At 49.9% G+C, this 283,177-nt stretch overlaps 7 protein-coding genes, 1 long non-coding RNA gene and 2 pseudogenes across 16 annotated transcripts in view; 6 read left to right on the top strand and 4 right to left on the bottom strand.

Moving 5' to 3' along the window:
- The window catches only part of CSK (C-terminal Src kinase), a 58,279-nt gene extending 1,460 nt beyond the window's left edge, over positions 1-56,819 (bottom strand). The window contains exons 1-13 of one of the 3 annotated variants that reach the window (XM_067534618.1): positions 56,557-56,819; positions 56,143-56,257; positions 13,666-13,743; positions 12,813-12,926; positions 10,989-11,101; positions 8,397-8,616; positions 5,907-6,000; positions 5,702-5,767; positions 5,017-5,116; positions 4,533-4,623; positions 3,540-3,613; positions 2,312-2,507; positions 1,539-1,625 (exon numbers count right to left, since the gene is read on the bottom strand). In XM_067534618.1, coding sequence (XP_067390719.1) covers positions 1,539-1,625; positions 2,312-2,507; positions 3,540-3,613; positions 4,533-4,623; positions 5,017-5,116; positions 5,702-5,767; positions 5,907-6,000; positions 8,397-8,616; positions 10,989-11,101; positions 12,813-12,926; positions 13,666-13,680 — 1,170 coding nt within the window. In that variant the 5' untranslated portion in view covers positions 13,681-13,743; positions 56,143-56,257; positions 56,557-56,819. Of the gene's footprint in view, positions 1-1,538; positions 1,626-2,311; positions 2,508-3,539; positions 3,614-4,532; positions 4,624-5,016; positions 5,117-5,701; positions 5,768-5,906; positions 6,001-8,396; positions 8,617-10,988; positions 11,102-12,812; positions 12,927-13,665; positions 13,744-56,142 lie in introns of all 3 variants that reach the window. The other 2 variants (XM_067534619.1, XM_067534617.1) reach the window with 2 other exon arrangements.
- A 370-nt stretch (positions 56,820-57,189) lies between these two features.
- Positions 57,190-58,532, top strand: LOC137144366 (uncharacterized). Its single transcript, XR_010917380.1, has 2 exons — positions 57,190-57,522; positions 58,105-58,532. It is a non-coding gene; the product is annotated as an uncharacterized lncRNA (long non-coding RNA).
- Positions 58,533-64,538: 6,006 nt separating this feature from the next.
- On the top strand, positions 64,539-65,820 carry LOC137144401 (E3 ubiquitin-protein ligase RLIM-like; annotated as a pseudogene).
- A 4,385-nt stretch (positions 65,821-70,205) lies between these two features.
- Positions 70,206-84,851, top strand: LOC137144422 (collagen and calcium-binding EGF domain-containing protein 1-like). Its single transcript, XM_067534729.1, has 11 exons — positions 70,206-70,641; positions 73,710-73,790; positions 75,953-76,005; positions 77,028-77,162; positions 77,523-77,660; positions 77,834-77,940; positions 78,946-79,054; positions 80,498-80,646; positions 81,114-81,149; positions 82,699-82,734; positions 83,663-84,851. The coding sequence occupies exons 1-11, from the start codon at positions 70,559-70,561 to the stop codon at positions 83,849-83,851; spliced, it is 1,116 nt and encodes a 371-aa protein (XP_067390830.1). The 5' UTR covers positions 70,206-70,558; the 3' UTR covers positions 83,852-84,851.
- A 22,909-nt stretch (positions 84,852-107,760) lies between these two features.
- On the bottom strand, positions 107,761-119,776 carry LOC137144376 (cytochrome P450 1A5-like). 3 transcript variants are annotated; one of them, XM_067534647.1, is made up of 8 exons: positions 119,437-119,776; positions 118,497-118,595; positions 112,738-113,602; positions 111,774-111,900; positions 111,124-111,213; positions 110,909-111,032; positions 110,566-110,652; positions 107,761-108,176 (listed from the first exon to the last, which is right to left on the bottom strand). In XM_067534647.1, exons 3-8 carry the CDS (start codon positions 113,581-113,583, stop codon positions 107,870-107,872), a joined length of 1,581 nt encoding a protein of 526 aa, XP_067390748.1. In that variant the 5' UTR covers positions 113,584-113,602; positions 118,497-118,595; positions 119,437-119,776; the 3' UTR covers positions 107,761-107,869. The 3 variants fall into 3 exon arrangements, with proteins under 3 accessions (XP_067390748.1, XP_067390745.1, XP_067390747.1); XM_067534644.1 differs by lacking the exons at positions 118,497-118,595; positions 119,437-119,776 and adding an exon at positions 118,279-118,415; XM_067534646.1 differs by lacking the exon at positions 118,497-118,595 and having other exon boundaries at positions 107,762-108,176; positions 119,437-119,773.
- Positions 119,777-139,718: 19,942 nt separating this feature from the next.
- On the top strand, positions 139,719-151,492 carry CYP1A1 (cytochrome P450 family 1 subfamily A member 1). The gene is made up of 7 exons (XM_067534818.1): positions 139,719-139,826; positions 144,134-144,998; positions 145,574-145,700; positions 146,250-146,339; positions 146,432-146,555; positions 147,327-147,413; positions 149,892-151,492. The coding sequence occupies exons 2-7, from the start codon at positions 144,153-144,155 to the stop codon at positions 150,196-150,198; spliced, it is 1,581 nt and encodes a 526-aa protein (XP_067390919.1). The 5' UTR covers positions 139,719-139,826; positions 144,134-144,152; the 3' UTR covers positions 150,199-151,492.
- A 9,787-nt stretch (positions 151,493-161,279) lies between these two features.
- EDC3 (enhancer of mRNA decapping 3) lies at positions 161,280-203,452 on the top strand. Of its 2 annotated transcripts, none has more exons than XM_067534681.1 (7): positions 161,280-161,355; positions 163,050-163,231; positions 164,828-165,147; positions 176,360-176,695; positions 196,435-196,588; positions 197,768-197,985; positions 199,906-203,452. In XM_067534681.1, the coding sequence occupies exons 2-7, from the start codon at positions 163,068-163,070 to the stop codon at positions 200,238-200,240; spliced, it is 1,527 nt and encodes a 508-aa protein (XP_067390782.1). In that variant the 5' UTR covers positions 161,280-161,355; positions 163,050-163,067; the 3' UTR covers positions 200,241-203,452. The 2 variants fall into 2 exon arrangements, with proteins under 2 accessions (XP_067390782.1, XP_067390781.1); XM_067534680.1 differs by having other exon boundaries at positions 161,293-161,355; positions 163,027-163,231.
- A 1,018-nt stretch (positions 203,453-204,470) lies between these two features.
- On the bottom strand, positions 204,471-223,619 carry CLK3 (CDC like kinase 3). 4 transcript variants are annotated; one of them, XM_067534827.1, is made up of 13 exons: positions 223,496-223,619; positions 220,483-220,631; positions 215,665-215,878; positions 213,359-213,452; positions 213,029-213,095; positions 211,117-211,233; positions 210,390-210,556; positions 209,693-209,787; positions 209,169-209,298; positions 208,449-208,531; positions 208,023-208,102; positions 207,121-207,211; positions 204,471-205,248 (listed from the first exon to the last, which is right to left on the bottom strand). In XM_067534827.1, the coding sequence occupies exons 2-13, from the start codon at positions 220,629-220,631 to the stop codon at positions 205,063-205,065; spliced, it is 1,473 nt and encodes a 490-aa protein (XP_067390928.1). In that variant the 5' UTR covers positions 223,496-223,619; the 3' UTR covers positions 204,471-205,062. The 4 variants fall into 4 exon arrangements, with proteins under 4 accessions (XP_067390928.1, XP_067390929.1, XP_067390930.1 ...); XM_067534828.1 differs by having other exon boundaries at positions 223,506-223,614; XM_067534829.1 differs by lacking the exon at positions 223,496-223,619 and adding an exon at positions 222,897-222,941.
- A 4,982-nt stretch (positions 223,620-228,601) lies between these two features.
- Positions 228,602-263,098, top strand: LOC137144434 (rootletin-like). The gene is made up of 30 exons (XM_067534743.1): positions 228,602-228,760; positions 229,658-229,994; positions 230,529-230,680; positions 232,636-232,954; positions 233,625-233,722; positions 234,914-235,013; positions 237,079-237,204; positions 238,088-238,213; positions 240,416-240,520; positions 240,814-241,002; positions 241,788-242,026; positions 242,629-242,857; positions 243,781-243,860; positions 245,049-245,115; positions 245,474-245,544; positions 246,258-246,321; positions 247,307-247,450; positions 248,385-248,464; positions 248,878-249,040; positions 249,619-249,660; positions 251,098-251,229; positions 252,165-252,238; positions 254,046-254,130; positions 255,126-255,291; positions 255,902-255,984; positions 258,388-258,474; positions 258,906-259,016; positions 259,273-259,419; positions 259,941-260,001; positions 261,053-263,098. The coding sequence occupies exons 2-30, from the start codon at positions 229,797-229,799 to the stop codon at positions 261,652-261,654; spliced, it is 4,140 nt and encodes a 1,379-aa protein (XP_067390844.1). The 5' UTR covers positions 228,602-228,760; positions 229,658-229,796; the 3' UTR covers positions 261,655-263,098.
- Positions 263,099-266,727: 3,629 nt separating this feature from the next.
- On the bottom strand, positions 266,728-274,583 carry LOC137144400 (synaptotagmin-7-like; annotated as a pseudogene).
- Positions 274,584-283,177: the final 8,594 nt, after the last annotated feature.

Below are 283,177 nucleotides of genomic sequence, written 5' to 3'. Positions count from 1 at the left end.
CGTGCTGCGGGAGCACCCAGGGGGCCCCGTCTGTCAGGATCCCTAGTGCTTTACCGGCTCTCCTCCCCAGCACATCTAGAGAAAGCGTCTCGCCTTCCCCTTTGAGAGCCCTCCTGGCTTAGCCCCAACATATTCTTAGTCGTCCTCCTCTGCCTTTGCCGGGCTGCCATTTCCAGCCCATCCGGCTACTCCTTCCTCGGGCTCCCAGGGAGATGAATTCTCCCCGCTCCCATCTCCGCCAGAGCTCCGGAGGGACCTATGTTTGAGGGGGGGCAGGTTATGGCCCATTTTCTTGGGGGAGGGGGTGTTCGTAGGCCTTCCAATGCAGAAGCGGGTGCTGGCAGAGAAGGACCCTGCACTTGGAGCTCAGAGCGAGCACGTCTGGCAACGCCTAGGAAAAACTCCCTGCAGCTGAGTGTCAAAGCAACACCTCCTCCTTCTCCAGGCTCACTTCTGCTCTGGCGCGGATGCTCCGCGGCCGTCCGGTAGCAGCCAGGGAGCTGGCGATCTACACCCAGTCAAGCTAGTCTTTAGGAAACCATGCTTGTGTTATCAATACCCTGGCCGCGCTCTCCCCAGTCCCTATTATATTTGCACTACAGTAGTACACAGCCATCCCCAGTCAGGGATCGGGGCCGCAGCGTGCCAGGCGCTGTGCAAACGCCCAGGGAGAGACCATCCCTGCCTCGAAGAATTTACAAGCAACATAGACGAGACTGAAAAGGGGCTGGAGAAACCGAGGCACCAAGCTGGAACTGACTTGTCCAAGGTCACCCAGAAGACCAGCTGCAAACCGGGCACGGGGCAGAGCAAAGGGCGTGCGGACGAGCAGTGGCCCAGGGAGCAGAGGCAGCTGGTGTCACTGGTAGCGGGAGGGTGGGGCCTCAGTAAGGGGCAAGAGCTGAGCAGCAGGGAGGGGCGGAGCTGGGCAGGCTCCAAGGGGTCTGAAGCTGGGACTCGGAGGGGACGCTGGGCCAGGAGGGCCATCTCAGAAGCATGGGGGCGGTGTGCACGGGGCAGGTCGCAGTCCTCGAGGAGGGGCTGAGGGAAGGTTCCCATGGTGAGAACAGAGCTGAAGCAATGGGCAGGGCCTGGGCCTGACTGGATGGGCGGGGCCTGAGAAAGGGAGGAGCCACAGACCTAACTGACAGGTACTCCTCCCAATCACCCAGGTCTCCGCCTTTCCCCGCCCCGACGAGCGGAGCTTCCACCCCGAAGTGGCTCTCCCCATCCTCCAGGGCTCCCTTTAGCCCCACCCAAGGAGGGGGCGGTCTCCAGCCCCCCCAAACTCTGCACAGCCCCTTACGGGGGGCGGAGGGGGGATGAGCCCCATGCCCCCTTCAGACCCCGTGCCCGGCTGCCTTCTGCACAGCGTGTTCAGTGGGCACTGCCAGAGGATGCTCCAGCAAGCAGCATGTGAAGAAGCCCAGAGCCCCCCACCCCTCGAGATCAGGCCTAGGGGCGAGGGTGGCTCAAGCAGTGGGGCAGGGGAGGGAGGGAGCTGGGAGCTGCCCCCAGGGGGCGTCACCCTCACTTACGATTCTCGGATAAGGCACTCGACCGAAGGAGTAGATTTCCCAGAGGAGGATCCCGAAACTCCACACATCCGACTTGGTGGAGAATTTCTGCAGGGGAGAGAGCCCGCCGCAAAGGGGTCAGGGGGACGGGGCGCGGCTGGCCAGTGGGGGACAGCCCGGACCAGAGAACAAAACCGGGAAGGCGTCAAATCGGCCTTGGGATCCCCTGTTAATTCAGTGCTGGGCGTCCCACCGGCACACGCCGCAGGGAGCGCCCTCTGCTGGGAAGGGAGGAGAATCCTGGCTCCACCCAGCTACCCGCCTTCATTGCAGCCGGCTGCCGCGCTTCTGTCTCCCCATCCGAGCTCTCCAAGCAGCCCGGAGCCTCCCGCAGAAGCTGGAGCAGCTTCCCCAAATCCAGAGAGAAGCAGGATCAAGAGACTGAGTCCCCATCTCCCTCCCTGGTCAGCAGCTTCCATAACAAGGGAGGATTATTTCCTCCCGCAGCTCTTCCATGGAGCTCAGCCCCCCTCTACCCCCCTCAATGTGCTCTGAGCTGTGTAGGAGCAGGGCTGGCCTGCAGGGGAGGACACATCTCCCCTAGCCCGGCACACCCAAGACCGGGTCAGCCAATGGGCAAGGCAGGTCACTCGCCCTCCTGGTCACCTTGGAAGGCAGAATCTAGCTACTTATATACAGAGCCCATGACTGTGGGCCCTCCATCACTGGGGCAGCAGCTACAGGGCAGCACACAGCCCCCGCGCAGCCTGGGGAACCCCCTCCCCCCCGCTCACCTTTTCCCTAAGTGCTTCTGGTGCCGTCCATTTCACCGGCAGCTTCCCCGTGTCCTGAGTGGACGATGCCTCCTTCGTCAGCCCGAAGTCGCTGACCTTGGCAATGTTGTCCTCCGAGACCAGCACGTTCCTCGCCGCCAGGTCCCGGTGGACGAAGTTGTTGGCTTCCAGGTAGTCCATGGCTTCACAGACGTCTCTGAGGGGAGAGCGGGCGGCAGGCTTAGGAAGCCAGCGGGGCTCAGGGCGCAGAGGCGGCCCGTCAGAGGCCCGGGCTGGCTGGCTATTCAGCCCCAGCACGCTTACAGAGTCAGGGGGTCCGACACATGCTGCCCCCTTGCTGGTGCGGTGGGAAGGAACCCCACAGCTCATGCAGTCCACAGTGTCTCTGCTGGCCAGGAAAACAGCTCCTAACAATTACACAGTGGTGGTCTGGCGCCTTTTAAGAACTGGCCTCAGACCCTCCCACTCATTTTGACTGACCAGACATCAGAGGCTAACAACTGAGTCACTGGCTGGATTTGAACCCGTGACCTGGGGGGAATATACTCCCTTGATCCATTGGCAGTACTCCGGTGACAAGGTCCCCCGGCTCGCTATGAACCCCATCGCTCCACCCTTGGGTCTGCCAGGGCGTTGCTTGTCAGCCTTGGGAACACACCAGGCTGCTTGTGAAATACAAAGCCGGCCGGTCCCAGCGGGAGGAACTAGCAAGGAGCATCGAGCTGCGGGCAGGCCTGCAATGTCACCAGCTATCCTGATGTTGGAGGAGACGGGGCAGAATCCGGGCCCTCTCCCAGGGCTGTACCGACTCTGCAGGGTCAGGAGCAGCGTACAGCAGGACAGAGGGACGGCAGCCCCTCAGGACGGCAGATCAGACTCCAGGCCTGGCCAGGGGGCGGGTCTGCTGGGCAAGGAAGTGCTGTTCACGCACAGGAGTTAGCCAGGATTCCTGGGCCAGGATTCCCAGCTCTGCGACTGGGCTCACCGTTGCCTGAGCTGCCCCCTCTGTAAAGGGGAATGGCCCCCACAGGCAGGGGGTGGGAGGCTACACTCAGGAGGCCCACAGAGCGCTTTGAGATCCTCGCCCCAGGAAGCGCGAGGAGACGCACAAAGTGTTACCGTCGCTGGACCAGGGGCCCGGACGCTGAGAGGGTCGCAGGTAAATGCCCACGGCTACCTCACCACATGTCCTGGAGCCCGGGTCAGGGGAGCCCAGCGTCATACTCACAAGCAGAACTTCAGCAGGCAGTCTCCACCCAGCACAGACCTCCCTCGGGATCGCAGGTAATCGACTAGGCTTCCCTGGTGAGAGAGCGGGGAAGGAGGATCAGAGCCAGCCTGCGAACCCCTGACACTCCCTCTACGGCCACCAGTCTCCCTGGCACCCTCCCCAAGCGGAGCCGAGTCAGGTTGGATGAGGAGGAGGAGGAGGACGGGAGCCGACTCAGTGGTGCTGGGGGGGGAGAAGGGAGGGAGTCAGCTTTCTTCTCTCAGTCAGCAATGAGCCAACTCTTCCCCTGGGGGGGGCAGGGGGGTGCTGCCTTACTGCAGGTGCCGCGTCAAACAGGCATCAGCCCACAGCGCTGGTCACAAGCCTGGGAGGGTGGGATTTCACACCCCAGCCTCCTAGCTGAGCGCCCACTGGGATGAAGGCTTCCTGCTGCCTGGCCACGCCCGTGGAGGGGCGATTGCTGCCAATGCTCTGGGGGTTCAACCTTCCCATTGCAGGAGGGGCTGCCCGCCTTGTTCACAGGACCCGTAAGGCCCCAGGCGCTGCCCGGGATCTGCCAAGGGTCCCTGAAGCACCTTTCCCGGCGCAGGACGGAGACCGGACCTTCCGGGGCTTCCAGTGACCCACGGAAGCCGGGGACCGTCTCAGCACAGGGCGATATCCCGGCTGCCGTAGGGAGCAACCGGGAGGGGGTCCTGCAGACGAGGGCACCTGCCAGGATCGAATGAAACTGACCCGGGGAAGGGGCAGTTAAAGGGCAGGTGGATTCCAAGCCTGGACTATTTTCCATGGGTGACTCTGCTTCCTGCGGGCACTGACAAACTTAGGGGGGCTGGTTGGGAGGTGGAGCAGGGGCAGCTGAGATCCGCTGGGTGGGCGGGGGGGCTCTCCTGCTCTCACCAGCAGGGAAGGGGGCTGTTGTATTTAGCATGGCGCCTCTATGGTCCCTGCTCCAGGCCTCAGAAAGGCTCCCCCGGCGCACGGCCTCACCTTTGCCATGTATTCGGTGACTATGTAGAGGCCGCTCTTCTCCTCCACGATCACCCCCAGCAGCTGCACCAAGTTGCTGTGTCGGAGTTGCCTGCAAAGCCGTGGAGCCAGAGCTCAGAGCCGGGCAGATCTGTGCCTGTCCCCAGCGCGCAGCGAACAGGGACGTCGCTGCCAACACAGAGCGGGTGCCAGGCAGCTCCCCGCTACTATGAACCACCCACCCAAACCCCAGATCAGACAAGAGGCTTCTCCTTCCTCCAAGATCCTCCCCGCCCCACGGCCCCAGGCCTGCTGTCCACACCCCCCACCACTGCTCTGAGCCCCCAGTCTCCCCAGCCCCGCTTCCATCTCCCATCACCACCGGTGAGGTGTGCCCGGCTCTCCGATCTGCCTGTCCCCACATGTGCCCGGCTCTCCTATCCAGAGGGCACTTTCTCTCTCTCTTCTGGACGCACATGATTTCCCAACCCACCCGCCCACTCACGTCATCACTGAGGCCTCCGCCAAAAAGGCTTGCGCGGTGGCGTCGTGTTTAATGCACTTCACGGCCACCTTGTTTCCCCGGTAATCGCCCAGCATCACGTCTGAAAGGAGGAGACACGGACTGAAGGCGCCCAAAGAGCATCAGCCCCCCCACAAGGGGAACCCCCCGGGATGCCTCCCCCTCCCCGCCCAGGTCTTGCTAATTCACTCGCTACCTGGACAGAGGCAATGGGAGGCGGGGGGAGAATCGGACTGGGATTAAGGGGCAGATTTAGGAGACCTGGGTTCTAATCCCGGCTACGTGATCTCAGGCAAGTCACAGCCCCCCTCTCAGCCTCAATATCCTCCTCCCCCACCCCAAAACCATGGGGATAAAACCAGCCTAGGATCTCAGGATGGCGTGGGATGCAAGAGCGAAGGCAGCCTGCTGTGCTGGTGGATCAAGACACTGAACTCATCACAGGCCCGAAGAGCTTGGAGATCCTCAGCTGTCCTCCTGCTGCCCCCCCAAAAATATTGTCCCCCTCAGGATGGGGGGGCCACTGGGGAAGGAGCCAGAGGGAGTCCTGGGTTAGATCACCAGGAGACTGGATCGCTCCTCTCGGGAATGGGGGGGGGAAATCAGCACGCTCTGCCCCAGCAGCTCCTCCCCAACAGCAGAGCACAAGAGCCGACCCCCAACTGACCTCCGAACTCCCCTTTGCCGATGGTCTGCAGAAGCTTCAGGTCCTTCATGTTGAGGGCCCAGCCACCTGGAAGGGGAAGGCGAGAGGTGAGCAGGCAAATGGAGCAGCCGCGAGGGACGGGTGGGGCAGAGGGCGAGGGGGCGGGCGGGGCTGAGGGCGAGGGGGCGGGCGGGGCTGAGGGGCTACTGCCGGGGAAAGCACTCACTTCTGGAGAACTCATCCTGAGCCGCCACCGTCCCCTCCATGAGTTTTGGTTTGATGAGGCGTGTGCAGAGCCCATCGGCGTCCGTGGTGTAATGCTGCCGGGAGGAGAAAGCCCGAGGTGAGGCCCCGACCCAGCCAGGCCTCTGCGGGGGCAAGCGGGACCCTCACTGAGGAGACCTGGGGTCTCTGCCACTGACTGGCTGCGTGATCCCAGTCCCCTTCACCTCGCCCGATGCACAGTTAACTTGAGGCCCAGTTCCTGCCATCCCCGTGCAAGGCTGAGGGGAGCTGATCCCCCCAGGGCAGGTCTGCAGTTCCAGGGGAGGGCCCGAATAGGGGGAAACCAAATGAACCAGTGAAATTTCCAATCCCCCCTCTTCTGTAAGGGGCGGGTTGGTCCAGGTAGACTGGTTTCCCCAAGGGAAACCATCTGGGTTTCTTCCCCCTAGGTCAGCGCAGCAGCGCCAGGCTGAAAGGGCTCAATGCGGGGGACCCTCCTTCAGCCCAGCTCTGGCACCACCGGCGAAGGAGAAATACCCCGGGGGGCATGGCAGAGAGCACCATGGGGCGAATGTCCGATTTGTCTCCTAGCTCGAAAATCCAGACTGACGCCCCCCTCCCCCGTTTTGGTCCTGACCCCCAACTCCGCCAGCGCCCCTCAGTTCTGATCTGCATTCCCTCCCCAGTCTCCCCCTGCAGCACCCCAGTATAGCTATTCCACCCCTTCCCCCAACAGTCGCGCCCATGACGCCTTGTTTCGGACCCGCGCTGCCCCTGCCTTTTTCAGCCTTGCTGGCCTGTGTCGAATGGGGGGTGGGGGGTTGTGGCCTGGCCAAGCACTTCCCAAAAGGCCAGGCATTTGCAGCATGCCCGGGTCATCAGGCTTCCGGAGCCCGGGGCAGGAGGAATTGGCAGAGGTGCGGGAGGCAAACATTTGGGGTCCCAGTGTTGATGGCATGGTGCAGTGGCACCGTCTCCCCACCAGGGGGTAGCACAAGGACAAGAACGGGACCAGCCGGCCTCAGAGCCAGGGCCTGCAGAGCAGCTTGTCTTGCAAGCTCCTGTCTGATCCCTGGAAACAAGGATGACACAGGCAAGGCAGACGAACCCCTGCTCCCCACGTGCAGTCCTGCCCCCCCCAGTGGCCAGGCGGAGACCAGCCCAGAGCCGCCTGCCTTCCTTTGACGCACCGGGCGTTTGCTTCAGCGAGAGGCAGGATCCCGGGCTTGGTGGAGCTGTGAGATCTGCTCTCAAGAGGAGACGGTCGCATCCTCCCCCCTGCGCCCCCAGGGCCATCTCTGCCCCAGGGAGTCCCACTGGGCGCTCGGACACAGATGCCGGCGGTGCCCAGAGCTAACCAGCTGATCACAGCGGGACGGGGCCCTACCAGCTCACAGCCCCTCACCCCCAGCACTGCGTTAGTGGTGGCCTGCGTGAGCCCCAGGACCTCTGGGCCTGCCATGCCCGCCCCCCAACCTAGAGGGCGTGGAGTTGTTCCTCGCTGGGAAAGATCAGTTTGCGTTTGCTGCTGAGGGCGCCAGGACCCCTGCCCACCTCCCAGCCTTGTCCGGGGCCTTCTCATGGCCCTGGGAGCCGGGCCTGAACCCTGCCCCGCTCGCGGGAGAGAATCCAATGCAAATATCCCCGGGATGACCCCAAGCGCTCGCGGACTCCCCACCTCCTGGAGCCAGCCCGGCGCCCCCTCCCGCCCCAGCACGCTCGGCTCCAAGGGAGGCACGAGACTTTCGGATTCTGTCACCCAGCCAGAGCACCTCTTCCTGCCCGTGCTGGCGGGGCGGCCCTGCGAGGCAGGAAGTGCTCAGCGGGGAGTTCGTCAGAATCATTATCAGGGCAGAGCCAGGCTGGGCCTGGCTAACCGCAGCCTGCGCCGAGCGCTGGAGGGGGGGTTGGGCAGGGGGGAGGAGGGGACTGGGTTCTTCGGCGGGGGAGGGAGGGGGAGGAGGGGGGAGGGGAGGATGCAGCTACTTCAGTGCAGTACCTCCAGGGCCGGCACAGCGGCAGCAGGAACCACCGCCCTCCTGATGCACAATCAGCAGGACACCCTGCATGGCAGCTCCCCTCTCTGGGAGTTCAGTCTCCACGGCCCCCTCCGCAGACTCCTGCCAATGCGGCGGAGGGGAGGGGGGTGAAGGGTGGGCATGTGACAGGTGGCCAGTGCAGGGGGGTGGGGGGGGCTGGGAAAAATAGTGCAGTGAGATCACTGCAGCTGGGGGGTGGGAATCTCGTAGCAAGATCATCACTGCAGCGGGGGTGAGGCAGAGCAGTTCGTGTGGAGAGCGTCAGAGTGAAAACAAAGGCGCGTGGGGATTTGGAAAGCAAATCTTTATGCAAACTCCATGTTGCTATGCGGGCGGCTTGGGGGGAGGAGGGGGGCGGGGTTTGAGATCAAGCCTGAGCAGGTGCTGGGAGTCCGGGGCCTGGAAACCTGGCCACGCCGGGCTTTTGGGGGAGCCCTTCCCCCCGAGCTCACCTCCACCAGCTGCATGAGGTTCTCGAAGTAGACCTCCTCGTCGATGCTGAGCTTGCTGGAGGAGTAGATGATGCGGTAATGCTCCACCTTCCCCTCGCAGCTCACGCACAGGGTGTAGTCACCCGGGTAGTTGGTGCTCTCGCGCACCAAGAAGAGGCCCGTCTCCGGCGGGTACAGCAGCCGCTCCGCCTGCTCCCGCGTGATCTTCCCATGGAACCATCTGGGGGAAGGATGGGGGGGGAGGAGAGCGCAGAGGGGTACAGTCACTGCCCCGGGGCTTGTGGGACAGAGCTGGGCAAGGGCTCGAACACAGCTCTGCCAGGGCACCTCAGCCCTGACCTGCACCCCCCTGGATGCGCCAGTCTCAATCAGAAGCCATTGTCCAAGGGGAAACTCTGCAGGGGACTTGGCCCGTGTGAGGTCATGGGGAGGCAGCGGGGCTGAAGGGGAAGGGAAATGCAGGAGGGTGGCAGCAGAGCTCTTAGATAACAGAAACGGCTTCCTGGGCGCTCAGGGAAAGGGCCCCGTTCCCATCCACTCTGGCCAGGTCCCACCCTCCTCGCCGCCCATGTGAACACGACTGACTTTGCTCTAGGAATTTGCTTCCTCCTGCAAGGGAGAAAGGCTGTAAGGCCTCAAACCAGTTCAGCCAGCGACGCCGCGCCTGGGGCTGGGCTGCAGGAGGGCCCGGTGGTGAGGCAGGCAGAACGTGCAAGCCAGGCACAAAGCAAGAGCCAGTAAGAGACGCCGGCGCACAGGAAATCCCCTGAGAGACCGGGAAAGGGAGCTAGCTGCCAGTGCAGGTTCCCTGCCGGGTGCAGGGCATTGCCTGGGGCCAGAACACGCTCAGAGTCCCAGGCAAGGAAGCCAGAAGATGCAGGCAGCCCTGCCAAGTCAGATGGTGGAACCACAGGAGCATCCAGAGACACCGCTGGGATCCAGACTGCATGGGACGAGCACAGATCAAGGGGTAAAATAGCATTAGAGGCCTGTAAGCCGCACAGGCTCCAGGGGGCTGCTGATTGCACCCATCTAGCACTGTCTAAACCCCGCATGTCCCAGGCCTGTGGGTGCTTCCTCCAACTCCAGGGACTCATTCCCTGCCTAGGACGGCAGGACCAGCTGCTGGAAAGAAATCCCAGTGGCAAGACACGGAGGCAACTTCCCAGCGCTCCGAAGGGAGCACAGTTCCGCCTTCCTGGCGGAGAGACAATCGCAGGAACAGGCGGGTGTGGACAGGGCGCTGGGCGCAGGAGACCCACGCACCCCGCCTAGACGTCCGAACCCACGTGCATTTCCCACTGCGTGAGGAGCACCGTTATCAGGAGTCAGGCACTACAGGTGCCTGCAGACATGCAGCGGCTATAACCACAGCCTCTAGGTAACCATCTGCCAGGCCACACATAAGCCCTGCTGTGCCCAGAGCCCCGGAGACTGAGGGTTTAACCAAAGCCAACACCTCACTGCTTGCTAACTAGGAAATATTGAGTGGAACACGCCCTCCCCGCCCCCCGAACACGCCGCTGAGGGCTGACAGCCTCAAGTGCCGTCAGAAGGAGGAAGTACAGAGATGACTGCTTCCGTTTGCAGCGAATGGGTGTCTGGGGCGATCTAGAGCGCGTACGGCTCTCAGGGCCTCAGCTCTCACTGCGAACCCCCCCCTACATAACTCAACCCTCGGGGACTTCCTCTGCTCCCTGTTCCAGCCACTACTTGCTGCGCCCGGCGCGTGAGCTGGTCTGCGACACACATTCACGGCAGGCGCTGCCGCCACGATGTCTAAAAGCTGCTCTGGACTGACGTCCTCATTAATTGCTCTTGCTAACTGGCACGAGTGCCTCTTCTGGGGAATGAGAGTGTAACGCACCCGCACTCTGCCCCCACCCCGCCCCCAAAGGAGCACTGCTAAATGCAAATCCCACTCCAGGCTGCTCTTGGATTTGGCAGCTATGGGTTAAGCAAGGCTAGGATGTGGGCCCTGGAGTGGTGACCCATGAAAGGGGATGTAGCAGGCAAGTGGGGCAGCATCACAGGGGCACTTTGCCCCACACGCTTGGCACATTAGGCCAGGGCTCAAAAAAACCCACATGCCTTCTCTCCTCGGGCCAGAGGAAAGCCTTTATAGCTGCAAAAAACCCTTCCAATTGTGACCCTATGCTGCATTTGTCTTCCTTAGTCTGCAGATAGAGCCAGTGCCGCTGCAGATGCTCATAGCTTTCCCAAGGAGCCACAGAACAAAGTTAACAAGATTCTGGTCAGTTTCACTGCTATTATTTAGAACCAGAGCAGTGAAAGTGACAGAAATCAGGTCAATTTCCCTCTGCTACTGGGAAAGCCATGAGGGCAGGAACTGATGCTGTTACATTTCTTTGCTGGCTCCCTCCTCTGGTCGGGCAGCCTTAGCCCTCTGGCTTGCAGGTCTTCAATAGGTTTCTCAAGCCCTGTGCTAGGCAGCACTCAAACTATCAGTGCAGCCTTGCCCCAGATCCACCTTCCTGGTACCCACGTCCATCCGGACGCACCACCGGATCTGGGTGGCAATTGATAGGATGGGTCTTGTTCCTAGTTCCACCCCTTCCTGTGGATACTCACGGCATCAGACTGAGTTTGGTTCCGGCTTTCACTCCCTCCCGCTTCTGAACATAGTTGGCAGGGATGATTCCCTCACGGCCCACTTTGTTTTTGGCTTTGTACCAGTTGGGATCCTGGGACGGGAAAGCATAAGTTAGCAGAGCCCGTGCGCCAATGCCACCCACCAGAAGGGGGGAAGTCCTGCCCAGTGAGCTGTCGCCCTCCATCCCACTGAGTAATGCACTGCCACACCGAGATTTACATCTACACAGCACCTTTTATCTTGTGGAATCTTAAAGATATTATGCATGCAGCCACCTCTGGGGTGTTACGTGACAGTTGTTTAACAGCTCACAGTAACGCTACACAACAATTTAGGTCAGGCAGTGAAGATGAGGATAGTGACCAGTTAAAGCTGCATCATTTAAATTTGCAAAATGTTCTCGCCAGAGCTGAAATTTGACCAAAATAACAGGGTTAACAAGCCCCTCCCTCTTGCAAAAAGGAAAGAAAGAAGTGCTTTGGTATCACACTGACTCAGGAAGAGAAGCACCCCAGCATCACTTCCTACAGCACTGTTGGTTTTCCTGGAGGTCCCCCACCCAAGCACTCACCCAGCCGGACCGTTTAGATTCTGATGAGACAAGATCAGAAAGGGCCTTGTGCGCAAGCAGCAAAGCACCCATCCTAGGCGTTGGGAGCAGCGGTGCCGGCTCACTGCATGGTTTAGCTCGTGGCCAGCAGGCGCTGGTACAGACCGTCATCGCTCCAGCCTACATTTCTGAGCTTGTCTACACTTGAAACGTGGCCGCAGCACGGCTGCGCACCAGCGTAGATGCTGCCTACACCGACAGGAGGGGTTCTCCCATCTGTGTAGGTAAACCACCTCCCCGAGAGGTGGTAGCTAGAGCAACGGAACAATTCTTCCATCGACGCAGCGCTGTCTACATCGGGTCAGCTCAACTGCGTTGCTCAGGGGCCTGGCTTTTCGCACCCTTGAGTGACGTCGCCAGGTCGACCTAACTTGTTAGTGTAGACCAGATGTCTGCCTGCCAGAGAGATGCTGGCCGGGGCATAGCTCCGCCCCATGACTATCTCGGCAGCAGTGGGGCAGCAGGCACCTTCCCTCCTGAAAAAGTCCCCGTCAGATTTGCCACCTGACTACCACGACCTGCAGACCAGCCCTCAAGCCCTGGACGCACCCTGATCTCCAGGGGCCACTGCTCAGTTGACAGACTCCCACGCGCCCTGCCTGGGGTGGGTCGAAACGCTACGCCACGGCCCCCTCTAGAGCCAAACGCAGGGCATCTGACAGGTAGCAGCATTGCCTGTGCATGCAGCTGCCGCTGGCAGAGTCTCAGTTTAAACCCACATGACTGCCTCCCTGGGACATGCCTGAGTGACTTACATTTTGGAGAGGTTTAAATAACGCTCACATTAATTAACAAGGCAGCCGGGTTTCCTGTCCCTTCTACTCCCCTGGGGAGAGAATCCAGGCAGGGTTCCTGTGTAATGAGCGTACCCTGGCATGATCGCATCTCTCTGCAGTGGGCCCCCATGTGACTCCAAAGCCAGCAAGGGGCTCTTCCAGTTTTTCATGCTGTGGATCACTCTCTAAGAGGAAGATTCCCTTCCCCTCCTGCTAGTCGGGTCCCCAAAACTTTCCGTCCAGCAGACCACACTCCTCCTCTGCATGTGTCCGACAGGACGGTGGCTGTTCCGCCTCTCCTCCCTAAACAAGCTGAGTACTAGCGCCGCGAGGGCGCCCCAAGATGGGTTGTGGTGCAGAGACATAATCCCACCAGATGCCTTTGGGGTCTCACACCGGTGCGGAGGGAGGGTTACCTTGGTGACAGCGACGATGGTGAGCACGTCTCCTTTGCTGAATGGCAGGTCCTGCTCAGCGGTGCCATGGAAGTTATACTTGGCAATACACTCCGTACCAGATGGCCAGACGGCCTGCCAGAGGGACAGACAGAAACAGGGCCTCAGGCGCTGACCGTACTCAGCTCCCGCCACCAGACGGAGCCAAACCTCGGATACGGCTCTGGACAGGCGGGGTGGAAAGTCTCACAGGCAGGCATGCTAGCGGGGTGTGTGTGTGTGTGTGTGTGCGCACCTGCTGGTTAATACATGCAGCCATACTTAGCTGTGGGTGGGCCCTGGCCCCATCATTTGCCTAGAGAGTTCCCAGGGTCCCTCGGCTACTGGCCAGGAGGTTCATTAGCCAAGACGAGGAGGCTGAAGCAAACATTTTAACTGCACACCTTTCAGAGCCAGGGGAGGTGCCAAGGCAAGGAGACAAAGGGGCCTCTGCTCTTGAGCCTCGTGAGAAACTCAGGGCTTCTGTCCCTGACCCCCAGGACAGAGACCCACTCTGGGGGTGAAAGGTATGCAGGGGAGAGGCACAGGTCCTGATTTAACCCTTTGGCTCCTGACCCCACCGTGCTGGTGCACTAGGGGGATGCAGCACACTGGTGTCAGGTGATTTACACCAGCCTCCAGAAACTAGTGAGCACCCCAGAAAGGAGCAGCCTGCACCTGATCCCCAGACACAGGCCCCGCTAGCCCGAACAGGGCTCCAGTCTTTGCCCGTCTCTCCTCCCACCCCATCCAGGCCTCCTGTCCCAAGCAGAACAGGAGACTCTGGCCTTTCCCTGTCCCCCTCCCCCCAAGCCCAGGCGGCTCTGGCTGTTACCTGCATTCCTGACATCGTCTCCGGAGGGTCTGGGGATCGAATCTCACAAGAGGGACACGTCACTTGGTACCATGAGACCTGGAGAAGTGAATGAGAAATGATGTGCTGAGAACGACCATGATAAGCTAGGTCACACACCCATCCCCACGGGCAGCTCCAGAGAGCCCCGCCCACCCCGGGTCAATCTCATTCTTAAACACACCGAGCAGGGCTTGAAAAATGTTGCCAGACACCTATCAGACCAAGGTGAGGCGGGAGCCGCGGCCCCGGCGAGGTTCCAGGGCAACAGCCTGGCAGAGGCGGCCAGGAAGGCCCTGGTGGCGCTTACACACCCTGCATGGGGGGGACACCTCGTTTGCATCAGCTGCCCAGCAGGTGTCTGATGACTCCAAAGCCCTTCCGCGTTATTAGAAAGAAGAACTCTGCACTCTCTCCCTTCCCCCAGCCATCACACACCCCTCTCCCCACTGCTGTATACACAGCAGCTTTCCGCTCTCCTACCCTGACACTGCCCTCCCCCAACTCTGCTGGTGTGGGGATGGCTATTCTGCCCTTGTTCCATGGCTCCTTCTTCTGTGCTAAGGGCTCTAGGGCCTGTCTCTACCCCTAGGAGCAGCAGCAGAGTGAAACTGACAATTCTTTGCACTGCTTCTCCCAGGCAGGGGACAGCAGCCCTGAAACTGACCAGGCAGGTCAATTACTCTCTTATGCCTCTTGCTGGAAGGCATCAGGACAGCTTCAGACAGTGGCAAAGATGAGGAAGGATTAGTAACTAGGCAAGCTTTAAGTTCTGTAGGACCGGAGGGCTCGTCCCTGCCTCCCCCTCCTCTACACGTGCCAGGAAAGCACCTTGCTCACCACCGGGGAGCAGCTTTCCCAAACAGCTTCCCGCACGGCCGCCACACCAGGGGAGGCAAGGGCAGAAACCGTAGCTGCGTGCGCACAGCCGAAGTCTTGGAAGCCAGCCACTAGCACCAAGGCCTGCACCCCCCCCCCCAGTCTCCACGCTGCTGGGTGGCAGGAGCTGCGATGCTGTGACTCCCCGAAGGCCCCGACCGGGTGTGATTTGACAGAACAAACAGGAAGTGGTTGGGGGGAGGCGGGGGAGGCTGCTAAGCGCCATTCAAAAAGGCAGAGGGCCAATCCGCACCCAAGTGAGCTGGGCCTTGTGAGCTGGGCCTTGTGAGCTCGCCGTGAAACAAACCGGGTTCCTTTCCGGTGCACAAGCAGCCTGTGGGGGGTAAGGGGGGTTCTCCCCCCTCCCCAGGTATCAGGACACTGCAGGGAGACAGACACGATAGGGCATCATGCACTTTTCACTGCCCCTTCACCCCTCCCCCGGATCTAGGTCTCAGCCAGGCCGGAGAGGGGTGTGTGCCTGTGTGAATTTGGCTCCATCCGTTCTCAGCTGCTTCAAGTCTGGGGAAAGGAGAAGTGGTTTCAGTCCCCAACCTGCAGCGGAGGAGGCGCAGACAAGACCAGCTTCCACGGTGGCTGGGGGAGGGTGGGGGTGGCCTCAGCTCAGCTTAACCCGATTCCCATTCAGCTCTTTGGCCAATGAGACAAACAGCTATCCCCAGCTGGCGGGAAGCCTCCTCCGGCTCCCCGCAGTATTGCTCCAGTAGGTCACTGTGCGAGAGCCTAGATACCGTGGTGATGGGCACATTAAGACTGGCAAGGGATGCCAAAGGAGTGTGTATGTCAGCAGGCCAGAGACAAACATGGGGGAAGCTGCCATATGAAAGGAGCGAGTCTTCTCCGGCTTCCCAGGGTTTTTTGTGGCGGGGGGGAGGGGAGGAGGGCAAAAGGAGGCGATGGGAGAAAATGGCTTCATTTTAGGGCGGGGATTGTATCTGAGCTTGAGTGGCTCTGGATCTACTTCATGAGTTAGACTGGAAGCCCATGAATTTAGACTAAGCCTGAAAGATCCCCCCCCCCACATACGTATGGATTCCCGTATGAGAGAGAGAGATTCCTCCCCAAACCTGGGCAAAATTCAATGATCCGGGTGCACCCAGACCCCCCGACTAGGAGAGGGCTAGAGCTCACACTTTAGGACAGGTCAGGACACCCACCGAGGGGACCCCACTTACCCACTCACAAGGGTCATAGTCACTGATCTGTAGCTATTAAGGCTAAAGGGATGATCATGATCATCATCATCCTGCATAGCACAGGCCAGGGATCTTGCCTCGTCGTTTCTGCACCAAGCCCATAGCTTCGCCATGTCTGTAGGAGCCAACAATCCAGTTCCCAGCCCGCCCCCCTCTGCGCTGTGGTCAGCAGCATTCCCAGCTTGTCCACACCGCACTGTGCCCACACCGCACTCCAGCCCCTGCTTGAGCGTCCACCCTGCACCGGAAGCCTGGGTTTACAATGGCTGGACCCAGGTCTCATGGCCGTGCTAACACGTCCGTATTGCGCTACACAGACCTTCTGACTTGGGTCTGCAGCGTGATCTGCCTCCCCACTGCACAATGAGAGGGCTTGGACCTGAGTCACAGCGGGACTCAAGCATGGACCCCCCCCGCCGGGTCCTAGGACCCAAGTGCCGTGCACTAGCTGACCTGTCAGAAAGATGCCTGTGTAGACGGTGGCAGGGCTTGGCCTCAAACCCGAATCTGAGGCCAGGTTTGCGATGCAGTGTAGACAAACCCTTAATGTAACAAGGTCACTGCCATGGGAAGACCCCACTTTTTACAGACATGACCCCCCGTTTGGGAGGTAATTCTGCAGGTTGCTAGGTGGGACGTGATCGCCAGGTGCAAAGAGCAGGTAGTTCTTATGTTGCCAGGCCAGGTCCGTCCCCACCAGCCCCATCTCCTGCTTCCTGGTGGTAACGGATGCCTGGGTTCCCCCGAAGGAACGACGGGCCCGTGCCCACACACAAAACGATCGTTACAAAGGGCAGCCAGTCCTCTGTGTCACAAGTCGTGCAGCTGCTGATTAGCATCAAGCAGCCCTCCCCTGGGTTTCAATCCTTCAGAAGCAAAAGGCTGACTCTACCTTCCAAGGGAAGAGGGAAGGAACCAAGGCTGGATCCCACCCCCTTCTCCCTGCTCATGGCTCCAGGAAAGTTATCACGGCAGGGAGCAGACAGGGCAGGGCAGTTCTGGGGACCTTTCTCCCCAATCCCCACCCCAGTTATCTCCAAGGTGGAGGGCCTGTTGGGGCATTACTGGGGTGAAGCAGCCTAGATACAGGTCTTCATGCTGTTTGCCAGTCCCGTTACTTCACGGGTGTGTGGGTGGCTGAGTGATCATCACTTATGTAGCCTTAAAGCGTCACCCAGGCATTAAATTAAGCCCCACCGCTCCTGTGAGGCAAAGACGCATTGTTCACAAGGGGAAACCGAGGCCCAGAGCAGGAGCCCTGCTCACATCTGCGCAGTGAGGCAGCGGCGGAGTCGGGCTTGGAACGCAGAAGCTCCCCCTTCCTTACCCGAGCCACTAGGTTACAAACGCCCCGTGGGCCACGTCACGCGCCGATCCACTAAGCTGGAATGCAGGCACAGCTCCCCGTGCACGGCCCACAGCACAAATCAGGCACCTGCAAACCTGCACACACACACGGGCTATTCACTGGCTAGGGGCTCAGCTGACGCACGTCCCTGTGCAGGCAAGGGGCACAGACAGCTGCTAAACCGTGCAAAACCGGAGACCAGAAAAGAGACGTTTCCCTGCTCCAGATGGGGCACCCAGAGCGGTCGAGACTGGCTGAGGTTCAGTAGCAGTTGGGAAGCCTGGGACAGGGAGGGCTGACATTAGAACGAGGGAGGTGGAGGGGACAGGCAGGCGGTGGGGGGGGGGTGAGGGGGGGGGGGTGAGAACCACCTTAGGCCCATGGCCCTTTATTGCCGGCCTGTTCTGGTTTTCATTAGCATTTGCAGAGGACGTATTGTTCCAAGCGATCCCTCCCCCTGTTCACCAATTCACAGAGCCACAGATGAGGTGACCCCCTTCCCTCCCCTTCCTTTCCACTGTCACACTACAGCAGCAGCTAGGGACTCCCCAACGGAGAGCAGGGCCCCCTGGTGCCAGGCACTGTACTGACACACAGGAAGAGAGCGGTAGAAAGGGGAAGTGGCCTCCCCACACAGCTCAGTGCTAGAGCCCTGGTGTCCTGAGCAACAGAGCAGTGTCCCATCCACTGGCCTAATGCAGGATAAAACCCAGGAGTCCTGACTCCCAAATCCCATCCCCCACCCCGCTGGTGCTCTAACCACTAGATCCCACTTCCCTCATGAAGCCAGGAACAGAACCCAGGAGCCCTGACTCCAAAGTCCACTCGGCTCTAACCACTAGACCGTGCTGCCTCCATGCAATGTCAAACATGTTTCCTGTGCTCCCTCTCACCGCTGCCGCCTACCAGGGCTGTATGTCTATCCTAACATCTCTGCTCCGCAGGTCCCAAACTCCAGGGTCACCATTTCGCTTGATCGGGGGGAAAAAAATGGATTTTGGAGGCATTTGCTTCGCAAATGCAGTGACTGCTTCTGCCTCTCCCTGATGTACACTCTGTTTTCTAGCACCCAGAATGTTGTTCTTGTTTACGGCTCAGCCCCTTTGGGAAGCACGGAGGTTTCAGCAAGAGCATCAGCGATCATGCTTCACGGTGAAAGCCAGAGGAAGGAATACCGTAAGGTGCGGCTCCCTTGGGGAGAACTGCGATTCTGCAAGCATCATATAGCAACAGCGCTAAGGAGGTGGGGCTGGAGTCCGCTAACAGCCAGCAAAGATGGGAAAAGGAAAGAATAGGCAACTTGAAACAGAGTTTAGAAGAGGCACGACATCCCTTATTGTTCTGTTAGATGTGGAAGAGACAGGAGAATGATAGACCAGTGCTTAGAACCCCAGCCTAGGAGACACCTCATTTCACTGCTCTGCCAGACTTCTTGGGGGACCTTGGGAAAATCCCTTAGCTTCTCTGACCCTCAGTTCCCCAGCTGTACAATGGCCCTAGCCCACGGGATGTTGCGGGGACAAACACTTTACAGTTTGAGAGGCGCTCAGATAAGTATTAAGATAAAGTGTAACAGGGCTTTGAAGTCTCTGAAAAAGAACATACTCCCCTGCCTGTTCTCCAGCCCCAGAGGAAGCATGAAGTTAGGTGGAATTCAAGTTCACCATTCCAGTGTTTCACAATCACACCGTTTGTTTGGCATCTAAGCAAGAGTGGGACAAGGTGCTTTTCATACCTTAACAAGGAATTTTCACCAAAGCAAAATTTTGGCTAATCAATCTTTCATTTATTAAAGCTTTTCTAAAACCCCGGAGATTGCTTTTTTTTTTTTTTTTTTTTAAAACCCATGACTGGCCACTGGAAAAGTTCACTGTCCTAAAAACACATGTGCTGATTCAGACAATCTTTTTAGTCCTGACCGGTCACAATTATTAAATGTATTTATGTGTATGGTGGTAGCAGCTTGAGGGCCATATCAGACCTAGATTCGATGGGGTGAGACACTGTACAAACATTTTGCAAGAGACGGTTCCTGCCCCGAAGAGCTTACAATGCAAAGAGACATCACAGACAAACAGCGGGAGAAAAGCATTCTCCTCGTTTCCCAGATGGGGAACTGAAGCAGAGAGAGATGAAAATATTAAGCCTTTAAAACCTGGGCATTACCTTAACTGAAAACGCCATTTTGGGATTCTAGGGTGGTTTTCTCTCTAACCACATAGCTTGGCATCTTCGAAGTGCCAGCCCCACAAACTTGACTTGGGATCTGAGAGTCAGGCTGGCGTCTTTCAGGCTCACGCATCACCAAAGATCCAGATTCTACAACTGGCATTTAGTGAACAATTTTGCAGCCGAGACAACAAAATCCAGAATTCTGCAACAGAAAAGAATTCTGGAGCCAGCACAGAAGCCGGCTCCTTCTCCCACTGCTGTGTCCGCTCTACACTCAGCACCAAAGTCAGCAACGAGAGGTGACTCTGACTTGCACAGAGAGCCGATCTTCGGAGTGAAAAATAAAGGGAGACAATTCTACTTTTAAAATCACATCCTCCCAGCTGCCATCTTGCTTCACCAGCTCCCACTTCAAGTCCATCCTGATTTTGGCAACCAGTATCTCATGACTGCTTAGTTAGAGATTGGCACTTCATACCATTTGAAAGATACGAATCCCAGCTGCTTCCAGATGGTATAAAAACACTAGTTTCTAGCACTCTCTGTTCTCTAGATAATGGCCCTTAAATTCAAACTGGAACCGAACTGGTGGAAAGACGAGAGACAAGAAGATAACTCTCAAAACATTTAAGATCTCACTATTCCAAGGGCTGGTGATGACTATTCTGTCCTACTGAAAAGCTAAGAATTGCAGATTTTCAATGCTGTATGGCATTTTTTTCCAGCTCTGGGCAGGGGATGGGAGGATTCATTAGGTATCAGAGCTTCAAGTGCCACTGGTCCCGCAGAGTAACTGTGCTATTTGGAACCAACCCAGGACCTTTCATAGCAAGTCCCAGAACTCAGAGCCCCATCACCGCAAAAACGGATCATTAACAACAAAAACCAAACCAATATGAAATAAAAATAGAGTTTGCTTGATCCCTACACGGTCTGCCAAATGGGGCTAAACCCGCCTTTCTCGCATCCTTTGTCTTGTCTATTTGGATTGCAAGCTCATCAAGGCAAGGCCTGTCTCTTACTTGATGTCTGTACAGCACCCAGCCTCACTGGGGCCCTGATCTCGGTCACAGCCCCTCAGTGCTACAGTGATAAGTCATCGTCGTCAACCCAAATCCTGCAGCCCCCAGCTAGTGTGCAGAACCTGGGAGAGTGACACCGGCCAGCTGGATGTCTCTGCTTGAGATGACCAGTGTAAGTGACGAACTGTCCATTACATTTTTAAAAACCTTCCGTTTTGATCAACTCAGGCACTGCTGCTGACCGAACCCATGAGGTTTTTAGGTCTGGTTTTACACCCAACAGCGAGACTTTACGAACATTTCAGAGCCTTTTTGCTTTCGGTTCAGGCAACGCCAACGGCTCTGGTTTAACCTTTAACGAGTCAGGCTAATGCTGAGGGGCCAGATCCACAGGCGGGGTAAACGGGGAGCTAAGCTTACTTACACGAGTTGAGAATATGGCCCCCAGCGTTTAACACCCTGCGGGCTAATCCCTTTCCAAAATTTGGAGGCAACCACTGGAGGACGCAGAACGGGGGCGGAAGGACTGACAGAGCCCCATCTGCCCATGCTCCAGACAGAGCTACCTCCATCGGGCCACTCACCAGCAGGGTTGGAAGCTGCTTCCCTCAAGAACAGGGACCCAAAGCACAGAGGAAGCACTGCACGGCGTCCCTGGCTCTGTGCTGGCAGCAGAGGCGGACAAGGAAGACAAGCACAACGTAGGTGGCTAACGGCTAGGAGTGCTGCGGTGGGCTTCAGCCTCTAAAGGCGTGTGTCCAAGGGGAAGCAAGTTCACAGGTGGGATGGAAGCAGGGCAGCGGAGGTTGTAGAGATCACAGGGGAAGGTAACCCAAACACACACAGCTCAGGGGTTCACGCTACAGCCGGTGGAAGTGAAAGCTGGCAGGGGGCCGGTGGGAGCATGGGGGAGGAAGTTGGGGGGGGGAGGAGACATCTTTTCAGGGTATGGGAACTGGGAGAAGGGGCCTGCAGACAGGTCTCTTGGCACAGAGCAGGTGCGCGCTCCGCCATTGGAAGAGAGCGCACACACGCCTGCGCCCTCCCACGCCAGCATCGCTACAGTCAGCTCAAGCCGCATTCGTGAGGCCATTTTTTCAACACTTGATCCTTTTCTTCTCTCAGCTCAAACCATTTGTTGCCAAGGCCCCAAGTGAAGGCCCACAGGGAGGGGGTGAATATCACCACCCAGCTCTTCTATCGCGCTTGTCGTCCGTAGATCTCAAAGCACATCACAGAAGAGGTCAGCCTCATTGCACAGGCAGGGAAACTGAGGCACAGGGCACTGAAGCGATTTGCTCAAGATTACGCAGCAGGGCCAAAGGCAGAGCCGGAAACAAAACCCAGGTCTCCTGCGTTCCAATCCAGCTCTCTATCCACTAGGCCACACTGCCATAACTGGAGCGAGTGTCTCATGCTCTACTGACTGAGCTCACCAGCTGGAAACTGGAAAAGGCCACGTTCAACAAAGCCCAAGCAGCGGTTTCTTCTGCGCTCTACCCACACGTACGACACACCCTCACGTGCCAGGGGTTCACCATTACAGTCGGGGAAACCCCCAGCGTTCTATCTGCTGGCTTTGGGGCGTTTCCCATTCCACCCCCAGAACAGCATATTATCAGTATTTCCCTGCCTTGAAGTTATATAGCATTAAGGTTGCCTGAGAGTTTCCATTATAAACCCCCTTTCTCAGTCACTCGGAACCAATCTGAATTCTCATCTTTCATGCTGAAATTTTCCAGGTCTGGTCTCTGGCTGAGGGGGTAGCGATCTTGGGAAGTTTGAGATCTAGGTGAGTTGGGTTGAGAATGGGACATCTCAGTAACAGTGCGAGTAATTAATCGTTGGAGCAAATTGGTAAATGTGTAGCAGTGAGATGCTGGAACAGTTCGCCACGGGTCGTGGGGGATTTGCCATCGCTGACCATTTTTAAATCAAGTTTGGATGTTCTGCTAAAAGATCTGCTCTAGGAATTATCAGGGGACAGGTCTCCGGCCTGTGTCATACGGGAGGTCAGGCTATCACAATGGCCCCTTCTGGCCTTGGAATCTGTGACTATAAATCTTGCCGTGTCTCAGCTTACTGGCACCCTCCTCCCTCTGCTAAATGACTTAACCTGAAGCCAGTCGGGGCTCCGCTGTCATGAAAGCCCAGTGCAGGATTTCTGTGTAATTGGAACGCGCTCCCCAGGGCGGTTCAGTTAGTTCTGACGTGCGGGGGAGATGAGATTGATGTTAATGACAGAACCATATGGCCCATTAGAACAAAGGGAGGCAATCCTGCCCCCTCCCTGGGGAAGGGCTCAGCCACCGCTCAGCCTCAGAGCGAGCTGGGAGCTCACACACCACGGCACTGGGGATTAGGGTTAGGATCGCCCATCGCCCAGCAAGCGGCACCATTTGTCAACAGGCAGCTTGGGGGTGGGGTGGGGTGGGGCGGGGCAGGGGATTGGAAACCAATTCCTCCCCCCCTGTCCAGCCACATTACCACCACCCTCCCAGCGCCCTTCCATTCCCTGCAGCACGGGAGAATCTCATGCCATTGGTGGCTGCACTGGTAAAATGAGCAACTGCCCCCTGCTGGCAGCAGCCAGAACTACAGCCTCTCTCTCACACCGGCTCACACCATTGTCCACGCAGCACGGGGGGGGGAAGACACCACTTCTTTCCAGCCTCCTGTCTGCCCCAAGAACTAAATATGGAAACAGAACCCACCCCTGATCAAGACAGCTCCGGTGGTCCCCCTGCATCACTAGACTATCTCGTCCTGATCCGTGCGCCATTGGCCTCCCACTCGAGAGATCACTCCTGGCTGGCACTGGGAATTCTTTGCACTCTGGGCTCACTTTGCCCAAGGGTATCCTCCCAGTTTCACACACTGGTGCACGTGCATCTGTGAGTGGAGAAGCAGCAGGTGCTCTTAGAGAATGTTCAATATACTAGGAAAGAAAAGACCGGCCAGACCAGAGGGGAGAGGATTTTCCCTAGTAGCCCCAAAAGCAAAGATGGCCCAGTGATTTGGGCTGGGGCAAGCACTCTGGCCACATGGCCATCAGAAACCCAAGCAGGGGGCTGAGATTATAACGGGGTGCATGTGAGTAAGAGCAGGGCTGGCCCTAGACCAAATGGCGCCCCAGGCGAGAAGCGCGTTTAAGCGCTTCCTCCCCTGCATTTGTTAAACTTTTGAATACCTTATTTTTTATTGCATTTGTAGCCCATTTCACAACTTCGATGCACGATTGGCACGCATGATTTATGCCTGTCATGTAAGATGATACATTTGCATGCAAGGATCTGTAAATCTGTATTTATTCATGCCACGCCATGTATAAGCAAATAAAAAAAATCATTTCCTCTAAGCTTATAGAAACTATACGGGCTTCCATCATTTACGCTTCGCTCCTCAATTTCTTCTGCACTGGGACAATCGCTGCTGCCTAAAGCCTGGTCTATGTTGTGTTGTTCAAGATATTTTCCCATCAGGTTTGCCCCTTGCAACTGAGCTTTTCACTTCCTGGACTGAGCTCCTGAAGGCTTCTTCAGGGGCATCTTTTATTTTCTACAGGGGAAACCAGACAGTATTAGAGAGAGCAAAAGCCTCTGTTCCACAGTCTTCGAAAGTCATCAAACATTGCCTGTTAAGCACAGCAAAAGAAGTAACAGTGTTTCTTTTACATTGTTGCCTAGATAGTGGTTCGATAAACACATCTGGCGTCGCATTAAATATGTCCTTTATTAGTCGCTACACACACTCCTCGTGCTGAAACACAAATACACTTTCACAATTAGACAACGAAACCAGGTTCACAACATCGCAGCTGGGCTCTCACTTCACTGCAGTTTGTTCTTATCTCTCACCGACTGACTGGTGATGCCCCGTCCCTTATATAATTGTGAGGGCCTGGCTGACAACAATCTAGGAGGTTGAATCCACAGATGGGATCCCTGAAACATGTTACTTCAAACATTCGATTTTCCCTTTTGTTGCTAACAACTAAAACCACCCCTTGTGCCTGGCACCCCCTGAGCCCGGCCCAGCAGTCGCCTGGATGGCCTGGCCCTAAATCTGGCCCTGTGTGAAAGAGAGGTATGGGGATCTCTTACTGAGATTTCTTCAACGCAGAACTCGGGGAGACTCAGCAGGTACGGGAGAGGCCACGCAAACTGATTGTTCCTCTATGGGTCCTTCTCCCAGACTTAAACTCTGGCTCCATGCCCTGGGAAGCCCACCTGGCCCTTCACCCGTCCCCATGGGGACCTGCAAAGCCCAGCAGACAGAAGAATACCGAGACCCCGGCTTGCTGGGTGTCAACTTGGTAGGTAGGGGTTGAAACCAAACAGCTTGGGGGACCAGCCAATTTGGGATCCCCTCCCTCGCCCCCAGAGATCTACAGACACGAGAGATTCTACAGCTTCCGTGACGCTGCCCTGGGAACCAACGTCATCTAGAAAAGCACCCTGCAGCCTGGCTGGGGCGAGGCCGAGGGGACTGTGACGTCAGCCGTGGTCTGGCAAGCCTGAGCCTGATGTCTGCCAAATACAGAGGGTGAAAAATCTGCTCCTCGTTATGGAAGAAACAGCTGCAGAAACTAGGGGGGGGCAGAAAGGGGGATGCTTCTCCATCAGGGGAGGAGACAACTCCCTATAACCCCTCCTCCAAAGTCTACACCCACACCTCCCTTCCTTACACAAGAAATGGCCAGTCTCCTGCCTCTCCCCGCCCGCCACCACTGCAGCAAAGCGGTGTCTCACGGAGGATCTAAAATTCTTTCATAAAGATTCAATAAACCGAACCTGAGACTGCCGCAGGAAGCAGGTGGGCTACAACGGATCCATGTCATTACCCCCCTCTGGTAACTGAGTCACACAGAGACACATGGCTTGCCCGATGGACATCCTCCACGAGACCCAATGCACCACTGGAGAGAGAACCCAGGCGCCCCGACTCCCGGCTCCCAAAGGCAGAGCAAGAACACAGTCCCTCCCTCTGATGTGGGTTCCCCAGGCACCACTGCTTCACGTTCAGAATACCTAGCCCCGGTGATCCTCCTCTTTGGCCTGGGGCCTCCGGAGGCAAGCCCAGGGACGCTGGGACTTGAGGCTGAAGCTAGAGGTGCAGCTGTGCGAGAAGCGAGGGGGAAGGCTCAATGCAGACTCAATGGTTTCAAATCCCCTCTCCACCGGTATCTCCTGAGACGGGGACAGGGATCTTTGCGGCTCCCGTTTTAGCCCCTCGCTAGGTGCTTATCTGGCCCCCCCATCACTGTAGTATCGGAGCACCTCGGATCTTTGAGGGGTTCCCCCTCACACAGCCCTGGGAAGCAGGGCACTGCTTTTAACCCCGTTGTACAGAAGGGGAGATCTGAGCTGCAGGAAACCATTATGCTGGTTCATCTCGAGCTCCCCACACGGGCTGCTGGGGCCTGGGGAAAACGTCCCCTTCTCTCCTCCGCCCGTGTGTAGCCAATCGCACCGGTCCTCCTTGGGCATCTCTGAATCCAGAGGGTAGATCAAGCTTGCCCTGCCATTGGCTGAAGGCCACCGGATCGGAAGGCACAATATACCGCTTCCCAGCTGCTTCTCCCCTTCCCACCCACCAGACCCAGCTCCCTGCCCCCAGCGGCTATCCTCTGCAGCACGCCTGCCGCTCACCAAGGGGAGGTCCCCCGTCACGGTCAAGCTCGAACATGCTATAAATAAATGTGGTGCTAGAAGGCATTGCTCATCCCCCAGACAGCTGGGAGGAGAGCTCCCAGCACGGCAGGTGCACAGCCGAGCCACTGGCATCTCAAGTGTGTGGAGCCACCGGGCTTCCTGGGTGACACGGGACGTGCCCAGAAAGGCGGCTTCATGCGCGGGAGATGAGGTGATGGCAGTTAGCAACAGATGGGGTTTCACTTCATGCAATGCCCGGCCCCTCCCTGGACGCATGCTGTATTCTGCTGCACCGAGCCAGCGCACAGCTAAGGAAGAGGGGCCGCTGTGCAGGGAGACGAAAGAGACTACCCTGCCCATCATGCAACAGACCGGGACTCCTCGCCTGGGAGGATTTCCCCCCCAAGCCAGGCTAAGCGGGCAGCACTTCAGAGGGTCTCGTCTCTGCACGGCCGCATCCGGCTGAGAGAGGCCCTGCACCGGGCCAAGTCCCCTTCCGCGTGGGACGTGTAACAATCCTCGCTCTGTTCTTGCCGGCTTGACCTCCGGAGACGCATGAGGTCATTGGCCAAAGCATCAAACGAGCCTTTCTCGCTCAGCCCCACGTGGTCAGGGCGGGCGAAGCGTGGGTGCCGAGCGGCAGACGGACAGACTCGACGCAGACAAGCGCCCTGGAGCAGGGAGGAAGGGAAGTCGGCCCCTCTCTGAAATCTCTGTCCCGGGCTACCACTGGCACAGGAATCAAGAGTTTTAAGGATCGACTTTACACGAACCCTGCTCATTAACGACACACACACGCCCCTCGCTGTTGCATATTTCCGAAGCACTTAAAGGCAGCGGCTTTGAAATGCTAGGCTCCAGGATTCACGCCAACTCCCACAGCATGCCAGGCACTTTGCCACGAAGAGGGACAGGCAGGCGGCCTGCCGGGAGCTCGCAGGCTGAGCCTGATTTGCAAGTGCAAACATAGGCATTTTAAGCAAAAAGAACCCTCAACATTTGCTTGCGCTCGGATCTTCCTGGAAAGCAGCACAGGAATCAGCCTCTGGACCCAGGGGCAAAGCTCTCTGGGGCATCCCCACAGCTAGCTAGGCACAGCAACGGGCAGGACAGACGGCGGGGAGGCAGTGGTTAGGGCACTGGACCAGGAGTTCTAGACCCAGCTCTGCCACTGTCTTGCTGGTGAGTCGCTCCTCTCTGTGCGTCTCTTGTCCCGGTCACCCTTTGTCGAGGTATGTCTACACTTAAAATGCTGCTGCGTTGCCGTTGCATTTCAGTGTAAACGCTACTGGCACTGACTTCTCCCGTCAGCACAGGTGATCCAACACCCTGAGAGGTGGTAGTTAGGATGACGGAAGAATTTTTCCATCCACCTGGCGTTGTCTGCACCAGGGGGTTAGATCGGCAGAGCTTTGTCTCTCGGGGTGCAGATTTTCCACACCCCTGAGCCGCGTAGCTATGCTGAGGTAAGTTCCTAGTGCAGACCGCCACGCTTTGGGCCAGAGACTGATTGTCACTATACGCCGCGTCTAACACAACAGTGCCTGATCTCAGGTGGGGCCTCTCAGGAATACATGGAATACACATACCAATGGTGCTGTGGAAGGAGGCGAGAACAGGGGAAGAATATCTAAAACTCCTCCTGGGACAGCCAGGTGGAAGGAATATTAGACCTTTTTGGGTTCTGAACTCTGCAACACTGATCTCACAGTGATAGGTGCAACCTACAAACCCAGACAGAGAGAATCTGCACCCCCCACTCCTCGGGTTTGCCTGCACTAAACACTTGTCTGGTCAGCTCTGCACGTCTAGACCAAACCCGGTCTTTAGACGAACACCTGTCAGGGATGGTCTAGATCCAGCCTCTAGGTACACTTGGCCCTGTCTCAGCACAAGAGGCTGGCTTAGATGGCCTCTCAAGGTCTCCGCCAGCCCTATATTTCCATGAGTCTTTGAGTCTATGGCCATCAGCTTCAGTGCGCACACCCAGCAAGGTACTGCTGCATGGCCACTAGCAACACTTAGCCTCCGGGGAGGGAGGGAACAAACCCGTCACCCTGAAACAAGATGCCATTAATCCAGAGAAAGGCGGTGAGAAGAAAGGCCCACCCGGGCCACAACGTCTCCCTAGACAACCAGCAGCACCGAAGGGACAGCCAGAGAGAAGCCAGCTGCTGAGTGCTGCTAATCAGAGAGGAAGAGGAAGGTTCCAGACAAGTAAGGCAGAGAGGGAAGGTTGCAAGGGGGCACCCGCTATCATCTCAGGCATGTCACCTCCGCTCTGTGAGTCAGCTTCCCCCATCTGTAAAACAGACAATTCCGCAAGCCACTTTGAGATCTAGGGACGAAGGCGGCTCCACAGGTGCCACGCAGAGTTATTCTCCGAACTGGACCTCCCAGCCTTTATGGGAGCCCCCTTCTCTCCCCGCCACTGCGTCTTTCATTCCAATGGGGCTCTCGCTCCAGGCTAGAACCACGCCGAGGAGCGCCACCCTCTGACTTGCTAAGATCATTGGTGCAACAGCATGCAAAAGCCAGGCTCCTTTTCCAAGTGCATTACTTGCACCCAGCGTCCCCGGCACTGTGCTATCATGGAACAACCTGCCCAAGGGGCAGGATTAAGACAGGTGCTTTAACCGCTCTTTGCCCTCCCACCCCTCCTTCATCAGCAGCTCTCCAAACTCTGTTAGGGATATTCACTACAGGCTCATGCACACAGGGATCTGGCTACAGGAGAACGCTTTGTGAGCTGAGTAATTATTCCAAAACAGAGCGTCCACTGAGGAAGTTATTCCCCTATAGCTAGAGAGTTAGTGACACGACCTTTCACATGGATGATCATGATGGTCTCTTCTGTCTTTATAACCTATGGATAGTTATTCTCCTACATCTAAATCAGTTTCCTCCTAGTTCTCACAGCAGTCCTGCGACGTGGGTAGATAGCACCCTTCGGTTTACAAATAGGGAAACGGAGGCTTAGGGCATTGCCCATGGTCACACAGTGAGTGGATGGCAAAGCCAGAAATAGAATCCAGGAGTCCTGGCTCCCATGGCCCTGCGCAGGTCGGACAATGCCCCTGCTCCGTCGCTGAGAGCACGCCAGATTTCTGTTTCACACAGCTTGGTTTGAATGAAATGGAGCTTTTTGAAAAAAGGAGTGGAAAAGGTAAAGATTTCATTTGAATTGGGGAATGAAGAGGAGAAGGGCGGGGAAAGGTGGATTCAGACAGCTCGGCATGGATGTGACAGGCTCCTGTCTCGGCTTGCACACTCACGGAGAGCAGAGAGGTGTAGCACAGGGAATGGGGTGTTACAAGTCCATTCCCCCTTCCCAGGTTCTGGCAACCTCAATGGCACAAAACTCAGTGCACGGGGCTTTCCTTGGAACGACTGGGTAACCCCAACTGTGAACCACGAGCTACACAGGGGACAGGACACGACAACCCCAACTGCCCCAGAAATACAGACGCCCGCATTGGAGCCCCCATTCCCTTCATGCTGCCTGCTGTGGGTCTCTCCCCCGCACATTCAGGCTGGCCGCCAGTGAGCCAGGGAACAAAGGGCAGTGGCTGCACAAAAATAGAAAACTCTTTATTAATTTATAGGGCCGATTTAGAGCAGCATGAAGCCTCCAGGAAGCAGCTCCTCATGGCCCTGACAACAGCTGTTAGCTGAGGGCTAAACGTACTAGGGAAAGGGGAACTGAGATAAGGGTCATGAGAAGGAAGAGGGGACAGCACCACAGGAAGGAAGAGACTAGGAGACAAGCATAACAGCACCGTGCCCAGAAGAGACCCTGCTTCATCGCTCACCCTGCTCCAACCCAGCTGTGCCAAGACGGGGCCCTGACATGGCATGGCACCCGGGAGCCAGCCGCACCCAGATGTGCTTTCTTCCTGGGATGGCACCCAGCCACGCCAAGACGCAACCACATCCCGTATACCGCCTCCCACGTGATGTCATGGCACCCGGGAACTGGCAGTACCAAGATGCGGCTCCGTCACCCAGGCAACAGCAGCACTCGGACCCAACCTCGTCATCTCCGCGACAGCTCGGCACGCTACCCAGGACAGCAGCCCGGCGATCCGACGGCGCCTCCTCCTCAGAGCAGCCGAGCAAGCGCCAGGCGGAGAGGCCGGCCCGCCTCAATGCAGCGGCGATGCAGAAGCAGCCTGGGAGGGAGAAGCCGGGAGATCTCTTTGCTCCTGCAGGGCAGGGCTCCTCCAAGTGACAGACAGAGCAGCAAGAAGCGTGTCGGGGAACACACTCCCCCTCCCTTCCCAGTGCCCCCTGCGTGAGAGGTGAACCAGCCGGACCTGGCCCGCCAGAGGCAGGTCAAGCGAAACAAGCCTCCTCATTCCAGATTCCCACCTGCACGTCTCTGAGCCAGCCGGAGGAAGGGCTGTGCACAGCCCCGCACTGAACCAGGAGCCACAGGGCTGTCCAAGGGGGACCAAAAACACGCAGGCAGATTCTAGATTGGGGGTCGAGTCCCAGGAAACGCTCCTCACTCCCCCTGTACCAGTTTGGAGCCTGCAATTCACTGCCATAATACTCAAGGCTAGTACAGCAGCAGAGCACTTCAATGAACCAGCCTTTGCCCAGCCACACAGCGCCCCTGGGAGCCAGGGCAGGTGTCACTGTCCCCAAACCGACGCACAGAGGGAGAAGGGGCTTCCGCCTCCATGACAGTTGGTGGCACCAGGCCCCGGGATTCCCGGCACCCAGGGCTGTTCTCTCACCATTGCTCGACGCTGCCCTCCTGGTGCACAGCAGTTTTAAACAGTCCTAATGTGTCTCGCGCCTTGGGAGCCGAGTGCCAAACGCAGGCAGCGTGGCCCACCCACGTCAGACCCCAGGAGCTGAAAGGCCGCCAGACTGTGGGTGCATTTTGTGCCGAACGGCGCCAATTTCACCAGGCCGCCATCGCTGCCCACTGCGCTTCTCTGGAGCTGCAAATCGCACCCATCGGGCGAGGGGGACCCGACGCCCAGGCGGTGCCTGGCTGCTCACCGCGTCTTCCTTCCAGGCAGGGGGAAGGAGCCAGGCTGCGGCTTCACACCCAGTCCCCCAGCCACACGTGTCTGCTCATAAAGGAGCCACGGTTCAACGCACTGGTCACGGCGTGCCGACGGCAGCTGCAGTAGTTCCCCTTCTCCCACTCACACCTGCTATCTGCGTGTGCTCACGGGGGGTAGCTGAGCCCCAGGACTGGATTTTTTCAGTGGGGAGAGGCTGGGATTTCTGCAGTCGAGCAGCCAAGTTCTCTCAAGAGCATCTTTCCAGACGTCTTTCCAGCTACGAAGCTCTGTCTGTTCACAGGGCGGACAGCAGCCGGACCTTGCTCTCCTACGGCAAGATACCCCCAGGAGACAGCGGGTTTGGGACTTTGGAGAGGGAGGGCAGGTGGGTGTCAACGTGGGGACAGCAACCCTGGTCTCCGCACGTGGAGGGGTCGTCGCTCACAGCCCATCACCCAGGTGAGGTGATTCCTCCACCCCCAAGCCCTCTATGTTGGCATTTCTCCTCTCCCCAGGCGTCAGGCACAGGCTACTTCTGCAACCACCGGGCTGACAGCTACAAGCTACCTGCACCCAGCAACAGATGCTAGTGGAGGCCAGCTTGCCCTGCCCCATGGAAGGAGCAGGGAGCTCAGGGTCTGGGAGATAGCAGGCAGGTTTCTGAAGGGATCAAGAGCACAGGAAAGGGGCCACAGGAAGGAGCTCTTAGCGGTGGGTGTCCAAAAGAAATCCAGGAAGAGAAGCAGCAGAGGACGCAGGGAGGAAAGGGATCGTTAGGGGAGAAAGCCTGGAGCTGAAGGAAGAGAGGTCAGAGCTGCTGGGTGGGATGGGAACGTCTAATACAGAAGCTCAATGAAGCTTGTCAGACAACATGGCAGAGTCAAGGATGATGCGACAGCGTGACCGGGGAACGGGGGGAGGGAGCCATCAGTCACAGCTGGGAGGGCTCAGCAGCGATGCCCTGTGACCCCACCCGAAGAGGAAGAGAGATTGTCTGCAACCAGCCGGGGAGAGGCAGGGAGGCATCCCCGACTGGAGAGTCATGGATCTGGGCTCGAGGGAGCGTTGTCGGTCCCCCTCAGGCAGCCCTGGGGCGCCCGGTTCTCAGTCCGTGACATGAGCCATCAGGGGCCCAAAAGACCCAAGGAACCTCGGTTTTCGGCAGCCGTGAATGAGCACAGCAGGGAGAACGGCAAGGGAAGTGAGGGGGGGGCGGGGATTGAGGGAGGGGTTAGGAGAGAAGATGAAAAGAGCTGAACGTCTTCGCCGCACGCTGCCCGCTAAGAGGGAGGGGGAGCACTTCGGGTGCTCCAGGGGCGTGTTACTTAGGTGCGATGCGATGGAATTTGCTGAATCTCGGGGAGATTCGCTAGCTGCAAAATCTGCTGTGGGCTGGAAGCCCCATTGCTTGGGACTGGGAGCCCAGACCATACCCAGGCAGGGGACAATTCTGCACCAGCTGATCCGATGACTCTTTTCTGCAGGGAAAGTCATGAGGAATTCAGTCCCCCTTCCGCACACGAGCATCAGACAGCTGCTGCTAATCCACTGGGAGATTTTCCCAAGCATTGCTCAGGAGGCTTTGCTTCTACCATCCTCCTGATCTAGTCTCTCAGCCTGAGCCAACATCAACACAGAGACCAACAGCGCCATTAACCCATCGCTCACCTCCTGCCGAGGCTGGGGGGTCGTTGCAAAGGGATCTGCCGCATCAGCGAGGCAAAAGGGCAGCTCTGGGGACTGACTCCCCGGAGCCACCAGCTGCAGCAGGAGGTAGATGAAGGAGCCACTCACCCCTTTCACTGGCTGGCAGCTGGGCTGTTACGATGCAGGCAGGCAGAGGAAGGGACAACGGGAAACACCCAAGGAGTAAGGAGCAGGTCTCAGTCTCTTTCCAGGCCGATCAGGGTGGCTGGGGATATTTTGCTGAGCAATGTGCGCCTGGGAAACCGGACACCGCCTGGGTCGTACCTCAGATGGATCAGGAGACCCGTTGCGCTCGGTGCTGTACAGACAGCGGAAGAAACGTCCCCTCTTCAAAGAATTTGCAAGCTGTGGCCCCAATGCTGCCATCAGCTCCATGCCTCACACCCAGGCAGAGCTCCAAGGAATTCAGCGGGGATCTGGGTGCAGGTACATGGCCTAAGCGTCTCAATGCAACTTATAAGCCCCACGGCCATGTTTACACCACAAACAAAAGGTGTGTTGGAAGTTAACCCGTGTGAAAACCTTGATGTGGACAGGCAAGTTGTAGCTCTAACACATTAGCTTACCAAGGAAAACCTTAGGCTCCCCCTCGAACATTTGCCCCTCCCTGCTAACAAGTGCTAAAATACAGACGGGCCCGTCTACACTGGGTTTTAACGCGTTAGCCAACACGTGTTAGAAAATCCACCATTTTCCCTAACGCATACAAGCCCTAAGACTCAAGGAACCTGGAGACTGCTCGTTAGGTAGGAATCTCTTTCACTTAACGAGACTAGAGACTTAGTGACTCTGTCTCTTAATGAGACTAGACTCTGCAGTTCAGTGAGTGGGAGAAGACGAGATTCAGAAGAGGCTGTTTTCAGTCTGTATTTAAATCTCTCCTCTTCCCCCACCAAAAAAAAAAGGACAGCCACTGTCAGAGACCACTCCTGCCTGCAGATGGGGGGGCAGAGTGAGGGCAGCTGGCTTCAGCGTGCTACTGAGCATGCTCAGTACAAGCCAAACTGAAAATCTGAGGGGGGGTGACCCTACATCCCTCCCCCCACCACCAATCATTGTCTCTGGCACTGTCCCCATGTAAATGGGCTCTATCGCTTTTCTTTGCAGCTCGTGGCTTTGATTTTTCAGCACTAACGCACTCACAAAAAGCCCTTCGTTAACAAAGGGGTAAAGCTGCCCTACCCGAGCATCAAGTTCAGCAAAACAAACTTCTGAAAACCAGGAAAAGAAGAGTTACGCTACACGCCCACACCGCCTTACCTCTGCCCCACTGGAGCTTTCAGTGCCGCTGGGAACTGCTCACACACACCACAGCTGCAATCACCGCTACACCTGGAGCTAGGCTGCGTGGCGGAGGAATTAGTTGGAGCCGCTTGGAAGAGCTGTGGTGGCGATCCGGGGGGGCTGTGCCCCTCTAGGGGACGGGTGGAAACCCCTCTCCCTGACACAGACATCCAGGTAGACCTGGAGACATGCAGACTGCCTCTTTTCAGCATTGTGCTGGATAGTAGGTTGAAGATAGCAGTGCAGTGGTACAAGGAAGTCACTGCAGGCTTTATAAGTGAGCAGGGTGCTAACCGGGTGACTGCTCGAGATAGACAGACAGCACAAACGATCTCCATCTTTTCCCGCATACTGAAAGCAAGCAGTGACAGAGGAGCAGTAAATGTGACACTCATTCAAGTGTCCTGCCCTTAGGATGCTATTAGCCAGTTAATAACATAAAGGATGATCAGTCACTACCCTTGTATGCAGTGTAGTCCTAGTCAGGTCAGTCCCAAGATATTAGAGAGACAACGTGGGTGAGGTAATATCTTTCATTGAACCAACTTCTGCAGCTTTCGAGCAGCACAGAGCTACTATTCTAGGAGAGAGCAACAGGGTTGGGAAATCAGAGAAAAATGAAAATCTTCCTTTCCGGGTCACTTGTGCAGTGTAAATTAAAGATCAGAGTAAGATGAGTTCAGCTAACGTCAATTATTCTCCTGAAGTTTCATCTATATTCAACCTTGCACCAGTTTAACTTTCATTTAGTTTAAAACTAGATTTCAGTATAAACCAGTGCCATTTAACGCCAGCGAACACTTAACTTTAACTTGATCTGTGCCGAGTTAACTCAATACGGAATCCATTTAATCTAAATCGATAAAAGACATGTTTAAATCAGAGCGTCCACAAAGGTCTTGCACTGGTTTAAATTAACTGGTTTTAAAATCATGCCTTTAATTAAACCGGTGCAACTTTAGGCAGGGTCTTGCTTGCCTCCAATACTTTAAACAAGAGTGAAAAGGGAATTAACTGCCCCAAAACGGCAACGGAATCAGATCTACACACTGCTTTGGAAATATACAGATTTCAACCAGCAGTTCTCCAAAAACTGCTATTTTAGGAGTTTAAAAAAAAAAAAAAAAGTAACCCACAGAAAATCTAAATATAAGTCACTGGAGTGTCTCCATGTAAGTGTATCCCTGCAGCTATAGCAACGCAAACATTGCAACACTATGAGAGACAGGAAGTAAAATTGACCAGTCTAATGTCTCCTCCCAAGCAGAAGCATGAATGCAAAAACCATCGCATTATCACCCAGGCAAACACTATGGGCTGGTCTATGGCCTGCTCTGCACCTAAAACTTAGGTCGACCTAGCTACACGTTGCCCAGGGCTGTGAAAAATGTCTCAGCCTGTGCAACATAGTTAGGGCAACCGAACCCCCACGTCCATAGACACCTGTAGGTTGATGGACAAATTCTTCCAGCGACCTGGCGATCACCTCTTTGAAGAAGAGGGTTAACTACCATGATGGAAAAACCCTTTGGTCAATGTAGGAAGCTGTTCCGCTGTAGTATAGACATGGCCTCAACTTACAACAGCAATGTCAGTAAAGGGTGTGGGGTTTTTTGCCAACAGAGCTATGCCAGTAAAACCCTTATTGCAGAGACAGTTACACTGGGATAAAAGCACTTCCGCTGATACCGTTGATTTTGCTTGCCAAACCGGTAAAAGCTACACTGGCAAAAGCACTTATACTCGGGTTTAAAAGTGGACTGGGTCACAGTTATCACCAACAACAAAGCTACGCTAGCAAAGACCCCAGCGCAGAAGCAGCTACATCGACAGAAGGGTTTTGTGGCACACGCCGTGTCATTTGGAGAGGTGGTATCAGCATGCAGCCAGAATGGCCTCCTGCGGTGTACGCCACATCTATACGAGGGGGCGACGCCGGCATAGGCTGGAGGGTAGACATGGCCTGAATCCACACTGGGAGGATTTGCCCGGGATAGCTATATGTGCAGAACTCAAGTGTAGACAAGGCCTTAGAGTCTAAGGCCAGAAGGGAAGAGCAGACCATCCTGTCTGACTTCCTGTCAGCACCTGCACATTACACCCGACAACAGAAATTAGCCCGAAGCATTACATCCCACAGGAGACACAGGCAGAGAGTCGGAGGGACCAAACTGCACCAGTCCCCGCAGTGGCAAGGAAATGATTACGTGAGATATACCCAGATAATCCTGGGAAGTGACCAGCACCCACCTGCTGCAGAGGAAGGCAAAAATCCCCATGGTCACTGCCACTCTCACCTGGGGAGGAAATTCTCCAGTTTAAATCATCGCAGACATCAGTAGTGACACATCTGAGAGGCACTTTAAAATAGGAACAACATGGCAGGGTGCTTGGAACTACCACAGGAGCCTGACCACAGCAAGAGCGTCACACAGTTCCACTTCACTTTTATTAAGTGTACTGCCGTAGCACCTACCAGCCCCAGTCGCGGATCTGAATGGCATGGTGCTAGGTGCTGTACAAACGCACAACAAAAAGACAGTCCCTGCCCCACAGAGTTTACAATCGCTGAGGTTTTATTCTTTCCATTACCAGTGCTTAAATAATGTTGCCATTTAAATCCTCCCCCATCAGGTGTGGGCATTAAAACCTGAAGGAGGTGCTGTATACCCTTGACTCCTGCAGTGGTTGGCCACCCAGCACCTTGCAGGATCAGGCCCTACGGCAGATGAAGAAAGAAGGACATGGAGCATGCACGTCTGCTGCTGCTCATGTTTGGGGAGAGTCTTCTATGAGGCCATCTCACCAAGCAACAGTTACAACAGCCAGCTTTAGGGGAGAAAAGCTTCTTGGCCAACAGGTCCACAAACACGTGGGTGGGGTTTACAGAAAGATTCATTCTGTAGAAAGCAGGAAAAAAATGCAAAGATCTAAAAGAATTTCTCCACTCCCCCCATAGCCAGGACATTCCAAACACCAGGCTCTTTGTCCCCTGTATCTATAGGTGGTTACCACGTGCCTTCCCAGGGGTTCAGAATAACTGTGCAGTGTTTGATTGCATGGTATCCCTACAGCTCTCATTCCACTCCCACAAGCCCTTGCTTCTGGAGTACCTGAGATCACAGCATGGTGCAGGCCAAGAGCTGCCACTATTAAATGGACCATCCTCACGAAAGCGTGCCCATGGGCAGCAAGGCGAAGGGGCAAAACCCATCTTTACCGCACAGGTCCGTTCCTTGTCTGGATTCAAGGTTACATCCATGGACTGCTGTGCCCAAGGTAACTTTTCACAGCTACTGGAGAGCAAGCTGGATTCTGCAGACAGACAGACTGTCGACAAGCTTCTGTCTGCCGCATCGTTCTGACGGGAAACAATGCACAAGCCATAAAGATCACAACCGAATTTGCAAGTTAAAAAAAAAAACAATGTTTATCTAACTGCCAGCCCTGCAAACTCAATTTGAGATCTCAAACCGAGCAAAACCTGATCTGGAATCATGTAGGCACAATCGCTGCGGAAGCCCACGGTGCATTTTGCAGAGAGCAAAACGGTTCTTTCAATGCAAAGATCTATGTTGAGGTTACAAATCTGACCACACAAGCATCAGGAAATGAAAAGTTACATCTCCCATAGCAGCAGTAACCTCAGCCACATTGCAAGTACTAAATATATTCAGGGTGTCCTATTTGGGAGGGTTTTTCCCCTGATTTTTAGGCTAATTATGGTTCATTTTTTTCCTGAGTTAAAAAAAGCTTTTAATCAGCCATTTAAAAAAGTTGGTTTCTTTAAAAAGATTCCAAGTCTGTCAATCAGCCCCCTCTGAAGACATGAATTCCCCCGGATTTCCTAGTGAAGGTGACTGGAGAAGCTTTATTATGGCTTGGTCTACAGTACAGAGTTAGGTCAACATAAAGCATCTTACCCTTGACTTAATTAGGTCAGTGTCTACACTAGAATGCTGCTTCCACCAAAATAAGTGGCCTGCTACACCGACATAGCTCCACCTCCACGAGAGGTGCGGCACTTAAGTCGGTGTATTTAGGTCAATGCAGCGGCCCTGTACATACAACAGGAGGTATAGCTAAAAAACCAAACCAACCCAGAAGTCTTACCAAAACAAGACACTTCACACCACACCCTTCTCTTCCTGGAGAAAAGATGAGAGAACAATCACCACGCAACGGACGTGTAGTCACGTATCTTAACGTACCCCTGGAAGACATCCAGATACGATGGTGATTCGTGGGGTAAAAGAATTTACACAGAAGAGGGTCAGGTTCCCGAGTATTGGGTGCTGCTCAAACACAAAATAAAAGGCTAGTTAAGTCACCTGGCCTCCAGCCCCACCACAAAAAAAAAAAAAAAAATTTGTTCACACAGCAAAAAAAACGGGAGATGTCGGGTATTTGATAAATACCCTCTCTCGGTTTTTTGGTTTGCGAGGGGTTTATTCCTGTTGTAACGTTGGAGAGCAAATCCTGGCTGGGCTTTTCAAAAGCAACCAGCCATTTTTGGGTGCACAGCTTCAGACACCTTGAAGAGACCTGATTTTCAGGAAGGGTTGAGCAGCTGTCGTCTGACGTTCAAATTAGAAATAAGACACAGAGTTCTGGAAGGGAGAGTGATTAGCCAGTGGAACTGACTCCCAAGGAAAGTGGTGGATTCTCTCTCTCGATGCCTTCAGAGAAGCCTTTCCGCAACATAGGCTTCAGCCAAACACAAGCTACTGGGCTCAACACAGGGGTAAACTGGATGAAATTCAATAGCATGTTTTAGGTCAGACTTTGAGGATCTAATGGTCCCTTCCAGCCTAAAAAAAAAAGTCTATGAAATTATAAATCTATGAAAATCAGATCCCTTTAAAAATGTCTCCAGTAGGGTACCCAAAAAATAGGCTCTGAGCTGAAAATCTCGGTCCCTGCACACATTACAGCAATACACTTAAGATGGGAGTTTCAAAAGCGCTCAGCATTGTGGGTTAATGGGGGTTTTACCACAGACTTTGGCCGGATTCTGCTCCCTTGATTCTCGATCACTATTGAAAATCTGGTAATCTAACAGTCCCAGAGCACACTTGTGCGCGCTGGACCCAGTGCGTGTGGCTACAAGAACTTTCACTTTCCTTTGGGGGCTCTAGCTTGAAAGCTTAATTCATCATGACCTATGATCTTTGCATTTCATTTCCTTGTATTTTGTTACAACTGAAAAGACAAGCAGAAAAAAATGCTGTTCATTTCAGGAACCTGGCGCTGTGGGATTGCGTCTCACCCCTCGTCGCAGCCGTCAAAGCGCTCTGCTCTTTAGAGACGCTCACCGACCCTAGCTGTGGCACTGGGGTTCACGTCACACACAGGGAAGCAGAACACAAACTCAAAAGCTTAACTATAGTCAACACTTGGCTATACTCACTCCATGTTCAGGTTTCGACCTGGGCACGCCATCTTTACTAGCCTCTTAAGGTATGTCTACATGGCAAATAGACATCTGCGGCTGTTTCACTGCAGTGTAGACCTCCCGCCTTGCCATGTCCTAGAGCCCAGGCTCCAGCCGGAGGCCAAACTTCTGCACTGCAATTAAACAGGCCCTTAGCCTGAGCCCCGGGAACCCCAAGTCAGCAGGCATGGGCCAGTCCCAGCTTTCTCACTGCAGTGTAGACGAACCCTTTGTAGACTATGCCAAGGGACTGCATTTCCCTCCCTTCCCCCTCTCCTGCCTCTTTGAAGGCTGTAAGAGGAGTGCACTGAAAGCAGCCAGGATAGCTGGAAGCAAGACAATCTGCCCAGATCCCCCGAGATTCTGAGCGCTTTCAACTACTGGATCTAATCTAATTTACTCCGCTATTTTCTGACATCCCTTCCCCCCAAAGCCGACTCTCTTCTCATCCCACTCACTGTGATCCACAGAGCAGCAGCTGCTGCTAGCTACTGCTAGGAAAAGGAGAACCTACACAGGACTAGGTTGGGGGGGCGGGGAGGGGGAACAGAGGGCAGAGTGGTTGGATTACCAGCTTGATTAAAAATGAAAGCAGCAATCCTGGAGCCCTTCAGCCCCAGCTGTGAGCTAAGCACATCTCGCAAGCTAAGAGACCAAAATGCTGCTGTTGATGATGTAGTAAACAGGGCCCTGGCTTCTGAACAGGTACAGGAGCTGGCACATTAGGGTCACTGCACTGCCAGAGGTAACATCTTCCGAACAAGACTTAAACAAGACTTCCTAGTGATCGTCAAGAGCCCAGAGCGCTTTGTAGAAGAGTTGGGAATTAGCCCCAGTAACCGGCTACCTGACTAAAGCTCCCTTTAGAGAGGAAGAGGAGGAGGACGTAACAATGTTTTCAACTGAAACTCCAACACTGCATACTTTTGCTGGTGCAAAACAACAGCTCCGTTTCAGTGGCAGGTGATGCAACCCCGGCGTTCGGGGTCTTCAGACTGATTTGGATTCCTCACGGCATTACAGACAGGGAGTAATTCCCATCAGATCAGTGATCTTCCCTCCCTGATTCCCGTCAGGTCTCCCTGCTCTCGTCTAAAAGCAGGTTTGGGGTCCTACTGATGGAGCAGACTTGGAATGATCAAATGTCCATCTTCCTGGAGGGGATTGGGGGGAACCCAGGGAGAAGCTGCTCTTCCATCAGGCCAGGGCTCAGCTAATTTGGTGAACGGGGGCATTAATTTGATCTCTTCCTTCTTAATAGAGGGACCCTAAAAGACAACACAGGGAATTGGTGTGGCGGCACAAAGAACGCCGTTAAAATACCTGTACACATTCAAGGCAAGTAACCGTAACCAAAAGAGTCTTGTGGCTAATGCACTGGACTAGGTCTCGGGAGATCTGGCTTTGTTTCCGGACTCTGTCACAGCCTCCCGGTATGACCCTAGGCATAACCTCACTCTGCCTATATAGCAACAACAACACTGCCTTTCTCCCACCCTTTTTCTGTCTTGTCTATTCAGATTGTAAGCTCACTGTGGCAAGGCAGTGCTATGGGGCTGGACAGCACCTAGCACAACGAGGCCCTGATCTCAGCGGGAGCTTTCAGGCATTACTGCAATGCCGATAATAAACAAGAGGGTGGAAAAAATTTAAATCACTTGATTTGTTTCCCCCCCTAAATCATTGATTTGAGGCAGGTCAAGGCCTTGCGAAACCAATTTGAAAATCTGTGTTACTGCAATTATTGTACTGTGAATTTATAATGAACTACATTATTAATGCTTCATTTATTTATTTTGTTTTACTGCCCCCACTGCTAGGGTATCTTAACTGAATTTTGCAGTAGTATAATTATATTACTCAAATGGCCCCCACCGCCATAGTAACTGAACACCTCTCACCTAACGGATTCATCCTCCCACACCTCTGGGAGGCAAGCCAGTGCGACTGTCCCTATTGTACAGGTGGGGGAAACTGAGGCACAGGCAGACTGAGGGTGTGGCTACATTGCAAGTGAAGGCGTTACTGTAGCACAGATAGGCACATTGGTGCCAGCTTTCATCTAGCTAGTACATGAGACAATACTAGTGACGATGTGACAGCGTAGGCTAGAAATCAGAGTACATATCCATGGTCCCCGGCAGGTTTGTACCCTGGGCATGCTCACCTATGCTTTCACTTGCAGTGTAGACATATCTTAAGGGATTTAGGCCCAACTTTTTAATAGGGAGGGTGATTAACTGGATCAGAGTACCAAGGGAACTGGTGGATTCTCCAGCACTAGATGTTTCCAAATCTAGATGGGATGCTTTATTGGAAGAGATAGTTTTTAGCCAAACACGAGTTACTGGACTCTGTTCAGGATGGGTGAATTCTCCGGCCTGTGTGATATAGGAGGTCAGAATAGATCTAACGGTCCCTCTAGCCTTAAACTCTGTTAACCTGTAGGTCACTCAGTTTGTGGGGTAGCAGGGAATAGAACCTGGGTCTTGCTGACTCCCACCAAAATCTTGACAATAAAGGCCCTGATACCGCAAACACTTCCGCCTTTAGTCACATGAATCGTCTCGCTGATTTCAATAGGAATATGTGGGTGCTTTAAATTAAGTACGTGCATAAACATTTGAAGCATCAGGGGCTAAAACTGTATTTGTATTAAAAGCTTTGTCATTTTCAAGACCAAAGCAAATTATTTAGACTGCCAATTAGCAGAGTTGTTGGAACTTTTTTATACATGGAGGCTGAAATTTTCAAAAACAGGAGGCTGAAATTTGGATGTGAAGCTCATATTTATGGACTCAAGTACTTTTGAAATATACCACCTTATATAGCGCTTAGGAACAAGAGGCCCATTGACTTCAAACTGAAAATCCTTATGGAGGAACCTAGCCTGATCAAATCATTTCACCTTTTTCAGATTGTGAAAGTTTAGTGTATCAAAAGAGGGTCTTGGTTACAAATATAACACGGGCTATTTGCTTATTAATGTGCTTGCATTTATGTAGTTCTCACACGAAGGCAGTTAATGAGGCTCTGGCCTGTCCGTTTTCAGCGCAGATGAGCATGTAAAGTGTGAAACTTCATAGCAGAAAGAAAAACTATGTACAATCAAAAATCCCCACTCTCAGTTAGGAAACTAAAGAATCAAATACAAAACATCCACGTCAGCAATGTAAGACAATAACACAGGAAGAAAACAAAGACTTAGCAAGATTTTTTTTTTTAAATCTGATTTAAATAAAAATAGATTTAAATGAAAAAAATCATTTTTTTTAAAGAATCACTTTTTAAAATGTAAATATTCTATTAAAAATTATTTGTATCCACCCTGACCAATAACAGCAGCACCTTACTGCAGGGTGGGAGCTGTCACTTTCAGGGCTAGGTAAATACCATCGAATATACTGGTGTGTGATCAAGTTTCTCTCACGGCTGTTCAAAGAACTACAACACCCTGGCTCGTTATTCAGACCAGGCATTACTCCTTTACCTCCAGTGGTGGGGGGCCTGTGATTTGAGTGTGGAAGGTCCCAAGGTTGCTCCCCACTAATGTCTGAGGTGTTTGTAAACAATCATGGTGTGTTACACCCACACAAAGGTTTTGGCAGCTATCCATTTTTTTTAAACCTGCCAATTTACTTCAGCTGTCCCCTTTGCATTCACTTTCCATTATCACAGCTGTGACTGAGTTTGACGAGCACAAATGCTTGAAGAAAGTGAATTTTAAGCTCACCTTCTAGGGGACAATTATAAAAATCAGGTTCCGGCCAGCATTTATGGCCGAAGCCTGATGGTAAGAATTATGCGGCTAGTGACTGATCAAGAACTAAACTGTGCAGCCCGAATAGCAAGCCGGAGAATAACTGAAAGTCATTACACATTTGGAATCTTCTAATACATGCGAGAAAAATCAGGATCCGCTCATGGATCTCCTGTGAACAGAAGAGGTGGCAACATTTACTGAATCAGCTCTTCATGATGAATTATTTGCTTGGTTCAAGCTACTTTAACAGATCATAACCCTCGCTACACGCGCCTTCTCAGTCCCGGCTCACAAAGCGCTTTATGCTTTGGATCACATCATCCATACTGAAATGAGGCCACCTCAGATGGAATACAGATGCTGTTTGTAAGGACACAGTATCACCAAGTAAACAGCTGATGAGAAGGGAGGAATAGTGTCCAACAAAACAGAGGATTTTAGGCAGGCAGAGTTTAATTACCATTTTCTTATAAGATGGCCATGGGAACTTTTAGGGTATGTTTACATAGCAAAAAAACCCCAAAAACCAAAAAAAAAACCAACAAAAAAAAACCACCAAAACAACCCCCCCCCCAATGTAACATCGTGCTCTGGGTGTTCCTAGCCTCTGTTTGTCGTCCACTCCCAGCTTCTGACAACAGGGGTTGGATCACTCAATGATTGCCTGTTCCGTTCATTCCCTCTGAAGCACCTGGCATTGGCCACAGTCGGCAGACAGGATACTGGGCTAGATGGACCATTGGTGTGACCCAGTGTGGCCGTTCTTATGTTCTAACCCCAGAGCAGCGAGTGTCAGAATCCAGGTCTACACACTCAGGCTCAGACTATGGGGTATATAGCAGCAGTGTAGACATTCCTCCTCAAACTGGAGCCCAGCCTTTGAGATCCACCCCCGGCTTCCTGGGATTTGGAGGCCGAGCAGCAACATCCACACTGCTATTTTTAGCCCTGTAGCAGGAACCCACTTCTGTGAGTCTGGGCTCGGAGACTTGCTGCACTTGGGGGTTCTGTGTTTGTTTTTTGCAGGGAAGACATACCCTGGATGGGCAGAAGGTGGCTTTTCCTGCTGGTCGCTAAGATGGAGCCTCTAGCTGCACAGCACCCCGACACAAGGCTAGGGAACTGCTTCTACACCGACAGGGGAAAAAGCGTCATCCACTGACTGCCTGAAACAGCTTGATTTTCCATGTAGGTTTGCCTTCTAAGCAGCCCCCATACATCACCTCATTTAGCTTCCACGTACTGATGGGATCACACCGTGTAGCGTTGTGACATGGCTGCAGGCAGAGCCACCTTCCGCCGTGGCCCCAGAAGTTATTTTTTCTTTTCCAATTTTTATAATTGTTCTTCTTTCCTCCCTAGGAAATTACTTTCAGGATGCAATTTGGCTCTAATCATTACTTAGCAATTTCATTTTCAAACCCGAGGCTCAGAATTTCAGGAGGGCAAAAGAGGAAAAAACAGCAATTAAACCCTAAGATCAGAAAAGGTCCCAGCTCTGGGAGGGGTTACATTGAAAGATCAATCAACCACCGCACCCTCTAAGAAAATTAAAGCCTCCCCAAGACACTGAAGCACAGACAGAATTCACAGGATAATGGATCAGAGAAGGAAAGAGAATCCAGTTCAGCTCCACCTCCGTTTAACAAAGCATATGTCCCGGGCAGACCCTGTAACCATGGTTCTGAATTCCCCTGCTGCATGGAGGAATGCCACTAGCGAGAACTGTGGTGTCACCCATTTTCCCCTCCAAATCCCCATGAGGTCCTGCCGGTTTCTCCCCGTAAAAAGCAGACGTCACTCATTCTGCACTGAAACTGTGAGAGCCATTTCCCCAAAGGTAGAAATCACAGTAAAAAACAAAAAAAAAAACCATGACAGGCTCAACTGCTCCTGTCTGATGCAGACCAGTGTGGGCTTTGGACAAAATCCCCTCACGTATCTGGCCCTGTTATTTTTGGGCCTGCCTCCGTGGGAGACTTGGGAGCCGTGGTTTCTGTTTGCGCTCACTTGGAAACTCCTCTCCACCGGAGCACAGCTCTGCTGGATTCAGAGGAGGCGAACTCAACCCACAAGTCACTGCTGCAGAAGGAAGCAGGAATACAGCTGGTGCATGAAGAGGAAGTTATCAACCTTTCATCTTAAGCACATTGCTGTGCCAAGGCTCAGAGCCCGCTGCTTTCTCCCACCCACCTTGGGAGAACATGACAGGCAGCTGGATCCCAGAGAGAACAGTCCGGTCATAAATCTGTTGCATCCTTGCACTGGGGAGCAATTCACTCTATAGTGGAGCAAACAAGTTATCTGCTGGGCAGCTCAGCATCCTGCATCCTCCAAACGTTCCCTAAAACTCATCTCAAGTGGATTCCCTGCTAGTGAAAGGTTGACAGCCTTGGAGGCAAAGTCCCAAGAGCAGGCGCAGCATGGAGAGTGGCAGAGCAAGCTTCTGCCCCAAACCGTCCCCTGCCCACATGCCTCACAGCCCTGACCCGGAGAGGGGAGCTAAGTCTCCATAGCCCAGTCAAGTTCTTGGCTGTATGAGACAGCTAGGCAGGAAGCAAGTTGTAACATGGCCACTGTACCTGGCTTTGGAATAGAGACTAGACATATCTCTTGCATGTAGGTGGAAATTAATGGGAAGCTAGCTCCCTCCTTAACATGGAGAGACGTCTCATCTCCACAAGACAGGGGATTCTTTGTGGAGGCTGAAGGACACCCCTGTGATTCTCCCTGACTTCTCAGCCTTTGCTGTCTACTCTCACGATGCAGCGTCTAAGCAGTCGTGGGAGCACGCCTAAGCTAACAGATGTGCGGCCACTAGGAACCGGACATCAACTCACCACGTATCCCAACAGCCTCTCTAGCCGTTCTGAATGCCACAACAGATGCCAACTGGCACGACTCCCGAACTGTTTACGCTGTACTGCATGATGGGTCTGATGCAGCGTCCACTGAAATTAACAGAAAGACTCCCACAGATTTCAATGGGCCTTGGATAAGGCCCTCTGGGAACAGAAGGAAACGAGCGACTCCCATCAACACTGCTGAGCCAAACAGAACTAGCTGTTCTTCAAGACTGGAAGTCTCCCCCAAGGCACCCCATGCCCAACTCAACCCAGCGTGCTTTGGGGGTAAAATCCCCCTGCTCTGCACCCCAGCACCTCCCCCTGTTCAGGGCCTGCTCACCTGTGTGGGAGAACCTGCATCAGGTAGCAGACTGGGGCATTTTACCCCAGCAGCAATTTGAAACTGACAAGACTCAAGGAATCCTTGTCAGTTTCACCCCTCCACAGCAGCTCCCTGGGAGAACACTAAAAGCAGGGACCCAGGTGCACAGTGCAGCCATTTGGACATCAAGGACAGACAGACACAGGGAAGTGGGGAGGGCGGGGCAGGGAGAGAGAGAGAGAGGATGAGCAAAAAGAGCTACTGGTGATAGAACTGGTAGCTGGAGGGAAAACACCCTTCAAAAATACAACCATGCTCCTGTCACGAAAGAGGATCTGCCAGACCAAAAAACACCCCCCAAAACCAAAAGACACTGTCAAGATGAAAAAAGGGCAGCAGGCAGCATTACCTAATGGATAGAGCACCAGACTGGGAGTCAAGACGCCCGGCTCTGCCACTGACTTGCTGTTTGGACCTTGGGCAAGTCACTTCCCCGCTCTGCGTCTGTTTCGTCCCCCACCCTTTGTTTTGTCTGTGTAGATTGCATGATCACTGGGAAAGGGACAGTCTCTCAATGGGTCTGTAGAACAACCGGTACAACCAGCCACTACTGTAATATAAATCTAATAAATAATTTTAAAACTAAACCTCCCTTGAAATGCCGCGTCACATCCTGAGATTATTCAGATGGAACATTTCAGCTTTAACGTTTCGCCCTTGGTGTTATTGGTCTACTGCTTGTGGTGGCTTGGACACAGAGTAGGGACGTGCCCGTTTCTCTTCTGGGTTCTCATCCATTGGCCTGACACTGTCCACTCAAAAGCTTCGATCTTTGTCCCTTGCAAAGTTCGCAACCCAAACACTGCAGAGCTGAGAACCTGACTATAAACAAGGGTGAAACTGATGGCATGGATTGAGTAACTTTGAGCAAATCACTTTCCCTCTCCGTGCCTCAATTTCTTCACCTGTCAAATGGGAACAATGATATTGCCCTCCTTCACAAAGTGCTCTGAAATCTGCGGATTAGACATGCTACATCAGAGCAAGGCATTATTATTTACCGCCCAACCCTTGGGAAATGCAAACAAACTGCACTTAGAGTGAAACATTCCCTGAGTTCTAAAAGTGTTTGTTTTAATAGTCTCAACAGCCTTCAATAACACAGGGAAGATGGTTATTTCTATTAACATTTAGAGTCACGTAGACATCCTGCCAGGTAAGATTTTACCATTCTCCTCCTCTCCTACACTTTAAACCAAACAGTTCTAAAGCCTAAACTCAGCTGACCGTGCTCTGTGAAGTCGTGGGGCCTGATTCTTCTCCCACTTATGCCAATATAAATCAGGAGTAACACCACCGACGTCAGTGAATTAAACGGGTGTAACAGAGGAGGACGAGGCCCATGGTGTGAGAGCGACACACACTGACACGGGTACGGTCCACAGAACTGTCACACTGGGCTTTGAGCCCTAAGTAGCAGTAGCTGCATCAGGATTTTATTGTGTATGTTCCAGGCCTCTTATCAAGGTTCTTAGCCTGCACCCATGGCTGGGAGCTGCACACCTCCACCTGCAATTTTATCTCGCGCATGAGAAGCGGCTTTGTTTACATTTCCAAACGTCTCACTGTTCCCGCTGCACAGTCATTATTTATGATCGTCTGACATGCATGCAGACATGTGCCTCCTTTGGAGGCACAGACAAGGGGGGGTGGGATAGGTGGCTGCTGTGGGGCCCAGCTAACCCCCAGCCTCCCCAGCATTGCCTACGGGCTGCATTTCAGCCCCAAATCCCCATAGTGTTTAGTGCAATGGGTGCACCCCTGTGCTGAGACAGCAGAGAGCGGGTCACAGCAGCTCTACGCTGCTCCCATGCTGGGAGAATTCTGCCCTGGCATGCCTTTGTGGCCCTTGTATGCCACTGGCGCAACATGCAGAGGTTGGGGCATGGACCTGAATGAGCCCCACTCTACATGCATCTGGACAAGACACAGATCACAACGGGGGGCTGGAAGAAGCAGAGGGAAGAGCTGACTGAATCTGTATCAGGGCCCGTGATGGAGAGAGCGAGACAGTCATTTGCAACACAGGTATTACTAGATCCTTCCTTGGCTACTCCTAGGGGCCCAGGTAGCAGCTGTGTCCAAGAGCATATTTTCCACCTGCACCCAGACATCAAGGTGAGACTTCTCTCCAGTGCAGGGACCTTGCCACCATGCCCTATGTCTCTACCACCTCAAGATTCGACTGCAGCAATGTGCTCCACGTGGAACCGCCTGCAGAGGCCACCCTAAAATAGAGGCAAGTGCACAATGCCACAGCAGGCTTCTCGAGGGACACTGCACATCAGGAGGACCCCATTACCCCAGCGCTCCGGGAGCAGCACTGCCCGCCACCAGATGTCTGGGTGGAACTCACGCTAAACTATAAAACTCCAACCAGTTTGGGACCTGAGAGATCTCATCTCTCCATATGCCCTGCCGCTGTGCCACTGCAGATTGCAACTGATTGCGCTGGAGCGCCCAGCTGGCAGGACCTTCCGAGAAGGGATGCTCAACCCAGCCAGTCTCTCAACGCTAGCCCTGCCCTTTCTGTAGCATATGCAGCCTCTCCTTCAACTCCCAGATTCTGAGCCAGCAGAAGGAAAGCAATGGGCCCCAGGACAGGGGGGATCTCCCCCAGGAGGGGGGGGGCAGTTAACTACGTGGGATTACAGTCACAGCCGTGCCAGGCTTAGACCTCGAGAATGGTGTGGCTGGTAGAATTTATGGTGCCATCCCAGCAAGCGGGCTGCCCCGGCGAAACACCATCTGCAGCTTCTTAAAGCATCAAACTGGCACCGGGGGAAGGGAGAGAGCTGGGGCTGTAGCTCCATGCAGTCCTGAGCCTCTGCAGCATGGGGCCCAGCCAGCAGTCTCTCAACAAGCGTCAATTATTTATGAATTTTAAAGGTGAGGAGAGGAGAGGAAGGGAGGGGGGAGGAGGGAAACTTACAAGACCAGAGCAGAAGCTGAGAAGCATCTTTGGTTACATAACAGAAGAGGCGCAAAGAAGCAGTGAAACGGTGACGGTCAGATTTTGCTTACGGACTCCCCCCTTCTCGCTCATCCTCTCATCTTCTTCTTCCAGCCCGATCGGAGGATGAGAATCAAAAGGTGAAGAGGAACACAGCGCCGGCTGCAAGGGGAAATCCTGCAACAGCACCTCAGGCCGTAGTACAGGAGGCGGCAATCACATTCTCCTCCATACATCAGCTTGTGTAATTGGCATTCGGATACTATCCATTCAGAGTCTGACCACAAGGGAAGGGAGCGCAGAGGAAGGGAGGGGGGAGAAAGAGCGCGTTCTGATTTCAAACCCAATTAGCCACTTTGCTGCACACAAAAGGGAATTTGCTCCAATGCAGCGCAGCCTTTGCGGAATCCGTGCTCCCCGATTTCTAGAGACCGCTGTTAAAGCCGATCTCTTGACACCGGGGTAGGGCAAAGTGCCAGATTCTTCCATGGCAGGAGGGTGGGGAAAGGTGGCCCAGTTTTGCACAGAATTTTACTGTAAGCTCTGTCAAATCACAGAAATTAAAACTAGACGAATCCTGCTGGATTATCTACAGTCTACCCCCTTTGACTGAAACAGGGTTGTATCCTACAATCTTCTGGCCAGCATTTAGATAGCCTCCTTCTGTGTGTCCCATATAACAGGAGCTTCCTCCCAGTTCCACTGGGCGACTCTTCCACTGCCAAACACATGGCTTGGAACATTTTGTAGATTTCTATTAGTCAAAAAATCCAGCCTACTAGCCACAGGCCAGTGAAGAACGTGAAGGGCAACGTAGCCAACAAGTTCTAGGGCGTGAAATCCTGTCCTCCAGCACCACCACTGACTCCCAACTGCTGGGAAGAGGGAAAGGGCTGGGATTCTTACTCAGGTGCTGGTCAGCAGCAGATAAAGTAGACTGAGCAGGAGAGGGTGCCCGGGGAAGGGAGTGACACTTAACCAAGCCAAGGGGAGAGAACAGCTGATGTTTTTAACAGAGGAGGCGAAACTGCGCTCTCCTCCCACTTACTTCACCCATAACACAGGAACCTGTCTTTGTACCAGACTCTGGCTGATGGGAGTGGGATACATTTGATATTCCGCCCCCCACCCCCAGGCTGCTGGAAGGAAGGAGCTGTCTCTCTCCCTTAGGCTGCATCCTCCTGGCACTCTGAAGGGAGGGTTATCTGCTGCTCTATGCCTGCATTTTGGCTCCTGCAAGGGGAATGCTCCGCTCCCGTACTCATCTGCCCAGACACATTGCTAAGTCTTCCACCACCACAAAGCGCTCCAATGACTGCCTCTGCTGCTGCCCCAAGAATCAACAAAGTGAAACTGACCCAATTGTCATTTTCACCACTTCCCAAAAGGTTGGACTAACAGGGGATAAAACTGACCAGAGTATTATCCATTTCAGCCTGCTGCTGGGCAAAGCGAGGAGCAGTAGCAGATGCACTAGAGCGGTCTTCCTGAGAGGACGGAGAGACAACACTGTATCATCTCGTATTTGGAAGATTCTTCCTGAGAGAGAAAATCTTTTTCTTTGAATGAAAGTGAATTGCTGTAGGAAGTGATGGCTCACTCACTCCCCCCCCCCCAATTTAGATAACGCATCCCACTTATCATGGACCACTGAGTTTGTCTACCCCTGGATCAACCGACTTCCACCTCAGAAACTCTTCCTAATAGCCAACCTACATTTCCCCTTTCTTAAAGGGCAATTTAACTCTTAAAAAAAAAAAAACACCAAGGGATCATATCCGCTCTGAAAGATTTTATCAACCGCTTACAAAAACCACCTACAATTACCATAACTGAAATATTAGAGTGAAAAAATAGGTTTTCCCTTGATCACTTCAATGGGTCGGCTGTGTGCGTTTAACAGCACTTTGCGTAGATAGTCAGTTTCACTGCTCCTCTCCTGGTTAGTCAGTTTGCAAGGGCCTTTCACACACCAGCTAGGGTGAGAAGAAACATTAAAACAATGTTATGGTAAAACCACAAAAATCTGCACTCAGGGGCAGGTGGAGGACCTGAAACTATCTTAAACTTGGTTTTAGATCCTCCCTATACTCTTTGGGTTTTTGCACCAGTGTAACGCAGCTAGGATGGATGCCCCTACACCAGCGGCTCCCAAACAACATTTTCCCCTGCATGACCCCATTTTCAGAGGTGGGGTTCCCACTACCCCAGACAGCATGGAAGTTGCTGTTTAAAAATGATGTCCTCCCCGCCGTGTGAGCTCACATGCACTACACGTGCAAGGTCACGCCGCAAGGAGGATGCCGGACTGCACAATCTCACACACACATGGTGCGTGCGAGGTCATGCTGTACGGAGGGCACCGTTTTGTGGAGCAAAACAGCTTCCCCTGTGCGATGTGACCTCGTGCATACGGTGTGTGTGAGGTCAAGCTGTGCGGGGGAGGCCATTTGGTAAAATGGCCTCCTCTCCATGCTCGGGATGGCCGTGACCCCATCTGCTGATGAAGCAACCCCACTTGGGGGTCACGACCCACAGTTTGGGAACTGCTGCCCTACACCTTAATCGAGAAGCACATTGGAATAAACTGCACCCGCATAACCGTATTTTTCACTGTCTCTCTACATTAGGGGTTAGCACCAGTTTAACCGCACAAAGGTTTCCAGGGCATATTTCCCTAACCTACGCTCCATGCACCACTCCGATTCCTCCAGCTCGGGTATCTGTAGGTGGTCGTCATGTCCCCAGCTTTTTAAGAGTGGTCTTACACCCAGTGTGTGTGCTGGTTTAACTACATGGGTTAACCCCTAGTGTGCACACTTTTAACTCGGTTTAAGAGCCGAAGTGTCATTGGTTTAGCTTAAATTCATTCGTAAGTTAGTTAAATGGACGCACAAGCGGCAGGGCATAGACCAGCCCTGAGGTTTAGAACATTACAAAAAACACGAAGCTACAAAAGCCAGGAAACAGAACTGAAACTACACCTTCCACTCACCCTGCTCTGCTTGAGGACTGCAGCTCATACACAATCTAGCGCTGACAAACACCATCACAACCGAGGCAGATCAAGGCAGGAGTGGCTCGTTGTTTTGTACAATAAGCCAACCCATTAAGTTCCAAACAGGTTTTTTGTTTAATTTTCTTTTATTCCCAGCTTAACACTCAGGAAAAAGTAACCAGGGACAGCACGTAAACCTGCCAATTAGGGAGCATGGTAAGCCTGGCAGCTGACACGGGTTAGAAAAGCATTCGCTGTCTCCTCTGTTTAAAGTACGCTTGTCTAGTCAACCTGCCCACCACTGCCACCAGCAGAACTGCACAAACGGCAGTAACCATAGGGGTGCTAGTATAGACAAGGCATCTGTGGGAGTTTTAGCCACCTACACCTGCTCTGACTAGCTGCAGGCAAAATGCCAGTGGCACAGTTGTGGCCAGGTCTCTGCCAGTGCCCTCAGGTTGGCGGAGCTGAACAAGTGGGAAAGGTTTGAGGGAAAGACCAGAAGAATAGACACAGCCTAAGACCAGTACAAAACGCATACTTGTGCAATGACTGCACAGCAAAGCACACCGCATGAAATGAATAGGATTCATACACAGAGCCAAATTCAGCCCGGGGGTAAGCGGGTGCAGCTCTGTCGAAGTCTGGATCAACAGCCTCAGCGACAGAAGAGAACTAAATTCAGCCACACAAGAGGCGGCAGCAGCAGCGCAAGCTTCCCCTGTACAACTGCTTCTCTAGGGGCATGGGCAGGCTTCAGTGTCCTATTTAATCTTTGGCCATTTAGGGTAAGTCTACACTGCAACGTAAGCCCAACCCCCCATTCCGTCTACACACAATTCTGTCCAATTCGGGCCCGGGTCCCAGGCCCTTGAAAGGATGGAGAGTTTGAGCTTGAGTCCTGGGTGGTGGCAGTAGGGCGCTTGGCCCATACTCCATCGCTTTGCAGTGTGGACGCAACTCGGACCCTGGCCCACCCAGACTTGGATCCTGAGAGTCCGCCGACACTATCCTACAATCCCGTGGGACAGCGTCCTTTGTCTTTTCTATCGCAAGACTGGCCAATCGACTCCCAGGAAAAGGAAACATCCCCCCCAGTTCAAGTGCAGCTGCTCAGTGTTATACCCAACAAAGTGGGTAGCAGTGAACAATTTTGCAGTAGAGGACCTGCCCTTTAGAACCGGATTCACACCACTTACTCCTTTCTATCTCTTTCAGCTGCCCTGAAAGATCAAAGTTGTTGGGTTTTTTTTCCCCAATTCAAGGGGGAAAAAACAGCCAATAGCAAAAACCGATCTTAATTATATTTAATTAGCTCCTTCAGCACCAGATCCCATTACACACTTAAGAGCTGTGAACACTGGCACAAAGGTTCTATAGCATTCAAAGGCTTTGAACCAGCGGGCCACCTACGTGATGTCAATCACAAGGGGCCTTTGGTTGTGATCCTACAATCAGAGCTGCATGGACAGACCGGTGCAACTGGGTGGGGTCCTGCTGACTTCTGTAGGGTCCCTGATTCCTGTCCTGGGTGGAGGCCACACGGGTGGAAAGATCCACCCATGCGTGGCTCCCCACTGCAGAATCAGGACCTTCGCAAGATGCCTAAAAGGCAACAAAGGGATTAAATCAAAACAAGTAACCCTGCATTAGGGTCAAAAATCCATGCAGTGAAGCTCTATTCCAATACAATCTGAATGAGTCAAGAGACGACACTTCCACAAACAGAGTTAATGATGGAAAACCCTGTCCAGAGGAACACGCTGAATCGAAACACTGGTTCTGCTGAGTCTGGTATCCTGCCTGCAGCATACATGATGCTCCCCTGCGGAGCACCCCTGGAGCTCCACAGCTACAAGTGCAACCGAGTACATGCGTGGAGCAAGGCAAAGTCCCTTCCTGACCCCTGAAGTAACCAGCTTGTGTCATGGAGCATGAGATTTGATTCCTGTTCTATTGCCATGCAGAACTCCCAATGATAAATGGACAGACAACCATCCACACTGGTTTTAATTCTAACCACGTCAATTTGCTTTTTGATCTCCCACCGATGGCCCCAAATTCCATTGGCCAATTACACTGTGTGAAGAAGCGGTTCCTTCTATGTATTCTAAATTCGTTCGGCCATTGCTCTGAGTGCCCCTTGAACCGATATCGTAATGTGATATTGACGTTTTCATCAGCCCCTTCATAACTGTAAATACCTCAATCAAATCTCCTTTCCACTCAGCTCCAATGCAGGTTAAATAACACCAGGTATTTTTTTTAAATCTCACCATACATAGAGTCCCACGAAACCCATAATCAAAGCATCCACAATGGCAGCGTGAGGGTGACATACGATAATGGCCGCTGGTGAGGGGATTGCTCTACAGTGCCCCTGGACTCAAAAGCGAGGGCAATAACACAGACCCTCTGCTTGTCCCATAGTTCAGTATGCAGCAATATGACTCACTTATTGTTGGGAGGGAAGCGAGGAAAAATCCAAACTCTCTGCATTCAATAGCTTTGTTGTTTTCCACAATGCGGATCTGAAAGGCTAAGACTGGCGAGCACCGTGGCACTGCTCTGTCTACAATGACATGCACGTTAGACGACAGCAGCAGCGTCTCATTCATACTAAACCAACACGTCTGTCAATAGAGCCAGGAGTTCTTGGGCCCTTGATCCCTGGGCTTATAGAAAACCCAGTGAATGGAATCAAAGCAGCCCATGGGCCCCAGATCCTCACGAACCTTGGGGGAGAATGAGCTCTGCATACGCAAAACCATTCTCTGGACTCCCAGGCTCCCCACGGGAAGGAAGAAATGGTCAGCGCCGGGGATGATGGAGTCTCCATTGTTTCAGCTGCTGTCACCTCAGCACTGTCAGAATGACTGAGAGAAACAAGCCGATCACAGACAGGGATGGGCAGACGTGGAAGAGTCAAGGTTTTAGCCAACTACTCTCACCCTTCCCACCCCTGCAGTTAGAAGCCTCCTCCGGTTAGAGAGGAAACTTGCAGTTTGACCCTCCATTTGTTTGGGAGGGAGGAGTAAAAACCAGCAACCCATCCATTTAAATCCACTTCAGCCACAAGCTGCCAGCCACAACAGATTTTCAAATCCAAAGTCCTGAGGTAACAAATGGACACAGCTTACTCATGCCAAAATGACATATCCAAACACACCCTGGTCTGATTATGGGAAGAAAGGAGGGATCCTTTTTTTTTTTTTTTTGGCAGGGTGAAGGTGGGGGGGGGGAGAGGGAGTGGAGGGAGAAGAGGAGAAAGAGATCACAGGCCTAGTCCAAATGGGAGAGTGACTGAAGCCCTCCGAAGACCCACACACAATATGAGAAGTCATTTCTCTCCCTGCTTCCCCATTTGGCAACTGGTAACAAACCGGGTCAAGGTGCCAAAGTCGGTACTGCCCCTGGCAGATCACTCCAGGGTGCATGGCCAGGAAGTCCCCCATCTGTGTCCGCACAAGGGCCATAGGCCTCCTGCAAAGTCCCAGGCAGCTCTCTACATTGGGGGGGGGGGGGAGGAACGGGGAGTCAGACAGGGACTATAATCTCAGTTGGTTACTCCCTGACTATGGGGTGCACTCTCAGAGAACTCCCGGGATTATTCAGACCCACCAGAGGAATGGAAGTTGGGGGAAACTCTGATGCTGGGGTGCACCCACCCAGGTGCAGATTGAGGGGCTGTGGAAGGGGAGACTGCAGCCTCAGTCCCTACAGTAACCACTCCCCTCCCTCCCCAAAGTGTATGAGGGGTGAGGGTCCCGGCTACTCACCTCTCTCCAGGCTCCGAGCTGCCTCCGGCTCCGCTTCCCAGTGGGGGAGCCGGCTTCTCAGCGTGGAGCTCAGCCAGCTGCCGGATATTCCATGCGGCTCGGGGGTCCCTGGTCTCTGCAGGGCCGGGGACGGAGGTGAGGAGAAGCGGGAGAGGTACAAAGGGGTGGGGCTGGGGCGGGGGGGCTCGGATGGCAGCGGGGCCGGGGTGGGACGGCTCGGGGAGAGATCGGGGGTGGGGAAGAGGAAACAATGTAGCAGCGGCCGACGGGAGGATTCCAATTTCGAACGCTGCCGGCTTCCTTGGAACGCGGTGAGCGTTCGGTCCCGGAACGCTGCGGCTGCCGGGGTTCGGAGCGCGCCGGGAGCAGAGCGGCGGACACGGGCGGCGAGGGCGGTGGGGCCCAGCCCCTTACCAGCCTGGAGGGAGCGGGGAGGGGAGGCCCGGCGCGGAGAGGCCCGGCGCGATCCCCGGGGAGGGAGGCGGCGCGGTCGGAGCGGGGCTCGCTCTCTCCCCCACCCCGCTCCCTCGTCTCGGGCTCAGCTGGAAGAGGGAAGCTCGCAGGGCCTCACGAAAGGCAACGGAGGGAGCCCAGCCCCGAATCCGGATTCCGTCCGCTTCTAGCAACGCGCCTGCGCCACCGGTGGGGCTCGCCCGCCCAGCTCCCCTCCCTGCGAGGCGGGCATGGACGACGCGCCACCTGCTGGCTTCTCGAAGCATTGAGACGGGGGGCGGGGACTACACATGGGACCTGGGGAAATAGGGGAGGGCAACTGATTTGAGACTCCAGTCCTAACTGGTGGTGGATGGGGTAGGTGGAGCGGAGGGGGTGGTCTCGTCTTGTCCTGCAGCCTGCCTGTGAGAAGCTTGCTCAATGGCCTGAAGCTTGTGGGGGCACGGTGACATGATGCCACCCTAGTGTCTCGTTCGCACGGGCCTTACGCGACCTCAAATTGATGCTGGATCCGTGTAATATCTCACCAGGTATATCCGAATCCATCAAGTAAAGAACCCATCACTGTGATATCTAGGCACCTGATACACACCTTTCAAACCACGTTGGGCCCATCTGAAAGGACTAACCATGGGTGATGCTGCTTCCTGAAGTGTGATGTTCTCATTTCGTCTCCATGGGGGAGAGCAGCTACTCTACAGCTGTTGTCAGTGACAGCAGGCTTGCCCAGAGGACAGGTCCTAATGAAAAGTCAGGCTCACACCGACCTGTGGTGGTTGGGAATGCCGCAGTCGAAGGCCTTCATTCTTGATTCCTTCACCTTTCCTGAGTCTAGTGCGGCCCTGCAAAGCAGCCCCCCGTTGTTGGACTTAACTGATGCTTCTGCACAGCCTGGATGGTGACAAAGGCATGGGTCAGAATGGCTAGGTACGAGTCTGAAAGGAAGAAGTGCAGCCTTTCCGCTAATTGAAGGTGGGAAAAAGCATTTCAGCTACACCTGCTACTGAGGCGTCAAGGTTTCTTAATTATTACTATTGTAGCAACTGGAATGGGAGCCCCATTCTGCTAAGCTCTCTCCAAACATAGCATAACAGAGTCCCAACTCCAAGGGGTTTAATAAATAGACCGGGCGGGGAAGGGGACGGGTACCACATACAAGAAAAATAAGTGATGAGTCTAGTAAGATAACAGCTAGATGTTATGGTGATTAGTAATCTATGAGTACCTTCGCTATGGTGTGTTTGCACAGTTTGTAGCACAATGAGGCTCTGAGCTTGAATGGGGACTCTAGGCACTACTGCAAATACAAATAAACAAGGATAGGATATTATTGTTGCACCACCTTGGCAATCAGGTCAATCAAAGGACAAATACCAGCCTCCACATCGGATGTCAAAGCTGCTTCTATTTCCTCAAAGAACTTATCCCTTCCTTCCAATATCATTTCTGTTTTCGCTGCACTGAGCCGGAGCCAGCTCCGCTTCTCACTCACATACTTCTCTCACTCAGGTACTGTGATGTCTGAGAAAAGGTACTGTCCACAACCGATGCACATGATATAGGCCTGGATGTCATCAGTGTATAGTTGACGGAAGAGCCTTTTGCCTCGTCCCATCTCCCCTACTGCTCTAACGAATAAGAGAAGAAGGAGAGAGGGTTTGATGCGTATAGGACTGCACAGGTGACGGCTCTCAGAGGAGTATTCTGGCAAATTCAGGACAATATTAATAATAATTGGCATTTCCACAGCACTCTGCATCATCAAAGTGCTGTATAAACATGGACTCATGCGTGATCTAGGGCACCGGTTCCCAACCTGGGGTGCAGGACCCCCTTGGGAGGGCGCCGAAGGTTACATGGGGTCTGTGAGGCTTCAGTAGTATTGAGGTAATTTAGGTCCCCACGCTGGCCGGGCACAGCAGCCCCACCCAAGGCAGCTGGAGCGGAGGAGCAGCCCCCCAAGCAGGCCCAGGCACCCAGCTGGAGCAAAGCAACCCTGCACCAGTAGGGGCCTGGGCCAGCCCATCAGCGCCCGCCACCTCCATTACCTTCCGTCCATGAGGGACGGAAAGAGGCAGGGCCACACGGGGTGTGTGGTGGCAGCTGCGCCAGGGAAAACTTAGCATCTTACTAGGTCAGAGTAATTTATTATAATTATTTATGTCATTTAGTGTTGTTATTATTATTCTCATATGTGTTCATAGGGGTTATTTGTGTTTATGGCCGGGTCAGGGGGTGTGGTTGGGGGGGGGGGGGAACGCGTGTTTTATCTAGTGTTAACCAATGGAACTTTCACTCAAAAAGTTTGATCTAGGTTTGCCACTTTGCATCATAACACATCATGTCATGATATAGCGTCACAGGGTATTGCACCAGCCCGCAGTATATTTCAGGGCATTTTAAAAGGCTTCCAAGCCCAACTTCCAGGTCATGGGTCTGCCACCCCTAAATCAGGAGAATTCCCTCAAAATCAGGACAGTCCACCAGACAACTGGGGCTCTCAACCCCAGAGACCCTCCATAACCAACAGCAAAATCCAAAAAGTTACATAAACATTTAACCCAATTTCCAGAGAATCATTTGATTCTGAAAAGAACAAAGCCCAAAGCCGTCCCATTTTTGTGCTGCATGCTTGCCTTCGGCTCTCATAAGCAACATAGGATCAGGCCAGGTCAGTATTTGGGATGTGAAATGACCAAGGAAAAGCCAAGAAGCTGCAGGAAGTGGTGCTGGCAATTCCATCTGGGAGAACTCATCTCTTTGATTCAGTTCTGAATTAAAGCCCCAGCCTGGTGCTAATGGCCATTGTGACCCCCTGTAATCAGTAGGGTCCCACAGAGTCTTTTGTAAAATTAAACCTGTTATCCCCATTATCCTGGCCAAGCAGCACCTCAGATAATTGTATTGTGACAACCTAAATCAGCCGTACAGATTCAATGCAGGAAAGTAAAGGGATCTGTCACTTCCTGTCCTAAATTGCAGACTGTTGCTGGGCGCTGTGGAACATGAAATAATAATGTGCATTGTTTGCATATTGGTTTTTAAATTGCTTTGGACACATCCTGGGTTAAAGCCATTATATATATATATAATAATTATTATGTGCAAAAGTGTTGTGCTGATGTGATCAGAAATAAACAGTGTGGCTGCAATTTGGGAGTTCAGATGAAATGGTTAAAGAAAATAACTTGGATTTGTCATAAGGCTAGGTTAAAAATAAGGAACCAAGCACTGGAATAAATTGCCTAGGGAGGTTGTGGAATCTCCATCATTGGAGATTTTTAAGAGCAGGTTAGACAAACACCTGTCATAGACAGTCTAGGTAATACTTAGTCCTGCCATGAGCGCAGGGAACTAGACTAGATGACCTCTCATGGTCCCTTCCAGTCCTTTGATTCTATGATTTACACTGAGGACCCTTTACACTGTTTTTGTTTTGTGTTTGTACAATGCCAAGTACAGCGGAGTCCTGGACCATGACAAGGGCTCCTAAATCCTACCCCAATACAAATAAATGATAGTAATAATAATATTGGCAGCATAAAGAATCTTAAAGTGGGAGTAACTTACAGTTCAATGAGAATCTGGCCCGATTAGCCCAACCCTGGGCTCAGACACAAACCCCACTGGCTTCCAAGAGAGTGACACAGGTTTGTCTTGGGTTATCAGAAGACAGGATTGGGGCCACAGTGCCTCAAAGTAGGTAAAAGAACTGTTTTGGGCCTCGGATCATTTGCTGAGGAGTCCTTAGACAGCTGGCTAGTCACATGGTGCTGGCTCTGCCTCTTTGTTTCCAGCTGCTGTGTTGCATTAGGAGGCACAGGTACATTACCTAGTCTTAATGTTATGTGTTCACAGCTGCTGTCGCCTCAGGGTGTTAGGTAACCATGAGTAGGAAAGGAAATGGTCTGTGCAACTGGGGATGGGAGGGAAGAGGATTCATCCGGCTGGGGAAGGGCAGGTGTGTGGTCTGTGTGCTAGCGAATGGGAAGAGAGGTGTTCAGTTCGGGCCCAGACTACGAAACAATCTGAAGGCTTCTGCCCGATGCAGAAGTTACTGGGTGAGATTCCTTGGCCTGCGTTATGCAGTTCGTGCTAGATGATTGGAATGCTCCCGTCTGGCCTCAGAGTCTCCGAGCTAAACAACTACTGGGGAGCACGTTGTTTCTGGATTTCCCTGTCTCAACTCAGACCCGCTGAACAAGATTCCCATTTCCGATGACTCACACCAAGGTCACTGGGGCTTCTTGCTCCTTGGTCAAGCAGGGAAGGGTGGGGAGGTGCTGCAAAGTCAACGCCACGGGCTGGAGGAGGGAATGCCTCCTGCCACTCAATAGTGACCTCCCCTGACCAATTAAGGAGCTGTATTAATGGGCTCTGAAGGAAGTTCCATCTGGTCCATCACATCTAGAAGGAGGGAGGCCAGGATGACTTGTTTTGTGGGGCTGTTTGACAGAGGATAACAGTGAGAGGTCCTGATGGCTCCAGATAGGAGGTGGAGACCCTCATCCAACAGCAGTTAGTTTGTAGCTATTATTATTACAGTATTATTATTATTAAATCATTAATGTGTATTACAGTAGCGCCCAGAGACCCCAGTCAGGATCAAAACACTGTGCTGGGTGCCCTACCAACATACAATCATACAGTCCCTGCCCCAAGGAGCCTACAGTATAAACAGAGACAAGGTACAACAAAGTGGTGTAGAACATGAGGGAAGATTAAAAATAACTAACAGGAACCACTGGTTGCAGATGCTATAAGCCAAGGGGCAAATTGTAAAGCCCTGATTCTGCCTCTTGAGCAGTTGCTCATTCAAGCAGGGCCCACTGAAGTCCAGAGGATTACTCACAGGAGTAAGTGCTCGCCAATGTGCATATGGACTCCACAATCTGGAACTAAGGGTCTAACTAGAAGCTTCACTGGTTTGATTTTTTGAAATAAGTGGATAAGGGATCTTGATGAGTCACTAACGAGCCAATCTAAGGCCTGCGCCAGCTCCCATTAAAGACAATGGGAGTCGGATCAGGCTCTTGTTGAATAGTCAAACACATTCCAAGCTTCCTGGTTGTGGCGTAATAATCCAGCACATCCAGGAACCAGTCAGTTGACTCTGTTTGCCAAGATGTATTATCAGGGAATGGCGAAAGGCAATAGAAATATCAACAATGCGCTGCTCATCCCCCAACCAGCAACAGCACACAGCAGACAAAAGAAGAAGTAAAACCAGTACATGTGTGTATATATATTTATATATATATGCGCTCAGACACATATATGGGTGGAACTGTGATTCTATGATTGGATGATCAATCAGTCAGGCTTTCGTCAGGGCTAGAGAGAAGAGAGGCTGAAATAACTCCAGCGGAAATGAAAACGACAAGCCTCTGGTTGTTACTCTGTAACCATCAGCTTCCTCTGTGACAAGTGTTCCGTCCCTTCACAAAAGGAAACAGACAAAAAGTCGGTCTCCCCTGTCACTGAGTGAAATTTTTATGAATTGTTCACTCCCTGACAGTCCCCAAAAGGCCCCAGTTTCTCTTCGAACAACCCCTGCCTTGCGTAGGCCATGGCAATAGGATTTGGAGGCAGATCAGAAAGCAAAAGAGCAGTGAAATCATTTAATAGCAGAGACAATGGGACTTCCACATCTCCAACGGAGACAGAGACTTACTCATGACAGGCACTGGAGAACAGAAGATGCAATTAAGCTCGACAGGGATTGAAAATGACACTGCTGCAAGGTTTAGGGATTGTTGTATTAAATATGGGACCATGTCTCAACAGCAGTCCTAGTCCAAGGCAGGGCTGGACAAAGACATAGACTCTATAAGCCAGTGTCTAGGGCACCAGTTCCTGGAATCATGTGACAGTCAGAATTTTAGCTTTCATTACAAATAAAAGTGCTTTTCTAGCCATCATGGTTTTGAAGAAAAGCTCCAAAATGTGACCTGAATGTAACCGATGCAGCAGTATCTGCCTGAGTCTGCAGACAGCCTGAAACAATAGCTCCGTGTATCTCAACAGGATGTTACCTCCAAAATTAACTGCTGGGGGGGGGCATCAACAGCCCCCATCAGACGACTCTGTGTGGCAGAAGCTGAGGAGTGCAGCAGGCCCTGCCCAATTATCCAAGCAGAGACAGCCCAGTTGCTAGGGTAGGTACTGAGTCTTTCCTACTCCCTCCCTTCTCACCCTGCCGCTAGCACCCCTGGCTCACTGGGTGGGGAGGGGACTCTGGCTTCTTCTAAGGGTCCAGTTTGCCATCCCTCCATCTCCCAGACTCCTGAGATTTGAAAAAGAAAGCAGAACAGGAGACACTACTAACAAGAGACACACTGAGTGCCCCCTCCCTGTCCTCCAAGGATACTCAGCTTTCTCCTTATCTCCCTGGGCCTCTCCAGGACCCATTGCTTCTCCCCTCCCCTCCCCTTTGATCTGTGCACCTCTTTATGAATGGGGACAGAAGCAATGTGGTGGAACTGACAAGGGTCCTCCCCACAACTCCCCTAAGGAACCAGGCCTGTCCCACTCCCAGCTCAAGAATCTAGAGGAAGGCAGAAGAGAGCGAGAGCACACACCTGTTAGGTGAAAATCACAAAGTCAACAAAGGAAACAACCAGGCAACAAAGGATTCAGCCATCAAAAGCAGCACAGTCACAAACACACCAGTGTCTTCTCCCCCTCCCTCCCCTGAGCACCCGAAGGTGCGGGCATGTGTCACAGGCCCGGAGCTGAGCTGGAAGTGGCCACAGGACAGGCCGGTCACCCCCCCACCCCCCCATCGCACCAACTGCAGTGTGAGTGTGAGGGCACAACACAGCATGATCCCCACCCTGCTGGTGCCTTCATGCCTCCTCCTGCAGAATGGGTCCATGCAAAGCCAGGACGGAACAAGCCAAAAACATGGAGAGGTGCAAACAGATGTTATATCCCACAGGCATTATGGAGGGCAACAGGGTGGGAACACGGGATAGGTGTGACTCCCCATGGGCCCGGCCACATTTGCAGGGAATGCTGGGTGTGCCCAAAACGCGATGGCTGGTCTGGATGCTCTGGTTCCTTTGCAGCTTGTGCTTGGTCAGTCGCAACGGTGCAATTGGCAACACTGCTGAGCTGCCAGTGATCGTCATCTTTATTATTTGTATAGTGGTAGAACCGCAGGGCCCCAGTCAGGGACCTGTACCGCATTGTGCCAGGCGGTGTACGGAACAAACAGACAGCCTCTGCCCCACAGAACTTAAGTACAGGACAAGTGACAGGTGGAGACAGCAGGGCCCAAGCATAATTCTTTCGGGCCCAGTACAAACCTGTAACATGGGCCCCACCCAACACATACCACAATCCCTCATCCCATACGTACAATCTCATGAGCCATGAGAAATGTTATCCTCATGGTAATGGGGGTTGCAGCCTGGGCCAGGCCCCACAGGGCCTCTGGGCCATGGTAAAGTGTACCTTCCCCCCCCCCCCACATGTGCGGGCCCGGGGAGACAGACAGACAGACAGACAGACAGCCAGACAGAGGAGTACAAGGAAACAATGAGACAGTATGATAGGCACACCAGCAGCCTAAGCCCTGTCAAGTTTCTTGTAGGTGTTGGCATTATGGCAAAGGAGAGTTTTAAGGAGAAATTTGGAGGAGGACAATGAGGCGGCTTTGCGGAAGGGGATGGGGCACTCCAGCCATGTGTGAGGGGCAGCATGAGAGAAAGTGATACAGAAGGAGGAGCCAGGCGAGGGATGCCAAGCGGGGGGTGACATGATCAAAGTGGCGATCTAGGAAAATGATCTTTGCCGCAGCATTCTGAATGGATATGAGCAGGGCAAGATGGCCTTTGTCAAGGCCAGAGAAGAGGATGTTGCAGTAACTGAGACATGAGATGAGAAGAGCCTGGGCAGGAGTTTTAGCTAGAAAGACAAGGCTGTATCTTAGAGATGTTATGCAGAAAGGATCAACAAGATTTAGATACATCCTGGTTGTGAAGTTCGAGAGAGAGGGCCGAGTCGAAAATGACATCCAGGTTACGGAAGTAAGTGACAGGCAGGATGGTGGTGTGGTCTACATTAATGATCAAGAAAGGAGGAATAGGGGGAGAAGATTCGGAGCTCTGTTTTGGTTGTGTTTGAACTAAGCTGATGGCTCAACATCCATGAGAAGTCAGAGGAGACAGGCTGAGATTTTAGTTTGGACCGAAGGAGGAAGGTCTCAAGAAGAGAGGTAGATCTGTGAGTTGTTAGCATGGATATGATAGCTGAATGTGTGTTTGCAGATGAGATTACCCAGAGACAAGGTGTAGAGGTGCCCAGTGGCTGCTCTAATTTGCACTAACTTTAACTGACCCTTTATGGAATATTTCACCTGCCCAGGATTGCTGCAGCTCTGATTCAGAACGGGCTGGAGTGAGAACTTATGTCAGTACCATCAGGATTCCTATTTGTAGAAGCATAAACACAGGCTTTAATGAGACGACATCAGTTGCAATTCAGACCATTCTAAGGCAGATAATGACAGGTTGTGGAGAGTTAAACTACTATATGTACAGTGATGGTGATGCAGATCCTAGTGGTCCAGTCCCAAACCAAAATGTAGATGTTCCTTAGCTTCAGAATGGAGGTGATGATGGTAGTACTAGTTCACGCAGTGAAAGTACTGAAGGTAGCTCAGGGGAGGTATATGAAACTAGTAATGAAGGAGGTTCAACATCCGGTGCTAGCCGGGAAGGTCGGAATACTAGTGGATCAGTCACTTTTGAAGAAAGTGGCTCTTTACCATTTCTTAGCCTAGCTCAGTTTTTTCTACTAAATGAGGATGATGATGACCAGCCAAGAGGACTCACCAAAGAACAAATTGACAACCTAGCGTGGAGGAATTTTGATGAAAGCGATGCTCTGAAAACCTCTAGTGTCTGTATTACAGAATACACAGAAGGCAACAAGCTTCGTAAACTGCCTTGCTCCCATGAGTACCATGTCCACTGCATTGATGGTTGGTTATCAGAAAATTCCATTTGTCCTGTTTGTCGTAGAGCAGTCTTAGCATCTGGTAACAGAGAAAGCGTTGTCTAAATGAGATCTGAATTTGTCGCTGAACAGCTGGTGTAATAGTGATGGGCAACAAAGTCACTTTCATTATGGCCACTTTTTGAGAGGTGCTTCAATGTAAAGTTATGTTAGACTGAATCTTCCCTCGTGGAAACATTTTCTCAGAATTAAAGCTTTTAAAATGGGAATCTCTTTAAATAGAGTCTCCAGATCTATTCAATTTCAGTGTCTCGAATTCAAAACAGTTTTATTTGCCCAAACACACCTATTTGCTACAATTTCTCTATTTTTTTCATCAAGACTGTTAAGCTCCTTCCCCATCCCCCCCGCAATGCATTGTGAATCTTGAAGACCTCAGCACTTCCCTGTTAGGAACTTATCTGAGAAGTCATCCCAGCTACAGCATGTGCTTCGTAGTGGATTTTTTAAAACAAACCCAGCTATCCCACTGAACAATGAAATTAATTCCACTGCACCCTTCAAAATAATTTTAGTTAATTTTTCATATTGGGTATTCTTGGACACGTGAGTGCAAATAACACTAAAGTTTGCCCTTTTCCCATTGTACAGCTGTCTCCATCCAGCCCATCACTATGGCACGCTCTAGAGTGAGCTGATAGCTTAATCGGGATATTTATCTTGTGGAAGTATAAGAATTGCCTATGCTTGTTTAAATTAAAAAAAAATCACATTTTTGTTCTACAACTGTAAAGCTTTTTGTAGAAGCTCGGTACTTGTCCAGTGCACTGTTGTACTAATGCATTAAGAATTAAAATTGTACCGTGCTTAGAAAAAAAGAATTAAAAAATTGCTGCAGCTCTGAGCCCTGCATGCTGCCACCCTGCCTTGAGCAAATCCAGCCTCGTTCGTTCCCTTGGGCATAAGCTCACGATGTCCCTACACCAGAGAACAGCATAGAACCCTTAGACTGTCTACATGCTGGTTTGAGAAATCCCCTGCACCGGGGGGGGGGCATTTCACAAAAGCAGATCTAGATTTAAAAAGAAGAAGAAGAAATAGCGAAAAGGAAATGAACAAGAACCATGCTGCAGACACTAATACTTTGCAGCTTATGAGGCCTAGAAACGTTTAGTGCATTCTTAGTACAAATACTCGCAGGGCGTACGTTGTTCTGAGCACTGGGTTTGGACCAGCAATCAGAAATCAAATCCTTAAACTCCACCCCTGCTTCCTCCCCCAATCTCTGCACTATCCGGCTCCATCAACCACGTATCATGAAAAAAAAGTCTTGATCATTTTAGGATTAAGAACTCATTCACCCACGTGCACCAGCCATCATCTGACCAGTTAAAGGCTGGAGTTTCCAGGGTGGCTCTGCAGCATTTCTAGCTGGTCAATACGTGATTGATAAAGACCTCTGAATAAGCCACTGGTGTTTAGAAATCAGCTGTTCCTCAGAAGGAAATGGGGCAGCAGTGCCACCTGAAGTTCAGCTGAGAACTGCATCTCCACTCTGGTATCGTAGGCTACCTCCAAATCCGCACTACACTACATCCCAGAAAGAAGGGACAGTGGCTGTGGGACAGCCTGCCGGCTATTCCAGGTCAGACTGATCGTTCTCTGATTGGGAGTTCTCTCCAGAATGCCGTGTTCAGAGTGAGGGGGAAAAGCAGAAGGAGGAGAATTCCGCTGCAGAAGTTTGAGCTGGGGAGTGGAACGCAATGGAGATCTCAGGAGTTGGGGGACAGCTCTGATATGGGTGTCAGATGAACCGCTCTCTTTCTTTAGAACTGTGGTTCTGATTAAGAGGTTGGGGGAAACCAGGGCCACAAATCCCAGCCCCCTTCAAATTTCAGGGATGCAGGAGGTTGATCAGGATTCAGATTTCAGCACCCATATCTGTCCTTACAGTTCTGGTTCCAAATCCAGAAAGGCCCTATTTTCCTTCCCTGTGAAAGGTGGGATTTTCCAAGGGGTTAAGCACTGGCTTAACGCTGCCAGTTGTCTCTGGGGGTTTCACCTTTGACTCAGCGGGAGCAGAGTTTGAGAAAATAGGGTTATTGATCTTCAAGAGAAGCCAGCAGGAGGGCAACTAGAAGTTCCCACACATGCTTCTCATGGCTTTGTGAAGCTGCTCTCCAATTCTGCCCTGTTTGAAATTTCACATGCCTACTTCATCTACCTCAAGCAGAGCTTTAGCCTACAGACATGGAGGGTTTTGATGGAGTTACGCCAGTTTACAACAACTAAGGATCTGGCCCCAGATAGCTTTTGGCATTCCTGCCACCTCTGTTGCATCCAGCACCACAACAGAAAAGCAAAACCACACGGCTCTGTTGTCTGTGTAGCAGGCTACTCTCCCCCCCACCTTCAGTGCCTCTGCTCTAAACAGGCCCCCTCATGCCCCGGCATGACATATGAACCATGCACAGGTTTGAGGTTTGTTTTTTAAGATCTGCTTTGATGCCAAGATTCAAAGTCTGGGAACCCAATCTTGCTTTGACTGAAAGCTGCTGACTTCAGTGGGAGCAGGGGCAGGCCCCTGCTTTAGATTTCATAAACAGAGCTTTTCCCTCAGTGTGGACATAAGGTCCTGGTTATTTATCTCACTTATCTCATTCATGGGGCTTGCAACTGCCTGGGGTCATGAAGACATGATAGGGGGCATAATCTCCCCCCATTCTTAATGGCTGGCTGGGATGGGATAAGGAATTTTATGGAAGGGAAGTCTGGTAACTTTTTTCTGATGTACCTATGTGCATGCTATGGAAATAGTTGAGAACCACAGATTCATAATATCTCTTACTGGCATTTATACCACACCCAAATCTCTCTAATCTGGGACAGTATCCCTAGGCTCCCGGTTTAGATTTCTCTGAGATGAGTTTAATTTGTTTCAGCCTACAGTCTCCTGGTGTTCCTTTGGTGGAGAGAGATCTTTCATCCTACAAAATTCTTGGGGATGAATGAACTTGCTTGTGAGTAGGGATGCAGGAACTCCTTTTGCCTAATTTCAAAGCCATGGGCACGCAGGTTCGATTTGCTCACAAACTTTATCAGGCTCACACTCTACTTAGGCTAGAGAATGAGCAAAGAGGCAAACACAGAGCTGATAGTGGGTGGAGTGAGATGCAAATATGTGGAAACTGAAAAAAAGAGGTGCATGGCGAGGGCGAGAGAAAAAGCCCAATGAATCAATCAGTGCAGCCCCCCTCTGTTGCAGAAGGGCTCACACCTATGCAGTGGGTGGCAGAATTGTCCCCTTTGTCCTGACTAGACAGCACAGATTACTCATTTGCTTGCAAAACAAGTCTGTTTGGTTTTTAAATTGAATCGCCTGTTAAGGATCCCTCCCTGGGTTTAAGCTACAGGGGAAAGGTTCATGAACTCATCCCAGCTCTGCCAAAGCCAGCAGCACAGGTCAACAAGGAACATGGCCAAGACCTTCCCCAATGCTGTTTGTAATGTTTGCTTGTGATCTTGAAATAGCTTCAGATGTAAACACTGCTTATGTCACAATCAGCTTCAGGAAGGGGGAGACTATAGGTCCTGCAGCTGATCACAGATATACTGGTGTAACTGAGATCAGAATCGGGCCCATAAATGTTCAGGGGCCAGATCCTCAATTGGTATAACCTGGCTTTGCACCATTGAAGTCCATGGAGTGATGCTGATTTACACCTGCTGTCAATCGGGCCCATTCAGCTGACCTCCCAGCACACCATTGTTCTCTACAGCACCCCAATGTCTTGTTCAGACCTATTTTACATTCCTCCAGAGAAGAAACTTCCCCCACTTCAGAGAGAGTGATGCTTAGATCCTCCTCAAGGGAAAGGAGGGGTGGCAGCTGGCAGGCCATTCTCCACCAGGGCCCCAGGGGCACTGGAACACCCTCCCATCCCTTGTCCCAAATAGCCAAGGCTCATCTCAAGGGCAGGGGGGCCCATTTGATTCCACTGACCTTTGCAGAGAGGTAGGGGGCTGCAGCTGGCCCATGGGGTGGTGGTGGGGTGGGAGTTCCCTTGTGTGCTGCTGGCTGGTGGAAGGAGTGAGCTGATGTTTGCCATCCTGGTCTCCTAGTTTAAAGTGATTGGCCAGGGGCTCAGAGCCTGAGCTTGCGGAGCTTTGTATTTAATTTGTCCTGCCTGGAGAGAAAAATCAGGCCATAGGACACCAAGGCGCCATGGGCTGGCAATGCAGCAGTGAGGGGTGAGGCCTCCTGTCACTTATGTCGCGGCCAGGGGTGTAATTCCACTGACTCCAGGGGACATCGGCCTGATTTACACCAGGGGGAAAAGGAGAATCAGGCCCCTCCTAGTCCATTCCTCTCCACAGCACCATTTGGTGCTGGGTGAATAAATCGGGTGCGACTCTCAGTTACTCAAAGAGCCCTTTACGCTGCTCTGGCGAGGTGGAAGTGTGCTTCTCCCTCCCAGGGCCTTACTCGGCCCCTTACCTGGTCTCTGAGCACCGCACACTCGCCGGGGTGGCCCTGCTGGTCCGCTCCCACTCTCCATGGCATTGGAAGCGCCCCCGCCGTACCTGCCCCCTTGGTGTCAATACTCGCTGGTTCCCGGCCGCCTCTGGCACCAGGAGAGGGCGGCTGGGCTCTTTACTCGGCCCCAGGACACAGCAGAGGAAGGAAAAGGGGGGGCGGCCGGGGCAGGGATCCGAGGAGGGGCTGAACCCTGGCTCGGGGCCAGGGGGACAGGAGCCTTCGCGGCGGGCCGCAGCGCAGGCAGGCGGCTAGACCAGGAGAGAGCGGCGGTGCTGCGGCGGTCCCGGGAGCCGCGTCCGAGCGCCCGGCTGCCGGGCAGGGGGCACCCGGCGCGGGGGACTCCGCTCTGGGCCTCCCCGGCCGCCGGAGCAGCGGCGGGAGAGCCCCCCCCCCCCGCCCCTTGCCGGCTGGGTCCCGCATGGCCCGGCTGTGAGCCGGGGCCGGAGCCGGGCCGGGGCGATGCTGCGCCTGCTGGAAGCCGAGCTGCTCCTGGCTTCCCTGCTGCCCGCGATGCTGCCGCCGCTCGCCGCGGAGCGGGAGAGGTGAGGCGGGCGGGGGGGTCCCCGAACCGGCGCGGCCGGGAGCTGGGCACAGGCAGAGGCAAGCGCTGGGCTCCCTCCCGCTGGGGCGGCGGGGCGGCTCGGGGGTGCCGGGGAGAGCAAGGCCCTGGCACGATCCCCAGAGCGGCCCCCCCCCCCCCCCCGCCAGCTCCCGGGCCCCCTCCGCCAGCTCCCGGGCTGGGCCCGCAGCCAGCCCCGGTGCCCGGAGCGGGAGCGGCGCCGTGGCGAGGCCCCGCTGTTCGCTGGCGCAGGTATCTCTGCTGCGCCTCGTCCCAAGAGGCGCTGAACTCCTGGGGCGTCCCCGCAGCTCCCCCGGGCTGGGCTGGCTCGGCTCGGCTTTTCCCCCCTGCACCGGGGCGGGCTTAGTTCTCATGAGAATAAACGGCCAAAGTGTCGCTCCGACAGCTCTGCCGGTGCCCCTCCCTGCTCCCCTGCGGTGCCAGGCCGGGACCGTATGCCGCGCTGTCACTATATGTCAGTCCGGGGGGGGTTGTTTGAAAGGTTCAGTTCGTGCTGCTCTGCAAATAGCCCTGCAGACCGCAGTCCTCGCTGATTGTCTCCAGGGCAGGCACAGCGTGGGCCCTGGGAGTGCGAACTTCCCCACTCCTCCAGCGGGGAGGCAAGCTATTGTGCTGGCCAACAAGGGGCTGCCAATTAGCGCTAATAGCATTCGGCAGTTGTGCCCGAGCAGCTGGACCCATTTCACACAGGCCCCTGAGCAGCCCGCAGCTGGTAAATGACTTTCAGGGCTAGCAACCTGGGCCAGGTTTGAACTAATGATCTGGCAGCCGAGGGATCCATGTCCTATCCCCATGCAGCTCATTCTGGCCCGACAGCGTCAGCGTCACACGGTGCCCATGGGTGTGCTCGCTTTTTAACGTGGACAAGTGGAGACTGGGATAAACTGAACCCAACAGGGCTAAGGGCTGTACAGACGTGTCTGAAGACATCCCTTGCCCCAAAGCATTTATAATCCGAAGCTACTGTAGACTCCAGGGGCTGGATTACCCCCTGTCTTTGCCCATCACATGGAGGAAGAATCACAGGGCCCTGTGGTTCTTGCCCCCCGAAAGGTGGGCTTGGAACCGGCTTTGCACACAAACACCTTTCTTTAGCCCTTCAAGTTGAGCATTTGTAATTGAGGTCGGTGACCTGAGTTCCAGCCTGATTTAAGAAGGACTGACTCTATTGACTCCACTGACATTGCATCCACTTACATCAGGTCCGAATTCGACCCTGTGGGAATTCTGAGTAAGGACGTCAGGTTTTGGCACTGAGTCTCTTCTCACGCAGGTGTAAATCAGGCATAACTCCTTTACAGTCAGTGGGACCACACCAGGGTCAGACTAAGGATAAGAGAGAGGTCTCAGACCAGGCCTATCTGTTTTGTTAACATTTTCGGTGCTGCAGAATAAGAGGGAGAAAGATCCCTCTCATCTACGAGTCAGACAGACAGACAGCCCGTCTGAACAGAATGATTTTGAACGAAGGACATAAGCACAAAAGTATTTGCTGAGGGCCAGGTCTTCTGCTGGTGTAAATGGACACAATAGCTCTGTCGCCTTCAGCGGCTCCATGCCAACGTACACCAGCGGCGGCTCTGACCTTAAAATCCTCTCCTGTGAGTCTCTGGAGCCGCCTGGTAAATTGTTTTTTCCTGGTGTTGCACAATGGGCTAACTGGAAGCAGTGACACAGCTCTGTCTGCCTGTCCAAAAAAAAACAAAAAACCTGCAAGAGATGTTTCAGACATGCCCTGTTGTGGTGATGGGGCCAGCGCTGCCAAATCTCCTACCCCCAGCGGCACGACAATTTCCTCTCCACCCCATGACACAGGAACGCTCAGCCTTCCCCAGCTCACAAACTATTGCACGGCATCATGAGCCTGTGTGGTTTCTCAGGCCACTGTTAAACCCACCCTCCCCCCCTTGCGGGGTTGTTACTGCTGCAGCTGGCTCAGACAGTTACTGAGGAGCCCAGCCAGAGGGCTTAACAGTTGCCTGGAAGGGGGAATTTAGTGACTTTCAGAATTAAAGGAGAAAATTGGTTGGGTGGGGTTTAGAGAGAGTTTCAGGGAGGTTTCTGTGAGCTGTGGAGGAAGCAGCACATCAACGGAGCCATGCCAGGGATGACTTTGGCCCCGTGTGGCATTGCCAACTCTCGCAATATCTGATGTTTTGTTTAAGGCCCTAGTTCCCCGAGTCACGTGATTAGATGAGACTCAGCTTTCCTTTTAAATAAAGTAAGATTCTAGCAGAGAAAAGCTTGGAACCATGACCTGAGGGCACCCTCCAGGCTGAGAAAGGCAGAAGGCAGATACAAAGTGCCCCAAATGTATTACTTAAAAACACCAAACAAACCTCATGATATTAAAGCCTCTTTTATGAATCTGGGGGGATTGACTCCAGATTGTTGAACATTTGGGGCTCACAGCACTGGCCGGGTGTCTGCTGCACACACAGATGCACACACTCACAAAGACACGCACATCCACTCTCAGCTTGTTCCGCCTCCTGGTCCCAGATACACACATGAACCCATACTGAAACTCAGGAGCGTTCAAAGTCAAAGACAAATTGCCTTTCCGGACATGCACAATCCATTCACTCGGGAGTCAACGGTTCCCCATGCCCTGGGGCTAGGTTTTATTAACAGAAAAACTAACACCACAGTAACATAAAGACCAGCTACCCCTTCCCCCCCAGGCTTGGCAACTCCATGTGTTTGTGCCTCCAGAACAACAGCCATTTGCTGCTCCAGGCTTCGTGCTGGCCATTAGCAGGCAATCACTTTGATTGTTCATTAGCCAATGCAACAGTTTGACTAACTAAAAGACATTCCAGGGCACTTGCCTGTGACGTGGTTGGTTTGGAGGGAAAGTTAATTCTGACAAATACAATCTTAAGGGCTTCCTGTGACTCCACACCCGAGACCATGTGCTTTTGGAGCTCAGGTGGGCCGGGATGAGGTGGCTTTACGAACCCAGGCAGCCTGCGATCTGGTCTTCACGGAACAAACTAGTCTTAAATTCCTCCTTCATCCTTCCTGCAGTGAATCTTGTCCTGAGAATAAAGTCCTGACAGTGGAATATTCTTGCACAGGAGCAGGTGGGACCCCAGCCACATGCTTACGGTAAGTCATGACCCTGTTTGGAAGCTGAGAGCAGGAAAAGGGGGTGTAAATCGGCCCCCAAGGATTTTCAAACTGGGGGGCATCTAGAAGGCTTTGTTCTTTCCTACAATGAGGATGAACAAACAGGACACAGCTCTCAGGACAGACTGACTGTGACAGAGTGTAATCAAATGGTTAGAGCAGGAGGAGCAGGAGTCAGGACTCCTGGGTTCTATTTCTGTTTCTTCTGCTCTCTCACCATGGACTCTGTCTGCCTCGGTCCCCATAACTGTACAATGGGGATAATAACTACAGCAAAAGGGGTCTGACCTTGCATTTCTTGCACACTCACAACTCCCAGGCAGATCCTCTGCTGGTGTAAATCAGCATGGCTCCCAGGACTCCAGCAGAGCTACGCTGATCGTCATCAGTTGAGAGTCTGGCCCACTGACTATGGAGAGTTTGAATGTGTGAGGAATGCAGGATCTGGCCTGAATGAGATAATATTTGTAAAGGGCTTTGAGACTAACAGATAAAAGATCCCATAAACACTCACAGTATTACTTTCCTTACCCGGAGCTTCGCCAGTTAAACCTTCTTGGGCATGAGTCCATCTCTTTCCCAGCCTGGGCTTTCTGCACTGAGGTGCCGTGTGTGATATATCATCCTATCGAGATCCTTAGCCCTGCACCAGAAACAGGTGGTCTGAAGTGTCAGAACCCAAACCGTGTATCTTTTCAAGACAGCCCATCTGAACACCAGATGTGGCCAGTTTCCCTCTGATGGGCTTCATGATTTGAGAACTTCAATAACTCAGCCATAGGTCAGGGGTCTATTACACGAGTGGGTGGGTGAGGTTCTGTTGGCTGCGTTGTGCAGGAGGTCAGACTAGATCATAGTGGTCCTTTCTGACCTTAGAGTCTATGAGTATATGAACCAAAAATGGTACGAGGAGAGCAGCCTCCAGTCATTGCAAAGGCATTTTTTAATGCAGACCCTCCAGCATTTTTTGCTTTGAATGCATTTGGAAAGGTCCAGGAGAAAATCCCATGCACTGGCTCAGAAGGAACAATTGTGGTGCAGGTATCCAGTAAGTGACTTGATGTCATCCTTAACTTTGGCTGACGCTGGAGCCAGAGGCTGGAGCAAGGTAAAGGCAGAGAAGACAAGTGAACTCACTGCTTGTAAAGTGCTTGAGGGCTGAAGCTGTTCTATAGCTACTAAAGAGGTAGTGTGGTCCAGTGGCTAACGCACGGATTTAGGAGAGCTGAGTTCTAATCCTGCTGTGGCCCTATATCTGCTGTGTGACCTTGTTCCCTCACACCCTTTGTCCGTCATGTCTATTGGGGTGGTAGATTCTTTGTGTCTCAGTGCCTAATGCAATAGGACCCTCATCTCAGTTACAAATCATCATCAACGTAAGGAATTCTAGATGACAATCTCACACCATGTAAATGATAGAACCAGGCCCAACTCCTACAGTCCTTCTTTCAGGCTAAATTCCCACTGATGTCGATTGCAGCAGCAGGGGCTCAGCACCTCTGAGTTTGGCCTCAGCGTTCAGCTAAGACTACTGCTGAGTCACCCCTTTGTTACTCCACTTTCATGGGTGTGTCTCCCTTGATTTCAGCAGAGCGGCACCGGTCTAAAGCTGGCACGATGCAGTGAGGATTCTGGTCCTGCCTGCTTCCGTAATGTCTCCCAATCAGCTTCTGTCCCACGTAACTGCTTTGGGGTGGATGTTTGTTAGTCTCTCATTCATTCTGCTTTGACTGGCCCACATGTTACATTTTCAAACAAGCCCCTCTGTGTTTTCTCCCAGGCTGCCCATCCCGTGCGGGGGGGGCTCCCCTTAAACATCAGCAAAGCTACCTCATCCTCCTTCCAGTCCCTCCTCACAGCTCTCCTTTGCCACAGTGTCTACAAGAAACCTGACAATAATTAGGCTGCTTGTGTGCAGAGACCACGGCCCGTCCTGTGGGCCGACAGTATCTCCCCGTTTCCTTGTGCTCGCCTTCTATCTGTATCTATCAGCTGTCTCTTGTCTTGTACTTAGATTGGCAGCACTTTTGGGCAGGGACTGTCATTTTGTTCTGGGTCTGCACAGTGCGGCCCTGGCCATGAATAGGCCTCCTAAGTGGTACGATGCAATAAATAATAATGTGACTCTCTCTTTCGCCCAGGAGGAAGTGCTGCGAGGGCTATAGGTTTGTGATGGGCCAGTGCATCCATGAAAGTAAGTAGGCGCTCTCCCATTCTGCATCATTCTCTGCCTACTTATTCTCCTCTGGCCCTAATGCAACTGGTCCTGCCAGCCAGCCACCTGGCTGAGTGGATCGCCTAGTCAGGCAAGAGCCAGGGTGATACTATCCTCTGGTAAGACAGTGGGAGACTCTGATGCATGATTTGGACAGGCTTCTCCACTGCCTGCTCCAAGAGGGGAAGCTCTTGAGCTGTTGGCTCGTGACGGGGTGCTCCTTGCGTCGCGTGTTGGCAGTGATGCAGCGCTCTGCTTTCACACGTCACTCCTTCAGCGCCCAGCACGTGGTCTTTCCGCAGGCAAGGCTTTGTCTCTGTATTACGCTCTACGATGGAGGGGGAAGGGGCCACCCGTTTCATTTTGGAGATGGGTCCAGGTCGCAGAGTCCTGATCCGGCTCTTCCCCAGAGTTCAGGGAGGTTTGGAACTGGGGTTCGCTCCAGGCTCATGCTCGAATCTCTGTAGGATGTGGAACCATCTTGCTTCTCAGCAGAGTCCAGGGCATTACAAGCTGGAGCCTGTGCTCTTGCTAGACACCGGGGGTGCTGCTAGCCAGAGGGTGGTTTGGGTCCTTTGTGTGAGGGTGCAGCTCTGAAGCAGTTGGGTTGAGGGGCTTGGGAGAGGAACTGGGTCACTTTCCATTTAAGGCTGGGGGGCGGGTTTGGCCGCTAGGAGAGGGAGCTGGTGGAAGGGAGATTGGGTCGAGGATGCTGGTTACTGGGGCATGCCCAATCCTGAATTACTTACACATGCAGAGGACACACGGGGCCGCATCCTCCACTGGTGTAAATCGGCATCTCTCCAAGGAAGTCAGAGCCGTGCTGATTTACATCAGCTGAAGATTTGGCCCGGGGGAAGGCGCTGGGATGTGGAGGGTCACTCTTCACTGCAGGGCTGCGCTGGTTCCGGTCCAACCTGCCGTGCTTGATGCCCAGCGTGAGGCGCAGGGGAGGGGCATTTAACCGGGCAGCCAAAGACGCCGTCTGCCCCTCTTTGCAGGCACGGACGCGTGCGCCCACTTCCCGTGCGAGCAGCAGTGCACGGATAACTTCGGTCGCGTCCTGTGCACGTGCTTCCCCGGCTATCGATTCGACAGAGAGCGCCACAAGAACCACCTGCACCCGTACTGCCTGGGTGAGTGCCCCCAAGAATACCCGCCCTTAGCCGGGGGGCGGGGAGGGAGACGGTCTGTCTCCGGAATAGCTCCTGTGTGTTAAATGGAAACGCTGCATTTTTCAGCAGCCTGGGTCAGTTGGAGGGCTCCATTGGAGGAAAGGCAGCTCCAGGTAACAGTCAACCATGAGCCCCAGTGTACAATGGAGGAGACCCATCTCTTAGGGTCGCCATTCCCAAGGGATGTGTGTGTCTCTCTCTCTCCCCCGCCCTGGCCTGTGGGATGATGTCAATCTCCTTTCTGCTGTACCTGTTGCCCTGGTGAGGCCTCTGTGGCATCTGGCGCGCCCCTCCCTGACGTTTCGCTCTGTTCCACCCCAGACATCGATGAGTGTGTGGAAAGCGGAGGTGCCGTCTGTGACCAGCTCTGTACGAACACCCCGGGCAGCTACCGGTGCCATTGCCAGCGTGGCTATTACCTGGCATCCAATGGGACAACCTGCCTGAAATCCAGCAACGGTGAGTCCGCGGACCAGGAGAGGGATCGTGGCCTAGCACGGGCCAACCTGGGGGACCTCATCAGCTCTGGCTCAAGCAGATGTAGCTGCATGGACCCCAGGCTGAAGGTGGTTGCAGGTCTGTCCTGCCCCGTTCCTGCTGCCATCTGACACGGGTCCCTCATTCTCTTCCAGGCACCACAGCGGGCAAGTCAGAGACCCCGCTGGGCATCCCGGCCTGCTCTGTCACCTGCGAGGAGTTCACCAGCATGAAACAGAGCATCTCCCAGCTGAGACACAAGGTGGGACAATGGCGCAGCGGGAGGCCTTGGAGCATCTCCTGGTGGTGCTCAGACAGCTGTCTGCGGCGCACCTGCAGAAGCAGCCCGATAGGGAATCCTGGAACCGCTGCGCCATCACCAAATCACACCCAGGCGGAGCTGGAAAGAAAGAAGAAGTGCTCGCCCCGCTTACACAGCCCGCACGGGCGTGCTCAGTCAGTCAAGTTAGAGCAGGAGTGGAAAAGGATCTGAGGGCCACGCTCAGACTGTGCTAAGTGGGTGCAAGCCCATGGGAGTCAGTCTGGTGGCACCCACTCATATCTGTGCTGAATACGGCCCGTGGGCTACTTTTAAAGGATGTGCCGGGGATGTTGCCTCTCTCTGGCCTCTCCTATTAGGGGAGGGGCATGCAGGGGGCGGAACCATCTCTCCAGCCATTCCCATTAGGGGACAGGCATGTAGGGGGCGGAACCATCTCTCCAGCCACCCCCATTAGGGGAGGGGCATGCAGGGGGCGGGACTGTCTCTCCAGCCACTCCCATTAGGGGATGGGCATGCAGGGGGCGGGACTGTCTCTCTAGCCACTCCCATTAGGGGATGGGCATGCAGGGGGCGGGACCATTTCTCCAGAGGTCCTCCCTCTCTTGGTTAATAGGTCCAGCTGCATGTGCTTTGCAGCATGTTCCCATTCCCTCCTAAACCTGCTAGGCACAGGCCATGGAGCCAGGGGGGCCACCCAGGCCACAGCCCGACTCCTTTTTGGCCAGACCGAACCTGAGTGGTACTGTGACCCTGTGCACCATGCTGCAACGCCGCACTCAGATTTGGGGGTGGAGGGGGATGTAGGTGCTCACAGGCCAGGGGGCCGAGGAGGGACACATCTATACCCCCCACTTTAAATGGTGCTCCCTGGCCCCTGCCACTGGGCGTCACTCTCATGCGATTGCCTGGTGCATGAGGCTGCAGAAGTGCTTGCCAGTCCTTCCTTACAGTCTTGTCTGGGCTTCCTTTCCTTCCCCTCCCCAGCTGCTGCTCCCCGGCATGGATAACGAAAGTGGGAAGCCACTGATGAGGATTAACCGAAAACCAGTAGGCCCCTCACACAGTCCTCCCCCGGGCCCTCCGGGTCCCCCAGGTACATCTCGAGGTGCTGGAAATTGACTGGGTGGAGTGGGGGGGTGGGAGACCCTGTATGCCTGGGAGGATCTGACCCAGCCTGGGTTTTCCTTCTCTAGACCAAATGAGAATCCTGTTTGCACAAACCTGGCTAGGGGAGGGGTAACGCCTACGTGTGGGTGAGCAATGGATAGTCTGCGTCCCACGGCACCTCTGGCAAGAGCTGGGCTGGGGGTTACCCTCGTGTCTTGGCTAATTTCTCAAGCCTGGATCCCCCACTGCGCTGGAAATACCAGACTACATTAACTCTCTGGGCTTGCTGTGGGATGATACACTTCCCCTGCGGCTAAAGCCACGGCTTGCCCCTTTCCTGGGGAGACTGAGCAGGGCCTAGGGCAGCATGGATGGTGCAGCAGGAAGACACTGACCTTAATGCTCCAGAGAGGGCAGTGGAGAGCCTTGCATAGATAATCCTGGGGGGATAATTCTGCCCCCTACCGATCGGAGTGGTACATCCCGCTCCCCTAAATTCATCCTGGGGGTGAGGATATTCTTTACCCCCTTCCTAAAAATGGCAGCGTCACTGAGGCAGGATGACGGCTACGTTCCACCCCAGAGGGGGCTGCATTTCAGCAGTAAGCGATCCCCTCCCAATGGCATTCTGTGATTCCTTTGGCACATTTCAGGGTGGAAGGTCGCTTAGTTAGGCTTTGCCTCCACGGCCGGCGCTGCAGCTGCGCAGACGCTTCCTACAGCAACAGGAGGGGTTTTCCCATTGGCAGAGGTAATCCACCTCTCCGAGAGGCGATGACTAGCTAGTGTCTACACCGGTCAGCTTAACTAGGTTGCTCAGGGGTGTGGATTTTTCACATCCCTGGGTGCCGTAGCTGGGTTGATCTACATTTTAAGTGTGCACCAGGCCTTCGCTGCCACCTGTCGACATGGCAGCAACTTTAGGGGGCCTCTCTTTTTCCCCTCTGCACTGCCCATTTGGCAGGTAACCTAGTAGTGCTGGTGGCCGAGGGCGGTGGGGGTTAGACACATCTCTCTGAGCAAGCACTGGGCAAACCAGCCCAGCCAGCCTCAAACCTGCACCCTTCACTTATCAGCCTCCTGGTCCTGGTTCACACCCTTGGGAGAGCAGCAGGCTTGGCATTCTCCGTGTTGGCCTCACAGCTCTAGGGCATCCCAGGGGAAGAGAGGGGGTGGGGGGCTGAAATCCAGTTCGGATACTAACCAGAGATGGACCCACAACAAAGAATTCTGATCAGGATCTAGAATACAAATGCCTCCCCCATTTGGGAGTGGCTGGATCTGGGGTTTGGGCTAGGCCTGCTGTGAAGACTTGAGCCAAACCCTCTGGCCAGGAGTTCTGGGCCAGGGCCATCTCTGATATTAAGGCTCTTGGTGACTGTTTTTTTAAGGCCTCATTCAGAAACCAAACACCCTTTTCTGTGTTAAGGTGATCCGGGCGCAACAGGGGAGAAAGGGAGTCCAGGGGCAATGGGACCTCCAGGGCCGCCGGGAGTCCCAGGGCCTCGGGGGGATGTTGGGCCAATGGGACCGTATCCTGACTTGGCGCACGTCAAAATCGGACGAAGGGGACCAGTGGTGAGTCGCTACAGCCCCGTTCACTGTGTCGTGCATCCTGGTCCCACCCTCAAAGTGCGGAGGGCAGCCTCCTATCGCCATCAGTCAATGGATCCTTTCCCTGCCCAGATCTGGTGGATGGGCCCCTCCCAGACAAACAATCCAACCCTGCCTCATCTGGGTCCATGACTTCCCCCTCTCCTGCAGAGACCCACTGCCACCAGCACGTCCTATCCCTTCAGGAGACCCACAGCCAGCAGCATTTCCCCTGTCTCCAGATCCGCCTGCTGGATCTCCAGCCACCAGTGTCCTTCCCCTGTTCAAGCCTCAGAGGTGGCTTCCCACCTCTCAGTTAGCAGGCATACACCCTCAGCCCCTGCTCCAGTGCCACCCGTGCTCTCTACCCTCCGCATGCACTTGCTGCAGACCCAGAGTTGCAATGGTCTTGTTTGCTCCTGCGCTGAGCTCTCTGCTTGTGCTTCTCCTAGGGCGCTCCTGGGGCACCAGGAAGAAACGGCCAGAAGGTACCACGGCTTCCATTATTATCTGCATTGCCTGCTCCACGGTGCTAGGTGCTGTACACACAGTGAGACACCTACACCTCATGGTTCCTGCTACAAAGAGTCTCTCCCATGGCTCTGATTCCCAGTTCTGTGTCTGAATCCCCAGTGAGAGGACCCTAATTCCTTTAGTGGCCGACAGCCAGGGAGATAGCAGAGAAAACGAGTCTGATTCCCCAGGGCCTTGCCTCTCTGGTCATTATCTACACCAGGGCAAACCAATTCTGATCCATCTACATCAGGAAAATTAGGACCCAGGATTCTCTGCTGGGGTCACTCACCAATGGTATCAAACATGCACTTTTCTAACTGGTCCATTCCAGTCTCAAAACCAGCTGTAGGTGCCATGACACATGGGAGGCAAGTGCCTGCCCCATTCTAGCCGCAGCCCCCTGTTTGGAAGCAAAGCTTTCTGCATGAGCGCAAGAGGCGTTGTGGCCCAAATTGCAACCTGAATGTCTTGTCCACCTGCTGTTGCTCGTGTGGAACGGGTGAGGCGCTCCCTCCCAGAAGTGGCTGCCTTTCAGTGGTAGGGGAGTGATCCCGGTGTACGTAGACTTTGTTAAAGCCCTTTGGGAACCTTCAGGATGCAAGGGGCAACAGGAAGATGCAGCTGTGATTGTGGGATTTGACTGAGATGGCTTTCTGCATTTGAGGTGTGGCAGCACCCAGCTCTGAGCTGCCCCTTTGTGGCCCCGTCAGACGCTACTCCCCCTCTCGCAGACAGTCCATGTCTTGCAGGAGGCAGTGCAATGGGTGTCAGCCCTCCAGCTAAGGCAGGCTGAAGTCTCACCCTTCTTGGGTACAGAAGCCCAAAAGCACAAGAAAGCTACGAACTCACAACAGGACCCCCTGCGTCCTCAAACAGCCACGCCTTCAGTCAGGCGCCCTGGATTCACGCACCCCATCCACCGGAAGAGTCAGCCAGGCTGTCGCCACCTCCTCACTGCAGCCAGGCTGATCTCACCAAGAGAGCAGCAAAACTCTGGTCTTCTTCCAGCCCAGCCATGAGCTCAGCTGGGCCTTCCCCTCTTCACACCTGACAGCTGCTGCAGGGGTAGCAGGGTGAGGCTCATTAATCCCCTCCTGGCCGGAGGGGGTCCCTGCCCACCCCATCACAGAGGTCATGTTATTTTCAGTGAGCCTGAAAATATCCTTCTTCCAGGCTGGTGTTTGTGGTGAATTCTAGCCAGCAGCACAGCTTGTTTTGAGTACAAATAGCCGGCCAAAGTCTCAGTTGGGGGAAATAGGCCTGGCACAGGTCAATGCACAGGCGCTAGGCACTCTGACAGCAGTTATATAGCAAAGGACAGAATATCCCCCAGCAGCAGAATCTGGGAACACAGCCCGTAGATGAGAAATCTCACAGCAGCTTTATCCCCACCTGACAGACCCTGCCCTCAGCACCCCTGTCCCATAGATGGTTTTGAAAATGATTTAAATCTCATCCCCCGCTCTGAAACAAAACGTATTTGGTGCTAGGCCGTGCCCTGACCTTGGCTTTCTGTTTTAGGGTGAACGAGGACATCCTGGGCCCCGAGGGCCACCGGTAAGAATGGCAAAACAATTAGCAGCACTGAGTATCAGACAAGGGTCAGAAACCTCATCCTGGGCCCCCAGTCCCCACTGCCTTGCTTCTTGGGCAAGTGAGTGGAGAATCAGGCCCCAGGGGTCTGAGAAAATATGTAAGGTTAGTCTGATGCTGGGTGCGTCTCACAAGGATGCGCGCAACATACATATATTCCCCCACACACATACCCAGCCTGAGATTCATCTATCATATTTTAGTGGGCGTTGAGCTCCGACAATGTGCTTTGCTCTGGACAAGACACAAAGACATTCCCTGCCCCAGTTGCTTACAATCCAGTGGGAGAAGATGGGTCACAGCGGGAAGCCTAGAGGAAGGAATCATTTGTACACATAGATGGTCATATCCCCCTCTGGTGTAAACGGACGTAGCTTTGTTGACTTTAATGGCTAACAGAGATCTCTGTGACCGGGGAACTTTCTGTTCACAAATACCAAGGACGGGGCCACAGAATCTGACCAACTTGAGCTCACCCGTGTGCATTGTGGTGATGGCACAATATTACCCCATTGGAGTCTGTTCTCAGCAAATCTGTCCTGCGGTGGGGTGGCAGGATGTACCTGGCAGCACCCAGCCACGCAGAGTCCTGCATTCCTGGCTCCACGCACTGGGGAAATGGGGAATGCCAGCCACTTCTACACGCAACCAGCCCTTTATCACCCCTCTAGTCCTGTCCCTGCACGCAGCCTCTGTCAGGCTGGCATTGTTCAGCTGTGACATGGCGCCATTTCTATTGCCCTGAGTCAGGGCCTGGTGCATGTGGAAACGAAACTCCGGACATCTTTATGTTGGGCCGGGACAGGAACCCAGTCGGGCCTGGCTAGTCCGGTCTGAGCCCCTGGGGCAGAGATCTGCACTCACAGCAAGCCTCTCTTTTCTCTCCCCCCAGGGCCCACCGGGCTCCTTTGATTTCCTCCTCCTGATGATGGCCGACATCAGGAATGACATCACTGAACTACAAGAGAAGGTATTTGGCCGGCACCGGAGGATGGAGTTGGAGATGCCATCTGCCCACAGCAGGGACTCTGAAGTGCCCGAATGGGGATCCGGCCAGGAAGAGCTGCTGGGGGGGGTGTAGCCCCAGACACTCAGCCACATGACCAGGTGGCAGACAGCCACTCCCCTGCCACCAGCCTCAGGAGTCGCCCACACTCCAGAGACATCCCTTGGACACAGGCGACTCCAGGGATGTTCCATGTTTGCTAGGCATTGCAGCGTATTGGCCGAAGGGGTCCTGCCCTGAGCAGACAGTCTATTTATTATGAATGTTACATGGTTTTGGGTTGGTTTTTTTTTAACAATAGAAAGACTGGAAAAGGTGTATTTTTAATAAAGATGCTTTTCTATCTCCTTGAAGGAGATGGACATTCTCCAGATGCAGGGAGGAAGCCCTGGATTGGCTTCTCAGCAGCTCAGCCTGTGCCCACAGTTTATAGCCAGGTGAATGTAGGGAGAATGTCAGCAGAGCTTTCGGATAGGAAAGCAACTGGCTTGCAATATTAAAGTATTTAATTTAATCTGACGATCGGCTTCTTCAAACTGTGTGATTCTAGGGCTGCTGCCTGGAAGAACTGGAGGTGGGGGAAGGACTGACAGCTCCCAAGTGTTCCTGTCACTGAGGAAAATTGTCTCTTTGGGCTCTGCCCATCTAATCCTAACAGATGAGCTGGGAGGAAGGAGTAAAACACAGGGGACCTGATTCTCTCCTCCCTCCAGTTTTCCATGAGGGTCACTCTGTTGATTTCAATGAGGTTACTTCCGATTTTACGCTAGTGTGAGTGGAGAATCAGGTGTGGAGCGTCTCAGATCCCTGCTGATGTGTCTGAGGGAGAATTCTTTACTGACTTCAGATCTGACCCTTTGTTTAACCTTGCTCAAGAAAGCTCATGGTAATAGCTGCTCTGTGTGGCTCTTTGTCTGTGTCTAGTGATGGCAGAACCTCTTGGAGAGGGTGAAGAGGCTGCGACAGCTGTGGTTAAGAGAGGCTTTTAGTTCAGACAACAGAAGTTTATGGTCTCAGAGCCTCACTGCCAATGATCCGCATGGTAGAAAGAGACACAAAACGCTGAGCGATTAGTGAAAGATCACTGCACATACAGGGCACTGGGGAAGAGACGGTGTCACTCTTGTACCTGGGCTTTCTTCCTAAGGAACTGTGAATACAGGTTACTTCCCTTAATCCTATGGGCCAAATGCAGACGTGAATCTACGCTGGAATCATTTTTGCATCCCTCATTTTGCAAATTATTTGAATATGGACTTGCATGCCCTAACCCCCACCTCTGATTTTGCCTTCTCTCCTGCCCCAGAGACACAGGCACGTGAACAAGTTCATTCTCTCGCTCGCGCAACCCAATTGTCCTGATTCCCAGTGTGGTCTATCCACTAGGCTACACTGCCTCCCAGGGGGATTTCATCCACTAGTGTACAGTAGCTGCACTGATGCAACCAGCAGCACATGAACCAGGAGACGCTTCCTTCGTGCTCTCTACTAAACTCCAGCCAACGGGTCGCAGTCTAAGTGTTACTAAAACCACAAGCTGACTCGCGGCCTAGGAGAGTGAATTGGGGCCTTTGAGAGAACGCCATATCCCAAACGCTCCACTAGGTGGCAGCTGGTGTTTTGATCCCCGGATTGTGAGCACAGACGCACAGGAGATGTGAACAAGATTGTGATTTACGCACAAGTGGCGCTCTTGCCACACTGTGCTGGCTCACACAGAGCAAGGCTGTGCACCGAGGAGTCCGTCCCACACTTGTGTACACACAGGAGTCTAGGCTCTCACACAAACACACTGCAGGTTTAGGAGAGATGGAGCCTGCCTGGAGATGTGTCCTGCTCAGGATCTGTTATGCCGCAAACAGCTCAGTAGAGACGCTAGTGATCATAGTTGGCCAGAGAGGTGTGTGGCGGGGGATGCGGCAGAAGCCCAACTCATACTATGGCTACAGGGTTATTCTCAATAGCACCTAGAGGGCCCAAATGAAATCAGGGCTCCATGGCGCTAGGTGCTGTACACTCATAGCAGACAGTGCCCTCAAGAGCTTATCAGCGGCATGGAAATGCTAGATGACGATCGGGAGGGGAAACTAAGGGGAAGGGGTGACTTTCCAAATGTCACACAGCAGAGCTGGGACTGCAACCCAGTTCTCCTGTTTCCTAATGTGGTCTCCTACCCACTAGGCTACACAGCCTCCCCGTGGGATTTCATCCACCCATGTACTGTAGCTGCACTAATGCAGTGCAGTGACACTACAGGAGGGGGTAGCATTGGGACAGCTGTGCTGGTGGAGTTACACTGGGGGCTAAAAATCCTACTGTAGACCCGGTCTTAGGGCACAGATTGAACATCCTAGAACGTTACAAATAAATGCATTGAATAGTTTAGGAGTTTTAAGTTGTGGGCCAGAGCCTCAGATGATGTAAACTGCAGACACTGGAGCTCTGCTGGTTTTTGCAGCTGAACCTATGGCCTTATCCATCCAAGGCTTAAACGATCCATCTGAATTTCTTTCCCCGTTTATCTATCTTCGATACTCTGATGGCCCCGCATTACTGTAGTATTGACCACTTCACAATCTAATGTATTCATCTTCACAACACCCCTGTGAGGCTGGACACAGCTATCATCCCTTTTGTACAGATGGGAAACTGAGGCACAGCTAGGCTAAGGATAGGTCTTCACTGCAGTGTTAACTCAGGCTCTTATGCTGGTGTTCCTCCATCCCTCCTCGGGTCCACACACAAACCCCTCTCACTTGAGTATGGTGCGGCTTTCAAGCCAGGTTAGCTGGCTCTGCCGGGGGTGCAGTCTGGAGCCTAGGGGCTGCTTTCACTGGGGCTGGTAACCCATGCACTATGCCACAAGGACGCACACTAACCCCCTTGGAAGCAGACAGTCCTCCAGTGCCTTCCCACAATTCCCCCCAAGTTCTCCCACAATTCACTGGGAAAGAATCAGAGCAGATCAGTTCAGTGCAGTGCTAAGAACCATGGGACGTGCCCCCGACAGGCCTAGCAACCGGCAGATTAGCAGCACCAGTGTGGACACCGTAACGTGGGCAGGCCTTTGCAGTGGCTGCCACAGCTGGGCTAGGCTAACCCAGGTGGTCCAACCTGGGTGCCAATCACTTGGACTTACTCTGCAATTAAGACAGACCTAAGTGACTTGCCCAAGGCCACAGAGGAAGCACTAAAACTAGGCAGGGCACTAAAGCTAGGTCTTCCAAGGCCCAGGGTAGGGCCCTAGTCACTAGGCCATCTTCCTCCCCCTAAGCTTCTTAGAAATGATGAAGGTGGCGTCAAAATAGATTTTTGGCCTTCTTTACCTTACAGACGGCGTGTAGAACCAGGCACTCCGGGCTGATGAGAGTGAATGCTCGTGTTTAGGCTCAGCAGGCTTGTTTTAAAAGTGATAAAGCACAACATGATTTCAGTTATGCATCACTGCAGCCTCCACTGGCAGTAGGTGAGCGAAAATGTGTGTGTCAGATTTCAACCTCTAGAACGGGACAGACCCTGCTTCCACGGGTGACGACTATTACACTATGGTCATTGATGCGAATGGGAGCAGGTGCCTGGCCAGGGGCACTTGGTGAAGATCCGCAAAAGAGGCGTTCCCCTCCTGTGCCTCTCAAAGTGTGCAGGGGCCTTCCATCTGAAGACAGTCAAAGCACATTCCAGTCCTTCTCTGAGCCACCCCACCCCATGCATTGAAGGCACTTTTGCCCCTATTTTACAGATGGAGAAGTGGAGGCAGAGAGAGGCTAAGGGACTTGCCTAAGGCCACACAGCAAATCAGAAGCAGAGCAGAGCAGAGCATTCTTGCTTCCCAAGTCTCTGTTCAGTCCATGAGACCCTCCCAGTTCTACAAGGAGCTGGTGGAGATCTCTACACTTGTGTCTTGTGAGCAGAGGGAGATTGGAGTCGAAAGAAAGAAGGCTAGTTCCCAATACCACTTCCTGTCCAATATCACTGGGCCCTAATGTGCCGTCTGCACAGGGGGACCAGATAACAAGTGTGAAAAAAATCGAGATGGGGCTGGGCAGGAAGAGGCATCTATATAAGAAAAAGCCCCAAATATCAGGACTGTCCCTATAAATCTGGACATCTGGTCACCCTGAGTCTGCAAGGAATGGGAGGGGGACATGTTATTGGTAGTGGAGCCAAAAGGAGGCACCAAAACATGCCATCTGGCTCCAGCCCGCCATGCTGAATCCGAGCCAGCCCTTCCTTTTCACCACAAACTGTTGGGGCGGCTGGATTACGGCCTGGGCAGGGTATTTCTGGGTGCCTCTCCCTCTGGCCCCCCTCTTCCCCCCCAAGTGTGGGGGGGGAAAGCATCACATGTGAAGGGCGTGCAACAATGCTCCCTGGGAGACAGAAGGCAGAGCCCAGGACAAGGGGGGGCAAAGGCAGCTTTTCCCGACCCCTTTGCACCACGTGGTCTGCGGCTGCTGCGGAGGCAGCTCTGGGGACAAGCTGGAGGAGCCTCGAGGGCTCTTTGTACTTCCAGCCGCGTCCCCCCAGCTGCCTATGAGGGGTGGAGAATAGCCCAGAATCGCTATAGAGTCAAGCACTATGGCTGCAGCCCCGCCCATCTCTGCCATGCCTTCGCCACTGGGCATGGGGGGAGCTTAGAGCCAGTCACATTATCTCTGCACCCGTGGGATCCTCCTCCAGGCCGAGGCTCATTTATGGCCCACCTACACTGCCGGAGTGGTGGGCCATGATGTCTCTCTCCCCCCGTTTCTCTCTCACCCCCAGCCCTCCCGCTTTCCCCGAGGCTGTGACCTGACTGTCCTGGCAGTGTCCCTGTTAGATGCCCTCCCTCCCAGAGACATTCACCTGGCCCTGGAGCAAGGGGACCCTGCCAGCAACTGCTCCAGTGTCATTTACAGCCGTGCAGGGGGACATGAAGGGACAGCTGTGCCGAGCGATCGAGGGGCAAGTCAGGTTTGAGGCTGCTGCGGCGAGTCTGCTGCTCTCCTCAGGCAAATCTTTGCGTGCAGGAGGAAGCTCTTATCTTTCTATCTACCTGTCTTTCCTTCTTAACCTCAGGACAAACTCCATCCTCACGCTCTCTCTGATTAACATGGCACTTCATTGTACCTCTAATTACTCGATGCATCCAATCAAAGTGCCGCCTACTCTCCAGAGGGCAAAAGGAAGATCACACGCAATAGGGTGCTGGCTTTGGACCACGAAGAAATGTTAATTATTACTAGACACATGCAAAGAAACAACCCAGCCACCAGATGCACGAGAGGAGCTCAGTGGAACAATGGAGCTGAAATCAGCAAATGGCACCTTTTGTGACATCGGCTGTATCCCAGCTACATGCATCAGAGGCAGCAAAACCCAGCAGGAAGAATGTCTCACTGCAAGAAACTAGAGTCCCAAAATTTGTATCTGGCTCCAGATTTCAAACCCTCCAAAGTTCCGGGACACTAGGATGTGGGGTTTTGATCTGTCTCATAAATACAAATAGGAGCCAATCATAACGTTTGGATCTCGATTCAGGTTTAGATTCCTGTTCCCCTCCTCCCCCACACAGTCACAATGAACCAGATCCTTGGGTGGTGTAAACTGGTGTAGCGCCATTGACTTCAACCCTGATTTATACAAGTTGAGGCTCTGGCCCAAAATTGGAGTGTTGAGAACCAGGTCTCTGATTCAAGCCCCTCTCACTCCAAGCCGGTGGGGAAAGACAGATATATCCAGCATCCTGGAAACACCAGAGCACCTCTTTATTTGAAAATGTAGATGGACAAGTATCCCTTGGAAACATATTGGGGATCTTCCAATTCTCCAATTGTCATCAGCCACTCACAGGGCTTCTAACAAGCAGATGTCGCTGAGGACTGGTCTGCTCCAAGTAAGTAGGCAGGCTGTGGGGACACGGACCTGTTTCTTGCCAGCTCACTCACCTGGCATACTGACAAGGACCTGGGAGCCTGACAGCCCCGGCTTCCAAGTTTCTGGACTCATTGTTCTGCAGCGGCCTGCCTCTCAGGGCTTGTGTGGCTCTGGGGAAACTCCCTGACCCAGAGTGGAGGCCCCCTTCCCTTTCATGGAGAATTTTGAAATGAAACGAAACCCTGTTTTGAAATAAAAAAATCCTCCACAAAACTGAAATGATCTTTCTCCGCCCAGTGCTACTAAAACCCTGCGCGGTCAGGTTCTCCGAGGAGAGGAGAGATCCACCATGTCCTGTCCTCAACCAGGTTGGAAATATCATGAGTGCAGACTCCCCCACGCTAGTTCACTGTTTGTTGGTCCATTCCCAGCTGGAACCTGAAAGCTGAGCGGCATGGAGGAAAAATGTGAAACGAGTTTACCAAACTTTGAGTCCTCAGGATTGGGTCAAACATAGGGACCAAAAGCCTGGGCTAGCTCTTTTCGGATCTGAACTTATCCCAAGTTGTGCTTGGCTGAAGGGTTACAAAAAAAAAAAAAAAAAAAAAAAAAAATCACTCAACACCTGTTATTTGTAATACACTCAAAGGCAGTGGCACTAGCTCATTCAACAATATTTGCCAGCTAGACATTTCTCCCCTCAGCCCACTGACTGCATTCACAGGGCAGGCCTGCTAGTCTCACAGGTGTTTGCTGAAGACGAGTTCCTACACTTCTTTCCAGGTGGGATCTTTATTGATATTAGGAGACCTATAAAGATGGTGAAAGGCAAAGGTCAGGCATGGTAGGCTCAGAGAAATGGCACAGATCACCTGCAGCACAGTCAGGGGCTCCCACCATCTTTGGGAACATTGCCAGTCCTGATGAAGGATGCTCTGCAGCTGTGATTTTCAACCTTTTTTTATTTGCAGACCCTAACAAAATTTCAGTGGAGGAGCAGGTGCCTTTGGAAATCTTAGACCCCCCCCAGGATCTGCAGACCACAAGTTGAAAACCACTGCTCTACAGTGTGACATGAGGATCCCGCCAGGCCAGCCAGGAGAATCAACTTAGAAATGGGATCAGGCTATACACCTCAGACTTGCATTTCAGCCCACTGTAACCAGTTGGATCTGGTTTCAGATCTCAAATAGTCCCAGGGGCCGGTTTGAGCCCCATCTCTAACCGGAATGAAAAGGTACTCGGGGAAAGAGAAATCTGTGTGTATTATTACCATGCGTTTTCTATATCATGCATTGTGTGCCTGGGTCTTCTCCGTGTGTGTGTGTGTGTGTGTGTGTGTGTGTGTGTGTGTGTGTGTGAGAGAGAGAGAGAGAGAGAGAGAAGCACTGAAGTGGTGTTCTCTGAAGTGGATTAGTACAGGACAGATGGGAGGCCCCAGGGGACAGGAAAGCTGATGACAGGAAGGAGTTAGCCTGTCAGTAACTCATCATTTCTTGTTACCCACGGTCAAGCTGCCAAAAGTTTTGATGTTCTGTTAACATGCACTCAGGAATGGGGAGGCGATCTGAAATACCACGAGTCACCCAGGGCTCCCAGAGAAAGAGGATTAGCTTGCCCCTGTCCAGGAGGATCAGCTGCTTCAACAACGTAAACCTGAGTGATGGGCAAACCTCAGAAGGGCTCAGCAGCCCGCAAAGGTTTCCGCTGCACTTCTAGGGCTGCCCATGAAATCGAGCCAGATTTCTGTTTATTTACTTAGCATGAACTTTTGCCTTCGGTAGGTTTTACAAACCCTGAGGAGTTAATCCACACGTGTCCCACACGAGGAAGTGATTGCTGACAGCAGACACCTCCAGCAGAAAAAGACAGGACAAAAATCCAAGGGTTGGACGTTGACACTAGACCTCATGGTCAGGGGCTCCAGAGCACCATCGGTGTGAGGCAGGAGATCAGAGGAGAGGTTCATAAAGGTCCATCCTGATCTTTTAAGAAAAGAAACTCATGGCTCTTAATTCCCATGGCTGGCCCGGAGCAGCGGGCAGTGTTATAATCCCCAGGGACAGGAAAACAGATAGATTAAAGGCCTGGTTTTCAGAAGGGCAGAGCGGCCATTGAATTCAGATGGAATTTTTGCTGCTCAACAGCTGTGAAGATCAGGCTGTAAGTGACTGGACCAAGGTCACAGCACATCCCAGTGGAAGCAACAGAGATTCTAAGGCCACAAGAGACCCTGGTGATTACTTCGTCTGACCTCAAGAGGAGCAGGGGACTAGGAGTCAGAAATCCTGCCCCTTTCTCCTAGCTATCCTGGCCTATTTCCAGGCCCAGCCTGGCCAGCAGCTGAATTTCCTGCTCACTTTACACACTCCCCACACAAACAGCAGGACATGTAAGACCCACAAAGGAGGGATCAGTCTGGATGAAGTTTGGGGCAAACGCTGGGGGTGGTTGTTCTAGATTGGCCATCCCCTAACAGCCCTCACTTCTCCTAGCAGGCACGGCACCGCCTGGCTCATTCAGCGCTCTTGCTGCCCTCTGAACTTTGTACACGTCTGTATTCCAGCTCTAAGCCCCTCGCTGAGCAAGGCCTGAAGTTGCTCTTGGATATCCAACATGTGCCTACAAAAATCTCTGCAGCGAAAGCCTCGACACGCTGGACGCATGCATCCTTACCGCTAAGACACCCCCTCCTGCCCACACAGTTAGAGGACTTTGCCTCTCCCACTCCCTCTGGTGGCACTTTCTTCGCAAACATGCCCACTCCCACCTTCCCCGACTCACCCTCCAGCCAATCCCCTTCCAGGGTTCAGCTCTAAACAGATCCTTCGCCCCTGCTGGGCTTGACTTCGGTTCTCTTATAGGCCCCTAGTTCTGGGCTTTTCTCCATCAGCAAGACCTGTCTCTTCCACAATCACCCCCTACCCAACTGAGTTCCCTCTGTCTGCTTATATGGCTTAGCTCTGCCTCCTCTATCCAGGAGATTGTTAGTTCCCCCCTGCCCCCCCACAGGAGCATAGCATGATTAATTGGGTCCTTTCCCCTGCCATGCAGATGAAGGTATATAAGCCTCATCACACATACCCTGGGTCAGGGTAACTCCCTGCTACCCGAAGAATGGGACATTCAGTCTGGTATTGATTTTTTAATCTTGGCTGAAAACTCACCATTATGAGCCCAGCAGAGGAAGCTGAGCTATTGGATAAACCTGTGGAACTCACTGCTGTGAGATATTTTCAAGGAAAATCGCTGACTAAAATTTAAAAGCACTAGCCAACAAAATATCTAAGAGTTAGAAGATCTGCAGTTATAGGATCCAAGGTTTCATTTGCAAGGGCTCTCTCCACCTTCATATAACCATAGAAATGTAGGGCTAGAAGGAACCTCGAGATGTCATCTAGTCCATCCCCACATGCTGAAGCAGGACCAAATATACCTAGACCCTATACCCTGACAGGTGTTTGACCAACCTGTTCTTAAAAACCTCCGGTGACAGGGATTCCACAACCTCCGTTGGAAGCTGATTTTAGAATTTAATTACGCTTATAGTTAGAAAGTTTTTCCTAACATCTAACCTAAATCTCTCTTGCTGCAGATTAAGCTATTTACTTTTTGTCCTACCTTCCGTGGACATGGAGAACAATTGATCACTAGCCTCTTTAGAACAGCCTGTAACATATTTGAAGACCATTAGCAGGTCCCCTCTCAGACTTCTTTTCTCAAGGTCTACACTACAAAGTTAGGTCAGCATAACCACATCACTCAGGGCTGTGAAAAAGGTCATACCCGACGTAGTAGAGAGAGAGCCTGGAGCACTGTCTGGGCCTGGTGCAAGATCGGAGGTCTGAACCAGAGGCTGTGATCCAAAGTCAGGCCGTGTATTAAAGCAGATGCTTACAGGGTCACTGTCCAGTAGATGAACTTGGCCAAGTTGCTGCTAGTAGAGACATACCCCAAGATAGGACAAGAGAAGATGGTTTGACAAAGCAGTGAATAGGGATGTTTCATCCAAGGTATCGGGAACAAGGGAAGGTAACAGAGATGTCATGAAATGCATAAGGTGGTGTGTGTGTGTGTGTGTGTGTTAGTGGTTTGTTTTAGTTTACCAATGTCACGCTACTTCGCCTTAATTCTTTGTTGGGCTAAAGGGGCAGCGGAGAATCCCACCAAGCCATTCCTTGCCCCAGCGCGCTTACGTTAGCCTACCTGTAACCATGGAGCCAGGGCGCTAGAATTGCGACTTGATGGCAATAAACCTGACCGAGTGCCTTTGTCACTGAACCGGGCCTGTGGTCTCTCTGGAGGAATAAACTCAAGGCCTGCTGAACTAACATGCTGCACTAGCTACTAACAACACTGAAGCTTCAAGGAGAGAAGCCTAAACAGCACCACTGAGGCAACGACATTTCAGTCTCCAGCACTGGGTAGTGCTAGCAAGGTCTGCTGAACCAGCTACTGCACAGAGCTGGGAACGCACTGGGAACAGACACAAACACGCAAACCAACTGACCACGCTCTGTACAATGTAGGTAAGCGACACCTCTTCTGTTGACCTAGCTACCACCTCTCAGAGATGTGGATTTACCCCGGAGACAGAACAACGCCTTCTGCCACCGCAGCAAGTGTCTATGCTATAGCGGTGCAGCATTTCTAGTGTAGACGCAGCCAAACCAGACCCAGATTTTTAAATCTTTCCTCACAGGTCAGGTTTTCGAAACCTTTCATCATTTTTGGTGCTTTTCTCTGGACTCTTTCCAGTTTGTCCAGAACTGGACACAGCACTCCCGCTGAGGGCGCCCCAGTGCTAAGCCGAGCAGGACAATTACCACCTGGGCCTGACACATGACACTCCATTTCACACACGTGTGACGGGCACACCACTCACCACCGGTATGGTGCCCTCTTCTGGCCGTTCTGGGGATTAGCTCCCTTGGTTGACATCCCTTCCCGTGGTTGCAGGCGGTCACTCCATCTCTCTGATCCGCAACTCCTGTCTCACTCCGGGAGTTGCTGCATCTCTTCATGACTCAGCCCTCCAGGCAGGTCACTCAGCATCCCCCCTTCCGGGGTACAGTCCTCTGAAGTCTCTGTCACTCCCACAGTGACCCAGGCAGTCTTTCCAGTCACTGCCCTGCCAATGCCACTGCCCCAGAGGTGGGCCGGGGAAGCCAGGCCCACCATCCATTCTGGGTTCCAGCCCAGGGACCCTACAACATGCAGCCAAAGGTCTGTTCAGTCCTTAACATTGCTTCTTATTCCCTGAACTGCTTCTTACCTCAGCACTCCCCCTGGGGTTTATTGGCCTCTCTACTCCCTCCTCCTGGGGAGCAACTGTGGGCTTCTTGTCCCCAAACCCATGTCCCTTCTCCCAGGGAGTAACAAGAGACTACAGCTCTGCGGCCCCCTGCCTGCCCTCAGCTCCCTGCCTTTATAGAAGCCCCGCCTGTACCCACACAGGTGAACTTCTCCTAATTAGGGCTTTCTACTAAGCCTTCAGCCTAATAGGTTAAGTGGCCCATCTGGCCTCTGTTCACCCCATGTTGGCTCATATTCAATCTCTGGCTCACTATCACCCCCAGACTCTTTTCAGCCGTACTACTGCCTAGCCAGCTATTCCCCAGTCTGTAGCCGTGCATTTGATTTTTCCTTCCCAAGTGTAAGGCTTTGCACCTGGGTGTTATTGAATTTCATCGTGTTGGTTTCAGATCAATTCTCTGATTTATCAGGGTTATTTTGACTTCTAATTCTGTCCTCCAAAGCGCTGGCAATCCCGCCCGACTTGGTGTCATCTTCACATTTTATAAACATACTCTCCCCGCCTTTATCTAATTAAAATGCTGAATAATACTGGACCCAGGACAGATCCCTGCAAGATTCCAGTACAAACAGCTTCCCAGTTTGACAGAAAATCATTGCTAACGCATGGTTCAGGTCATAGCTGATCACCTGCAGGAATCAGGAAGGCATTTTCCCTCCTGGTACTGCATTCTGCTGACCAATCAGGTGCAGTAAAGAGGGCTTGCTTTTTCCCCTGATGCATCTAGCTTTGTCCATGGTCAATGCAGGATATAGCATTCATTGTGTTTCCCACATACAGGCAGCAAACCACTTACTTTCACTCCAGGTGGCTTGGATTTCATATTAAGAAAATCAGTACAGAAAGAAAGAACCAATATAAAGTCTGTATGAAAGAGGGCACTGAAAGTCTCTTTCATCCTATAAGAAGTTCAGTTCTGAAAATGCCTCTCAGCCCTGCCCAGCAGACATGCAGGCAGATTTTGCACATGTAATGGAGCATCACCTCAAGGGCAGAATCATGGGTACATACCCAGCAGGTGCTCACCTCACAGACTGGGTGCTTGACTCCTCTGCCTGGATTGCTACCCCCCATGGGCTGGATTGTTAGTAATAGCATATTCTTTATTGTTAGTAGTATCACACGACAGGACCCTATCTTACATCAGGGCCTCATTGTACCAGGCACTCCACAGACTTATAGAGACACACATTCCCTTCCCTAAACACCTGACAATTGGCATAGACAAGTCAGACAAAGGAAGTATCATGATGCCTGGTTTACAGATATGCAGCTGAGGCACAGAGAGATGTAGGCACGTGCCCAGAATCACACAAAAATCTGTGGCAGAGTCAGAAATTTAACCCACCTCTCCTGAGTCCCAGTCCCAGTTCCTTAACCTGACGGTGTGTGAGTGTGTGTGTGTGAGAGTTTACTTAATATTGCAGGATTCCATCATGGACCCACTGTGCTAGGTGCTGTCCAAACACAGAACGAAAAGGCCGGCCCTGTCCCAAAGAGTTGATGCTGTCTATTTGTCAGGGGCCAGGACATGGGCCATCTGACCTAGCGGTTAGAGCTGGAGCCTCGCCTAGTGGTTAGATGCAGGAACAGGGACTGGGAGTCAGAGCCAAAGGACCGAGCTGGAGTCAGGAACCAGGAGACGAGCCAAGAGTCAGAGCTGATGCCAGATGAGGGCCACAGGAGCAACGAGCAGTAGCAGAACTGGAACAAGGCAGGGCAGGAGAGAGAAGCATTGAGCAGCTGGTGAGCTGCTGCTGAGTTTAAATGCAGGCCTGCTGGCTCCCTGCAACCATTCGGGTGAGTCTGCCACAGCCCGGCTGGGCTCCTTTCCCAGCCTGAGGGCTGAGCCGGCCAGGTGCGGGAACCCCAGCCCGTCATTCCTGACACTGTTGGGCTCCCAGGAGCGGAGCATCTAGGAAGAAAATGGGGAGAGGCCCACAAGTATAAGCTAAGCCTGGTTCACTCACACCCCCTCCGCCCGCCCCGCAGCCAGGTGAGCAGTCTGGCCCGGGTCCTTTCCACAGCGCAGGCAAGGAGAGATCCGTTTCAGCACGTAGAGGAGCCTGAGAACGCCATCGCGTGCCTGGGCGACAAAGGCGGCCTGCCCCACGTTCCCTCCCAGTCCTGCCGCCTGGCTTAGCGCTTCCCTTCCCAGGCGCCAGTTAGAAATCAAAGCAGGGGAAAAAAAAAAAAGGGCGGGGAAAGATTAAGAACGCTGCTCTGCTTGCAACACCCTGGGAGCAGCGTTTGACACGCACGGCCCTCTGCATGCGAGCGGTGAACAAACAACCCGGCAAGCGGATGCCGCTGTGGAGCAGGGGTGGAAAAGGCCTGTGCAAAAAGGAGGGCAGGAGAAGCTGCCTTTCAGGCTCTCCCAGCCTCTGCATTGCATGCCCCAGCTGCAGCTGCCTCCGCTGGGCGGGCTGGGTAGATAAACTGATGGTCGTCTTGTTAAAGGCATAGGACTGGCACTCAGAGGGTCTGTCTCACTGACCACTAAGCCCGGGATCTGGCTCAGGTTCGAGCCCAACTCCCCCTTCCGTCCACACACAAATCAGCCGGCCTCGCATCAGCAAACACTCAGCTCCCGGGTCTTAGGACTCTGCTGGAGGGGTGGGCTGGAACCTGAGTCCTGCTGCAATTCGGGTCTAAGCCCTGTCATCTTGCAGCATGGCTGCAGCTCAAGTCACACACCGGCGGCAGATGGCCTGCGTGGCATGGACACGTTCGCATGGCTGTGAGACCCCAGGTTTACCATGCAGTGTGGTTACTCAAGCGAGGGCTTGGAAACACCAAGTCCACTAGCCCGGGTCCCACAGCCTTGATTTATAATGTGGTGTAGACACATCCAGAGGGGCTGGGTCTCCACTGCCTTGCATGTTGTGCATTTGCACCCATGCCATGTGGGTGTCGACTGTGATGATGATTGTGTATGTGTGTTACCGTCATGTCTGGGAGCTCCCATCCTGGACCAGGGCCCCATTGTGCCAGGCGCTGTGCAAACACAGAACAAAAGGGCAGCCCCTGCCCAAAGAACTTATGACGGTTGCCAATCTGATTTAGTTGGCATTGGTGCAAATCACCACACGAGGTGTACGGCAATAGAGAATTGAGCCCAGGAAATCTGGGGTCAGTTCTCAGCTCGCCAACAGATTTCCTGTGTGATTGTGAGCCAGTTATTTAGCCCCTCTGGGCCTCCATTTCCCCTCTGTAAAATGTGGATAAGAACAGTCCCTTTGTCTTGTTTACTTAGATTGTAAGTTGGTTGGGGCAGGGACTGTCTGATACGATGTATATATGTTCAGTGCATAGTGTAGTGGGTTGGATTTCAGTTGGGGGTCTCAGGACACTGATTTCAATGGAAGTGAGCAGCCTAAATACCTCTGAGGATCTGGGCCTAAAGTAATGCAAATAATTGATAACACCTGAGGACTTTGTTCTTCAGGGTTGTGAAGCCAGCACCTTGCACCGGCAGGACAGTCACAGGAAGCAGTTGTAAAGGATTTTTTTTTACTGGCTGGTGACCTTGAGCAAGTGGTGTCACCTCTGTGTGCCTCAGTTCCCCGTCAGTGAGAACACAGCAACCTAGGAATTGTCGCAGCAAATCAGAGCAGTGGTGCAGCTAGTCCTGTATGCTGCCTGGGACAGACCAGGCCTTGTAGATCTTCATGTGGGCTCCTCTTTGGCTCAGAAAGAGACTCAGGAACTTCCATGACATCCCCCTCCTCCTTGAGCCCCTCCTAGGGGATGATCTAGACTAGGCAGTAGCCAGTAGCAGATGCTCCAAAACACTCCATAACTGACAGTTCTGGAATGACCTGCCCATAGAGGAAGTTTCTTCCTGACCCCCATCAATCAATGGTTGCCTGATTCCCTGAAGCATGAGGGTTTAGATCCCTCCTAATTTTAAAAAAAAAAAAAGAGTTACTTTTTATCCTGTCAGGTTACACTTGGTATGGTCTCATTATTCATATAAACATCCAACCTAGTGGCAATGAGTTCCACAGGCTCATTATGTGTTGTGTCAAAAAGAAGGTCTGAGGAATCCTGCCCTACTCCATGGGGGAGGAGAGTGTTGCCCTGCTAAGAGAACTTGGAGACATTCCTACTGAATTGAATGATGATACCCTATTGGCCATTTCATTTTAAAGCCAGCAATAAAAGCAATCAGCCTTGGGGAGATAAGGACCCCTTCTTCTTATCATAATGCCAGTTTCAGTAAAGACATAATAGAGCTGGCAAGCTCCCTGGGAATTATGGATTGAAAGGTTTAATTGAGGAAGATCATTAGGAAAGACAAAGACAAGGGGAGGACATCTCTTATCTAGAAACAGTGACTGAGGCTTGCATGAGAACAATCAATCGATTTGTTTATTTCAAGCCCCTGACTGAGGATAAGGCAAAGTGCTGAGATCTGGTACTAGATCAAACAGAAAGCATCTTGGGAAATGGAAGTCCTCTTTCTAACTCTGCATAATAAGCCTTCGGAAGCTGTGCTCTCCTGGGCCTTGAATGGGCAGGTATTAATTACCATAGTGTCTAGAAATCCCACTCACAGATCAAGGCTCCATTGTGCTAGGCGCTGTACAGACAAGTAGCACAGAAGATAGACTCTGCCCCAAAGAATTGACAATTACATGTACAACAGGTGAAAGAAGCAAATCAATGAGGTAGCCACGGTAGGCTGGAAGGGTGAGGTAGCCCCAGAGTGAAGTCACAAACCCCTACACAGCATGAGCAAAGGGGTGTTCTTGGAAATGTCCCATGGGGCAGGAGGGAATACGGAGTCAGAACAAGCTGTGTCCATTTGTCTCGGGACTGAGGATGATGGTGGATAAAATATCCAAAATCTGCCCTGCCTCTTTCATTCCCTCCTAGGCTTTGCTTCCACTTGATCTTTGATCCTTCTGGGCCCTCAAACTTTCATTTCCCACCCACGTTGTTTGAGAGGCAGCAAGATCTAGTGAGCTGGGAGGTGAATGACTCCTGCGTCTGGCTAGCAAGGACTCGCAAGGGAAGATTCACACTGCAAGTGAATTGTAAAGAACTGGCCTGAAGCTCAGGCGGGTTCATAATACTTACCGCGCTGGGATTTAGGGGAGAATTTGCTTGCTTATTGGTGGCACCCACAAGCAAAGCTGGCTGCTGTGAATACAGTAGCTAGTTCTGACCTTTATGCTCTTATAATTTACCCCCCAGTGAGTGGGCCACATTCTCTAAGGAGATCAGTACCCACCATCGGGGCAGATTTTCAGAGCAGCTCAATTCCAATTTCGACAGCTATATGAGTGGCCAGATTTTGGATCTGTCTATGGATAATGAAAATTGTCTGTGGGTAATAGTGCTCCTTATAAAGTGCTACAGATGCATAAAGCAGAAAGTGAAGCATCATTATTGGCTAAGAATACGCCTCATTATGCTATAGAACTAGCAGAATTATTGAATGCAGGGCCCCTGTGAGCAATCAAACTCTTTTATTCTATTCTAGATAGGTTCTTATGCCACATTCATCACTGTTGTATTTAAGCAGCTTCCCATGGTGCCTGAAGCAACATGACTAAGGTCTGTTCTACACACAGTTTCGTACCATTATGACAATGTCTGTTAGGGGTGTGATTATTTTCATGGGTATCGTTCTACCACTGCAATGAACCCCTAGTGTCATCACAGTTACACTAGTATAAAGGTGCCTTGTAGATTTCCCCTTCCCATTCAGGAATAGCTATACCAGCATACTTACCTTCATACCAATGGGACACCAAAATCCTGGGGTCTGTCAGGTATCTGGAGAGGATCTGGTTGGGATGTTTTAAACCTGATCTTGCAAACTGTTGGGTCTCTGTGGTGCTAAAAGACGTCAGTGGAAGCCTTGCGTGCCGCACCTCTTACAATCAGCAAAGAAAAGCAAAGACGTCTGCATCGCCTGAACTCTTAGGGCTACCAAGCACAGAAGACCCGACACTGGTGCGATACCAGAGGCAGGTTTGTCAAGCACAGCAGCACTTCCAAGCAGAAGTTTGATTAGCTCAAGCCCATGTGCCCTCTGCCCTTACAGGCCCTTGTAATTATTGCTGGTCTGTACATCTCGGAAAGGCTCCGCTCCCATCCCCTTTCCAGCAACCCAGTGAACGTTCATAGTCTAAGGCCCAATGGAAGTTAGGCACCTTTAAATACCTTTCAAATACCTTCGAAAACCGGCCCTAAGTGCACCCCACACATTCCTGGGACCTGACCACCCTAAACCCGGCCCTAAGTGCACCCCACACAGCACCGGGACCAGTAGCAAGTCTGCTGGCAACTGTACCAAGCAAGGTCTGTGTGATCAGGTGGGTCCCAGGCAGCCGTGAGTGAGGCAGAACAGAAGATGAGGCAGCATTTGCTGGATTATCTTGAACACCTCTCCTGGGAGGAAGACCAAAGGCTTAGGAGCAAGCAGAAGACAAGAGTCCATCCAAGAGGAAAGGAGAAGTGGGGAGGGCAGTGGGGCAACACACTCGGTGCAGAGGAGTCTTGGGTGGGGGGAGGGGTCAATGTTTTGGTGTCTCCAGACTCCATTTAGCCTTGATCGCAGTGGTATTTCTGGTGGCCCAGAAGTACAAGCCCCACGGACATTCTGTCTAGTTACTTCTTTGCTCCCCATCACCAGAGCATCTGAGCCCCTAGACGCCAGTTCCAGCAATGCATGTGAAAGCCCCAGTCCCACCATGTGCCAGTTCCACCCTGCATTTCATGCAAATTCCCTAGCACAGCTGGGCTCAGGTTAAGTCACCAAACAAGGCACCCAGCTCCTAGCTCCAGAGCCTGTTTCTTGTCTGGGTGGTGGCGGGCCCAGTGGAGATCCGGCTTGGGACAGGGTGGTTCAAACAATGGGCCGGAGCAGTAGAAGGCAGGGCCCGGCTCAGGGGTTGGTGGGGGTGGGAGGGTCACACAGACTCTCATGCAATCCATGCCGCTCGAGACTGACGGCTCGTCTCTGGGTCACTGGCTCGTCTCCTTGTCCCAAGGTGGCTTATTGTTCACTTGCACGCCAACCCCAGCAGTGGGCAGAGAACAACACAGGGATGAGTCTAACCAGGACAGAGGAGTCGTGGTTCAGGGTTCATGCAACACACACCACCCCAGAGACGAATGCCCCACATCCCTCCCCGCCGTACCCGCATGCCCTAAGAGAGAACCAGCGAGGGCTCCTTTCATGTCCTTCGTTCCATCACTCAACACACATTCCACCGAAAGCTTAACCAAGAGAAGGGAAGCAACACAGCGGGGGGCGAGTGGGGGGTGGAAGCCAACCGTCGAGGACCCTAAGGAGATTCCAGACACAGAAGGAAGAATTCACACCCCCCTGTCTGCTCAATGTCATGCAAACCTAGCCTGAACGGAGAGAAGGAAATGCTTCGTGCCTGGCAAAATCAAAGCGCAGGTGCAGCTTCTGTAGCCTCGTCTACACTATCCGGGGTAGATGATAACTGGGCAGTTAAAATAAAGGTGTCTGTTCCACAGTGGAGCTCCCGCCGTTGCTGTCATCCGGGGAGCTGCCCCAGTGATGGAGCAATGCTGGGGGCAGTAACAAAGATGCCAACGCAGCCAAGTTCGAAAGGGGGGGGAAACCATGAAAAGACCCAGGATTCTTCCTCAGCATGCGCCACTCCCTGAGGGGGGTGCAACCTTGCTCCACGAACTCCATCACACTGCAGCTGGACCTGCCTCCGCGTGGGGTCGGCTCAGGGGGCCCCATTGCTTCACTCACCCCATTTAGAGCCTGGCTTTAACCATCCAGTGATGCAGCCTCACCCATGGCATGAAAACCAGAGGACCCTCTGTAGCTAAACAACGTCTTTCAGGTCTCCTGTTGGGCCCCTGTCCTGCAAGGTGCCGATTGCTCCCCAGGGATCTGAGGTCCCTCAGCCCCCTCGGGAGGCACAAAGGAACTGGCCCCAGAGGAACCCAGAATTTTTCACTCCGAGTGACGGCGAGAATGGATCTCAGCACAGACGCCTCCAGCAAGATGGGGACAAGGCCCACGGAGGCGTGTTGGGATGAAAGGCCTTGTTCTCTGGAGCCAGTGTGTGACTTCACTTCATCTACCTGGCTCGGATAAGGTGCCGCCACTGAGCCCAGCGAGGGCTGCTTTTGCCGATAAGACATTATCTCTCACGCCTCTGGCCCGAGATATGCAGGCGTGGGTGAAGAAGCAGCTTTGCTCTGTGGTGGGAATGAGGGTTTTATTGCTGCAGGCAAGATAAGCGAAGCGGGGCCTGTATTAAGGCTGCTGAAGCGAAACTACCCCTCACTGGCAGAAGACCTCTCAGCGGCAGGCTTATCGGACACGGCCGTTAACCCCTCTGGAGATCCCTGCTCTTGCCCTTCACGCACACACACCTGCACAGAGCAGAGGCTGGAAGGACCAGCTTCGCGGCAGAGAATGAGTCTGAGGTTCGGCAGCTGAGATGAAGAGCTAACCTAGTGTGATAGCCAACAGACGCACCGGGGGCCTCCAGAGCTGAACGTATGAGCCGCTACTTCGTGAACTGAAACTCCACGGCTTCCCAGCTGGGGGCTGTAACAGATTCAGACCCTCTGTGGATCAGTGCAGGAGGAAACCTGTAACACACACCCTCCCCTGTGGGTCACACCAGCATCAAGAGAAAGGAGCAGCGGGAGAACGGAGATGGCCCGGAAAGATGAAGGGATTGCAGGCAGTTTTAAGACACTTCCCATGCACATTTTCCCCCTCAAAAGGTCCATGTCTCCCTTGGGCCCCACACAACTCATGACTAGGGGGAAGTGTACTGAGTTTGAAGGGTCAGAACCTCCGCTGGCGTCAATCGCCATCGCTCCATTGACTACAATGACGTTCAAGCGGGGCCCAGCCTGAGAGAGCGCGAGCACCCCTTGCTCATGCAATGGGACTTTCCCCAGTTAACACCCAGGAACAGCCCCAGCAGAGACTAAGCGGCTGCATCAAATTGCGCCCCCTGCAGGCAGACGCCTTCAGAAACCTCCCTCTAGGCAGAGCTGTGGCAGTAAAGTGTGACTAACCAAACACTGGTCAACAGACTGGAGTTAATGTTTATACCTCAATGCCGAGACTGCTAGTCCTAGACACACTTCATGAAAATCCGGTATAAACTGCTCTTGTATTAATTATATCTGGAGCCTTCTCTTGGTTAGGTGCAGAACTGCTTCGTCTGTGGTGACATATTCTGTCCAAAACTCTTTTAATTGCTGTGTAACTCTATAGCCAAATGGCCAAATTCTGCTCTCATTTACACCCATGCAACCCCCGTTAACTTAATGAAGAAGCCAAGGAAGACCTGGGACAGGAATACAATTACTTCAGGCCCCATGTCAGCAGTGCCTTTCAGCACGTGCTTGTCTTATTGAAGTCAGGGGATTTAAGCACAAACTTAAATGCTTGAATCAAACATAATTTACATTTGCTTTCCCAGCATTTTGCGTGCATCTAAGACCTGCTACGCCCTGGGAACGGACAAGGCAGTCTGTTTTATCTTTACAAATTTCATTATCCCCAATAAATCCTTATGGTAGGCAGGGGGTGGCGGTGGCTCCCTCTAGTGGTCAGATGACAATTCCCCTGTTTTGTTTTTAAAGCTGTGTGGCGGACACGGTTTCTGGCTTTAGCCCTGAAAACTCCAGGTTCAAATTAGGGTAGGGTTCATTTCCATGGAAGCCATCCTGGGACAGTGTTCTCTTATTTTGTCCGCCGTGTGCTGTGGATAAATAAAGGCATGCCACGCTGTTATTTTTCTAAACAACCCAGAGGTGTCTGATCAAAGCTATTTAACATGGACAGAAAGCCAAACTTGCAGATGGGAAGGCCAGCAGAACGCCTTTGCCTGTGACAGCTAAGCCAGAAGGCACTTTTTCTGGCTAGCGAAAGGGTGGCGGTATGGCCTAGACCACAGGGCACCACACTAGGCATCAGGAAACCTGTGCTCCATTCCCAGCTCTGCCACTGACCTGCTGGGTGACCTTGGGCAAGTCACTTCCCCTCTCTGCGCCTCCTACAGGCAGCTATGCACCTCAGTACTTTTGAAAATCCCATTCAGGGCCTGCGTGCATGTTGGCATCGAGATGCCTCTAAAAATCCAGCCCTGTGTGTGTGTATATGTGCACAGCACCTAGCACAAAGGTGCCCTGGTCTAGGGTTTTTGAGCGTTAGTGTAATACAAACAATCACAGTAATCTCATGCACTAAAGTGAACCAGCAGAGCTGACTCTACCGGCAGGCAGTGAGTTCACTTCCACATCAGGTCTCCTACAGGGGTGCAGGATGGAGAAATGATGCAGGGCTGGGGACTGAAGGTCCAATCAGCCCTCACCGGGACATCTATAAATGCATCTCCTTAGGCATTGGAGGAGAGACCCACGCTTCGTTGCTAGAAGGCGCCGTTGTAACCTAAGATGAGTGTTTTTCGTTGTATTTTATATATTTATGAAAATCCTGTTTGCTATAACCCATGCTGCAGCATGCCAAAGGCCTGAGTCCCTTCTCATGCCACCAGTGACTGGATTTACTCTGGACTTGTATTGGTGTAAGCAAGAGCTAAATCAGGCCCTGCGGCTCACGAACGAAGTCTTGCAGAAAAATGCGCCACGGGAAGGTGATCCCCCAGCTTGATTGCCAGAACGCAGAAGTGAACTCATGCTGCATTTAAAACACCAGACAAACCTAGCTGCTTGCATAACGCCAGTCATCAATGCGAGCAATTGCTGGGTGTTACATACATGATTGCCTGTGGGAAGAAAGATCATCCACGCAACTTCAAAGAGGAAAGGAGGTGGTGGATGCAATTGATGGGGTTGGGGGAAAGGTGTTGTGCATGACTGTAATTAGGAGGTGAGGCGTTCAGAGGGTTGTGTGCTATCATCCCTGCTTAACGATTCAGAAACATGGGCTACGTACGCTAGGCACCTCAGAGGACTGACCTGCTTCCACATGAGTTGCCTGCGTAAGATTCTGCAAATAAAGTGGGAAGGCAAAATACCAAGCACAGAGGTTTCTTGGGCATGCAGGACTGGCACACTTGGAAACCACTATCAAGAAGAGGTGGTTGCGATGGCTCGGTCATGTCAGGAGAATGGGAGGGGAGCGTATTCCCCCAAAATATTTTGTGCAGTGATTCGGGATGGCTCTAGAAAGGGGTTTTGTTTTTTTATGGCAGTACCACGATGTGTGCAAAAATGATATGAAGTCGTTCGACATCAGTGTAAAAAGCTGGGAGGAGTGAGCAGGATCCCGTCCGGTCTGGAGGGAACATCTGGCACTAGGTGCAGTTCAGCACGGAGAGGCTTTGGTCCGGAGGATGGAAGCAAAGCGAGAAAGAAGAAAGCAGCGGGCTGTCATCTTGGACTCCAACTCAGACAACATGGATCTGTGAAATTTGCAACAGGCTGTGTCGCTCCCAAACTGGGCTGGTCAGCCATAAGCAGATTCATCAGGCACCTGATTAGATCCATTGGGGTGGGGTATAGGGGGGATTGCCAATGATGTTCAGGAGACCATCTCTCTAATAAGAGGTGGCCCATGCTAAGGAAAAGTTTGAAATATTTATTGACAATAAAGTTTGCTGGAGTCCAGCAGCTTACTAGGGACTCCGCTCTCACATGCACCTTCCAGTCAGGCAGTGTTGCCTAACAGCTAGAGCAGTGGGCTGGGACTCAAAAGACCTGGGTTTTGGTCCCAGTTGGGTGATCTTGGGCATGTCACGACCCTGCTCTGTACCTCAGGTTCCCCAGCCGTAAAATTACACTGATCTCATTTACAAAGTGCATTGAGCTTTATGGAGGAGGTGAGCGAGGGCTGCTGGTTAGATCCTTTCGCTTTTTCAGAGATGCAGTTTCATTCATCCCCATTAGGGAGCCCATAGCTTTTCATTGGCTCGTTTGAACCTTCAGCGGGGGTCACGTGACCTTTTTACCGTATGAGAGGCACGGGTCTGAGCAGCAGCTATTTGCTAACACCCAGAGGTGCTACTGCATTGTCATGCTTCCTCCCAGCCTGAAGTTCGACATTCCCCACCCCCGGGCACTTCTGCGTTCGCTCACTTAAATGGTTAGTGTTCAAATCCTGCCAACGCCACAAATTCTAGCCTGCTCGTGCTATTTGCTCACATCCAATATGATTTTTCTCTTGGGTGGCAGCTCAAACCATTGCCATCATCTTCATGGGCTGTCTTACAACACACACCTGAAGTCACCAAGGCAGCCCCGGTTTCTAGGGCTCTTTGAAGGAAATCGAACACGGCCAAGAAACCAGAAAGCTCATCCATGTAAACAAAGTCCTTGAATTGCCTATTTTCAGCTGGGTGCGGGATGCTGAAATCCTTTATACCCCCTTTGAAAAGCCCCGCCTTCTTCTGCCATGTCATAGACAAGACAGAACACAAGGGTTAGTCGTCAATTGTCCTAGATCCAACAAGGCGTTTACACCAGCTGAGGACCTGCCTCCTAAGATGTCCATGGACCTTAGTACTCTACTTGGATGAAGGGCATCATGACATGTGGCACAGGCTTAGACTCCAGTTTTGCAAAGGTCTTAAGCCCATGAATCGCTCTAAGCGCGTGGGTGGTCCCAACTGCTTCGACTTTTGGCTGCCTGTTATAAGGAGGCGTGAAAGGAATACACCTTCATAGCATTTGAAGAGAAACTCAGCAGAGCTGCCCAGCTATCAAGCACCCACAAAAGCAGTTGCCCCTGTGCGAACAAGCCAGATGCCCCTGGAATGTCTGTTGTGACGCTGCAGGGGAGGTGACGGAGACAGTTAATGGCCAGGCAAGAAAATCAAAACGCATTAGTCAGATAGAAGCTATATTGGGCCCCATTTATCTCAGAACCTAAGGGGTAAAATTCAGATGGGTTCTCCCCTCGCTCCCATCCAGCGTCCAGAGGTGACTCACTCTGAGCTCTGGATCGGGAAGCGCTGCTTGGCCTGGAAGTGCTCACACCTCTTGTGCTTCATTGTCAGGCCATACAGGGGCCTCATGTCCAACTTCTCTCCATCAGAGACGCTGAACTCCAGCCGCTGCAGCAGGATGGCCAAGAAGAGGAAGACCTCCCATCGGGCAATGATCTCCCCGATACACCTCCTCTTCCCCAAGCCAAAGACCAGCACCTTCTCAGCATCTGCCTTCTTTATTTCAGTCCCGCTGGCGCTGAGGAAACGCTCTGGGTCAAAAGTGGATGGTTCTTTCCAGAGCTTCCTGGAATAGAAAAAGCAGCTCCTGAAACATCCCTTCTCCCACTTCCTGGAGTCGGGATGCAGTCGCGCAGGGAATACAGCTTGGATGGGTGTTGTGAACAGATTCAGAACTGGGCCTAGGATGCATTGCTCTTGCCTGAGCACCCATGCACCTTGACCACTCAGGAATGGCTTTTCCATTTAAAATAACCCATCAGAAGCCATTGGGCCAGATTAATTTCTGCTGTAAAGCCTTGATATTACTGGTTGGCTTTTGTACTGAAGCCTGAGGTGTCAGATCCCTTGTAAACGTGGTTTTAAGTCTCTCTGAAGTTATGGTTCATGTTCTCATTATCCACTAATTTCTAATCCTTTTCTGAATCCGGCTAAGCCCTTGATCTCACTAACATCTGGTGGCAATGAATTCCACAGGTCTGTGGTGTATTTCAGAGATTCTTAGGCCAGAAGAAACGGTTGTGATCATCTGTCTGACCTCCTTTATAACAAAGGCCTTAGAACTTTTCCGAATTAATTCCTGTTTGAGCTACAGCAGATCTTAGAGATAAACATCCAGTCTTGATTTATAAATTGCCAGTGACGGAGAATCCACCACGACCCTTGATAAATTGTTCAAATTATTAATTACCCTGACTCTTAAAAGTTTGCACCTGACTTCTAGCTTGAATGCCTCTAGTTTCAGCTTCCAGCCCTTGGATCTTATCATACCTTTGTCTGCTAGATTGTAGAGCCCTCTATTATCAGATTTCTGCTCCCGAGGTAGGTGCTTACAGGCTGTGATCAAGACCTCTAATCAGTTTTAAATTTGCTGCTTTCTGTTGCTATGGAATATTCCCTTCCCCTTCTATTATGAGAGGGGAAATAGAAGCACTCTATACCAATCATTATTTTATCCACTCTACCCTGACCTCCTATTCAGCTGCCCTCTATAATCAGGGTCTTTTCAATCTCTCTCCATATGCAAATCTTTCCGTTCTTCTAACCTTTTCCATTACCTATTCCTAGATCCTTTCTATTCCTCCTATATCTTTTTGAAGATGGGACGACCAGACCTGGACACAGTATTCCAGGGGAGGAGGTCACTGATATACAGAATAGCAGTATGATCATCCCAATGTTTCCCCAATATGGGGAAACTGACAGGAATAATTGATATACCACAATAACTACAGTGCAACAGTCATTCCATGATGCTGGTCAATTCCCAAATGTAGACAAGCTCTCTGTGGTTATTCACCACCCCATTCGTTATGCACGCTGACATTCTGGTTGCCTTTTTAACCTCTGCAGCACACTGAGCAGAGATTTCCACTGAGCTGTCTGCAGTGACTCCCAGGTCTTTTTCCTGCCTCACAAGAAATTTCTCGCTGATCCTTTCGTCAGCAAAGGCTGGGGTGCAAATCAGGCCAGCAGATCCAGCAGATCCAGGGGGAGGCTTGGTGGGGACCAGGGCCATTTGTGTGGAGTCTATTCCCCAAGCAGCCCACCCAGTTAGTTTCTTGGCAGCCCAGTTTCAATGCCCCCCCCATGCTCCCCCTACCCTTCCTGGGCATCTCTGTCTTCCCCCAATGGAAATTTCTAGTCCTGTGGAGAATGGGGAAAGCACAGAAATACAGCCAGGGCCATCTCGCCCAGGTTCTCTTTATATATATATATATAAGTGCCTCCGGGCAGGGAACATTTGTTCTTGTTTGCTATGCTACCACTAACACAGCATCATCATGATCTATTTCTCCTAGTGCCAGCCGGTCTTACTGAAGGTACATGGTAGAAACATGTTTTATCTGATTGAAAAGGCCCCAGTACATGGATCTGGATCAGAGGTTCTCAAACTGGACAGTGGGCCTCCCAGGGGTGGCGAGAGCGGGAAATATATTCCAGGGGGGGAGGGGAAGGGGAAGAAGCTTTAGGAAGGAAAAACAAACAAAAAGTACTGCCCCCATTTTACACACAGCAATGGGTAACTAGTAAAGCTGATTCCTCCAGGCCTATCCGGTCCTCCTATGGCGCTGTGCCTTGGACTCTCGATGGTGCTGTGCATTTTGACAGGTTTCTGTGACGCTTGCATAGCGTTCTACAAAGTCGTTGCCATCTGTACATTAATCCATTTGCTATGACACGGTGTGCATACTGAATTGTAAGCATCGACCACGCTCGCAGTTTTGCTTCTGCTCTTATTACAATGGCTCATTAGCTCTGTTTGAATCAATGCCTTATAGACTTTAATATTTCGTGGGATGTTGATTTTTTTTATCGGCATATGTGCTCATGTGGTCGGAGGAGAAGAGGGAGTAAGCTACGACAGACACAAAGAAGGGGGGGCACAATCAAATAAGTTTGAGAGCCACTGACCGGGATTGATTACACACTTTTGGGACTCTGCATATACTTACTCATCCTGATTGACTTGCCACTGGTTGACAAACACACAGAGGTCCTTTGGGATGAAGTAGCCATTCAGTACTGTGTCTTTCGTTGTGCTGAAGAAAGAGAGTGAGATTTTAATGTTTAAACTGCTGCCAGGCTCCTCTGTGCTCTAATGTAAATCAATTCCTGGTTCCTTTTGAGTCAGGATTGGGCCCAGAGGAGACCGTTTTCTTTAGGGTTATTGTACTTTCCAAGGGCTGGGTTTTTCCTCTTTTACACAGCAAGGATCATCAATGGAACAGCATGTGGAATAAAGGCACCGCTTAATGTGTAATGCCCCTGAATCTCCTCTGCCTCCTTAGCACTTACCAGTGAGGAATTGTGAAGGGCATGAAGGAAGAATGTCTGAACATCTCTAAGATAAAGGCTTCTGTGTAAGGCAGCATCGGCCGGTCTGACAGTCTGGGTCTCCTCTCTCTGCCAATGGTCTGATCTACAGGTTATAAAGAGGAAGAAAAGGATGGCTGGAACCCAGCCTTCTGGAGAGATGCATTTTAACTCTGTGATTGAAAACATACAGTTACCTAATTCTTCCTGAATCTTCTTCTGAATATCTGGATACTTCGCAAGATACATGAGGCTCCAGGACAAAGCTGTTGTCACAGTGTCAAAACCTAGACAGACAAAGAGGCAAGATGGATACTAGATGAAGACAAGTCAAGGGAAATTTACAAACCCCTGGCTTTAGATTGTCATCCGATTTTCTTTGATTGCACATCAGTTTTCGTCTGACTCGGAAAGCTGTGATAATAAAATTCCTAGTTAAGGGTTTTTACACTTGCTCCACTCCGCACTGATTGATGTGGATTCATAACTGTGTTATTTCAGTTTTGTGCTGGTGTAACTTCAGTGAAGTCAATGGGCTTTCCCCAGTGTAATTCACTGATGAATCAGGACCAATACTGGCAAATAGGGATACAAACTGGGAGCTTCATTTTCCCTGATCCCTGTCTTCCTACAAACTCCTGCTCAAACAGTAGGAAGCTTCTTGGGGTCATTGATGGTAGGCATCAGGGTGAAAAACTGACGTGATCTATTTTCTGCTACTGAGAGCAGCTGGATGGGGTGTTTTTATGAGGGGAGTAAAAAAGGGGCTAATATTTACCAGAGTTTATTGGAATGCAAAAATAGAAAATGGTTTCAGATTTGAAAGCCTGAATTGGAATGTTCTTACCAGCTCCAAAGAGATCATTGACCAGGTTGACAATTTTTTCCTTCGGGAGCTGAATATTGGCGTTTGCTTCCATTTTATTCTCCTGGCTTTGCTCAATCAAGGAGTCAGTGATGTCTCGAATGTTGTCCTGAAAGAGGAAAGTCCAGAGGAAAATTGCATGAAATTCCAGACCACTAGACAGGTAAACTGAGGTAACAAAGAGCAATCTACTGCTGAAGGGACCTTGTGCTGGAGAGTACAGTACCCCCATGTCACAGGAGTGTGAGTAAGTTCCAGGAATAGGAGTTCAGGAGAATATTTTCTTTCCCTGAAGTCAGTAGGTAACATTTCACCGAGCCATAAAAACAAGGAGATTAGAATATACAGTTTGAAAGTGCAGAATGTCAGAACAATCCTCTTCTTGGCAAATACAAGAGAAACATGCTAAGCAAATTAATATTCAATATGGGCCTGAGGAGAGAAATGTATTGCATAGAAACTAGGGTAATTTGTGTCCTAAGATGCTCCTATAATAGATATGAAGATTCATTTGTAAAAATCCTAGAGGTAATAAAATGCTCTTTGCCTAGACAGGCTGACAAAAAAGTAGCATAATTTCCATTCATCCTGCACCTTTCCAGACTTTTATTTAGGTGAATGTTGGAATGACCAGGCTAGTGTGTCTCTGCACCATTGCCTTCTGCTGATTGACATCAGTATGTTCAACAGTATGTCATAGATCCGAGGCCCTGTGTTGCAAACAGCTAATTAATATTCTTCTTCAGCTCAGTTGATAGGGACCTGTGCATTAGAGAAGGGTATAAATTCCATCCCAATGTTTCTATGGAGTTCTGAGTGGCCATCAAAGTAACACCTGTGAGTGCTTAGGGTAGTCACAGATTTGCTACAGGGCAGCCTGAAAGGCACAGTATGGAAGCTCATCTCAGGTGTGAGCGAATGCTTCCCCCACCCCCTTGGCTCTTACCTTCTCAAAGCTCTTGTAGTGCTCTTTGACAATGTTCTGCAGGAGCCTGAGGAACTTAGTATTGAATTCCACGAATTTCTTCATGGCGCGGCTGGGGAGATACTGGAGCACGGGGATGAAATCTGCCGGGTTGCCGGAGGAAGCCACCTCGATAAACTCATCAGTCACATTCACTATGCTGAGGAACTCCTGGTCATCGTGGTTGTAACGCCTGCCAAAGCACATGGCACAGATGACATTGGCCACAGAGACCACCACGTACCGATAGGGGTCAAACCTCTTCTCTTCCTCCATCAGTCGCAGGAGCTTCGTTACTAGGTAGTCAGCTTCTTTGGAGACGTGCTCCTCAAGGAGGCAGGTGGACGAAGTGTTGGGGCTGGGGGAGACAGAAAAGGCCTTCAGGGCATTCTGGGCCAGCTTCCTGCGAGCTCTCCACACCTCCCCCGAATCAGTGCTGAAGGCCAAGCTCCGGCCATCCCCAATGTAGCGGAAGCTGTAGAGATCAGGCCGTCCCATGAAGTCCTCCCCTTGCTTCACCAGGGCTTGTCTGATGGTGTCCAGCCCGCTCAGCACCAGCACCGGTCTGGTGCCGATCCGTATCTGCATCACATCTCCATACTTCTGGCTCATCTGAGTCAAGGTCAGGTGTGGGTTCCTCCCCAGTTCCAACATGTTGCCTATCAGGGGATAACCGCTTGGTCCAGGCAGCCTCTTCAGCCCCTTGGGTATCTGCTGCTGGAAGGATCTGATGACCATGAAGATCAGACAGAAGACGGCCGAGGCAATGAGGATCTCGGTGACGGAGATAAAGCCCTGGCTTTCCACCAGTAACGTTGCAGCCTTCATCTTCGTGAGCCTAAGAAGCCTGATAAAATTAAACAAAAGGAGGTGTTGGGTGTCGAACTTCCTCAGGCGGCTCAGGAAATCTTAACCTTATGCTTCAAGGGGACCAGACTCCAGACAGGGCCATGGCACACTCAGTTCTCCTGACATTAGGACTTTGGAGGATCCCTTCTTCATAAACCTTTCTCAGAGGTTGGCCATCAGCAAGGATCCAGCCCTTTGACCCGAGATCCTCTTATCTGCTAGGACGTTCCTCCTACACTAGTTCTAGTTCCTAGCGCACAGGACAGGAGTCAGGAGACTTGGGTCCAAATCCCAGCTCCGCCATAAACTTCCCGTGGAACCTTGGGCAAGTCACTTCATCCCCTTGTGCCTTTGCCTCCCCTTTGTAAAAGCGGAATAATAATACTTATTAGCAAAGGGGTGTTGTGGAGCTAAATTCATGGACTAAATGTTGTGAAGCTCTGGGAGATCTGCAGGTAGAAAGAGCTCTAGAACGGCAAAGACATGAAGTGCCATTAACATTTCGCTTTTTTCTTTGTGGAGTTGATTTGTTTACTGCAGTCTGGACTGTAGAGAAATTGACAGGGCAGTTTGAAACACACGGAAACCCTGGAACATTATCTGCATCCTGGGAGAAGTGGGGGAGGAATCTACAGCTCTGTCATTGCCCACTCTGGCCACTGATCGTTAGGAGTTGGGACACAGACAGGCTGGCCCAATGGTCGGAGTCAGGAGTTGAGCCAATGGTCAAAGTGGAGACTAACAGCTGATGACCGGGACATAAGGGCAGGAACTGGAGATGTGGCAAGGAACAGGAGCGAGGCAGGAATTGGGAGCGAGGGCAGGAACCAAGGACCAGACGGGAGGGGAGCAGATTTGGATGCAGGTTGCAGGAGAGAGGCAAGGAGCAGTGTCCGATGCAGCTGCAACAAGGAGTCTGTATAATTGTTCAGACAATCCAGCCACTCACTGCCTGGTTTAAGGAGCGGGCGTGAGCCAATTTGGTGATCTTGGGCCTTGTTGGGAGTCTCTGTCCTGTGGGGCCTGACTTTCCAGGATCAGTAAGGGGCTTCTTTGCTTGTCTCCCTTGCTGGTAACACAGGCGTGCCTGTGACGCAGGGCCTCCCCGGCTCTTGGTTCTAGACTCTCTGTAAGTGAAGGCTCAGATCCTTACACTGATTGCCCTTAAAGAGTCGGGGGCCAGATGCTCAGCTGGGATTAAATCAGTGTAGCCTAATTGACTTAATGGAACTACCCCAGAATCCGGCCCCAGCGTTTATTCACTATGCTACCTGGGATGCAGCAGTTATTTCTTAGAGCCATGGTGCCACTGTGAGGCAACTGTTGGCTTTTACATAGCACGGCACTGCTGGATCTGGAGAACCTGCTGGAGGCTCACTAAAATGTCTCTTTACCCGTCTCACGTTGGGTGGGGGACAACTGACACCGGCGATTCTTGCTGAGTGAAAACCGAGAGCTCAGCTCCCTGTCTTAGGGTTTTATGTGCTGGGGTACCATTTCAGATTGGGGGGGGGGCAACTTTAACCATGATTCCAAGGGCCACTTAGGCACTTAAAACCCCTAGCTTTTTTTGCAGATAATAACTTAGAAATTAGCTGACAGGAGCACGGTATCTAATTCCTATATAAAGAAAGAAAATTAAATAAATATTAGACCCACTCAGCTCTAATACTAACAAGTTCTGACATCTTGTGGCAAGTTACTTCACATTTTAATGTATATTCTTACTTTGTTACTAATTCTTGAATACAATAACTGAAACAATTGTTGAAAAATCTAAATTACTTTCTGTCATTTAGGCAACTTACTTTTTGCAGTTCACCAAGCTTGGAATAGATCATTTAACTTTTAGAAATATCCTGGACAAGAAGGACCTGCACATTTATACTGCACCTGCCTGGGGCTCTAGGGGTATTAACATACAACAAATAATAGACTAGAAACTGACTCTAAACAGGAGTGAAACTGACGCTTTCAAGTCACTCACTTCTGTTTAAAGGCTAGTTACTTCCCAGAAGGCTCTTAAACACAACACTACAGTGACTGAGTTGCAATTCTCATGGGAGAATATTTAAAACCAAACACCAGGAAAATTCCACATTTTAAAGTTAAGAAAAAAATTTACTCTTCTGTGGTTTATCAGGGCCATTGCAGGCAGGAAAGGAAAATAAACAGGCACAGGAGCTCTGGGCAGCTCTTCCTCTTGAAAGAAAGCTGAAGATCAAATCTTCTAGTCCTTAATCAGGTAAAACTTCCATTGCCATCAGCACCTCCGCTCACAGATATTAACGTGTGCTCAGTAACGATACACTTCATAGTTGAATATCTAAGCCGTCTTGTCCAGGGCTACACATCTTATATGCATTCGCTCAAGGACTACATTTTCTGGCATATTCTGAACAGTGCTGAGCACACAGATGGTGCCCAGTGAATAATACAAATTATGACAATAATCGTTGGCTTTATGGACTCTGTGGATGGAATTTCTGTTCTTTGCACTGGAATTGGCCTGGATGCAGCTGAAATCCTAAGAAATTGAGGCATAAACACATCTGATACCCATACAACACTTTCTCATTCCTTCCTTTTCTCAAACTCAGAACAAAAAATGACAAAACAAAACGGTTTTCAGTTAAATTGTAAAATTTCACAGCAGTCATTGCCCTACAACCCTGCATGGGGCAGAACCAGCCACCCCTTGCGGATTAAGTGATCTCTTCGCATCTGAGTCTCAGTCTCTTTCATCATCCTTCCTGGCCTCTGTGCTGCTTTTCATGCTGTCAACCATGAGATCCTTCCCAATCGCCTGGGACCATTTGCTGGAGTCTCAGAGAACTGGCTGCCTTGGTTTTGCTCCCATCGATGAGTCCTCTTTTCTTTGCAGCAGGTAGCAGAGAGATAAGCTGCTCTAGTGAATAGGGTGCTAGTTCTGAGAGACCTGGGTTCTACTTCCCACATGGGCTTCCTGTCTGACCTTCGGCCGGTGCTTTAGGGACAGAGTTTCAAAGGCTTTTAGGCACCCAAAGATGCAGCTAGGCATCAAATGGGCTTTACAAAGCACCGAACCTTCTAGATGCTTTTGAAAATACTACTAAGTACCTAAATACCTTTGAAAATCTGGCCCTCAATGCCCCATCTGTACAATGGGGATAACAGCACTGCCTCACAGAGGGGCTGTGAAGAGAAAGAGGTTAGACGGTGTGAGGTGCTCGGGTATTACAGTGAAGTGGCCACGTAAGTACCACAAGGTGAGTGGGAACATCTCTATACCACTGCTATCCCTTCCCTTGGTTTTGGCCCTTTCTTTTAACCTATCTCCCTCACATCTCCCTCTTTTCTGAATGTAACCTTGGCTGTATTTCTTCTATGCTGATAACAGTAATCATCCCCTGGGGTCTCTCTTCAACAGTCCCACCCCCCTCCCCCCGGCCCAGGAATCTCATCTAATGACTTCCAGATCCTTCATTTAATTTAACTACCAGCCCTTTCGCTTCTGTTTGTAAACAAAATACTGATGTCCTGCCCCAGGGGCGCAAGCTGGGACTGCAGCCGCTCCATACAGAGGCTGCGCTGCAGTTAAGAGCACCACCTGTGGCTAGGCAAGCAGACCTCCAGTCTGAAACTTGGGGGCAGGAGCCCCCCCCCAAATGGCTCCCCTACTGCCCCCCATTACTGCAGTAGCTGAACACCTTCCCCATAAAATCAGCGGCAATAGCAAAGTCTCCAGTGGATTTAATGGAATCTCTGGCACTTCTCTTGTTCCAGAGTAAAACCTTTGCTTGGGGTAAGATTTTTTGTGTATATTTTTGGTAGGAGTTTGGAGGTAGGAGGGAGTCAGTGGTGTGAGTGTCATTCATGTGGTGGAAAGGCATTTTCAAAGAGGAAGGTTTTGCAGCATTTCCTAAAGGTGGTCACACTCTGGATTTGCCTGGTCGTCTCTGGAAGTTTGTTCTGTAGCCAGATCCCCTCAACGTCATGAAGCCTAGCTCTGAACTCTCAAAGGACTGCAAGGACGTGGTGCCTGGATCCTGATGAAATCCAGTGAGGAGGCTTTGACAGAGAAGAGAAAACTGTATCTGTGTCTTACCTGGGAAGGAAGATCAGATGAAGAGGAACCAAATCCACCTACTGCCTGTCCTGATATGGCTAACAAGGGCATCATCTGAGATGAAGTGTTTACACCGAGCCTCATCGATATACACGATATCTCTAGCTAGGAAAACACACCTCACTTAAATATAACTCACAGTTCTTCAAGAACCCTAGGGAGCTTCAAACACCATCACACTACATTTCTAACCCACCCCTTTTGCAAACCGCTACAGAGAGGGAGCAGAGGATTTAACCCTGATAGAACCACTATCGAAGGTGGCTATTAAACTGTTGAGTTAAAAGTGATCTTTATCCAAGTGTTTTCTTTGGCTAAACGGGGTGTGTATTCCATTATCTGAATGAATGTTAATGATTTATTATTTGCATTGCCCGAGTACCCAACAGCTGTCAGCAGGATCAGGGTCCCATTGCTCTAGCACTGTACAAACACACAGAAAGACACAGCCCCTGCCCTAAGGAGTTCACTCATTCGGAACAAGACATGAATGTAACCATATGACCAGGAAGGACTAGCGCAGCAATGAGAATATCACACCATTACATACACTGGACAGTGCTTACCTGGAGGGCACTGAATCATAAACAAGGTGCATCGGTTGAAAAACGGGGGGAGGGAGGGAAACTGCCAATCACATAAAACCAAACAAATAAATAAATCCCAGAAAAAAAATTCTCTGTTTTTGGTCAATGTTCTGAAGGCATTGACATTTTTCAACCAGCTCCATTTACAAGCTGATTTGTTCGATCTCTATTTTCAGCACCCCAGGAATGCCACTGACCCTGGCCATCAAGTGTTGGCTGGTTTCCTGAAGGTGGCCCAGGATGAGAGGGTGATGGAGGAAAGGATCGTGACTTGGTTCAGAGAGGATGTTTTGTGCCTGGAAGGAATTGCAGAGAGATTTGTGGGATGAGTGGAAAAATGGTTGTGTGATCGATGAGCTAAGCTATGAAAAGTGAAGTTTCATTGTACATAGTTCATTGACTTGCACTGATTGATCTATGATTGATTCACTGCTGTCTAACTCAGGACTAAAAGTAAAACCTATTTTACCTCCCTTATGGAAAGATCCTGTCGATATTATTATAAAATGATCTCCTTCCCATTGCTTTTGGATCATCTTCTAGAATTTAATCAGAAATGATATCTCTGCTAGAGAATTCTACCGGGGGGGGGAGGTTCCCAAAAACCTGTAGAAAAGCTCTCTCTTTGGTTTCTCCCTGTAAAATTCGATAAGGCTTTTGCTTAAGGGCAAGTCTGCTGAGTTCTGAGTAAATTTTCTATCTTGAAAGAGCACCAGTTGTTCGGGCCATTTAATGCATAACTACAGCCTTCAGGTACGTTTTTTGATCTGAGCAGTTAGTGTTATTTGGACCATTTGTTATTAAAATATTGGCCAAGGTTTTCCAGAGTGACACATGGTTTTGCGAGGCCCCTGTTTTGGGGTGCTCAGAGGGTTGATTTTTAGAGGGTAGGTCTCAGCACTTGCTGAACATCAGACCTCTTTTAAGACATCTCAAATTGGGCTCCCCTAAAATGGAAGTCCCCAAAATCTCTATTCGCTTTGGAATGCCTTGACCCACGATGTGCACATACAACACATCTGAGAGAGACCTACCCAGGACACCCACTTCCCATTGTCCCCCACACGCATTTCAACTTGCTCTCGTTTTTTAACATATTGCAAAGATAAGGAGCTGTGTGAAGCAGCCCTACAGTACCTGTGTGTCTCAGAGGAGGGAAGGAGCGTACCACCTGTGGCTAGAAGTTCTTTGATGACCCTGTGAAGGCAGAGGGCGTCTCTTCCCAAGGTGTCTGGAACTCGCTTTTCTGGACCATGAACTGGTTTCTCCTTCCAGGCAGCTTGAAGGCTCACTTTCTGATAGCTTTATATGCACCTCCCATGAAACTTGCCTCCTGTCACATGGCAAAAGCACCATCCAAGCTACCTTGCTTAGAACTCCAGAATGGTAACTAGCTACAAAATAACCAACGGAGCCTCCTCCTTGCGCGGGAACTGATCCAGAGCCCATAGAAGAAGCCAGTTGGGCGTTTTCCCATGGGCTTCAGTGGGCATTGGAGTGGGCCCTCAGCAAGGCCAGGCGCGTCGCCAGCTGACCAATGTACATTTCACCCTCCGCAGCAAAGGCCAGATAGCAGAGGTTAGGCATACACTACACTGTTGCCAAGAGGACTGGAACGTGAACCGACCTCACCCCATTGCATTGGCAGGAGGTCTCCTGGCTCAGGCACGTGGCCGGCGTCCGCCCATCGCCCAGCCAGTTTTCAGTAAAGAACTTCATGAAAAGACCATCTCCGCCAGAGGTGGGTTTTTGAAATGATTCATGAAAAGTTTGTTCTCTCCCAACACCCCACTCGTGGCTGTGGGGGGCATGCAGGGAGGGGGGAAGCAAGGGGGAGGTGAGGCCAGGATGGCAGAGACAGAGGGCGGAGGGGGTTTGTGGTCTGTAGTCAGGACAGGAGGGCGTCGCGTGTCAGGAGCCCATTCAGAGGCAGTCCTCCCTGCCCCCGGCTCATGATCAGGTTAAAGATTGCCCAGGTTCGCGTGAGAAGCCATTTGGCTGAATTTCACCACTGTTTCCCCTGCAGCCAAACAGGGTGAGTTTGGGAACAAAGAGAGCGGAGGGGGGGCAGGAGTTCAAGGGGAACTGGGAGGTGGGGGAGAGAACAGAGGAATTCTCTCCTCTGAAAGCACCTTTGACACGTTGCAGGATGCGATATTGCGTGAGAAGGCAGCAGGGGCAGATAAGCAAGAGTTGCACTTTGGGAAAGTCCAGGGCAAGGTGCAACCAGAACAAAGACCCTGGCTCTTCCGTGCCTCTCACACGCTGAGTGAAAACCCACCACAAACGCAGTTGCAGCATAGCTTACCTATTCCTCATCCTTACAGCAGAAGAAATTCCCACAGAGCATAGGCAGATGTGTTGACTTTGCAGCCTGCAGCTCCACGGAGATGCAAATTTTCAGCCCCAGTCTCAGGGCTGACTCGCCCACATTGTCTGATATTCCTACACTTGTACAGCCCCCGTGTAAATGAGCAATTGTAATGTGGGGACAGCAGGGGAGACTACCCTTGCCTGATGGATGTAGGATACTTGAAGATCCTGTGGCTAGGTCTCCAAAAACTAGCTTCCACTCCTGGGCTTCTAAGACATGGTTGGCCCGTGTGCTGCGTTTTGGGACAGGGACTCAGCTGGGAAAAGGCCAGCGGAGGGGAGAAATAATATTCATTTTATTTGATGGTGAACTTAGAGGAACCGTGGATGCATGAATTGTAACCCAAGAGTCAAATTTCTCCAGAGTGGCCTCTGGCTTTGAGTGTCTCTATATTTTGGGTGCTCAGCTTCTGACACCTCGTGATTGATGTTCAGAGGTATTTAGCGTGTGAGCTCCTTGGGGGTAGGGACTGTCTTTTGGTCTGTGTTTGTACAGTGCCTAGCACAATGGGGTCGAGATCCAGGACTGGGACTCCTGGGTGCTACCATGATACAAATAAAAAATAATGAATAAATCGCCGTTCAACAACAGCTGAAATGACTCCAGCTCAGCCCTTCTGGGGAAAAATCTGACCCAAGATGTCTTACAAAATCAGATTGTTATTTATGATTTCTGCTCAATCACATCTCACTCTGTGAGCTTTTCCAGTGGTCACAGATCAGGCCCCCCCAGAGCAGAAAGGTGTCCTGCAGGCACCTTGCCTCAGTCCTTCCCCCATGCCCCGTCCCCCAGAGTCCTGACAAACTCTCTTCCAATGCTCTCTCAGGCTGAGACTCCCAAAGGCTCAAGTCCCACATCGCAACTCAAAACACGCCTGCCTCTGCCCCTTTGGACTCTTCTTCCGACCCCAATCTTCCTTCAGATGAAGGGTTCCTGGGTCTAGCCCCATCCCCCACTAAGAGAGCGCAAAGGCAGCAGTGATGCAAACCATGTCCACCCCCCATGAGCCTAATTCAAGTCTCACATCCCTCCTGTCCTTTGTATGGGACAGTGGCCACAGGGCCGCTCCCCTGGGCCTTTCTTCACCCCAGCACTCCCAGAGATCGGCAGGAAATGCTTCTCACTACCACTGGGCAAGCCCTTAGCTTCCTTCAGCCTCTGTTCTTGCCCAACTCCCTGCTCCTTAGATGGGATAGCAGCACTCCCTGGGCCTTCCTCTGGCTCCAGAATCTCCAACACCCAGGCCTCCCTCCTTCTGGCCTGACTCTCCTCTTCTCTGCCTCCCAAGCCTCCTCAGATATCTCCTGACCGCAGATGCTACCCTGCCCTCTACTCAGGTCTCGCCAGAGCACCCCTGTGCAGTCAGGAACCAAAGTCGATTTTTCGACATTCACACTTACCCCCCGGGGAAGGATGAGGGAAGGAGTCTGAGTAACATGGAGGTGGAGGCTGGAGCAGATGCTCTTCTACAGAGATCACAGGACACCAGCCAGTCAAGGCGGCCACAGTCAGAGGGATCCTTTCTAACCTGCGGCAGAGCCCCAGGCTGAAGAGCGATTTGGTGCACAGCTGGGCATCAGGGGTCGCTGCTCAGATGTGTGAGCTTCATGCCAGGCCTCTGAGCAGCAGCAACTCTGGCTGATTCCTGCTCCCAGGTAAGGACTGCAGTGGGAATCAGAACAAAACCGCCTGAGCAGCCAATGCAAGGGCAGCTTTTACCCAGCCACTCGCTTGTCTTTTTCCAGGCCAGGGAGATGGGTGTGATGGGCTTTACAGATCCCACCCAGAGACTCGGAGAAGGAAGGAGCAGTGCTGGGCCCAGAAGGCCCCCCACCCCTCAGAGGCTCCAGTGGGGGGGATCTGCTCCAAAGGCATCTCTGACAAGCAAACAGGGAAGGAGGGTGGAGAGGCTGGCCGAAGGGAGGAAGCCAGTTTGCAGCTTCTGGGGACAAAGCGATCCTCAGGAGAAAGTCTGGATCAGGGGTAAAACTCAACCGGGAGGGGAGGGGCCTGTCCCTTTTCCCCTACCCCACTCCCTGCTGAGGGAGGATCTCCTCGGAGGAGAGCGGGGGAACATGTGCTGGACAGAGGGAGTTGCTGGGTCTGACAGAGAGAGCAGGGAGGTAGGAGACGGCCCAGGGGAGGCTGGTCAGCTGCACCTGAAAGAAGTGACCAAGACACTCCAGGCCTCTCCCCCTTGGGCCCTGGGCTGAGACCCAGTGGAGAGGGAAGAGCTGGGTTCCCCTCCCTCTCCAACTGGGAGAACTTCATAGCACTGGGAATTGATGGGCCAGGACCTGCCTCCCCGCCAGGCCAGCGGGACTCAGTGAAACCCGCTACATGGTGTCAAAGTTTATCAGAGACCGCGCTGCAGTGGCAGCACTTTCTGCCCAGGCCCCAGCTCAGACCCGGGTTAACGATTGCCCAGGTTTGCGTGAGAAGCCATTCGGTAGAGTTTCCCCACCTGCTCCATTGCAAACAGGGAGGGCCAGGGGAGGGGAGGAGGAGCAGCGGGAGGGGAGCTGGAGAGATAGGGGAGGTGAAAAGGGCAGCACAGAGGGCAGAAGAGTTCATTCTTCCAGCAACACTGCCTGAAATGCGGGAGGGCTGGACAGCAGTGGAGGAGGGAGCAGATTAGCAGCAGCTACCCATAGGGGAGGCCCAGGACACTGTGCAGTCTGCAGAAAGCCCTCAACTGTCCCCCACCCTCACTCTAGGTTGACGGTATTAATCCTTCCATGTCTTCAGTGGGTGTCCACCAGGGCCAGATTTCCCTCGCTCAAGCACAGTGGAAATTCTGGCCCCACGGAAGTCAATGGCAAAACTCCAGTGCCTGGATTTCCCTCTGCATGCACAGAATAGCAGAAGAAGAAGAACTGGTCTTTTTCGTTTCCCTTAGTGAAGGAATTATAGGAAGCAGGCTTGGACTTTTCAGCTTCTAATCACATATTTTGAAAGTCCCCCTTCTTTCCAAATATCCTCTCATTTCCAAGCAGCTCCATGTGCCTGCGATCCCCTCCCGTCTATGGGACCTCATCTTCCATCCCCTGCCCCAGATCTGAGAGACTCATGGCAAACCCCGTGAAATAAGTGGGAGTTTGTGTGAGTGAGGACCAAGTAAAAACTGTCTCAAGAGCTGGCCTCATAATGATCATTAATACCAATGAAAACGTCTGTTGGCACCTGTGATTTCAGGAAGGCAAAGGAAGAATCGGAAGGGGAGAAAAGCCAGAGAGAAATTCCATGCACTGTTTCAACAGGAATATTTTCACTTGATCTAGCTTCAAAATGTGGCCCTGATCCTGCACTGGCATTTACTAGCACAGCCTGCTGGGATTCCGCGCAGCAGATCCCCAGGTGGGGATGGAGCCTGTATTTTTAAAGAAGGTAGATAGATGGCACCAGGCCCATAGAAAGAATGAAATCCACAAAGCAAGGAGGGAGGTGGGAGAACGATAGCCCGGGGGCTGTTATTTTCCAGGAGAAAGAAAAAGTGAATAAGGAGTGAACTGGAGAACCTGGAAGAGGCATGGGCAAGGGGCCTGGCCCAGTGGAAAGAGGTATGTATTCCACTGCCTTGCCTCCCATTGCACTGGGGGACCTGCAGTGGGAACGGTCAGCTCCTGGGAGGTGAAAGGGCAGCTTCTTGGAGCAGCCACCTGGCTTGGGGGGAATTGTGTGAGAAACGGCTCAGCTGATTTAACTCTTGGGACACACCTGCAATGCCCTGATTATTCATGCTGTTGGAGAGATCTTAATGGGCCAATGAGATCTTAAGGGCAAGTCAAACTAACCGAAAGCCAAACATGATCCAAAAATCAGAGGCAGAAACGCCAGAAAGGGAGGCAAGCTACAGTGGGCCAGATCCTGCAGCCTTTACTCACCTAAGAAGTCCCACTGACCTACCCAGGTGAGCAAGGACTTCAGGATCAAGGAGAGGAACGGGTAACATTTTACTGTGAACAGATTGATGCTGTGGACAATTCTTGGATGAATTCTTTGGGCATTACACAACAGTAACCTGCTGATGGAACAATTACAAGACCTAAACAGTTAATTAACATGTAAACAGTTGAATAACCTCACGGCAGATGTCACTCTGTAATACCAGACTGTGACTTGTCTAGAGTAGGAATTAAAGTCGAGTGTAGACACGGCAGTGGACAACTTCATATATGCTAAGATGGTTAAGTTAACCTGGCTCTTCCTGCGGCTGGAATTTGGCCATTTCAGCACACGTTAAAAGCAGTGTACCTTGTCTACATGAGACTTTTTAAACATGTTAGTTAGAATGTGTTAGCAAACATAGCCCAACACCGCAGCTTGTATCCTAGTCTAGACAAAAGACATAGAGACATGGGATTCTCCCACATTAAAGCTGGCACATAGTCTTCAATGCAAAAACAACACGCCACCAACAAAAACGGTTACTGTAACATTAAGGTTGCACAATTCCAGCCCAATTCTGATCCTACTGAAGTCAATGCAAGTTTGCTCATTTACTTCACTGGGATCAGGATCTGGCCCTTAAAGGAGATATATCCAGCAAATGCTTTGTTAAGTCTTAGTGGTTTGCTAAACAACACTGTGCCTATACATTACAAATGTACCGTCTTTTGTTTTAAAGGCACATGGGACTAGATTTTTATCTGTTAAACCAGTGTCAATCCAGAATAATTCCATTAATTCAAATAGACCTACACCTGTGTATGTGATAGGGCAATTGGATCCATGTTTTGCAAATCATACTTTATCATGAGAGTTTTTCCCCTATAATCTTAGTCTGACATAGTGTGATTTGCTTAAAAAGGAAGAATTTATTTTACAGTGCTATTGGTCTCATTGTGGCAAACTCTCTTTCACATTAGTGTGCTGTAGTGCACTCTTTTAATACATTTTACCATGATATTTTTTATGAAAATGATGTGCATGTTCTTTTGTGGATGTAATTGCTCACAATATTGCACAGGAAGACAAATGTGGCACAGATTGTCGGGGCAAAATGTATTTTGCATTTTTTGAGAACGGGATGTGCTCACATAATTAGAGATTATATTGTAATGCACACAACCCAGGAGACAAAGTTGAGGCTGCATTTCTACACTGACTCTGCATTTCCAGGATTTTGTGTGAACAAATTGCACAGCGTTACTTGGCATTAACATAACTTGTTTGCATGGAATTGCCTTGGTTGATGTGTTTATTTCTGAAAGTAGGGAGGAAAGGAAAACTCAAGGAAACAACGGGCCAAGCGTGTGCACAGATTCGAGGGCTGTGTCTATGCAACAGGGCTGGGAACACAGAGAATCACAGGGATTTCCCTGTCCAAGAAGCACCCAAGGGGTGGGGAGAAGTCTGAATGTGGGGTTTCAGTTTGGAGTCCAGGGATATGTATGGACTCATGTTCCACAGGCTGTGGGAGGCAGGAGGAAGCAGGCGTGGGGGGTAGAGACCTCTCCAGTGAATGTGGGTGCCTGATTGTAAATGATCACATTTCCCCCACGTTAGCTCTACGCTGTCCCTTTAAGAACCAGGTTGTCAGATTGGGCGCTCTAAAAGAGACCACATCTCTGAGGGGGTCCTGCCACCCCAAACGCCAGATCACACTATTAAGTGGCAGGATGCTACAAAATACCTCTGGGGTTACCTGCTCAGCTGAGGAGGAGCCGATCTCATTGGGATCGGAGGCTGCACTGTCTTTTTTTCCCCCCCGCTACAAGGAAAATATGAAACAGCTGCTAATTATTTCCCACAGCTGCACCTGGTTCACCCAGGGGTGTGTGTGAGAGAGAGAGCAAGACTCTATCTGCCAATGTAAGCGCGTCTCTGTCTGAGCGTGCATTTGTGTGTGCCAATGTGCATGTCTTCGCCTTCATTTAAGTGCAGGTTTTATTTGAACGTCTCCTCCCCCTACGCTCACAAACCCGCCCGATTTCGCTGCATTTTTTTTATCTCTCTCTTTGATTCAAACCCCCAATGAAAAAAGCCCCCCTCCCCCCCATCCCCAGCAGGACCTGGTGCGGGAGTCTGTGCTGGTAGCGAACCCGACTCAGGGAATGGGCAGAGGCTGTTAAAATCCGCGCCCCGGCTTCCCAAGGAAGGACGCCGCAGGTCCCCAGGTTGCAGTGGTTACCTGTGCAGTGCCCGCAATGGGCCTGGTCTCTGGAAAGGCCCCTGGGTCTCCAACACACCTGCCGTGACAGTCATCAACCAGGCCCATCATTTTCCTGCTCTTTACCGCCAAAGCCCAACCCCCTGCCAGAGGTCAGTGGAAATGGCACTCAGCCACTCACAAGATCGGGCCCTTTCGGGATCGTCCCAGACAGATCATCTGTTCTCCCCAGGTGAAATGCCAGCTAGCGGTCCTTAGGCGAGAGCAGCACCGCCTCTTTTTTGGAGGGGGGCTGGTTAGTAACAGGGGGGTTAAAGCTACTTCCCAGCTGCAGGAGATGAACTCCAGAAGAGCAGCGAGAAGAAGACAAAGTAACAACAACGGAGCGAAATCGCTTCTCCTGCCGGATTTGTGCTCTCCCCTCTAGAGGGCCATTAAGAGCCGCTTTGCTAGGGACTGATCCGAAAGCCAGTTGAAATCAGCGGCGACTGCCCCGTGCAATGGATTAGGCCCACACAGCGCTGCGAATGGCTGCCCCTCGTCCACTGCATTGGGTGCAAGGTCTTCAGTGGTCTGACGGCCATGTGCAATAACAGACCTTGCCTTCCCGCCTGCCTTGTCTCACTTGCACCGAACCCGGGCAAAGCCACAAACCTCTGGGGTCACAAAACAACTCGGGACACGGGGGTTTGTCAGAAAGTGGCTCTGCCTTTGCAACAACAAATAAAGTATCTCTGCTTACAGCTAGGACGCTTGCACAGATGGTCAGCCAGGGCTGGTTACAGTGCAGACCATGCAGATGCCCATATTTCCATGCTCATCGTCGTGCTAAGGGTATTTAAGATCCTGACACAAATGAAACGAAAAGGGGGCCTGGTATTCAGGCAAGGCTAACTAGGGGCCTAAGCCATCTTGCCTTGTTTCGACGGGATCACCAACTAGTAATTGGGCAGCTCGTCGTTTCAATGTGATCTCACAACGCAGCATGACGTTAACAATGTGATCCCTGCAGAGATCTCGAGGGAAGAGCTTCAGGATCGAGTCCAGGGTCATTCTCAGGTCACGGCAGACATGGAAGAGGTCAAGAGAAAAACCTCCGAACCGTTTGCAGAGGTCTGAGTGGAGAAATAAAGGCGAAGGTCGAAAAACTGTCCCTCTACATTTCACCTTCAGAGAAGTTCTTGTGTGCTTCCAGTACTATTCTTCCATTCAGCAGTGGACTGAATAGAAATTCATTTTTAGCCTCTCATATTTATTCAGTTATAACGTCATAGTTGCAATGTCCACCTCTTGGGTGTGGCTCCACCCCCTATGCCGCTCCTGCCCGACACAGGCTTGACTGCTGCTGTCTCCTACCGCCTTCCGGCCTCGCTGAGTCCCGGACCGCTGGCAGCGACGGCACCTGGCTCCTGCTGACACACCTGCCTGGCACCAACCACGCCTGGCTCCCACCAACTGCTGGCACCGATCTCGCCTGGCTCCCACTGACTGCACTGGGCTGGCACTGACTGTGCCGGCGCCTCTACCAACCTGGTACCGACCGTGCCGGCCTCTCTGCTGACCAGGCTGGCACCGACCATGCCTGGCTCCCACTGACCACTGGCACTGACCACACCTGGCTCCTGCCGACCAGGCTGGCACCGACCGTGCCTGGCTCCCACTGACCACTGGCACCGACCACACCTGGCTCCCGCTGACCGGGTTGGCACCGACCGTGCCAGCCTCTCTGCCAATCACACCTGTTGCTCATTCAGCTCTGTTAGTTGTCAGGCACGGTTTCCCAGATCCTCCACTGGTTCAGCGTTTTAGTGATTTCAGCTCATGGGTAAACCCTCTGCTGGCATACAGCCAATGTCCCTGCTTTCAAGAAACAAAAGACTCCAAGAGCAGTCATTAACTCTATCTTAACAATGGGAAGAGAGAGAGTCACTTCATGCCTGGGGGCAGTCCTTTGCCAGGGCCAGTTTAAACCAATAGGGGACTTCTGACCATTTACCTGGCTGAAACATCTGTCCGCCACCCTTGTGGAGCTCTGTGTAGTTTGGGGTGAAGTATTCTATCAGAACAGACTAAGCACAGGTTTGCTGACATCTGTTCATACAATTGAAGGACAACATTTCATTACCCCAGCACTTAACACAAAAGTGGTTTGTAGCCCCAAACCAGCCCTGCCAACCATTTCCCATTTGCTCAGCACCTCGGTGAATTATGCTAAATACTTAATTGTACTCATGCAAATACAAAGCCCATGCAAATAAAGTGCCCCCCTTTACTCGGACACTTAGACCTTGCTTACATTCCAAAACACAGATCACAAGCCCTCAAACTGCTGTCATTGATCAGAGCTGCAGAAAAGCTCTGTCTAAGCTCCAACAGAAGTCGGTGCAGGACAAGATCGTATTCCTATTACCCCACCCACTTTGTCATTCAGCAAGTCCTTTGTGTGTTGTTATTTCCGTAGTGATCAAGCCGGGTTGCACTTGTCCAAATCTCTGTGTCAAGAGCAGCGGGGGGATTTCCAGGGATGAAGTCAGTCTTTTGTAATACTAGCCAGATCTGAAATCAAACTCCATAGAACTTTAGGTTCAGTTCCTCCCCGGGATAGGTTCTGCAATGTTTTGTGACTGGTCTTGCAGACCTTGACAAATGAAGTCCTGTCTGTTCTGTGTGGAGGATTAAAAATCCCACACCATTGTTCCCAACAGCAGGGGAGTGCTCCAGCCAAAACCTCTCACCCCATCCTGGCGGTTTGCGCAGGTACCTGCTCCATGCTGCTCTCCACCCCAGAGATGCCTGCATTTCGGTTGGAGGCTGCATGCCCTTTGTCAGACAATTTGAGATGAAAGGCACCGTCTACATTACAATATGTTTCCCGATGTGTGCAGGAGGGATCTCACCCCCAGGGAACCCTGCAGAGCCTCCAGCACAAGGTGCCATGGGAGCTCAAAGGGACAGCAAAACACACCCTGAAACACACCCCCTCCCAGAACTCCACGCACAGCCCCACATCAGATCCAAGAAGGGGTCCCAGCAGGAGAGCCATGGTGTCAACAGACATTAAAATTATTAGTCCCCACTGTGTGAATGAGTTCCGTCGCTGAACTCAAAGCAAATGGAATGTGATCTGCGACTGTATCAATTATAGAGCAAATTACCCAACTCTGGACACTTTAGTATAGAAAGAGAGAAAAAAATCTAAATTCCCTACTGTGGTTGCCATCATACTGGCTTTGCTGCAGATCTGCACCTACAAACCTTTTTCCTCCTTCCTTTTGCAAAGGATAAGACAGGAGAGTTCGAATGGTACACTAGGCCCGTCTGCCACGTTATGTGTAGGGGGAAGGTAACTGGAGAACTTCAAGAGAAAGAGGAAATCAGTAGCATCAGGTACAGCCTGCCCAGAATGACTGAAGTCCTGACACCCACAGAGCTCTGCTGAGACGGGAGTAGCAGGAGCTGCTGTTCTTTCAATATCAAGCCACTGCTGAGTACAGACTGGAAACTGGGCTAGCGCCAAGTACAGTGGTGACTGGATACTGGATATGTAAATTTCCTTCTTTCAGACAGATCTGCCAATGTAACCACCCTGAACATTATTCCAGTCTTGGTTATCTGGAAACAGGCGAAGGAAAAGCATTAGGAATCAGACTTAAATTCCACTAATTGCAGCCGGTATCAAGTAGAGTGTCCCAGGAGTTGGTCCTGGGGCTGGTTTTGTTCAAGATATTCATTAATGATCTGGAGGATGGGGTGGATTGCACTCCTCTGGGTGGTGCTAGCCCTTTCTTTTGCCTTGCAGGTTAGCAATAGGTGCACCCCAATCTACAAGTTCCTTCCAAAGTGTCCCCATTAGTGACCAGCCCTTTATCTGCTGAACACTCACAGACATACCAGGTCTGTGGACCCAAAGGAACAGTGTACACACCAGCATGAAGGATTCAACTCAGGATTAGCACCTTGCTCATTACCACAGCACTGAGATAGACTTATAACGAAAACAACAATACGCATATTTTCAAAGACTCGACATGCAAGTGAGAGTGAGTAAGGAAACAGGCAACAGGTTATGTACAAAACAAAATCATAACAGCTTTCTAGAGACTAAACTTCACTAACAACATACTGGGCTGTCTAAGTTTATCTGACCGAAAGTTTTCTGCAGTTTTTTCAAACAAGTCCAGTGGTGTCCCTGCTTTTATTAAGGTAAATGCACTGTCTGTTTACTTCCTCGGGGCAGGATAGAGGGGTAGCATCTTTGCCTTCTACTATATCCCCAAAATTCATTGTCTGTAGTCAGAGACACTATACACTCCCCACGTGGGTTATTTTTCCTGTGTGCTGCTTTCCTGGGGACGTCACATCTTTTGATCATTTCGGTACGTAAATGGGCATCCACTGTGAACTTTTATAATGCTTACTTTACATCCAGCAGAGAGACAGGTGAATAAACATCTCTTGTCGGACAGAAAACTTGTTTCTCCTCCTCTGCTGTGATGGAGCATCTAAGACCATATTTCCAGTATACATACCCAACTCCTTACATAGCATCTGTGCACACATTTCACAATGATCTCCATGACCATTATGACCTGGCTTTCATTTAACACCGCCAATGACATTCTTTAATGAACCAGAATGTAAATACCAAAATCAGGAGATTCTTGTAATCCCTTTACCAGTTGGCATTAAGCAGTGCTTGGGTCTCAGGGGGTCAGGCCCTGCCCCTGGGTGTGTGTGGGAGGGTCTGGAGGGAGGTTGCAGAGCTTGCCCCATACTCATTCTGCAACTGTAGCAGCTTCTGCATTTCTGGTCCCCTGGGGCTTGGCTGGGTTTGGCTCCCCACTCCGGGCATGGTGAGCTGGTGCACAAGTTCACAGTGACACAGTTTTGGCCCAACTGCCCCTCCGTCAGGATGGCAGGGAGCTGGGCAGGCCAAATTTGAGCGAGGAGCACTGCAACTCCATACACAAGGTTGCAACGCCACTCACACAAATTTGGCCAGGTGGGCCCTCCATCAGAGGGGCCAGGACAAACCTGAGAGGTGCTGCCACCCTGGAGGAGGCAATCTCTGGAGTGGAGAGCTGAGCCCAGCCCACCCTGTAGAACAGGAGCAGTCACTATAGAACTATAGCCACATAGTACTTATTTAGTACTTATTATGTTAATATGTCTAATATATATCCTGGGTAAGAAATATGTAGTGAGCCAGATATTTTTGCACCAATGCTATTTACTGGGTGGCAACAGGCCTTTGAAGTTTACAAATGGCTCCTCACTGCTTTATTTGGGCCAGGGCTGAGCCCTGGCACCTCTGGCCTTGCTGCCTCAGTTATGAAAGTCAACAAATTGCTTGAGTCTGGGCACTTCTTTCTTTACAAATCAAGCATGGGCTCCTGCGTGAGAACCACCGCTGTCCGTCATGCCGCCCCTTTTCTCTTCTGTTATTTTAACAAAGCATCTCATGACCAACACTTTATGCTTTTCCCTCCCCTTCCACATGAAGCTTTTAAAGCTCTTCAACGGATCTTAACAAATACCATCACCACCCCCCTTGAAAAAGCTATCATCTCAATCTTACAGTGGAGGGAACTAAAGCACAGAGAGATTAAGAGAAGTAGCCCGGGTGACAAAGGAAATTTGTGGCAGGCTAGGAAACAGAAGCCAGGTCTCTTGAGGCTTTCAGGAGGGGCTATATCAGAGGGGGGCTCCTTTAAGAAGCAGGTAGCCGGCCCTCTTCCCCTTAAAGAGACAGATCCCAGCAAACTGCGGTCCCTTAACCAGAGAGAAGGAATAGGTCTGCCAGCCAATGCAGGCTAAGGAGGAGGCCTTTGCGTGACTGTTTGAAATAGCAGAAGATTACAGAGCATGCCAATCAGCTGCCTGGACGCGTTATGAAATTGCTATAAACAACTTGGCTTTAATGTATGGCGTGATGAAGAGAGGTGCCCACAGAGGCTGTTTAGAGCCAGGGCTTGTAAATAGCCCTTCCCTTTCCCCAACGGCTCTTAACTTGCCCTCTTTCTTGGTTAGCTGTGTCCTGGCTGGGCCGTTCGGGCAGTCTAGCCTTTACAGTGCACGGCGCTGGCCTTAGTTCTGGCTGGGCATTCCTCTGAGGCGCGCCAGCGGGGAGGGCTCCTGGGCCACTGAAAAGATCGCTGTCCCTTTAAGAACCCTCAGAGCGTGACTGAGGCCGTAAATTACAGGCTCGCCCCGGAGTTCAGTCATCCCGACCCCTGTTCTCACGCAATCCCTCACACGGCCAAGGGGCTCCAACGACCGGGGCCTTTGCACCTCCCCAGGGGTCGGCAGCTGCACCACCAGTACCTTCCCCCCCTCCCCCCGGGGCAATCTGCAGCACGTGGCTTTTGTCTCTCTTCCTTTCCCCCTAAACTGAGAGAAGCGGATCTCACCGCTCTGCAGTCAGCGCCGGGCTCTCCTGAATCTCCCAGCCTGGGGCGGTCGGGGCCCGGTGGGTGGCAGGGCCCGGTGGCTGGAGAGCCAGGGGGCTACCCGCAGGTTTGCACATGGCCATTGCCCTTCCCACCCGGCCGCTTCCAGCCCCTGCTAATCTCCCTTCCCACGCGACGCCCAATCCTGCCAGCGTTTGGCAACTTGGTGCCTCTGCTCCCTCTGACTTCCCTTCCCCAGTCTCCCCACACCCAGTGCCCCGGGACTGTTTGTGTCTGCACGGGAAAAGCGGGGAAACGCAGCCAAACCGACTTCGCACGCCAACCTGGCCAATCTTTAACCCGAGCGAGGACAGGGGCAGAAAGCGCCACCTGCTAAACTTTAACCCCCAGCGGCGGCCCCTAGGCATCCCTCTGCTTTCCCCCTCCACCCCATCCCTCCCTTCCTGCCCCTCCGTCCTGGGCCTCACCCAGCCTCGGGCACCACAGGCCGCAATGGGGTGAGACAAAAAGGCGGCGATCTCCAGGGACATGTTGGGGTCCGTTTTCTTGAGCGCCCTGCTCCCTCCCAGCCCCAATGCAGCAGGGTGAAATGCCGCAGGAAAGATTCCCTCGGTGGGTCTCTGGGACGCGGCTGCTAATGTCCAGACCTCTGGATGGGGAACTCGATAAAAGCCCCCCCGCCCCAACCTGACAAAGCCCTTCATCTGGGAGACTGGATTCCCCCTCTCCTGGGAATAACGTAATCCCCAGGCTGCTCCGCTGGCCCTTTATCCTCCGCGCCGCTCGGTGTAATCTGGAGGTCAGTTCTCCACGGCTGCGAATGCGATCTGGCCATTTCCAAGCGCTCCTTCTAATCTGCCCTGCTAGCAACAACATCTCCCCCCCGGGAAGGGGTATGTGCCGGGAATTAGAGGGGCTGCGGAGCCGGGGAGAAAGTAAACAGCCGAGCTGTAGGGTCCTGATTCATTCCCCTTGGCAGCTGGAGAAAATCTCCACGGACTTCAGTGTCTTTGCATCGAGCCCGGGAAAGGAGAGCTCAGGGCAAGAGTTCACCCTGCAAGATCTGCAGCCCCCGTGTATCTCCGGGGCTTTCGCAGGAACAAGTCACATCGGAGTTGGGATTCCACAGATTTGGAATCACCTGGTGAAGTGTCGTGATCATCGTGCGTGCAAACCACCGGGACTGTAGTAAATGTGTTCAATACGAAGTGGTTTTTAAATCCAAGAATGCGACCAACGACTGCCCTGTACGCAAACGTTTCTGCACATCAAGTAAAATACTATTGGCCATGATGAGTTGGCCTGTGGAAGATGACGGGGTGTGGGATATAATGCGAGAGTTTCTGGGCTGAGGCATAGAGAACCCCATCACACAAATATAATCAGTTGTTCTCCTACTACCAACTGGTTGTGAAAAGTTTGCTATGACTTTACAAATGAATGACGTCCGAGAAACAGAGAAAACCAAAGTCAGCTACAGAAGCAAGAGAACTAGAATGGAAATAAAGCAAACCAGCTTATTTTGTCTGTTTGACCAGTCTTCATTGCCACTTGCTGGTTTCTTTTTAAATCAAAGACTAAAGAGATCCTGTCCACATTAGCTATCTATCCTAGGTTTGAACCATTCAATGTGCACACAAGATTAGGGCCAAACAGGTGTAATATTTGCCCTCCCATTCAATATGGTTACGAAGTATTCATAAATGGGTCGGTTATGACTGTATAATCTGACCTTTTGCATAATACAGCCATAAAACGTCCTCCAGTGAGTCCTGCTCCTAGACCAACAACGGGGGGTTGAACTAGATCGTACCTAATTGTGTTATAACCATGTTAAGACTTTATGCGAGATCGTGGTAGGACCCGAACTTGTTTAAAATGGGTCCCTGGCCGCAAAAGACACTTAAATCATCCCAGCTACAACCATGATTGCAAACAGTTTATCTAGTTCAGCGCTTTCAGCTGTATGTACGGTCTGTTTGGGGAAAATACGGGCTGCTTCAGGATCCTGTTGGGATTAACTGACCCCAAAAGGTGTCCATTTCCTCAGCCAAAGCTTACATGGGTTTTGAAGACCGATCTGTACCACAGCTCTCAAGTCAATCTTAAATTTGAATTTTTGCAGCTGTAACTTCCAAATGCTCATTTTTCTATGCCTGGGTCCTGGAACAAACGAACGGATTGCAGACTGTCTTTTAAAAAGCACATATCTGTTGTTGTTGTTGCATTCACTGGTTTTTAACTGTATAGCGCCCTTGGGATCAAGGTACTCCGCTAAGGCTGTGTGGTTGTGTTAGGCATGATCTATATGGACATGTGTGTTTGCCGTTCAAATTCTATTATGCCCTTACTTCCTGCATGTATACTAGTACTATGAGTACACACATCGTTGTGTGTCGGTATACTGAATGTAATGCTAGTCAAAGGTGGGCTGCAGAGCGAATGTATAAGATAGTACCATGGAGTGCAAAAACTCACAGTAACTGATGGCAGCTGAAGTCACTTGTATAGGCGCCAACACCTGTGCGGCTCCTAGTTACCAAAACGGTGTGAGGGCGGTATTGCATCTAGCTGGCAAGCCAGGCCCTGGTTGCATGCCTGGCCATAAAGCACCTTAGTCCTGTACAACGAAACGATTCATGCAGGTGTGAAATGGCTCAGATGGACTTGCTGGCTCTGTACAGAGATACGCATCCGTGTGAGAATGTGCACGTGGTTCTGATGTCTGCCTCTGCCGCGCTGTGCAGCATTTCATTACATTACATGACATGACACCACACCACACCACACCACACCACCCCGGCAGAACCAGCCTTTGCACTAAGTCAGACTTGCTCCCTGAGCGGCTGCTCTGCAGAACAAGCCCTCTCCGGGCTGTGGGGCTGCAACCATTTTTATAGTGGGGGTGCTGAAGGCGGAACCCGGGTATTTGGGTTGCTTCCAGCCAGGAGGCGCCGCAGCCCCCCTAGTCCCTATGTCGCCACTGGATTTAAAGTGCTGGAGGAGATGCAATTTCTGAAGGCCGCAGATTTCAGACTGGCGCTGATTAGGCCAAGACGGGTCAGTTCCGCGGTCTGAGGACGCAATAGTTTCTACAAGTATTGGGAGAACGAAATCAATTCCCCTCCCCCATTTCACTCCTTGGCTGATTCACCAGCTCCCTCCTGCTAGTCGCAGTTCACAAGCCCAGGCAGGGCTGAATGGCCCCTGGCTGCCGGGGTTAATGAGGACAAGTGGAAGGAATCAGCCCTGCGTGCCAGGAAGCTTCAGCGGAGCCTCACGCACCTCACCACACCCTCCCCGTGCGCCCGTCTGCAGCCGGGGACCCTGGCCTGGCCTCTTTCAGGATCAAAATCCTCTGCTGGGCCTGTTGGCCTGGCTGACCGTGCAGCTCTGCGGGGCTCATCTGGCCGCTTCTCAGGGCACCCGCAGGGAATCACCCTCCTCCCAGCAGCAACACACACACCAGTGGCACCGCTTCGCTCCCAGTTGAAAGAAATGCGCTATCTTCACGCGGCTCCTTTAAGAGAGCGGTCGCCAGACAGCGAGCGATTAAAGAGACCGCATCTCCCCCGAGGGTCACCGGGGCCCTTAGTGCAGGGGGGGGGGGGTCGCTGCAGCACACAGATCTCTCCCTTTTCTGATCCTTCAGATGTCCTGCCCCGAGCTTTGCTCGCTCCCCTCAGACAGCCACCCCCCCGGCCGTGCAATATCAGCACTGGCATCGCGTTATATGCTCCTTGCATGCTAAGCGGCAGTTTGAGTGTTGGGTAATTGTTCCCCGCCGGGCCGCGGCTGGAGTGTAATTTGGCAGGTGCCTGCGTGCGGGAAATTAGCTCAAGGGGTGTCGACAGGATATAGATCCAGAGTGACTGTGTAAACACTCCCCTCCCCCCCCCCCGCGCTGTTTTCTTGCGAGCACCTGGCTCCGCATGCGAACACGGCATGCGTTCGCTCCTTCAGATCCCTCCTCCTCCCGTCGCCTGCCCCAAAGCGATCCCTGCAGACAGAGCGTGGGACAATGAACAACGCGCGGTAGCAGGGCGCTGTCCCTTTAAGAGCTCTCCCATAGCGTGACTGAGTGACCAGGGCGTTACAGGTTTGTCTGCAGAGTTAAGTCACCGAGGCCCCTTCTCACGCGATCCCCCCTCCCCAGCGGCTGCCCCCGTCACCTCCCCCTCCCCAGCGCAACCCACCCGCCCTGCCCCGGCAGGCCGCCGGAGGCACGGCGGGAGAGGGGGAAAGGCAGCTCATCCTCCCTCCGCCGCCCACACCCTTCAGTGGGGCCAGTCCCAGCCCTGCTGCCCAGGGGCCCGATCCCGCCCCCCCCGACAGCCCAAGGCAGTTTTCCGAGGGGGCCCGCTCACTGTCCATCAGCGCAGAGCATCCCCCGCGCTCCAGCCTCGCTCCCTCGTTAACCACTTTGGGCCCGGGGCCTTCGGCTCATCCCCTTGGAGTAAACACCCCGTGGGCCCGATCCTGCCTCTACTGAAGTGGCGGGGTGTTCCCGTGGGATCCGGATCGGGCCCTGCCTGCGCTGGGAACGTGCAGACACACCCGCCGCAGGTTCTCTCTCCCCTTTGCGTCGCCCGCTGGGTTGGACTAGAGAGACCCGGCCAGCGGGGCAGCAGCGCCTGGCTGCTCGCTCAGGGACTTGCTTTGGCTTCTCTGCCGTGTCAGTCAAAGCCTCCCCGCAGCCCCCCACCCCGGGTGTGATCAGGGCTGAGGTAGCTGGTGGGAGCTTCCCGTGGGGGGCCTTGGTCCCATTCATTCCCTTTGCCCTTCGCCAGGCGCTGCTCGGGCTAAGCTGCCCCGGCTCCCTTCTCACGCGATCTCCCATCCTGCCAGCTTGCGAAAGGCGCCTTTGGAGCAGTGCCTCCCCCTGCCCCTGCCCCTGCCCCACCTCCTCGCCCCCCTGGAGCTCCCCGCTCCCCTTCTGCTCCCCAATCTCTCCCTGCTTGTTTGCACGGGGAAAGTGGCGAAAGAAGCCAGAGCGCTTCTCACGCGAGTCTCACCCCGGTCTTTAACCTGTCCCAGCTCGGGGGCGGAAAGCACTGCCTGAAAACCTTGAACCCGCTACGCTCGGTGCAGCGCACCGGCCCCCCCTTTCCTCCGTCCCCCAGCCCCCCGAACCCTCGACTGTATAATAGGGATCTATAACGCGGACTCACCTACCAGCTCCAGGAAAACGTTGATCCCCAGTGATCCGGGGTGACACACCCCACCCCACAGCCCTGGGCTGAAAGGGAGCGGAGCAGGGCAAACGAAATGGGATCCGAATCGAAATCAGAATCAGAAACGAACTAGGATCAGGAGGTCCCCTCAAGGGAGGTGTGGGGGAAGGTGGGGTGTAGATGGGGCTTTTCTCCCATTATCTCCGCTATGAAACTTTCCAAGTCAGAACAGCGCTTCCCAGCTGTGTTCGCCTGTGCCTGGTACGGACGTTCACAGAAACAGCCTGGCGGTGTCGGCTCTGCCCTTCATCTGCCCAGCGGTTCATTAGCGGGTGTTCCCCGGCCCGCGGGATTTTATACATCCTTGGGGCTGGCGGCCAGACTCCAGCTTTTCCACTAGTGGATCAAGGCATTTTCTGCCCCTGAACCCCCTCGCCGCTCCCCCAAGGCAGCCCTTTGTACGCAGCCCGTTTTAGGAAGGTTAGGTCTCCCCCAAGAGGAATGAAAGGGATCCCCCGGGCGGACAGTGCCCCGTGGGGAGAACACGCGTCGGGGCAGAGGAGCCGGTTCATGACTTCAGGGAAGGATGCTTCTGGGCAGTGTCACCCACTAGCTCCATCCATGGGGACGGGGGGCTCTGAACCCCTAGAAGGGCGGCACTAGAAGAGATAACAGGACACCACGGGCACCCGCCTCGCCCCTAGACGCGGAGGCGCGGATGTGCAGGTTTTCGGGGCGGAGGGTGAGAACAGCTTGGGATTTTTGCGCACCAAAGACAACAGGCGAAATGCCCTGAGCTCGGCTCGGGACCAGCGAAGCCCACACAACTCCGGGAACAGAGAGAGACACACCTGGCCTGAATACCTCCCCCAGCGCGAATAAAGACTCCCCCCCCCCCCCCCGAGCCAGGGAGATCAAGGATCAGCAGCAGCCGATCCGCGGGATCCGGATTTCCTGAAGCAGGATGGACTGAGCCAAACTCCCCAGGCGCTTTCTCCAACAGGCGCAGCGCCGGGGAGTCCCTGCTTCTTGCCCTGGGCTGCTTCACTCGTCTCCTTACAGTCCCTGCCCCGCTCCCCGTCCGCAGGGGTCTGTGCCTCTGTCCCGTCCATTACAATACACGGCTCTTGTTACCAGGGGGAGGAAGCTCAGAGAGTCATTTTCAAAGCTACGAGTCATTACTTTGGAGTTTGAAGCTTTCTTTGAGTACACTTTCGTCACGTGGCGGGAGGATGCTCAGCGAATCAGGAGGCCAGGAGGTGCATATAAAGCTGGCAGAAAGCAGCATTGGCACTCCACTCAAGCTGCTTGGGAGGAGCACCTTGCTCTCCCTCCCTCCCCCTCCCCCTCCAACAACAAGCCGAGACCCCGGGCATCTCCGAGCTGCACACAGGAACACCCCGTTCCCAAAGAAGAGATCGCCAAGGAAAGCTGCGCCGAGCACCTGGGACGCACAGGTACCGCAGGACTGCTTCCCCCAGCTCCCTTCTCTGCAGTGCTTTTCCTGGGGGTGCAAGATCCAGCTGCAGTGTAAACGCTTGTGGGGCGGGGGCCGATACATGTGGTTGTCTGGTGGTTTTGCACCTATATTGTGCAGGAAATTCTCTCCCCCTTCCCACCAATGACAGACTTTATTGGGCACTCGAGTGACCTGCACTGTCCTGTGATGCATTATCAGGTCGACCTCAAACCTATTTGCAAAAAAGGCAGAGAGATTGCTGGAATGCGATGGTACCACGTTCCCCTCCGCGTGTATCTTGCAGATGAAATAACACGGGGGCAGCTGTAACTTTGTCTCCCGCATGCACACACAAAAAGTCATGCAGACAAGCAGAGTGAACATCCTGCACGGATATATTTTCGGCAGACTCCAGCTCTTGGCAAAGTTAATAGCAAAACTTCCATTCAACAGCACAGGGACGGAGCCCTGAATCTTCGGTCGCTAACTTATTTAAGTGGACAGGAATCTAATCGGTTAAGAGAACTCTAGCCAGTCTGGTTTTGTGTGTGGGTTCCCCTATTAAGGCTCCGTCCTCTTTTCCTTGAGGTTTGGATGAGTAAGGAATAGGATGGAGAATATAATAAGGCTTGCTGGGCTGGGAAGGGATGACTTAAAACCTAAAGATGTCATACAAGGGACAAGAAAAGGAGACAAAGGGAGGCAAACAGTGTCTGGCAAAACTGTTCTAAACTCCACAAATTTGTCCCAAAGACACCGCACTTACAGTGTGGGGGACATCTTATGGGAGCCCTTTGTTTCCAGATCCCTGCAGAGCCAAGGCACACGGGGCAGAGCTGGAAGTTGTGTCTTCCCTGGGAACTGCCTGGCTCGCTTGTAGGGGTGGAAATCCGCCACTTAATGCTCTCCTAGACTTTAATAATTTCCTTTCACTAAACAATTAGGAAGGTCATGAAAAAAGTCATAGTCCACTCAGTGATGGGTGCAAAAGTTTAGTCTAGGTTTCCCAGTGACAACAAAACAAACAAAAACCCACACCCTTAGGAGAATAGACCTCTTTTAAAGAGTCTGCCTGCCCATCATCTCCTTGTTCTTAATGAATGAACTAGTAGAAGACTCTCTTCCTTCAGTGTGAATTAAGAGAAGGAAAAATCTGGATTGGATTTCCTCATTCACTAGTTTATGTCTCTCCCTTAGTGGAAATGCCAGGCACTCCCTCCACTAGGCCAGTCTTTAATGAATGCATCAGTGACACCATAAACCATAGTGTTCTTTGGAACTGATAAGGGCTAATGTGTCTGAAACAAACACACACTACAGTAACAGGCGTGTAATCCTATGTGCACTACTAAACACAGGTGCTGTAAGCAGAGAGATGCCTAGACCTTTTTGGAGAGAGGCACCCACAGGTTATAATAGAGACCCTTGACTAAAACTGGATTACATTTTGCCTTCAGATTACACTCTTTTTTCTGGTTTAAAGAGAAACGAAGTGCGCTCATAGTAAGTAGATCTTGGTAACCCCATCTCTCTCTTCTACCTGTGCATGTACCAGGTGAGCTTAAAAATTGAGATCCAACACTTAAGTCCTATATCTCCTAATACTCTCAGCAAGACCAGGGATGTCAGCAGTGTTAGGGCCAAATTACAATTTGAGTAACTACATGCTGCACTCTGTCATCTCCCCTTTGTAGTTCCAAGTCATTAAGGCACATTCTCTTCATTCCCATAGTATAATGTGGCCACAACCTATGGAACCATAATGGTCCACTCCAGAAATGGCAATATTTCAGCAATGAAGTTCCTTCATGCCATGCATGAACAAAGCCCTCCCCGAACCTGCTGTGGGGGTGGGGTGAAAACCCCCCAACTCCACCTAGGCCAATTTGATGGTCAGGAAAAAATTCCTTCCCAGCCCCACTAAAAAAGGGGCAGCTAAGGCAATGCAAAACAGGATGGCAGTTAAATCTAGTGCCTTCTTCTTGGCTATTTTAGACAAAATCCTGCATGCGTTTAGATAAGCTGGGGTGGAACGCCACAGGGCTGGTGACCCATAGATAATCAGTGTGACTCACTAGCCATATGAATAAGATGAGAATTTAGCCCTGTAGCAGGTTGCCCCTTCAGTTCCTGGAAACACTGCCTGGTAAAACCTCTGGGTGAATTAAATAGTATATACAATCCATCAGAGCACCTTCACCGAGTGTCTTTATTGTTTCTCTCTTGTGTGCTAGCTATAACACAAATAAAGCAGCAGTTTCCTGGCTCAGCTTTTTGTACAAAAATGATTAGGGGGCTGGAGCACAAGACTTATGTGGAGAGACTGAGGGAACTATGCTTGTTATGTCTGCAGAAGAGAAGAATGAGGGGGGATTTGATAGCAGCCTTTAACTACCTGAAAGGGGGTTCCAGGGAGGATGGAGCTAGGCTGTTCTCAATGGTAGTAGATGACAGAACAAGGAGCAGTGGTCTCAAGTTGTAATGGGGGAGGTCTAGGTTGGATATTAGGAGAAAGTTTTTCACTAGGAGGGTGGTGAAGCACTGGAATGGGTTACCTAGGGAGGTGGTGGAATCTCCATCTTTAGAGGTTTTTAAGCTGTGGCTTGACAAAGCTCTGGCTGGGATGATTTAGCTGAGGTTAGTCCTGCTTTGAGCAGGGGGTTGGACTAGATGCCCTCCTGAGGTCCCTTCCAACTCTAATATTCTATGATTCTATGATTCTACTGCTTGCCTTCTTCTCTCAGCTATCCAGCTGATGGGCTAGTTACCTCATTAACTCATCAGGTTCTCAGCCTTTCCAGACTCCTATACTCCTTTCAGGAGTCTGACTTGTCTTGTGTACCCCCAAGTTTCACCTCACATAAAAACTACTTCCTTACAAAATCAGACATAAAAATAGAAATGTGTCACAGCACACTATTGCTGAAAAATGGCTTACTTTCTCTTTTTCACCATATAATTATAAAATAAATCAATTTGGAATATCAATATTGTACTTACGTTTCAGTGTATAGTACAGAGAGCAGGATACACAAGTCACTGTCTGTATGAAATTTTAGTTGGTACTGACTTTGCTAGTGCTTTTTATGTAGTCTGTTATAAAGCTAGGCAAATATCTAGAGTTGAGTTGATGTACCCCCGGAAGATCTCTGCATATCCCTGGTTGAGAACCACAGTCCTAGAGGTACAAATGATCTCTTCTAACCTTCCAAACCTGCTTAAACTATCCAACTCCCTCCTAGCCTAACCACACCCAATACCTTGAGTGCTCTCTGGATACGTCTACACAGGGATAAAAAGCCCACAGCTGGCCTGGGCTGATTTGGGCTGCTCCAAAAAGTATTCATGTAAACATACAGGCTTGGGCTGGAACCCCGGCTCTGGCAACCTGCAAGGGTGGATGGTCCAGTCTGAGCCTCAGTGTCTATCCAGCAATTTTTAGCCCCATGAGCCAGAGTCCAAATCAGCTGACCTGGGCCAGCCCTAGCCAGGCATCAGGGCTTTTATCCCTGTGTAGACATATCCTAAGTGAACAGGCTGCTGGCTTCTGAAAGGCTCTATTTATAGCCGATAGCTGCACACTGTCATAGGCACGTAGTATGTAAAATGCTTTAGGATCCTTTTAAAGGCTTCTCTATAAATGTAAGGTATCTTAACTCTTAGGATGAAAGGAGGGAGATCTCTGATCCCGGGGTCATTTAGGAATAAAATCAGTGTGGCAAGTTTTTTCAGTCTGGTTGTTTAAAGGAATGTGGTTCAAATGGAACTAGTCTCTGGAAAACAGATTTTGCAATGAAATTTGCAACTGCAGCTTGAAAAGGATGTGGCATGTGTGTAAATTAGAGTTAAGACCATGAAAATTCTTTTAGTGTAGCTACAAAGGGACTGTCTCTGGAAACCTGACAGTACATCAAGTAGCATATGTTTAGAAAGCAACACTTCAATTTCCTATGCTATCTGGTCTTTGGTAAAGATCAAGGAGGATTATTTTGCTGTATATATATTTATATATCTTGGGTTGCTGTTAAAAGGCAGTGATGTTCACAAACTTAGTGACTGACAAACCCCAGAATTAGCAAAGTGGGGAAAATCAATGGGACAATTCAGAGAAAAGTACTACTGAGTCTGAGTGAAGGGCAGCATAATGCAGAACTAGCCTAAAGTCATACAGTGAGTGCCTGAACCAAGATTAGAATGCAGGGTTCATGATTGCTAGCTCTGTGGAGTAACCATGAGATAACACTGCCTTATAACTTGAGGTGCCTCCTGGACCTGACCTCTTGCCTTTCTTTTGTTTAATGTTAGGGTTCTTCGTCCCTTGAAGATGAAGTCTGCCACGTCACTGGTGGAAAGCCAAGGCATTATCTCTGTCACCGAGATCCTCATTGCCTCGGCCATCTTCTCTCTAACCTTCATGGTCATCAGATCCTTCCAGGAGCAGATACCCAAGGGGCTGAAGAGGCTGCCTGGACCTAGGGGTTATCCCCTGATAGGCAACATGCGGGAGCTGGGGAGGAACCCACACCTGACCTTGACTCAGATGAGCCAGAAGTATGGAGATGTGATGCAGATACGGATCGGCACCAGACCGGTGCTGGTGCTGAGCGGGCTGGACACCATCAAACAAGCCCTGGTGAAGCAAGGGGAGGACTTCATGGGACGGCCTGATCTCTACAGCTTCCGCTACATTGGGGATGGCCAGAGCTTGACCTTCAGCACTGATTCGGGGGAGGTGTGGAGAGCTCGCAGGAAGCTGGCCCAGAATGCCCTGAAGGCCTTTTCTGTCTCCCCCAGCCCCAACACTTCGTCCACCTGCCTCCTTGAGGAGCATGTCTCCAAAGAAGCTGACTACCTAGTAACGAAGTTCCTGCAACTGATGGAGGAAGAGAAGAGGTTTGACCCCTATGGGTATGTGGTGGTCTCTGTGGCCAATGTCATCTGTGCCATGTGCTTTGGCAAGCGTTACAACCACGGTGACCAAGAGTTGCTCAGTATAGTAAACCTGACCAGTGAGTTTGGGGAGGTGGCTGCCTCCGGCAACCCGGCAGATTTCATCCCAGTGCTCCAGTATCTCCCCAGCCGCGCCATGAAGATTTTCAAGGATCTCAATAAGAGGTTCAACTCCTTTACGCAGAAGATGGTTAAGGAGCATTACAGTAGCTTTGATAAGGTAATGGCTTGGAGAATATTCAGTTGCAGCCGTTTTCCTGCTCTGCCCTTCATTGTCTGCTCGTGCCTTTTCTCTCTTGCATTCTGGCTCACAAAAACAAATATCAATTGAAGCAGAGGTTAGAGAAGAGATAGTGGAGCATGTGCTACATCTTCTCTCTAGCCAAATAACATTTCTCCCACAGAAACCTTACAAATTAAACCCAATTGTATTTTTTATAAACAGACCATTTAGAGCCATTGATTGCTATATTTTGCTATAGCTACTAAATGTTTACAATTGATTGTAACTCTTTAATGAATTCAAGTTTATCATAATAACTGCTGTAGGAAGCATTATAGTCCTCTCTCTTACCATAACTGGGACAAACAACATTATCTGTGTCTAATGACTGCAAGGCAGAAGCTTATTTGAGCTTCCGAAGCTGCAGTGTTATCATGCTTTGGAGTTCAGACACATGTGGCAACAAGGCACTAGACTTTCCTCCCTCGAGCAGTAGACTTTGCTCTTGTTTAACTGCCTTAATGTGTAAATTGGTACTAAATTCCAAAAATCTGTGGACTTTCCTATTTCAGGACAATATTCGAGACATCACTGACTCCCTGATTGAGCATTGTCAAGAGAAGAAAGCGAATGAGTCTGTGAACATCCAGCTCTCTGATCAGAAGATTGTCAACATTGTCAATGACCTTTTTGGAGCTGGTAAGAATACTTCCATTCAAAATCAAAGCAATCCCAGATTTTTCTGTTCCAGTTTATCTCCAGAACTTTGATTCATCCAGCTCGCAGCTGTTATGTCTCAGAGAATGATTCAGTTGGCAATTGCTAGAAGTGGAGAAGAGCAGTTAAATTTTTACAAACTGAAATCTTGGAAGTTGTGGAATCAAGAGCCTTTGGCAATTCAATCTCCAGAAGGAGTTTGTAGGAACAGTAATTGTGAAACAAGTTCTCAAGAGACGGTTGTGTACTGCTGTTTAGTGCTGACCATCCAGAGTTGGGATGATAAAACAACTAGAGATGAGCTTGAACTACAATTTTGGGTCCAAACACCCTTGAATTTAAGTTGTGGCACATTAATTAACCTTAGCAAGTTGATAAAAAAAATTGCTATTGCAAATAGCACCGCTACTAACATTAACAATTTTGTTAAAGTGGCCAAGAAATGATGAAAATCTAAAGATATGAGGTTGTAAATTTCCTTTGACTTATCTTCACATGGTGACTAAATGCTTTTCCTTTGTGTCTCTCCAGGTTTTGACACTGTGACAACTGCCTTGTCCTGGAGTCTCATGTATCTTGTGACATATCCAGAAATTCAGAAGAAGATTCATGAAGAATTAGGTTGGTTCATATTTTCAATTCTAAAAGAGTTTCAATGTCTGTGTCTTGAAGGCTGGATTCCAATCAACCTCTTCCTCCACTCTAACCTGTAGATCAGATGATTGGCAGAGAGAGGAGACCCAGACTGTCAGACCGGCCCATGCTGCCTTATACAGAAGCCTTTATCTTAGAGATGTTCAGACATTCCTCCTTCCTGCCCTTCACAATTCCTCACTGGTAAGTCTTGTAACTGCCAGTGCTGGTTTGTGTCCTTTTTTGGGTGCTGCTCTGTGAGAATAGTTTTCTGATTCAGTCCCCTTCCTGTGCAGACTAAACAGGATTCTTTACCCTGTTACCACTTCTACCACCTCCCAATATGAAGCCAAGTAAACCATACTCCTCTGTGGGAATAATGCAAAATGCACCCTCCATCTTTGAGTTAGACAGGGGAGAAAAATATTCGACTGCACGTTTGAATTAGTCATTCAAACCCTTCCTGTGGCCATGTCTATATATGGGATTAGTTCCAGTTCAGCAACTGATGTAGCTGTATTGATGCAAATCGTGGCTTTAGTCGCCTACACTTGGGGTTTGTACCTGTGCACCTGCATTGGATGTTGATTGCAAGCTGCTGAATACCAAGTACAGTTAATTTCACTTCAAACCCTCCAATTCACCTGATGCTATGGCTCTTAATGGCTCTGCAGAGTGTCTTAATATTTCCTCTCTTACTTGCGAGAAACCATGTCACATGATCACTTCAACAGGCATTCGTTTCTGGTGACGGGAACTTTCTTTGCTAGTAATAGGAATTTGAAAGTTCTCCATTCACCAGAAATGTTCACAATTAACACTGCAAGACCAAGGGTGGGCTATCTCCTCACAGAAGTCCTAGGAATGCAAATGAGATGTACAAACTGAGACGCTTCTCTAGAACTGTCACCTCACTTTGATTCCTCTGAAAGGGGCTTTGCTGCTTCAATTTAAGAAAGCCCTTGTTTCTTTCAGCACAACGAAAGACACAGTACTGAACGGCTACTTCATCCCCAAGGACCTCTGTGTGTTTGTCAACCAGTGGCAAGTCAATCACAATGAGTAAGTTCAAATAAGACTGGTTGATGCTAAAATTCTTCACATGCCTTTATATCAATCAAGCCAAATCTAGATGAGTCATAAATAACTGTATTGGATTATTGGGAATATGCTGCAGAAATTATTTCAGTAGAACCCCTGTAACAAGCTGAAGTTCCTGTTTTGGGAGGAGTGCTCATCATTGAGAATTTACTGTATGACTGGTAATCAATGAGTCTTTTTCTCTTCTTATTTATGCTATAGAATTCCATGGATTCAAATGGAGTTCTGACTTTCAGCCTTGTGAGAAGAGAACTGAGGCCCCATGTGGCTTTTAGATACTAAAGTTTGAACCTTTGCCCCACCCATATGTCACAGTAACTAATGTGTTCCTGCTGGGATCCAGTCCCTTGCAGGCAGCAGTTAGACTAAGTTTAATTTAGTTTAAGGGAAGTCATGCCTCGCCAGTCAGTTAGAATTCTTTCAGGGAGTCAACAAGCATTTGGATAAGGGTGATCCAGTTGATACCGTGTACTTGGATTTTCAGAAAACTTTTGACAAGGTCTCTCACCAAAGGCACGTGAGGAAACTAAGTAGCCATGGACAAGATCAGAAACTGATCAAAGGGTAGGAATAAATGGTCAGTTTTCACAATGAAGAGGTAAACAGCAGTTTGCCCAAGAATTTTTTTACTGGGATTTGTGCTATTCAGCATATTAACTAATGCTCTGGAAAAGGGGGTGAAGTGGCAAAATTTGCAGACAATACAAAATTATTCGAGATAAGTCCAAAGCTGACTGCAAAGATTTAGTGGGATCTCACAAAACTGGATGAGTGGGCAACAAAATGACAAATGAAACCCAACATTCATAAGGGCGCAGCAATGCATATGGGGGGAAAAAAATCCCAACTATACATATACAATGATGGGTTCTAAATTAGCTGTTATCACACAACCAAGATCTTGACGTCATTATGGATACTTCTCTGAAAATTTCTATTCAATGCACAGCAGTGATCAAAAAGACTAACAATATGTTAGGGACTATTCAGAAAGGCATAAAGACAGAAAATATCAAAATGCTACTATATAAATCCATGATGCACTCATACCTTGAATACTGTGTCCAGTTCTGATTGTCCCATCTCAAAAAGGGTATAGTAGAACTGGAAAAGGTTCAGAGAAGGGCAACAAAGATGATCAAAGGTATGGAATGATTTCCATACAAGGAGAGACTAAAAAGATTAAGAGTACAGTTCTGCTTAGAAAAGAGATGATTAAGGAGGGGTGGGAATATGATAGAGGTCTATAAAATCATGAATTGTGTGGAGAAAGTGAATAGAGATGTGTTACTTACCCTTTTGCACAATACAAAAATCAGGGGTCACCCGATGAAATAAATAGACAGCAGATTTAACACCAACAAGTGGAAGTATCTTTTCACACAACTAACCTGTGAAACTCATTACCATTGGATGTTGTGATCGCCAAAAGAATAAATGAGTTTTAAAAAGAAGTGGGATAGGTTCATGGAGGATAGGTCCAATCAATGGCTATTCACTAAGATGGTCTGGGATGCAACTCCATGCTCAGGATGACCCTAAGCCTCTGGCTACCAAAAGTCAGGAATAGAAGACAGAGATGAATCGCTCTATAACTCCCTTGTTCTGTGCGCTCCCCTGAAGCTCTGGTATTGGCCACTTCTAGAGACAGGCTACTAGTCAAGATGGACCATGGTCTGACCCAGCTATTACGTTCTTATGTTTTAACAGTAGATGAAGTCTTCAAAGCAGATATAGTCTTTTTTTAGAACGCAGTCTAAATAATGGCTTAAACTTTGCCATATCTAAATAGCTTTACTCTGCAAAAAGCTTTATCCTGCACCTATTTAGATCAACAGATCTTTTGCCATGGACTACAACAGAAGCAAAATTGGATCCCTCCTTGCCCAGGGTCAGACTGTGAAGCCCTTCCCACTTTTGTCTCGTGACTCATACGAGAAATCCCAGTGAAGTGACAGGAATTACCATGTGAGTCACTGATCACCAGTGAGGGATTCAGAGGCTCACAAATGCCTTGGAGCAAGATTGTGAAGAGCAATTGGTTTCCCCAGGAAGATTTAAAATTATGAAACCTCAAGTCATCTTTTTTTAGCTTGAGCCCACTAATAATTTGCTTTCCCTTTAGCTGAAACTATATTGCCTTTGGTTACTAACATAATGGATTAAATTCATCCCTGGTGTAACTACATAAGCTTTCACGTAAGCAACACCAGAGCTGAATTTGGTACAGAGGATTTTGTTGCACAAGGACAAGCCGAGAACATGGCAGTGTTATTAATGGTAAAAGCACAGCTGAGTGGTAAAAGTAGTTGGATGTGAGGTTGAAAACTGTTCCCATGTTTCACGTGAGTCTGTCTGATGCTATTCATGCCGAAATGCCTGCTTTCCTAGTAGTCCTTCAGGTGATGGTACAACTGCAGTCTCCTCCTTCCATTTCAGGAAGCTTTGGAACGATCCCTCTGTCTTCAACCCAGAGCGTTTCCTCAATGTTGAAGGGACTGAAGTAAACAGAGCAGAGAGTGAGAAAGTGATGACGTTTGGCTTAGGGAAGAGGAAGTGCATTGGTGAGTCCATTGGCAGGTGGGAGGTCTTCCTGTTCTTGACCACCCTGCTCCAGCAGTTGGAGTTCAGCATATGTGATGGTGAGAAGGTGGACATAACACCTCAGTATGGACTGACAATGAAGCACAAGAGGTGTGAGCACTTCCAAATTAAGCAGCGCTTCCAAATGAAGAGCTCTGAGTGAGCTGCAGATTCTTACTGCGAGGACATGGAGGGTGGTGGAATGCCACATCAGCGTTTTGGCTTTTGGAAACTACCACCAAGACCATTTTGAGGGCTGATATGTTCTAGAGTAAGATAATGCAGCATTAACATGGCTTGTATCTGTTCTGACATAGTGAAGGTTTGGTCATATCTGACATGTGAATGTACTTTATCTGCTGCTGTCTGCTAGCATTCAAAGATTGTATTGCAAATGGCTCAAAAATTGGCAAAGCCTGCCAAGAATACCCTGAGGAGCATGCCCTATAGGGATATCTGACACTTCAATTAGCCAGCTCCATCATTCTTACCTGTAGAAACAACAGAATCAGACAGCATGCTCTGATTATGTAGCTACCACTGATCTTGAGAAGTTTTACACTGAGTATCTTGAGTTCTCTGCTGAACTTCTCTTAACATATCTGAGGTGTATTCCTTCTAATTCACATGGTATTCTTCTCCCTGAAACACTTTAAAGAGGAGACTAGTGAAACATGCTTATCTTGTACAAAATTAATGAAACTGTTGGGATTTGTGAGCCTTTCCTTTAATACTTGGCAATTGTCGGGATAGTTGTAAATAACCCATCACAAACAACTTGATATTATAGTACATGAAAATATTAACAAGTCAGGGGTCTTACTAGAGCAGGGCTATTCATTTAACACACACCTTTTCAAAATCACAACTTAAAATGGGTGAAAACAATAAAGGACAGACAGTGATGAGTGGGGAAACCAAAGATATTCTTTGCCTTGAAACTATGTATTGCTGCTCTTTGAAACTAGCTTTTAGAGAGAATTGGTAATAGATTTATATGTTCAATCTAGGGACAGTAAGGGGCACTCTGTCTTATACTGACAATCTCTGCAGCAATCCGTATGTCCATCCAGAGTACAGTTGTGTCTTCACTACAAATAAAGGAAGCTTATGTCAATGCCCACTTCTTGCTTATATTGTACCTGGCTGTAATGTGATCTGTATGGAATATTTTTATTAACTGGTAAAACATATGTAGGAATTAAATGTAGGAAAACTGACATAATAAACGTTAACATGAGATGCTCTTGATTGTATCCTGGATCTCTGTGCCATATGTAAAGCCAACAACCTCAGTCACACATTACTGATCTTTTCTTCATTTTCAAGGGTCTGATTTAGACACTTTTGCATCCAGCTTCTCTGTTACCTCACTGTAGGAACAGTCTTGCCAATAAAGTCAATGGGAATTTCTCAGTCCTCACTGAGACAAGATGATGCCTTCTCTCTGTAGACAGAGAATGCAGCTATATTATGGCCTAATCCAATACCTAGTGGGTCAGTGGAGAATTTTTGATTCTATGTACCAGGAGCTATAAAGCCAATTCAGCTCTTGCTTTCACTGAAAATCAGGACTAATCCTACTGAGATCAACAATGTTTCACTAGTATAAAATGGAACAAAGACCATAATTTATGAATGATTTATTTTCACACAAGACTTCATCCTTGTTCATTCCCTCTTAGATACTTGTCTCCACTTTCCCAGCTGGTGGGGTGTAACAAACCAAGAGATGCATCTGCATGGGTCAAGGGATACAATCTGGTCCACAACTACTGCTCTGCACTTCCCTTTCTCTATGTATTATTACTTCCTACGCCCTGCATAACTTCCTTCTCAAAACAGGCAACTCACACGAGTGACTGGAACTTGGCTGTAAATACAGACTGCATGAGCACCAGGCCACAAAAAGCCACAGTCTATGACAGTTTCCTCAGAAAACTGATGTATGCATCTAACTTGCACCTGGGATCACACATCCCCCTAGACACTTATGTACACACAGTTTTTGTGGATGTAATTACATATGCAGGCTTCTCAAAACCCAGCCCTTGATACTGTGAAAGTGTCCATAAAAATTGGACTTGTTCTAGAACCCACATAGCTCTGAACAACTCAAATCCACTCAGTTGTTAATACATGAGACCTTCTGCTTTAATGAAGCTACCTGCTCCTTAAACAGATAATGAAACACTTTCAGTGTAAATAATGGGAGTTACTTCCATTCTGCTAAGGAAGAATGGGGACCTTCTAGATACCTGAAAATCACATCCAAGCAGTGACACTTATAAACCAGTACTGGATTCCATCAACCACACTTACTATGCCTTAGTTTATCAGCTCCAGAGCAAGTTGAATAGTAAAAAATACTTGAACGCTGTAGTGAAGAAAAGTGCTAAGTCAGCCTCTCTTGCTGAAGAGGCAAGCCCTTACTAGCCAGCAATATTCAAACAACCCACAGCTAGTCCCAAAACTGTATACAAATCCTCAAAGTCTCATGAATTTCAGCACAGCTGATTCCTCAACTAAAAACTTATTCCAGAAGTGCATTATTCCAGGTGAAGTTTACCTCTGTACAGACACTCTGGTCAAAGTCTATGTATCATCTGAGTCCCACGTAAACCCAATTGTGAGAAATGAAGTGGTGTATCAACCTGGTGCTGGTGCCCTCTGTCCAGGGTGAATTGCACTGCTGTTGAAAATTTTTCCTTTCTCTTCCATTGTTGTATACAGTATAGTTTTAGCTGTGTCAGTCCCAAGATATTAGAGATACAAGGTGGGTGAGGTAATACCTTTTATTGGATCGACTTTTGTTGGTGGGTGAGACAAGCTTTCGAACTACACAGAGCTGCCCTTCTTTTTCAGTGACCTGCAGAAGAGCTCTGTATGGCTGGAAAGCTTGTCTCAAAAGTTGGCTTAGTAAAAGATATTGTCTCACCCACCTTCTCTCTCCTTTGAATCAGGGAACTGCTACATTGAGATCTGGGTGAACCAACTGCACACAGTGAGTACTAACTGAAGTAATCAGCTCCTAAACAATGCACAGTCTGCATAATTTGGTGAATACTTACAATTAACAATGGAAGGAAAGCAAGATCAGTTAGCAACTGATTTGCTAGCCAAAAATGGAGCTAAAAAATTCATAACAAATACTTAACAGTGACTAGTTTGACCAGCTGTAATAAACACCAGTCACAAGAGATTTCAAAATTAAGGGCTTGATCTAGCAAACATTCACTATTGTGTGTAGCGTTTGCCATTTAGGCTTAAAGTGAGAATGCCATGTAGGCCTTGTGCTAGTTCTCTGCCCTGGGGAATTTCAATCTTAATGGACATAAAATGGTTGAGATTTGAATAAACAATCATGACTGTCACAGTTCAGAGGAACTGGACCTGGATTTCCTCCCAGCAGTCCAGCAAGGGTATCCACTCTGAGGCCTCTGGCTCCCTAGCTGTTGCCTCTCGTGAGTGGAGACCCGTGTCTCTCTCTCTTCTGACCAGGGTATGTCCAACTGAACAGTTCCCTGCCTTCACTGTGTATTTCCCAGCAAAGACAGGCCGCCTAAAATAGGCCTGCTTGCCTTCTCTTCAGAGACAGATAACAGTGGGGTTGCTGCAGATGTAAGTTGCCATCCAACTCTTTCTAAGCAAGCCTACTTTATTCTTAAAGTGAAAGGCCTTACAGAGAAAGCACATTGAAAACAATAAAAGAACCTACGTACACGCTAATAAGATTACCAGGGTTAACTCCAACCCTAACATAGATTCTAGCAGGATAACTCCTTCAACCTCCTGTCCACGAGGTTTCCTTGTGGTTAACAGTTCATCACAGTTTCAGCTCAGAACAAGCACTTAGTCTTATGAGGCGTCAATAGGCCAAGTCCTTCCAACCCTTCCCCAGGGATTCAGGCCCTCCATGGACAAGAGGGTCATGTCCACGTGGTAGATCAGGAAGAAGGCCCTGCGTCAGTCTAAACCCAGGTTATTCATCCCAGAGTCCTTTCTTGGTCTGTTGGTCTCTGGAGAATCCAATTTGAACTAGTATGTCTGAATCTCTACGGGGTGGCGTGGCTTCAAAGGCTGATAACAGAACAAGTTCATTAGTATCCCTCTTCCCCACTAGAGAAGGTAAATACAATGCCACAACAACACATGCATAATTGCCTTTTCAATACAATGTACCCACACGTATTAACCCTAATTCAATAAGGTTGAACTTAATTCAGTAAAGTTTATCTTAATTCCATAAGGCTTGTTCAGAACATTACAAGGTATTGTCAATCTGTCACAAAGCTAACATGCCATAAAGGATATTTAAATAATAACTCAGTGTTCACTAGAAACTAGGCTATATATAGTAATAATGGCCTGGTCTATACTGCGAAGTTAGGTCGACAGAATGCAGCTTCCGTCGACCACATAATATATGCGTCTCCACTGACAGGTCCATTCCACCAACCTAAATCGTGGGAAAGTTTGACTTAATAAAACCACCTCCACAAGAGGCGTAGCGCTGAAGTTGAATTGTATGGGTTGAATGAGCGGCAGCGTAGGCAGAGTGTTGCGTAAATCGACATCATTGGCCTCCAGGAGGTATTTCACAATGCTCTACTGTGACCGCTCTGGACATTCACTCTCTGCTGCACCACGGCCACATACACAGGAAACAGTCCCTCCCCTCAAGTCCCGGGAAATTTTCAATTCCCATTTCCTGTTTGGTCAGCGTGGAGAGAGCTTGCCAGCAGAACTGACCATGGCAACTGCATGCCCCAAACGCACTCCAGTCTGGAGTCGACCTGAGGTCTTGGATCTCATCGGTCTGTGTGGCGAAGAGTCTGGCTCCAAGCCAGCAAAAGAAATTTGAATATCAACGAGAAGATATCGCGCAGCATGTTGGAGAAGGGGCACAAGAGGGACGTGCAGCAGTGCCGCATTAAAATCAAAGAGCTGAGGCAGACATATCAGAAAACTAGGGACGCGAACAATCATTCTGGTTCGTCACCAAAGATATGCTGCTTTTATAAGGAGCTGCATGCAATTCTCAGCGGTGACCCCAACACTGTACCCGCATTCAGCGTAGATACCTCAGAGGAATCTGAGTCCAGGATGAATGACGATAAGTCTGTGGACAAGGAGGAGGATGAGGAGAACAGGGGACAGGCAAGAACAGGGGACAGGCAAGTGTGGTATCCATTCTCCCTGAAAGCCAGGAGCTGTTTGTTACCCTGGAGCAGCCCAGCCGGACGCACGGAAGTGTGACTTACCAAGATACCGGGGATGGCATATCTGGTGAGTATGTACTGCAAATCTGATTTCTGGGGTTACATCCCCAGTCCAGCTTCAGGTTACAGCGAAAAAAATACTGCGTGTGGTGGTAGGGATGGGCTTCCTCGTTGTTGGTCCAGTTAAGCAGAGGGTTGCTCCCGGAAAAGACTATTTTTGTGCAAGAATGGTCCAAGAATCCTCCATGGATATCTCCAGGAACCTTTCATGTAGGTACTCATGTGGTACTTATGCCACCGCAATAGGACACTGTCCCCCACCACTCTGTTATTAAATGTGAAGGTATCATCGTGGAACACAGCATAGCAGCATAAGGACCAGGCCTGTACACAGATACTTACAGCAAAGCCTCCCTTTCTGCCTGTGTTACCCTCAGGAGACTGATATCACACATGGTCACCTAGGGAAGATACCCACATAATATACCCACATAATATAGTCAGTGTGTGTTATTCCCCTGCCATGGTTGTTTTCTTGGGTTCCTACACCGCAAGTTCTGAAACATGACATTGTTATACCTCCATGACCCAACCCAACGGGAACGTCTCCCCCTTTGTCTCACAGACATTATGGAGCATACAACAGGCAGAAATAACTATTGGGATGTTGCTTTTACTCAGGTCTAAGCTAGTGAGCAAATTGTGCCAGCACGCTTTTAAACGTCCAAAGGCACATTCCACCACCATTCTGCACTTGCTGAGCCTATTATTGAACTGCTTGTTCTTGCTGTCCAGGTGCTCGGTGTATGGCTACATTAGGGAGGAAGCAAGGGGTATGCAGGGTCTCCAAGAATCACTATTGGCAGTTCAACCTTCGCAATACTTATTTTTTGATCAGGGAAGAAAGTACCCACTTGCATCTTTTTGAACAGATCTGTGACCCTAAAGATGTGCACGTCGTTCACCTTTCCAGACCACCCCACACTTATGTTGGTGAAGCGTTCCCTGTGATCCACAAGGGCCTGCAACACCATGGAAATGTATCCCTTTTGGTTTATGCACTCTGTGGGTAGGTAGTCCAGTGCTAAGATAGGGATATGTGTGCCATCTATCACCCCACCACAATTTGGGAACCCCATTGCAGCAAACCCTTCCACTATGTCCTACACGTTTCCCAAAGTCACTATCCTTCGTAAAAGAATGGCCCTGCACCTTGTATCACAGCAGCTCCCAAGGTAGATTTACAGACTCTGAACTGCTTCCCAAAAAAAAACGGTAGCAGTCTGGAGTTGCTAGCTTCCACAGAGCAATGGTCACTCGCTTCTGCTCTGTCAGAGCAGGTCTCAAGCGAGTATTCATGTGTGTCAGGGCTGGGGTCAGCTCTGCGCAAAATTCAAGGAAAGTGGCTGTGACGTTTTCCCCCTGCAATCTGGACTGGTGTGTAGCCGTGTCACCCGAATTCCTCACTCCTGGGCCCTGACTTACCCCACTTTGCTGTTTGAACCATCCACTCCTGGGTCAGCCCATGCCCGGCCTCCTGCGAGTAATCGGCCCCCGACCTACTGAAGGAGCACTTCTGGCAAGCCCCTCGTGGGATAGACTTTCAGCAAACACCCCCAGTCCCAGAGGCAACACCGGGAACTGCCGTCTTGCAGGGTTCAGCAGGTGAATGTCAACTGAAATTAAATCGATTTCACTCCGCAGTGTAGATATACTCTTAGTTATGTACTACACCTTGTGGTCACTTCACCAGATCAGTTGAGGGCTCTGTAAGGCTCCTTCAGGTGGTAAATGAAATGACTTGTCTCTTTGAAGAAGTTTTCCTTCCACAATGACCTTTATTGTTACCACTATCACCTTCGGCTACTGTAATTATTTTGCTCTTTATATTGTCATAAGCAGAGCCTGCAGTTTAAGTTGGCAAGATCAGCGAGTTTACAGATGAAATGCACAGTCTGTTCTTTTCACTGAGTTAGTAGCGAAACAAAATATGATCATGTTCCTGAGACATCTTGGCTTCCGGTAGAAAACAGCTGGGCTCAATAAGGATGGAGGGAAAGTGGGAAACATCATGGAATCTGGAAAGTGGGAATCTGATATAAAGAAGACATATAGATGTCCAGGTTAGATGTGGGCGTAGGCTGGAGTTAATTTAGCTTTTCAAACCAAAATCCAGACATGATTAAAATCTGGATCCTATTTAACCTGAACCTCCAAAATGTGAGATGGGGAAGGAAAAGTGAAATCCTTCTGATTTTGGCCCATCTTTAGTACTGTTATGTGTGGAATGAGTCCTGTGACCCCAAGTTTGATTGCCAGGAACACTTGCACAGTCTAAGTCACTTTCTGTTTCTTGCTGTTGCATGAGAAATGATTTTGTAATGTACTTTCGGATTTCTGTCAGTGAGTCCAAAATGGCAGCCACCCCATGCGTGACAGCTGGTAGATCTGCCCTGTAACAATTCTTACATGTAATTCTACTACACCTACTGTGACCCTCCGTGCCTAGGTAGACCAGCTGAAAATGTCAAGCTCAGGTCAGGCTGCAAAAGGAGAGCAGATTCTCCCAGCACTGGTGGGTGACACTGAAGTCAGACTTCCAACCAGCCACAAACAGTTCTTCTGATTCCCCACACTGGTTATCAAAATGCTAAAACAAATATATACACAGCCCCCTTCACTGCATTTCAGTCTCTGGCTCCCAATCAGCCACTAGGTCCGGTAAAGAGATAAGTTATTGAAAACTCTATGCTCTTGACCAAAAAAGTTCTCCTGATCCCAAAGGGTCAGCCACATTAACAGATCAATATAAGTTTGGATCTTACCCAAAATACCACGCTGTCAGCCAATCCTTTAGTAACTAAAACTAAAGGTTTATTATAAAAGGAAATAAACTATAAGAGACATGTTAAGTGACTAAAGCAATCAGATACATACAAATGATTTGAAAGTCCATATACATCAGGTTTTCAGTAGAATTGTGGAGTTTGCAGGCTTGTATAGTCCTTCTGGTATACATCCAGTACCTGGATGGGTCTCAGTCCTTTATTTCACAGCTTCAGTTGCAGATGAGTTGATCCAGAGGTAGGTGAAGACTGGGACTGAAGACAAAATGGATGTGGTGCAGCCACCTTTTATGTCCCTCGGCCTTTGCCATGCTGCTTGTGGAAATTTACAGAAATAAGATGGAGTTCAGGATCACATGAGTAAGTCTTGGTGACTCATCAAGTGTAGCCCCACCTTCTCTCCCCTGGGCCCATTGTACATGTGAGTTTCCTTAATGGGCCATTAAGCAGCTTATTGCTGCTGCCATTCTGTCTGGGGAGTTGCCCAGAAACACAGCACAAGTTGAAATACAGATATATCAACCACATCCATAACTTCCAACACAAATATAACACATGCACATAAACAATATCATACTTAGCAAATTATAACCTTTCTAATGGTACCTGACATGGCATATCTCATATGAATTGTTGAATTTTGACATATTGATGTTAAATAATATCATAAATGGTCTCCCTAATCCAGCAAGCGTCACATCTACTTATTATATAAGATGGGAGGTGCCAGCCATAGTTCTTATTGCCATACTGTCCATAAAGGAAACATTAGGTGACAGAGAATCCCCTGTAAAGATCAACTGAGAATAGTCATTGAGGCTTGTTCAGTGCATATGTGACATTAACATCAATGAGACTGCAGGGTTGGGCCAACATAGCACGTCTTGTGCTAATCAGGGTCCCTAGCTGGGAAATCAGAATCTGGAATCATAAGCAATGATGTAAACTGTCATAAAAGATGAATCTTTGCACCTATTTTGACCATATGAAAGTAAAGAAAATGTGTATTGAACACTTTTCATCATATTCATTAAATTGAATACAGTAATAAACACAGATGTTCTCGACTCAGAAGCTCAGGACCCCAAGTAGGTACACATCTTGCTTATGCTTAAGGTCATCCCAATCCAGGCAAAGAGAATTCCCAAGGCGATGAATATGTAGTGTATTCCTAATGCACGAGGCACTGAAATTCCCCTAACTGGTATTAGGCCATCTTACCAAGGAAGATAAAAATGTCCTCTTGCTTCATCTAAGCTCCCTAGATCACACCAGTCTGAATGGCTCTATGAGGCAATATATGTCAAATGACCAGGATGTAACTAGAGAATGTCTCCTTTCAATGGCAAGATGTGGCAAAGATGGTAACCCAACCTTATGGGAAAGGAATGGTGAGATTCATGAGCTCTAAGAGCATAGGAAGGTAGAGTGGACTTGCTTCTTGAATGAGTAATGGAATATCTGAATTATGTATATCTGAGCTCCCTGCTCTAAAGATGGTAGCTCTCTAGCACTAACAATAGCGGGCTACTTAATCACTAGGGCTTGCTCAGCCCTCCTCCTTTCCAATGTACAGAAGCATTGCAATTTATCCCTCGTGTGGCTTTTTTGATAACACCAGAAAACATGAGGTCTTCTCGAGTGCTCTGCAGGGACATTACCCTCTCCCCTCCACTGACATTTAAGTACAAGCAGAGGCTTGCTTGGGTTCCTTTGCCAGAAATTTTGCCCGAGTGGATACTATGATACCACCCCCTTTCCTGTCAGTAGATGGCTGGGAAGGCCCTCATCCTTCCTCAGTGGGTGTCAGGCCTCTTTCCTCAGTGGAATTTATATCAATAGGGCCTCCTCCTCTTCCCTCAATGGGTACTGTGGATGGGGAAGAGCCCATCTCCCCTCAGCAGACATTGTGGGTGGGATTGTGTGACTCAGGGACCTCTTGGTACCAACTGGCAGAGGGAACAGGGGTGCAGAGGGTTACAGGGATCCCTTCGGTATGGTATCTACATAGTAGTTTGTCAAAGAGTATTATCACATAAGTTTTCTACAGAAAGCCTGTGTCACACTGATCATCATAATCATTGCAAAATGTATGTACATATGTTAAAAATTATGCTTTTAAGGTCCGTGAGTTGGGCCAGGTCACCAAAAAGTAACGTTTCTTTCAGGCAGGAAACGCTTGTCTACCTGCCTGCCTACCCAAACATTGAGTCTTGCCTACTTCACAATGGACGCCTATTTACAGACAAAGCAAAGTGCTCATCCAAAGATTGCAAAGTCTCCAGGGAAGATTCTCTGCAGGGAACAGCAAGGGGCACCCTGTTTACAAGTGAAGACTACAGAATGGACCTATATCCCGGGTCCCGGAGGGACACGGAGACATCCTACACTGAGCGGGCCGGCAGCCAGCGTGCCTATCCCAGCCAGCCTGCTTGCTGAAGGCTGGCGGAGTGGCTTCGGCTAAGCTAAACGTCACTACCCAGGAAAATGGCGTCTCCGCTACGTTGAGGCTCTAGAAAGCGTGCTACGATTTCGTTTTCTATCTGACCCCTGGCTTCCATTCGTCCTACTAGCTCCTGCTCCGCTGGCTGCTCTTTGGGCACTCAGCCCACGCCTGACGCCCCCGCCACCCTCCCTCAGGACTGCGCCGGGAGCCTGTAGGGTGAGCGGCGCCGGGAATTCAGGGGGGCGGTGGGGCCCCACGTGCAGGGAGTGGGGAGGTTTTGCGCGGCCTGTGGCCGGGGGTCAGGGACCCGGGGTGCCCCCCCCATCGTGAGGGACCCCGCCCAGCCCTGGGGAGGCGGGACAGGTTGGGGGTGGCAGCCCCACCGAGCCCTACGGCAGGCTGGGCCCGCGCTGGATCGCTCCCTCAGCAGCACAAACGCGGGGCTTTAGCATTTAGCATGGCCGGGCCCGCACGAGGCTAGCCACGCCTACAGGCTTCCAGGTGCAAGGCGGGTGGTTTGCAGTGCGCAGGCGTGGGCTGCCACGGTCGCGGGAGGTTATCTTGTCTTGTCTATGCTCTTGGGGGTGGGTAGAGCGCCCTCACCCCCTTACTAAAGCAAACTAGCCGGGCTCTATGACCGGGAGGCGTGAGGCTCCCATCCCCCTCTCCCCACCCCCCCGCAAGCCGAAGCGGAAGTGACGGCAGACGTAGAGAGCGCCGTGGAGGCGGTGTTTCCGGTGTGCGTCGGTGTGGTGGTGTGTGGAGAGAGTAGCGCCAAGAGGCGGAGAGCGAGCGGCGGGACTCAGGTGGGGGCGGCTCCTCTGCCCCTCAGGCGTGGGCAGTGCGGGGTGGGCACGGCTCCGGTCCGATCCCGAGCCGGCGGGGTACCAGCCGCGCCGCCATCCCGGCGAGAGAGGAGAGGAGAGGGGAGGGCAAGGCCGCGGGGCGGGGCTGGGGGAGGAGCTGGGGCTCTACTAGGGGCGATCCGTGCGGAGGGCAGTGAGGAGGGTCCCCACTGAGGTGCATGGGGTTGGGGGACCCCCCGCTCCTGGGAAGTTCCCCTCTCCCACTCTGCCCCCGTGCACGGGGGTGATTCCCCTCCCCCACGTCCATGCGGACAGTCTCCCCTTCCTTCTCCCAATGGTTCTTTTTCTCCCTGTTAAGGACTCCGATAACCTGGTACATTTGACCCGCCTCCCCCGCCCCTTCTCCCGTTAGCCTCCATAGCCCCAGAGCTGCCTGTTCTGGAGTGATTTTTTTTTTTTTTGCTCAGCCCCCAAAGCTCCTTTATGTACCCTGGGTCCTTGGATGCTTCCAATCTTGAATGACCATAGAATCAGATCATGGGCTGGATGCATTTTTTTTGCTTTTGAGAGAGAGAGAAAAACATGCCCATCTCCTCCTGGATGAAGTTGTAAGTGAGCATCCACCAAAGGATCCTACTGATTCTTCACACTCATAGCACACACATAATGAGGTAACCCAAAAGCAAATCATCACTATGAATGAGAAGTACTGTTCTTTAATCTTTGTAAGCAAACTGGAGCAGGGGTCATCTCTCGCTCCGCAATTGTATAGTGACTTGTGCAACAAAGTCCTGTTTTGCTGAAGAAAATAATGACCACACATTGAAAGGCATGCATAGTCACTTCAGTGTGTTGATTGAAAGTTGCACTTCCCTGTGGCACTAGAATTATGAGTTGAGGGGAGATACTTGGAGCAAACATTTGAATAAACATACAATACGCATTTATCTGAGTGTATACCCTTTGAAATATATGCAGTTACTGTAAAACAAAGTAACTTGCTAGTCACTTTTGAGCTTTGTTTTTTTGTTAAAACTTCCCAATTAGCTAATTGTGGGATTGATAATAGTACTTTATGGGTGAAATCCTGGCTTCAGTGAGGTCGGGATTTTCCCTATATAGCTATAGCTCCTTCCTTCCCGAAGGATCCCTGCATTAGATTATAGGGGCTTAAATTTACCCACTGATAAATAGTCACCTTCAGGTGAAAATACAATTGTCATTCTGTTCCAGTGTCCCTACACAAATGTTTAGAATGGGAAATGAAGACAAACTTATCTGACCGAAGCTACAGGAAGAATGCAGACTGAATGTAGCAGGAACTAGATACTTGAATTGGAATTTAACCAGAACATCCCCGACTATAAAAGCATCACTTCTGGAAATACCTAGGCTTGGAATGTATTATAAAAAATTACTTTTTTTTTTTTTTTTTTTTTTTTTTTTAAAGATGGCAGCATTATATGAAATCTTGTTGTGCGAGGCTGGGTTTTATCTGGTATTATTTATATAGTAACAAAAGTGTGGTCTTATAATCTAAATAGGATCTTCCAGTATATATAGATATTATCCTTATCCCACTATGAAAAGACAAGCTAACAAAGTAAGGGCCTGGCAGGGGTGATATAGCTGATGCTAATTTGGTTTGTCGGTCTCCCAATTATTTTTCAGCCAATCCTGTCTTCATTTTACAGCGATCACGTGTCAGAAATATGGCTACAGACTGGCTTGGAAGCATTGTGTCCATTAACTGTGGAGATAGTCTGGGAGTCTATCAGGGACGAGTGTCAGCTGTGGATCAGATCAGCCAGACCATCTCCCTGACCCGACCTTTCCATAATGGGGTCAAGTGCCTCGTGCCAGAAGTCACCTTCAGGTTAGTGTCTCTTTTGTCTGTTTCTACTTGACATATGTCCGAAATTGGGGCTTTTTGCTTCAAACCTCGTTATTGCTTATCCTTGGCTGAAAAGTGCCTCTGTTGCTTTGGCTAGGCCTTTTACGGAAAGCAAGAGATGCTGTCTGGGTTACAGTGCGAACACAGATGCAGATCACAATAGGAGCACATTGGTAGGACCAAAGAAAATGGGTGTCTGCACAAGGGCACTGTGTATTATCTGTCATCTAACTTCCAGTTAGATGAGACATTTGGCAGACTCTGTGGAATTTTTGCCACGGCAGGTTTAATGTTTGTGTTCGTTGAAGCATGACTGAAGTGAAAGTGGAGCAGTTAATCATTTAAATTAGATCCTTGCCCCAAATTAAATTCATTTTATGACTCCAACTCCATATTTATCTTCAGATCTGTCTTCTGCCACTTTCTTTTCTTCATCTAGATAGCTCTTGATATCAGTCCGGCAAGAACTCTCTTCCCTTTGGCCCAATAGTGTTGTTCTATAATTCTGAAGCCAGATGGTGTGGGTTGCCCCTGGAGAGACATACCAACAGCATCCAAAACTAACAAGCCTACTGCTGTGTAAAAAGTATTGCTGTTCTTGTACTAAATTACCTGCCCTCTACGTCTGCCCCCAGCTCCCCTGTTATGTTACCGGAGAAGAGTAAAGATTAGTCACCAAAAAAAATTTTTTTTTCCTATTATCAGTGCAAATTGTGGAAATCATTTAAATCTGTGTATTAACTTTGATCTGTGTATTAACTTTGCCAGATTTAATTACTTTATTTCTAAACAAAGATTAAATAGCAACTTTAGGGAGTCTCTCTTTCTTAGAGCATTGAAACTCAGAAGAGAAATGAGGGAAAATAAAGGAGGAAGAATACTTTTTATCAGCATTAAATGGATCAAAGTCCATGACACATTCAATTTTGGTAACATCATTAATTTTATATCCCAGTATGGTAAATTCATTCTGAAGTTCGATTATTCTGCATAAATCTAAAGTCAAGACCATAACTTATAACCACTCTTTCCAGAATGACTAGCTAACAGCTTGGACCCACTCCTTTATTACATAAACATGTGGATGACTTCCAGTACTGCTTTCATGGCCTTCAAAGGAGCTTATAAGTGCTATCTCTCTGAGTTTCACTAATTTAGAGATTGTTCTCAATAGGAACAGACTATGGTAAAGGGAAGTCACCTGAAAAATAAGATTAGTTATAGCACCTACATTCTTCTAGAACCTATTAACTCAATCAGATTTCCACTCAAGCATGTCTCTCCCACTTCTTACTAGGTACAGAGGCAGTGGGATAAACAGATATATGGGGTTCCCTTCTTTCCAGGGCCAGAATAGTTGGATGCCTTGTATGAACAACATAGCTTTTAAGAGCGTGTTCCTAATAGCCACTGTAATCCATGTTCATGTTGTTGTTTTTCCTGGGTTCCAGTGAATTAAGGGTAAAAAGTCATGCTGCTACTGCGGGCTCTAACATACTTTTCCACTAGGGGGTTTGACTTTTGTGGAGGTGGGCACCAGGGCTGAATCCCACTTTTTTTTTTCTTTCCTGTGTTTAGGGCAGGCGATATTACTGAGCTAAAGATTCTGCAGATCCCAGGCCCCAGGGACAACAAACAGAGCAGGGACCTGCAGCATAATGATCTGGGCACCTCTGGTGTTGGTTGCCAGGTGGGTACCAATCAAAATGGCACTGGCAAATTGCTAAAGAAGCCCACCTCTTCCAGCAGTGCCCCCCAGGCTATCCCAAGGAGAACAGAGTTGAAGAATCAAGAAGTTGTCATCTCCCCACAACAGCAGCAGTGCTCCAAGAGCTACATTGACCGACATATGGAATCCTTGAATCAGTCCAAAGGTTTCCGTCGTAGACACAACTCCTGTGAGTATGTTGCCCATTCAGCAGCTTTCCCTTCTCCTTAGCTTGATGTTCATGGGCTCTGTCAGTCTAATTCTCTGTTGCATCGTCCACTGTTCTTAAATGGCATTTAATATAGCAGTTAAAATGGTTCTGGGGAGACTTAACAAAAATAGTTTGTTACTGGTATTCTTGTTTCCAGCTATTAATTTCCCCACCTGTAAAATATTTGGGAAAGTGCTACAAGCTGTCAAATACTGTGTGTCCCAAAAAGTTTGATAATTTAGATCTTAAAACTGCTGGCCACTTGTCTTAAATTCAAGTGCAGTTTGGTGATGGCTTTCAGCTATATTAATAACATGAGTAGCTGATGAAAAAATAACGAGAGTTCTGTGGCACCTTAAAGATTAACAAATTTATTTGGGCATAAGCTTTTGTGGGTAGAAACCCACTTCATCAGATGCATGAAGTGGAAAGTTCGGGGGGGGGGGAGGGTGTGTGTGTGGGGAAAAAAAATACACACACATACAAGGTTGGATGAGAATTACATCACAGTGAGGAGGAAAAGTGTGAACGGGTAATTCAATCAGGGTGGATGAATCCCATTTACAACAGTTGATGTAAAGGTCTGCAAGCCAAAAGAAGGAGTAGCTAGCCCACTACAAAAAATAATGTTCCAAGTCTCTATTCAGATCTAGTCTGATGGTGTCAAATTTGCATATGAGTTCCAGCTCTGCAGTTTCGCACTGAAGTTCATTTTTGAAGTTTTTTTGTTGAAGTATGGCACCTTTCAAGTCTGTTACTGAGTGTCCAGGGAGATTGAAGTGCTCTCTGACTGGTTTTTTGAATGTTACCATTCTTGATGTCTGATTTGTGTCCATTTATTCTTTGGCCAAACCGGACTGTATCTATGCAAATGTACATGGCAGAGGGGCATTGCTGGCACATGATGGCATATATCACATTAGTAGATGTGCACGTGAACGAGCTCCTGATGGTGTGGCTGATGTGGTTAGAACCTGTGATGATGTCACTTGAGTAGATCTGCGGGCAGAGTTGGCAACGGGATTTGTTGCAAGGATACGTTTCTGGGTTTGTGTTTCTGTTGCATGATGTGCAGTTGCTGGTAAGTATTTGCTTCAGGTTGGGGGGCTGTCTGTAAGTGAGGACTAGCTGACCTCCCAAGGTTTGTGAGAGTGAGGGATGGACTTAGGGTGAAGCTTAATCAGTGCAGAGTAGAGTGGAAGAATTACGTCTCGCGTCTTGTGTACAACACTCCTGCTAATACATGCCAGCATGATTTTTTTTTTTTTTTTTTTTTGCAACAATGTTACAGTTGACTCATATTTAGCTTGTGACCCACTATGATCCCTGGGTCCTTTTCTGCAGTATTTCTACCTCGGCAGTCCTTTCCCATTTTGTATGTGTGCAACTGATTGTTCCTTCCTAAGTGGAGTACTTTGCTTTTGTCCTTGTTGAATTTCATCCTGTTTACTTCAGACCATTTCTCCAGTTTGTCCGTATCATTTTGAATTTTAATCCTATCCTCCAAAGTCCTTGCAACCCACAAATGTTTAAAACAAACAAAAGGAAGTATTTCTTCAAACAACACTCAATCAGTCTGTGGAATTCTTTGCCAGAAGATGTTGTGAAGTCAAGACTATAACAGGGTTAAAAAAAGAACTAGATAAGTTCATGGAGGATCGATAGGTCCATCAATGGCTATTAGCCAGGATGGGCAGAGATGCAATGTCTGAAATGTCCCTAGTCTCTGTTGGCCAGAAGCTGGGAATGGGGGATGGATTATTTGATGATTACATGTTCTATTCATTCCCTCTGATGCACCTGACATTGGCCATTGTCGGCAGACATGATACTGGGTTAGATGGATCATTGGTCTGACCCAATATGGCTGTTCTTATGTTAATGGTTGTGTATCATGGCTATTCTACCGTAGATGTCTGTGTGTATCTTGGATAGAGGTAAACAAGATTAGGCAGCACACTCTGATTTCGTATTCTAGATATAACCTTTTATGAGGTCATATCTAACTAAGAAGTGCATTGACAAAGTGGCTCTCAACCTTTCCAGACTACTGTACCCTTTTCAGAAGTCTGATTTGTCTTGCATATCCCAAGTTTCACCTGGCTTAAGAACTACTTGCTTAGAAAGTCTGACATAAAAATACAAAAGTGTCACATCCCACTGTTACTAAAAAAATGCTTGCTTTCTCTTTTTACCATATAATTATAAAATAAATCAGTTGGATTATCAATATTGTACTTGCATTTCAATGTATGGTATATAGAGCAGTATAAACAAGTCATTGTCTGTATGAAATTGTAGTTTGTACTGACTTTGCTAGTGCTTTTTATGTAGCCTGTCCTAAAACTAGGATAATATCTAGATGAGTTGATGTACCCTGCGTGTACCCCTGGTTGAGAACCACTGCATTATCATACTCATATTTAGGTACAACATTTCTGATTGCAGCTTAGGGAAAAGTGTGTGTTAAACATGTATAGCTGCTTAATTGTGGGTGAACAGACATTTGCTTCAAACCCTCAAAAAAAAATCGCATCCAAGCTGAGGGAAAGCTTGGAAAATTTCAGCCTGAAAGGAGTTAGTTTTATTTAGTAACGAGGAACAGAAATAAGTGAATTAGAATGGATATTTAAAATTATAGTGTATGCTACACTTACATGCTTCTATAAACCATTAGAGGGAGCCATGGAAAGCAGTCATTATTAGAATAAAATCTTGGGCCTGCCACATTTAGCAGAGCACTTAAGCACATGCTTAACTTTAAGCATGTGCATAGCCCTGTTGATTTCTGTGGTACTGCTCATATACTTAAAGGGTAAGCATGTGCTTATGTACTTTGTGAAATCTAGGCCTGAAAGGCTACTTATATGGCCATTAGTATTTACACAATGCAACCAACAGAGCTTAAATCTGCACGTATCCTTTGAGCTGGCTCTTATGATGTCATTGTTTGACCATAAAGGCTTATTGACATTTACATGGGTTGTGGGCAGATATTTCTGTTTTCAAAGTGCAACTGCCCAGAGCAGCCTTCGGAATCTAGAGTGGCCTAGGTAGGAAGTTTTACAAGCTACATGCTACAATGCAGGACAACTTCAGATGGAGTGGTGGCAGCCTCCCTAGAGTTAAAATTGAAGTTCGCTTCTCATTATAAGCCTGACTTTAAACCTTTTCTCCCAAAGCGCGCAAAAAGAAGCCAGTGTCTCTGAAACATTTAAATGTTCCATCTCATCTCAAGCTTTTCTTGTAATCTTGGCAGAATTCAGAAAAGTACAAAGTAATTTTCCTGTAATTCACTTAAAATATCCTTAACTACTTTTGGGTGATTGTATTTCCAAAACGATTTGGGCTACATACATCAAATTATTTTTGTTTTTTTGTTGACATTGTTGAGAAATGCAGCTATCTTTTTTGGGGTTGGAGGAGTTCTATAGGGGGAGCATTTCACTAAAGTAGTTATTTTTAAGTGTATATAGAGCAATATTTTAAAAAGGAGACTGACCTGATCCTGGATTCAGGCTCTGCTGCTATGATCTGATTCAGAGGTGAGAGGTAGGAAAGGGATGAGAATTTAAGAGGCGGCATGCAGTGTACCTGGATTGGGTATATGGAGAAACAGAGCAGCAAAGACATAGAATGGCAAGTTGAAAGCAGGGAAGATTTATGTAGGGGCACTAAGATACACGTGTTGTTTGTGCAGGGAGCTGGGAGATGCACGATGGGGTTTATGCAGGGGACTATGGAGGTGATGGAGAATTCTGGGGAAGGTAAAAGGGCATGGAAATGTAACTTCCTCACTAAGTAGGAGACAACTTCATCTTTCACTTGCTATTCATGTATTTAAAGAACCTCTTCTTATTGCCTGGTATGTCTCTTGCTAGGTATAACTCATTTTTTTGTCTTAGCCTTTCTGATTTTGTTTCTACATGCTTGTGCTATTCTTTTGCAATTTTTGCAATCCTTAGCAATTTGTCTGTTTCCACTTTTTGTAGGGTGTTCCCTTTTGATTTTGAGGTCATTAAAGAGCTTCTGATGGAGCCATTTTGGCTTCTTACTATTCTTCCTATCTGGATAGTTTGCAGTTGTGCTTTAATATTGTCTCAGAGAGAAACTGCCAGCTGTCCTGAACTCCTTTATCCCTTAGATTTTCTTTCTATAGGACCTTACTTACCAGTTCTCTGAGTTTGTCTGCTTTTTTGAAGTCCATTGTCCTTATTCTTCTGCTTTCACTCCTTCCTTTCCTTAGAATCATGAACACTGTAACCCAAATTGCCTTCCACCTTCAGATTTGCAACCGGTTCCACCTGTTGATCAGAATTAAGTCTCAAATGGTTGTCCCTTTGGTTACTTCATCCACTTTCTGAAACAAAAAGTTGTTTCCAGTAAATTCTTGAAATGTGTGGTTTTTTCCAACAGATGCCTGGGTAGTTAAAGTCCCATGTTACTATCAAGTCTTGTGTTTTGGATATTTATTATTTGTTCTTGAAATGCCTCATCCACCTCTTCTTCCTGACATCACTCCATTTTCCCCTCTTTTATCTTTTCCCAGAGACTTCCAATTGGTCTGTCTCTTTGCCTCCTTTTGGACCTCAGCACAAGTGTATATATTCTTGATGTATAATGCAACACCACCTTTCTTTTTATTTGCTTGTCCTTCCTGAACAAGCTTTACCCCTCTATAGCAATATTCCAGTCATGAGAGTTATCCCACCAAGTCTTTGATGTCAATTAAGTCATAATTTAGTTTACATACTAACACTTTCAGTCAGCGTTGGCAATTTGACAGGAAAAACTAGTTTAGTTCAGGACACTGGTAAATACTGGTTTAAACCGGGAAAGTGGTAAGAATAAAATTATTGTTAAAATAAGCTAATGGAAACTGGCAAATATTTAGCAATTGGATATTAGCTTGGCAATAACATGATCCCTTTTATTTTAATTAAAGGAAATATAATAAAACAACAACAACAAAAAAAGAAGCGGTGTGCTGTTGCCTTGGCTACCTCAAACAGAAACTGAAACTTCTGAACCTAGGAATCCCCATTCTTTGTTTAGCAATGAAAATTACATGTTTATTTAGCAAACAGAGAAGGGGAAATCTGAGATTCAGAGGTTTGTTTCTGTTTGAGGTAAACTGCCAAACAGTTCTGTTTGAGGTAAACTGTCCAGTCCAGCACTCTGTCTCTAGATCTGGCTGGCTGGAGTTGCAACTGCTGGAACTGAGCTCAGTGTCTCAAGTGAAAATATTTCAATATGAGCAAAGGTCCATTTGATCCAATTTATAGCTATTTTGAGGAAGTTCCTGAAGATGGCAAAGAGAGTCTTAGGTGCAGAAATTGCAAAGAAAAAGTAAGTGGAAAGGCAGACCGTACAAGGAAACATTTTGCAAAATGCAGTGGGAAAGAACAGACACCAGAACCACTGACTCTGGCTAAATGTACGTGAGCATTGGAATCGACCATGGCAAGTACCTCCATCCTCAGAGTCCAAGTACATTTAAAAGAAGTCATATCCAACTTGGCCAAAAACAATGCGGAAGTATCACCGTTTTTCAACCATAAATGGATATGTTAGTAACAAAAACAACTCCAGAATTTAAATAAAATGTAAACTTGAAAATTACAGCATTTTTTATGGCTGTAAAATTCTCTTTTCTGTTGTCGAGTATCCAGTTTTTCAAGCAATGTTCAGCTTCCTAAGGCCAGACTACAAAGCACCTTGCTGAAAGCAGGTAGTAGATGAACTGTTAGATGCAGTTACTAAAGGCTTAAAGGTGGAAGCAAATGAACTGTGTGGTTGTGTTAAGAGCTACCTGACAGACAAAGAGAAAAAGATGCAAAGTATGAGAAGTGATTTGGAACAAGATGTTGACACTTTGGTGATGTATGGATGTGCATCACATTGACTAAATCAACCTGGATAAAACCTTTCATCAAGTGCTTTGACAAAACATGTTGGAGATTTGCAAAAGTATCTTTTGTAATACTGGTTAAAAGAATGCCAAATTCTGTTAAGTCTCAAATCCTGGTGATACACAATGGAAGTCAACTAACATGTTGGAAACATGTTTAATAATCAGCTGCGTTATCTCAGGATTGTGAGTGATCATGAAGCAGAATTTGAAGATATGGTGGTCAATATAACTGATGATCCAGGGATTTACCAAGAAGCGAATAACTTGATCAATCAATTGAAATCAGTCACTGAGGCACTTGACTCCAAAGAAACACATCAACAATTGCTGTAGCATGCAAAATATGGTTGGTTCTACTGAGAGATGAAGATCTTGCACCACGCAAAGGAAAACAACAAAAGAGGTTTCCTGAGGAAGTTGCTCTTATACACATGTTGGCCAACCTCCATTCAGAATATGCAGGAAATAAATTTGTCAGCTGAGCAAGAAGAAATTGCAAGGCAGTGGTTGCTCAGCAAAGCTCTGGACTTTCTGCCATAGTTACTTGCATTTAAAGTATTGCCGAATCCAAAATCAATGTTTTCATCTGCTATCAAGGAAAAAGTTTCCCCTTTAACATGGTTGGAAAAATGGAAAGAATGCTGATATTCCTCTGACTTCATAGAACTGATGGTCCAATTGCATGTGTCCCTCAAGTGCAGCAAGCATAGAACAAATCTTTATACATTTTGAATACATCCATTCAAAACTGAGACATAGGCTCAGGCTATTGGCTCTATCAAAGTTGATCTTCTGCTACAAAATGCTGTGTGACCAAATGGATCTGGACTCTGTGTGCTTGATTGCGTTATGCTTCAAGCCTTCATCTTTGGATTATTGTTGTTTTCATATGATTGAATGATTTTGACTTTTGTTTATATAATATAGAAAACTGAAGTGAGATGTGACATGTAACTTCCTTGAGAAAATACCCAACCAAAATGTATACAGACATTCTTATGTTCAGTATTTATATATACGATATATATTGTATTATGCTCATTGCAGTTTTATTTTTTTATTTGTACAACCCTAAATTAGTCTCCTAATCTATTGCTTTATGTAACTGCAACTTGAATATGTAACTAAAACTAAGTATAATGTGGTATGCATTAATGAAACAATTTTTAAACTAAAAAATGCCTTAAACTGGAACTAACTGGTTTTTCCCGAGGTGGTAAAAGCTGTGATTTTACATGGTAAAAATCATCTCTGGAAAATACCGTGCCATCTCTACTTCCAGTTCTTCCTATTTGTTCCCCATACTCCTTGCATTTGTGTGTAGACAGTTGTCATCTAGTACATCCGCTGGCTGGTATATTTGCTAGTACTTCAGTTCTGTCTAGTTTTTAAACGTTTCGTTTGGTGGTACTTCCACCACTTTCCTTCCATAGTTTCTTAAATCTCACTTAGTGAGTTTCCTGAATTTTCCTTAATTACATCCAGTCACTCCAAGTTATATCCCCTTGGCCATCTCTCTAAAAGTCCCTCTTTGAACTTCCCAAATATAGATTTATCCAGCTGTAATCTGAGACCTGCTGCTGCTTTGCTTTGCCCTCGATGACTGAAACTTGTGTGGCAGTTGCACCAGTTTACAGCACTTTGCAAGCCTTTTGATAGCTCTGTCTGAGGTACAGAGAGTGCTTCAAACCCCTCCAATTCGTCTTGAAACACAAGAGACAGAAAACAGTTTTTGGGTTTTATTTTTTTTTCAGAGTCTGTTACATCTCTTACTGATTTGACTTAAAACTGTCTGAAAATCTTTGGAAACTAATGAAACATAAGGTAGGCTTGCGTTTGAGACATCTACAGCTGTTAGATCTACAGCTTTATTCTATCACCTTCTCAGTCCCCCCACAGTTTCAGTGGGGAGAAAGTCTTGGACCCTCTGTATTAAATGTTTGAGAGTCCAGTGCATGACAACTTGAATTATAAATGGGTCAAAAGTCTTTGAACCCCTAACTTCTCTGAAATGTACTGGTTTGGGGGAGCAGATTAAATGTGTGAATCTGTAAGGAGTGGGTTGCTAGAGATGTTAGCTGCAAGAGAAAAGGGCAGGGGGGATTAAGAAGTCCATGGAGAAATGTGCTGAGATGTTATCTGGAGCTTTCTCCCTCAGAAGGTATAGTGGCTGGGGTTAAAACATCTGCAATTGATCTTTAGATGACCCTTAGCATGCTAAGTCAGGGACATAGTTCTCCCTTTACAGTGCTTGTATGACAGAAATCAATAAACAACAAATGACAATGTGGATTACCCAACAATGGGTTACGTGCAATACTGGCGCTATGCTCATTCATACTAGGGCTGGCAGGAAAAGCTCCCTGAGGGATCTCACAGGAAGGCAGCCAGCCCACTGGAGACTTTATACTTGCTTGACTGTTTATAATTGAAAGGTAAAATAGTTTGAGAAGTATTGTTTATCTTTTCCAAGGGAAGTGCTTTTTTTTGTGTGTGTGTGCGCGCCTTGGCAAATTGCCAAGCTGATGCCAAACCATATATCTTTCACTTTAATAAGCTGAACACACAGACACAGGAGGCTAGGTAGTATTGACTTTTCTGGTGTATTGGGAGAATGAATGGGTGTGTGCATGTGTGACAGACAGAATTGCCTGGTAATGAATCTCCTGTTTTCTTTATTTTCCCTTCTGCTGTGTGATTTATTACCTCTTGCCTTACCTAGGTCACAAGCCATCCACAGAAAAGGCAACATTGACAACTCTTTGGCTGGAGGTCCTGTAAGGACACAAGTCTGATATGCTTTGATGACCATGAATTATGCAAGTTTTGTTGTTTTGGTTATAACAGAGTTATTACACAAGAACTAACTGTGGCGGTCAGCAGTATTTTAGAGCTGGTAACCATCACTGTGGATTAAAGGGCTGTCCTCCACAATTGTGTGTGGTTAGTTTTGATGGCGCATGATCTTGGCTCCCATTCAACATGTCTGCAAGGAGGCCTGGGGGAGCTTTCTGACCATTGTCCTCTCTACTTCTCTAATGCAGTTTTCTCTTCTGTCAGCATTTACAGTCCTTTCACTTCAGTTGGCGCTGTCCCCTGGAACCACCACATGGGGATGTTTCTATGTCCATGTTTTGTTTTTCAGGGAAACTGAAGAGTAGAATGCCATGGGGGTGTTTTCAGAAGAGTCTGGCAGAGTCTAAAACACTCATTTCGTAATCAGGAGCAGACTGGATTGGAGTAATACCTGACATTGACCTGAAAGGCAGACTTCTCTTAACACTGTTCAGTGTAGGCTCTGTGGCTTATTGAGCTAAGCTCTTCAGAAGTTCTGCAGGGAATCATTTGCCTAGTTTTGGGTCTTTGAATGCTTTCCTGGAAGCTTTCTGCAAAGTTACTGAGTAAAGCTGATTGAGGAAAGCAGGACAAAACCAAATTCTCTTAAAATGCCTCAGGATCTTTTGTGTCCACACAGACCAGACTGAAACTCCTGTTTTGTTTTTAAAGTCTTATCCGAAAACTCCCCTGCACTGGTATTGTGTCAGGTTTCCAATGTTGTGGGTGTGGCATGTTTAGACACATCTGTAAGTGAAGGGATTTTAAATTCATAAACAGCAGAACCATACATTTCATGATGTAATGAAAGAAAATAGTTGAGAGAATATGGCAGTGTAGAGAATGTTCCATGGAGTGTGATTGCTACAAGTGTATGTTCAGGGGGCTGAACTTAGCCCACAAAGACCAGCACATACAAGTCCTATCAACAGTAATTAGTGCACTTTGGGGTGCTTGTTCCAATGGGATGCTGTAGTTCTGTCAACTGGTGAACTACTGTTTCCAAATGTCTCAGGAGGTGTATTTTTCCTCATACAAGAGCACATGGTCTCAATCTGGTCAGCTTGGTTGTGGCTGCAGTGCTACTTTTGAATGGGAAGAGATTCCCAAAGCAGGTCAGACATTCTAGAAGCGGACGTTATACTGGAGTTATATCACTAGCTTACTCAAATGAAAAAATAACTCTCCTATGAGCAAGCCAGGTGTAATCTGAGACTGCCACTTCCCTGTAAAGAAAGCATTGCTGTACAGATGAGTTGACCTCTGTAACTCATCGGCACTGGTGATTTCAGCATCTATCTCACAACTTGGAAATCCTATCAATTGATTATTTTCTGCTTCTGTCAGGATTCAGAGTGGGTCAAAGGGGCAATAGCTGTGGCTAATATCACGATTGTGTTGAGCACCGGTAGTGTGCTTTGAATTGTCCAAACATTAGATGTTCCTGTCCCAAAGAGTTTGCAATGAAGTAATCAGCTCAATGAATAAATATCAAGCCATTGATGATAGTGGCTTAATGCAAATCTTTTTCCAGAGCTGGAACTCTAACTTCAAAGCAGTCTGGTCACAGTACAGGGGTGCAGTTGAAACTTTTGAGCTGAGGTCACGGTACTTTATCTTCCTGGACACAGTGATAAAAATGAAGGGGTGTCTGTTTGTGGGTGGGGCAGGAGAAGATAAATGGGGAAATGAAATAGCAATCTGAAGTACTGTTTGAAGTTTTAAAACGTAAATGCAGAGGATAACATTTTGTATGCCCTTTGAATATCTTACTTATAACCTATAGAAAGCCCCACTTTAAATGCTCTTTTTGTAACTCTTGCTGCCCCTCAGCAGCTCAGCGATGCTTCTTGACGCTTAACTTTTCCACTCTTGTCCATGCTAACTTTCCAGTTGAGCCATATGGAGCTAGAAGCCTTTGATCAGATCAGAGTTGAATACCCAAATTCCCTGTTTTGGCAGCTGCAGTGCTTTCAGGGAGGCATGTAGTCACCAGCACAAGGAATTCTGAGGTACTTTTGTGATGGGAAGTCTTGGTGTAGCTCTGTGGGAAAGAATGTCTACCCATAGACATAAGGAATAATGGGATGGCAACCCAGGTGAGGCTTAAAAGGTTTTTAAGAGGTGGCATAACATACACACACTACTGCTGCATGGCTTGATTTTTCCTTTTAACTGTGTGAATGGGATCTCTGCCTGGTGTCCAGTGTATGTTTGCCCATTATACAGCTTGCGGCAGGTCAGCAGGATTTGGAGGTGCACTGACAGTGCTCTGTTGAGAAAGCTGGCACAATGCCTGTCTATGCCAGCTGGCAGCATGCACTAGTGCTAATCACTCAGTAACTTGAACACCCAACTTAGAGAATTTTACAAAGGGAGGCATCTGAATGAATGTTTGTGACACTTGTGACTGAGTTTCAGCATGTCTTATTTTTTGTTTAGGGTCGTCCAGTAGCCGCCACACGAACCAGGTGACTCCAAAGAAGAGTGGCCTGAAGAACGGGCAGATGAAGAGTAAAGATGATGAATGTTTTGGAGATGACATCGAGGAAATCCCAGACACAGATTTTGATTTTGAAGGGAACCTGGCGCTTTTTGATAAGGCAGCAGTGTTTGAAGAGATTGACACTTTCGAGAGGAGGAGTGGCACTCGCTCCAGGGGTACTCCCAACGAGAGGCCAGCTCGCTACCGGCACGACGAGAACATCCTGGAATCAGAGCCCATTGTCTACAGACGGATCGTTGTACCCCAAAATACGAACAAGGAATTCTGCACTGGTATGCTGGCCCTTTTACTTCTGAGGATGCTTATTCCATGGCTTCTCCAGGAGATAACGGAAGTGTTTCCACAGGAGATATGTCACCTTAGTGCAACATAAGTATGGCTATTCATTTAGAGGTTTGGATCCATGCTTATTTACAGTATAACCCTCTTTATCTTGTTTCAGACATCAAAAGCATTAAGGTAAAAGGGAATAAGCTTTCAGTAGGGAACAAAGCCAGGATTTAGATAAAAGAAGTTGTGAACTATCAGTCTAGGTTCATGTGACTTGTGACAATTGGAACACAGGCTTAGCTGCCAATAACATGGAGAGCCTGTGTGGAGTGATCCCAGGCTCCCAAGAGGGGTTTTCTCAGGATTCAGTACATGCAAACATCTTGGCACTTCTGGTATCTTGCTTGTGATATGAGGTAGTATGGCTCATGAGCTTCTACTGTTCTACCTGCATTTGAATAGCATCTGCCAGTGAAGCTGCTAACATGCTTTATTGTTTAATTTGAAATCTAATCAATTTAAAAAGATGAGTTGAAAGTAGTTTGAGGTCCTACATGTATTTCTGAGGATATGTCTATACTGATAGTGGCAAAGTCGCCGCCGTCAGATCGATCTTTCTGGATCAATTGAGTGGTCAGTGTAGACCCGCTCAATCGATCAGGAAGTCGATGCTGGTAATCCACCTCAAGTGGTGCAGTGCAGTGAAGACAGCGTGCAGAAGGGAAGCACGGCAGTCGATTGCCGCCAAATTTCCAGGTAAGTGTAGACCAGGGATCAATGTCTATGTCCATATGTTGTGATTTAACAGTTACTGTCTCTTTTTTAACCACTTTTGCCTGTTGCTGTGTGAAAGATCCAGACAAACAGGAAACTGACCATGCGTGTAGTGCTGTCAGGTGCACAAAACACATTCTGATAACTAGGGAGATACATTCTCTCTCCTCCTCACCACCCCCACCATTTATAGTATACTTAGGAGTTACAAGGATGTAAAATTTGATTTTTAAGCTGTCACTGTTCCTTTAACTTGAAGTCTTCATCATGTAAAATCCTGTTGACAAACATTAATTCCTTCAGTGGCTCAAACAGTGCATCTCAATACTACCTGCTGCACTCCTACACTTTCCAGACCTGAGCAGACGTTGGTAGCGCTGTTTAGAACAAAGTATAGTACGTGCAGTCTTTGTGCAAGCTTTCCACAACTGTGAGAATGCACCCCTATAAGTTCAGTATGAATCCCTTCCAGTAGACAGATGGCTGTCAAACTGAGGTGTTAGTGATGTATGGGTCAGTGAGTTGTATTTGATTGCATTAGTCGTAGAATCTAAATATAGAAAATGCTTGTTAGATCATCTAGATCCCTGAGGCAAATATACGATTGTTTCCCTATTGCACAAACCACTAGTAAATGTTCAGACTAGTTTTAAATACTGCAAGTGACGGTGCTTCTACCACTACCTCTGGGAACCAGTTCCTCAGGCTAAGAGATTTCACTATTGGGAAGCTTTCCTGATAATCCACCCTTATTTTCCCATAATTTAACCCATTGCTGCTCTTAGTGATACCCCCTTTTACTTATATTAAATAGTTCTTTTCCCTTTTACCATGTACACACTTCAAAAATGTGCAGACAAAGTCTTCTATACCCTTAATTGATGCTCAGCTAAACTATACACAGTTATAATTAATTGTCTTAGTCTTACTTCCGCCAATCATTCTTGTAGTCATTCCTCTAATACATTGGTATTTTTCTGGTAATGTGGTTCCCAGAACTGAACACAATATTCAGAGTCACCTAGATGATTACTTTCCTGTTGCTTGCATGCCTTTGGATTTGTGATCTAAATTCTTATAGGCCTGTCTTAGTTTTGCTAGCTTGTTCCCCTGTGAACAAACTCTGTCTCCCTCAATCTGAGTGTTTGTAGGAGCAGTTCTTCTGCTTGCATGTAGGGAGTCAGTTGTTGTTGGGGATAGAGAGATTACATGCAAAGGCATTGTTTGGTGGGAGGTGCCCTAAATCACTTCTTGCTGCTGTGAAACCATATCTTTGTCTGCCTAAAATAAACAAGTGGAGGAGGGAGAGAATTTTCCTTTGCCTAATCAAACTGCTGACACATCCCCTCTAGCATGATACCAGTTAATCACAGAACCCAGTTTCGATCAATAAACTTATGTTTTAAAAAAAAAAGCCTGAATTGAATGTGCTGTACCTCAGCTAAGAAATTGGATCAGAGTTTATTTTGAAACTATAACCTAATGTGAAAGTTAAGTAGGGAGTGTGTAAAAGAGGCATATAATCTAAAGCCTTGAATTTGAAACTGACAAAGGTTAGATAAACAGTTATTCTGACATTCAGAATTCCTATTACTGGAGGACACAGTTTCTTGTTGTGGGATTTATTTCCTTCCTTATTTCTACTAAGATGTGTACAAACAAGACTTGTATTTATATTGGTCCTGGTGACATGTTTTAATTCAATTAACTGGGTAAGTTTCCCTCATCTTCTCTAAGGGTTGCACCTCATAGAAGGCTATATTTTCATAACCTAATACCCTAAGGGAATGGGAGGTAAGAGAGAGCAAAGCCAGAGTATGGAAATGAAATCACTTTCTCGACTTGGCACTCATCTCCTACCTCAGAACCGTTTCGGCTCCTGAAGTGCTCAGTGTATTAAACTAAGTAATAACTGAAAAGGTATCAGAGCAGGGAATTGGCTGCTTTTTGTTGCAGTGTGTGGGGCAGGGGAGAGGATAAGTTATTCCTGTCTGTATAGTTTCCAAAACATCTTGAAATCTAGGATGAAAAGCACTGTATAAATCTAAATGATGGGATCTTCCTAGCCTAAATAGCTAACTTTCTGATGAGTCTTCCATGTGGAATTCTACATTTGTCACTATACAGTAGGAAAGCAATCAGACATTGAGTTCCTTGTTTATCACGTTACAGTCCCTTGGGTGGTGATAGAAAAGTTCCACTTCTGTATGTACCAGGTCTTCCCACCTTCCTCCATAAAGGTTGACTTCCTTTTTCTTAGTTGGGGAAGTTTCCTTCCATTAGGGAAATGCTGATAGTTGCATGGTGCAAGCTCTTATAAACACGTGTGTGTGTTCGGCTCTTGCTAATTCTGCTGAGTATTGGCATAAACTTAATCCTGGAATTAACAGGTCAATCCTCTTGATCTTGCTGCAAGACGGTGGAAAGGTATTCAGTATCTTTGGCCTCTTCTCTCACTTGGCACAGATAAACAGTACTGTAAGGTAATAACTGATTATCTATTTAAATGGTCTTTATTTCCTTTTGTTTAATTTGATAACTTCCTTCCAGTGATTAAAAGGTAGCAGCTGCTGGTGTAACAGGAAGGGAGGGAAGATTCAGAGTGACAGACCTCTCCTCCTTGTCAGTAGTACTGAAATCTATTATTTCTGGATATCTATAAGAAAAAGCAACCCCAGTCGTCATCGTTTTCTCTCAAAAAGGCTCTATCTGGACTCACCAGTGAGTCTCTAGTTGGGAAAGCAAATTTTCTAGTTATACAGGAAACAGCTACTTTTTAGTCATTTCTTTAATGTAGTCCTGTCTGTCTTTGGATACTGATTGTCTTGTGAGAACTTAGCATTGAGTGACATAGAGATTGGTTTGTCTGATGAATGTAATAAGAACACAGTTGGGATTGCTGTGTTGATTGACAAGCAGTTAATGTCCAACTCTGGCCATGCCCGAAGGGGGAGAGTTCAGCCATTTGGGTGTGAATTCCTTCATGCTCCTGAATCTTACATATGCCCCAGGGAATAACTTGCAGTCTTTTGAAGAGGTATCACCACTTCAAAGGTCAGGGAACTGGACAGCTGTGTGATGGCACTAATTCTTCAAAAGAAACTGTAGGTCTGTCAGTGCATTTTATTGCCCATTAAATAAGTTCATCTATATAACGAACACAAGGCTAGACAAATCCATTTGTAGCAAAGCAAACGAGTGGACTACTAAAAAGTAATGTTTGGTTGCCCAACCATTATTATAGTCAACTGTGTGTTTCAATAAATAAAGTCTTAAGTAGACCAATGACTCCTAGATCTTCTATAGCCTTTGATGCAAAATCCAATATCCCGAAGGCTAGACAAAAATGACTGATGTTCCAGTGTCAGTTCAGGTCTCTCTTCCACAGTTCTGCTTACCTATCTTTTTTAATAGGTTAAATTCTATTAACTTGTATCACTAAAGGTGAAGAGGATACTCTGGATCTAATAACTTTCACCCAACAGAGAGGAGCTTTTGAGATTTGTTAGTGCCCAGCTCTCCAAATGCTGTTCTCTTTGGGTACTGCCTGTGCACAATATTGTATTTACGGAACGCTCCCTGACCATTCATATTCTGCTGTGTTTCTTCTTCATTCCTGCCTTCTTTGATTAGACAGCGGGTAAAATGAACAGATTGAGTTTTCTCTTTTGTCTCATAAGTGACCATCTCTGTAGACTTTGGTTAAAGGGATTGTTCTGAAATGCAAAATCCTTTGGCAGCTGTTTGCCTCTTGTATCCCATAGATTGTTGAAATGAGACCTAAAGATGGTCAGATTGGGGTCTGAGGTCAGAGGAGGAGAAGATGGCATTCCTCTGTTCTGCCACCTCCCTCCCAAGAAAAAGATGGTCAGTCTTGCAGGAAGAACACCAAGCATGGACATGGGTGTCATTATGTGATAATGTGAAAATCTGATTCAGTTCAATTCAAGGGTACAACAAGCTGTACTCATTTTTTGGCATGACAAACTATACAAATATTGCCAAAGTATAAGAAAAAGACTGACCTTTTGGGTACCTGTTAGAGGCGGGTGTGCTGCGTTTTAGTGGTGAAGAGGTAGTATATATTTTTTCTTGTAAGCCCTTCAGAAATGTAGCGGGAGCATTAGAGTGGAGTAGGCAGACTGTAAAGCTGGGATCTGTTCCAGAAAAAAACGAACACTGAAGCCAGCATGGTGCTTATCATATCTTTGATCATCACTTATTTCAATCCATCCCTGGGGCTGTGCATGGGAATTACCCCCCAAATATATAATTAGCATTCGCTCTTTTAGGCTGGCTTCTGTTGATCTTCCTCCTTTTTTCCCCATTACACAATATTTTAAAAGAAAAGTTAAGTGTTGACAAGAAATCTGACTACTCAGGAAGCCTGGATATCCTATTTATGAGAACAGTAGGGGAGCAATCTGCTTACTTTCTACCACTGCTGCCCAGTTGGAGAACTGAACTGCACGTTGGCAGGATCTGTCCCTGTTCCCCAGCTGAACATCTGCAGTGAGAAGATGTGTTCCTCAACCACGTCATCCAGTAGCCTCCTTCTAGCAGGTGGAATTGGAAGAATCAGACTCTTGCAGAGGCTACAAGGAGACTAGGGACTTGCACCAGCATTAGTTCACACCAGTTGGGATATAAATTCTAGTGCACTCCAGTGTGTTGCATACTAAATGGCCATGTGGATCCTGCTGGTGTAAATTAAAAATTCCCTAGTGCCTGTTAATGTCGTACTGTTCAAAACAGGACTAGGCTAATGCCCTGTAGGGTCTACATGGGCCAGTTAGCACATGATACACTGATGCGGATTAAAATTTACACTCCAGCTGGTAAGCTTCATGTAGACAAGTCCTAGAGCATCCTAGCTCCTTTTCAACTATCTTCACTCTCAAGCACATTGGATAAACTCCCAAAATGCCTGCTTATAGGTATTTATTCTGTTTTCTCTTCTTAAATGATATCACTTGATCAGTGGTAATACTGCATGTGATTCTACCATTATTCTAGTTTATGGTGACTGTAGGACAGGCTCCTGCCCGGTCCAGTCCTGGCGGCCCTTCCGCAGGCCCAGGCTCAGAGGAAGGCCACTGCGCCTTCCTAATCGACAGGGGAATGTTAGTTTTACAGTCTTTCGCCCCGGCCCTCAGGCAGGGCGGGCGAGCGAGCAAAGGAGTCTTTCGCCCCGGCCCTCAGGCAGGGCGGGCGGGCGAGCAAAGGAGTCTTTCGCCCCGGCCCTCAGGCAGGGCGGGCGGGCGAGCAAAGGAGTCTTTCGCCCCGGCCCTCAGGCAGGGCGGGCGGGCGAGCAAGGAGCAGTGAACTCGAGTCCAGCGGGCAGTAGAGGCTATTTCCCTTTTGGGGGTTGGCAAGGATCAGGGGGGAGGGGAGGGGGACGCAGGCCCACCCAACTCCACTGTGTCCCAGCCCAGGGCCCTAGCAGTGGCACGGGTGTTGCCACTCAGTTGGCGGGGCTCCTGCCGCAATACGCCGACTGGGCGTTACCCCTAGTACAGCCACGCCTCTGGCTGTCCCTGGGCTCCTTCCTCCCTGGGTTCCCCGGTACCTGTGTCCGTCGGTTCCTCTGGGTCATCGGGGTACACTGCACGGGGTAGGCCAGTCAGTCCTTCCGCGTCCATGGGGGGTAGATTGGGAAGCTCCTCAGCGAGGGGCAGCTCCTCCAGATCGCAGGGCTGGGAGTAGGGTCCAGCCTCCGGCAACTCCTCCAGGTTGGGTCCTGCCTCCAGGGGTTGTGCGTCCGGCAGCTCCTCCAAGTCCAAACCGGCTTCTGGGCGAAACCCCCAGTTCTCTGGTTCAGGGGGCTCGTCCCAGCCGCTACGGGCCTGAGGCTGGGTCCAGCACTTTGGACCTGTAGGCCTCGGCCAGTCCAGGGGGCCCGGAAGCCCAACCCAGGCCTTAGAGGCGGGTCGCCGGGGCCGCAAGGCTGGGAGAGGGTTACCTGAGGCAGTGGTCTGGCGTGGTTCAGCCCTTTGCTGCAGCTGGCGAGGCAGTGCGTCTGTCTCTGCCAGCAGCCCTCTGCCTTCTGAGCTGCAGGGCCTGCTTTTTATGGCTGCTGCCCTCCCTAAGGCTCCGCCCCCCTGCTGCCGGGTTGGCCGCTCGGCAGGACCTATCGGGGCCCAGCTGCCTGGTTGCCGGGCAGACTGGGCTGCTGGCGAGTCTAGAGTCTGATTGGGTGCCTGTGGCCCTTCCGCGGGCCCAGGCTCAGAGGAAGGCCACGGCGCCTTCCTACAGTGACAATATCTTGAAGCCAAAGATTAAAGTTTAATTTACTTAGGATGCAGCCATTGAGCTTGGATTGGAGTTTCTGTATTGCCAACCAAACCAAACCTTTCCTTCTCTCCATCTCATGAACCTTGCGGAAGGCGAGGACCATGCTCCTAGAACTTTGTCTGTTTACAGCCTAGTATAGCAGAAAAACCTGAAATCAGATTTGCTGCTTGAGCTGTAGCAGCATCAAAGCAGCATCTTATAGGGCCTCTGATCTTGTTGAAGTTTATAAAGTAAGCAGGGTCAAGCATGGTCAGTAGTTGACTAACATACCTTTGATGAAACCTGAAATTCAGTACTGAAGTAATGTCACATCATGTTACCAAGGACTGTTGAGAGTACAATATTTTAGATGAAAAATAACCCTCTACTTTTGGTAACTAAAGATCTCATCGCACACTCTGCAGTAGTAAGCACGTCTTAATCAAATATCAAAGTGCATTTTATTCTGCACATTTAAATTCCCCTTTTAACTTCAGCTGAACTTATTTTTCTCCTCCCCATCTTCATAAAAGTAAATTTTAAAAACTATATAGATTTGCTGCTACACTTTCACTAGAAGGGCTGCAAGTCAAATATGGATGAGTGATGCCTATAAGTAGCTTACAAAGTACTTTGTGAAGCTGCAGAATGAAAGGCCTCCAGATGTAAAGTTTAGTGTAGTCTTTCAGTTAAGATGTGGGTCTTGACTGCTTGTGATCTTTAATAATAATAATTAATAAATCAACACAGAATTTGGCTCAAAGAAAGGGACATTAGTCCAAATGTTCTAGTTAAATTCTAGCAAGGGTCATTACATTTTGATCACCTAAAATGCTCTGTTTCAGCTGGGCTCTTCACTGCCTGTTAGTGCAGAATACATGCCATATTTCCATCCCGTTATATAGTCTATAAAGCAACTGGGATACTTCAGGATCAGAGATGCTATAAAAATTGCAGGTGGTATGATTTTGAGCAGATTACCCGTTTGTGAAATGAAAGGAGGCTCTGTTTCCATATTTGTTTCCCCACACTGCTTCTGTAACCATTCCTCAACCCTGCCCTTGGAGAGACCACCTTTTCCTAAGATAAGGGGAAATCAGTTTCCATTTAATCCTTTAAAGCACCTGCTAGGTGAAAACCTCAGAATGCCTTACTAACATTGATGAATGAAGTATTTATCACTCTGGGACGTAGCTGTAACCCTGTATTATAATGGGTAAGGAAACTGAAACATGGAAGTTGTCACTTTGAACCAATGGCAGAGATGCATAGGTGCGCATGTCAGGGGTAAGGTCAGAACACTATGGAGAGATGCTACTCCGTGCTTCTCCATGTTACACCTTGCCATGGCCAGTGCTATTAGTTTCCAGCATCTACAAACACCATTTTACTTCACCCACAAGTGAGAACGTGTCTGTAAGGAAGAGTTGAAGTCTGGCAACAGGCTAGCATTTATCTGCCATTCCATCTTGCCAGGAGCAATTTGCCAGAGAAATTGCCTTTTGTTTAAATGATATATGGCTGATGGCAGGCTTGCCACCCCTGGGGATATCACAAACTCACCAGCTTACACCATCTGGCCTTCGTAGCTCATCCTGCCAAATAGAAACGTATACAGTCATGTCATATATATGCAGCTTCCTAGGGACCTGCCTGTGGTGATTGATTTCACTGTAGCAAGCACTGCAGGCAAAAGCTGTTCAAGAGAAGGCAGCTTGAGTTCAGTAGCAAGCCAGGAGCTGGGTCAGAAAAAGTGGAGACACAATGGTCTACCCATCAGCAAGCAGGCAGAGGAAGAAACTTAGCCTATGCAGCAGAAGAGATCAAAAGGACAGCCTGTGCACAGTGGAGGGGAATTGGTAGGTTTCAGATGGGACCTGTACTGTCCACTCAGAGTAGACAAGACCTTGGTTTGAAAGATCCCAGAGGGGCTGTTTGCTGAGTGTTCTTGGCCAACTTCTCCCATTGCTGTGCAGTGTGTGCCTCTGGCTGTGGTCTTTCATGCCACAGGTGGCTACATTGCAGTGGTGCTGTGTATGTCGTTTGTGGAGCACTTGTGGGATCCTTTCTGATGAGTTGCTATATAAATAAGCTTAATTTATATGCAACAGGAGGGAATATGATGATGGTGAGAGGTGCTTGTCTGTACAGAGCTTGAAAATGTGACTTTTTCTCTTGGGGGATGAGGATGGGGCTTAAGCCAACAATTTCTACATAAGAATGACCATACTGGGTCAGACCAATGGTCCGTCCAGCTCAATCTCCTGTCTTCCAACTGTGGCCATTGCTGGATGCTTCAGAGGGAATGAACAGAACAGGCAATCATCCATCCACTGTTGTCCACTCCCAGCTTCTGGTAGCCAGAAACACTTAGAGCAGGGGGTTGCATCCCTGCCCATCTTAGCTAATAGCCATTGATGGACCTATCTTCCAGGAACTTACCTGATTCTTCTTGGAAACTATTATAGTTTTGGCCTTCACAGCGTTCCCTGGCAGCAAGTTCCAGATGTTGACTAGGTATTGGGTGAAGAAGTTCTTTCTTTTGTTTGTTTCAAACCTTTTGTTGTCTATTAAGTTCATTAGGTGACTCCTGGTTCTTGTGTTATATGAAGGAGTAAATAATACTTCCTTATTCACTTTCTCCACACCTCTGTCATATCCCCCTGGGTCATCTCTTTTCCAAGCTGAACAGTCCCAGTCTTTTTAATCTCCCCTCATATAGAAGTTGTTCCATACCCCTAATCTTCTTTTTTTGCCCTTTTCCGATTCTATCTTTTTCGAGATGGGGCAACCAGAAGTGCACGCAGTATTCAAGGTATTCAATACCTTGGCTTTATATAGTGGCATTATGATATTCTGTCTTATCTACCTCTTTCCTAATGGTTCCTAACATTCTGTTAGCTTTATTGACTGCTGTGCTGCTGCACATTGAGTGGATGTTTTCAGAGAACTATCCACGATGATGCCAAGATCTCTCCCTTGAGTGGTAGCAACTAATTTAGACCCCATCTTTTTGTATGTATAGTAGGATTATGTTTTTCAATTCATATTTTTTTTGTATTTATCAACATTGAATTTCATCTGTCATTTTGTTGCCCAGTCACCGTTTTGTGAAATCCTTTTGTTAATCTTCGTAGTCTGATTTGTACTATCTTGAGCAATTTAGTATCATCTGCAAACTTTGCCACCTCACTGTGTAGTGTTTTTTCCAGATCAGTTATGAATATGTTGAACAGAAGTGGTCCCAGTACGGATCCCTGAGGAATCCCACTATTTACCTCTCTCCACTGTGAAAACTGACCATTTATTCTTATCATTTGTTTCCCATCTTTTAACCAGTTACTGATCCAGAAGAGGACCTTCCCTCTTATCCCATGACAGCTTACTTTGCTTAAGAGCCTTTGGTGAGGGACCTTATCAAAGGCTTTCTGAAAGTTCAGGTACACTGTATCACTCTTGTCCATGTGTTTGTTGACCCCCTCATATAAATCTTATAGATTGCTAAGGCATGATATATCTTTTCAGAAGCTGTGTTGGCTCTTCCCCAACAAATCGTGTTTATCTACGTGTCTAATAATTCTATTCTTTACTATAGTTTCAACCAATTTGTCTGGTAGTGAAGTTAGTCTTACCTGCCTGTAATTGCCAGGATAACCTCTGGAGCTGTTTTTAAAAATCGGCATTACATTAGAATAATAGAACCAGAGGGTTAGAAGGGACCGCAAGGGTCATCTAGTGTAACTCCCTGCCAAGATGCAGGATTTGTTGTGTTTAAACCATCCAAAACAGATGGCTATCCAGCCTCTTTTTGAAAATCTCCAGTGAAGGAGCTTCCACAGCCTCCCTAGGCAGTTTATTCCATTGTCCTATTGTTCTTACAGTTAGGAAGTTAGAATAAATCAGTGGCAAGGGAGAACAATTTTTCTCCATCTTTTTTATGGCAGCCTTTCAAGTATTTGAAGACTGCTATCATGTCCCCTCTTAATCTCCTCTTTTCTGAATTAAACATACTCATTTCCTTCAGCCTTTGTGCATATGACTTGCATTCCGTGCCTTAGATCATCTTTGTCACTCACCTCTTTATCCTTTTCTGTACAGCGGTGACCAAAATTGGACGCAGTACTCCAGCTGAGGTGTAACCTCAGTAGAGTGCTAATATCACCCTGTGACTTGCATGCTTTGCCTTTGTTGATGCAATCCAAAATTACATTTCCTTTTATTTTTTTTTGCACAGCATCACGTTAGCTATCTTCCTGATATAGCAGCTGATTTGAGTGATAGGGTACACACCACAGTTCTGCAATTTCATATCTGAGTTCCTTCAGAACTCTTGGGTGAATACAACCTGGTCCTGGTGACTTATTACTGTTTCATTTATCAAGTTGCTCCAAAACCACCTCTATCAACACCTCAGTCTGTCACAGTTCCTCAGATTTGACTCCTAAAAAGAATGGCACAGATGTGGGAATCTCTTTCACATCCTCTGTGAGGATGAAGACGATGCAAAGAATTCATTTAGCTTCTCTGCAATGGCCTTGTTTTCCTTGAGTGCTCCTTCAGCACCTTGATTGTCCAGTGGTCCCACTGATTGTTGGTTAGGCTTCCTGCTTCTCATGTACTTAACATTTTTTTTTGCTGTTAGTTTTTCTGCAGAATTTAACCTTTAATTTGTAAAAGAATTAAGTTTTTTAGCCTTTAAGCTTATGAATCAAGTGCAAACCAATGTAGTGCTGTCTTCCTGAGTCTACAGACAGATGGCTCAAGAGCCTCTGTCCCTATTCATAGTTTTACCAGCATCAGTGGAAAAATGAAGTAAGGACAGTGGTCGGTTTCATATTTGCTACTCACAATTTTTGTGGCATCTGTGAAACTGACAAGAATGATGCAGATTTCATAAAGCTGCTCCTCTTTAGGAAAGCTATGAGCAGCAGCAGAGGTAGAAACAAGCTATTCATGGTGGCAGAGGAGGAGAAGCTAAAAATAGAAGCTCTGGAGAAGGAATAGAAGAAGACCAATCCCTCTCTCCTTGGCACTGGAAAGGGGCAGAGAATTAGAGAATCTCCTTACCCACTCCTGGCTGCAGCCAAAAGGCTTTGGATTTTGGCAGTGGGGAAGAAGAAAAACCCTCCTCTTTTGCCTTCCAACAGCTAGAGGGTGTATATGAAACTTCACATGTCAGACCTCTACTAGCCAGAGGCCAATATGAAAGGTAAGGCCCAGGAACAGCACCATGGTAGCAATCCTATTACCCTCCTCCCTTCTCAGCAGCGGGTGTGGGTAGCAGGGCATTACTCTTGGACCTTGCTTTTTAAGCCTTCCTCATCTCTTCTATGTACTTCTGATTAGTTAGCTTAGCCCTCTGGGTAGTGGGTGTCCATTTTTTTTCCAGCCCTGTCTATACTACACAGCATATGCAGAGTATAGTAATTGATTTGAATGGGTAACTTGTTCATAGTTCTGTGCCCAATATGGAGTGTACTTTAGAAATGAGTTGTACACTCCTTGGATCAGTGAGATTATAGTGCTGCTGTGCGTGTCCTGGAATAGTTAATTATATGAGCCTTTTTATGGGAAGCTATAAAATATATATTAATATTAAGACCTAAACTGACCTATTTTATTACCTTGATTACGGAACAATAAAGATCCACCTTCCAACCCAAACATAATTAAGCTTGGCTGGAGTTCAGTTCTGGTTGCAATAGTGTTATTGTTTGCGGGTTTACACACTACCTCGATTGGCTTGTTTTAGATAAACCAGTCTGACTGGTTGGACCTTGCGTGAGTGCTAAGAAGGGAAATTTTCTTGGTGCTTGCACGCTCCTGTGAGAGCAATTAGGACAAAGTGTAATACTGGCTCAGGTCTTGCTGTTTGCATGCTGTGAAGCTGTGTAATCTTACTGCACCTTTCTATCAGCTCCAAGTACTGTCCCTTGCATTAACCCACTATGGGTATGTCTACATGGCAATAAAAAACCCACAGCACTGAGTCTCAGAGCTGTGGTCAGTTGACTCAGGCTCTTGGGTCTCAAGCTGCAGGGTTAAAAATTGCAGTGTAGATGCTTTGACTGGAGCCTGGGTTCTGAGAACCACCCACTTCTTCCAGCAGAGTCCCTATGGTTTCTCCACCTGAGGTGTGTCTGCGCCCCTGTGCTGCTGACCGGAGAAGTTTGGTAGCAGTCCATCCCGCCCCCGCATGCACAGCTCTCCGCCTGCCAGGAGGCCAGCCAGTGTGCCTGGGCATTTCCCCCCTCAGTTCCTTTTCAGTTGCCCCCTGGCCAGAGACAGAACTCAGAGCTGTGCATTCACAGATCACTAGCTCCCTTTCGTGTTGTTAATTTTAGCTTCCCTGGAAGCTTTTCTCCTTTGATACCTCGTTTTGTTGACCAAAGAAGAAAGGGAACCCCTGGACAAGAGTGTGCCTGGCTCACTCCAGGCTTCAAAAAGTGCCTCAGTTGCAAGGAATCTATCCCAGTGACTGAAAGGCACTTGCAGGGCATTCGCTGCCTGGAAGAAAAGCACAATCCACTAAGATGTGGTTGATGCCAGCAACTAAAACCCAGGTCCAGAAAAGACAGAGTTACTACATCGAGAGAGAAACCACCTCCTCAGCGTAGGAGCTATAGAACCTGTGCCCATACATCTCGGAGGCAAAGACTTCTATTCTTGCTACTTCCTGATACCAAAGAAAAAAGGGAGGTTGGAGACCTCAGAGTATGTCAAAACATAGAAATTCAAGATGGTCACCCTATCAACGATCATTCCAGCATTAGAGGAAAGAGACTGGTTCTCAGCTCTTGACCTTCAAGATGTGTACTTCACGTTTCCATCCTACTGAGTCACAGGCGTTACCTCAGGTTCATGTTGGGCCAGGCCCACTACCAGTACAGAGTACTCCCTTTTGGCTTCTCATTGGCCCCCAGGGTATTCGCCGAGGTCCTTTTGGAAGTGTCTGCTCACTTATGCTCTTAAGGCGTCGTGATTTATCTTGACCAGGATGATTGCCTTCTCAGGGCACGGTCCTTCACAGAGACCCAACAAGTCACAAAGGCCACACGGGACCTATTTCTGAATCTGAGCCTACAGATCAGTGAACAAACATTGACCTTAACCCTGGTACAGAGGCTAGAATTCACAGGAGCCGACTTCGACTCAACTCAGGCAAAAGTGCTCCTACCACGTCACTCTTTTTCTCTGTCTCTCCTCGTTGATAGAGACCATACAATCCAGCCCACAAATTTCGGCCAAACCCTGCCTCCAGCTTCTGGGACACATGGCCGTGGGCACATTGGTTATTGCTCATGCCAGATCATGCATGATATGCCTCCAAGCATGGTTCAGTTTGATTTACAGGCCAAACAGAGACAGTATAAACAAACGCCTGTCGATGCCCACTGGGGGTAAGTGAGCCGTGGACTGATGGAAGGACATGGCAAACGTCTGTACGGGAATCACGTTTGCTCAATCTTCCCTGATTGCGTGATCACTGATACATCCCTCATAGGATGGGAGTGCATGTCAATGGTCGCACAACACCAGGCAAATGGTCCCCAACAGACACGTGTTTTCACATCAGCTGCTCAAGCTCAGAGCGGTCAGAAACACACGTACTCATTTCAGCATGTGTGGGGGCGGGAGGAACTGCTACCAAAGATCTCCGATCAGCAGCACGGGGACACAGACACACCTACAGTGGAGTGCCCATAGGGGGACACATCTTGAAGAACCATCGTTACTGCACAAGGCAAGAATTTCCTCTTGCAGGGTCTCAGAGCCCGGATTCCAGCCTGAGCCCTAATGTCTACACTGTAATTTTTAACCCTGTCAGTCAGCTGACCTGGGCCAGCTGCAGCTGTGTCATAGGTCATTTATTGCAGTGTAGATGTACCCTAAGTGTTCACAGTTTCCAGAGCTGTCAGATTGATGGGGTAGGAGCCTGTTGTAACTTTCAGCATCTGGAGAAGGTGCTGCTGATGTATTATCTCTTCTGTAAAGGAAAAAGCTGCTGTTGTAATATGCCAAACTAGAGGTTGGTGTGAAATGCAGACCTGGAGTTCCAGCCCTCTGGTTGGTGAGAATGTAGTGTAAACAGGGATTCCCAGGACCCTGTCCTCCAGCTTAAAAAGATCTGCATTGTTTAAAAGCAATTTGGGAGTCACAAGCCCCAGGTCAGAGAGGGGCGTGTATGTGAAATAGCAAGTTTGGAGAGACCCTGAACCTAGGTCACTCAATCCTACTCCAGGCTAGAGAAACAAGATCTGATGAATGAACAAAGATATGAATGGGAATGAGCTATGGCTGAACCTTGTGTGACTCTGGAGGGAAAGAGGGTGTGTGAACACTGACAGGTGCGTGACTAGTTTGACAGGTTTAGGATCGTTAGCGGCTTAGGACTCTGAACATTCAGCTTTTTCGAGCTGGTGTTATCAACTGTTTTAAATTACTTCTGATAATACACATGCATGCATGTCTTCTGCATGTAATAAAAGCTTGATTACAGGAAAGTCTTTTAATCAGCTGCTAACATGCAAGGTCAAGTGTTGAAAGCTGTTCCATGTCTCTACAGCAGTAATGTGTCCTAGATTTTTAAGGCCAGAAAGGACCTTAGATGATCTAGTCTGACAACACAGGCCATTGAACTTCACCAAGTCACTCCACCATTGAGCCCAATAATTTGTTTGATTAAAGCATATCTGCCAGAAGGCTTGAAGACCACAGGAGATGGAGAATCCACCACTTCTGACAGTTTGTGACTAGGACTCCTAGGTGCTGCAGGAATACAAATGATGATCACCTGCATTGTTAAAAGTGTGTGCTTTATTTCTAGTGGGAATTTATCTGGCTTTAACTTCAAGTCCTTGGTGCTTGTTTTGCCTATCTCCACTAGATTAAAGAACCTTTTAGTACCTGGTATTGTCTCCCTTTTGAGAGGGCACCATGATCAAGTCATGGATAAGGAGATCAATCTGTTTAGCCCAAGTCTCTCACTGTAAAGCATCTTCTCCAGCCCTCAAATTTTTTGTGGCTCTCTTTGCACCCTGGTTTTCAACTTTTCAACATCCTGTGTAAAATGTGGACACCGGAACTGCACGCAGTATTCCAGTCTTGGTCTCACCAATGCTTCCCTACTTCCCTGTTTATATATCCAAGGATCGCATTTGCTGTTTTTGCCATAGCATCGCCCTGGAAGTTCATATTGAGTTGCTCAGCCACTATGACTCCTAAATCCTTTTCAGAGTCCCTGCTGTCCAGGATCTAGTCCCCCATTCTGTAGGTATGACCTGCACTCCTGGTTCTTTGCAGTTGTGACTATATGAAAACCATTTTATTTGAATGGGCCCAGCCCACCCAGCAATCCAGATGGCTGTATGATTGCCCTACCATTATTTACCACTCCACCGATCTTTGTGATCCTCAAATCTTTAAGGGTAGACAAGGGCAAGCCGGAGGTTTACGTTGATTGAGCTAATGGGGAACCTCAGCTAGCTCCCTTGGTGCAAACTCTGGCTTGCTCTTGTCTGGGCTTGGGAGACAGCATCAGTGCAGCTACACCAGTTCCTGAGTTTATATGTAGATTGCATCTGTAACTGATACATTTGTGAAAATGAATCCAGATGTGACTGTTGCAGAAGTAGGATGACATTAATGAAGGCACCAGATTTTTGGGCACTTTAGTCAGGCCCTCTGCCTGGTACTTCATGCCATGCCCAAGCTGTGAAAGAGGGCTTGATTTTCTTCAGTGACGTACATTTTTTTATCTGTAATGTGTGTCTCATGCTTCCTGTGCCTCTCACCTGCCAGTCCCACAACGTGACAACAGACAGAATGTTCAACAATAAATTCCAAAGCCTTCACTCATTGGGAGACTGCTGATTGTTCCTGAATGCCTCTGGGCTCTGTTTATTCAGTTCAGAGCAGTGCCCTGAATTATCCATACAGAAGTGAGCCAACTTTCCTGCCTGCAGTTATCCCCCCTCAAGCTGTGATTATCAAACATCGCGAGCTAAGCAGAATTGAGCTGTGCTGGGGTGTGGATGGAAGACCTCTAGGGAAATCCAAGTACTTACAGGATAGAATATTGAGAGGTGTGTGTCATATATCCCTGGAAACTGCACTGAACCAATATTTCAGCACAGTGCCAGAAGGTGCTATATTATCTGAGAACTTTTGGAGGTGGTGTTGACCTCTGCGATCAAAGATCCAATGATATTTTGCAAGAGCATTCTTCCTACTGGATTTCCCCCCTGCATTTTGATTTGGATACAGTATTCTAAACTTCCTGTCTGAAACAGTTCTGTATTGCTGTGGTGTGCTGTTTTACAGCCCCTATGTGCCATCTCAGAGGGGCTTGTCTTTCTGTGGCAGGGAAGTGGATTTTCCAAAATTGGTAAAGTCTGTAAAGTTCTGTGGGTTCATTGCATGAAACGTGCCCCATTAGTGCAAGATCATTCTTGCTCAGAGTTGGAGGGGTGTAGAGATTGGATAGTCAGAGCTCCAATTACTTCAGAAAAAGAACCAGACTTGTTTTATCTGTTGACTTCTTAGGATCTCACTGTAGGAGTGAGATGACATCTCTGTATTGCCGTCCATCACAGCAGGGTATGTTATTTTCTGCACTTCTATCCTACTGATCCGGTCTTTTTTTCAACCAGGTGTTGGAGCAAGTTCTGGTGTGTTAGAGACTGGTGTTGCCAAACAACACAACAGCGTCTGAGAGACACTGAGAAATATATAGTGACCTCTTCATTATTCTTGTGCCCATGTGATCCTGTTACAGTTCTGGCAAAAGGTCTGTCCCCCTGGGACTTTGTTGTGTGGAGAACCAGAGCAGGTCCTGGAATGATATAATCCTTATTGGGACTTGGGGTTTTGTGACCAGATTTCCCCCAAAGAGCACAGCTGAGGTGACCTTGACAGCTATCCTCCATTAGCTAAAGAACCCAAGTAATTTCAAGAATAAGAGTGACGTTTGCAGGCTACCAGGTGCTTTTCCTCTAAAAGAGTGATCCCTGGCCAGGGAAACCTAAGTCCGTGTGATCCCTCATACATTTATGATCATCTCCAAAGCCAGGGGCTGCCCTTTGGGTAGATGTCTGCTATACTGTTCCAATGCCAGCTGCTCTCTTGGCTGTCTTGGGGCTGTATGTGTGCTTCAAGGATGACTCTCATGGGCTTGCAGAAGATGAGAGCTGTTAATAAAAAGAACTAAGGTAACTGCAGAATGCAACTGAACCATTTTAATTTCTTAGCCACACCGTGGCTAGGGCTGGTTCTTAGCATGAGATGTGACATGGTGAAACTGCCAGTCACCAATCAGAAGCTTTTGAGCTGTTTGCTGCCTGATAGGGTCTATGGCTGGTTTAAAGAGGTCTACAGGAGGTAGGTCCCCAAATACTAGAGGTATGGACGCTTGGCCAGGAAGCTGTCACCTCCTGCTGAGTTCAGATCACTTCAGCCAGAGAAAAGCTTCGGGGTCTTTTGGAGGTTGCAGAATATATGAGCTGGGGTGGCACGGTAGAGTGGGATTGTGGGGGACCATGCTTTCATTTCTTTGGGGTGATTTAGGGGAGTATAAGTGGTGTGAGTAACAAGGTGCCCTCACCAGCTACATGAATAAGAAGTTAGATTAATGGAGAAAGGAAGTTTTGTTTTGAGACTTCTGAAGTAGGAAACTGGCTTCTAAGCATTATTTGCCCTCACAAATCCAGTCTAGCCTTTTCAGTTTATCCATGTGGTCACTTGCTGCTCATTCCATGCTGGGATTCCAGGGCATCTCCAGGCTCTGGGGCAGTTTGTCCTGGAGGTTCTGGGTTTAGAAACAATGTAAGCGTTCTCTCATTACTACAGCATAAAAGAGGGAAATGCTGGTGCTTGTGGAAGTGGTAATCAGATAGCTAGAGCCTTGCGCGGATACAAATACGTGGATCTACGTCTGATCCGCATCCGCGAGAATAAACTTCTATTAGACCCGCAATCTGCATGCTCTCTTTTAGATGCATCTACATCCAGGCTGCCCATCAGCTGTTTGCTGGCCCCCGCCCAGTCAGCCTGGCCAGCCGCCTAACAGCTGATCAGCTGTTCCCATAGCGCCCGGGGGCTGGCAGCTGCTCCAGCCCTGTCCCAGAGGTCCCAGAAAGTCAATCTGTGACCTCTATGACCATCCGATCCGTGATCTGCAAAAAATGGTCTGTGGATATAAAGCAGATATCCACGGATCTGCCAGGCTCTGTAGATAGCACTGGGTAGGGCCAGACATGGAGTGAACGGGAGTTGGGGAAACCTCCTTCCAAAGACTCCTCAATTCAGACTTGCGCTCCCCTTGCTATTGTGTTCTTGAGCAGAGGTTGCTAGCCGGGCAGGCAGCGGCCCCCTAAGAGGAGGTCACTTCGGGCTGGAAGAGAATGCAGGCTGACGTGAAGCAGCCATTCTCACGCCCCTTGAAGAAATAGTTTCTATGGCATGTGCTGAAGTAGTGCAACAAATGTAGCTAGCTAGTTCAGATTCAAATGGCTGCCTGCTGGGACTGCACAGCTGCTGATCCAGCCTTCAGCCATGAGGGAACCTCTTGCAGAGGCCAGTTGTCTCTTTGCTGTATTCCTTTTGGCGTGGTCTGTCATTGAGTTCAGAACAGAACTTAACCCTCTGGATGTGTCTGATTATTCTGTCCTTCCTTCCCCTTCTCTCTGAATTGCAGACTCTGGGCTCGTCGTCCCAAGCGTCTCGTACGAACTGCACAAAAAGCTGTTTTCGGTAGCTGAGAAACATGGGCTGACTCTGGAGCGAAGACTGGAGATGATTGGGGTGTGCGCCAGCCAGATGGCGTTAAGTCTGCTCGGGGGCCCGAACAGGTAAACGGCCCCTGCTTGTGAATGGAGCTTATGGAAACCAGCTTGTTCATCAAAGCTATGGCCAAGTGAAGAGTTGCCTAAACTAAGGTCCAGTGGAAATCCGTAGCTGGCACAGTTCAGGACAGCTGCACCTGTCCAGCAAGGACACCCACTCTCAGGCTTCTGGCCCCCAGCCATTGCCTTTCTGGGGTAGAGACCTGCATCTCTCTCCCTTCTGACTGGGGGGTATCCAGGCTGCACCAATCCCTGCCTTCACTGTTATCCCCTGCGGAGACAGGCTGCCCAAGCAGCCAGTTAACAGGTGTAATTGTTACAGCTATAAGGTTCCATACGGCATTTCCTATGCAGGCCTACTTTATTTTTAAGGTAAAAAACATTAAAGAGAAAACGTATTAAAAATAATAAGAGAAACCTACACACATGAAGATAAGCTTACCAGAGTTAACACCAACCTTAACATGGATTCTGGCAGGAGCAGTCCTTCAACCCCCTCTCCTTCTGTCCCCATCCAAAGGTTACAAATTCATCACAGCTTCAGCTCAGAACAAGCACACTCATAGCATGTTTAGTTCACCCGCTATACAGTTCAGGGGTCTTTGATCTGAAATTTCCAGAAGCAGGTAATTAGTAGACAAGGGATTTTCCTCCCCAGGGCATAATTTGAAAAGGGGAGGATTTGAAGTGGGTCATTTGCATACCCCAGGTACTTCCTAAGAAGTCCACTTCACACACATTGTTCCAAAACGTCCTTTGAAGTTCTTAAGGCCTTGTCTACATTGCAAAGGTAAATCGACCTATGTTAGGTCGACTTACAGCCACTGCATTAAATACTGCAGTGGCTGATGTCCACACTATCCTCCCTGGGTCGGTGGCATGCATCCTCACCAGGACTGCTTCCACCGACCTAAGAGGGGCAGTGTGGGAAGCTGAGAGCCCGGTCTCTCTTAGTAATCACCCAATGCATAAGTGCTGAAGTGGTTGAGATATAGTCACAGCAAATATGTGTGTCTTTCCAGAGTAGGAGAACTCTGGGTTCCTCATCTTCAGAGTGTTTAAATAGCTTACGGAGATTCCTGGGACCTCCATGCTGTTTCACGCTCTAGATTCCATTGTCATCACTCTCCCCTGGAAAGAAAGTAGGGGACACTTGGATTTTATGGTTTCCCTCCTCTGTTTCAGGTTGAATCCCAAAAACGTTCACCAGCGACCCACGGTGGCTCTGCTGTGTGGCCCCCACGTGAAGGGGGCCCAGGGAATCAGTTGTGGACGGCATCTTTCCAATCACGACGTTCACGTCATTCTCTTCCTGCCCAACTTTGTCAAGATGCTAGAATCCATCACCAATGAACTCAACCTCTTCAGCAAGACCCCAGGCCAGCAGGTGTCCAGTGTCAAAGGTAAGCAGCGTAAGGCTTTGGTGAAGGTTGGGTCTGAACTGGGACTACCGAGCAACTTGCAGAAGCTTGTGCTGAAACAGCCAGGTCCCAGCTCTTACGAGTTCAAATGAAGAGTGTAACACTGAAGGCCTTCCCCTTTGTAGCATCAACATTTCTCCTTCGAGTGATTGTGCACATACATGTTCTGCTGCACTCGAGTCTCGGTGGAAAGTATACGTGCACAACACGTCTTGAAGAACAGTGGTTACAGTACAGGTAAGTGACCCTTTTTTCTTGAAAGGGAACTTCTGTCTGTCAAATGGAGCGTGTTTATTCTGACACTGTGGTGTATTCTTAGCCCAGAGGCACCACCTAGTGGTGACAAATGGCATTCCCTCCCTTTACATACCTATGGAGGATTTGCTTTAGAGTCCGTCTGTCTATTGATATTTGGACCGATGCAGCGGTGTCAGTGTAACTATGCTGGTACAAATATCACCAGTATAGATGCAAGAGATTCATTGTGAATCTGCATCAAACCTTTAGTTCACCTCAGATAATCATCATCATCTTTCTCTTACTCAGTATACTGACGTTGCAAATAATTGAAAATCAAGTTAACTTGTGGGTTGGTCCTAACAGCTGAAGTTGAATGGCCTCAATAAACTAACCCCTGATGTCAGCCAAGTACAGACCTCTTAGTTTGCCCTAATATTAACTGTTTCAGCATATTGTATAAAGGATCTGCTTGAATCTAGTGGGGGAAATTGGACTTTCAAAGTATTGGCTGTAAGGACACGAGTTTTTAAAATTCATTGGTTGTTTTTTCCTTCTGGAAGAAACAAACCCCAGAAATGAGGCCATTTGTGAAATTATTTATATTACCATAGCACCTAGGGACCCCCGTCATGGATCAGGTCTCCGTTATGCGTGTACAGCATCTAACACGCACACGTAACACAGAGGTTGCAATCCAAGTATGAGATGAGACAACAGGTGAATACAATGAATGGACAGATGATGTGAGGGGAATACAAGAAAACAATGAGACAGTACTGGTAAGCATGACAAGCAGCAGTTACAATGCACAGCTGCCTAACCAGTGGCAGATTCTCCACAATGCCCTCCCCTTCTCAGTTTTCCTCTTTTCTGGCTGGCAAATCCATCTCCCCTAGTTTTTTTTAATGGATCTCTTCGGATAACGTGAGTGACAATGATATGCCACTGTTACCTGCAGAGCTGATAAAATAATAATTTTTTGGTAGAGTTTACAACAGTGTTGGCTATTTTATAAGATTTCCTTGCAGTAGATTCAGTTAGAATCCAGGGGACTTCCCCCACCAGATTAAAACATGTTTAAAGCTTGACAAATGTTAAACATAAAACTGACTGTGTAGGTCCCTAGTGGGCAGAGGAGAGGAATAATGGCACACCCCTTCTCAAGGCCAGGCTTTTCTCAATGAGACACTCCGAGTTCAAACCCAATGTTACATGGCAGGTACCACCTGACGCTCACTGAGAGAGCTGTTCTGGCAGGTGGTTTCTTGAGGGGGCCAGTTGGTTCATTGAAGTGATGGCCTTTGGAGGCCTGGGTTCAAAACTGATCAGTCCCAACCATGTCCCACATCCCAAAAGTACCACACTTCAGCATGATGAGCAGAAATTGCAAACCGGCAACTCAAGCCCCCTTGAGTTCCATTGGCAGACGGCTGTGGGAGAATCTATATCTAATTGGCAAAGTCGATCATTACTTGGCCGCTTTGGAGCGCTAAAATATACCACTTCTAGGCTTCTTGCTCTGTAGTGAGGTTGGAAAAACTCTGCTGGAGATGCAGGGAGAGATGTGGGAGGATGGTTCTTTGAGTGTAGGCAGTTTCTGTGCAGGGGAGGTTCTTGTCTGTGCTGGTACTGGATGCGCATTAAAACATATGTTTCTTTCAGATCTCCCAGATACCCCTGTTGACCTGGTGATAAACTGCTTGGATTGTCATGAAAATGCCTTCCTGCGAGATCAGCCTTGGTATAAGGCAGCTGTGGACTGGGCCAACCAGAACCGAGCCCCCGTCCTCAGCGTAGACCCTCCTATGAGTGAAATGGAGCAGGGCATTGATGCCAAGTGGTCCCTGGCGTTGGGGCTACCCCTGCCCCTGGGTGAGAGGGCGGGACGAGTATATCTGTGCGACATCGGCATCCCGCAAAAAGTCTTTCAGGAAGTGGGAATAAACTACCACTCACCCTTTGGCTGCAAATTTGTCATCCCATTGCACTCAACATAGAGCTGACTGCAGCGCAACAGCCCTGGAGGGGGAGATGGGACAGAGTCCTACCGCACAAGCTTGTATAATGGATCCTGACTAGTAAACTCTTGACGCCTTAAGGATGTGAAGTTCCGGGGTTTGGTTCTTCCAGAAGAAACATGCGTATTAAAAACATAAAAATGAAGGGAGCAAATATTACTGCAAGATGCTTTCTTGCTCTCTTGTGCCATTGTATGAAAGAACGTGGAAGAAGCTGGTACCTAACACTGGGAAAGGCAGCATCTGCTGCCCAGCAACTGGTCCTCAGCCGAAGGGTGGCTACCGTGGGTGGGAGGGTTTGTTTACAGATGCAAGTGACTGTCAGACAGTTGGGAGGTTTACAAGATGATGTTCTCAGTTTTTTTTTTTTACTACTTCTGGGGGGAAAGTTTTGCTCAGCAGGGGCCCCCTTTCTGGAGCAGTCCCCCTCCGTGATCATACAGCAATGCCTTTGTTGCAGTTTTACTCTTTTGGTTTTGATCTTTATTTTCTTTTATGTTCATGAGAGCAAATGCAGGTAAGTCTCTTCTTCCTGGAGCTGCCAGGCCTTAGTGGAGGAGGCTTCCTATTTAGAAACTGGGTGTAAAGCTTTTGTTTCCTGACTGCTTGCTGAATGAATGCTGCCCGGCTCTGGAAAGCATAGGGGAGTGAGGTGCTTACCACGTTGTCCTTCCACCAGACAGTGCTTTTGGAAAGGCGTTTTCCTAGGGTGGATTTTCGTTTCTCCAGTGATATGCATAACAGTGATATGCATAACCGTTGTGATTTGGAGACGATGCAGCTGGAACAGGCAGTTACTCTTTTCTTTAATACCTTGTGTTAAGCACAGGTAGTGTGTGGACAGATTGTAAAGCCCCTTTGCCAGTAGTGCTACCAGCATCACATCCTGCACCTGAATGTGTGTCTTGTGAAGCATGACAATGTTTCGTTCCCTTTGGGAACAACAGCCATGGGGTGGGAGGATCCTCCCTCCCAAAAGCCTGTGTGCTTTGTTCTAATGCACTGATCCACATGGATCTCAGTGGAAATCACAGGGCCTGGCCTCTCTCCGTTATGCAGCCTGTAAAAGATGAGTCAAATGCTGTTAGTCTTAATATGCAAAGAGAGCCTGAGAGACAGGAGCGTGCGCGCACACTGCGTTGGGGGATGTTATGGAAGGCTAAGAGTGGAGGAATCTTCCACCAGGCCTGCTTGTCAGCGTAGTGCAGCACTACTGGCCATATGGCATTGTGGGCATAGGAGATGTTGGTAGTGCTACAGCGAATGCTATTGTGCTTGGCAAGCGGATTTGTTATGCTGCCTTCGGAAGCATTTGCAGTGTGGCTCCTGCATGCACTGAAATCTGGTCCTTTCTGCCCCAGGCAGCACCACTGGTAGGAACCACTGTTGTATCATGTGGCTTGCAGAAAGCTTTGGTCTTTCCAGCTGCATCACCCTTGAGGGGAAGGTCAGAAAATTCTGACCTGAGTTACTGTAGGGACTCTCACCCGTTTTACTTTGCTAGCTGGTTTTGTGCTGCAGATCCTCCCCTCCCCCTCCCAATACGCTACAAGGAAAGCGGTTGTATTCATTGCACTACCTAGACGATGTCTGGGGGCAATGCCTAGAGTGAGAAGTGATTTGATGAACCTTTGGCTGGCTCTGTAAATTTATCATGCCGGACCTTTTATTGTCTGGGAAGGTGCCCGACTCTCTGCCTAGTGATGAGAAATATTAAACCTGGACAGAACAGTGCTGTGCTTGAGAGTTTCTGAGCTTTCCAAATTTCCTATAGAGTGAGAGGCAGACAGGTGAGGACGACGCCTTGAGTCCTAGTCTAGCAAAACAGACCTAGGTTCCTCTACTGCCGTTTGAATTTTGCCATGAGCAGAGACTGTGCTTAAAGTTCTGCTTTCAGGATGGGAGTCAGCCTGCCTGCTTGGTCTGTGCTGCTATTGACTGGCTTCAAAGCTTCTGTTGGTGCCTTGCCCAGGGCTCCTGTTGCTAAAGTGTAGAGCAGCTGTTCTGTGTGAAACACACATAGCTACTGCTTGGCTATTCAGTAACTGAACCTGTGAAGAAACTGCCTGCAGAGCACTCCATTTAATAGCAAACTAGTCAGCCAGCTGGGTGACGTGAGGTTACTAATTACAAGTCAGGCACTTGTATGTAAAAAAACTCCTGTCACTACTCAGCCTAGCAGAGCTGTAAGGAACAAAGAGCGAGTGCCCTAGCAAGTAGAAGAGGGGGGCTGGGAAGAGACTTCTTATGTCAAAGGAAATAAGATTGCTCAGGTAAACAATGTAAGTTACTGAAGAATGGGAAAATACTCTCCAACCTCATCTGTCGAGCAGTACTGCATGTACGCTTGAGGAGGTGGCAAGCAGGTATTGCGTAGCACGGGGTGTGGGAATGGTGGGTAGGAGCACTGGAGAACAGCCCCGCTCTTAATTATTCCATAGCACACGTGGTAGTGAGACAGGATGCTGCTACATCAGGGCTCACTACAAGACTTCCCAGGCCAAACTGCACAGAACGCATCTACCTCATGCAAATAAAGGGCCTGGGGGGTAGCAAGCTTCTCAGTGCTGAGGGTTAGACTAGTAACCGGTGTCCACTGCTTTCTGCTGAATGGCCTTGTAAACTCCCTTCACAACCATGCATGAGGAGGTTTCCGGCTGGAGCCCGTCTGTGTTTCCCTGCAAGACTTAGAGCAGATAAAACATTAGCTGCAGCTTACTGCCATTGCATTTAATGAGAAGGGGTGGTACTTCGCTAGCCAGCAGTGTGTTAGTGACAGCAGGGTGAAGTGTTGTCTGTTTAAACTAAACACAAACCAAGGTTTTTCTCCTGGAGGTCAGAGCTGCTACAGCCAGCTTTAGTTTAAGGTGCAGAGGATGTAGCAATTGACTGACTAAACAAGGTGAAAAATGAATTACTCCTAATCTAGTACTGTACCTGTCACACACTAATTGCCTTGTTTTCACCATCCTTTACAAAAGCAGAGCTGACTAAGAAAATAGCCTGCTGGTTGTTTCCTTTCCTATACTATTTTACAAGCTTTAGCTTGATGGATGGTTATTCAGTAGTCCTTTATTTGAGCAGGGTGTCAATTTGGAAGGGGGTAAAAAGCGCTTTCAATTTTTTCTTTAAAATGTCCTTCCGTGGTTGAGGCTTTACCAGCTATAATAGAAGGGGTTGCAGGAATTGCTTGGTTCTTTTTTAAATAAAGAATTGGAGGGGTCAGTGTTACTCCTGCAACAGCCAGTGGATGCTTCTGGACAAGAGAAAGAATTCTAAGTAAATGTAGAGGTACTGATAAGCCAATCTAAAATCTGTCTCAAGCACAACTAAGGAGATTTTGGGACAAGTGTGTTAATATGTTCTCTCTTCTAAATAGAACAGGAGTAAGGGTGCTTGCTTTTCTTCTGACAAGCAGACTTGTATTCGTGCCAGAGGAATAAAATCCCTGGCCTTGTCTAAGACCAGATGCCTTTTTTGGCACATCCCTGTGATCAAGTCTGAGATTCTTGCCCTTTTTATCTTCGCACAGCTGCTGGATGCAATAGACATAACAGCAGGAAGGGATAAAGCCTCAGCCCTCCATTTGTCAGAGCTCTTCATTAAGATGCAGGCTTTAAGGGATATTAACTTTTAGTGTTTGTCAAGATGTGAATGTTTCCACCAGTGTGCAAGGACTGTGTGTGTAATAAATACATAGGCAGCTGCTTTCCTGGGTCAGAGGAAGTCAACTCCTATAAGAAGCACTGGAATGGATTTAGCTTTTCTAGAAATGCAACTTTCACTGCTCAGTAGTAAACAAATTAGGTTTAAGTTCTGCATTATTCCCCTACAGCTTGCCCTAAGAGAACCTGCACTGTCTTTTCAACAGCAGTGGAAAAAGCCCTAGCTAACAGTATAATGAAAGTGCAGTGCATCTCTGTATAATCGAGTCAAGGCTTCAGTCATGAAACAACCATGTTTGTAATGACTCTACAATTCATGCAGCAACTGGGGTAATACCAGTCTTGAAATAAAGTGCAACTCTGTGTGTGAAGTGACTGATGTGCATTGGAAAGGTGTGCCCCTCCTGCACAATTGCCTCTAGTGGCACATTAAGCCAAGCCCAACCTGCCTTCTACCAGTTACATTTCTTCTGTCACTAAGTAAAACACTGAGGTGCTTTAAACTCCAGCCAAGAGCAACACACAAGCAGCCACAATTTGTTTTTGAAAAGGTGTTTATATTCCCCTAGAAGTTATTGAAGGGGACTAGCAACCCACAAAAAAGTAATCCCCATCGTCCCCTCTCATACCACAGCCAGAGTTGAGGATTAACAGTCAGTTCAGTACCTCTCTCCTACAACCTGCTACACACTAGCTGCTGGAGAAGACAATGCAAGGTTAGTCCAGTTCATGCTTGTTCGCTGCATGGAAACAAAGGAAGGATTAGCTAGAGCCCACCAAGCAGTAATATCTCACATTCATAATGATGCAATTTTGTGGAGAAATATAAACCCACTCTTTATTTAACAGAAATCTGGCAGGGTGGGAGCAAAAAAATAGCTGGACACAATCATACAAGTAAATTATCAAACAATAAGAAACACTTTATTTTAACTTTACAACATACATATAAATACGAGACATCTGTGCTTTCCATGTAGCTTTCTCCTCCCCTCCCATGCCCAGGGTCCATGTCACATTGCACCAGTACCGCTGAACTCTGTGCTACAGGAAGGCTGCTTGGAGCCTCTACAGCAGAGGTCAGACTGATCTAGGAGTATGTTCAAATCCAGCAGGCATCACCACCCACCCATTTGTCATCTGCTCAGGTCACGGTTCGAGACTCGACTACATAGCATCCTTTCCTCTGGAGACAGGCCACTAAAGAATGGATGCAGCAGAGCTTCAGAGAACGTGATCCTCTTGGAAGGATCAAACTCTAACATCCGTCTCATCAAGTCAAACAGCTGCACATGCTCTGATGAATCATACAGTAGATAGCTCTGAAACAGAATAGTACAGATTCAGCTTAGGAAAAATGCAGGCAACCATCTGGGGAAAACTAGACAAGACCCTCTATGCGCGCACGCAGAGTTGGCAACACGGCTACAGTTATGGCAGGGTGCTAAACCCTCATCTCCTTACTCCTGAGAAAGTCAAGGGAAGTTACAAGAGATTTTGGGGGTTCAACAAAAGTTTCATCCCTTTTCTTCCTCAGCAAGCAGACAGAGGTAGGGATGGTAGAACCCTGCAACAGTGGCCAGTCTCCCTCCACTGGCTAACAGCAGTGGCTCCAAGAGAATTCTGAGGAAGTGTCACTTCTCCCCAAGCAACAGTTCCATGCTGTTTTCAGGGGGAAGGAAAAGAAACAGACTCATTTGTCTTCATCTGCCCAACTGCAGGCACATCTGGCCTGATGAGGCTCACCTTGAAGCTCCACCTCTCCCACAACCTTGTCTATTACATACATTTTTATCTAGTACAGCACCAAGCAAGTGTGATGAGCTCCACTGAGTGAGACATCACAGGATGCCCACTCCCACCTACATACTACTTTCCTCTTGTAGAGGGCAATCCCTTGGGAGTGGAGGCTCTATTTAAGGTACATATGATGGCTCCCATCACCACAGTATCTGAGCATCTCAGTCTGAACTGTATTTATCACACACCGCTGGGAGGTAGGGCAGAGTTATCACCCCCACTGGCCAGATGGAACGGGCACAGTGAGGCTAGGTGACTTGCCCCAAGTCACACGGGAAGTTGGTAGTTAAGCAGGGAATTGAATCCAGGTCTCGAGTCTGATGCTAGGTCCCTGACTATGGGCTCAATCTTCCTCTCTAATACAGGGCTCCTGTGATGGGGGGGACAAGATGAACAGGGCTTGAATCCCAACCTTCCAACAGATAAAAGCAAAGGCTCTCATGGCCAGGTTCAGCCCTGCAAGAATCCCCTCAGCCTTCCCTGCCTGAACCATTTGGGAGATCAGATTCACTGTAAGGTGGTGGTTCTCCCCAAGTCCTTTCAGTGAGCAGCAGCCCTAGGAGAGGGGTTCCCTGTCCCGCGTCAGAAAGGATCAAACTAGCCAGACATTAGACAAACATGGCCTCAGCTTCCTTTAAGAATAATGGAGTAATAGTAACAAGCACGTCTTTCTATAGCAATTTTCACCATCACTATCCCTATTTCCCAGATGGGGAAATGGAGGCACAAGACTTACCCCAGGTCACAGCAAACCAGTAACAGATCCAGTACAGAACCCAGGGCCTGATTCTCAGAAGTGCAGAGCATCCACAGCTCACACTGAAGCCAAAGTGCTCGGCCCTGGTGGAGATCAGGCCTCCTAATCCTCACCCCATCTTCTGGACTATGCTACCTCCAAGGAATTCTAGCGAGCTGCCCATACATAACACACATGGCAGGGCGCAGTCCTGCTGGCTGGAGGCAGCGCTAGATAGCCTAACAATTCCACCCCTCATTGCTGATTCTTACCGTGCTGCACTGACACAAAGTGAAGTCTTTACTAACGGTGACTCCAGTTCGTTTGGGAACAGGTCACAAGTGATTATAAAACACTGGCTGTTAGGCTCTGTAAAAGCTAAAACAACTTCCAATCGCTCTATTGGGACAGACCCAGTCACTCTAGTCTCAGCAAGGTTTTGTTTTTGTGCTGAGGTGCCCCCTGAATGTATGGAGCCAAGCCAGCAATCTAACAATCTCCCATGTCATGACAGCAGCACCCCCATTTCCATCCAATGTCACCAGCTTTCGTCACTCCCAGAACGTGCCAGGTGACAGTTTTTGAATGGAGGCTAGCAATCCCAGCATGCACTGCACAGCTACCTCAGCTCTCTATAGAAATCAGAGCAGTCTCATACCCGCAATGGTTTGCAGTTCTCTTGGACGTATCTTCCATCTGATGTGTTCTCATCCCATACCAGGCCCCCCTTGTGGAAGTATTTCTGTTTCCTGTACAATAAAAGAAACTATTCAAGAGTCCTATCTGCAAAAGGAATCTGGGGGAGCACACCTATGGGTAAGCATAGCCTCCCTGCTAGACAAGGCATCAGTACTAAGACTACTACATTTCACATAAGCCAGCCAGACGCTATACCCCTTTTCCAAAGCACTTCCAAAAAGTTATTCCACCAGCCCAACCAGCAATCAAGGTGGTCTTTAAAAGATGAGCCATGTTAAAGCCAAACTAGATGACGTCTAGCAGCTAATACTTGGGGTTTTAATATAAATCTCGTCTATAGCACTTTTTCTCCATGGATTTCTAAGCACTTTACAAAGATAGCGAAATATCATTCCCATTTCAGAGAAGGGAAGTGACTTGCCCAAGGACACATTAGGGTCAATGGCAGATCAGAGAACAGAATTCAAGTCACCAGCCTCCCACACTCTACTGCCTTAGCCACTGGACCCTGCTGCCTGAAAATTAAGTTTCAGATTTTGATCCTCTTACATGAAAGTTCACTGCCTTCTCAGCCAGGAACAGTGGTCCTGTCTCAGCAAAAGTATGGACGAAATCCTAGGCAAGGCTGTCGTAGTAGTATAAAACAACAGGGTTCCATAAGTTGTGGGCTGCCCGGCCCACTTTTATTTCAAGTTCAAGTCTTTTCTTGCCCCTATGATCTCCACCCAGAGCTACAACTCTAGTGTTAGGATTCCGATGTCTGGCCCCTCTGCATAAGAGATAATATCCTGCCTACTCTACCATCACCAGAACAATGCAACAGCCCAGTCAGCTGCTCAGAGTTCAGAAGCTGGTTCTCACCGGGTTTTGTGGACCATATGAGATGGGATTGGCCCAAGGATTTTTTCCATCATTACAAGGTGCTCACGATTCTCATGAGTCTGTGGAGAAAGAGCAACTGGGTTATTTCCTTAGCCTTGAAATTTAGTCACAGCAAAGACAGGACAAGCTCTACACCCACCCTTCCAAGTGTGGACTACTAGGACAGTCTCCTCACGGATTTCATTATCTCCACTTCAACAAGCAAGAGAACTTAGGTATTTGGTTATTTTTAGTGCCCAGAAAAATGTAGGCCCAAATCCACAAAGGTATTTATGCTCCTCACTTCCACAGAGTTTGATGGAAATTAGAAGCATGAATACCATTGGTGATCTGGCTTCCCAGTTTAAAAGGGAAGGATAAAGCTTACACCAGTCAGGAAAGGGCATAAAGGTCTTGAAAGTGTACCTGAAAGAGTGTGAAGCCACGGTAATACTCAAAGAGAATGCAGCCAATACTCCAGACATCACACGGCTGTGCCCAGCCCAGCTCTGCAATGAAGAGGAAAAACATGGCTTTGAGCTTTCAGTGACTAATGTGGAGCTTGAACAAACTCCTTGCGAGTGGCTTCTAGTTTCCTTCTTAAACTGGAGAGACCTAAAACTCAGCTACACTCCCAGTGGATTTCTGTGGCGAGAGGACTGCTTAGTCCTCTGGGAGTCAGTCCCAGAACAGAGATGTCCCCTTTTCAGCCTGTGCGCCAAAGTGGTTATTCTCTGATTAACTCAACTGTGGTACCTCACGCGAGCATCTCAGATCTCTGCCCTCTGCACTCCCCCAAAGTCCTGGGCACCTATTTACAGACCATATTTTGCATATACAAAAGTGTTGTTGCGGTTGCAAGCTTTGGAGGTGATGCAGACCATGTGCTACCTCAGCAGTCCCAATGCTTATCTGCAGCAGCACCCAGGCCTTCGCTCCCAAGACACCCAGCACAGCAGCAAGTTGAACTTCGTCTAAATATGCCCAGCGTAGTCTGTCCTTACTCCATTCCAGAATCAAAGATTCTGGAGACAGTTCTCTCTTGCAAAGCCCAGCTCTTACCCTAACGTACTCTGTGGCCCAATATTCTGTTCCCCATGCCTCAGAAATCCAGCAGTAAAGACAGAAGAGCCTAACTCCACTCACCCAGAATCACCTCCGGTGGGCGGTAATGCCGTGTAGCAACAATAGTAGTGTGATGCTCATGGTCAAAAGTGGCACTTCCAAAGTCTGCCACACGGATGCTTGTGTTCCTAATCGATTTCTCCTCACAGCTCTGCAACACAAGAAAGAGCTCTCAGTAGCCTTGGAGAGGTGGTTTCAGAACAGGGATGGGCTCCAATAAGACCCCTCTGTCCCAACAGGAGTTCCATGCCCATGTCGTCATTAGCAGTAAAAAGGGCCATGAAGTACAGAAATTTTGCACTTGTATAGCGCCTTTCATCAGCTATCTCAAAGCTTAACCAGGTAGCCAAGTACTCTTCATTTTACATATTGGAAAGGTCAGGAATACAGTGCAGGTCTCCTGACTTTGTCTCCTGTGTTCTAGCCTTTGGAGCTAATGGCCCTCATGCTCAACCGTGGAATGGGAAAAAGGAAAATCTTTTTCTTGCAGAAAGAGAGGCAAGCTGTTCAATCTTTTCACCCTCTTGCTCAGAGATAGAACCTACCTTGGTCTCATTGTACAAGGTGTCGAAATCGGAATTCACAAAGAGGATGTTTTCAGGTTTGAGGTCAGTGTGAGTCAGCTGGTTGTCATGTAAAACTGCAGAAAGGGATGGGGAGAGAAGAGAGAAAAGCTTAAGAATCAAGCACTGAACCTTCCATACAGCTGTGTCACTATGTAACTCAGCCCCCTGCAAACACATACTCCCTTTCCCCAAGGGACGTTACTTTGAACCAGAGTGCAGTGTGCTGCACCATGGCCCATGTCAATTGTGTATCAAAAAGCTTCATTCAGCTACACAGAATTCTCTTATTTGAAGCCATTTTGCTCACTACATCACCACATTGCAACTGTTAAATATACATTTCAGTCATCCCATCGTATCCGCCACATACTGGCAGTAAGTCTCTTCTGTGTCCAGCTTACAAGGCTTTGTTTCCCCCTTCTTTCAGGAGGGATCTGAGGTGAATCTAGAAGTCACATCCTCAAGCCCATCTCCCTCTCTGTTCTCCAAAAACACCAGAATCGCTCACCTGATTTTAAACTCTTCAGGCTGTGAAAAGTGAGACTAGCCAAAATGTTCAGACACTATTTACATGCATGTAAAATAAACTGACATTTCTAAAGGAAAACACTAGCTGGCGAGTAGAACTCACCTCATTGCTGCAGACAACCGTGGCAAAGGAATCTGGGTAACTTACATCTCAAGGCATGGCACAGCTGGTATGCCATGTGCCGGATCTGGGGGAGGGGATATGGCTGAAAGTTATTCTCCTTCAGGAATTCAAAAGTGTTCTTGCCCAGAAGCTCAAAGGCGATGCACATGTGGCCATGGAAGTTGAACCAATCGGACATCAGGACACACAAACTGGACAGAACAGATGACAAGAATGTTATTGGCCGCACAACAATCTTCCAAGAAAGCAGTATTCCCATCCCTCCCTCTCTCCAAGTGACTGGCGCACACACACTCAGTTTGCAGACACAGCACAGCCATGCTTCTCACTAAGCAACCTGAGATTCACTTGCTCAATCATCCAGAGACGCCAAGGCCATAGATATCCTAATGTAAGCAGCAAAATTCTTACACTTAAGGGGGGAAAGGGCAAATATTTAACTATAAAGAACTGTGTTTAGCTCCAGTTCCCAGATGTTTAAATGGTTGATAATTACATATTAAGGTACCTAAGAACAACAATTACAATTCATACAAAACAAGCCCTTCTATATTCCCATTCCCAGATGTGGGTGAGGGAGAAGAAGACACCATTTTTCTAGGTAGAGAGAAGACTGGTATTAAGTTTCCATGCTTTTATTTCAGGTTCTCCCCCCACACTACCCTGCACAGACCACCCTCCTCTCAGAGACAATATGCTGACAGCACTAAGCAGCGGCAGCAGCAACTTCTATGCAAGAGATCAAACTTACTATTTGTTGTCCTTGTCTCTCTCTTTAATTTTCTTTAGGACATTAATTTCCAGTCTGGCTGCTTCTCGGTACTTTCCCACATTTCTAATAATTTTCAGCGCCACCTGGGATTTACCTCTGCAGAGGGAAAGATAACATAGGAATGGGTCAGAGGTGGAGTGGCCCAGACCACGTCAACAAGTAATTGTCAGTATAGGTACCTAGACAAATAAAAAACAATTCCCAGTTTCTTACCCAATTCCTTTTTAGGGCAGCGATGAGAAACTGTCTCTATAATAAATCCTGGAGTAAGGTAGGAGATGCTGGCCATTTTTTATCCCCTCCCGAAATCGGTTCTCAGGGTCATGCAGTGGAAGCAAGCCACAGCCACCCATCACTGTATTAGTAAGTTATGCCCTGCAATTGACTGCACCATGAAACTGGGAAATGCAGCTTGGAAAAAGCAAGGATCCAGGAGAATCCAGCACCATCACTTCATTTGCATATTCTTCCACCAGCAAAGGCAACTAAAACCACTTTGTGGGAATGGTCCCCAGTCACCTTCCCAAGGCTTGCTGGAGGCTAATGAACTTATCCAAGTGACGTCTTACTCTGCAAGTACTAAACGAGTAGGGAGCCCTTCCTATGGATGTTAGGAGCCATAGGATGGGAGAGGTGGAAATGATCCCCTAATGTACTGCTGGCCACACCCCTTTGCTTTCCTCATCCACCTCACTGGCCTCCAAGGGGACTATCTGCTGCGCACCATCAAACTACTTAAGCAGTGCACAAGAGAGGGACTCCACTCCTGCAGACCTAGGGAAGGGGAAGAACGCTATCCTCTCAAAGTCCTGTGTTCTCTTCTGCCCCATTTATGACTAAGCTCCTTGGGGCAGGACTGTCTTTTTTTGTTGTGTGTATTTACAGCACCTAGCACAATGGAGTGCTGGGTCAAGACAACACTACACAACCAACAACAAAAACAACATTTCTCCCCTACCCACCAAAAAATTAAGGTGCTGAACAGGTCACAGGCACATAGTGCTTTGAGTGTGTACCACCCTTCAAGAAAATGAGAGTTCAACACAAATTAGAAACCCAGAAAAATGAGCGTTAAGGCTGCATGTTTTGCAATAAGCCATAGTCCCATATAAACAACATACAGTCTTAACTCTGCCCCATTAGAGATATATATACACCAAAGTTCATACTTTGGGGGAAGGAGCAAATCAAGCATTCCATTACACTAAATGGTCATCAGAAAGTGTACATGAAGTGGTTGTAATTCTGCAGTGGTAACTGGGCTGTAACAAGTTTCCCCAGCTGGTATAAAAACCATTTTGTTTCCATTGGTTTCCATTAATCAAACCAAGCCCTACAGAACAGGAAGTTCAGAAAGGCTTCTAAGTAAACACAGGGCAGTCATATTAATAGCAGAAATACTGACAGGAAGAGGATGATATCACTTTGGCAAACCTGGGATGGGCATATAATGGAGTGGAAAGCAAGGTCAGCAAAATAACAGCTTGTGGGAAATTTGATGATCTGCCCATTCTTGTCTATTAGCAAAAAAAGATGTTGAGTGCAATCCCAAGTGAGGCAAAATAACGCTGAAGAACTGCCGAAAGCCACAGAATACGATGTCCTCATGTTGTAATCAGTAAGGTCACTCAAGCATATCTCTTCTTTCCCTTCCCATTTTGCTAGTGACTCTTTTTTGAAGGGACAGGAAGAGCACAGTGGCGCCTAGACTAAATAGACCCACAGGCTCAGAGCCAGATGCTGAGTCTGGAAAACTGGGGATTGAGTATCACCATCTGAGAGAAAAGCAAAGACCATTTGAAGAGGACAGGAGAAATCCACCCCACCTTGCTGATGTCTGAACTGATTGGTACATGATATGTAAGTCACTTGGAGACCAAGGATAGCATACCTGGCATGGTCCACACACTCCACAACTTTGCCAAAAGTGCCTTCACCTAGGCTGCCGACAATCTCATCTAGAAGAGAAAACAAGAGCTGATGTGAGCTTTGAGAACCTGAAGAGTGTGAGGTCCTGCAATTTCACAGCATTCAAATCTCAAAATGGTATCTCACTGCTACACTCTTTAAAACAGAAGTGTCTATTGTCTGCTTCAGGCAATTACTGGTCACCCATTTATAAGCAATAAACCCTAGAGACCCCTCCAGTACAATAAGAGAGATCTTGTCTAACATGGGGATAGAAAGTAGAGAGGTAAAGTTTTACGAAAGGTGGCTGTACATCGCTCTTGGAGCCAATCGCCGATTCTGCACACCAGGTGACCTTCCTTGTCATCTTCCACGCTCCTGCTGCGTTTACTGCTCTGTTGGCTTCTCTGCACACACCGCCCCCCGAAACGCCATCCGACCAATCGCACACAGCGGGCAGTTCCGATTGGCAGATTGAGGTGTCATTCAAAGGTGGAGACGACGATGCGTCGGTGGTTGGATTTTCCAGATCCCAGCATTTCATAAGGCACACAGCATATATAACGATAGGGATATTGCAAGGGACACGTCAAGACACAAACTGACTTCAAAACAGAAAAGTAAAAAACAGCTACAGGTATGTAAAGAACTGTCTTATTAGCTAGTGTCTGATGCAGCTGCCTCTTAGCGGGAAGTGCCACCCTCTTCTCTGGAAGGGAGCAGCAGGTGGATGCTCCAGTCACTGGGTTCGTACACGCATTCCCCCCAGGGTTTGCCACAGAAGGGCAGCTTCCTCTATGTCAATAGAGGATGCTGCCAGCACCGCAAGAAGACCGATCACGTCACTTTCTCCAGTGGCAAGCGTGCCGATGGGTAGAGTACACAAGTCAGGGTGGTCAGGCTGTCCAGTAGAAGCCAGAGTAGCAGTTCCCCCTTTGTGTAGTCTGTCTCGCTTTCCTTTGTGTGTTTATTAACAAACATCTCCAGCAATCTCAGGGACTTGTTCCCCCTTGTCCTGATACTATTCAGCCCTTCCCATCCTAATGGAACCAACAACAGAATTGATCCTGCATCTGCAAGTCTGACTGTACCCTTATAGGGCCAGTGTTGTCCTTCCTGTTCTAAACAGATTTAAAGCTTGGAAGAATTATAGGAGTAGGATAGTAAAGTCCTGGAGAGCTTTATGACTCATAGCTCCTGTCTGCTAACAATGAGAGCTCACAGTCAAGCCCACCGCTACTAGCTTCTACTGGAAAACCAGCCGAATGTTCCTCGAGGGTCCTTCCCATCAGCAGAAACACCCCACCAAAGCCAACAACTGTTCTGTCCAGTCACTGAACTTTTCTAGTCGCTCAAAAAAAATTTTTTATTTACATTCTATATAGCGAGAGATATGGTAACAGGGCTCTAAAGTTCCATGTCTGAACTTCCTAAGAGGTGCTCTGCCATGTTCCTTCCCTCAACAAGTCAAGAAGAATGAACTACAAAGTTTAAGAGATTGTCTGAAATTGAGAAAAAGTTTCAGAGAGTACCCGAGATAGCCATGAGACTTCACAACACAGAGTAGAGATCACGACAACCGAAACCTACACACTACCACCACGCACAGTTGTTACTGGAGCATTTCAATCATTTAACCTTGGCATTAAAACTCAAACAAAAATCAGCTGGAAAAAAAGGAGGAAAGTGACGGGCCATTAAGCGTTCCAAACCATGCAAGTATCCAGTATAACCACAGGGGTTAGAAATCAATCACTTTGTTTAAACTATATAAAAGCAACAAACTTGAGAACTGTGAATGGTAACGGGTCCTTATTAGGGTATGACAGAAGCAGTGAAGTTAAGACATTTGGATGAGTACCTCACAACACTTCCAAATCCCTCCATTGTCCTGGGATAACCCTCCCCCCTTTGCCATAAGTTGATTGTTAATCATCACGTTACTAGGAGAGAGAGGTTGTAGTTCATTCCAGTCAGAGAGAGAACAGTTTGACATTCTCAAACAAAACTTCTGTCCAAGGAAACTAGTGACAATGGTCAAACAGGGCACGCCCTGCCCTCTCAGGCAGGAGGTTTTCTTAAGTGGTGTGGGGAAGAGCTGATAACCAAAGTGCTAACAATTCTGAAAAATGGGTTTGACGCAGCTGACTCGTCCTAAGGGGTACAAGATTCTGGCACAATTAAATAAACATGTCTGCACAGGAGTATTTTATGCTGTCACAATGTCAGTATCAACTCAGGCAGAAGCTTCAATATGCAGCAGAAGTGGAACCTTCAAGTGAATAAAAGAGGGAGCATAATCATGGTGAATGTCGCAGCGGTGCAGACCTTCATCCAAAAGTTCCCCTTGCAACTGTGCTGACAAGTATTCCATCTGTTTTCACCACACTCCCCCTGCCCACACCTTGCCTTAGGAAGCCAGGCTTTATTTCCAGGTACTAGGAATGGTCTGTCAAAATTAACAGCTATTAATGCTTCCAGTTTAAAAAGACAGAAGTGGAACATAATCAAGAACAAAACAGAAGAGGGATCAGAGGTACTCACCCAGTGTATTCAGAGCTACAGAGGGTAAAAAGTTAAAACCTGAACAATCCTGAACTCATTCTGGATGCTACTCACCGAGGAGGCACTGCTACAAGACCTGGTCCTGCGTTTCCGGCAGTGATGCTGGTGCTTCCTTGTTCGATGGTGCTCTCTGTCCCGTGATCTCCGGCAGTGGTGTGAGCGGGTAGAGTAATAATCCTCTCCAAACGAAGGGCTTCGGTCTTCAAACCTGTAGTTATCGCTGTCCCGTCTGTCTCTATACCTCCTTTGGTAAGGCATCCTCTCTTGGCTGCATTACAAATAAGAACCCTCTTACAAACCTGGAAAGGCAGAGCACACTGCACAAAACCAGAGCACTGCTGCATGCTCTTGTGCCCTCTGCAGGGTAGCAAGGAACAACAGTAGCAGTTCTAGTTCTGAAGGGCAATCCTGATTTGGGAATTCGCACCATATCACAAGACTTTTGGCCAAGTATTTCAAATGGGTCAAACAGAAAGGATGTCAGAAACTGTGTGATAGTCTCTCCTTTATGGGAAAGAAGGGTCAACAAACAAATTTAGAACTGGTAAGCACTAGATCCTATCTATGTACTCGTATGGGCCTCATCACCATAGCATGTGAGTATTTTCCTCATAACCCTTCACATCCCCTATGCAGCAGGGAAGATTTTTTGCTTTGTTTTTTTAAACAGACGTTTAGAGTCAACTTTAGGCCAATTTAGTAACATAAGCAGATTTTATATTAAGTGCCAAAAGATGCTAGACCTTTCACCTTATAGCTACAGACTTCTCTTCCACAAGTATTTATAAACTGAATCCTCAACCACAGCAACAAGTGCTTCCATTTTTAAAAGGGTTCCACAAATCTGGTCGAGCTTCTTCTGCTAAACAATCACTAGACTGCTGTGATCCAAATGGTGAATCCCACATTGCTGGGGCTGGGCAGAGTTTAGGCACTGTCCCAGGCTCCAGGAACATACTCCAGATGCAGACCTCATGTCTGATACTTCTCCTGGCAAAGAAGATGCCATAATCTAAATGCCTACTGTCTCCTCCTCACCCCCACTACAAAAGCAAGCCCATATTTTCCCCTTTCCGGCCCTTGTGTCTGAGTCCTGACTTTATATGTCCCCTACCAAAACCAGGTTTCTTGGTTCTGCTGGTGATGATTTTGAACCTTCCACTTCACCAGCCCCCTGAAGAGAAATCTGGTCAAACTATTTTTCCTGTGCAGGCAACTTCCTTAGCACACCCATTATCAGGTTAGAGCCCAGTCAGAAAGGTTAACAACTCCATTTATTAGGTCTAGGAAAGACATGCTATAGTCCTGCCAGCAAATCTTTGCTTCCATATCCACACAAAGGCATTCCATGATATAACAATTTCATGTCAACCAGAATTCGTAAGTTGTACATATAGATTCTCCGTATCGCCACACGGGGGTATGATCCTGAATGAGAAGTCAATGTTTATGTAGTTTATAAAGACAAAGGTCAGTTTATTCCCTTTTCACATTCAAAGTGAGTGTGTCCTATATTTTAAGACAGTCTGAAGTTTACATTATACATGTTATTTTTGATGTGCAGTTAACCACAACCTGACACTATTAGATATTTGGATAAGAGCAACCAATCACATCTTGAATCATAATTTTGGGTGCAAATGTTCCAGTATGTTGAGACTCAATTTTCCTCGTTTTCCCCCCCTTTTTGCAGAGACTACCAACAAAGGGGCAGATTGTTGTCAAGTAGGACAGTGGTTTTTGTAACATGCACACTTGATTAATTATATGCTGTACCAAAACCAACTCATCTAACACAGGCTGTCAAGTAGATGGCAGCAACTTCAGGTCAGTACTGATCCTGGTTGAAACTGAAATATAGATCTCAGATTCCTTGATTTTAAGGCAAGAAGGGACCATCATGTTCATCTCATGCACACTGCAGGCCACGGAACCTCACCCACCGTCTCCTGTAGTAGTAGGCCCATTACCTCTGGCTGAGTTACTGAAGTCCTCAAATCTTGATATTAAGACTTCAAGTTACAGAGAATCCACTATTTACTCTAGTTCAAACCAGCAAGCAACCCATGTTCTATGCTGCAGAGAAGGCAAACCATCCTCTCCCTCCCAGGGTCTGTTCCAATCTGTCCTGGGGGAAAATTCCTTCCTAACCCCAAATATGGGAATCAGTTACACCCTGAGCATATGGGCAAGACCCACCAGACAGAGACCTGGGAAATAATTCTCTTTAGTAACTCAGAGCCCTCCCCCTCTAACATCCCATCTCCAGACACTGGAGATACTTACTAATAAAAGTTGTGGATGGGCCCCATGCCATTGTAGGCAATTTTCTTGTACCATCCCATCTATATATTTATCGAACTCAGTCTTAAAACAAGTTGGGATTTTTGCTTTTACTGCTCCCCTTGGAAGGATGTTCCAGAACTTCCTCTGATGGTTAGAAACCTCCATCTAATTTAAGCCTAAACTTACCGATGGCCAGTCCATTTGTTTTTGTATGAACACTGACCCTTAATTTAAACTCCCTTCGCTGGTCTTTATTCCTCTGATGTATTTATAGAAAGCAATCATATCTCCCCATAGCCTTCATTTTGTTAGGCTAAACAAGTCAAACTCTAAGTTTTCTCTTGCAACACCTATCCCAACACCAATGCTCCACACAGGCCAAACAAGTCCTACGTAAACTTAACAGTAAACTTGCAACTCATCCAGTTCAGTAACTCTTTAAAGACCCAAGATGATTCAGGGATACTTGTACAGTATAAGAGTGTCTAAAAGGGTCTAACACACAACAGGATCTGCCAAACCTACGAGAGGGACCATGATCTGAAACTAAAGAGGGAAGGTTTCATCCGGATTTGGAGGCATTTTTCACCCAGAAGGTCATTGTTCCACATAATCTGTCAAATGAAAGAATGGAGGCTGGAGTAACTCATCCTTTGACTGCTGCTGAACATTTCAATACACCCAGCAGAACACATTTGCTGTGTTAGTTAGGTCTTACCTTCACATTCCACTGACTTCAATTAAAGGGTAACAAATGCAGCACAGCAAAAAAATAAAATTAAATTAAAAAAACCCAACAATGGAAAGGTTGAAGAATTTAAGAGTCAGCTGGATACACTTTTCATTGTCTTTGCACTAGCAAACAGCAGCTGATTCAGGCGGACTGCACCTGTGCAAGCTGCTATGCGGTCTAGCTATCCTGTTTCAGATGCGCACAGTGTACCACATCAGCACACAGCACTCCTTGCAAATGTTACAGTTCCTATCCCCACACTTCCCAGTAGCAGATACTTAGTGGCTATGGTATGTCTATTTGCACCAATGTATTATTTTTGGCTTGTTCCAATGGAAGCTTCAAGCAAGACCTAAACTGAAGCAGGGGCAAATTAGGAAGCAATACAAATAGCTGAACTAAAACAGCTCTATTTTTTAAAATCCCTGACATCAAGCACATTTTAGGTTAACACTTTCACTCTACCGCAAGAATTAAATCTGGGCAGCCATTTCAGAAGACAAATTGGTTTGACATTGATGGTTTTGTTCAACATCTTCATTAATGATCTTGAGGATGGGGTAGATTGCACCCTCAGCAAGTTTGCAGATGACACTAAGCTAGGGGGAGTGGTAGATACCCCGGAAGGTAGGGATAGGATACAGAAGGACCTAAACAAACTGGAGGATTGGGCCAAAATAAATCTGATGAGGTTCAACAAGGACAAGTGTAGAGTCCTGCACTTAGGACGGAAGAATCCCATGCACAGTTACAGACTGGGGACCGATGAGCTAGGCAGCAGTTCTGCAGAAAAGGACCTGGGGGTAACAGTGGATAAGAAGCTGGATGTGAGTCAGCAGTGTACCCTGGTTGCCAAGAAGGCTAATAGCATATTGGGCTGCATTAGTAGGAGCATTGCCAGCAGATCGCGGGAAGTTATTATTCCCCTCTATTCGGCATTGGTGAGGCCGCATTTGGAGTATTGTGCCCAGTTTTGGGTCCCCCACTTCAAAAAGGATGTGGAGAAGTTGAAGAGTCCAGTGGAGGGGAACAAAAATTATTAGGGGGCTGGAGCACAAGACTTATGAGGAGAGGCTGAGAGAACTAAGCTTGTTTAGTCTGCAGAAAAGAAGAATGAGGGGGGATTTGATAGCGGCCTTTAACTACCTGAAAGGGGGTTCCAGGGAGGATGGAGCTCGGCTGTTCTCAGTGGTGGCAGATGACAGAACAAGGAGCAACAGTCTTAAGTTGCAGTGGGGGAGGTCTAGGTTGGACATTAGGAAAAAGTTTTTCACTAGGTGGGCGGTGAGAAGCACTGGAATGGGTTACCTAGGGAAGTAGTGGAATCTCCATCTTTGGAGGTTTTTAAGACGTGACTTGACAAAGCCCTGGCTGGGATTATTTAGCTAAGGTTAGTCCTGGTTAGTCCTGCTTTGAGCAGAGGGTTGGACTAGATGACCACCTGAGGTCCCTTCCAACTCTATGATTCTATGACATTAGAGATTTAATTCACTCCTTGGTCTCAGTCCTGAAAAACACTGGGCAAAGTTCCAGGGCAAAGTTCTCTTTCATCAATACTTAAGGTATCTCAGTATTTTAGAAAGGAGTCTTAGTCAGATATAGAGTCAAAGATTTAACAGGAGACCCAGAAGCAAATAAACCCATTTACTTCCATATCAAGGATTTACAATTTTGACACTATTAGCCATGATCAGGAAATACATGTTGTCAATCACCCAATTCTATCCCTGAAATCTGATTAGAATCCAAGACAAGTAGATTAGAGAGTATGTCACTCAACTATATATACCCGCCCATTCCAGAACAGTTGCTTAGAGGAGAATCCCAGACTCTCATTAAAGCAGCTCTCTCACCTTCTAGACCGTGATCTCCTTGGAAGATCCCTGTGAGGCTGATATCGCAGTCTTCCTTCATATTCTCTGCTGTGAGATCTCCTCCTCTTCCATTTGTGACTCATGTAGGTCTCCTGCTCAGGGGATTGATATCTCTTACAGTGATGCATCTAGGGATACAAGAAAGGCACTTCAAGTAAAAATTGTAATGTCCTCTCTAGGCAAACATTTCTAGCTTTATACACCCAAGTCCCCACCAACTTATACACAGAGTTCAGGAGCTGCAACATTCCCTAGAACTAACTGTTCACATTTTACCAACTTTCTAAACGCCTCACAGAGCTCAATGCATATTAAGTGAAAAGCATGAAATCAGAAACCATGGCTGAAGAACTGGAGGAAAGTGCTACAAAAGCCATCACTAGGAATATTAATAATGGTAAGTTATTTTAAAAAGGCTTCAGAATGCAAGTGGTGCATGTAACCAACCCCCCCAAAAAATGTACAGGGACACCAACAACATAAAAAAAAAATCACTTTTTTCTAAAAAGTTTTATACCTTCTTTTGTTACAAACACCTAAAATTACTGTAACTAGAAGGGGTTAGGAAAAACTTTTCCCTGTATTTTTTTGCAGTTTGTTTGCTTTACAGTAAACTGTGTAATCTGTTTCACTGTTTCCCCTGTATAGCCAGTTAGTTTACCCTGTTTCAGAAGGTCTTTCACAAAAGCAACAGGGATGAGAACACACTGGTAAACAGGAAATGTGATTGTAAAACTACAGAAATTGGCAGGGAGAGTCAGGAGCACATGTAGGACTTGACACTATTTTAACTTTTTAAAAACTGACTAAATAAACAAAGTGTCCCTTTAATACAAAAGAGCACTACTGCTCTGTTAAAAAAAAAAGATAAATGACTCCTAAATAATCAGACACAAAGGACACTTGGATGACTCAGAATATTTGTAACTAGATACAGAGCCTTTCATTTCTTGATCATAGTTAGAATCCAGTTTATGCTAATATGGTCTGAAAAAATCAGTACTCTCCAAGAGCTTTTCACTGACATGCAAAATGATTCGTGTTCTTAGTTCAGTTTCTAATGGGCTGGTGGTCCTTATTTGCAGAAAAAAGATTTCAACTGAATCTATTAGGGAATCTGCCACATAGACATATTCAAAAGACAGGTGAAATTTAAGAATGCAGTGTCCAGATTAGAGGTTGATTATCCAGTGCCCTCTCACTGCTTTGCCCTGCTCCAGTGCCATAAAGCAGCCATAAATCCTGGTTTAAATGGCCTCAAGAGGATTCCCTTGCATAAGGAAAGCTTCTAGCAGCATAGAGCAGTCATAGCAGCTCTGACATCCCTCAGAAAGAGGCCCAGACAATCTGCACAATGACTCCTAGCGGCACTTCATGAAAGAGAGTAGAGCCTGAACACTACTCTAGCTTGGATCAGCCTTGGTGCCTGCCAGCTCCAGGATCAGAGAGCAGCTGAGCACAGCTTGGCCAGTTCAGAGAACACCGACCGATCCTCTTTAAAGTTAACAATGAAATTAACTATCACTGTTACATTGGGAGCTGGAACAGATTAGAAACCTCTTAAGAGGATACCATCAGATCAATTTAGGGCCAAAGTGTAAATTATAAAATTTGTTTTTAAAAAAACAAGATCAACCATTTCCTCTTTTTTGTTTTTTAAGGAAGAATGCCAGTGACAGTTTATTTTATTTAAACCCTTCAGGTAGATTGATTTAATCAAGGCAATTTAAGTAATCAATTTTAATCCTGTTTTGCATTTGTATTTTTTAGTTATTTTCCTAAAGAACAGTCCATTCATGTAAATTGGTATAACTATGAAAATGAGCTGATATGCAACCAAATATAAAATTTAGTGTAAATGTGATACTACTTTTTGCTAACCAGGAAGATACTATTTGTTTAAGCAATTATATAGCTTCACACACATTTATTCAGATTCTTAATTTTATATTTTCCTCCTGATTCTGTATATAGTTTAAAAAGCAGCACCGTTTAATACATTAAAATGTGAGAAGGGCTCATCAATGCATCATTTTGGATTTATTTACATGATTTTAATAGATGATGATAAATTTAAGCCTTAACATAGTAAATTCTAAAAAAGAAAGTGTTTTAAATAGTCTGATTTAAATAAAAACAATTTTTTTTTAAATTAAAAAGCACTGATTTTTATCCACTCTGTAGCATTCACAACTCAAACCGTGCAGAACTGGACTAAGTATTTCTTTTGGTAAAAAAATGCAAAAGGTAGACAGTATAAATTTGGAAAGTCTATCAGATTTTTTAAAGGCCTCAATCTGGTTAAAAAAAAAATCAAGTTAAAAAAAGAGCTTATTTTTAACGAATAGTGCCCCTGTAAGGAAGAAAGCAGTCGCTCCTGGTTTCTCCCTCACCTTGTACGGATTTTCTAGATCTCTTCTGCTGCCTTAAGCCGCATTTTAGGAAGAACAGTGTTCCTCAGTGCAGGCCGCTACCGGGAGGTGCACTTGGTCAGGACTTGAAAGTTGCAACACAGGAGTTTGATCTGTTTGCATCCTTCAGGTGACCAGAGCAATGGAGATGTTTACATGGACAGAGCGGACAAGCCACAACCCAAGCCCTCCTGTCCCCAACCCAGGGCTCAGCTGGGAACAGCCCCGGACATTTCAAACCCCTCCCACCTCCCAGGAGCCAGCGGAACCAGCAGAGGAATTGGTGTCACACGCCCTGCGGCCTGGACACTGCGTCCCGGGACCCTCCCTGGGCGGCAGCCCCAGAGGCGGGGAGGGGGAGGAGAGAGGCGCGTCCCGGGGGTAGCCCCAGAGGCCGGGGGGGGGGGGGGGCGCTCATTCAGACCTGGCGCTGAGGAAGCGGACGCGGCCCTCAGGGCCCGGCCCGGCCCGTGCCGTGCCCCATCCGGGTCTCTGCCCCTCCCCCCACGCCGAGTTCCCGGATGTTAGGGCCCCGCTCGCGCTCCCCCGGGGGCTGTGGCGGCCGGGCGCCCCGCACTCACCGCCCCGCACCCCTGAGAGCTGCGCTCAGCGAGTCCGCTCAGGCCCCGCTGCGCCGCCGCCGCTGCTTCCGCTTCCGGCTGACCCACGGCGAGAAAGCGGGGGACCCTGCAGCCACCGCCTCCAACCACGACACACGAGCTGCGCGCGCGCAGCACCTTCCTGCTGACAGTGACAACAACCCGGTACGCCGGCAAGAGCGGCTCCTCCGGGGCCTAGCTTCGCTCCGGGTTGCTCTAGCCACCCGCTCTCTATGCTCTTGGAGGACTCCTGTACTAAACTCGCCCCCTTCTTGCCACAGGGACGGGCACGTGGGGGTGGGGCGGGGCGGGGCGGGGCGGGGAAGAAGACAGGGGCGTGGGTACCACAGGGACCTCTGCAGGGGGCCACGCAGAGCGTGCAGAGCCTGGGGTCTGTTGCATTTGTTGGTTAGCAATCATTAATGCATGGTATTATTAATTCCCCCTTGCCAGGCCACGGATTGCTTGGCAGCGGCCCAGCCCCTGCCACGCTCCCCTGCAGACACACCCAGGGGTGCTGAGAGCCATTGAACCAACCCACTTCCAGCCAGGGCGTGCAGGAGCACCCCGAATTCCAGCACCTGCGTACACACCCCAGCTTCTGGGGCATTACTTTACAGAGCAGCGCCCAGGCCCTGCCTGGCTGTGGAGTGACCAGGGCCGTTTTAAGACCTTCGTAGGCCCGAGGCACACTTGCCTTCGTCAGCCCCCCCCAACCGAAATCACTAATTTGATTTTAAGCTATTAATAAATAGTTTTTTAAATAAAAAATTATATATAAAATTCTTTTTCGTAGGCCCTGAAAGTTTCGTAGGCCCTAGGCACTGTGCCTATTGTGCCTAAGGGATAACACGGCTCTGGAAGCAGCACCTCTTAGGGGGAAGCACTTCAGCTCTTAAGGGTCTCAGCTGCAGGGAGCAGCTTGCAGGAGCTGGACCTGATTAGGAAACGATCATCTCTCCATAGAATTTTTAGGAGACCCTCTGGAATTGCATGTCAGGGATAGAATTCTCACTTAAATGCCGTAGGGTGGTTTAAAATTCCATGCAGAGAATATCACCTATATTAATGGGACACGGTGAACCCCCATCTAGCCGATTGAAAAAAACCAAAGAAAAAAAATTCCTGGGGTTACACTTGCCTTTGAGTACCCTTGCTAATTTTTCACTTAGATCTCCTCCTCCCAAGGGATTCAATATGTAGGATTCCCTCACCTTGTCCTGTCAAGAGGGTCAGAGTCCCACCCACACAGGCATGCACATACACAGGCAAGAATGGTGGGACCCCAGGATTCCATGCATCTGCAGGCTGCTGGGTATCTTGACAACTGCTATATTCCTCTACCTCTGCTCTTACCAAGATCCCCCACCTCAGCAATTGTGACTCCTGAACTCCCCTGATTGGTGGGTGGGGTCAGTAAAGAATATAATACAACCTGCATATTACAGTATCTAAAGCTTGAGACAGGAGCTTATTTTCTATAAATTGAAATGAATGGAAGAATGTTCTAGGTTGTAGCCCATTGTGGCAATGTTGGGGCCACAAACAGTGTTGGAGAATGATTGTTAGCTTTTTCCCAAGGGAAGTGATAAGAGCATGGAAATGTTGCTATTGACCTTTTGTTCCATAAAATCTTGTGTTTACAAAGAACTACATTTGGGATAATTTGTGACCTGACAAGGTCGCTTTATAGAGAAATAACTACATTTGAGTCGGAGTTGTTTCTTCCTGGCCCCTAGGTTGGGTTATTACTCGGTATTGAAAGAGGAGTTTTCCTTCTATTGTTGTTGGTGATCCCTTGGGTCGAAGATGATCTCTTTCAGAAGGGTTTATTTTATATGGGTCCTGATTGAGGATCCTGATCCTTGAGCCGCAGACTCATTGGCAGACTTTGCAGGAGGTGTTGGAAGGCAGGATAGGGCCATCATTGCTACATGACAATTGTCTGTCCTTTCTTTTCTGTCATTTTTCTGCGACCCCGGCAAGGTGATTTTCCTCAAAAGTGATCCTTTCTTCTCTGACAAGTTCTCACCTGTCAGCTTTGTCTAGGGCTACTGTCTCCCAGTGTGTGGTGTCAATACCACATCTCTTGATGTTTATCTTGAGGGTGTCTTTGAAGTGTTTCTTTTGGCTCCCGTTTCTTTTCTCCTTTGGTGAGTTGGGCGGACAGCAATTGTTTTGGTAAGTGTGCATCCGACATGCGCCCGCAGTGCCCGTGCCATCTCAGCACCAGTTGATTATCCAGCACCCGCTTTCCTCCTATGCCTGCTGCATGGCACTGGAAATCATGGGAGGTCAGTATCCTAGGAAAATAAGGGCAGATAAACTGACTCTGCAATAACGGAGAGAAACCCGGTCCATAGGTCAGTGCCAGTCAGTGTATGTGTGTTTGATGGATGACTTAACTGCAATTAGTGAGGGTTGTGTATGAAAAGATGCATTTTGGAAGTCTGTGGAGAGGAATACAGCACTTGTAGCAGGTTTGGGGGTGTCCTCCTTTGGGGCTTTAAGCACGTGCTATTTGGTACCATCTGATTATGCATTCCAAGAATAGTATACTTTTTTCCCATGTGCAGTGCTATTTGCACACTTCTGCATATAGTCTTAACAATTTGCTCATGTTAGCTATTAAGAATGACTTCAGAAGTATTTTTATTACTTCCAAATTGTGTTCATTTATGTAGATCCAATTCAGTAAGGGCACTGAGGGAGAAACACAGCCTGAATTTGGCTGAGTGCGGGGCTGGAAGGGAGACAAGAACTTTTAAGTAAATTTGAATTCTAGTTCTGCCCATAACTCATTGTGTGACCTTGGGCAAGTCATTTAACCTCAGTGTCCAAATCAGTTACATGGGGACCGTTGGCCAATCCCTGGTGCAATTTTGTTGAAGTCAGTTAAATTATACTGGGGATGAATTTGATCCTATAATACGCACTGACCTCACAGGGTTGTTGCATAAATTAATGTTTGTAAAGTGCTTTGAAAATGCAAATGTTATATAAGGACCCCGTGGGGATGATGGTTATTCCACCGAGACAAAATTGGAAGGAGAAAATCCCTATAGCCCATTGACTCTAGTCAAAAGAAGAGGAAGAGATGCAAGAACAGTAACCAAATAGTGAGCCTCACGTGTTAGCAGGGCTGTGTTTTCTATCCTCTAGCAGGTCTGCAATGAAGAGCTATGTGATGAAGTCATCTTGTCTCTCCCTGGGAGTTGTTCTGCTGAGTGATCTAAAAACGGTCTGAGTTTGTTTTTTCCTGTGAAAGGAACCCTTGATCCAGCTGTTATTGGTAGCGTGTGTGTATGGTCATTGAGCCAGATTCATCCCCGGTACAGGGACAGAGAAGGTGTTAGTGCCTTCCCTATCCAGGACCTGCAGAGGGCAGGTTTGGCCCTGGATGCTCTGAGCTGCTCTAACCTGCCTGTTGCAATGTTGCAAAATGGTGTAGCACTGCCCCCGGCCTGCTCTGAAATGCTCCAGCATACTCCACTCCCTTCCCCCCGGGCCTAAAATGCCCCCTGCACTGGGGCCTGCCATGGTGCATGTAGGTGAACTGCCCTCCTCACCTGATCTAAATGCCCCCAACCCTCACTGCCTCAAAAAGCCTCCTGTGCTAGGGCTTCCTGCCATGTGTGGGGAGGGGGCCAAAAAGCCGGCTCTGTCAGAAGACTTTCTGTGCCATGGGCGGGCCTTACAGTCTCTATGCTCGCTTACCTCGGATTACAATTAAGGGATAAGCAGCGTTACCAGCCCTCCTGATCTGATCATGAGTCTCACACTGTCTTATGTTTTCCCTTAAAGCCCCAGCTCCTGGAGTCCCGTGAGCATGTGAGAGGATCGGCTTTCGTTTTTATCAAAAGGAAGCTTCTTGCCCTCATGGTTGCGGAGAAAAGCTTGAAAAGGCTCAAAGAACAGCAGAGAAATGAGAAGAACCCGACATGTATTTTAAAAAAAAAATCTTACATTTTTGCGGCCTGCCTCATGACTTTTGAACCAGGAGGAGTGGCAGCTTTTCTCTCTGGATCTGGCATGGCTGCTTTGCCAGTATTCCCAGCCCCTTTTGAGTGCAAACATGAGTGTCAGTGAAAAGCTAATAAAGGGATCGGTGGTTGCCACTGTTAATAGCCAGTGAGTCATGCACGTACGGCATGTAAGAGACACTTGGTGGATTTGTTGTCAGAAGACTTGTGCAGGCGGTGAGGAATGTGCAGTGCTAGATAAATGGTGTCTGTAAAGGAAGGTGGCTGCAAATAAACAGAGAGTAGATTGACAGAAAACTGCTACATAACAGACAAGGTTTTCTACTTGTCGCATTTCGTTGTAGAGAAGAGTAAATTACTCAAGAGAGATTTTAAGTCAATTAAATATAATCTTTAAAAGAATTTTAAAAATCAAATAGGAAGTTGCCATTTTCCCCAGCTCTGCCACTGTCCTGCAGCCTCGGGCAAGTGACTTTTTCTCTGTGCCTCTGATTTTCCTCTAGTTGGCTAGTCAGACTGGAAGCTCTTTGGGGCAGTATCTTATCTTCTTATCTGGTTATGGGTTGTTTGTTTTTTTTACATCTGGGTCCTTTGCAAGTCGTAAGTTCAAGGCTATATCACTTGCTTTCGATTTTCCTCCCCAAGGTTGGCTGGATTTCTTTGTTTTAACAATACACTTACGACAGGAAGGCTCAGCTAAAGAAATGAGTTTTGCATTTTGTTTTGAAAGCATTGAGTTTAGTTTTGGAGGAGGGTTTTGGCTGGGGGATCTGGGTAGTTGCAAATTCTCTGGCTGTGGCGACTCTGACCCCCCCCGTCTGAATAGCCCAGCTCCCTCGTGTAGGATCTCAGCTGCACCACAATGATTCCATTATCCTTGAGGCCCAAGAATTGGGGGAGGCAGGATTGGGGCCATTTTACTTTCATTCCCAGGGAAGTGCTGAGCACAGGAGTGAGAGAGAGGGGTCCCAGGGTGTGGGGGGGAAGCGTAGGCCTGCTATGAGTGGTGAGTAATTCTGCCGGGTGCCCCTGCCGCTCCCCAAGCTGATGGCCGCCCACGTTTCACAATCGGAGCCAGTTTATCAGGCGAGGGGGAACAGGCACTTTGAAGCTTGTTGCCATCTCGGTTGCCGTGGCAGCAGCAGTCCTGTGTTTTCTGACACGGGGAGAGGTGGTGAGTACGGCAGCTGAGTCGAACGAGAAGACGCCCAGGAGGTTCGTTCGGGCAGGGTCCCTGAGGACCCAAGGGGAAGCTTGCAGACAGGTAAGTCACTTCCCAGTGCTCTGCTCATGCTCTCACCAGCACCTGCATTTCTCCTGTCCAAAGCACGGCGCGGAGGGTGCTGCCACTCCACGGTCTTTTCCTATCACACGCCCTGGGTTGGCAAATGCAGGTCGTTTTGACTAGAGGTGGGGTCCGGTTCGGAGCTAGGGGGCAAGGATTCTTCCTTTGCACTCTCCCAGGCTGGGGGCGGCCGTTGCCAAGGAACCATCTCTCTTCCACCGGGGCTTATCTGTCCACTCATGTTCCCCCTCCGAGTTCATGGCAAGAGCCTCCCACCTCCCTCGGCGGCAGTCTGGCCAGTGTCAGGCTGTGCGGGTTGACCAGACGGGAACTCGAACTGTGCAGCCGGTCGGGTCGAGTGGCCTTCAGCCTTGCGAGCGAGGTGGGACGTGGTGTTCCTTGTTTTGAGCTCATTCAGGGAGTCACCTCCGTGACCATCTGTCTGTGGCTTTATGCCCTGCTCGTCGCTGTGATGTCCGAGAGAAAACACTTGAGGCTGGGGTTCTCAGTGACCTGGACCTCCAGTGGGGCTACCGGCATGGTCCAGAGAGGAGGATGGGGTTGCAAACCTCCCCCCTCCCCTTCGCTCTCTCCAGTGTTCTAACCAGGCAGATCCGCCCAGCCAAGTGCTCCTTGGACATCGGGAACTGCCCCATCACCCAGTGTGCCGATTTCCTCTGGGAAATGGAAGGGAGGATTCTGGGATGTGCTCAGAGGCTGCGGAGTAGTAAGTGACTGAGCGCAGGGGGCCCAGCTGAGGTATCCCATGTGATTTCCCTTCTTGGGAATCCACTGACGCTTCCTTTTGCTACCGTTGGTGACAGGCCTCTGGCTCGTCACGCTGCAGCTGGATTCCACCTCTGCTGTGTGCCATAGATCTGGATCTGCGAGATTCCCTCTTGGAAGCTCCGGGGAAAGTGCAGTATGTGAAGCAAACATCAGAACCTGAGACTCAGCTGCTCTGATGACCCTTCAAGGGAGGGCATCCCGCCCCCCTCGTACCAGCGGGTCATAAATGTCACACCAGAAGCGGAGTGGCTTTACTAGCCTGCCATCCCGGTACAGCGGTGATGGATGCTTCCAGCATGGTATGAACACTGGCGCCTCGGATCCTGAGAGATATAGAAGCCCACGGGCATCTCGACCCTTGTCGGAGCGGGAGAGGAGCTATGCAAACAGCTACCCCTCTTCGGGGGTCCCCTTCCAAGGAGAGGTAACGGGGCCAGCCTGATGTTTTTGCTGGGGGACCAGGCAACTCTTTCTGGGGTATCACAGGGTCCCTGCTAAGGAGTCCCGTTCCACCCCTGGCCTTCTGCTTATCATACTGTGTGGCTCCTTTAAAACCTGTGGCTAATGTCCTGTTGGTGGGTCTGGGACTGGATTCGCTGGCACACTCAAACTGCTCAGAGGGCAATATGCCGGCATACACATCCTGATCTCACCTCTCGCACAGAGGCCCTGGGCATTACCTCTGCCACACCCCAGCTCCCCTCCCTCACATAGTTGCTTTGTCCCAGCACTGAGTTGCCATGACTGTTCACAGAGTGGGAGGGGTTGTTAGCAAGTGACTGCTCCCAGGATTCATTGTATTCGTTCAGGAAACATGCCTGACATTTATGGGGAGTGATTCCAGTGTGGGAGAGGTGGAGTGAAAAGGAGAGAGTGTGAATGTGTGTACCAAGGGGGGATCAACATGGAAGTTGTGCACCCGTCTCTGCATCGGTCTTCTCTTCCTTACTTCATTCAGAACCCTCTGAATGGGACACCAGGACCTGTGGAGCACAGCCACTCAAACAGCGCATGGAAGGAATACAGCAGGAGCTTTCTCACCTCCAGGCACATCGAAAGAGCCAGGTCCATGAGCCCCTTGCGAGGGATCCACTCCATAGATAGCGGGATGTAAGTTCAATTTTAAAAGAGCGTGGGATGGGATGGATCCAGCGGGAATTGATTGGACATGTCTGTGGTTGAGGAGTGGAGGAAACTTGCTTGTTGGGAAGATTTGCAAGGAATCTTTCTTATATAAATACAATTTAGAAGGAAGGAAGGAAAAGAGAAAGAAATACTTACAAAGCAGGTCAGATCCTTTTCTTGAGCAGTAAGTTACAACTGGAACTCCCTGCTGCTCTGTGTTACTGGATCCAGTTGCTTAGTACATTTCAAAATGGATCAGACACTCACAGCCAGACAAATCGCATCTGCAGTCACATTAGGTAAGACAAAACAACAAGGGCTGTTCATCCTCATGCTTCAGGCCAGAAGCTGATCACCACTTGCAGCCAGGAAGAAATTTCCCTGGAGGGTATAGCCCTGAACAACTAGGTGCCTGACGAAGTTTTCTCCTTCCTCGAAAACATCCAGCATGGGGGGACTGGATTAGATTAATCACTGGTGTGTTTCAGGCCGGCAATTCCTATGTTCTTATATCACACATCTGGGATTGTGAATTATGGGGCGGTGCTAGTTTGTGTGTGGTGTGATGTTTCAGTCACATGATTTTAAATGGCACCAGCTGTGGAAAATTGCAGCATATTTCATACTCTGGAGTGACTGTTTATGGTTAATTTCTTTTTAAAATAAGAAATGTGTCCTTCCCCTGAGAACTAGAACAGGGAAAATGGCCTTAAGACTGATTGATTGTTCTGTCAGTTGATTTGTTCATCCCCATAATATCCATCCATCCAGTCCAGATGGTTTAACTAGCATTCCGATAACTCTGATTTTACCAAACAAAGCCCCTGAGCAAAGAGCAGAGGCAAAGTACAGTCTGGGCCTTTAAATTTCCATTTTCCCTGCAGAAGGGGTGGGTTTTTTGTTTTTTTTTAGCAGGGTCTCAGTGTAATTCAATGGAATTCACCTGCAGGACACTAGCAGGACTGGAAATTTTTACGTGTCAGGACTGCAGGTGCCTGCCTATGGTACCACCTCTCAGGAGACCTGGAATAGCCCAAGGATCATAATGATCACTCAGCAATGCCTTTGTCCCCTGCTGCTTTTCCTGAGGGGCCTGATCCTGAGAAGTGCTAAGCAACAGCAATTCCCACTAACATCAGTGGGAGCTAAAGGTGTTCTCAGAATTAAGCTTTAGCTGTGAAGTTTATGCTTGGTCTAGCCCTGCTCACTCCCACCAGAAAGGGAGGCCATGTTTCAGCTCAGCCATGTGCCGGTGGCTGCATTTGTCTCTCAGATTCCACCTCCCCCTCACCCCACCCTGCCATGCCTCCTTTGAAGCAAAAGCAATACTGTACCTAGTGCAGTGGATTCTGGAGCACATTGGGGAACAGAAATCAGGTCTTCCCTGCATTTGCCTGAGGACTCCTTGGAGGGAACAGGTGTTTATTGTGTGCTTTCTCAGTCGTGCATTGAAGGGATCAGGGTGGGTACTGAATCTTCAACAAAGAGGTTTTCTCCCAGCTGTTTCTAGGGCATTTGAGTTAAATAGGAATTACTAAAAACAAACAAAAGCCAAAGAATGCTGTCAAAGTACAAAAGAACCAAAGAAGATGGCATAAAAATCCCTTCCCCTTTCAATCAATAAATCAATCAATCAATCAATTAATCAGGTTTCATTTACCTGATACTTGGGATGACATCTTTCTACTAGTTCTCCAGTTGTCCAGAGAGTCTCCTAGAAGAAAGAGGTTGGAGAAGACATCTTTTCCTAAATGTTCCCCAGAATGCTTTGAGCCAGGTAACCTCTAATGGAGAGTGGTATGGCCCATGAGTTCTGAACAATGGTTTAGGGATTACCTCTGTCACCGTTGGAGTCTCCCATTCGCTGTCCCCATGGCTCTGCCTTCCCAGGCCTTTCCATCAGTCATTAAAATAAAAAGGATGGATTTCTTTCTTGGCAGAGTTTTAACCAATGGCATGGAACGTGCCAGGAAACATTCCAGCCCACCAGTCAGAAGGAGGCATTCTTTATCTCGTCTCCCTGACTGGGCCACAGAAGAATATGGTCCCATGCAGCCATTGACTCGAAGGATATGGAGTGGATCAGAGCTGGACCTCCGGGCATCTTTGCCGGAGAACATGCAGAGGAGAGTGGACCCCGGGCCCTCTCTGCGGGAAGCTCCTGGGGTGCTAGAGGGACAGGCAGAAGAGCTGCAGAAGTGGGATAAGGAGCTGGAGCTCAACATGGTGAAGTTTGAGCTGCTTTCCCTTAAGCAGAAGGTAAGCTGGAGTCTCTCCAAAGCTGGGGGGGGCGGGGTTGTGAGGACCTATCCGATTGGGACACAGGAGCAGCTGCTGGTTCTGATCGTTCTCATAGACACTCACCTGACTTTGGGACTGACCCTGAGACATGCTAAGCCCTGCGGGGGCCCTCCCATTTCAATAGGAGCTACATGTGCTCAGGATCAGGCCGGAGGAGTCTAACCAACTCCAGCCTTCTCAAATGCAGCGCGTTACATCTCAGTGGTCTGGGCTGACTGCTCGCTTGTTTCCATTGGGACGACTCGCGCCTGTGTGCACCCATCCTTTGGAGGGGGAGTCCAGCACAGTGGTGTGTGGCAGTGCCTGTGCCCGGGCTCAAGGAGATTGGTGGACGGGCTCCCGCTGACGTCAGTGGGTTTTGCAGTAGCAGCCCATTCCAACGGGTTGAGTCCTGTAGCGTGTGCTCTCATTTAAGGCACTAGGAGCTTGTGATCCCAGAGGTCAGAGATACACATCTGGGAGGCTGGAGCAGCTCCTGGCTTATATCAGTTGGGGACAATCTGTCACGGAGAACGGCGGGTGGCACTCCCCTGGCATTGTGCTCTTCAAGGTTTAGCGTACAATCGCGCTCTCTTGCGGATTAAGCTGTTTGCCTTCGAGGTCTCTCCTGACCTCGCCTTTCCCACAGCAGATGGAGTGCTCCCTCGCCCATCTAGAGAAGGAAAAGAGCTGTCTGGAGCTGTCCCGCTATGAAGACCAGAAACAGAGAGGGGACCTGCAAGAAAAGTAAGTGGATGGGGGGCGGATGGTAGGAAGGTGATGGGCTGAGAAGTTGGCGCAAGGAGTGCGTAGGATGCAGACAGAGGTACCGTGCTGAGAGAGTCGGGTGCAGAGTGGGTTGGCAAAGACAGCAGCTTAAGGAGCTTCTTGGTTAGCATGTGACATCATTGAGTTAAAGTGGGGGTTTTTAAGGATACCTACGGGAGTTAGGCACCCAGATTCAATGGGAGTTGGACACATACCTCCCTTAGATTCCCCTGGAAAACCCAGCCTAAATCTTTCAAGTAGCACCATATTACCCTCCCTCAGCGGCCTGTGTTCTCAGTGGGGCAGCTGCTCCAACCCTGGCGGAAGTATCACCAGAGTCAGGAGAAGGGCTTTGGTGATGGCCATAGAGAGCGGCAAGAGGGGGCTAGTGTTTCATGGGAGACAGCGGGCTTCTGAATTCCCTTTGGGGAATAGTAAAGTTTGATGCTGAGCAGACTGGCTGGCTCGGGTGTGGAGGCGGAGAGAGCCCCCAGGCATCCATGTCAGCTCCAGCCCCAGCCAATGGCGAGTGAGTGAAAGTTCTTCTCACCTGAGGGCAGCTTAGTGGCTTATGTGTGATGAGTTGCTCTGCGGAAGGTCTCAGTCGAGTTCCTACTGGACCAGACATGCAGCCCCCAGATTTGGCAGTAGCTGTCTCCCTGGTTGGCGTGCTCAGCGGAGAGGCGAGGGTTTGACTGAACTTCTCTCACCTAGACACGACCCTCAGGTCAGGTTTGGCGTGTGCCAAGCTCTGTCCCTCGTACCTGTTCTGTGGACAAGCAAAGGACTTCGGTCCATAAGTCAACCTGGCACCATTCCCCAGCACTGAATTCCCCAACTTACCCATACTCGGGAAAGGGGTTGTGGTGGAGCTGCGGGACAGTGGCTGACAGAGGTTGGCACAGAGGTTGGGAGCGATCGTGGGGGGTTGGAGCAACCTGGCAGTGTGGGGATGGGGTGTCTCCATAAGGGGCACAGGGAGCAGCTGTTGGAAGAGGGGTCCATGTGGAGCATGGGGGTGGGGGCATATGTTAGTGTCCAGCCAGGGGACCTGGTGGTTGAAAAGGGGGCCGGAGGAGGGGCCGTTGGGGAAGTGCCAGAGAGACTGGGGTGTGATTAATGGAAGCAGGGTGGAGCTGCTGTCGGTCTGTCTCTCCATCTGTCTTTTAGGATCCTTAATTTGGAGATGGAGGTGGTGAAGGCCAAATCCTGCTTGAGCAGAATGAGCCATCGCTCGGTCTCCCCGAGTCCCAGCCAGAGGTTGTCTGTGGTAAGGAAGGCCTGACAAGCACTGGCAGGGATCACCAGGGACTGGGCCTAAAAATGCCAAGCGAGGCTTTGCACGTAGGAGAGGATGGAGCCTTGGCACTGGGCAGTGGCACATTGAACTGCCCGGAATAAAGAATGCAGCAGTGAACAGGGCTGTGGCGCTCGGGATTGCATGCCCAGGGGGTGCAACGCTGGTACCAGGCTGCAGCCTGTGGGATTGCACAGCGGAGGTTGCGTTATTTTGGGGCAGCTAATATTATGGGGGGGGGTAATATTATGAGGGGGTTCATATTATGTGCCGTGATTTCTAGAGTCCCTGCAGGTTTTATCAGGCCTGCTCGCTCCCACAAGTGTACTCGGGGTAAATCTTTGGGGGACAAATGCAAGAGCTGCCGTCCTGTGTGCTCAGTGTTAGGTCTCAGGCGCTGCTGCGTGACTCTCCCTGTTTGTTCCTATACCCCGCGATGCTTGGAAATGTGCAGTTCCCAGCCAGCAAACCCACAACAAGGTCAGATCTAATTAGAGGAGGTTCAGGAGCTAAATATAGCACAGGGCTGGGGGGGGAGAGGCGGTGACCTTAAGTCTCCTGGCTGTCAGTAGGCTGCGAAGTCTGGGCAGGCTTTGAAGAGCCCTTGCTCCCGTCAAGCAGTGGGACTAGCACTGTGATCAGAGCGTAGAGTCTAAGGACAGGGTGGCCCTGGGTGTTCCATGGGAATGTGGTGGGAAGACAAAAAGATCTGCTTGCCCTTTTCTTCCCACCCCAGGCCCTCTCTGCACACCGGCTAGGTACAATTCTAGTCTCTGAGCTCAGGGAAGAGCAGGGACTATTCCCTCTGTGTGCCTACGGGGAGAGGGGGCAGAGAGGAGACAGCTCTGCCCCTCCTTCATGCTGGCGACAGAAAGGAAAACACATTGCAGAAGTGGTGAATCCAGTGAACCCCTCCCTCCCCTTGTATCCCAGGGATTGTGCCCCTCAAGTATACCTTGCCCTGGGGAATGGAGCTCCATGCCACCCCCAAGGCCAGGCAGGGAGTAATTGGCACAGTCTGTCCCTTAAAGTGACAGGCACCATAGCAATACTTCCTGCAGACAGACAGACATGCTCGTGCTTTCTCACTTAGGCGCAGGCTAGAGCTGCTCGTATTAGCCATTACAGGCAGCACTTGTTAGGGACTGAGCCCCTTTTGGGCTAGCAGATGACAGCATGGCTAACCCCATGTGTTCCAAAATCACGAGGCTGACTTTCTAAAGAAAACCCAATACCTGGATTCTTTTCCTTTACCTTCTGGTTTCAGAGCCTCTGAGTAACACGTATCCCAGCTTTTCTCTGCCAGAAACGTACTTTTTCTTTTTTTAACAAATGAAAGCTAGGATTCTCCTATAATCACATGAATACAGGAGCTCAGGCTTTATGAAAAGCAGCAGGTATAGTGAGACTTGAGATCAAATCGTGAGTTGGTCGCACTAGGATCGTTCATGAGTCAAACCCGATTCCCGTGCACAAGGATTCACCCAATCATTTCCAGCCTAGGGAGGGGAGGGGGCGGGAATGGTTCAGAATCTGTTTGCATCGAGTAGGCAATGCTAGCTGTTTGTGAGGCGTGACTGGTCACGTAACTTACCTGGTGTTGTTTCTGCTGCCTGCTTGATTGACTGATCCTTTTTCAAACAGGAGGATGATGCCTGGTGAATGTGACACTCGTGCTCATGTTTGTGAAACATTCAGGATCTGTGAATATTTTCACCAATACATGGCAGTCATGTGAACACTTGTGAACAGTCAGTCATGTTCAGTGAAAAGGGATGGGCTGGAGGCAGGATTCATTCAGTGAGATTTCTGTGGCTTGTGCTGTACAGGAGGTCAGACAAGATGATCATAATGGTCCCTGCTGGCCTTAAAAATCTCTCAGTCTGTGATTGCAGCGAACCAAAGAGGGCGGCTTTTTATTCCCATAAATATCAGCAGATCACGCAGTTCGCTGTTCACCCAGCTCAGCGCATGCTGTGAGGTGGTCTGTGACTTTGGTGCCTCATCACAGCTGGTCAATGTATTTGATAATTTGTAGGAGAAGCAGGATCTGAACCGAGATATGACAGGTCTTCAAGAAACCCTGAGTGGTTACAGGGAGCACATGAAGGTTTTGGAGGCAGAACGGGATGAAATGGCCCAGCAGCTCAACTCAGCCAAAGAGGTTAGTTCCTTGGTGCAGAGTGCTCAGTTCCCCTTTGTCACTGTTTAGGGATATGTCCACACAGCAATAAGAAACCCGCGACCGTGGCTCTCGGCATCTGGCTCAATTGACTTGGGCTCATGAGGCTCATGTGGGGCTAAAAACTGTGGTGTAGATGCTCGGGCTGGAGCTGGGCTCTGAAACGCTCCCCCGTCATGGGTTTCAGAGCCCGGGCTCCAGCCCAAAGCAGGTCCACACCATAGCTCCACAGCCCAAGCCCAAATCAGCTGACCCGGGCCAGCTGCAGCTGTGCTGCGGGTCTTTCCTTGTAGAGTAGAGGTACCCCCGGGGGCTGGGAAAGGATTCCCTGCACTATGAGGCACCAGTCTGTAATGAGTTCCTGAGTTACAGCAAACAGACACAATTGTAAACGTCGCACGTGGGGAGCTGGGACGGGAACCCCCAACTCCTTCCACTCCAAAGACGAGCCCACCACTACCTGGGCTCAAAGTGATCGCCTTTATGTGGTCTTGTCAGCAGGCCAGCAAGGTACCTGCTCACTCCGACACTCCAAGCCAGTAGGTTACAACTTGTACTCTCATGTGCTTCCAGCCCTGTCTGCTCACATCTGTACCCTCACTGCGCCTTGCTCCTTAGGGACCGGTGAACCTCAGACGAGAAACACGCCCAAGTTCGGATGCTCATTCTCAGTCTACAATCAGGCTGTTCAAGCCACGGCCAGTCCCAATCACTGCAGAGTTCTCACCCCACCAGACATTTGCTCATCCCTTCTTCCAGCTTTTCTCCAGAGGAGAGAGAGAGCTTAGCTACCCCAGAAGTTTCAGAGTTTGGTTTCAGGCCATATCCCTACTTCAGAGGTTCCCTTGTTCCTTCTGCTTCCCAGGGGCAACAGCTGGCTTTCAGCCAGACCAGCGAGGCCAACCAGAGAGTGGCGGATGCACTCCAGGCGACGACAGCGCTGCACGAGGAAATTGGCAGACTCCAAGCGGCTTACAACAGCACCAGCCGGGTATGGACACGGAGCAGATTTGTGGGTCTGAGAAACAAACAGCCTGTGATTAAGCTCCCATTGGTAGCATGTGAATCAAGGTCTCCCCTTGTTGTACTAGTTGATGAACCACGAGTACAAGAAAGACCAGATGTTCTCCGTGTGCGTGCCTGTACTGGTGCACACCACGAGTGAGCGAGTACAGGTGTGACGCATGTCTGCATCTGACGGGTCTCATGCGATGAAGTGACTTAGTGTACACATGCACTGGGGCCCCTTACTGGTTGGAAAGTCGGACACGTTAAGCATTTGTGGGTTAGGTCTCCCTTTTGTGGCTGACCCAAGACGAGGGTAAACTGTCAAGTGCTACAGGGGTACACATGTGGAGCAGAAGGACCGAATATTAGTTCCCTACACTGCAATGGTGTGATCTGGCTGGCAATAGGGGTGGCTGCGTTTTCTGTTCAGTCCTGTTCTGTTCTACGGAGGTCTTTATTCCATGCTCATCACCGTAGTATCTGAGCATCTTCCAGTAATGCAGTGTGACCACACGTCTGTCGCATGTTGTTTGTCCTCTCATCCTCCCCCCAGAGGGAAAAGTGCATCAGGTGGAGTTTCTTGTTTTGGTAGGGTTTTTATTTGTTTGTTTCTGGGGTCTTTTGTTAAATATCCTTGTTGCTCTGTGTTTATATTAGAGGCCGGGCATTTGGAGTGGGAAGTGGTGAGGGTTGGGATGATCCTCAGTTCTTGGGGGAGTTTATTCCCCAGACTTGGATCACCCCCAGAGAAGGTTCTGTCACCTGCACAGTTAAGCTTTCCCCATCTTGTTGAGATTTCCACTGTGCCAGAGGAGCAACCGTCGTCTTCCTCCCTTTAAAAGGTCTTTTCGATATCCTGGGCCCAGACCATGGAACACTTTGAAGATAAGAACTGAGGCCTTAAAGTTGCTTTGAAATTCGACAGAATGCCAGGGAAGAGATCGGAGGACAGTGTGATGGGCTTATGTTAGCCTGTGTTGCTGAGGGGACACGCTGCAGCGTTCTGTACTAGTTGGAGTGTCCTAAGTGCTGAAGGTTTCAAGCCAGGGATGTTGTGTTGCTGTAGGCCAGCTGAGAGGTGACGAAGGCACGAGTAACTGAGGCCAGGTCTTCATCTGCCAGGGTGGGACTGAGTCGCCTAGCCAACCGGAGATGGTAGAAACCGTTACTCACGGCTGTTGCGATGTGAGAATTCAGTGTCAGCAAGGAATCTAAGAGGACTCCTAGAGTATGGCCTGAATTGACCAACTGTGGGTATGAATCTTCAATCAAAGGAGACTGTTCCGTGACTGCAAACTCCTCAGAATGCTCTCTTCTGCCCACCAGCATCCCCTTTGTTTTGCCTGGGCCCAGCATCACCCAGCTGTCTTTCAGCCAGGAGATGATCCCATCTATGGACTGGGCAATCTTGGGGGTGGTGGTATGGTCATGTGGGGTGGAGGCTGGATGGGACTGTGTGTCATCTGCATATTGCTGTCACTTGAGTCCATGGCATCAGACCAATTTGCCTAGTGGCTGCATGTAGATATGGACAAGGATTGGAGAGAGAACTGATCCTTTTGGAGCCTCACAAGCGAGGGGTCTAGTGGTGGAGGAGATGCAGTTTGCCATTACTATTCTTTGGGTGCGTCCTTCCAGGAAGGCTCGGACCATTTTAGTGTGTTACCCTGGACTCTTGCCAACTCTCTTGGCCCAGACAGCAGCATCTCATGGTCAACAGTGTCAAACACTGCAGAGAGGTCCAGGAGGATGAGAATGGACGTCTGTCCTCTATCCATTGACAGGAGGAGACCATCCATCCATCCGTGCCACTAGAGCAGTTTTAGTTTTGTGTCCTGGCCTGAATCCAGATTGTGCTGTGTCTAGAACGGTAGCTTCAAGTAGATAAAGCTTGTAGCTGACCTTTTGCTAGCTTCTCTGTGAGCTTTCTCAGGAATGGGAAGTTTGACTTGGGCAGCAGTTAGCTAGAACTGACGTATTCAGGATAGGTTGGTTGGACTATTGAGTGTTTGAAAGAGGACACAAGATTCCTTCTCTGAACGAAGCCTTGGCTATTTGGCTCAGGTATTTGCACCAGTTGTTCGTGGCTTTCTTTCCCATGCCAGGAAAAGTTCACAGATTTGTTACAGACTCTAGAAATATGCTTTTGGTTTTTCTCATCCTGATGTGTAATCTTCCTGGGCAGGAGAAGGAGCTGCTGTCTTCCAAGGTGGCCACGCTGGAGGAGAGAGTATCTGAGCTCACCATGAAGCTGAATCCTGCCCTGGCCGACAGGGAGAGGTTCCTGAAGGTACTGAGTGGGCGTAGGTAAATGGGAGAGAGGATGGGAAGCGGTGGGGAAGAGGGGCAATAGGGCAGCGGCAAAAGAGGAGAAAGAGTGGCAGAAAGGAGAGGCGGGAACGTAGATGCCGTGGTGAGGAGCTCAGCCTGGGTGGACAGAGGAGCGAGAGGAGGAATGGGGAGCGGTGCCTCTCTCTATAAGCAGTGACTGTCACCAGTTTCATCTGTGCTGGGGAATCCAGATCAGCCCCCGGGGGTGCAGCTGGGCCATTGGGGAAGCTGACTACACTGCTTGGCTTTCAGGAGAAGGTGGAGCTGCACCAGCAGGTGCAGGCACTCACCCTGCAGCTGGAACGTGTGCAGCGGAGCCAAGAGGGATTCAGCGGCCAAGTGTCAGGCCTTCAGGTGGAGCTGGTGAATGCCAAGGCCCGGGCCAAGCGACAGGACCAGGAAAGGGTCCTGAAGGAGGAGGAGCTGGTGACCCTCAGACAGGTGAGTCCTTGGGGGACTCTCTGAGCTGGGGGAGGAGGCGTGAGCGGACTCTGCGGACATCACCATCCGACCCCACTCCGGGAGGACTGCTTCCAAACCTCCTCGGTGAAATGGGGGCCCCAGCCCCATGAGAGCCAGGAACATGTTGCTTTACAAAAGTGGGTTGCCAAGATGCTCCATTCCTTTTAGCTCTTCAGCGTATTCCCAACCACTTCCCCTACCCCACCACCCGCCCTCGTCTCAGATAGTCTTTTGTGCTTGCCCACCACTGCCTTCTGCTGGAGGACTGGAGACCTTCTCCTCTTCAACAGATCCCTCCACCAGCTGAACTAGCGGTGCCCTGTGCTTAGAGCCAGACGCCCTCAGCCACTGGTCTCCGCATGACGTTCTTGTCATCTATCCGCTGCGGCGTGAAGCTCAGACGAGGCTTTCCAGGGACTGGTGTGAAGCCCAGACGCTCTATTTTGGGCTCCTGGAAAAGATCTAGAATTTGTAACCTGAAGAGCCTTCTCATGGCTGGGACATGCCTGACCACCGCGTATCTATGAGCTTCCTGTACTAGCTGAGTGGGTCGGCCTGCTTCTCTAGGTCATTTGGTGTAGGCTGGATCTCAGGGTCCAGAATCCAAGACCTTGCCCGTCTCGTCACATACAGCTTCTAGATTTCGCTTGTGGCTGCCCTGTGCATGCACATCACTGAGGTGAATTAGGCCAGGTCTCAGCTTGACGGCTAGTTCGGTGTGGGGAGGCGCTGGTTTAAGCTATGCACATGGGGTCCCCCTGCAGGTAAACGAGAAGCTCTCCTCCGAGCTGGGTCAGAGCCACCAGAGACTGGAGACCTCCCTGGGTCAGCTCCACCACCTGGAGGCTGAGAAGAAGATCCTGACCAATCGGATCCAGGCCCTGGAGACCGAGCGTGTGAAGCTGCTGGGAGAACAGGAGGCCCTGAAGTCGGAGCTGCAGGGAGATGCGGGAGGCCAGAGGGACAAGGTGGCGACTCTTCGGACGACCTGCGAAGGGCTCAGGTACCTGAATATTGGGAGCAGGGAAGGTAGGAGACTGGGACGCAGAGGCACAAAGGAGGAGAATGCATCCGCTGGCTGAGCTCTCCGTGCTGCTTCTCTGCTCCTGTCTCAGGAGGAGCGGCACTGAGGGGCAGGGGGCAGCAGGAGAAGGTGTCCGTCAGACTAGGTGCTGCACGGCTCAGCTTGGCTTTTACATCATCTGCCATCAGATGAACCGGCTTCTCCCTGCTGCAGTCTAGCACAAAGCCACTAGGTGCTGTTTAGCAACGCAGACTGTATCCCACCGGCTGCCCCGAGCAGAAGGATTCCAGCACGTGGTGCAGATGGCAGAAAGGACACTGGAGGAGGGGGCGGTGAAGGGGTGAGGGAGGTTTCCCGCTGGGATTTGGTGATGGAGGATGGCTGTCCAAGGCAGCAGCAGCTGCAGAGGGGAAGGCTCTCTCACAAGCCACGCTGAGATGATTCGGAGGGCCGAGGAGATTGCAGAGGCGGTGCAGGGGGGGAGCAGGTCTGTGTGGAAGGCTGAGTCGGAGAAGCCCACGGAGTATGACTAGATGTGCTAGCCGGGCCCGGTGCTTTGCAGCGCTCGTGCTGTTTTGCAGGGCATCGCAGTCCCTGCTGCAGGCGGAGAAGGAGGCCCTGCAGGCTCGCTGCGCGGAGCTGGAGGCTGTCCTGCAGCACAAGCAGGAGGAGCTGCGGCGCCAGCTCGCAGAGCAGCAGCAGGTCTCCCAGCACTGGAAGGACAGGTGGCACCAGGTGACTGTGGCCCTGAAAACCAAAGAGGAGGAACTGGAGCAAGCACACATGATGCATCAGAGCCTGTGTGCCAAGGTGGGACATGGCCAGCGAGCCCCAGGCCAGTCGCTGCCTCCCTGCCCCATCTGGCAGCCTCACGATTGCCCCATCCTTCCACCCCTGCCCTAGCGCTGCACTCAGCCACTCCAGTCTCCTTTCTCGTTCTCTCCGCCATGCCCCAGCTAGTGGTCACTGAGCTCTGGAGCTGGGAGCCACAAGCTCCTGGGTTCTAATCCCACCCCTACCACTAAGTCAGTGTGTGACTTTGGGCACGTCACCGTGCTTCCCTCTGCCTCAGTTTCCCCATCTGTACAACAGGGAAAGGATGCCTCCTTTGTAGGGGTGGTGGGAGGGTTATATGTAGATCCACATGCTCTGCACTCATTTAACAACACTGATTTTAATTTGATTTAGCTAAACTGGTGCGAGTTTCTAGTCTAGACAAGACCTTTCAGGTGCGAGACTCAGAATCCCATGATCAGTAGCGCCACCCAGACTACCACCAAAATCCATTGCTTTATAGGTCAACTTTCTACTGAGCTTCATCTTGATGAGCCCTGAAACGTAACCAGGTGGCCAGCTCCTGGCTACTGCGGTGGGGAGCCCCTTTGACATACCTAGAACTGACTGGAAAAGGAACCCAAAAATCACGTGACTTTCTTTTTCTGCTTTTCAGCCAAATTTAGACATTCCCCCCGTTTCCCGGCCGGCTCTAGAACTACCTGGGTTGACAGGGAGGTGAGGGATGGGGTGCTCCCTTTGGCTCTCTTCTGAAGGCTCGGTTACGTGCTGACGTCGTGTCTGCAGCAGTGGATTTCCAGGCTTGCTCCTTCCTTGGGGATTCCTGGCATCTCCCTGGGCTCTGCTGTACCCTGTCTTCCTGCGGCGTCACCAGGCACTGGCTGGGGGCCCTGGCCCCACTTGGCAAGGCCTAACCGTCCTTCCCGTGTGCCTTTCAGCATGCCGAGCTCCTGGGGGACTGCGAGTTGCTGCAGGTGGATGTGGAGGAACTTGCTGAACTGAGAGGCATCATGCGCAGGTAGATGGTGAATGATCTCTCTCCCGTGCTGGTATTTCCATAGCTCCTTTTGTCTCACTGCTCTGATCCCTGAGTTTATCCCTTCTCCTTTCCAGATAGGGCCACCCTGCGGTGTGGTTTCCTCTCTCTTATCAGAAGAAAGTTGTTTTTCCATTGTCCCCTCTAGTGTTTTTCAGACCCGCCATCCTGGCTGCCTTGGCACTGGGCAGCTACATGAAAAATGAACTGGAGCCTTTCTTGCATGCTCCCTTCCCTGCTGTGATCTCCCCTATGGGCTGCTGCTTCCTCAGGGCTCCAAGGACAGAGAGAGAGAGGCAGGCAGACAGACAGCGGGGCAGAACTCCTTAGGAAACCCTTTTTCTCTGCATCCGTTGCAGAGGCATCCTGGACTCCCCAGGGCAAATGCAGACGAGTGTAAGCAGGCAGAGCTGGCTGGAGTAAATGGAGTTGTGCCTGCTTCCAGGACATTGTGGCTGCATTTGTCCAGGGGAGTTCTCTCCTTGTCGGGGCACCAGCACAGACTTGGGGCTTGATTAATGGGAGCAGGATCGGGCCTTTCTTTATTATCTGGAACCTCTTTGGCCCCGGGGGTAGTCACAGCTGGGTGCTCCTCCTCCTGCCTAGGCTGTAGTGCAGACTGTGCCACTCCTGGGTGAACGGCAGTCTCCTGCCCATCTGACTCTGCCTAGCAAAGACTTCACCCTGCACCCCTGCTTCTGCCTTAGTTCTCCCAGACACCCTCACTTGTGGGGACTGAGGAGCAGGATGGAAAGGGAGTCCAGCCCAGCTGCCCCACTCTGCACAGGGGGGCCTGTGGTTGTGGCCTGTGATGCTGTTCGGTTCCATTCGTTAGAGGTCAGTGGGGTCCCTACCGCCAAGGGGGCGGATCCACTGCTGCCTGGCACAGTAGCATGGCTGGGCTGCGCCGTTCCGATCTGGCAGGGTCTGTGAGCCCCTCTGCCCTCGCTTTGCACAGGTGTAAATGACTCCCCAGGGCTCAGGATAATGGCGAATCGGGCCCCTGGGAGCCAATGAGTCCGGGATCTTGGTGGGACGTTCCAAAGCCTGGAAGTGATTCAGGAGCGCACGTCCCAAGGCAAGCCAGTGGGATTCGTGCTCCTCAGTCACATCAGGTGTTTGGAAAATCTCACCCCGGAGTGTAAATTGACAACCCCTTTCATCCTCTAGCCTGAAGGAAGAAAACGGAGACTTAATGAGACAGCTGAGAGAGCATCAGCCGGCACAAACAACTGTAGTAAGCAGAGAGAGATGGACCCGCCCGCTCCCTCCGCCGGGGAGAACTCCTAGATGCTTCGGTTCTAAGGCTGGAAGGGATCCTCCAGTCTGACCCCCCGGCATAACCCAAGCTGGAGCCTGGGGGCATGTGGGTTCTGGGGAGGTGAATGATTGGTTGATAACAAAGATGGAACCAAGCCAAGGATGGTTTGGAGTCACCGTGATAGATCCGAACTCTCCACCTGCCACCCACCCCAAACACACCCAGGGGGGCAGTTGCTGTGGGAGTAGGTGGGTTTGTTAAGGTGCCAGGTCGGTGATAAGGGAAGCCAACACCTTGAGTTACTTGAAAAGCCTCTTATATGTGTCCCTTCCAGTCTCTACAGGGATCAGGCTCGGAGAGGACTTCAGAACAAGAGTCCCTTTGCAAAGAGATCCAGGACACCCAGTGAGTTCTTGCTTCTGCAATGCTACAGAACTAGATGGACTGGCTGGGAAGTCACTGGCAAGTGTCGGGAGGGAGATTTCTTGCTTGGAAGACAGTAGGGAACAGCAATTCTTGTTAACTGAATTGCTCATCCTCCCTCCTGTTGGAGGCAGTTACAAGCTGGGACTTCCCTGTTGTATAAAACCTTAGGAAGACTAACAACGAGAGATCTTGGGTCCTTCATCCTTCAGCACTACCCACCAGGCCAGAAGAAGTGTAGGGTGACGGGCTGTCTAATCAATGCAGGCCTCTTCTCTAGGTTCCCATTGACCTAATTCATTCCCTGTGTATCTGCTGACCATGGTGGTGGTGACTTTGGAACCTGGTGCTCACAGAGTTGAGCAGCCCTTCTTTTTAAGGATCCCGGGCCATGGTCTGAGGACAACCTCTGATTAATTGTTGCACTCAGGTAGCCATCTACCCCCAGTTCCAAAGTGTGAAATGCTGGCTCCCATCAGGGGCCTGACCCTGAACCCCTGAATTCAGTGGTAAAATTCCACTGAACCAAAAAGACTGGGGCTCAGATCCAGTTTATGTCACTGAAGATTTATTGGTTTACTTCTTAGGTTGGCCCAGCCCTTTCTCACATTGGCTTCCAGGGAGCCAAGTCCCCTGGTGGAAATCCCTGGTTTCTCCGGGAAATAACTGGTTTCCCTGCTTTTGTTTCTTACTAGCAACAGGATAAAGAGGCTGGAGAATGAAAAAGCTGAGATGAAGTCTGAGATCAGGAAGCTGAAGGTAGGAATGGCTTTGTTCCTAGCTCCATGTGCCCAATTCGTGGCAGAGTGGTAGGGACGCATGCTCATTTCAGCTGGAGTCTTGGGAGCCTGGTGGAAAACTTTTCTGCTCACTGGAAGTCCAGAGAAATATCATCTGCTAGGACCTGGCTCCACTACCTGAATGCATTACAATTAGGCGATGCATTCCCATGTTATTTCCCTCCTCGGTCCATCCGGAGCAGCCTCTCTTGGTGCTGCCTCTCATCATACCCTGGCCTGATGGACTGACTTTCAGGTGACCCTTTAGTGGACTAGGTCCCCTCCTCCGTGAATGGCATCCCTGTGGATACTCACGCTCCTGTACTCTCTGCAGCACCTGCCCTTTAGGGATCCCACTGTCATGTCTTAGAGCAGATGAAGGTGGTGCTCTTGCTATGGCGTGGAACCCCTTTGACCTCCTTCTTAGCTCATCCCTTCCCCGCCTTAAGACTTTCCTTTTCCAAAGGTATTTTTAATGCAATTCCACCTTGGTTTGGATTTCTCTAGAGGTTGCCAGTTGGTGCTAGAACCTCCCTTAGCTACGGCCAAGTGTTTCCATGTATTATTAAATGGGGGTGCCTAGGAGCCCCAGCCAGGCCCGGCCCAGGGCCCCATTACGCTAGACACTGTACAAACACAGAACCAAGAGCTGGTCCTGCCCGCAAAGAACTTACGACCTAAATAATGGACGACTGAATTGGATTTGTAAACGTGGGTATGTCAGTTCTGCTCCCCCGGCCCTCAGCGCATGTTGGCAGTGGGGAACGCAGTGGAGATAAAAGGATTAGTTCTGTCCTTGCCTCTGGCCCCCCATCTGTTCTTTTCAGCCTTGAGATTTGCCTGGTGTGTCAGAACAATTGCCTGTTGTCCAGGGGCCAGTGATGCCCGCCAAGCCTGGCTTTCAGGGAGGGCGCGGGAACCGGGTGGGTTCATGCGCGTCATGCTTTCTTCCCCCCCTCTGGCAGCTGGACAGCGCTTCCATCCTGCGGATTGAACTGGATGCCTGCAAACAGGAGCTGGAGCTGGAGAAGAGCCGCAGCCAGGCACTGAGTGGCAAAGCGCAGCTGCTGCAGTCCAGGCGCTGGGACTACGCACCTCCCCGCCATGAGGTCGGTGCCATTCTGTGGGCAACCACACCAGGGCTGGATGTTGTGCCCGCATCTGTGCCATGAGCCTTACTAACCTCCCGAACTGTCGGGCTACAGCCAGGTGGTTCCAGAATGATGTCATTGTGTGTTTAAATACCCTGCATTTTAATTGTGCTTCTCAACCCTTAGAGCCCCCCCCCGGCCCACCTAGGCTGATCTGGCTGTCTCTGAACTGGGCTGGAATCTCAGTATCTAGGGCCCCACTGTCACTTCTCCATCTGTTCTGGTCGGTGCTTGCAGGGGAGCAGCGCGGAGCATGTGCTCGGCTGTGCGCTGAATTTTGGCTGCACCCTGGTAGAGCTCTCTGCTTAGCTACCAGTCAGGTGACAGGACCAGGATTCAGACTCAGCACTTGCAGCTCTAACTACAGAAGCCTCTATCTGTTAGGCTAATAACATGGTTCATTCAGTTGGTAGAAAGGACTGTTACATACATGCCGACTCATCCTTCCCCAGGAGAGGGCAATGGTACACGTGCTAGTGTGTCAGACCCATTGACTCTGCACAGGTGTGACGTGGAGACCCTCAAAACACAGCAGAAGGATTATCTAAAATACTAGCCAAGAAGCCTGATCTTGTGGGTAAAGCACAGTCAGGAGACCTGGGTTCTGTTCCTGGCTCAGCTGCTGACTTGCTCTGCGACCATAGGCAAGTTGCGGTCCCTCTTTGTACCTCAGCTTCCTTTTTGGTAAACTGGGGTTAATGATACTCATCTACCTGGGGGGGGAGTGGGGCATTGAGGTCACTGGCTGGGAGGTGATGTTGATGTGCTTCTGCTGCAGTGGGAGCCTAGATTCAGCCATCTCTTTGCAGAGGACACGGTGTGAGCTGTGTGCCGGGGAGGAACTGGTGTGAGCTGCTGTTGCCTAGGTGACGTCTCTCTGTGTACTTTCCAGCAGATCAAGTTCCCAGCAACCTCTCGTACCACATCAACATCTGGCTTAGAGATGGATAGTCCAGAGTCCTCTCCAGGAAGGTGGGCACCATAGTATGTCTGTGAGTCTGTCTGTCTCCTGACCTCGTCTGTCAGTCTCGTCCCGCATGCTGACGTATCCATGCCCACATCTCCAGCAGCGTGTTTGACAGTCTTGGTGCTGCCTGCCTTGCCCACACCTTTCTCCAGGCTGTATGTTTCCCCTCGCCAGCCTTGTGTGGTGGCCATCCTGCAGCTTGAAAAGGGGAATGGGAAAAGGGAGACCTGGGAGGAAAGTGAACATAGATCAGACCTGCTTATCTGTGTGTGGGCTCTGAAACTGCCGATCACAGGCCCTGGGCAGTTGGAGGACACCCCAGACAGCGTTGTAGAGCAGAGTGAAGGTTCTTCCAGGGATGCTGCTGAAACAAGGATCATGTCCACTGATGGTGAACGGCGTCCACTTTGTATCTCAGTTCCCAGATTTCCAGTCCTCGTGGAGAGCTGTTGGCCATGGAGAGCCCCCAGGACGTGATGGCCTCAGGGGGCCCGTCTGAGATGGAGAGCCTGAAGCAGAAGCTCCAGAGGGAGATTGTATCCCGGCAGGAAAAGGAGGAGCTGATCGGGACTTTGAGAGAGGTGCGGCCTGGATGTGCACTTTACAGATATTGTGTGTAGACATAGAGGAGGTGATGGAGGTGGGAGGGTAGGAATCCCAGAATGCTCTGCAGATGACAGGATGGGTATTGTGGAGTATGGTACCTTCTCTTTGGTCCCTTCCTACTGATGAGTGCCTCCTAGGAAAGAGTCTGTCAGCCAGATTCTACTGTTCCACCAGTGTGAATCCACTGACAGCGGACTTGCTCTGGATTCACACTGGCTAATGGAGAGCAGACCCTGTTTCCATGCGGCGAAGGAGCTTCTCCTGACTATGGGGCTAAGGGGGTTCTGCAGAGCCCAAGGACAGGAAACTAGGGCAGCTGATTGTTACACAACAGAAATACAGAGATACCCCCACTGTGGGGAGGTGCCATGAGGGGGCCTGCCTCGGGGTAGGGTGGGAGGAAGATATGCCCCTCTGTGGGGGGTGCCATGGAAACCAATGACCCACTTTCCAGGAGAAGGAAGTCCCTGCAGCCAGGCCTGGCAACAGCATGAGGAGGGAGTCTCGGAGGAGAATGGGCAGGAAGGCTAAATCTCCTTTCTTTTACTGCTAGGAATTAGAGGAACTGAAACAAAAGCAGCCAGGAGACATCAAGGTGAGAGGATCCTCCCTGACATCTTAACACTGTTAGAGTGACTTGGTACAAGGTACAGCTTCAGCCGGGCCATTGGTACTCCATAACCCAGCCATGGCGGGGGTGGCCTGCAGTCCTAGGGGCCTGTGCCCTGGTGGAACGAAGCACTCAAACATATGCTTAATTTGAAGCCAGTGGAGTCCCGTAGATTTACACCAGCCGAGGATCTGGCCCTGTAGCACTTCGTCCTTGGTCTCTTGTTTTCCTTAGTAAAGGGGAAGACCAAGCCCCAGTTTTGCTCCGTGTGTCTGGCAGAAATGTGGTGCTCGGTTTCCGGTTCTTATCTGCTCCTCAGTACTTATCTGCTCACCATCTTCCCAGCCCCAGATGCAGTAGGGCAGTGCTGCTAGCCCCACTGTACAGCTGGGGCGCAGAGAGGCTGCATGGCTTGCCCAGGGTCACGCCGGAAGTCCATGCGACAACAAGCACCCTAACCACTGAGCCACTTTTCCTCTCTACTGGGGAAGAATGATCGGGGCCTGGGAAATTGGAGGTGTTGAAATCAACGGACAATATTATTAGATTCATATAGTCGAAGAACATGGTGACGCTGGCCAAAATAATCGCGCCCGGCATAGAGCCTCCCTGTATTTACCAAACAATTTGGGAAATGTGCAGAATGGGACTTGATATTAGGACCAGCTGCATTGGCTTGTCAGATATCTGCGCACTTCAAGGAGTTGAGTGTTCTTCCATGTGGTGCACAGCTTCCTTCCCCGAAGACTCCAGAGTTGAGGCCACTATTTTGTTGAGCATTTTGGGCTCTGACCTTCCAACAGGGCCGTCTGCAGGCCCAGGAGCTTTGCAGTACGTTTGGGTGGTTCTCAGACTCAGCCCTGGGAACTTTGGGGAAAGTTCGAAGAGAGTCAAAGGTTTTGCTTGGACGTGAGTTCCATGGCCGGTCCTCGCCTGGCACTGCATAAGGGCCCTGGACAGGGAGTGGGTGAGATACCCACCGTCACTTTCCACTTCCATCACTTCTTCTGGCTAGGATTGTTGAGAACTGGGATGACCCATTCAAACTGGCATTCAGCCATGGATTAGCATCAGCCTGGCTTTGGAGTTTGACACTGCTCCATAGGCTGATGGTGGCTTAGATGAACATTTGTAGGCTCAGAACACCTGAAGTTGGTTGTATCCCACAGCCGGGGCTCATGTAGGGTCTGCTCATCTTGTCTGCAGCAATACCTGCTGCTTGACTTTGGCTAGAACAGCCTGTATCTTGATATCAAGGAATGCAGAGGGTTTGATATTACATCCATTTCCAAAGCACCCATCACTGTAGCATCTAGAAGCTGTCACATAGATGTGCTTGGAAATGGAGTGTGATTCTCTGCTCTTCCTGCACAGCTTACTGGCAGATGTGACTCACGCCAATTTTTCTTTCATATACTTCAGGCTTCCCTGGAGGAAGTAGACACAGAGTTAGTTCTGGTCCGAGAAGAGCTTCAGAAAGTTTGGGACATGCTGAAAACACGTGATGCGGCGCTGGAAGAACAATACCTGGAGTTAGAATCTGCCAGAAGCCAGGTATAGACCTTGCTCTGAACATTCTGCAGAGACATGCCAGATAATTATACTGTCATTTGTATTCCCAGAGCATTTAGGCACCCCAACTGAGATCAGGGCCTTATTGTGCTAGGTGCTGTACATACACAGAGAGTATATCTACACTTCAGTCAGGAGGTATGATTGCAATATGCCTAGACATACCTGAGCTAGCTTTGATGGAGCTACTTTACTAAAAATAGCAGTGTAGCCATGGCTGCATGGGGGATGGCCCAGGCCAGCTGCCCTAGTCCTTACACGATCGGGATCGTACATTTCCCAATTGCAGTGTAGACACACCCAGAGTGAGAGACTTCCTCTGATCTGAAGAGCAGCCTGTCGAAATAGACAAGACAAACAAAGGAGGGAAAGAGAAGTGGCTTGTTGTTGGTCACCATCTCCTGAGTCCCAGGCCAATTCCCTGTCCGTGGAACCAGGCTACCTCTCCCCTCGGAAGGACTTGTCTCAAACCGGTGCGTGCTTCAGTGACAGTACGTATCTGTGGATTGGATCCGCTCCCTTAGTGAGTCCCCCATCCCAAGAGTTCACTGCATGTGCCTGGCAGGTGGCTGGATTAGTCCCTGGCTCTTAGTGGAGATCGACCTCAACCCCAGTCTAGGGCTGCCTACCCCCTTCTCTCCAACTTCAACAGATTAGATGTACCAGCAAAGAGCTTTACTCTGGTGTCAAGGAGGGGGTGACTCCCTGGGATAAGAATACAGCGCGGAACCAGCCAGCGTACTGTCTGTGAATAAGGAATAACAGTGGCGATGCCCCAGGGCTTGTCTGTGTGGGCTACTCACCTGGGTAACTCATATAGCCGTTGTGTAAGTAGCTAGAAGAGAGCAGGTGTGGCTGTTGATGAAGTAGGTGACTTCACTGAGTAACACTAACCTGCATCCTTTGTCTATTCCCAGTACACTGAATGCAGCTCAGAGAAGCTGAGACTGGAACAACTCGTAGCCTCTCTGGAGCACCAGCTGGCAGAGAAGTAAGGAACTAGCACGGATTCAGTCCCAAGGCAGTACTGAGCCATGGGTGCTCCCATGGCAGCTCCCACCCTGGAAACCCCAGGGGTGGCTGCGCTGTCTCCTCTGCATGGCACAACTCACCCGCCGTGTAACTTTAACAGGAATGGGCCTAATCCAATCTGGTGCAACTCCATAGACTCCGGTGGAGTTGCACCAGGGATGAGCCTGGCCCTCTATGCCTGCCAGTGGAATACCTGTAATGTGATGAGGGGGGGCGAGTGCAAATCCAGTCGGCCTGTCCCCTCTCCCGTGGCTCCAGTTAGACCAAAGCGCTCCACAAGCTGCTGGGATGTCCCCAGGGGACATCTCGCCCCCGCATGGAAAGTGGAGCTGCATGTGGGAGAGAGCCGGCTTATTGCTTTCCCGGAGGGCATTTCTGTGCCCCCACCTGGCTGCTGCAGTCACCTCATTTCCAGCAGCGGCAGCACGGGGGCACAGAGACGGGAGAGAGAGCCGGGTCCTGCACTCGGGAAGAGAGGTTTTTGGTTCAGACCCATCTTGGGCACGTGCCAGGAACCACCTAGACGCCGCAGTGTGGATGTGGCACCTGGCGCTGAGGGCAGGACAGTCTGCCCTGGGACGCCAAGCTCCCGGAGGGGGAGAGGCACTCCTGTCTCGGGCCCCACGAGCCTAACCTCGGATCTGGGCGCTCAGTGGCTGGGGTGAGCCCAGAGCACTCTCTAGTAGGTAGCCGCAGAGGAGTCATCTCTCTGGGCCCAGGGGCGCGTGCCATTAAAAGCCTGGTTAGAAAACAAGCCCTTCCACCACAGGCTGCCCCAGGCGGGTGCTGGCAGGCTCCCTGCATGGCAGCCCTGTGTCGAGAGAGCCACCGAGAGCCATCCCTGGAGCAGGGCCTCACATCTTCCAGGGCGTGTAGCGATGGCAGCTGGGGGGAGTCCTGGCACTAGCCTGATAGGGCGCCTTGCAGCCGGAAGAGCCAGGCTGAGGGCTGGAGGGCGGCTCGGAGCTACGACCCCATGTTGGGAGTGGGACGAGGGGGAGGAGCAGCCTAGGCCCTGCCCCTTTGGGAGAGGATAGCACCAGCTGTGGCATGAGGCCCTGGTGCCGACCTGGGTCACGCCGTGCAGTGGGGAAAGCCATGGGGGGGGAGGCTCCAGGATCCTCCAGCTTTCTCTGCTCCCCTCTTCTGGAGCCCCCTCTAGCCCGGGGGACCTCAGGCCGGGGCACTGACTCACCGGCGTAATCCCTGTAGGTTTCCAAGGGGAACACGAGCGCTGCTCCTGGCCGCCCATCACTCCTCATGCTCCTGGGTCGAGGGACAGGGCAAGGATGCGGCTGCAGAAGCGGCTGATGCTCTCCCGTTCCTCATGGGACCTGTGCATGGAGAGTCCTGCTGGTGCATGCATCCCTGGGGCACAATCTGCCCCCCCCCACTCGAGCACAGAGTCCATGGTGTGCAGCCTCCATGCAGCTTCGCCCTCCCTGGCTTCCTACACAGTGGTCTGGCCCTGCATGTGCACGGGATCAGGTCACCCACCTCTGAACAGGGAGCAGGCTGGTTACCAGCAGGAGGAGCCGCACCCCTCCTTATAGGATCGAGGGGCTCCGCGCGGTGCTTTTGAGCCATGAAGCCACACGGGACCGTGTGGAGCTGCGGCAAGAGTGGCTGGAGCCTCTCAAGGAAGGACAGACCCCCAGGTCCAGGGTCACAGACGCTGCAGTATAAAAGATCATGCAGCAGTGGGGGGGTCGGAGGCTTTTCCAGACAACAGGCAGTTTCACTGAGGCAGGAACTTGTGTCCACAGAGAAGAGGCCCTGAGGCACCTCCGACAAGCAAGTGAGATGGAAAAAACTGAGCTGGAGATTAAAGCCTCTTCGTTAGAGTTGAAGGTAACTGCTGAGAAAGGCGTGTGTCCGTGTCCTTTCCCCCTCCGTGCCAGGGTGCTCCCAGGAAAGGCACGTGATGTGTGTGTGTTCATTCTACACACATACATGATGCGAATTTAGGGACACCCACACAGGACACCCCCACACATGATTTTGATGGAACAGGCTGTTTGGGGATATACTGGGATGAAACGGGGCGGCTAGAGGATGGGCTGGGGATAGTTGGGGAATACTGGGACTGGCTGGGGAGCTATACTGGTATGGGTGGGGAGGACTGAGGGGACACAGGGACAGTGGGATGGGGACAGTTAGGGGACACTGGGGTGGGCTGGGGCTATATTGGAGTGGGCAGAGGAAGGTTGGGGGATGCTGGGCTGGGGCGGTTGCAGGGACACGGGTGGGCAGGGGACAGTGGGGCCTGCTGGAGAAGGTTGGCAGTGTGACACAAGAGCTAATCAGCACTGCTGGTGGGTATGAAACCACGGCCGGGTGTGGAAACGCGCTCGGCCTTGACCATCTCTTCCTACCACCGAGCAGGCTGGAGGGAATCACTAGGGAGGAAGAGCGAGGATGACATGGGATGTTATCGCAAGGGGAGCTGCATGGCTTAGCAGACTGGGGCAGAGCTGTGGACCCTTTCACGCCTATGTCACCTGTTCCCATCCAGCCCCTCTTAAAGAGGGTTGTTGGTTGGCAGCCCCCATGAAACAAGATGGGGGTTCGGCCTGGCTCCTGGGGGCTGGAGGTGCTGTTACAACCCCCCTCTTCTCTGGGGGGGCCTCCTCTAGGTCAAGACAGAGACACATTTGCAGTGTGGCGTGAGAAAAGGCGGCACTGCTGTTGCCTGGGCTCTCCCACACCCAAGACGCTAAGCTGCCCCTTAGAGGCTCCGTCCTACTGGAGATCAGGGGCAGACTGCGGCTGTCTCAGTGATTAGCCCATGTGTGGGTCACACATTGCAATGCTCCTGTCTGACTTCTCCTTTGTGTCCTTACTAGCTGGCAGAAGTGGAGGCCCTGAGAGACGATGCCCCCCGACGCAACCAGGCCTCTGGCCCCCCGCCCGTACAGAAGAGGGGCCCCGGGGAGAGCCGTGACAGCTGCTCCCAGGGGAAGTGCTCCCGCTGCGACGCTTTTCTGGCCCAACTGGACAAGATGATTCAAAGTAAGGGCGTCTCCCTGTGCCATAAAGCTGCGCTGACTCCCAGGAGGCTCAGTTCATCAGCAGTTGCAGAGGGCTTGGAGATCCCTGAGGGCAGGTGCTGGAGAATCACTAACCAGACTCTGAGTTCCTTCCTACAGGAGCATGTTGTTGATCGTGCTGGTCCATTCTTCCTCCCTTCCCCACGTGGTCAGCCCGAGGGTCTAATGTCCTCTGCACGTTGGACTTGCTCACCTAGATGGCTCTTAGCCGCTCTCTGCAGCAGCATTGGTGGCAGCTTGCTCTCTGCTGTTCTCTCCCTTGGGCACAACCGTTTAGTTTCCAGAGGACTGAAATACTCTGACTAAAGTCTTTGGGCTTAAACGAGGGGGAGCTGGGTGAAATTCTCCGGCCTGGCATGCAGAGGAGGTCAGATCAGATGATCTTATGGTCTCTTCTGGCTGTAAATGCTGGCAAAGCCCTGGACCTGAGTGCAACGTTTAACAGCAAAGCTCTTTTTTGCGGGGGGACGAGGCACTTGCTGGCTGGGAAGTGACTGGACTCAGTGTCTGCAGATACTGAATAAGGTTTTCTTCACCCCTTTCTCTCCTTCGCTGTTTGCTTCAATCTCCAGGCTGTACAGAGAAAGGGGCTGCGCTGCAGGAGAAAGAGGACCAGGCCTCGACCTACCTGTGTGAGCTACAGGGACTCCTCAAGGTGAGTAACAGCACAGCTCAGCCAGGGATCGTAGCATCCCCTAGAAACCCCCGTCAGTTTCTGTCCCAGTTCTGCCACCAAAGGGTTCCCGCAGGGCGCAGTGATGCCAGACAATGTTACTGGGATGCGTGTGATGATGGGGGAGCAGCAGGCTGGCGATCTGCTCTGTTGCCGTCCCCGCTGTGACCCTCAACTCTGCACCACGCGTCTCATTGTAATGGGGAAGGATGTTCAGTGAGTTGTTCAGCAATCCCAGTGCCCATATGTGGCACCCTCTGAGCAGGGAGACTTCAGCCATAGCCATGCCATGACCTTGTAACCCAGGCACCTCGCTGTTCCTTTATTTGTATTACAATCACGTCTAGAGGCCCCGACCAGGACTGAGGCCCCACTGTGCTCGGTGCTGTATGAACAGAGGCTAGAAGACAGTCCCTACTCTGAATGGCTCGCAAGCTAAAAGAAGAGACATCTTTAGCTTTGCTTCTCAACTTCTTTTCCCGTTTACACAGGGGTGGAGGTGCCCACAGTCCTCCTTTGGGTCCATGGCACTGATGCGTAGGTCTGGGAGTTCCACCCCTTTTCTTTTCAAACTTCTCTTGACAGTCTTTTCATTGTACCACCAGACTCCCACGCCCTCTCTTGCTGTCCTCTTCCTCCCAGGCTCTCTTTGCTGGTGGTTGTTCTCCCATTCCTATCACGTGTCCAGCCCACCACAAACACACACTCTCCTGCCTATCTATGACTTAGAGTCCCAAGTTTATCTTCCCCCACTGTCTTCCATGTGCACGCCGTCTACCCGCAGCTTGCCTGCCATTCTCCTCAGTATATTATTTTCTCCTCCCTGTATCTTCATTCCTTCCATCTCTGTAAGACCCACCATTTCCAAACTTGAGAGCAGGCAGGGACAAACACACACAGCTTTCAGTTTGTTCCTTAATTGTTGGTCCCACAGTTCTCCTGCCAGCCTTTTCACTGCCAGCCATGCACACTGTTCTTTTTACTTCTCACCCCAGTGGCGCTAAGTGTACTTCTCAAGCACACAAATTCTTTCTTCTGATTCAGCTCCTCTCCTAAAACATCAATCAACGGCTCTTCTTCCACCTTCCCTGCTCGCATAACTCCAGTTCCCTTTGTGTTTACCTTCAGACCATGGGCTTCAACCACACAAGCCCATTCTGCTACCATATTTACCAAACTAAGAGACAAGGCAGACAAACAGAAATAGATCAACTGTTGCCCTGTCTCCCATGAAGGGCTAGAGAACGATCTCTCTTTGGCTGCAGCGACTGCTGCAAATTAGCCTCAGACACCCCCTTGAGTTGGTCCTAAATAAACCAACGTTTTACTGGTGATGGTACAGAAACATAAAGAAAAGCAGAGAGGAGGGGTAGTCTAGTGGTTAGCGCATCAGCTATAGATATAGTACAGTTCTGTCCTCTGCCACAGTCTCTCTGTGGGACTGTGGGCAAGTCATTTGTGGCCAGAGTTCCAGAAGTATCTAGGTGCTCGACGCAGCTAGATGCCAGCTGGGATTTCCAAAAGCCTGTCGGCATTGTTAGACACCTTTGAGAATCTGGGCCACTGCTCCCCATCTGTATAATGGGGTTGATAGCTCTGCGCTGCCCCCTAGGGGCGCGTGAGGGTAATACATGACAGTTCAGGAGGTGCTCAGCTCCTATGGTGCTTGGGGCCAGGTCAATGCCGAAGACAGCCAGATACAACAGAGAGACATACAAACGCCCTGCCCTGTATCACTAGACTGGCCCTAAACGGAGTAACAAAGTCTCGCTGTCAGGATGCACCTGGCCGCTTAGCCAAGCTGCACTCTCTTCGTGATGCCTGCTCCATGGTCCGAGCCTGGGTTAGTCTTTCCTACTGCTTAGCCCAGGAGGTGCCCAGATGTGGCACTGGTCTGGGCTGTAAAAGCAGAATCTGCCTTTCTGGACCTCAGTTCCCCATGGGTACAGCGTTGCTAATACCACTCCTTTTCTCCTGCACTTTGGCTGGCTTGTCACATCTTTGGGGCAGGGATCATCTCTCCCTGTGTCAGTGCAGCACCCAGCATAGTGGGGCCCTGATTGCGCCTGGGGCCTCTTGGCACAACTGTGATACAATAGCAGCTAAGTTAGTTACATCATGCTGATAGGACTGTTCGGAGACTTTGCAGATCTAGAGAACTTTCCCTTTCCAGTGAGACATGGGACAGGCCCTACTGGGCTAAAAGCTCAGCTTCGACCATTCATCTATTCACAATCCTGGCATTATAGATCGATGGTTCCGCTTCCCCGAACAGCCTCCAAGGCGTGTTTTCATCCCCCTCCGCCCACTGGGGCGAGGACAGAACGAGCGAGCCGAGTCCATTCATCAGCTCCGCCCTACCCACATGGGTCTCTTTCTTCACAGGGTCTGAATCAGTGTGGGGCTGGCCAAGTCACCCGGAGTCCCCAGCCCCAAAGCCTGAAAGAGCAGCACCAGCTGGTGACTGAGCAGGTAACAAGCCATGCACTTGGCTCTGTCCCAGGAGCTCTGACTCATCCTGTTCTTTATGCTTCTCTAGAGCGGGCAAGCTATCTCTGCGGCCAGGGAGCCAACACAGGCAGGATTTTGCTGTCAGAGTGGCTGTGTGAGCGTGGGCTTTGACGCATGGATGCGTGACTCTGTGGGCAGAGGAGGGGAGGTAGCCAAAAGCCGTGACTGAAGTTGGATGGGGGCATTTGAGATGACAGGGATGGATGGAGTGTGTCCCAGCTAGCTGGAGCAAGGCACAGGAAGCCAGGGGTGGCTACAAGCAACTTGGGAAAGGATGGAGGTTAGACCAGGCTTCCTAGCTGCTGTCCAGAGCCTCTTGCACCCGGGGATTTAGCCTGATGCCAGGAAGGGCAGGTAGAGGCCCTGAAATTCACTGTCTGCTGCTCCAACAGCTCAAGGGCTTGTTCAGCCAGAGGCAGCAACTGCAGCCAGGGCCCAGGAAGCTGTCAAGAGACCAGAAGGACGAGTGCTCAGTGGAGCAACGGGTGAAGAAATCTCAAGTGGTAAGAACTGCCTGCCCCTGTCCCCACCCTGCATTAGTCCAGCTCCTTGCAGCACGTCTTCACATGTCAGTTCCACCAAGGAGGGGACTGCAGTAAAGGCTGGTGCCGCTCTGTGGGCATTGGGGGACAGGCAGCAATTGTGAAAGTGGGGGTTGACTCTGAGGAGCTGTCAGGTACGTGCCATGGACCTAACAGGTGCCGGGTCCTGGTATCTGCCACGGACCCACTATTGACTTTGGTCTCGTTGTTTCTGCAGAACGCAAGAGGAGCCATCGAGCCGCAAGCGAAACCTCAGCAGGCGCTAAAAGAAAAGCAGCAGCCTGTGCCAGGAGATCTGGGCTGCTCCAATGGTGTTGAAGAAGCACAGCTCCTCAGGCTGCAACTGCAAGAGAAAATGGAAATGGTATGGCCATGTCCTGCTCCAGGGACCGACCCACAGCTTGAGGGCCAGCCCAATACTGAGTGGGGAGCTGTGGATCCAGCTCTCCTGAGGCAGATGGCCAGAGGCTGGCAATCAGTTTGAGCGTCGGTGCAAACTCCTCTGCCATCCACCACGCAGCTTGTTTTGGGACATGGCACTGGAGACACTGTTCCTAGTGTGGAGTTTGGAAGGGATAGCAAATCCCCCCTGGCATCCTGATCTCAGAGAAGCCCTTCAATGCCAACTGAGGTAACACCATTCTGAACCCTTTCCCAGCCCCAGCTGAAGGATCCCCAGGTCCAAGTTCTGCAAGAGGCCATTGTGCTCTGGGCATCCACTCCTTAGCCATATCCCCCTGTGTTGGATTCCCTGGCTGCCTCTTAGGGAATCTGCCCTTTTCATGGCCTCCCACTAAAATATGTGTATGTGCAAGGGGCGACCCAGGCAGCGTACCTACCTGTGCCGCACGGTTTCTAAACAGAGCCGGTCTGTGTTGTTCCCAGATTTCCGCCATGGCCTCTGAGATCCAGGAACTGCAGCAAAAGAATGAAAACCTGATGAAAGGTAGGGTACTGGCATTTCTACGGCACAGGGTGCACCTTACTGCAGGAGTGGGGAGCAGGAGTGGGGAGTTTGGCCAGTGGAGACAGAAACAGGCTCGTCATTTAAAAATGGACAGTGAAAAGTGAGAGCTCAGGGCCTTTCTGTGGGCTAGGGCCTGATCCTGGGAGGTGATGAGCGCTCTCAATCCCAGCTGGCTTTAGTGGGAATTGAGGTCACACGAGTCCAGATCCTCAAAGGTGTTTAAAGGCCTAACTCCTATTGAAATCAGCCTAAGTATCTTTGAGGATCCTAACGCCTTCGAGAAGAGAGAGAATCGCTCTCCAGACTGGGCCCTCCATTAGGAATCCCCATGTCTCTGAACAATCCAATGAGCCTCTATTTCTAGGATCCTGCCTCTGATGATGACAAGTTTTGGGATGCTTCAGAGGAATGCACAACAGCCTCCAAGGTTTACAACACACGTGCAATACAATGCCATGGCAGGAAGAAGTCTTTGAGCTTGGAAATTAATAGCCCTTGATATTTTTACCTTAGCTAATGTGACCTCAGCTGCTGCTATTTTATAGATCATATTTCAACATTTACCAGCCCTTTGTCTTAGTAACACCCCGTGGCAGTGAGTTCTGCAGCTTAACGTGTACGCTGCAATTTCAACCTTACCTTTGGCCGCTGTAACTGTGTTGCTTTATAATTCTGCTGGGTTCTCCACTCCCTTTCTGGTTCTTTGATTGGAAAAGTTGGTTGGGGGTCTCTGCTTGACCATTCACGGTGTTCCTTATGGTGAGCTCAGTCCAGACTTGCGGTCTAGATAATGCTTGGTCCTGCCATAAGTGCAGGGGACTGGACTACATGACCTCGCAACATACCTTCCAGTCCTATGATTCTATAAGCCCGATGACTGCAATGGAATCACAACAGGAGTTCGTCCCAGCGGGTCTATGCTAGCACCCCTTACTGTGGCCATGGAAAGGAACTGGCACCCACAGCTTTGCAGCAGAACGGATCTTCCCTTTGATGGCCAGTAACAATCTCCTTCCTCTTCTCCCAACAGCAAAACTGAGGTTTCAGCAGCAAATTCAGGATATCCGCAGCCTCCCACAGCAGCAGCGGGAAAGGAGCGGCTTGGAACTGCTGGTCCCGAGGCTCTCCAGCCAGCAGGAGCTGGAGGTGGGGCTGAGCCAGTGGAGTGACGGCTTTGCACCTCCGACTGGTGGTGGTCACCATGCTTCCTCCCTCTCCCCCCAGCACGGCAGAGAGGCTCTGTACCTAGCCAAGCAGGTGATGCTGCCCGAGGCTGGAGGTGAGCAGCCTCGCTTCAATTCTGAAGGCAGCGGCAGCCCATTCCACAGGTCCCAGGCAGGGTCAGAACCGCCAGCTCCGCTCAGCAAGCTCCCCGCCGCTCCTCTGAACGGAAAACTGCCTCCCCCTTCCACGCTGCCCCTCCCAACCTCCACCCCAGCATCTGGCAGATCCTCCCCAGAGCCTGGCTCCTCCCCACTGAGCCCCCGTAGTCAGCCTAGCAGCCAAGAGTCCACCTACACGCCCAAGGGGGCAGTACTTCTCTCGCCGAGACCTTTCCGGCCACAGCGGCCTGGCTCGCCCTTTAAATTCAGAATGAGCCCGGAGCCCCCAGGTGAGAGCTGCGGCAGCTGAAGCGCCCTGCCCGTTGAGGTCAGACTAGATGATCACAGCGGCCCCTTCTGGCCTTGGAATCTATGAACCCTGCATGGCTGGGTACATGTGGCTTTGAATGATCTGCTCTGTGCCCTCTCCTTGTCCTCTGAGCTGTTCACCGTCGATCTTGGCTGGGATATGAATGAAAATCGCATGTGCTTTTGGAAGTGGAGGCTGCAGCCATTTCACCCTGGCAGCGGGGAAAAGGGGTCTCCTGACCCCTTGGGTTGGAATTCAGGTCAGGGGCTTTAGAGGGGAGGGTCCGTTGGTGCGCTAGCCAGGCCCAGGCCTCCATGGTGCAAGTCCGACAGTGCTCAATGTCCCACGTACCTGGGCCTCCTGGAGCGAGGAGCCACCCATGTGGCATGTGAGCAGAGAATGGTGCGACGTACGCGCCGGGTTCTTCCCCTGCCTTCATCACCATAGTGTCTGAGCACCTCCTGCTCCTGCATTCAGGGACGGGACTCGTGTGCGTCATGCTTCTGCTCATCTGCTCCCCAGGAGGAGAAACGTGTGCAGTGGAGTGTTGTCAAACGTACCCCCTGCTCTGCATTTAGATTACGGACGGCTGGTCCGAGGGGTGCGCCTGGCACTGAGAGCAGGAGGGTTGTGACGGTCCTTGGTGGGTTCCCACAGGCTGAGGCCAGGCCCCTAAGAAAGCTGTCTCCTGCACAGCCAAGCTTTACCCTGAGGGTAGGAAGGGCCTCTGTGCCAGAGGAGCAGAGCCCAACCAGGCCCCAGCACAGAGCTTTAGGTGAGCGTTTAACAAGGCTGGGCCTCTTCTGTTCCCCTGGACTGGGGAGCTTGGTTCTTCTTCTGTGGGCAGCTCAACCTCCCAAGGAAGAGGACGCCCTAGACAGAGTACCCCAAGGTGCTCCAGTTGCACGGCTCAGCTGCTGCAGTGAGGAACAGGCAATGGAGCGGGCCCGTGTAGCTCACTGCCTCCAGTTCCCTTGTCCCTCTCAGCTACATCTTTCGAGACATCATGCAACAAACCTTTTGCAGTGGAGGCGAGATCTCCCTTAATGTTCACTGCCGTGCTGCCCCAGCCCTTCCAAAGAGCCGGAAGAGTTGGTGGAGGGGGGCAGGTGCCCCACTGGCAAGGGTTGGGTGCCCCAAGGAGGCGGGTTTCAGTGGTGGGCAGCTAAGGTTTTTCAGCAAAGTCACAGATTGATTTGATTTTTGTGAAGGCCTGATGCCCTCAGGAGTGTTCTTTAATCCTCTCTCCCCCCACCCTCCATGCCACCCTGTGCTTGCTATAAAATCCTCTTGGGAATGGGCACTGATCGCTGTTCCTGCAACTGCTTTCTGGGGTGGGAAAGAATCACCCCTCTCCCCAGCTGTTTTTATACCCAAATATATATTCTGCTTCCTGTGTGGATTGTGTGTGTCTCTTCCATAAAGGACTGGCATGTGCTCTGCTGCCTCAGACTGTTCTTCTGCTGCGCCCACTGGGATGGGAGGCTGGGCGTCCAGGCTGGATGGATGAGGAACGAGGGGCTAATAGCAAGGAAGCCTTTTTACTTGAGCTGGGCTGGAGCGCTAGATCTTCCCCACCAGTGAGGATGGTCACGGCCAGGCTCTGGTTCAGCCCATTATTGTGCTAAGGGTGCTGTTAGCCTCCCTGACGTTTGGAGTACAAGAAGAGTGGGGATCATCCTCCTTTTCCAGACGGGGACACCCCAAAGATGAACAATCACACAGTTAGCTCCCTTTGAGTCTTTCTCTGTCTTAGGAGTTTATCCTGCCTCCCCTCACCACAGCATCTCAGCCCTGTCTGTGTCAAATCAACAGCAATAGTGCAGGCCCTGGTGAACTAGTAAATGAAACATCCCTGTGCCTTTTCCGTGTTGATATCTCTGCCCTTTTCATGAGGTCGCCAACACGGGCCTGTCTCAGGCAGACTAGAAATGGCACCAGGACACCATCTCCTCCGGACTGCGAAGCATGGCCATTTGGAAGTGCACGGTGACGGCAGGACTGGAACTCCTATGCCAAAGGCACGGGCCCCGGCCACGAGAGCGAAAGGAGAATCTTAATGATAGAGGGCCTACCTCACAGCTGAGCAGTTGTAAATCCAGTAAGGAAAGACCAGTGCGGCAACTGCACAACAGCCATTCCTCTGTGTGTACGTCCACGCACAGTCCGTACATATATACTTACCTACCTCCAACACAACCAACAATCCCGATTATTTAACGGTGCCATTTATCAGCAAGTCTTGGGAATTTAATAACAATACACGAAGAAAACCCAGTGTGACCAGGTGCCTGGGATGGGCCACATTGAGAAAGCCACACTCAGGACAGACTGCAAGAAATAGGGTTGATAACAATCCCCCCAAGCTGGGGGTTTATTATATCATTAGATTAATCAAACCAGTAACAAAGAACTTCTGTATCACCGCGTTAGTTAACCAGAAGCCAAACAGTCCCCTTTAAGGCATTCCAAACTTTGACTCCCATCCAGGCAATCCAATCTAAAATTGTCAGAGGTTACTGAAAACCTGATTCACTATATGTGAAATTCTTTCTAATCCCGAAGGATCAGCCACTGACTCCAGCTCACTGTGTATTTTGGATCTTCCCCAATTATCCCACTGCAGCCAATCCTTAGTAAACTAACTAAAGATCTATTAATAAAAAAAAAGAGTTATAGATGGTTAATAGATCACAGACATACCCATGACTGCAAAGTCCTTAGCTCTGGTTTGGAGCAGTGACGGAATAGACTGCTGGCTTGTAAAATATCTCTGGTAATTTCCAAATGATTGGAAAGTCCCTCAGCCCATAGTTCAAGACGCTCCTTTTTGTCGTAAATCCACAGCCCTGAGAATTAGAGCAAGGAAGAGGCCAAATGGAGATGTTCCAACTGCAATTTATATCCTCTGCCATGTGCATGGAAATTAACAAAGCCCACATACAGCCCAGGTGCCAGAAAAAACTGGCCCAAGATGGAGTCCAGGGTCACATGTCCTTATCACATGGCCTTACATGGTTTGCTGACTCACAGGACAGCCATTGCCCATCTTCCTTCTGAAAAGCATCCACAGGAAAGGCTTATGGGCGGGATGAATTTCTTCAATGGCCCATTGTGAACCGAGTTGTCCTTAATGGGTCAACAACACACAGCTATCTAGCCCTGATGCAAATCTATCTTAGGGGGTGTCACCCAGGAACAGACATGTTTAAGATACAAGTACATAGCCAATGTTCATAACTTCAGATACAAAGATGACACATGCATATAAACAAGATTATCATACTTCACAAATCATACCTTTTCCATTGATACCTTACAGGACACACTTTGTATAAGACTTGTTGCAATTGTATGGTATGATCAATGATACACATGGTCATCTTCAAACAGACAGCATCACACCCTGTTAATCTTGTTCTGTCATCAATACAGTCACATGGCAGGAAATGACATCACATAGGCAGTAATACACTTTCAAAACAAATTCCTTTTATTTTTTTTAAAGGGGACAATGTAGACGGGAAACACAAAGGTCTAAGTCAGCGCCCAGATGTGGCAGTGCAGGTCTGGGCCCTGAACTATACTGAAGGCTTCCCAGCACCTTCCCAGTGATTTCACTTCCTGGCCAGGGCCGGCATCTTGGGAGTCTACCTAGCCTCTATCAAAAGCTTCTGTGTTTTAAAAATAGGTCACCTCCAGGCCCACAGCTTATCATGTCCTTATGGGGTGTGTATTTTTTATTGACTGGGGACTGCAAGTAAGTGACTGCTCTGATTTCCTGTAAAGCTCCAGTGACATCAGTGGAATCGCAGGAAGCTGGGCTCCCCTGAACCACCCATAAGAACCTCATCTCTGCTCCATGCAACATTCCTTATTTTCACATCGTAGCCCTGCTCCTCCAGCATCAGCTCTGAATTCCAGGACTGTAGGTCCAACTACAGTGGGGAGGATTATATATCAGAGGGATGGATCCCAGGGCAGGTCCAGGGTGAGAAGTGCAACAGTTCAACATTCCATTATAAAGCCCTGAGATGGGAGAACGGGATGAGATCTGGTATTTTATGTAGGAAGCTGGGGATAGGGGAAAATGGCCTTCCAGCCCTTCTGTGACCTCTTCCTGCCCCATGCTCATAGCACATGGGTTCTTCCTTCAAAGTGACCCCACAGATCACTGCTCTACACAGTACAGCGTGCGCTTTCTTACACAGAGATCTAGGAATCAAGGCTGACATTTCATCCATGTGTGGGCCTGCCGTTCCCTACAAGTGAACTGGAACTGATTGGAGGTTGTTCTGGCTGCAGCACTGATCATATCTGTTATGCTGAGCTGAATTCCCATGAACACAGCAGGGGCCAAAACCCTGCTGAAAGCAAGTGAAACTCTCCTGACTTCACAAGAGCATCGAGCGTGGGGTAAGTGGTCATAACTATAGTGAAGTCAATGGAGTTGCACCTGCTTATACTCGGACTGGATTTGTGTCAGCGCAGCCAAGGCTGTCTTAAATTTGATCACTGGTTACTGTCTCAGTTTGGGGGACTGGGGACAACTAGCTGAGTTGGAGTGCCAGCCTGGAATCCCTCCTGAGCAAGCCCGGACCATCTGACACCAGCACGGAAGACACTTGAAGCTTGCTCCTATCTGTCCATGCTCTTTCCTCTCCTCTCCACACTCACCTTTCCCTCTGCTGCTTTCCATGTCTCCTGCCCTCCTTTCTCTGCTGCTGCCCGCGCTCCCTTCACCTGGGCCAACATCCTAACAGCAGCCAGAAGCTGAGAGAGGGGCTCGCTCCTTTTAATTTCAGATACATGATCTCTCTCTGCCAAAGACACTTAACAAGGAAGGTCTCTGGCTTTGCTTCGAGTGCCTGGCTGCGCCCCCTCTTGATGGAAGCCACCTCAACTGACCTTGTAGCCATCCAGGGCAGCACGGAGCAGGGATGCACCACGCTGGAGTCGAGATGAGACTTTTGACATGACTGCAGTTCTTCAACTCAGCCGCGCAGCCAGTGCGGATCACCCGCTCGAGTACGCAGCACTGACTCCCCTGTCCTGCTCCGACTGAGTGCGCCAACGAGTCACCTGCTGACTGGCTGCCGGGAGCATCGAGGGTCAAGACCGAGAGCATTCGGCTGAATCAAATGCCATCGCGCTGACTCCATGTGCCCTCGGCTGCACATCTCCTTCCAGTGGGCCAGCCCCGCCTGGGGGGCGTGGGGCCCAACCAGCACTCGACCCAGGGTGCAGCTGCGTGTATAGAGGCGAGCCTTCAGGAAGGAAGGGGAAAGGAAGCATGAGACGGGGCTCGGCAGCATCAATCAGAGAAGCAGCCAGCAGGCTTGGCACGTGCGCACGCCTTCCCCGGAAAGGCTGTTTCCTTGCAGATGGCAACAGCCCACAGCAGCTCCTCCCCCAACAGCGCCTGTGTGCCAACAATGCCCCCCCATGGCCCCTTCCGGACGCCGCCACGTGTCAGCCTCCTGCAAGGGCCTTGACAAACCCCTTAAAATTCCACGGAGGCGCCAACCTTCCCCCAGCAAACCCCCCTTCGCGTGGCATCGGGTACCTACTGGTGCCAACCTCCTGAAAATGCCCCGAGCACGAACCCGCCCTGACAAACCATATTGCCCCCCGCTGGCCGAGGCCACCCGGATCCAACACACCGCGCGGCCTGTGTCGCCGCCCGCTTGCCAGCCTGCCCCTGCAAATGCCCCACCATCACCTGCCTGCTCTGGAGTCAGCACCTGCATGGACATATACCCACCCCCCGCCAGGCCCTGCAGCAGGCTAACGTGCGCGCACGTGCACCCAGGTCCCACCCCGCCTCCCCCTCCCTCCAACCTGCATGACGGTGAACTCGAGGGACAGCCGCTGCTCCTGGATGTCTCCTGCGGGGAGGCTGAAGAGGAAGGGCGTGTTCCACACGGGGTTGTAGCCGGCTACGGACTTGGTCTCCTTGGTGTCGACGATTCGCCCGTCGTGGTAAAGGTGAACGACAACGTAGTGGTCTGGACATGGAGTTGGAGAGAAAGGGGACTCAGCCAGAGGGATCCGCTGTGCATGGGCATCACGGACACCGGTTTGGGAGTTGGGGGGGGAGGGGGACAGCCCAGACGCAGCGAGGTTCATCGGGAGGTAGGTTAGGGGCATGAATAGGTGTGTCCTGCCTCCCAGAAATGCCGTGGTGCTATTAGGATAGAATGGAAAGGCCTTTGAGACACTGGATGCTCCCCTCAGTGCTGGTCGGGGGGCACCGGGCCTCAGGGGATCATTTAAACAACAGGAGCCTCTGAGCTCATTCCGGGAAGCTGCTCTCTTCCCCAGCTGCCTGCAGGTTTGGCCTGGCTGGAGGATTCACAGCCCTTTTATGCCCTGCTCCCAGGAAGGCAGCAGGATCTGCCACTGCTGGGCTGGGGAAAGTGAGAGGAAAGGGTTAGAACAAAGGGGGAATTGGAAATCCCATAGCTGGGATCTCTCCCCACCCCAATTCTGGATCCCTCGCTTTATCCCACATCTCCCCTGCACTGAAAACATCTTCATTCCAACAATGGTCCCAGGGGGGTCGACATGGACATGCTGATCATAGGGCCAAGTGTGTGTTGTACAGGACAGTGGGTGAAGGGCTGAGGAGGCCTCAAGCAGAGAAACCCAGACTTGATGGTCCAAGGGCTTTGTAGACGAGAGGGGCATGTCCCATAGCAGATCCTGGGCACTTTTAATGATACAACAGGCACTGCCCCAATACTACTATTGCACCCTCCCAAATTCTTTCCCCTGCCAAGGCCTATTGAACCTGCTCTCCTCCCCAGCTTTAGAGGAGTCCCCTACCTGGTGCCCCTGGCATGCGGGTGAGCCGGCCCAGATTCTCTGCCTTGCGGACCAGCACCTTAATACGATTGGCCAGAGCCTGGTACTGAAGAAGAAGGAAGAGCTGGCCCAGGGAGGTGGACAGGGAGCACGCAGCACCATAGCTGATGTCCTGGGAGCTGAGACACTGAAACAAAACGGACAGCAGGAGACACTGAAACCCACCAATCTCACCCCTTCCCGCCATCTCCAGGGCACCTCACAGCCACCGAGACAGAAACAAAGGTCAGGCCCCTCCAGCAGTTCCAGGCTGGGGAGGAAAGCCCTTCATGTGCTTACCACAGCCACTTCCCGCCCTACACATGCCCTTCCCACTCACTGCTCTCCTTCCAGCTAAGGTGGATTTTGCTTTCACCTGGAGCTAAGGGAGGGTCTCTTTGGGCCCCTGGTGCCTAGAGCAGGGGTTCTCAACCTGTGGTACGCGTACCACCAGTGGTACGCGGAAGACGGCTCGGTGGTACGCGATGGAAAACGCGCCGCCGATTCCGCTGCCGATTCCCCCCCTGCCGCCGCCGAAAAACCCTGCTGCCGCCGAACCCCCCCCCTGCCGCCGCCGATTCCTCCCCCCTTGCCGCTGCCGAAAAACCCCGCTGCTGCCGAATCCCCCCCTTCCGCCGCCGGGAAACTGTGCCGCCGCCGAATCTCTTCCCCCGCCTCCGGTCAAAAAACTTTTTGCCGCCGAAATAAAGCCCCCCCCCCCACCGCGAAACGCATTTTCCGCCGCCGAGAAACCGTGAAAATGTGAAACGGCGGCAGGGTTTCGGCGTCGATCCCTCACGCAAACCTGCAATTTTACTGAGTCCCACTCTGGCCAGGTACAGTTAGGTGAAGGGGTACTTGACCCGACTATACCTGACCCAAGTGGTACTCTGTAAAAAAAGGTTGAGAACCGCTGGCCTAGAGGATGCATGATCGGACACCCTTGGGCTGGTCTGGTGTCCCATCTAGCAGAGGGAAGTGGTGATACACCCAGTCCTGGAGCCTTAAAATCTCCCTTGCCCTGCCAGGGGAATTCCACTGAGATTCAGTAATGAGAAAGTCCTCCCCTGGCACCAGTACGAGGTGGCCCTTTCAGTCTCTGGGACACTGGGGACCTCAGCCAGCACCTCCCCCCACCCCCGGGTGCTGTTAGTTTACCGACACAATCCTGACCTTTTTCAGTTTGGTTTTGGTGGTTGACAGCTCTCGCGTGTAGCTGGCGGCAACCTCGGGGTGCCAGGTGACCTGGGCGCACGGAAGCATCACTTCCCCGATGAAGGAGTCCCGGAAGCTGCGAAACTCCTTCACGTAGACAGCGAAACGCAGGGTGAAGCCCTTCAGCTCTTCCAGGCGGTAGGGACCGAACTGGAACTGCTCTCGGAACTCGGGGTTCAGGCTCTTCCTCCGCACGGCCGTGCGCTGGGGCTCGATGAACTTGGGGAGCAGGTACACCTTGACGTAGGAGTCCCGGCTGCTGCGAAAGCCCTTGGGCAGGTGGGACACACCGATCACTGTCACGGTGAGCGTGGCCTCGGGCGGGGAGTAGAAAAGGACGACGTGGAGCTGGGGCCGCGGCTTGGGGCCAGCGCTGGGGAGGCTCCCCGGCATGGTGTGCAACAGGCGGACGCCGTCTCCCGCAGAGCGGCAGGGCAGCAGGCTGCTCTCGTCAGTCAGCATGGTCTCCCCAGAGATGGTGCAGCGACGTACCCAGCCCCGCCCCGTTGTGGTGGTCAGGCCAAGCTTCTGGGAGAAAGGAATGCTGGGCAAAGAGGCCCTCCCACGCAGTTTGCTGCCAGCCCCGGGAGAACCCAGCGAGGCTTTACCTGCCTGGGCCGACGCATCCCGCACCTCTCCCTCTAGCTCCAAGTACTGTTGCTGGATGTGCACTGCAGTGGTCCGGGAAAACGGAGCAGGCCCCTGCTCCACCAGGGTGTGCGTCGGTGCCGGCTCTTTCATGTCGCCCTGGCTGCGCCTCTTGCTTCGACGCCAGCACACGGCACAGCCCAGAAGAAGGCAGAAGCACAGGAGGGCCAGCCCCACCCCGAGGAGCGCCTGCAAATGCCCTGAATGGAGCAGAGAGGAATTACAGCATAAGCCTATCAGTCGGTGGGAAATGTGATTTATACATAGCGGTTTGCACCTGTGTTCTCTGGCGATGGGCATATTACAAATGCCACAGCTAGACTGACTGGGCAGATACCCCTTCAGCTCATCAGAAACCAGCAGATCATATCCCTACTCCAAGGACTAAGTGATCAGACTGGTCCCTTATAATAATAATACCTGCTTGTATAGATCTAAAAGCACTTTACAAAGGAGGCCAGTACATTATCCCCATTTTACAGATTGGTAAACTGAGGCACAAGGTGGGGAAGTGACATGCCCAAGGTCGCCAGTAGGCCAATGTCAGAGGGTCTCCTGAGTCCCAGTCCAACTCACTATGACCTTAAGATCTATGAACCAATGGGCTGGTGACAACTGAATCCTGGCAATCACCAGCCCACTGCACAGCAGCCATCAAAATCCAGATCTCCAGCCCACCCCTGCTCAGGAAGATTCAGAAGCAGCAGTCCAATTCTGCACCATTACTAAACCAGAGCCGTTGATCCATCTCGCATCGCCGCACAGGACGTGCCTGGAAAGATTACTGCGAACGGCGGACAGGGGAGGAAGGAGTGGGGTCAGAGAGCGTCAGCATCTGCAGCATTCCACTCTTTCCTAGCACCATTCCTGAGCAAAGCTGGAATTATTACATCAGATCAACACATCCGTTGCAAGGCTAACACAACCCCCGCCTCACCCTGAGCAAGATAACGGCTATGGAAAAAAACCTCCTCTTATCAGCCCCACAGCCGAGCTGACGCACTGTTTATGTAAGACACATGATTGATGCCCAATCAAACACCCAGGGAAAAAACACCAACTCCTCTCTTCAGCCTTGCTTCGAAGTCCGTGGGTGTGGGTGTGTGCGTGGGGGGGAGACAGGGGCTGACAGTCGTGGGGTGCCCCCTCCCCGTGTGCTAGAGGAAGGCCAAACAGCCTGGAAGTGGGGGTGCTCTGCCACTGCCAGCAGCCGGTTCTGTGCGGCAGAGGCAGGCAGCCCTGATAACACAGATCACAATGGTCAACTCAGCTGCCACAGGACACTCAAGATTCCCTCAGTGCCCCAGGGATTTCCCATCCTGCACTCACCCTGGCCATGGTAGCCTAACGGAGCTAGACGTGGCTCCCCTCCCTGCCATCCACACCTGTCTTACTGTAAGACAGCTGGTGGCATCACGCCATGAGACCCCCTCACACGCCCCAGGAATTGAGCATGTTGGCTCTAACCCCCTCCTAACGGCTGCAGGGCCAAAAGCGAAGGAGCACGCTGGCATCTCAATCTCAAACACTGGTGTGGGAAGCAGGTTGCGGTTCCACTCAAGCTGCAGAGCTGATCCACTTTAGATGCATGGTAGATCTGGGTCAAACCATGTGTCAAAATTCCCCAAGCTTCCAGTCCCCTATGTGGAGTAACCGGGATAGGGGACAAGCTGCCCTTAAATATTTAAGGCTGTTCCTATGCTAGTGACTTCCAGACAGTTTCCAAATAGGGATGGAAGCTTTTTACTTTTAGTACCTTTAATCTTAGCACATTATTTGGTTTTTTAACAGCACTAAACAAGACTGAAATTTTGAATCAAAGAACAAAACAGATGCCAGGATTGACTTAGGGAGTTGGATGAGGTCTTGAGCATAGGGCAATGTGAGGCAAAAGCAAAACAAGAAGGTGGAGTGAAAGATGCACTAAGAATAAGCTGATGCTGCCCTTGCAGTCTGAGAAGGCCAGATGTCCATTCAGGACTTGGGGAGAAGACCAAACATAGTCCATCCAGGCAACCTTTCCCGCCCCTTCACGGCAATGGACTCCACCTGAGAACTATCTAAGGGGGGTTGTGTAGCACCCAAGGGTGTCTAGAGCGAGACCTATTGTTCCAAACGCGGGTGCCTAAAATTTGATTCAGATAAAAGGCCTGAATGAAGAAGCGCTGCGCACCTGTAACCCCCATAGACTTCAGTGAAAAATCAGCCCAAACTCGTAGTGAAGAGCCTACATATGGATTTAGGATCCTTAGGCTCCCAGGTTGGCAAATTTGGGCCTGAGTCCATCAGATCTTCTATTCAGCTCTCAGTCAACAACGGTCCCTGGGCTCAGAGCCAGCAAGCCCAGGTCTGAGTGACAAAGGAGGTGTCAGTCCGCGCAGTTCCATCTGCAGCATGACTCAGAGCAGCTATGTCATGGCTGGTTTGCATCTCGTCAGCCTGGAGAAGCAGGGGCAAGGAGGGAGAAGAACACAGGCACGGGGCATGGGAATTGCAGCACAATGGGGCGGCGGGGTAGGGGGGCGAGCAGAAACCTAGAGTTCAGCAGTGGGGCACGATGCAGTTTCCCATCTCCCCTTGGGGAGTTCGGAGTCCCCACTTTATAAACAAGCAATGATGCAGAGAGCTTAGAAAGCTCTTGGAGCGGGGGAACAGACAGCGCCGGGGGAATCCCAGCCCATCTGAATCAGCCGTGTTAGAGCACGATGGACCCTTGTACTAGGAGTTTGGGTTGTGCCATGATGATGTCACAGGGATACAACCACCCTCCTTTACCCCACCACCGGGCCATCTCCCCTGTCCTGGTAGGTCACCTTTAGGACTGCAATGGCTCTCCTCCCATCCCTGTCTGGAGCACGTGCAGGGCCTCTAGTCTGTAGAGCCCCCAGCACACTTTGGGCCCGGTATAACTACATGATAAAGTCACCAGCCAGGAGGAGCCCCTTCTTCAGGGGACAATCCCCAGACCATGCCCAGGAGTGTGATTTCACATTTTAAAATGCTCTTGCAATTAATGGCCAGCTGCAAACCTCTCCTGGTTCATTAGTTCACCCGGGAGTGATGATGACTTTCCTCTCGCTACTGGGAGGGTGGCAACAGATAAGGGAGTGAGAGGGAAGGGGGAAAAACAGGATTGTCCAAACACCTCTGTCCAGATCTAGTTCACAAGGAACAAAGATCCACTCCCCTGTACAAACAGATCTAACAGGCTGGAGAGCTCTGGCAAGAGACAAGATACAAAATCCATTTATCCAGGGAAGGACAGGGTGGGCGGGGGAGGAAAGAGACGAGTCTTGCTGATGTTTGTTGAGCAGGACTTGGATTAATAGTCATAAGTAGAGGATCATCACCACCCCTTCTATCATTCCTCTGCAGAAGAAGATGGACTGGCAAAGGGCGAGAGCTGGGTATTCGGGAGTCACGTACGCTATCCTGCCAGTTGCAGAAAGAGCAGGAGCGGAGCAGGAGCTCTAGCTGGTTCTAGGAGCTAGGTCCCAGCCTGCAGCAGAGCCACCAGGAAGAGAGCAAATCCCGGTGGCTAAGGGAGAAATTCTGTAGGCTAGGTTTCCATTCAGGGGAGTTGCTTTCCTATTGCTGAAGATTTTTGCCCTGATAAAGCATTGGCTGGGAGGGGGACACAGTCCTCTTTGCTTGTGAGCTAAGTGATAGCTGGAGCAGCAGAGTTCAAAGGACCGCGTATGCTCTGCCAGCTCCTGGCAGGATCCAGCAGCCCCAGTGATCACCTGCCTGCACAGATGCTGGTGGCCCTCTTTAAATAGCTCCAAGGACAGTGGGCAGATGCAGAAGGCAGGGATTCATCTCAGTTACCATTAATAACCAGTGTGGCTTTTGCTCCAGTCAGTCGAATCCAGAGCTCTCCTTCCCTTCAAGACCCCGCCACTTCATATCAGCAGTGCCAGGCAGAACACAGCTGCCTTTCAGCTCTTATTACTGGTAAAAGAGGAGCACCCCGAGAATCGGTGCCCTGTTGTGCTAGGTGCTGCACAAACACAGAGCGGGGTGCAGTCCCTGCCAGTTTAAAGCACGACATGACAAGTGGGGAGAGCATGAACTGCGGGGAACAGGTGGACAGTGAGGGTGACAGATGCTGGAGAGACACGAGGTCACAGATTAGTTATATGCGTGTTTGTACGACATGTAACTTGTTACACGCACGTAACTAGTCTATGACTTCCTGCTGCTATCTCGGAGTCCCCCATGCCCTCCACTGTTTGATCTCCCACTCCTGTCACATCTATGCACGTTACACTCACACACCTTTGTTTATTAATGGTATCAGTATTCTCACTGGCCCTGCAGTTCCCAGCTGGTAATTTACCAGACCTCACAACTTGTACACCATCCTCTCTGCCACTGACTTCAGGAACCCGGCAGTGTGTCAGCTCTTTCCTTTCTTGTGCTAACATTTCTGAGATACTTGCCTGCAAACCCTGCCTACTTCGAGAGTTAGTGTCCCAGCTTTCCCTCTCTCTGTCATCATCTGCCCCACATCATACACCCATCCTGGATCTTTTATAGATACATAGCTTCCAGAAGGGACCACTGTGATTCTCTACTGTGACCTTACAGTTTACAGGACCTCCCAGAATTAATTCCTGACTGAACCAGGGTAGACCTTTTAGAAAAACATCCATCCTTGATTTAAAAATTGCCAACAATGGAGAATCCACCACAGCCCTTAGTACATTGTTCCAAGAGCTAGTTACCCTCACCGTTAAAATTTTGCATCTTATTTCTAGTCTGAATTTGTCTAGCTTTAACTTCCAGCCATTAGATTTTGTTATGCCTTTGTCTGCTAGATCAAAGAGCCCTTTAATGAAGTTTTATTCCCCATGTAGGTACTTACAAACTGTGATCAAATCATCCCTTAACCTTCTCTTGGTTAAGCTAAACAGATTGAACTCCTTGAATCTATCACTATAAGGCAGGTTTTCCAATCCTTTAATCATTCTCGTGGCTCTTCTCTGAACCCCACCCAATTTATTAACTCCCTTCTTGAATTGTGGACACCAGCCCTGGACAAAGTATTCCAACAATGGATCTTTCCTGGGTGTCTGCATTCCTCTCCCCCCAACCAATACCCCAGACTTAGCCCTATCTCTTTCTTAACCATGCACACGTGCCATTCCCAGATCCCCACTACACTATCCATATCCCTGACCTCAAACATATCAACCCAGACCTCCACTGGTTCTCTCCCTCTCTACACACATGCCAAAAACACCACTGTCTTCTTCACCCTTGAGCCACATTATTTATGAGCTGAAAGCTGATGGATTCCACGCTATCAAATATCTTAATGGAACACTAAGGCATACCAAAGTTCAGAAGTGTCCAAGACAAAGTTGCATGTGGAATCTTAACTCTGGCCCCTTGGCTGTAAGTATTCTTGCAGTAGCTTTAAACCATGTGATCATGCAGTTCTCAAACACCACAATGCAATACAACAGTTTTCACAACACATCTGCACCTTGCAATTTTTAAAATTAATGTCATTGTCATAATGGGCCAGGATACATTTATTGGGGTTTTTTTACATATCTTTTCTTTACGGTCTCTACTTTAACAACTTTGTCAGCACCCATCTGCTGCACATTTTATTTTCAACAATTAATTATGAAGCTAACTTAGCTGTGAATTTAGGTACTCGACCCAGATTCTAGAAAGATGGCAGTATTATACTAGCTAGGTTCTGATACTGACCAATCACTGAAGGAGCTCAGGATCTCTGTGATATGTTTAATCTATGCTATTTTGGGTATGTATGATTTGGTGTGTATTTTTCATATATGGACTCCAAGTGGCAGACACAGAATAGTACACAACACTACAACATGCTACAGTTGTGGATCTAACATATCAGGAAAAATTAGGTAAAACGTGATCATGTCATTAAAGGTGGTACCGTAGACAATTAGGGACCGGGGGACAGAGCTAAGGTTACACATGCATTACCTCAATCATTTCCTGACTTCTAAATCCTTACCTATGCAACCTTAATGTTCTGTTAACAGGTTGGTTTGGGTTTTTTAATAGCGTTTCCTAAGTGTTTTTTTCTTGAAAAGAAAATGCACAAGATGATTTTCAGACTCTGGGACTGCATAGCTGGATCACAAAGCATTTCAAATAGCACAACCAAAAACTCTGGCTATCTGCCCCATCTGCCACTGAAACGCCCATTGACTTCACCGATGAAGAACCAGATCCCTTCGGTACTCTGGATTTGGGCTAACGTCCAGATCAACGGAGTTCTCAAGTGCCACCAAAGCAGAGGCCTCTCTGACTCAGAGTCCTTCTTCAGCAGCTGTGAACCTTACAAGACTGGCCAGAACCCGCCATCACACCCACTTCTCCCTACCCACTTGCAGCAGATTAGGTGATTAGCCATTCCACAGCAAAGCTACCAGTTAGTTAGCTGAACATGGGCAGCAAACTGGAGTTTTACCAATGGGACCCTGAGGTGACTCAGCCAAAGTCACACAGCGAGTCAGGGACAAGAGCCAGCTCCAGGACTCAGGAGTGCCTGCTTCTCAGGCTCCAGCACAACCTCAAGATCAAGGGCAGATCAGGTACAGGGGCAATGCTGGAAGCGTGCTGGCTGTTGAGTACCTGCTATCTGAAGTGGCACTAGCGCAGTTAAGCAGAGCCAGCAACAACCCGTAGACCTGCGCTGGTTTTTGTTTTGTTTCACTGAGAATTTATGATAATGCCCAGGATACTGATTAACATGCTTTGTTCATTATTAATTATTGTTCCACCTGCCCTGATACAGGGAATTGTGATTGCTCCTGCAAACGGGCTGGTAGGTTTGCCTCGTTTCCCTGTGGTCTCTCTCCGGTTGCCTTTGTAGCCCTGTCCTCAGCTAAATCACTGTTTTCAAAGCACAGAATCACAGCAGCTATCTCTACGGCACCTCCATCAGTGCGAGACGGGTCATGGCACGAAAGGATACCAGTGAGACAGTTACCAAAAGGCCCCGCACTTAAAGCATAGACTGAAGGGGCAGACAAAAGACTTTATCTTGCCCTGGAGGTTGGAACGAATGGCTCCAGAAATGCACAATGAGTGTAAACAGATTCTAAGTACTCTGGGCCATATCCCTAGCCAGTGTAAATGGGCAGAGGCAATGGAGTTCTGCTGAATTGTACCAGCTGATGATTTGACCCTCTTTTTCTACATACAGACAATCCCTCTAGGTCAGAGCCAAAGCCTTTGAAATCGGCCTCAGCTCTTTTCACTGCTTCTTTCCCGTTTGACTCGCTCACAGGTCGCTAGATGGCAAAGGGAAAGTACTGGGACCAATGTTTTTTTCGGCTAGAGAGTTGCAGCTGTAATACACATTTAACATTCTGCATCTGACACTGCCAATGTAACTGCCCCCTTTCCTTGTCCAAAGTCAGTCTGGAGGCCATCACCATGCACCATCCCCTTCGGCCCTGAGGTGCTACAGCTGAAACTGGGCTCAGATCACCTGTTGATTCAGCACAGAAGGCGGCATTGTCTGGTCATTAAAGCCATGCAGGACCCAGGGGTTCGATTCCCAGGTCTGCCCCGGACTCACTCTGCGTCACTTTGTTTCTCTACGCGTCAGTTTCTTCCCATTGAGGATAATGTCCATCTACCTCACGGGAGTATTAAGGCTGTAGATAATTGCCCAAGGCAGGGGGTAGGACCATCAACACTCTCCCTGTGATTCAAGCAGCCATCTACTACCCAGACACAACATGCTGCCACTGAGTAATAACTGCATCCCTGAGTGATATTAAAACCTTGTACCAGTCAAATGCTTAGCATAGTTTGATGGTGCAGTTAAAGTCATTTCTGTGGCTCAAAATAGAGCCACATTTAATAAATGGCCATGCCTGGTGTCTAGATAGCACTTCCAGACTGTAGATCGCAAAGCACTGGCCCTATTTTACTGATAGGGAAACTGAGGCACAGAAAGGCCATTAAATAGAACCCAGGTGTCCTGACTCCCTGCCCCATGCTCTGTCCACTGGGCCATGCTAGGAACAGTCCTCCCGCACAGCTAATGAGACCTAAAGGCTGGCTTTATACCACGCAAGTGAGAAAAAAGATCCCTGCCTGCACGTGTCACGGAATTATGTCTGGCTCCTGCTAGTTGCAATAGCAATAATTTATCCTTCCATTTAAGGATCTCGAAGCACACATGAACGAACTGAGCCTCCTTCAGGTCGGGATTACCCAAAAACTGTGCTAGCCAAATGCCACCTTTAAACGTGGCTGCTGGCGGGACAGTTCTGTATGTCTGCCTGATCCTCCCCCCACAATCTGCAGGCCATGTGCATTTCCTGGCTGCGAGCCCTTAGGAAGGGGTGCTGGTTGTGTCTCTCTGGGGTGCCATCATGGAATTGATCTTTCCAAAAGCTGCAGCAAAGGCTGCTGGGAACTCTGGCCTAGCTTCTCAGAAATATTTAGGTTCCTGATTTCCCTTGATTTCAGTGGAAGTCAGGAGCCTAAAAGCCTTTGAGGGTCCGGGCCTCTCTTCTTTTATACAACAGCCCACGTGCAAAGTACTAGAAAGCAAAGCATTCCCCTCCCCCCGCGCTCTAGAGCGTGCTCTGCGCTGCGGCAATGAGATAAGAGCCGACGAAAGAGGGCGAGCAATGAGGGAGCATCACGTGGGATTAGAGGAGGTGGCAGAAAGCCAGCTCATTTAGGAAGGCGTTTGCTTGCTAGCACCAGCCCCCTCCCAGACACGATCTCTGGGCCCACGCAGCATGGATTGGATCAGCAAAAGCAGCCTTTCCCGAGAGGGGTAGAATTAGGCCACACAGATGGTTCATGCTTTTTCTTTGAAATGGAGCTATCAGGATTAGTCTGTCACTCACCTTGGGCTTGGATTTGAAACACTCTGCTGGAGATTTGGGGGGGAGGCTTTGCATGCCCACCCTGCACGGAGCTGCAACCCTAACTGCATGGCAGTGTGCTCTCAAGGAATGAGAACAAGGCAGGGAGTCAGGAATTCCTTTAATCTAGTCATGGCTGTGACGCCTTGGACAATCATTCGCCTTTTGTGCCTCAGTTTCCCCCTCTGTAGAATCAGGATAGCACCTACCATACAGGGAGCATTGCTGAATGATGAAAGGAAAATCAGAAGGAAGGAAACTCCCCCTCCCCTCCCACATTGCTAAAGAGCACCCCCACTTCCATCTGTACCTGCTCAGGAGACTGCACCCCCTCCCATCAGACACAGATCTGGCCACCATTATCCGTGCAATGGTCAATGTGGCCACATGCCCTGAAAATATTCCCAAGTGATGCAGTGGCCCATCCACCTAGCGACAGGTCACCGTGAACAGTGAACCTCAGCGTTCTGCACTCTGCACTCACTCCCTTTCGTTGGTACAGAGCCCTTTGTCCTGATTGTCCGAGCCCTCCCTGGGATCAGTCGTAGCTACCCTGGAAATTGCCTCTCCATCATGTATGGTGACAGACCTTTCGCAAAGTTGACGTCCCAGCAGAGCAACCAATCCACAAGGCAGCGGTTCCCAAACTGTGGGGTGCGCCCCTGTAGAAGGGTGCCGAGGAACGTTTGGGGGGGCGCGGCGGGGCTCAGGCCAGCCCTCACGGTTGGTGGGGAAGGAGCGCCACCTAGCCCTGCTCTGCCCCCAGCTCTGCTCCGGCCTTGCCTTCGGCCTTGACCACCAGCTTCCAGCCCTGCTGCCAGCCACAGCTCCTGGCCCTGGACCTCATTTAAAGGAGAGAGTAATTATGGGTAAAGTTCTCACTCAAGTGACTTCGGAGGCCAAATTCCATTGAAAGCCAATGAGAGTTAGGCTCCTAAGTGTCCAAGCCATTTTTGAGAATGAAACTTCGGCTCCTGACTCACCTAGGAACTTTAGAAAACTTTATCACAGAACATACACGAATGCAGCAACATCTGCCTGAGTTTGCAGACAGCTTGAAACAAAAGTCCTGAAAAAGGTGCGAGCTGGACCATTCAGCTCAGTAGCTCTATCACCAATCCTGTAAGGCAGCCGAGACCCCATTTAGTAACCTTCGTTGGGCTGCCTGGGGAAGGCCAGCTGCCGTGCAGCCAGAGAAAGTCCAGACTACAAGAGACATGGGTACAGTAAGTGCACTAAAGTCCTTGAACCAAACCCCACTGAAGTCAATGGAAAAGATTCCCCCTGGCTTTTGGAAACTTTGAATTAGGCCCTGAGTGAGGAGCTATTTGGAGTCTGATTCTGGCTGGCGCATTGGTAGAGGCTGAAACTGGTCTCAGAGGGATACAGGAGATCTTAATGTTGGGAGAGAGAAAAAAATAAAAGCAGTGTCTTATGCTGTGGGACTGTGCTGAGTCCTGGGTTTTAATCTGCACTGTGCCTATCTTTAGCTCCTTTGTTATTTGTGAGGAGACCAAGCGGCTTTTGAAGACTGGGTTCCTGCTCGGATGAACAGTGAATGGCCTGTATTAAGAAGGCAAAGAGGGGGGAGATGGGATTGGTGATGTGCAAGGTATTATATTGCAGTGGAGACGACAGACATTAATACCCAGGGCTTTCAAGCTCTGGAAATGAGAGTTAGTACAGCCAGAATATGCCAGATGTGGGTTCCCTTGCTGTTTGTGCTGTATACATCAGTGCTGATCACTGTGTCTTTAGGAGATGATGGGAAAGGTGCATCAGTTGTGTATGGGTTAGATTCTCATCCAATTCTAATAGCTTTCCAGCTATACCAAGTAACCACCAAACCTACCTCTCCTGGCTAGTCACAGTGTGCTGTGCTGCTAGTGAGAGAATCTCTAGATTGAGTGGATTGAGGGCTAAACTCAACCCTAGCATAAGTAGGTGTAATTCTTTCCAGGGCTGATTTTGGTCCCAAGGGGATACTAGAGTAAGGGATTGGCTACATGGGGAAATTGACTATTGCCAAATAAACTATTCCAAACTAGCTGTTCCAGATTAGCTCCCTGTATAGATAAGCCCTCAGAGGAGTACGACCAGTCTGCCCAAAGCCAACAAGATGGAGAGGAAGCGGAACTGAATACACCAAGCAGGTCAGGTACAGGATTGCGTCTCAACACCACATGCATCGAGTGACAGGGCAGAAGGTGGCATCTGCATTGAGTGTCTGGGAGATGCTTTATGTGCATTAAAACTTTCCCCGCTGCTGAATCCAGTAGCTGGATGCCCAGCATGAAACTAGCCAAGGAAATGGCATGCTGAGCTGCAGAGAGGGTGCGCTCTTTTGCCCAGATTCCACTGAGAAGTTTTTAAAAGATGCAGGTGAACGAATGCTGAAGCACTAGGAAAAATGAAATGCCTTTTTGCAGATCTGCACACTAGCGGATCTGGGAGGAAGGAGATTAAAAACCACACAGAGAAAGTGTGAAGTGTGATGCTCCCCTGAGAAATGACTATAAAAATGGTCCCTTATTAACCAGCAAATCTGCTCTCTTTGTGTAATCAGAAAATAAATTCCTACTCCTTTTTCCTCCCATTAGCCCCGCAGAGCCAGGAAGTCTATAAAGACGGGAGCTTGATTCTATCCCGGCTCGTGTATCATCAATAGATTTGTTAAGCAAGGCCCAGTTGCAGAATTGATGTTGCTAGCAATCCATGAGCCAGAAAACAACCCAATTTAGATGCAGAGCTCTTATGGCCAGGAGGGACCATTCTGATCATGGAGTCTGACCTCCTGCATCACACAGGCCAGAGACCCTCGCCCAGTCATTACTGCATCAAGCCCACTACTGAGATGGTTAGACCCCAGTTTGCTAAAAAAAACTGTCTGTTGACTGGTAAACCAAGCACCTTTGACCTGAAATTAACAAGAGACGCTAAACACAGAAGCCCATGATGCAATTCTTAAGAGCCTTTTTTCCTAACAGAACCACCTCCCTTAAGGAAACCCAAACAAACGAACATTTAAAACCAGCCATCAAAGAACTGGTAGGATGTTTCGGATCCCTATGACAGGTCAGGGGGCACAAGGATGAAGTTAGTGTCAGATCAAGCTGCCATTGTTGAAGGTCTCAGGGGTTTCTTCACCTCAGTCTGATCTGCACCTCCCTTACCACTGATTCCAAGGTGAGGTTTTACCTGAATAAGGAGGCCCGGGCCCCAAAGGAGCAGATTACAACTTGTGTTCATAGGCTGCAGGGTTAAAAAACAACATTATACTCCAGTCATCCAGCCTGACTTCCTACATCATTCCCAACTCTCCCTTATCTACCCTTTTCTTGATGCTTTGCCATGCTGCTGCTTTAACTCTTTGTCCCACTGCTGGCAGAGTCTAAATGGGAGAGCACCAGACCCATGCTGTGTTCCCAGCTCTGACACGGACTTGCTTTGTGCCCTCAAACAAGTCACTTAGATTGCGATTTTCAAAGGTGCTTAAGGGAGTTGGGCACCTAATTCCCCTGAGACCCTTAGAAAATTCCAACTTTAGCCCCTCTGTGCCTCAATATCCCCATCTATAAAATAGGGATAGCAACGTCCATCTACAGCTTTGTAACGTGCATTGAGTTCTACAGCGGAAAAGCTGCTAAGGACTACTATTAACTGCTCCTTTAACAACATTTTTGCTCCACCTGCAGTTCCCCATCCTAGACCTGGCATCTTGAGTTACTGTAACACCCCTTCCTTTCTATTGTAACCTTGAAGGTATTGATCTGGATTAAAGATATGCCAGACACTAACTGGCACACTGTCCATACTAGAGAAGGTTAAATTGCAATCCTGTTCCCTCTGCCACTTTGTCTCCTCAGAAGAGCTAAACCAAACTATCTTGTGCCTGTATCCTGTCATCTGTGTGGCACTCCTGC

Source organism: Emydura macquarii, unplaced genomic scaffold (assembly GCF_026122565.2).
Source record: "Emydura macquarii macquarii isolate MOO-44397 ecotype Brisbane River unplaced genomic scaffold, CSIRO-AGI_Emac_v2 contig_3451, whole genome shotgun sequence".
NCBI classification, from domain to species: domain Eukaryota; kingdom Metazoa; phylum Chordata; order Testudines; family Chelidae; genus Emydura; species Emydura macquarii.
This window is presented reverse-complemented; position numbering and strand designations above follow the sequence as displayed.

Excerpts from the sequence above, each read along its gene's own strand:
- LOC137144422 (XM_067534729.1), top strand. The coding sequence starts at position 70,559 with ATGCTGCGCCTGCTGGAAGCCGAGCTGCTCCTGGCTTCCCTGCTGCCC. Across the intron at positions 79,055-80,497 it reads GGGCCCTCCGGGTCCCCCAG|GTGATCCGGGCGCAACAGGG; the intron begins GTACATCTCGAG and ends TTCTGTGTTAAG. Across the intron at positions 81,150-82,698 it reads CAGGAAGAAACGGCCAGAAG|GGTGAACGAGGACATCCTGG; the intron begins GTACCACGGCTT and ends TTTCTGTTTTAG.
- LOC137144376 (XM_067534644.1), bottom strand. The coding sequence starts at position 118,310 with ATGCACCTTGTTTATGATTCAGTGCCCTCCAG. Across the intron at positions 110,653-110,908 it reads CCCTTCACAATTCCTCACTG|CACAACGAAAGACACAGTAC; the intron begins GTAAGTGCTAAG and ends CTCTTTCTTCAG. Across the intron at positions 108,177-110,565 it reads TGGCAAGTCAATCAGGATGA|GAAGCTCTGGAAAGAACCAT; the intron begins GTAAGTATATGC and ends TTTCTATTCCAG.
- CYP1A1 (XM_067534818.1), top strand. The coding sequence starts at position 144,153 with ATGAAGTCTGCCACGTCACTGGTGGAAAGCCAAGGCATTATCTCTGTC. Across the intron at positions 145,701-146,249 it reads CAATGACCTTTTTGGAGCTG|GTTTTGACACTGTGACAACT; the intron begins GTAAGAATACTT and ends GTGTCTCTCCAG. Across the intron at positions 146,340-146,431 it reads GAAGATTCATGAAGAATTAG|ATCAGATGATTGGCAGAGAG; the intron begins GTTGGTTCATAT and ends TCTAACCTGTAG.
- EDC3 (XM_067534681.1), top strand. The coding sequence starts at position 163,068 with ATGGCTACAGACTGGCTTGGAAGCATTGTGTCCATTAACTGTGGAGAT. Across the intron at positions 196,589-197,767 it reads CTGCTCGGGGGCCCGAACAG|GTTGAATCCCAAAAACGTTC; the intron begins GTAAACGGCCCC and ends CCTCTGTTTCAG. Across the intron at positions 197,986-199,905 it reads GCAGGTGTCCAGTGTCAAAG|ATCTCCCAGATACCCCTGTT; the intron begins GTAAGCAGCGTA and ends TGTTTCTTTCAG.
- CLK3 (XM_067534827.1), bottom strand. The coding sequence starts at position 220,631 with ATGCATCACTGTAAGAGATATCAATCCCCTGAGCAGGAGACCTACATG. Across the intron at positions 209,299-209,692 it reads CCTTGTACAATGAGACCAAG|AGCTGTGAGGAGAAATCGAT; the intron begins GTAGGTTCTATC and ends CTTGTGTTGCAG. Across the intron at positions 205,249-207,120 it reads AGAACTGCAAACCATTGCGG|AGCTATCTACTGTATGATTC; the intron begins GTATGAGACTGC and ends ATTCTGTTTCAG.
- LOC137144434 (XM_067534743.1), top strand. The coding sequence starts at position 229,797 with ATGTCACACCAGAAGCGGAGTGGCTTTACTAGCCTGCCATCCCGGTAC. Across the intron at positions 249,661-251,097 it reads AGCAGCCAGGAGACATCAAG|GCTTCCCTGGAGGAAGTAGA; the intron begins GTGAGAGGATCC and ends CATATACTTCAG. Across the intron at positions 259,017-259,272 it reads GGGTGAAGAAATCTCAAGTG|AACGCAAGAGGAGCCATCGA; the intron begins GTAAGAACTGCC and ends TTGTTTCTGCAG.